This window comes from Leuresthes tenuis, unplaced genomic scaffold, assembly GCF_036924035.1.
Source record: "Leuresthes tenuis unplaced genomic scaffold, fLeuTen1.0.hap1 SCAF_19, whole genome shotgun sequence".
Taxonomy (NCBI): domain Eukaryota; kingdom Metazoa; phylum Chordata; class Actinopteri; order Atheriniformes; family Atherinopsidae; genus Leuresthes; species Leuresthes tenuis.
This window is the reverse complement of record NW_027325373.1, coordinates 2,005,493-2,230,202: the sequence shown is the minus strand read 5'-3', so window position 1 is coordinate 2,230,202 and position 224,710 is coordinate 2,005,493. Positions and strand designations below refer to the sequence as shown.

Here is a 224,710-nt window from a genome sequence, read left to right as displayed (position 1 = left end):
TTGTCTCTAACGTTGATGAATCTTTGTTTTTTTTTTTTAAACGGTTTTTAACGGTTTAACGTTTTTAAATCCTCGGGGCTAAATTAAGAGCAGATCATCATTACTTCCAATTAAATATTTTAGTGTGTGTGTTTCAGTTTACAAATGTAAATGTAATTTATTTCTACAGCCCTTTACAACAATCCATTTCGTTACCAAAGTGCTTTTCAGCAGATAATAAATAAAGAAAAGAATAAGTAAAAAACAACAAAATGCAGCAAAATTGAATAAGATAATATAAAAGTGTCACCCTACTACTGGGTATTAAAAGCCATGTAAGCCAGGTTTTTAGCCCAGATTTAAAGAGGCCCAGGTCAGAAATAAGGCACATCTCAGGGATACAACACACGAACAGATGTTTTTTATTAGTTGAGTCTGATATTGATAGTATATATTGTTTCATATCTTCAATAAAATAAAAATACAATGAAAAATGGTATTTCTCTGACAAATTTAGATATGAATGAAAAATGTAGCTAACAGAATTAAAATGTTTATTACAAAGAAGAACAGAATAAAACATTTTCCCATCGTAATGAAAAGATACGGTCGGTAATAAATCTGCTGAGTTCTTTTCAAAATGTGAAAACACCAAAAAAGATGTGTCACAGATTCTGGATGATCACCACAGAAGATGCTATTAATATTCATATTACTTTTACATTTCAACATGAAGCGATTGGCTTTGAATCGAAACCTCTGTCACCTTTTTTACAATTAAATATTTGTAAGGGATCATCCACACTTCAATGATGGAATATGGAAGAGAGACGACATCCTTTTGACACAAACTGCACACTGTAGTTTCTCATTGCTGTTACCAGGTTGCTGCCTCACAGCAGGAGGGTTCCTGGTTCGAATCCCGGCTGGTTCTTTCTGCGTAGTTTACATGTTTGCGGGTTCTCTCCTGGTACTCCGGCTTCCTCCCACCGTTCAAAAACATGCTGTCAGGTTAAAGGGGAACTCTGGTATTTTTAAACCTGGACCTTATTTCTGGCATGAAATACGTTCATCTGCTCACTGAGAACAGTTTGGTGAAAGTCGGCGTCCTTCAGAAGATATTTAGATAACTGGAGATCCATATAACGGAGTGAACGGGGCTTAGAGGATGCAGCCTCTAAATAAGGCATTATCTGTCTTTATTTCACCAATACTTTAAGAAGAATGAATGAATGAACGTGTGCTATAGCTCTGTTAGCTCATAGCTGCTGTGTTGTTGTTATTGGCAGACGTCCTTACTTCCTTACCGGAGTAAATGAGCTGTGCTGCGGCGGCGGGCGTCGATGACGTCATCCCAGTAGACGAGTGTGTAGAAAGCCTCTATAAGGCCCCCGATAGCCGCACAGATTCAGTTGGTGACTCTAAATTGTCCTTAGGAGTGAGTGTGGTTGTTTGTCTCATTTGTCTCTTGTGTGGCCCTGTCATGGACTGGCGACTTGTCCAGGGTGTAGTCAGCCTCTCGCCCAAAGACAGCTGGGATAGGCTCCAGCCTCGCTTGCGACCCTAAATTGGATTGTACTGTTGAGAATTCTTTGGGAGTGACTGGAAAATTACACAGTGAAAGGAAGTCATTGTAAGTGAGTAATCGTCCGTCTCTGTTAACCAGCTGACCCACCATTAGAATCCCACTTTGAACCCAACTGTCAAAGGAAAGTGACAGATTTTTAGTTTGCCAACATTACGAATACAATTGTAAATATAAAACAAAGGCCTTTCAGAGATGAATCCCTTTGCAGCCACTGGTTGTTGTTTTTTTAGTTTTCTGTATAACTGGAATCAAATTTGAAGAAGATCTTACCTTTTGGTCTTTGTAAAAGTCCTAATTATGTGACTTCTTGTTCAACAGGAATGTTACAGATAGCATTTGTTGTGCAGTATTTAATTGCTAACTGATTTTTAGACGTGGGCATAAACAGAGGCTTCAGAGAGGTGATGAATCACAGCGAGAGCAGCAGGACTTTGGATTGCATTCATTAGACAAACGGTGGCTCCTTACCAGCTGTAATGATTCCTCAGCACTGTTAGAAATATGAGTTGCAAGATTAGCAATTTGGGTAAAGAGTAAAAATAAATTTGGTGGGAAGGGACTTTTTTTCACGTGAAATCTATCTAATTTTGATAGAACTATTGCCATTAGAGTATTAAGTTTTAATGGGTTTACAAAAAAAATCCAAAGCCAAATGTTTTCCAATGATTGAAGAATGTGTTATTCTGTAATAAACTCATACAAGTCGTTGGAATGACGTGAACAGAAAGGAAAATCAATAACATATCTGTGGTCACTGTCACTTAGCGAAGAAAAACACCGGAAGTTACCGGTGTTGTTTTAGAACGTCACTTCCGTTTAACGATGAAGCTGAAACACGTGTTTGGTTATTCAGCGAGGCTTCAGATAACCACATTTTGGTTTCTTTTTGGTGGGGGTTGCTGACACTGTAGCAATGTGGACATACGAGCGTTACTAAACGCGTGCCACGATGTTTTTTGGAGGAAAGTCGTTTCTACTCGTGCTAGCTAAGCGATTTGGGCTGCGAGCTAACGTTAGCTCAGCTGTGAAACATGCCCAGACTTGTTCCCACACAGGGAGCTCGGGAAAAGCGACGCTTATTTGAGCTGTTCACAGTTACCATAATACGTTAAGGATGGATTACCAGTTTCCTCATCAACTTTTCCCGTCGTTTTATGACCACGGACCACCGGACTTGGTCCTTAAACACTCCGCCGGGTCCTGGGGCTGTTATGACAGTGTAACACCGCAGGTGGGTGAGCTGGGAGTTCAATGCAGGACCAGTTATACATTATAATGGGTGTGAGTCGATTAAAAGTCTCAATTGTGCTGTCCTATGTCAAAGTGGCTTGCCATGAGTACATTTTGTCATTAAGTTTTCATGCTTCTCCTTATTTTACTCGTGCTGTGGGGACTTAAAAAAACCCAACACGTGGCCCAAAGCCTATAATGAATTCAGACTAAGAAGAAAACCCGTTTTAAAGAAACTCCAAAAAGTATGATCTGGTGTTTACAAATGGGTTCAGAACACAACATCACATTTTACTATTATTACAGCCAGTTTTCTGTTCACCAGCTTGCATTAACCGCTGCTGCAGCATCTGACTTTGGCTGAAAAACAACGCTCAGTGTCTTATAATCCGGTCAAGATCCTGCTGAAGTTACAGTTTTACTGTTTGCGGGTGTTCACAGCTTAGGGTTGCCTGTATTTGTCAGATTTGGTTACTGTTTGGTGTATTTTGTGGTTTCAGGGAGGCCCCGGTCCCCTCTCCAGCTGGAAAATTATGTCCAGACACGAAGCTCGAGGGGAGACTTGGTGTCACACGGAGCCCGTGCCCGTCCCACTCCTGTCTCCCAAAACTGGTGAGTCTCCTGCCGGTTTTGTTTCAGACACAGGGTCAAAGAAAATAATAAGTACAAAACAATAAAATAACAGTAAACGCAATGAAATACAGCAGAATTTAATAAGATAATATAAAAGTGTCAAACTACTGAATTCACTGAAACATCAGCTTACAGCATCCTGCGATGACACGATCTAACCACAGTCTGGTCAAACAATCGTGATCCGAGGGCTTCAACAGAAAAGAAAAGCCCTCTGAACTGTTCGTGAGACTTTGTGTTCACACCCAGTTTGCTTTCTAAGACACTGAACTCCTCTGACAGCATCAGAAGAGGAAAGAAAGTGTGATATAGCTCAATAATAGCATGTGTCTGCTGTGGTTCAGCAGTGCTTCGGCTGCTGTAGCTGCAGCTGTAGCTACCTGTTAGCTGTAGCTAATAGGGCTGCAACTAACGACTATTTTGATAGTCGATTAGTCATCGATTATTGAAACGATTAATCGAGTAATCGGTTAATTAATAATTAAAACGATCTAAAACTGAAAAAGGATACATTCAAGCCATATTTCATCTTGACTTTTAACATTAACTGAAAATGCTAAGAGTGCGGCTGTAATGCACCAACAGTCAAATTAATACCAAAAAGTCAAAAAGAATACAACCTGGTTGTAACTTTGGACTGAAGCTGAATAATACAGTTTTAATGTTAAAATCCAAGACAACTCCGCTTATTGATAGCTAGCAGGCTACGCTAACAAGCTAAATATCTTACCATGGCGAGTCTCCCAAAGCTCCGACCTGCTTCCTCTTCAAATGCTCGTGCATGACAGACGTGCTCCCGTGATACGTGAGCTCGGCTTTACAAAACTTGCAGGTAATCTTTTTTTTTTCTGGGTGTTGAGGCTGAAATGCTCCCAGACCCTGGACACTTTTGGACAAGAGGACGATAATTCAGCCGCAGCCATTTCACTGTTTCTACAGGTCATCTCCCGCTATTATTTACCGTAACGCGCATGCGTCTCTTAAGCAGAGATAGGTTGGAAGTGTGATGACTCACTCCGTACGAAAAATGATGTTCAGCTCGACAGCGTGAAAAAGACGTGTGATGACGTAACCGACAATTATCAACATTTAAATACGTCTGCGACTAATTATGTTATCGATTTTTGTCGACAACTTGACTAATCGTTGCACCCTTAATTTGAAGCAAGATCACTTTCTTTCTCACCTAGCTGATCACGTAACTTTCAGAGCACACAGTTTACTCTTACTGACTCCACAATGATTTCCCAGCCTACAAATAACTCCAAATGTGCTGTTTGGAGGAGAAAAAAAGAGGCTCCAGAGGGGTTAGGGGTTAATATTCCTCCTGAATACATCTGCTGAATGTCTTTTCCTGTATATTTGATGTTTAGTTGATTTTATATGTGCTTAAATGTATTTATTTTCCAGCTTTCCTTGGACATTTGCAGCCTCCAGATCCACTGGATGCCACAAAACATGTGAGGAAATGTTTCAATTCATTAAAAGTCTCAGATTTAAGACGGATATAATTTTTTTTAGTACGGTCTGGTTTACTTCGTGCCTTTTGTTCGTATAACGGTCACATCAGCGGAGCTCTGCAGCCACTCACCTCTTCTCTGGCTGCCGTTCTGTATTTAGCTGCAGAACTTCTTCACAGATCACTGCCAAGACGCCTTTGGGAGCATGAGTGACATTCTGGGTGAAAACTTCAACTTCCAGTTTGGAAAGAGGAAGGAGGTGAGTTCGGCCGCAGGGATTTCATTGGATGATGAATAAGAAGTTGACCAGAAGCATCAAATGAATAAATGTTTCTCTTTCAGAGACATCGGCAGGATTCTGTCAGCATGTGGAGGATAAAAAACCACCTGGATGTGCTGAAGCTGAATGTGTGAGGCGAGCATTCTGTGGCCAGCTTTGCTGAACAGCATCCGTGGGCTTTGTGTTTCGTCTCACTGTGTCGTGCTTTCCTCCCAGATGCCAGCAGGTGTACCGCTCCACAACCATGACCCGGTACTGCAGCCTGCTGTCGAGCGTGGTGCCGGACATCCCCACGGAGCTCCTGAGCTCGCTGCTGTACAAGGAGCTGCAGGAGCAGAGGGACCGCGTGCAGTTCTGTGAAGCAGCCACCGGGGGCGCTCTAGCTTTCGTCCCATTCTCAGAGGGCGGGGGCAGCACCTCTCAGCACGGCTGCCTCCTCTATCCTGGAGGGCAGGGACTGGACCGCCTCTGTATCCTGCAGATCACGTCAAACACTGAAGTTTTAGGTTTTTTTAGACCCCGAAATCTCTGTCCTACCAGTTTGAATGTTTTGTGCTGAAATAGTTCAGTTATGTCTTAAATAATTCACAACAAATGAGTAAACATGGGTTGTATAACAGATAGCAGCCACACACTGTCATATGAAGCAGAGGCTCATCTCTGCTGCTCTGTTCCTGCTCGTTCTAATTCTTAACGCAGTACCTCAGACTTCCACAAGGTGGCACTGCAGCAGCACAGCAGGACTTCTTCCTGCGTGGAGGCCAGCAGCAGCGACCCGGTCAGCTTCCAGCTCAAAGCCCCCGTCAGACAGATCAGCTGCTCCGCACTCTTCGACGACTGTAAGAAGGCGGGATGTTAAAAAGGATTCAGGGACTTCTCCACGCCGGGTTGGCTTTTAACGGTGCCGTTTGCAGGTTGTGTGGCGGTGCGGTCGGATCACTTCTGCGGCGTTTGGAGGTTCAGTGAAAGACGGGAACCGCGTCTGCTGCAGGTGATCAACAGCGGCGAGGTTACGACCTGCGTCTCCGTCAGGTGAGTGACCCCCAGGAGGAGTTCAGTTCAGTTCAACTTTATTTATAAAGCGCCAGATTACAACAAATATCATCTCAAGGCACTTAAGTAATAAAGTCCAATTCAAGCCAATTGGAATTCAATTCATTGTAATCATAATCCAATTAATTCATATGGAGCCAATTCAAAAATAATATCGTAGCTAAGGAAACCAACAGATTGGACCGAAACTTGTCTTCAGTCCAATCTCCCGTCCTGAGCCTGAGGGACTGTGGAAAGGAACGACTCCCTTTAACAGGAAGAAACCTCTGGCAGAACCAGAACCAGGAAGAAACCTCTGGCAGAACCAGGAAGAAACCTCTGGCAGAACCAGAACCAGGAAGAAACCTCTGGCAGAACCAGAACCAGGAAGAAACCTCTGGCAGAACCAGAACCAGGAAGAAACCTCTGGCAGAACCAGAACCAGGAAGAAACCTCTGGCAGAACCAGGAAGAAACCTCTGGAAGAACCAGAACCAGGAAGAAACCTCTGGCAGAACCAGACTCAGGAAGAAACCTCTGGCAGAACCAGAACCAGGAAGAAACCTCTGGCAGAACCAGACCCAGGAAGAAACCTCTGGCAGAACCAGAACCAGGAAGAAACCTCTGACAGAACCAGGAAGAAACCTCTGGCAGAACCAGACTCAGGAAGAAACCTCTGGCAGAACCAGACCCAGGAAGAAACCTCTGGCAGAACCAGAACCAGGAAGGGTGTCCATCCGCCTCGACCAGCTGGGGTTTGAGAAGACAGAAAAGAGGGAAAAGAGGGGGGAAAAACACCATAACGCCATTCAAAGGATACCTGCTGGAACAGGGAAACACAAGTTAATGACCACAATAATGTCACATGGACATAAAATCATTTGAGAAATTAAACAGGAGGAAAAAGAGCAAAGTGAGGAAAGGTGTGACAGATGAGGTCCCCCAGCAGGCTGGGCCTATAGCAGCAGAACTATGGGATGTTTCAGGCTCACCTGAGCCATCCCTAACTATAAGCTTTATCAGAAAGGAAAGTTTCAGCCTGATCTTAAAGGTAGAGAGGGTGTCTGCTTCCTGAAGCCAAACTGGCAGCTGGTTCCACAGAGAGGGGCCTGATAACTGAAGGCTCTGCCTCCCATTCTGCTTTTAGGGGCCTGATAACTGAAGGCTCTGCCTCCCATTCTGCTTTTAGGGGCCTGATAACTGAAGGCTCTGCCTCCCATTCTGCTTTTAGGGGCCTGATAACTGAAGGCTCTGCCTCCCATTCTGCTTTTAGGGGCCTGATAACTGAAGGCTCTGCCTCCCATTCTGCTTTTAGGGGCCTGATAACTGAAGGCTCTGCCTCCCATTCTGCTTTTAGGGGCCTGATAACTGAAGGCTCTGCCTCCCATTCTGCTTTTAGGGGCCTGATAACTGAAGGCTCTGCCTCCCATTCTGCTTTTAGGGGCCTGATAACTGAAGGCTCTGCCTCCCATTCTGCTTTTAGGGGCCTGATAACTGAAGGCTCTGCCTCCCATTCTGCTTTTAGGGGCCTGATAACTGAAGGCTCTGCCTCCTGTTCTGCTTTTAGGGGCCTGATAACTGAAGGCTCTGCCTCCCATTCTGCTTTTAGAAACTCTGGGAACCACAAGGAAACCTGCAGCCTGAGAGCAAAGTGCTCTGTTAGGAAAATATCTTACATCTCAGGTCCGGTTCTCAGGGAACCGGACCTGGTTAAAGAACGGGAGGAAAGTTCCCATCTGAGGAAAACATGCTGCGCTAATATGCTCTGCTTCCTGGTTTCAGTCCTCATGTTTTGGGTGAAGTTCTGGTGGCGAGTGAGAGCGGCGCCGCAAACCTGTGGACTGTGGGAAAAGGGTGAGGAAGTCCTTCTGCTGACTTACAGGAAGTTTAATTAGCAGCTGAGATAAAAAGCTTCTTCTTCCCAATCAGGATGCAGAAGGTCCGGCTGGAGCACAGCAACCTGTACTTCAATGCCAAGTCGCCATGGAGATGGTGCGAGTTCTCTGCTCACCCGAGGGTGATGCTGTACGCGGACCGGACCGGAGTGGAGCTCACAGACATGAGGGTGAGTAAAACGGGATGTTTTATTACCCAGAAACGTCAGGTGGTCTTGATCTTTGCTGACTTCCTGTCGCCTGCAGGTGAGTCCGTGCTCTGGTCACACGCTGTTTCGGATCAGCAGCTCCTCGGAGTGCCGGAGGGGGGAGAGACTCATCCTGACCCGATATCTGGGAGATATTCACGCCTTCCATCACCTCGTCACCACGCAGGTGCTTAAAACACGGAGATTTGGTTGAAAGTCGTAGTTTTAGGCGGGTGATGTCACAGCTCCCACCATCTGTTTGTCCTCCAGTACTCGGCCTACATCATGGACGAGCGTTTCCCCTGTGTTCCAATGCTCAAGTGCGATCACATGATGCAGTCTCCGCCCGTTTTTGCTCACATGATCCCGGGCTCGGATGCAGCGGCGGGCGAAACGAGGACCGATAAGGTCCTGCTGGGCTCCCACAGGTCTCAGGAAGTCACCCTGCTTCAGTACTCAGGTCAGTGGAAAGAGGACGTGGGCGGAGTTTGATGAATTTAGATTCTAACTTACTTCTAAGGTATTGGGCCTGGTCCACCTGTAAGAGCTCTTAGTTTTCTGTTAAAGGGGACCTCCGGTATTTTTAAACCTTATTTCTGGCATGAAATACGTTCATCTGCTCACTGAGAACAGTTTGGTGAAAGTCAGCGTCCTTCGGAAGATATTTAGATAACTGGAGATCCATATAACGGAGTGAACGGGGCTTAGAGGATGCAGCCTCTAAATAAGGCATTATCTGTCTTTATTTCACCAATACTTTAGGGAAGAATGAATGAATGAACGTGTGCTATAGCTCTGTTAGCTCATAGCTGCTGTGTTGTTGTTATTGGCGGCTATCGGGGGGCTTATAGAGGGCTTTTGTCTACTGGGATGACATCATCGATGCCCGCCGCTGCAGCACAGTTTATTCACTCCGGTAAGAACGTCCATCTTACTCAAAGTCGTCGTCCACGTCGTCAAAATCTGATAAATATCCTGCCATGTTGCACAAAACTATCAGCAGCAAACTCTGTGTGAAGTTAGCCGACTGTCACAGAGCACGGAGTGAATAAGCTGTGCTGCAGGGGGGCGTGTGGATGAAGTGGTCCCAGTAGAGTGCCTGTGTAGAAATCCCTCCGTTAGCTCTCCTATAGCTGCAAGTAGCCACATAACAGCAGCTATGAGCTAACAGAGCTATAGCACACGTTCATTCATTCATTCTTCTTAAAGTATTGGTGAAATAAAGACAGATAATGCCTTATTTAGAGGCTGCATCCTCTAAGCCCCGTTCACTCCGTTATATGGATCTCCAGTTATCTAAATATCTTCTGAAGGACGCCGACTTTCACCAAACTGTTCTCAGTGAGCAGATGAACGTATTTCATGCCAGAAATAAGGTTTAAAAACACCGGAGTTCCCCTTTAATAATCTGTAACACCCCTTCCTTGTGGTTCAGGCGGCAGACTGCAGCCCTGTTTCAGTCGAGGTCCTCCTCAGGCTCTTCTCACACCTAAAGGCAGTCTGAAACATCTCCCGGTTCAGATCCCTCACCGGCTGGACACCACCACCAACAGACTGTCTGCGCCTGCTGCAGGTAACAGTGGACACGTGCACAGTCGGTACATTCACGTGCACAGCTCAGAGCCACACGATGGTCTAATTGGACACTGCAGTTATGAAGTCAGGATTTGATTTTATTGGAGCAGAGCGGTTTTAATGGGCTTAATGGGTCTGTTTCTGCCAAAGAAATGCAACAGCAGCCTTATTGAGGATCCAGATCATGTTTTTAGAAGACAAAATGTAAAATGTGGAGCACGTTTGAGTCTAGTCTGATGGATTTTAAAGCAGCAAACTGTCTGCAAACTAAGTAAAAGCAGTGAGAATTACCCAGAAGGGAACGTTTACCCACCAGAGAACTCAACAATGGGCTGAAACGCTGGAAGAGGGTGAAAGGAAGCTGTAGTTTCAATAATTCTGTCCACATTACGCCTTTCCTGTTGTCATTTAATACATTATTATTGTGAAATTCTGTCTATTTAATGTAAATAAGTCCTTTTTAGATTAAAGATTCAGGGTTTTTTGTTCAGATCTTTTTGTAGCTGAGAAGTTAATGACTGCTTTAGCTCACCTGAGCCATCCCTAACTATAAGCTTTATCAGAAAGGAAAGTTTCAGCCTGATCTTAAAGGTAGAGAGGGTGTCTGCTTCCTGAAGCCAAACTGGCAGCTGGTTCCACAGAGAGGGGCCTGATAACTGAAGGCTCTGCCTCCCATTCTGCTTTTAGGGGCCTGATAACTGAAGGCTCTGCCTCCCATTCTGCTTTTAGGGGCCTGATAACTGAAGGCTCTGCCTCCCATTCTGCTTTTAGAAACTCTGGGAACCACAAGGAAACCTGCAGCCTGAGAGCAAAGTGCTCTGTTGGGGAAATATCCAACTGTGAGATCTTTAAGATATGATGGAGCTCGGTCATTAAGAGCTTTATATGTGAGGAGAAGAATATTAAATTCTATTCTGAATTTAACAGGGAGCCAATGAAGAGAAGCTAAAACTGGAGAAACATGATCTCTGCTGTTAGTTCTCAGCAGAACTCTGGCTGCAGGGTTTCAGATCAGCTGGATTCCCTCTAAAGACATTTCAGAACAACCTGACGACATTATTTAAGTGATAGATGATGATCCAAGACTTTTTTTTTCTACCCAAGTCAAAAATAACCTTCGAGGTTCCCTGGAACCTGGTTTCCCCGGAAACCGAGGTGATGTCATCCAGAGTGACCTCATCACTGGTCTACAAACCAGTCAGAAGTTAACTTCTGTCAGTTATAAACTGTTTCCTGTCACTGAAAACGGAGACACAGAACCAAAAAGCTTTTGGCTTTCCTGCTGTTACCAATCAGCTCACTGCATTCACAGTTTTTTGCATGTGTTGTCAGGTGTGACGTGTATCCAGAGGAAAGCAGGAAGAGGAGCCAGCAGTGGAGAGTCCATGTGCATCTTACAGCTTACAGAGGCAGGAGACATTTTCTACCAGATCCTGGAGCACAAGCTGCCGGACCGGGACACATCTGGAGGTCCAGCTGCAGAGAACCAACGAGCCAAAAAGCTCTTTGTGCAGAGAAAAGCCGCAGAGCAGCCTCCACCAGAGGCTCAGCTGGTTGCATCGGACACGCCGGGCTGCGAGGACGCGATCGGGCCGACTCAGGAGGCGACGATTGGTGTCGAGACGCCAGAAAAAGAACAACCACGGCTGAGCAGATCCGCCGTTTCTTCCTCTGCGGGTTCAGAGGCGGAGAGCAGGAGGCGATTGGATGCAGGCATGAAAGATGGAGATGTGGCAGCAGATGAGTGTCGCTCTCAGCAGCAAACTGCAGTGAAGCTCAGCAAAAACACCTCGGCGGCGTGGAAGCGTTGGCTTCAGATACTAATACGGAAAAGTAGTGAGAAGAAGCCCCGCAGCCTTCAGCATTTCACCATCAGAAGCAAAGGCCTGCTGCGTCTGTCTCACCGTGATGAACGAGCTGCTTCAGAGGAGGAGAGCGTGGAAAACCTGAGGCGAGCCCTGAAGTCATGCATGTCCAAACGCTCGCTGCTGGTTAACGGCGCCGCCTCAGCCGGGGCTGCAGGCGTGGAGCCGGTGCCTCACCCGGTGGACACAGACGCCTGGACGGACCCTCTGAGCCAGCGGCTGACGCTGTCCTGGCAGGGCGAGAAGGCGTGGCTGGAGTGGTGGGAGGAGCAGCTGGGCTTGAACCACCAGAGTAAGCTGGAGGATCTGAGGAGGAGGAGGAGGCGGCAGAAGGAGGCCAAGAGAGCCGCCGGCCAGCGGTTGGAGCTGAGCGGGAGCTTCACCTCGTCTGTCAGCTACCAGTCAGCGCTGGACGATTTCTCCAGTTCCACGGGGTGGTCCTCTGCAACAAGTCAAGGGGCGTGGTCAGACACAGACGGCGGCGGGGTGCTGTCCCAGCTGGAGAGTAGTTTAAAGCATGAGAATCGAAGAACAGCGACACCTTCCACCGTTCAGTCCGACTCTCCAGCTCCCAGCCCAGCCAGCACGCCGCGAACGTACAAAAGAAGCGAGCCGCAGACGCCCAACGGGCGCCATACCCTCCCGCCGTCCCAGGCGCAAAGCCCTGGGGCCACAACAGCCAGTCAGAGGAGGACCAAACGGCCTGCGGAGGACCACCTCGGCTCTCTGTTTACAGCACAGGTAAGACTGAAGTGCTCCAGATGTTGGTCCTAAACTCACATCTGTCCCGTTTGGGGAGTGAACGCAGGGAGCAGTTACTTCTCCAGCTTTAAAAAACAACACTCACACGCTGTTTCTGTTGTCAACACACCTGCTCCTCGCTGTGATTGGCTGTGACACGTCAGCTGAAACCAGGTGTGAACATCTCTCACACCTGGTTTCAGGGCGTGTGGCACCAGTGTTGATTAAACAGATGTTTTACAGCCAGGCTGAACGCTCCAAACCGAACTTATTGAAACGTAACACGCACAGATGACCCAGCAGGTGGGAGCCATTAAAATGCTGCCGTTCATCATTTTGCTGTCAGCTCAGTCGGCAGCTTGTCGCTCCCTCTTCACTCAAATGATGAACAACGAGCAGGCAAACTGTGCTATTTTGAATTAGGGCTGCAACTAACTTCGAGTAGTTGTCGATTATTGAAACGATTAATCGAGTAATCGGTTAATTGCTAATTAAAACTGAAAACGGATACATTCAAGCCATATTTTATCCTGACTTTTAACATGAACTGAAAATGCTAAGAGTGCGGCTGTAATGCACCAACAGTCAAATAAATACCAAAAAGTGAAAAAGAATACAGCCTGGTTGTAACTTAGGACTGTGAAGCTGAATAATACAGTTTTAATGTTGCACTTTAATGTTAAAATCCAAGACAACTCCGCTTATTTATAGCTAGCAGGCTACGCTAACAAGCTAAATATCTTACCATGGTGAGTCCGCGTCTCCCAGAGCTCCAACCTGCTTCCTCTTCAAATGTTGCAGCTAATCTATTTTTTCTGGGTGTTGAAGGTGAAATGCTCCCAGACCCTGGACACTTTTGGACAAGAGGACGATCATTCAGCCGCAGCATTTCACTGTTTCATCTCCGCTATTATTTACCGTAATGCGCATGCGTCTCTAAGCAGAGATAGGAGGGAAGTGAGATGACTCACTCCATACGAAAAATGACGTTCAGCTGGACAGCGTGAAAAAGACATGATGACATAACCGACAATTATCGACAATTGAATTGTCAGCGACTAATTATGTTATCGATTTTTGTCGACAACATCGACTAATCGTTGCACCCTTACTTTTAAACCGTAAATACAAGACATTTCAACATTTGAGTGGATGATTTTAATGCTGACAGACAAACTAAAGTTTGTAATTTTATGGCTCTCTGTGTCTCTTTCAAGGAGGACCCAGCCCAGACCGACCCGCCACATTCACCTGCAGCGGCCTCGTCCTCTGGGCTCCGCAGCTCCCAGTCTGTCCTCGTGAAAACTCCCCGGGGGGCTCTGTCCACGGTCCGTGGTTTCTCTCAGACGCTGTCCCCCTCCCTGGGTTCACAGGCTCGGCCGGGACCTTCGCAGTCGTCGCAGCCCAAGAAGAAGTCTCGCATGGGATTTTGATCGTTGTGATTGTATTGTTTGGGATTTATCTTCCTGGATTTGTAAGATGGATCGAACCGAGGAGGACGGTGAAGTGATGCTCGATGAAGAAGGATCAGGAGACGACTTCTGTCTCTGAATACAGTCGGAGGTTGAAGAGGATTCGCGGCGGCCGGCGTGGTAGGACTGTGGCGTGTTCCTTTCTCGTGTCTTTGTTTGCTGATATGTGTCCGTCTGAGTTGATTTGGCAGCTTGAACTCATGATGAAAGCTTTCCAGTTTAGTCAAAGGTTGAGTTTACCAGAGGTGAGGAATGAAGGGATTCTTATTTAATGATCCTGTTCCTGTCAGCTGGCTGATTTCAGAGAAGTTCTCCTGAATAAAATCTTAATGATTAGAGGGAGTTTTTAACTTTAAACTTCATTTATTTATTTATTTCCTTCATTTGAGCAGCATCTCTCAGGTAATCATCATTTTCATCATTCAGTCGTTTCTTTTCTCTAAAGCTGTTGGACTGAAGTATTTGGTTTAAAACACAAGTCGGTGTGTTTATGGACCTCTTTCACTGCTGTGGATTATTTTTCTAACAGAACTGAACTCGTATCAATAAAACCAGTCAAAACAAAACCTTGGTGCTCCTTACAAAGTGATCTGGACCCCGGTTTCAGCAGCACTGAACCGAGTCTGAAGCCACCTGAGCAGAAATGAAGAGCTTTGGTTGTTTTTGGGTCTCTTTCTGCAGGCCGACAAACAAAAGGAGGAACTGAGCCTTCAGCTTGGACCAAACGGGGTTTATTAGAATTTCCCTTTAGGATAAATAAAGAATTTAATTCATCTAACAAACAGGCTTTTGAAGCCATTTGGGTGGTGCTGCTGGTGGTAATAAGATCCCAAAGGTTGTTGGACCAGTTGGGACGGGACTAGAGAACCAGTTCTCGAAGAGTTGATCATTGCGATTGTATTTTATGTCACATGAGGCTCATTCCCACTGTAGGAACCTTTTGCAGTTCCTAGAACCTTTTCAGGAATAGGGACATTCGGACATACAGGAACTAGGGACCACGGCCCTCAGTTCCTGGAACCATTTCAGCTCCTTCAGGGTCTTTTCTGGGCTCCACAGGAACATGACGTAGGTGTTTGGTGGCTGTAGCTCCGCCCCTTGTCTGAAATGTTTCCTCATACGACACGGACCCAACCGGCGCCTGTTTAATAAGTTAAACTTCGTCTCCTTTGTCTGCGGCGCTCTGCTCTCCTTCTTTCCTCCATGAAACGAAGAAGTATCGCCCGCTGCTGGATTCTCCGTCTCCTGACTCTCGCTGTGCGCTCTTCCAGCCTCCATCTTAGACGCCTGATGTGATCGTCCATGATTAATATCACCGCCATGCAGACCATGAACACGGTGGCCTCCTCGCTCTCCATGTTAGCTTCTTGGTGCTGTTGTTTCCTTCTCTCCTTGCTTTTCCCGGGTTCTGTTTTGTTGCTGAGTGGTGCTAAAGTAACACGTCTGTGGCAGACGGCTGCGTCACATCAGTCCCTGTCGAGGCCCCCGACTCATGTGGGAATGTAAAATGAAACGGTTCCTCTGGGGAAGGACAGGTCTTAGAACTGAGTTCTTAGAAGGTCTCTGTCCGATTGGTGCTTCATTGCAGGGGGTACCCTGTCTCCCCGGTGGGGGGAATAAACACATTATGTAGAAATCTACATGTTCACATGTTCACATTAGTTTTATACAAATTTTTAAATGTAACATCAATGTGCCAGAAACACACGAAAGAGGCTGTTCTAAATGTTTTATCAACTATTATTTGTCCTCCTGTTTTGATGGACAGTCAGGCTGGTTGAACTGGTGCAATAATGTGAATAAATGTCTTCCTGCTCTAATCAACAGCCTCACTCTGACACTGAGAGTAAAAACAACACATCAGCATAGGCACGATCATTGTAAGTTTAGCAGTTTTATGAAAATGTGGCATTTTAGTTGAGCAAAGTGTTTTTAAGTTTAAAAATTAGAGGTGGGAGGTTCTTAGAACATCTGTGTCCGAATGCAGCTTATGATTCAGTTGAAATTTACTGCAACCAAAGCTGTTTGTACTATTTTCAACTCGATAAGGAACCGAATCGACATGGGAAATGGAACCAAAATGGCTAAATGATTAACAGTTCCCATCCTTATGGACCAGGGTGTCTTCTATCCCCTTTAACCGGTTTAATTTGGTCCCAAAGTCACTCCTGTGAGAGATCTGAGGGGGGAGTTCTTGGCTGAAACAAATATCGTCATTTGTGTCGAACCGTGTGTTTTCGTCATCTTTAAAAGGGATAAATTTATTTCTAAAAGACAGAAACCAAGACAACAGTTTTTAAAAAATAGTCATTTGTTTTTATAAGATTTTCTTTTTTCAGTTTGTGACAAAAAAAGGAATAAATAACTTAATATCTACAAAAAAGAACTATTAACAGGTATTTTTTTGTACATCATTTACAGTTTTACATGTTTTTGTATGAACATTTTTGACGTTTTGTAATTTTTTTGACACTCTTTCAGCATTATTTTTGTTCCATACGACATCTTTTTTTTGTTTGTTTTCAGCTACATCGTACAATTGGCAACTTTATAATGAAACCGGCATCATACGCACACACACATCCACAAATACACACTCTGAAGGAAAAGTGTTCCTTCAGCCTCCAGTTCCACCATTTAACACTTGCAATTAAAACCATTAAAACAGAAAAAAGTGCAAATTAAACTTTGCAACAGAAGGAAAGCAGCAGTTTTCAGGCCTGTTATCCAATCAGAACGCACAGCTCTGAGCACATCAGGTTCCTGGAACCAGTTCTGCTTCTAACAAACTGAAATGACAGAACCGCTGCTGCTCAACTCTTCATGCTGAATACAAAACAATCAGATCCATAACAGTCTATTAAATAAACACGAGAGAGTTTGGCAAAAGGGTCTTGTGAAACCATTTTCTGAGAAAGCAGACAGCAGCGTCTGCAGCACCTAAAAGACCAGCGCTGACCACAGTTTATCTGCCAAACATCTCTGCAGATCCAGAAAAGCTCGTAGCCTGGAATGTGACATCTCATCATGCACCAAAAGACTCTACAAACTACAAAAAAGATCTATCAAATCTACCAGGAGCACTGCTCAGCTGCCAGTTGTGCACTTCTCCACCGGCAGCAGATTAATAAATCAATAAATTAAAGACGCCGGGTGAAGAAGTCGAGGCGGGCAGCAGCGGCTTCAGGCGTGGAGGTATTGGCGGTGCTTTTGGCGACGGAGGTGCAGCGGGAAGAAGGGGCCTTCTGCGTCGCTGCCCAGGGAGCTGCTCAGAGACTCCTCCCCCGAACTCATCACGTCTTCACAGGAGTCGTCACTGCAGGGAGAGACCAAATGTTGTCAGTACAACGAGGTCAAACCGCTCTCAGCTGCTGCTACTGAAGGACCGAATGAAAGGGCTCCTTCCATGATGCTTCACATCATTCTCCTCGATATGTTGGACTAACTTCAGTTTACTTTGAGATGAAAACTCACCGGAAGTATTTATTTATGTTTATGTTTATGCATTTAGCAGAAGCTTTTATCCAAAGCGTCTTTGAGTTGTTTTTCAGCTTCACCTGGTGAATCCATTCATGTCGAGCTTCAGTTAAGATTTTTTAACTGAACTCATTTGAAGCTAAATCTGTTTTTGCTGGCAGAGATCTAAAGATTCTTACTGTGTGGAGGCTCAGAAGATTGGTTGGTTCTCAGTGTAGGTTTTTATAACATGTTTCTCACATATTTTATGTTATATTTATGCATTTAGCAGAAGCTTTTATCCAAAGCGACTTACAGATAGGCAGATAGAGTAAGGGGGCCTTGCCCAAGGACCCCTACTGGAGGTAATACCTTTCAGGGGATTTGAACCCAGATGTCCCACATGGAAGGTGGCAATCATACCACTACTCTATCCAGCCCCATATATTATTATTATTACATATATTTATAAAGGAAAGCTGTTCAGCTGTTTAAAACTTCTCCCTGAGACCGATCAGCTGATCAGTCACAGTTTCAATCAGCTGACTTGAACTTCAACACAAACAGATGGCGTCAGACTGAAAGTATTTAAAGAGTCGGCTGGTTGTTGATCAGGAAGTTAAGATCATAATGTTCATGTTTTGTTCCTCTTATCTCTTCACACGCCTCAGATGAAGCCGTGCGTGTTGCATAAAGGCGTGACGTAACGGCTGTATGCATCAGAGGGGCGTGAACAGTGACTGACGCTCGGCTCATATGGAAGATAGGAGAGGCCCTGAGTGTGTCAGTGTTACAGCACTGATGTAATCCGAGTGTTGCTCCACTGCTCGTAGCCTCGGGAACACGCTGAGAGCATTTAACCCACAGTCTGGAAGGAAAACAGCTGTTTCCAGCTGATCTAACAACAACATCTGCACACAGACATGACCCAGCAGTGGTCAGAACATTGTAGCGTTGCCATAGAGACAAAGGATTAAGTGTGGCGTCTGTTTCCTTCAGCTTCTGACTATTCGAGTCTCCAGAGCTACCTGCGGACCTTGTTTAACCTGAGCTGGGGAGGGAGGCGCTGTGTTTGGGTGTGAGTTGCACTCTGACCTCTCGCTCTCGTCCCAGCAGCCCTCTGGGATGGTGGGCAGCTCGGGGACGCTGCGGTGGCTGTGCAGGTTCTGGGCGGTGCGCCGCGACACGATCCACTGCAGCCTCCTGTGGTCGGGCTTGCTACATTCGGGCGAGGCGTAGTCCGACAGACACCGGGCCACCTGCTCGCTCCACAGCAGCAGCTCGCAGTCTGCAATCTGAAACCAAAGCGAGCACAGAGCCGGGTCGGTTAAGCCGTTTGACCCCCGTCACACAGTGCATTTACAACAATCCAATTACTGCTTACTGAACTTCCTGAAGGTTCCCACTGTAAACGGACACCTGGTTTCTTTTCTAGGTTAGGAGGTTAAGAGAAACCAGGCTGAAGGAGCTTCAGAGCTGTCCTGAAACCCAATCAGCTGGTCATGTAATGCCTGAACTTTAGACTTCAGTCAGCTCAGCTGGAGTTTAAAGTTAGCAGAGCTTCTGTGCATCTGAAAATTATCTCTTATTTGTAGCTGTTCCAGGTAAATGTCACCTGATGAAAGAGACAACTCCTAAAGTATACTTTTAGTTTCTCCTTTCCTTTAAAAGGTCTTTCCCTGCAGCTCATCACAGTGTTGAGCCTCTCTTATGGAACATTTTTCCACGGCACTGCGTTTCTTAACCTGTTAGTTTCCCTTCCCGGAGCAGCTGTTGTGTAATAACTGCTATGCAGACTGCGTCATACCTTCAGGTGTGTCTGGATGTGATCGGTTATCTCCAACATGTCCTCCGACTGAATGGCCTCAATCTCCTGCCTCAGGAGAGACAAGGCCAGCACGGACGGCTGGATGGACACAAGACAATGGAGGGATATTAATGTGGATTTTATGCAGGTCAAATAACAAAAAAATCTCATTTCTAAGCGACTGAGCTGCTGTAATCAAGCCTGACGGTCGGTACCTTTGCTTTAGAGAAGGAGATCCGGCACAGACAGGCTTTCAGCTGAGCCTCCAGCTTCTCCAGGCTCAGAGTCTCCTTCCTGTTCACACACACACACTCAGGTTCAGCACATCTTCAACAAACTGCTCATTTTCCACCTTATTTCTCACGTCAGTTGGGTTGTTTAACCACACAACCTCCCGCCGTGCATCGCAGTTACATCAGCTATGAAAATAAGCTTAATAAGACGTGAAAAACAACCATCTTTGGAGATTCAACTGCTTTTATGGGAATTTTTGAACCAAAGTGCAGCTGAGCAGATTGAAAATAACACACCGGGGTTACATAAGCACAAGGAGTCGATGCCAGCAAATCTTATCGCTGCACTTCAGTCAGACGGTGACTGCTGCCCTACATTAGCTGCTGTGGCAAACAGGCCGGGGCAGAGAAGAGGCTCAGCCAATCAAAACAAGCGGCATTTATTCAATGCAAAGTCTGTAAAATGCCTGATGGGTTGTGCGTTAGTAAGCACCTGCAGGGAGGTTTTTAACAGATGTTAACGGGAACTAATCGCTCTGAAACGTTGCAGGACAGTCTGAAACATGGCCGCCTCACCTGTCAGTGGAGTGGGAAAGTGCGATCTGGTGGTACAGGTGCAGAAACGTTAAGGCAGTGACGGCTTTGGACTGGAAGTCGAGCTTCTCCGCGACGATCTTCTCCATGCGGCAGAGGTCGGACACGGTGAACCTGCACTGTCCGATGCGGATGAGCTCGTCGGTGGGCGTCAGGTTGCACTCCTCCTCCGTCACTTTGGCCGCCATGTGGAGGCAGCTGAGGCTGACGCAGGACAGGTGCTTCGGCTGGATCTGAGGGCGGCGACGAGAGATGCGTAAGTAACACTTTAAGAAAAGAATTGTGTGTTTTAAGACGTGAATAAAGCTTCTCGTACCCTCATCATGGCCAGGAATCTGTCCAGCAGGTTGACAGCCAGGACGAAGGTCTGTGTGCTGTAACCAAAGAAGCTGGTAAGACTCCACAGGTCCTCCACTTTGGCATCTCTGCACTTGGCCGAGATTCGACTGTCGCCCTGTAAAGTAAAATAAAGTCGGTGACTCTCAGCTGCGATTGAAACAGCACAGTTGGATATAATCACCGGTCCTCACCTGCACTGTGGATTCGATGAGGCTTAGCCCCGTCTCTTTAGGAAGAAAATAAGCCTCCTGCTCATAATTCACCCGTAGCTCTTTCATCAGCTTGACGGCATCCATGTCTCAGATGACACTGGAGGAGGTTATCTTGGTTCTTTCCGCAGTAAAATCACTGCAACAAAAGAAAAGCCCAGGTTTGCATCAGCACGTCACACTTTTGTTGGACAGTTTCTTTTTCCAGGATTTTAGACCACACTTCCTTTACTTGTTGTGCAATACAGTTCTCGTTTCAACAAATGCCGTCATGGAGCCCAGTAGAGGAACTTTGGCAATGAAGAAGATGGGTTTTTCCCTCCAATTCCCCCATTAGAATTAATTAAAACCATACATATCACTCAGAGGACCCATAACCGACATGCATAATTGATCTTTTTTTCTCCTTTTTGTGGTATTTTCAGTATCAACCTTTTGTTTTTTTTTAATGTAAATCAGAGAAAGCAACAAAAATAAAGAAAGAGGACAATCTGCTTGGAGATTATTGGCCCTTTTTGAGTCATTTCATCACATCTGTAGCTAAAGCTTTAACTTCACTAATTGCTGGCATATTTCAGTTAGAATATAATAAAAAATAATCATCCTTTTTGTGGTATTTTCAGTATCAATCTTTTGTTTTTTTAATGTAAATCAGAGAAAGCAACAAAAATAAATTAAAAAAAGAGGACAATCTGCTTGGAGATTATTGGCCCTTTTTGAGTCATTTCATCACATCTGTAGCTAAAGCTATAACTTCACTAATTGCTGGCATATTCCAGTTAGAATATAATAAAAAATAATCACTTTTAAACCAAGAAGACGCTCTTTGGAACCACACAACAAAACAGCCACTTGGGCTCACGATAGAAATGAATTCCTGCAAAAGTAAACTGTAAAAACCCAACTTTTTAAGCGTGTAAGTCGTTATTAACTCGGCTGGCCTGCAGTCGCTCTCAGCCCTGACAGGGGCCACAGCTCCAAGCCCAGCCCACTTCCCTCAGCTGGGCTTCGGTGTCAGGTTTCCTCTGGTAGACGCCTTCTCTGTCCTCTGACCGAAAAAACAACTGCTTTTTTTCCTGGTTTTGTTTGTCAAGCAACGACCTAAAACTCCCCAAACACGAACCAGACGAGCGAAAAGCTCCATTTTAACGCTGTTTTTAACCGTAACCGAAGAAGCTACCGGTAACAGCTCCCAGCTAACGTTTAAATCCTCTGTGGTCGGGGTGGGGGGAGGGGATGCTCTTTGAATCAGACAAACAAATGATGCTGTACGACGCAAATGTCCAATTTAACACCTCACAGTGCAAGATATTAGCACAGTGTTAGTGTCAGATACTGATTCTGTGCGCTTTAAGTCATTTAACCTGCTGAATGCAGTTGCGATTAAAGGAAAAACAGCAGCCAAGATGAAAAAGCTCGAGCTATCAGACCGAAGGTGTACGTGCAAACTGATGTGAAACACTTCTACTTCTGTTTTTATTCATAACCTCGGTGAGAAGAAGGAAAACTAGAGGAATTGTACCAAATATCTCTCGATATTGGACCCAGAGAATTTGCTTCAGTAGGATTTCAAACATTCCTGAGAAGTAGGAGTTGAAAATATACATAAAGTACTTTTCTTTTTCAGTGTTATAGCCGAGTTAACACCCTATTAATTATCACCATTTTTACTATTCTTCCCATTTCTGAATAAGACTGTAGTAGTAATAATAATAATTTTTAAAAAATGCTACTTTAATTCAGTAAATTCATGGAGTTAATTAAGTCGGTCCAATCTGAGTAGAGTTGTATTACATTTTAAAGGTTTACTTTACCTGTTTTTGCGAGCTATATCCACATATCTTCTCTTCTTTCAGCTGTATCGTCTATTCCTTCTGGTCTTCTTTCGTCTTTCCTCTTTCTCTTTTTCTCTCTTTTGTTGATGTTCAGAACGGTCACGCCCACATTTCGGTGTCACACGGTAGCAACCAATCACAGGCCTGGGTCCAAGAGAAGCTATCGCCTGCTCTCGGGTTTAACGGTCCGAATTAAAGCTTTCAGCTCATGTTTCGGTGTCTTTTTTTACTTTATTTCTAACACTATTATCAACGCTGAGACCTTAGATTGACCATCGAGCCTAAACTCGTCGATAGTTGTCGGTGTAATGAAAATACGGAATGTAGGTTACATGAGACAAGACCCTGATTGACTGACGTTTCTATTAGCCTATCAGCAAGCAGCATTTGGGGACGTTCAAATAGTCCGCCCAAAATGGGATACGTTGATTGGCCCGTGAAAACACAGTATGGTGACGCGATTTTGACATTACGTAGTGCTTTCTGACAGTCTTATATCTACTGTCCTCAACAAGCACAACATTAAGCTTAATTTTTCTCTCTCTACATATTTTTTTTTTAAGTAGCCTGCTTAAAATAATGTTTACTGATTACTGTACATGTGTACGTCTGTGTAGTAAATGTGAATACATGCAGATACATTTTGACATACGTTGTTTTTTTTTACTGTTTCCAAAAAAACAAACAAAAGGAACTGAGTCTGTTTTAAATGTAATCTTTCTCAGTATAAATTTCATAATATGCTATATAATGGATATGAGCGATTGTTTTGCACTCCCGTTCTGCCTGGAGGTGGGCGGGGACTATTTCCTCTCTTCCCCAGGGCCCCTCCTCGGAAGTAGACGTATCTGTCTATCTTCCGTTCTTTTATTTTTGTATATTTTTTGATAATCCCTTTTCCCTAACAATCTGCGCCATGGAAGCCACAATGGACGACTAAACCGGAGTGCGGGTACTCAATTCAACCCCCTTTCTTTTTCCTTGAATTGAGTCGACCGGATGAAACCCAACTGTGGTTTTCTCCGCTTCGCAGGGGAGGTAAGACTCCGGGCTCCGTCTACTTCCCGCATCTGAGTCAGCCATTTAAATGTCTCTGTGGTGTATTAGCTTGGTCTTACTAAACATTACGGTCCCCACCCCTTATTTGATGATAACAGAGAGTACTGAGCTATGTTTTCAGTAACTGTTTTCCTGTAAAATGTTAGATATATCCGTAGCGTCACGTTAGCTTAGCGAATCTGAAGAGACGCTCAGTCTTAAAATTAGCCCCGTTCCAGAGATTAGCCTGGTTCATTTTTCATAACACGGTCAGGTGTTTGGTAATACACCTGACTTTTATAGGACCGCAAAGTTCCCGTAAAAAAGGGACTTTCCCTTAGATGTTCAAGGTGGTTTCCGTCAAAATGAGATGTTGGGTTGGTTTCACTTTGTCAGTAAATAAACGGTGACTGTTTACACTCATAAAAGCTCAAGATAAACACTTTATGATACTTTTATGACTTTGTTTAGGAATCAGAGTTCATTTTGAGTATTGCAGCTATCCAGTACCATCATTTTTGTCCATTTGTAACTATTAATATTGACTCTTTAACTCTTTAATGTCTTGTTTACTCTGACCAGCCATCCAGAGATATAGTTTACTACTGAAATGACTGAAATCCTCTGGTCTTTGGTTATATAAGCCATGCAGATTGACCTCACCTGTGTTTAATGAAGAAGATGAGTCGGATGTGATGTGCTGACATGCTGTGTCACCACACAGGTAGCTGTATCCAGTGAGGAGGTAGGCTCGACCAGGGGAGGACAGAATGAAGTTCACCGAACCCTGGGGACACCAGAGGTTGTCTTTTCTTCTAGAAAAGGCTGCCTCTAGGGAAGCCAAGATGTGGAAGGTCTACGTGCCAAAGAAGCCCTCCTCACAGGTGAAGATTTACCTTTTAGGAGCTGAACAAAACACGCTTCAGTCCCATTTTAAGCCGTTTTCACATCAGACACGAGTATAACGGGTCCAAAACATGTTCATCAGGGTTAGGAGGGATTGGGTTTTGGTTTTCCGTTATGAAAGCAGTGCGTTTTGTGTTGAGTACTGAAGGTGCTGAGGACTACAGTACTGTGCAAGGGTCTTCAGTTCCCCCTCTTTTGTTTACATACTGCTTGGAGATGGATGCAGATATTTATTGTAACGTAAACTATATCTGAACGAAAAGTCATGTTTGTACATTTTAAAGTGAATCTCTGGTCTGAGCTCCTTTATTCTCCAACACAGCCTGAACCCTCTGAGACAAGCTTTCTGTCATTTCTTTAAGGAGTCTTCAGGAATAGTTCTCCAGGCTTCTTGAAGGACATCCCAAAGCTCTTCTTTGGATGTGGGCTGCCTTTTGTTCCGTTCTCTGTCAGATGATCCCACACTGCTTCAATAATGTTGAGGTCCGGGCTCTGGGGAGGATTCATCCCTCCATAAGACCTGCTGCCACTGATTTTCAGTCCACTTCTTGTGTCATTTGGCACAGCTCAGCCTTTTCTCCCTGTTTCCCTTCCTTAAGAACGGCTTCTTGACAGCCACCCTTCCATGGAGACCATTTCTGATGAGGCTTGGGCCAACAGTAGATGGATCAGCTGAAGGTCCAGATGCATCTCTCAGGTCCTGTCAGGTCACAGCTGGATTTTTTCCTCTTTCTTAAGGACATCACTTTCAGATCCTGTTCATCTGCTGGAGATAGTTTTTTAGGCCTGACACTTCTTCTTTTGTCCTCCACTTGTCCAGTTTCCTCAAATGTTTTAAGGACACACTGCACACCATGCTGAGATATGCCAAGTTTTCAGCTAATAGCTCTTTGGGAATCACCTTGTAGCTGCAGAAATCCTATTTTCTGTCTGTCAAACTGTGTTTTCTTTGCTGTTTTTCATAGATGCAGCTAAAGAAATGGGAACAAATGATGTGTCTTTGTGACAAAGTGCCTAAAGATCCAGTTTAAAATGGCTTCTTTGCTAAGTTGTCTGTTCTGTGTCGACACAACACTGGTTCATCCCTTGAGTTAGGAGCCTTTTTTCTGCCTGAAGGCTTCATAGGTCAGAGTTAAGTGGCTGAACAAAGAAAAAACACTGAAAATGCTCAGGTACAAGGACTGAAAATGAGTGAAAAAGCAGAAAATGTCCAAAGAAAAACTCTGAAAGAGCTTCAGAAAGCTGCAGAACTTGTCTACTCCACTTTTCTTTTTCCTCTTTAAAAGCACACTGTAGACGATGCACCTGTTGGTGCAAAAATACTATTAGTCTGTCTAACTGTGTTGTTTTTTATATTCAACAAAAGAAATGAGAACAAACGACACAGGCTGCTTGCAACAAAGTATCTAAAAACACAATTTAAAGTTTAAAATGCTCTGTTATGTGCAGAGTTGACACTGTTTCATCCCTTGGATTGGAGGCTGACGTCCAAACAAAACTCTGAAAGACCTTCAGAGAGCTGTCGCTCGAGGCCACTTTATAAGATAAGAAAAAGTCATTGGAAGCAAAAATCTAAAGAAACGCGGGGTGGCACAAGACTTTAGCTCAATATTGGTAAATGCAGACAATATAAAACAGAGTTTTTACCTGCAGCTTTCCGAAAAGCAGGGATTTGTTGGGTTTTTTTCTGTGTTATTAGCCATGAGGACAGAAGTTAACCTCCAGGAGAGTTGAGGTTAGACTGGTCAGTGCAGACTTCTGACATCAGCAAGGCAAACTAACACGCTTCACCCTGCAGTCGTCTCCAAACAAAGCACATGAATCCTCCTCTGCCAGGAGAGTTAAAAACTTTGTGGACATTTTTCCACAGTTTTCTGCAGAACTTGTCATGTTTTCCAGTTGCTGCAGTGATCTCTCTCTCTCTCTCTTTCTCCTCTGCCAAGCGATCGGTTCAGCTGTGTTGGGAAGTCGGCGCACGTTAACCAGTTTCTGTCAGAGGTCAGATGTGAAACAGTCCGTGGGGTTACATGAGCGCCATCGGATCGGATTAAAGGCTAAATTACAATAAGACTGAGTTATTCAGCTCATGGAGACGCCTTAATCTGACTAAAATCGGATCGGATTAATGGCTAAATTACAATAAAACTGAGTTATTCAGCTCATGTAGACGCCTTAAACTGACTAAAATCGGATCGAATTAAGACCCCGAGAAAACTCGATCCAACAGACGACAACTATATTCTGATTTCAGAGTTTAAAATCATCTTCATATCTTTGTGTAAACATAAAGCTACGCAATTAATTCAATTAACTATCTGATAAGTAAGATTATTTAAATTAAATTTGAATTTTAATTAAATAAAATGATCAAATCAACTACATTTACTGTGTAGTAACTCAAACTGCCATTTGGCCCTCCTCGTACATTTAATCTTTTATAAAAACTTAAATAAGATTTTTAGAAAAACAAATTCAATTTAATGAAAAATGAAACAGCAAAGGTTTCTTCAGCTTCACTGGAATAAAGATTGGAACAAGAGGCCATTTTGTTAATAATGAGCTTTTGTTCCTGTTTTCTAAAGTGTTTGTTTATTTCATTTAAATCATCAGTCAGTTGCTGCGCTGCAATTGGTGATCATCTAAGAATTATTTATCTATTATATTAACCTTTAAATATTTTGGAGACGACCTTAGTCATTTATCTCACTAAAACTCTTAGAAACTTGCGTCACTCTTGGAATTTGCTGATTTCAGAAGGCGCCGTTGTGCATCGTCTGTGCCATAACCAGCTCATCCCAGATGGAGAGGGACGCAGCTTCATCTCGCTCTGCGTTCGCCATCTTTCTGAATGCCTGAGTTTGTTGCTGTTGGTGGTGAAGACGTCAACAGGAAGTGGCTCTATTAGCGATAGCTGAAATGGGGACAGCGCCACCTATGGTACCGGGGTATGACATGCTTTGTGCCAGTGATTCCATTCATTCACCGCCATATATCCAAGGATAATTACCCTCAGATAAGGAGCAGAACCCAACTGTAGCTGTATTCCAGCTAATCTCAGCATGTAGATCCACTGAATGATGCTTTGGGCGTCTTCAGCGCCTCGTGTTCAATCTTCTCTTCTTCTGTGAAACACGAATCCCAGGATTTAAGAGGAGACTCCAGAGGAGTTATTGAGCCTTCAGCTGTTGTGTAAAATGTAAGCCGAGGCGTGACTGTAACTGTTCAAGAATCCCTTTCAGTTCAAATCTGTAATCGTTATTCAGAGCTGATCAGGTTTCTGTTGATCGACTTGTCCTGTCAACAAAGACCAAATAAAACCCGTCGTCTGTTGAACTCAGACATGAAGGTGAGTCACAGCTCAGCTGGTCTCACCCACACAGGTGTTGTTTAATCTCACCTCCAACTGGACTCACCCATGCACAGGCATGTTTTTAAAGCTTTCCGTTCATCCCTTCCTCCTCTTATCAGATGTTCTGCTTCCATTGATTTAGCAGAGGTAAGCCCTCTGACTTTGTTTGCTTTGAGGAGCCAAAGTTCAACTGAGCTTTGCTGTCAGCTCAGTTTGATTTATTTCTGTTAAATATTCGTATTGTATCCTTTTTTCTTAAATTTATCGCTCTTTTTGTGTCTGGTTGGCGTTTTTTCCTCTCAGATCAGCACTCTTTGGTCACGTTTCCTCAGTTTGGTGTCTTTCTGGTTGCCGATCATCCTGTCCAACGTCAGATTGAATCTTTTTCTTTGCCTTCAGGGGTGGAGTTGTTCTTTCACCCCCTAAACGGAGCCTTTTGTCAGCCGATACCAGAGAGCAAAGCAGCGGTAGCCATGGTAACATAACATGGCATACATTGAATTTCTCAGATGTTTCTCCGGCCTGTGTTTACATGCAGTGCAGCATGTCGGGCATCAGCTGTGAGCAGATGATATACTGCTGATGAGGGCTGAGTGGCGTCCTGATGAACTGCAGTCAGACTCCTCGTTACGCCTGGATTATAAAACAGAGACGAGTCCAAACACACGTGAATGCAGCATAAAGGCGAACCGTGTCAAGTTGAAGTACATCTAAAAACCCACGTCTGATGTTTGTCCTGCCAGTGACTTATAAAAGGCAGTAAATGATGACACTTGAGTTAGTTTAGTCCTGTTTGCAGACATGTAAAATTGGTGGGAGAGATAAAAAAAGGCAGTTGGTTGCAGTGTTGGCAGCTAATTTCCACTCTCCGAGAGCTCAACTCGTATCCAAATGTTCGTAGATCTGTCTTTCCATCTTTGGTCTGCACTTTGCACTCAGTAATTCTGCGTTCGGAGCAAAGAGGAAAAGCTTTTACTGATCAGAGAGCTGCCTGCAGCCCTTTGTACGAACTCTTTAAAGCCTTCTGCATGAAGAGCGTTTTTGTTTCGGTTTTCGTGGCGCCTGCTATCTTTTATTTACCGTAGTTTTCACACCATAAGGCGCACTTAAAATCCTTTTAATTTTCTCAAAAATCAGTTAAATTAATGTATGAATTAATTCTGGTTGTGCTTTCTGACTTAGAACCGATTTTATGTGGTACACGGCGCTCAAAAATCTGTTGAAATGCTTTAGCTCGGCCTTGGTGAGCTACGAAGCTGCGCTGCTTGATGGATTGAGCATTACGGGCCACCGTAGTTACGAATAATACGATCTGTGCTTCAACATTAAGGTGCATTCATTCATTTTCTGTACCCGCTGCCCCAAAAATGGCTCCTGTTCAGAGACATGCTTACGAAGTACAAGTGAGTTGAATAAAGTTTGATTTATCTGAGTTTTAATTTAATTTAATGCAGCTTATAGCCCGAAAAATACGGTATTTATTTTTGGCAACAGGGGCTAAAAGAGTCGGATAGAAGTAGTAGCCTGCATCGCTTCACATTTACAGAAAAAAAAACAATCTGAAATGGCTTTAAAGTCATTTAAGTTTGTTTTCTTAGTATATGTTCAGGAATGGAATAGTTTCTGTTTTTAAATGAACAAGTCGGAGTTCTACAACATTAGATGCCGTTTAAATCTTGATCCTCTGTGCTGCCAACACATTACAGGTGTTGCAGTGTTGGCCGGCCTCTGGCAGCCATGGGAAGGAACATTTGAATTTCTGAACTTGACCATCAGACAGACTGATGGGACCAAGCTTTGCCCATATCTGGATGAAAGGTTCTGAGAAAGACGCGACACATGATCAGGGACAGCGTGGTATGCTTGAGTTGCAGTGAACTCAGTAAAAAGCATACTACTCTGGATGCCACACATTCCTGAACTGTAACTGAACCTTTTCTGAGTTTTGTGCCTCTGTCCACGAGTGCAAACTGGTTGGAAGTTTAAAAACTAAGCTTCCAAATAGTGTCAAGCTACAGTTAAGCTGGCTAACAGGGTCAGCTGCACTCTTTCCTTTGGCCTGTGCTCCTGGTCACACTCGCTGATCCAGTGATTTAAGCTCTGTGCCGACTCAGAAAAATATTAAGAATGTAGTCGCCGACGTATTTAATTGTCGATAATTGTCGGTTACGTCATCACACGTCTTTTTCACGCTGTCGAGCTGAACATCATTTTTCGTACGTAGTGAGTCATCTCACTTCCAACCTATCTCTGCTTAAAGACGCATGCGCGTTACGGTAAATAATAGCGGGAGATGACCTGTGTAAACAGTGAAATGGCTGCGGCTGAATTATCGTCCTCTTGTCCAAAAGTGTCCAGGGTCTGGGAGCATTTCACCCTCAGCACCCAGAAAAAATAGATTAGCTGAAAGTTTTGTAAAGCCGACCTCGCCATGGTAAGATATTTAGCTTGTTAGCGTAGCCTGCTAGCTATAAATAAGCGGAGTTGTCTTGGATTTTAACATTAAAACTGTTTTATTCAGCTTCACAGTCCAAAGTTACAACCAGGCTGTATTATTTTTCACTTTTTGGTATTAATTTGACTGTTGGTGTATTACAGCCGAACTCTTTTTAGCATTTTCAATTAATGTTAATGTTAAAAGTCAAGATAAAATATGGCTTTTTCAGTTTTAATTAGTAATTAACCGATTCGTCGATTAATCGTTTCAATAATCGATGACGACTCGACTATCAAAATAGTCGATAGTTGCAGCTCTATTGAGCGGTCAGCTAGACTAGAAAAGCACTATACAAGTACAGTCCATTTACCATTTACTCAGTACTGAGAGGATGAAAACAGGATTTTTGAAGATGCTGCCATTTCTTTTGATGCATTTCAGACTCCTACTTAAAACAAGGTTAAAACAACCTCAGCTAAACAACTAATGACATGTTAGACGGTCACAAAAAGCTTATCTGCACTTCCTTACACCTACAAATATAAATGAATAAGTGGCCGTCAACCATGAACATAACGGAGCGTTGGATAAACCGGTCTCTGTCATTTTTACTGATATCAAAACACAGATGTGGTCAAAAAGGGATCAACTGTAACTCGGAAGCAGATTTGCCAACCAGCATTTCTCTGAAATCACTTAAAGTAAACATTCAGCCGACGTTTGATGTCTTTAAGCCAGACTCCTGCGATCAGAACTGTTGACTGTGACATCTGTGCATTAACAAGCTGGTGGGTTTTGGAACCATAATCTTTTACTGATCCCAGATGTCATGTTTGTGCTTCACACGCCACAGATCAAAGCTTTGTCTTCACCTCGATGTTCCTTTTGCACAAAATGTTTTTGTTCTTTTCATTTGAATTTTTAAACCTGCATCGGTTCTAATCACAGCTGCCAAATATTAATTAGTTTTAATCCTTTAACAAAGACCCTATTGCTCATGTAACATTTCAACTTATTCATTATAACAACTAAAAACAGCAAGGATGCGATCTATAAATGAACCTGAGCTGAATAACAACAGCAGACAGAACAGTTCGAGGGAGGAAAGAGCTGCAAATAGTCCACATTTTTTTGCAGGTGCAGGGCAGAGCGCACACTGCGTTTGGGGGGGATGGGGAAGGTGATGGTGCTAGAATAGACGAGGCTGCTGGAATTTGCAGCGACCCCCTTATGGCACGAGTTGCTTGTCCACAGAAATGTCCACAGCAGGATTGGACGTTAGAGGGAGCTGGACGGTCCACAGATCCCAGATTTCTGCTCCCTGTAGGCGCTGCGGTCCGACAACCGGTCGTGAAAACGCAGGATTCTGCTGACCAACAGGAGTCCAAAGTAAGCCCGCATGGTGGCGACATCATGGTCCTTCCACTCGGCCATGTCCTCCCCCCCCATGTAGGCTGGTGCTCAGCTCACCAACTCTGGCCACAGCATAGCGGGTTAGTCCAGTGCCTGGAGGGTTAAACTGGAGCGCCTCTAAATTTGTGGGAGTCAACTCAAAAAGTCCCATAATTGCATAAATCATCAACGATATGCTTCAAAAGCATATTTAAAAGCCAAAAACAGAAAAATGTGCATGCATTAAAGGGTTAAATCCACACATGATCACTCGCAAAGTACGAGTGAAACTAGATTTGAATAAGTCGATACATGCACTGCAGAATATGTTTCTGTTTCTGTATTTATCAGACGCTTTTATCCAAAGAGACTTATAAATGAAGATATAACAGCTTTATAAAAAGCTAACAATAAGCTAACAATAAGCTCCATAGAAGGAACCCAGGAGTCCGACTCTGTCAGAGGGGACAGAGCAGAGATAGGGTGCAGGCATAGAAGGAAGTGCAGAAAGATAAAGTGCAGAGATAGAGGGGGGAGGGAAGTACAAGGTAAGTGCTGGGATAGGAGATGCTCTCTGAAGAGCTGGGTTTTCAGGAGCTTCTTGAAGATAGACAGGGACGCCCCTGTTCTGGTAGCGCTCGGTAGGTCATTCCACCATCGTGGGACGACACATGAACAGAGTTTGGATTGTCTTAGGCGTGGTGTAGGAGCTGCTAGACGACAATCCTGGGACCAACGGAGGGACCCAGTTGGGACAGAAGCCTTTGCAAGAGCATTCAAGTAGATGGAGCCGTTCCATTAAGCTCTTTGTAGCTAACATCAGGGACTTGGATCTGATGCAGGCGGCTAAGGGCAGCCAGAGGAGCTCAATGAACAGAGGGGGGACGTGTTCTTTTAGGCTGATCCAAGACCAGACGCACCGCCGCGTTCTGGACCAGCTGCAGAGAATATCTTGCAGGTAGCATGGAAATAGATCTCTTCAGTAACAGCTGCTCTCTCCTTCTGCAGGATACAGACGTCTCCCCGGCCCAGCGGGACGAGGCCGTGCGCTGGTTGACGGAGCTCCACCGCAGACTGCAGCTCTACCCAGAGACCCTGGTGTTAGCCGTTAGCATTCTGGACCGCTTCCTCGCTCCCATCAAGGTACACGAATAGCACCAGCTTCACTTCCCCATTGCTGTCAGCTTTACCGTTTGGAGCAAATTAGGAAAAATTAGTCCAAAAAGTATCAAAGTAAATGGTGGGGACTTTGGTGGAGTGATGGGAGCAGAGATTAGCTCCTCTTACAGCTCATCATCTGAAGGGAAACTAAAGGACTCTAATGTAAGAAGGTCAGCTGTTTGGAAGGACATTTTGTTGCTGGGTTGGCAGGAGGTTCCTGGTTCCCACTCCTTGATACGATATCTGGGCTTTGCATACAGCTGCCTCCTGACCTGCAGCCTGCGTTTGTACCGGACCAGGAAGTGAGAGTCAGAGCAGAACATCTTGTTCTCGCTCCTCCTCAGACAGTAAGATACTGTTCTCAGGCTGAGGAAGATGTTGTTTCAGGACTATCAGGAGCCACATTCTCTGCATATCTGACAGGAGACGCAGTTTAACGTTGGATGTTTTAGTTTTATGAGAAACAGAAAGCACGGGCGTTTTTGACAAGCCTCACTTTAGGTTATTAGAATGCAGTCGGGTCCGGTTTGTTCACTTAGACCGAGGTGCTTTCCCACAATATTATAGAACGAGAAGATTTCTCTTTCACTTTCAACTTCTAAATTCACATGAACACACTGCTGTTGTATTTAAAGGGGAACTCCGGTGTTTTTAAACCTTATGTCTGGCATGAAATACGTTCATCTGCTCACTGAGAACAGTTTGGTGAAAGTCGGCGTCCTTCAGAAGATATTTAGATAACTGGAGATCCATATAACGGAGTGAACGGGGCTTAGAGGATGCAGCCTCTAAATAAGGCATTATCTGTCTTTATTTCACCAATACTTTAAGAAGAATGAATGAATGAACGTGTGCTATAGCTCTGTTAGCTCATAGCTGCTGTTAGCTCATAGCTGCTGTTATGTGGCTACTTGCAGCTATAGGAGAGCTAACGGAGGGATTTCTACACAGGCACTCTACTGGGACCACTTCATCCACACGCCCCCCTGCAGCACAGCTTATTCACTCCGTGCTCTGTGACAGTCGGCTAACTTCACACAGAGTTTGCTGCTGATAGTTTTGTGCAACATGGCAGGATATTTATCAGATTTTGACGACGTGGACGACGACTTTGAGTAAGATGGACGTTCTTACCGGAGTGAATAAACTGTGCTGCAGGGGGGCGTGTGGATGAAGTGGTCCCAGTAGAGTGCCTGTGTAGAAATCCCTCCGTTAGCTCTCCTATAGCTGCAAGTAGCCACATAACAGCAGCTATGAGCTAACAGAGCTATAGCACACGTTCATTCATTCATTCTTCTTAAAGTATTGGTGAAATAAAGACAGATAATGCCTTATTTAGAGGCTGCATCCTCTAAGCCCCGTTCACTCCGTTATATGGATCTCCAGTTATCTAAATATCTTCAGAAGGACGCCGACTTTCACCAAACTGTTCTCAGTGAGCAGATGAACGTATTTCATGCCAGAAATAAGGTTTAAAAACACCGGAGTTCCCCTTTAACAGACGATTAGCTGTTCAAAGGCTTCTGACCCGTCATTCTTTTATTATAAATGTGCTGTCCAGGTGTTTCTACTCCATGGTCTTCCAGACATTAATCAGTCAAATGAACAGGAGAGAGTCTGAAGGGCATTAAATGGGATCTGGCTGCTGACATGTTACATGCTGAGAAAAAGGCAGGATGTGTGAAGTGAAGCTTTTCTGGGATTTTAAAGAGCCGCTGATGTCTGGTTGAATTCCGTGATCATTTGATTGATTAACTGATTGATTGATGGTTTGTTGGCAGGCCCGTCCAAAATACCTGCGCTGCATAGCCATCGCCTGCTTCTTCCTGGCTGCCAAAACCTGTGAGGAGGACGAGGTGAACACCGCCAACACACACACACACACACAGAAATAACCACACAGAGCTGCAGCCTAAGAGATAATTGATCGTTTTGCAGCCTTTGACTCACACTCCGGGTCAGATATGTCGCTCAGCATAGGTAAAGTAACTCTGTGTGTTTCAGTGTGTGCCGTCTCTGAAGGAGCTGGCTGAGTCCAGCGACTGTGGCTGCTCCCCGTCAGAGATCCTGAGGATGGAGAGGATCGTCCTGGACAAACTGAACTGGGACCTGCACACTGCCACAGCTCTGGACTTCCTGCACATTGTACATATAACACACGGCAGTGATTGATCAGCCCAGCTGGTCAGTCTCTGATGCTGCTGCTGCTTGATGCTCATTCGCTTAGCTTCACCCTCCTCTCCTCCCGCCTCTCCTGTAGTTCCACGCCATGGTGTTGTCCTGCCGCTCTGGGTTTCTGGACTCTGTGTTGGGACTGAACCGCTCTCAGCACCTCGCCCTGCTCACACAGCGCCTGTACCACTGTCTGGCTGACCACACGCTCACACAGGTACGCACGCTGCCTCTCCAGCAGCTAACAGGGGAAACCAAACCAAGCTGTGTTTTCAGCTTCTGTTCCTGGGCCTGGTGCTGAGACTGTGCTGCTTTGCCCCTCCCATGTTTCTGCAGCTCAGAGGATCCATGCTGGCCTTGGCCCTCATCACCCTGGAGCTGGAGACCTGCTGTCCTGACTGGCTGGCTCTTACCATTGACCTGCTGAGGAAGGCGCAGGTCTGTCTGCCTTTAAATGCAGCTGTAGATGAATTTTGCTGCTGTGTCTCTTCACATCAGCCATAATCCATAATAATGGAGTTAAAGTCGCTCACTGCAGGTGGTTCTTGTATATTATCTCATGTATTTCCAGACTTGTTGCTTATCTCAGGGCATGGAGTGACCTACTGGACTCCAACCTCTCTTCCTCAGGGTCGACCTGTTCTGAGATCTGTTGTATTTAAAGGGGAACTCCGGTGTTTTTAAACCTTATTTGAACAGTTTGGTGAAAGTCAACTCTTCTGGGAAAGCTTTCCACAGGGTTCAGGAGTGTGTTTATGGGAGTTTTGACCATTATTCCAGAAGTCTGGCTCTCAGTCTCTGCTCTAATTCATCCCAAAGGTGTTCTATCGGGCTGAGGTCAGGTTCTTCCACACCAAACGGGCTCATCCAGGTCTTTATGGACCTGGTGCTCAGCCATGTTGGAGCAGGAAGGGTCCATCCCCAAACTGTTTCCACATAGTTGGGAGCATGAAATGGTCCAAAACCTCTTGGTATCTGAAGCATTCAGAGTTCCTTTCACTGGAACTAAGGGGCCAAGCCCAGCTCCTGAAGAACAACCCCACACCATAATCCCCCCCTCCACCAAACTTTACACTTGGCACAATGCAGTCAGACAAGTACCGTTCCCCTGGCAACCGCCAAACCCAGACTCCCCCATCAGGTTGTTAGATGGAGAAGCGTGATTTAACCCTCCAGAGAAGGCGTCTCCACTGCTTTGGAGTCCAGTGGCGGCAGCTTTACGCCGCTGCATCCGACGCTTTGCATTGCTTGGTGATGCGTGGCTTGGATGCAGTTACCATGGAAACCCATTCCATGAAGCTCTCTACGCTCTGTTCTTGAGCTGCTCTGAAGGCCACATGAAGGTTGGAGGTCTGCAGCGATCGACTCTGCTGGAAGTCGGTGACCGCTGTCATTTCACGAGCCCGAGTTTTCTAAAGCCTGCCGGTTCTTTTCTTCTTTCGGCCGCCGCCCGTTTCCTCAAACATTTTACAGAGAAAACCAAACTAAGACTAGTTTTCATCTCGTAGCTCTTTAGGAATCTTGTTGGACGTGCTTTGGTGGATAACTCGATGTGAACTAAGACGATCACATGCTTTAATTTGTCCTGCAATGACGGGAAAAGTATTTCTAAAATAAACACAAAAACTCTAGTTTTCAGCAAGCTTTAAGAAAAAAACTTAAGACTGCAATATAAGATAGAAAAAATGCCCTAAACTCCTCAACATTTATGTTTATGTCAAAATATAGAAATCAAACTAAATATTAATCCCAGTCAGATAAAGAGCAGCTGTCATTTGATTGGTTAATCGCAGCTTGGTGTAAAAATGCTATTTTATGCCTGTGAACCCGTCTTTGGTCACATTTTTACAACGTGTCTAAAAACACAAATTAAAATACACAAAACTGTTTTCTCCCTGGAGTTGGACTCCTTTTATTAGGCTTGAGTGATATATAGGTTCGTGTAAGTGGTTTATCACACCAATAAGAGACATTCTTCCCTCTGACCATCTCTGATTTAAAAAAGCAAAGATTAGAGAACAGAAAGACGAAGTGAGGGAGGCCAGCAGAGGGCGCCTGAGATGCAGCCTGAGGGGAACTCATGTAACAGTTTTTATTCCACATTAAAATAAGGTTTCCGTGAATCTCTAGATACTGGTTATCCTGCAGAGGTTAGTTCACTCTTTAGAGCAGGGGGGTCAAACTCAGATACACAGTGGGCCAAAATTTTAAATTGAACAAAGCCTCCAAGGTTGAACAAATGAACCTTTTAATATGGAACCCAACAAGTTTAGATTTAACAATGAATACTGAACCAGAAAGGCTTAACTTTAAAGTCCAGGGGTGCGAAACTGAGTTGCTAATAATAATAATAAAAACATATCAATGGCATATTAAATTAAATAAAAATAAAAATGTAATGCCTCCTTTCTGTTTGCAGCCTTCTGAGGTAAATGTCAAAATTAGCTTCTTACACAGGCTAATAAATGTGAAAATAAAATAACATAAACCTCTTTTCATCTCCTTTACTTTCTGGCTCCTTTGAGCTGTGTCCAGGTCCTTATATTTGTCCTGGTGTTTCGTTTCATAGTGTCGTCTGATATTGTTCCTTAGTTACTCCTTAGTTACTGCTTAGTTACTCCTTAGTTACTCCTCAGTTACTCCTCAGTTACTCCTTAGTTACGCCTTAGTTACTCCTTAGTTACTCCTTAGTTACTGACGCTTTGGCTCCATAAACAGGACAAACAGGTCTGTCTTTTACATAAACAGATATTCTGTCTCCCACCTGCCCAGAAAAGTTCTATTTTCTGCCTTTCTTTTGGCCATTTTTTGGTAGGTAACAGTGACAGCTGTGGTTTGAGGTCGAAGTGTGGTCTGGGGGAGAGACGGGGGGCACAAGAAGACCGCTAGCATAGATGCTACTGACACAGAGGAGGGGGCGTATCTGCCTCTGTCCTAATTGACGCGCCAAAACAACAGCAGAGCATTATGGGATTTGTAGTATAAGCGCTGAATACGCTGCCGCCGTATAATACTGGCGGGCCAGCTCTAATATTAATTTGAAATTGCCTCGCGGGCCAAATATAATTAGAGTTTGACATCTATGCTTTAGAGCTTTGTTTCTCTCAGAACTGTTTCCGTTTCTCTCCTTCGTCTCTCGCAGATCGACAGCTCTGAGTTGATTCGCAGTCGAGAGCTGGTGGCACGTAGTCTGTCCACACTGAGAGCTTCCCTGCCTCCAAACACTGTCTACATCTACCATCCCCTGCAGAGCTGCAGCACCCTGCAGCATCCGGCCCAGGAGCCCTCCTTCTCCTGCTGCACACTGGGTAATGCTTCGTATGTGATGCAACACAACAACACATTACCAGACCTCTGAATAACGGTATAAAGTGTGTGAAATTCCTCTCAGGGACCTTCACCTCCACTGCTGAGTCTTCCAGGGACCACTCGCTCACCAACGCTGCACCGACCCTGCCACAGACAACTGCTGGTGGGGAGGAGGGGAGCTGCTCCTCCTCCTCATCAGACGGCAAAATCTCTGCTCTGCTTCTGTCACCGAAACACCTGGGTCATCCTAACCTGCTGCACAAGGTGACACTGCGCTGCAAGGCTTCCACCAAGCGCAAGGTAAGAGTCTCTCTGTGTTAAAGGGGAACTCCGGTGTTTTTAAACCTTATTTCTGGCATGAAATACGTTCATCTGCTCACTGAGAACAGTTTGGTGAAAGTCGGCGTCCTTCGGAAGATATTTAGATAACTGGAGATCCATATAACGGAGAGAACGGGGCTTAGAGGATGCAGCCTCTAAATAAGGCATTATCTGTCTTTATTTCACCAATACTTTAAGAAGAATGAATGAATGAACGTGTGCTATAGCTCTGTTAGCTCATAGCTGCTGTTATGTGGCTACTTGCAGCTATAGGAGAGCTAACGGAGGGATTTCTACACAGGCACTCTACTGGGACCACTTCATCCACACGCCCCCCTGCAGCACAGTTTATTCACTCCGTGCTCTGTGACAGTCGGCTAACTTCACACAGAGTTTGCTGCTGATAGTTTTGTGCAACATGGCAGGATATTTATCAGATTTTGACGACGTGAACGACGACTTTGAGTAAGATGGACGTTCTTACCGGAGTGAATGAGCTGTGCTGCAGCGGCGGGCGTCGATGACATCATCCCAGTAGACGAGTGTTTAGAAAGCCCTCTAGAAGCCCCCCGATAGCCGCCAATAACAACAACACAGCAGCTCTGAGCTAACAGAGCTATAGCACACGTTCATTCATTCATTCTTCTTAAAGTATTGGTGAAATAAAGACAGATAATGCCTTATTTAGAGGCTGCATCCTCTAAGCCCCGTTCACTCCGTTATATGGATCTCCAGTTATCTAAATATCTTCCGAAGGACGCCGGCTTTCACCAAACTGTTCTCGGTAAGTAGATGAACGTATTTCATGCCAGAAATAAGGTTTAAAAACACCGGAGTTCCCCTTTAAAAGGGAATTACACCGTGATGGAGACGGACCCGAGTCCAAACAAAGCTCCTCTTGCTTGTCCAGGTGGAGCAGATGGATGTGGACGACTTCTATGACGGCATCAAACGTCTCTACAATGAAGACGTCACCAACCCCAACACTGCCATCCAGGAGGGGGCGCCACCTGCGGTGGGGGAGATAACATCAGGAGGGGGAGGGGGAGGAGGAGGCCTTACCGTCTGCAATGTGGTGTTGTCCCGACAGGAAGGCAGCTCCTCCCCCTGCCCGCCGCTGCAGCCGGTCACTTCGTCCTAAAGACCAACCAAGAAGCAGTTTACCAAACCCACCTCAACACCAGAGGTCCGATCAGACGGTGCCTCTGAGGCAGACTCTGGCAGCATTGACGGGCGACCCCTCCAGCAATGGGCAACGAAGTTTCGAAAGATTCGGTGCTCTTATTTGCAAAGGAGAAAAAAAATGGCAGCTTCACGGCAAAGTGTTGCCCGTCAATTTTGCCGACTTGTCTCAGTGTTGCAGAGCAGCTTCTCAGATGCTGGCCGCTGTTGAGGTGGCTTTGGTTGCCATGCAAACGACCTCAGCTCGAACCCGAGCTGTTCGGCTCGCCCGAGGTCGGCTCCCATCACCGCCTTCAGCTGGAAAACAGAGCCCAAAAAAAGAAAATATTGAAAAAAAACACAAAAAAAGCTGCTGCTCTCACATTAATTCTATTTGTTGAACACAAAATCCTAAAAAAATATATATAAACACATAAAGTTACTCAAAAAAAATAGCATTGACTGGAAATGTGATTGTTTGTTAACTTATATTTGTTGTTCTCATCTTTAAACTCTTTAATTTTCTTTATCCATGTTTTTGTTCTGTCCTCTTTGCTCTGAAAATACTCGATTTTCATCTTTAACGTCATCATTAAGAGTTTAAATTGATCTTTTAATATCTTGATGTAGACGAACTATCTGGACTAATTTGTTAATAAGAGCTAATATAACCCCCCCACCTCTCTTTCTCCCTCACCTCGCAGCTTGTTGTGATGCTAGTTTAATGATAGATTCGGTTGCTGAAGTTTTATCGAGTTGTGGCTTTGATCTAGTTTGGTCTCACATTTCTTTCCGGCTGCCAAATGATTAGTTGCCGTTTGTTACTGAGCCAAATTAATTTGTTTCTTAAGGGTCTTAACTTGGATTTGAAGGCTGTTTTTGCTCAGATGTACAACATCGGCAACCATTTTTCTTTCCAATTTATTCCTCTTCAGCAGCAGCGAAGCTGCAGAGTCTGATTTTAGTTGCATTTTTAAAAATATGCAAGTTTGTGTCTGAGCTTGTTTAGAGAAAAACGACAATCTTGACTTAAGTTTAAAGGCAAAAACAGCACGGTGTTCATCTCCTGAAGTTCTGTTTAATATATATATATATATTTTATTTACCCCCCCCAATCCAAAAAGCTCTGTTGTTCCTGTTGAGGGAGCTGTTGGGGGCTGCTTCAGGTCCCTGAACGCACCGTGGTTCTACTAAATAAAGAGAATGGAATCTGATTGGGCTCTTTGTCGTCTGTTAATCATCTGAAATTATTATTTTCTGCTGTTTCATTCACATAAAACTGTTCTGCAGTTAAAAAAAAGTTTACTTTTCATGAAACTGTCACATCTGGCGGCATCGCAGCACAGAGGGAGACGGAGGAAAAACCAGCTCCCACACAATGACCGAATAAATCTGACATTTATCAAGTATTTGGGCTGCAAACTATTTCACTTTCTATAAATACACACAGATGCTAGTTTTCAGCCAATTAATTATCCAATCGGAGGATTAGAAACCAGATCAAAATAAGAAAACGGGTCAGCTCGGCTCGAGCCATCATCACTACTAATAAGATCCAATACCTGATATTAACCAATAAGGTAATAAATACATGAATTTGGATTTGAAAATCAGAATATGGGTCAACCTAAGGGTACATACAGCTTTACTTTAGGCTCTTTTAGAACGAGGTAACAGCCACTGCAAGTCGGCACCATGTTGAACCGAGTATCGGCCTTAATCTGTTCTAAAACAGTTCTTCCAGGGTGGTAAACGCCCAATCTGAGGGCTTTCAGAGTGGTTTTATTCTATGTTTGGGGGCCTTTGCAGCCACCAGATCTCAGCTCAACTGAAAACACAAGCGTTCAAACGTCTGTTCGACCGCCACAGACTTTGAGAACCGGCGCTGAGGAGCGTGTGCTAATGTAGTGTCTGATCTCTACCACCTGTGCAAAGTTGCCTTGGGAAAGTGATAAGAAGTCTGGTAATGGCCATCTGTGTGGGTATAAATCAGGACATTTTCAGAATAACAAACTCCCCAGTAAGTTTGTCCAAGAATAGGCTCAAAGACACACCATGTCCGGGCTTTGTGCTCGGTGATGGGAACATCTTCAAGGTCACTAAGAACAGGCAGATTCTGCTTAACGAAGACAGTAAGTCAGAGATTTTGGGGGAATCCGGGTTTGACACATCTCTCCAGACTTGATGCATCAAATCTGTAATTCTGATACGGACCTGGTTGACAGGAAAGGTTTCTGTGTTCGACCAACTCTGTGTCAGCAGAGTTCTTCCTGCATCATCTGCACACAATATCCCCAATACACCACACTATAAATCCAGAATATATTCTATACCATAGTGAGGAGTGTTTCAACATAACTGGTGCTGATGATACCTTAATCCAGTGTTTCCCAATCCTGGGCCTTGAGGCACCCCGCCCTGCATGTTTTCTATGCTTCCCTGCTCCAGAACACCTGATTCAGATGAATAGGTCGGGTCTTTACGGTGTGCTGGAGCAGGAAAACATGGAAAACATGCAGGGCGGGGTGCCTCAAGGCCCAGGATTGGGAAACTCTGTGTTCGAGAGGTGGTTCAGTGCAGAGGGGCTGTACTCTGACCCTTTCTTTAGATTTTCTACCTACAGATACATACTTTGTTTGAAAATCCATCCATTTTCTATACCTGCTTAATCCCTCAGTCGGGTCGCGGGGGGGGGGGGGGGGGGGGGGGCTGGAGCTCATCCCAGCAGCCATCGGGCGAGAGGCGGGGTCACCCTGGTCCATCACAGAGACAAACGACCTCACAAACTCCTAAGGACAGTTTTAGAGTTAACTCCGGTCCTCATGACCCGCTGCCCTGCATGTTTGAGATGTTTCCCTCCTCCACCACATATTGATCCAAATGAATGGCTCCTCATCAGGCCACTGCTTGATGACCAGCTGATCAGTTGAATCAGGTGTGGAGGAGGAGGGAATCATCGAAAACACTGAGTTAACCTCACATGCATGATTTTAGACGGTGGGAGGAACCCGGAGAACCCACGGGGAGAACATGCAGCCTCACACAGACAGAACCAGCCGGGAATCGAACCTGGAACCCTCTGCTGTGAGGGTGCTGACCACCACACCACCGTGCAGAATCCTTCTAAATAAAATTAATGGTGCATTTCAGAGCTGATATCCAATAATATTCATAACTACTATATATATATATATATATATATATATATATATATATATATATATATATAGTATATATATATATATATATAGAGGGGCTGCCTTAAGAGAAAAATATGCAGTTAAAAAGCTTTGACTTGAGGATTAGACTGATTTTTGTTTCGATGATGCTCCAAACTTGTAAGATGAGAGGATGCATTTGTTTGTCCTGCAGTAACTACATTTCAAAAAGGTCTGCAGCCCGATTAAGGAAATCATTTTCTTTAACTACTCCATTTTAACTTTTATCCATTTAGAGCCAAATCACAACAAATGACATCTCAAAACCCTTGAAAGAAACTGAACTGAATTAAAATCTGAAGCTGAAGCCGAAGCTGCAGTAGGATGCTAACATTTAGCTTTTCAGTTACTTGGAACCACATTAGCTCATTTTTATTTAGACTATTTTATAAACCAGTTAAGACCTCTTAACTCACACAGCTGAGGATTATTTAGACTTCAGTTATCAGTGCAGAATGTGGAGTTAGACATGTGGAGAGACTCCTTCAAACTTATGACTTCTGATACTTATGAGCCTCAAAGATTCCTCATTTTCTGGCAACACACTGTGCATTTTTACTCTAAACAATGGCTCCAGAGTTTGGCCCCGTGACAAACAGGATGTCTGAACAATCAGTTCTGTTTTTTTGTCTTCAAACGACCTCGAGAGGCTTCAGATTAACGTATCTGTTTAAAAGGAAGCGCCAGCTTTGTGCTGCCTTTTACAGCCTGTTGACCTTTTAAATGTCTCTGCACTGAACGTTCTGGTTTTATTGCCACATTGTGCCACCCAGCCTCGTCACAGCAAAGAGAAGAACAGCGTCACTGGCCCCTTGCCAGAAATATCCTCCTGTGTGTTGCATATTTGCTTTGGTTCTCATGGTCCTTGTTCTCGCTCTTTACCTTCTGAGTCTACTTCCAGGAACTAGCTGCTGTATCCTCCCATCGCTGTCCTGACAACCACTTCCAACATGAAACTTTCCGCCTCTGTTCTCTAAAGTGTCCCGTTTGTGTTCTATGAGCTCTTCATAACAACCAGTTTCATCTATTGGCTTCTAGTGAATTCATTTAATCTTTTAAAGATGTATTATTCTGTAATATGTCATTTAGTTTAAGCAGAAATTATGTAAATAAAGTATTATTTGGTAAGAGAGGCAGTCTGGTACAGTTACACTACTGGTCCAACCGGTTATTTAGGAATGTACAAAATGAATGCAGCAAGCTTGTTCCGACAAAACCTCTCTCCACACATAATTATGTGATAATTATTAATAATTATCACATAATTATGTGTGTTCTGTAATTCAGTGGTAATTCCAGATCGCTCTGACATTTTACCAACACCTCAACTCTCAAGCAGCTTTGTTAAGATATTTAATATCCACAGTCTCCAAGTGTAAAACTGGTTTTAATAGCACAGCAACAGTCAAACTCAGTCGTGAGCAAACATGTCTGCAGGCCTGTAGAGTTTCTACAACCAGACCAAACATGCTGAACATATCTGTTACAGCGCAGGCAGCAAACTGTCTTTACATGTGAGCCACTGTGGGGATTTCATTTCATCTTCTTGCAGCTTGCGGGCACAGATTGATGTGAAAATAAAGAAGGAATTTAGATTCAGTAGAGCCACAGGTCTTTAATATTTCAGTGTTGTACATAAGTCGCCCCGAACGCTCGCCTTTATGCAACCTTTAGATGAACGATGACGAAAACAGACATATTTTGATTTCTTATGTCAAGAAAAAGCTAAATTAAAGCAAGACGGAGAACAGTCTGATTTCATTTCCACATCTTCACAGAGCTAAAATGTGCTAAAGCAGCAGATGTACAGAACTAGGATCCAGTTGCTCTGGAATAGCTGTTGAATATTAGCTAAAAACAGCCTCCACATACTGACCATTTCAGTGGTAAAAACGTTAGCTTGCATTAGAAATAGTTTACCTAGGCTTAGGTCAGCTGAAGTTAGCTGACATAAGCTAGTTTTAGACTCCTTTAGCATCTTGTACAGAGCTAAATAAGTAGCAAAGTCGTCACAAACAGATGTTTTTCTGCCTAAGTTAGCTGAAGTTAGCTGAAGTTAGCTAGTTTTAGACTCCTTTAGCATCTTGTACAGAGCTAAATAAGTAGCAAAGTCCTCACAAACAGATGTTTTTCTGCCTAAGTTAGCTGAAGTTAGCTAGTTTTAGACTACATTAGCATCTTGTACAAAGCTAAATAAGTAGCAAAGTCCTCACAAACAGATGTTTTTCTGCCCAAGTTAGCTGAAGTTAGCTAGTTTTAGACTACATTAGCATCTTGTACAAAGCTAAATAAGTAGCAAAGTCCTCACAAACAGATGTTTTTCTGCCCAAGTTAGCTTGCGCTGGCAAGTTACAAAGCATTAACTAGCACTTTGTTTCCCGCCACTGCAAGACTGCTGAAAGATAAATAGATTTATCTATTTGCTAACTGTGTTAGTTAGTAGCAACTGCGTTAGCAAATAAGTTTTGTACTTTCGCCAACATTTTGATAAGTGAACTTTCACTTTCCAAAAAGCTAATTACTGAACATCAAAGGGTTGTTTTGTATTAATAAAGAAACAAAACGGAAGTTCAGAGTAGCAGAAAAACCATAAAGATAACTGAGTTTTATTATAATGTTTATTAAATAATAGCTAACAATAGGTGACAATGGTTGTGAATGGAAAACCCTCAGTCTCTGTGATACATTCATACAAATACACCTTTTTAATAATGACAAACACCCCCAGCGGTGTGAAAATACTGCGCATAACTCCCCTCCTGAACAAGAAATTCTAGTAAACATCCAAACAGACCAATTACAGGCAACTAAAATACCAAAAACTCAAAGATTTAATTGCTATAACAATCATCTCCAGATACTAAATGATTCATTCTTGTTGAGTTTCCCAGATAATCCCTCATTTAAAAAAAAAAAAAATGTATTTACAATTCCAGCTGAAATAAGTGAAAATGATCAGATGTTTTTCCAGAGTCGTGTGAAAGTGTTTCTGAAAAACTTTAGCAAGTATTAGTCACCAAAATATTCTTGAATAACTAAGACTGTGGCGATAAATTGGACATTTGCACAAAAGGTGGTCAAAATTATGCAAACATCTGAACTCAAAGGCGTTCACAGTCTAAGAGAAGCTGAATATTTGGGGAAGATTAACACTGCTTTCATGTTTTTTTGTAAGAAACAAAAAATTAAACAGCTGATCAGACCGGCACCTCAAAGGCCAACTAATTCATGTTGTTTCAGTGAATTCAGGTCATTGTTTTGTCCTGTTCTACTGTCCACCATCTACCCAACTTTGCACATTTTCATCGACTGAAATCACTCAGGCGGTACAAGCTTTGGAAAGTGCACAAACTCGAATGTGTTTCAGTGATTAAGTCACAGCTTTAGACTGGAACTTGGGCAGCTCATAAACTTCCTCTAGTTTTCTTGTCAAAACAATGACATTCGACACTCCTGATGAAGCGCCGTCTGCTTTTCAAAGTGCTCGCAAACAAACTGTCGCTCAAAGCGATCTCAAGCTCAGATTCTGCATTTTTCTGCGATGAAATCTTTTCTGTGGCATTCACTGCCGCTGAAACCAAAAGCTCGGCTGCAGAAACGCTCCCTTTTGTTGCATCTGTGTGGACTGAGCACAATGCTTATGAACTGAAAAGGACGGATCTCTCTTTTTCAGTTTGAAATCCAAAGACAAACAATCGCAGTTTAAGAGGCTGTTGACAATGTGGCGGCTCTGCTGATCCACCGCAGGAGGATGGCCTGCAGGCACAGAATCCAGCACAAAAGGTGGCATTAGGTTAACTCTGAGAACATTCAGCTCTTTAAAAGCCGTGAAGCGGAGTCCTGGTTGTTCGCCAGGCTTCACGCTTCCTTCACGGTCCAGAAAACATCCTCAAGCAGAGCAGAGAAGAGACGTTTGGCTCCAGTAAAATCATGAAAATGTGCACCGTGGAGTAAATGCAGCTTTGAGAAAGACTCTGTTCTCCTGCCACATCTCTCTGATAAGAAGTAAGCGCCAGTCGTTGGGTCCAGCGAGCTCGTTCTGTCAGAGCTCTGAGAGCAACGTCCCGCTGCAGGCAGAGAGGAGGCTTTAAAGCGAGTGATCAGACTGATGCCCATAAAACCGCTGCAGTGATTTGTGTTTGAGAAAAGCAGCCAGCGATGAGGATCTTTTGACTTTAGTCGTGCCCGCAACAGTGAGCGGCCTCTGTCCCGAAGCTGAGGAGAAGTGATGGCGGCGGTGCCGGCGCCGCGGCGACGGCTGCCAGCTGGAGCCCCCCCCCTCAACTCTCCCCTCTTTGGTCCCAGCAGCCTTTGCTGGCGCACCAAGCAGCTGAAGGACCTCCGAGGAGCTGTGGCTCAGGTACTGCCAGGGCCTCTTTCCCGCCACGTCTCTAAGCTTAACGTTGGCGCCGAACTTGGTGACCAGCAGCCGCATGATGTTTTTGTTGCCATAGGTGGCAGCGATGTGCAGCGGCGTCTGACCTCCTGTCGACTTGGCGTTAATGTCAAAGCTCAAGCCGGCCCTTTCGACTCCGTACCTGAAAGCAGAATCAGTGAGAGAGGAAGAGCTGGCAAAGGTTTCACAAACTAATACGGAACCATCTTCTAGGGCTCATTTACCCCGTTTTATACCTGTAAAATTCAATTATTTAGCTTTGAAAATGAGAAAACAAGCATGAACGGCTCAACTGTCTGAGCAGGATTTGATCCTGTGGTCGTTCTGTGTACTTCAACACACCAAGTCAAGTCCTCTCTGCTCTTCTTCAGCTGCATTTTAATGCTGCAGTGTCACAAAATCTCCATAGACAGCAGCTGCCTTTAAAACCTTTGAAACCGGCAAACTTTTACATGTAAAACAACTACTCAGAGACAAAGTTCGCTCACTGGCTCGGATGTTACTTTGAGTGTTTAATGGGGAAAAAAAGAGAAAAATGAGAAGATGTTGTGAATGTTTACTTCAAAAGGAGGGTTGGAAGTGAAAAAGGATGGATTACCAATAAAAAATGTCCCAACGCACAATTTGTGCAATTGTGACCATCTGATATCCAAAAAAATCCCTCCGTCGTGGCCAACAGCCAATAATAAGCCAATAAGCAGTAATCAGTGTAATCAGCTATTACAGACCACAGCACTTTGTGCTATTCAAGCTATTTCTGAAGAGAAACAGATGCTTCACAGACCAGATGTTCCTGCTTCACAACGGCAGCTTACCACAGAGTGTTGAGGACCCGGTGGTCACCGTGTTTGGCGATCCAGTGCAGCACAGTGAAACCAGAGATGAAGTCTTTTCTGTTGAGCAGGGAGGCGTCCTCTCTGAACAGCGAGTAGATGTCCGGCCAGGCGCCTGCTGCCCCCTTCACCATCCAGGCATGCTCCCTGGGCTCCAGCGGAACCGGAGACTGGTGACGGGAACCATCACAGACTGGATTAAAGACGTACTCTCACACATCATATGGGTTTTTCCCTCTTTGTTCAACCTTTTCTCTTTATTTAGGAGGATCATCATCATGAAATTATAGCCCAGAGGCTCGTCTGGCATAATAAAGCAAACTAAAGCTGCGTTTCCATTCTGCAACTCAGGGATGTCAAACTCCGGTACTCCAGGGCCGGGTTCAGATTAAATGGATCTCTTCGAAAGATTAAGTTCTGCACAAACCTGCTAATGATGCATTGATCTGAATCAGGTGCGCTGAAGCAGAGAAGCATCTAAAACCTGCAGGACAGCAGAGTTTGACACCCTGATCTACACAGACAGTTAAAGGAACTTCCCCATACAAAATTATATATAAAATTCCTCTTTTCTGACCTTACTGTCTCCATTCTTTACGCTGATCACATATCGGTTACTCTTTTCAGCATTAAAACTGACACATCTTTTTTCAGCGGCTAAGCTAGCTAAATCAATGTTAGCTTAGCTTGCTAAAAGACTTTTGTTTAAGAAAAAAAAGAAAGAATTGTCTTGAGGCAACCTCTTAAAACACATGAGTAAGAAGAACATTTATAACTACAACAAAACACATTAACTGAGTAGAAGCAGAGTTTGAGGGAGGTATTGAGTAATCATTTGGTGACCTTGCTGTTCAACCTAATGATGAACCGCTGTTCATTACTCATCTCTGCCTCTAAGCTGTTTGCCACTAAAAGAGAAGAAGAGAAAAGGGCGGAACAACGCCGTAACTGTCGTTCAACCCTTTGTCTCTCTGACAGAAAGAAGTCCCGCCTTAATCTTCCTCTCGACTCATTTGGTAAAACCTTAACCAGCGAAGCTGGTGCTCGGGGATCCCAAACGCCATGCAGCTCTCCGTTTTGACCAATCAGAGCAGAGGGGAGTAAAAAATGTTCTATGAAAAATGGAAACCTGTAAAAAAGACTGAACTTGAGCTCCTTGAGTCTCACCTGGTCGCCATGGTGACCTGTTGAGTGGTGGCTCCTCCTTGGCTCCCTCTCCTCCCCGTCAACCACGTGGGCGGGGCTTGTGCAGCGAGGGGGCGTGGCACAAGACGATAAGGAGGAGGTGGACAGGTTGTAGTGAAGGCTGAGAGAAGAGGAGATGCAGTGGAGGCGGTCCAGCCGCGCCGCCTCCGTTCCTCCTCCTCGGGCTTCCTCTTGGAGGAGCTGGTCCAGGTCGGCTCCCAGGCTGCGGCACATCCTGCTCCTCAGCTGGCTGCCGATGCGCCCGACCATCGACGGCCGCTGCCGCACCTGGGATGAGGAGGAGGAGTCCTCGCTCGACTCGGCGTCCTCGCGGTCATAAATATCACCTGTGAGATGAGGCAAAGCATCTCCAGGTTACGTCCCGTAAAAACCGTCTCCCTCCCTCATTCAGCTGTGAGACTTTTTAATGGGTTCATAAGATCTTTAATAAAGTTTCCAAAGCTTTTAGACCAACAGCTACAGAAACCTGCCTGTGGAATAGTGCAGTGGCGTCCTTCGGGCCGTAAACTCCTCCCCCAGGTGTTCGGTGGAGCGATGCAGTGGTGACAGATGTGCTGTGGGCCACGGATCATCACAGAGGTTTCCGGTGGAGCGATGCCATGGCATCAAGGTTTTAATATCTTCACCAAGTCCCACAGACTCAGGATTCGTTCTTTGGCTTCGCTGAACTACTTCCTGGATTTTGGCCCCAGCCTCAGACTCACCTGTTGGCACATAAAGGTCAAAGAGACAAAATATATCAGTTTGCTACATCAGGCTGTAACTCAACAGCGAACAGCTTCTTCTTCTTCTTCTGCTGTTCTTTAAAGTGGAACAAAAAGCCGGAGTGAACTGAGCTGTTTGGCTCCACTTTCAGTCTCTGCTCGTTACAGACAGCAGGAGAAGTCGGCTTTTAGGCTTTTAGTTAGAAATAAAGTTGGGAAAATAAGGTTTTTCTTCATTATAATTCCATAAATCAGCTGTCAGGCCCTCTTTTTTTTAATTAAAATGTATAAAATATATCAGTTTGCTACATAAGGCTGTAACTCAACAGCGAACAGCTTCTTCTTCTTCTGCTGTTGTTTAAAGTGGAACAAAAAGCCACGACACAGCCTGACAGCAGAGGGAAATCCTTCCACCCGGGCCCCAGAGGAAGAAAACAACACACCTGCTTTGGCCCGTAGACCACCGGAGCTGCTGTTCCACGCTGAGGAACCGGACAGCAGCTGCTCGCTGCTGGAGAAGCCGGCATCAGAGGAGGAGGCCGAGGCGCTGCTGCGGCTGGGCGCCGGCCTTTGATGGGACCCCGGTCCGGGCTCCTGCGGGGCCCCTGCAGGCTGCCGCTGGGCCCGGGAAGGGTTGAAGTGAGCAGCTGCCTGTGGAGCCTGCTGTGAGGGAGGATTGTAGCGCTCTGCCTCTGAAGGCAGGCTTCGCCTGATGGAGGTCGACCCCCCGGGAACAGACCCGGCTCCCAGCCTCGCCGCAGGCCACCGTCCTCTCAGCCCCGCCTCGGATGGCCCCTGAGGGGCCGGCGTTTCCCCTTCTGTACGGTTGATGTAAATCTGCGGGAGCTTCTTTTCTGAGGAAGAGGAGGAGACGACAGAGGAAGGTGCAGGCGAGTCTATGATGGAGGGGGAGGAGGCAGAAATGGCCCTCTGAGAGTCCCCGAGAAGAGCGTTCAGGGGGGGCCTTCCTCCTGCTGACCCTCTCACAGGAACCTCTTCTTCTTCTTCTTCATCTTCTTCATCTTGAGAAACAGCCGATTTGTAGCTCTTCCTGTGTCTGACACGGCGAGGGTCCACCTGATGAAGACTCTCCTGATGAAGACTCTCCTGATGAAGAAGACTCTCCTGATGAAGAAGACTCTCCTGATGGAGGAGACTCTCCTGATGAAGACTCTCCTGATGAAGCCCCCCCTCAGGCTGCAGAGGACCTGCCTCGGCTGCAGTGACTGATACAGGAAGTAAAAGAAATATTTTAAAGGTGTGGGACCTGATCTTTGGGAGCTTTTCACTACATTTACACAGAAAATCCCAAACGTTTACCAAGAAGTTGAGTATTTCAGCTGTAATTTCCCCACAGAAACGTCTCTCCTGCTGCTATAGTGATGAGAAGTCGGCGTGTGTTTTAAGGCGAGTTATCGTTGAGCGTTTGCTTTTTGGCATTAACAGAAACACGGCCTTCCTACCACCAGACAAACACTAAAAGCTTTTTTTGTAGCAGCCTCTGAGACTAAAAATGCACATTTAAAGGGGCCGATCGCTCCCTAACAAAAGATCAGAGTTAATTTGACCTTTTGTGACCCCCCCCAAAAAACGGTTTGGCCACCAAGGCAGCCTGCTTACATTTAGTTAGTCTGCTGAGCCACTTTTAATCAGATTAGCGCCTTAAATCTGAATAAAAAGGCCAAGTGGAAACATCCAGATCAGGTCAAACTCAACCAGAATGAATTCTTCATCTGATCGGGGGGGTGGAGGAACCTTTGATGATCTGATTAAGAGGAAAAGGTCACCGTGAACTTTCCACCTTTGCCTGCAATGAATGCCTTCAGTCTGCAGATTTTCACACCATGTGGACGGCTTTGAGCTCCCAACCAGGTCTCCAGGAGCTGGAAAACATGGCGGCAGCAGCCTGTGATGGAGACTCTTTTTGTTCGAGATCTTAGAGGAGTTCAGGGATGTTGACTAAATACTTTTACAGTGAGGACAGGTTTGAGTTCCCTCCACAGGTTCCTGGACGGGACCCGGAGTGAACTGAGCCGTTTGGCTCCACTTTCAGTCTCTGCTCGTTACAGACAGCAGGAGAAGTCGGCTTTTAGGCTTTTAGATAGAAATAAAGTTGGGAAAATAAGGTTTTTCTTCATTATAATTCCATAAATCAGCTGTCAGGCCCTCTTTTTTTAATTAAAATGTATAAAATATATCAGTTTGCTACATAAGGCTGTAACTCAACAGCGAACAGCTTCTTCTTCTTCTTCTGCTGTTCTTTAAAGTGGAACAAAAAGCCACGACACAGCCTGACAGCAGAGGGAAATCCTTCCACACGGGCCCCAGAGGAAGAAAACAACACACCTGCTTTGGCCCGTAGACCACCGGAGCTGCTGTTCCACGCTGAGGAACCGGACAGCAGCTGCTCGCTGCTGGAGAAGCCGGCATCAGAGGAGGAGGCCGAGGCGCTGCTGCGGCTGGGCGCCGGCCTTTGATGGGACCCCGGTCCGGGCTCCTGCGGGGCCCCTGCAGGCTGCCGCTGGGCCCGGGAAGGGTTGAAGTGAGCAGCTGCCTGTGGAGCCTGCTGTGAGGGAGGATTGTAGCGCTCTGCCTCTGAAGGCAGGCTTCGCCTGATGGAGGTCGACCCCCCGGGAACAGACCCGGCTCCCAGCCTCGCCGCAGGCCACCGTCCTCTCAGCCCCGCCTCGGATGGCCCCCGAGGGGCCGGCGTTTCCCCTTCTGTACGGTTGATGTAAATCTGCGGGAGCTTCTTTTCTGAGGAAGAGGAGGAGACGACAGAGGAAGGTGCAGGCGAGTCTATGATGGAGGGGGAGGAGGCAGAAATGGCCCTCTGAGAGTCCCCGAGAAGAGCGTTCAGGGGGGGCCTTCCTCCTGCTGAACCTCTCACAGGAACCTCTTCTTCTTCTTCTTCTTCTTCTTGAGAAACAGCCGATTTGTAGCTCTTCCTGTGTCTGACACGGCGAAGATCCTCCTGATGAAGACTCTCCTGATGAAGAAGACTCTCCTGATGAAGAAGACTCTCCTGATGAAGAAGACTCTCCTGATGAAGACTCTCCTGATGAAGAAGACTCTCCTGATGAAGGAGACTCTCCTGATGATGAAGACTCTCCTGATGAAGAAGACTCTCCTGATGAAGAAGACTCTCCTGATGAAGCCCCCCCTCAGGCTGCAGAGGACCTGCCTCGGCTGCAGGGACTGATACAGGAAGTAAAAGAGATATTTTAAAGGTGTGGGACCTGATCTTTGGGAGCTTTTCACTACATTTACACAGAAAATCCCAAACGTTTACCAAGAAGTTGAGTATTTCAGCTGTAATTTCCCCACAGAAACGTCTCTCCTGCTGCTATAGTGATGAGAAGTCGGCGTGTGTTTTAAGGCGAGTTATCGTTGAGCGTTTGCTTTTTGGCATTAACAGAAACACGGCCTTCCTACCACCAGACAAACATTAAAAGCTTTTTTTGTAGCAGCCTCTGAGACTAAAAATGCACATTTAAAGGGGCCGATCGCTCCCTAACAAAAGATCAGAGTTAATTTGACCTTTTGTGACCCCCCCAAAAAACGATTTGGCCACAAAGGCAGCCTGCTTACATTTAGTTAGTCTGCTGAGCCACTTTTAATCAGATTAGCGCCTTAAATCTGAATAAAAAGGCCTGATGGAAACATCCAGATCAAACTCAACCAGAATGAATTCTTCATCTGATCGGGGGGGTGGAGGAACCTTTGATGATCTGATTAAGAGGAAAAGGTCACCGTGAACTTTCCACCTTTGCCTGGAATGAATGCCTTCAGTCTGCAGATTTTCACACCATGTGGACGGCTTTGAGCTCCCAACCAGGTCTCCAGGAGCTGGAAAACATGGCGGCAGCAGCCTGTGATGGAGACTCTTTTTGTTCGAGATCTTAGAGGAGTTCAGGGATGTTGACTAAATACTTTTACAGTGAGGACAGGTTTGAGTTCCCTCCACAGGTTCCTGGACGGGACCCGGAGTGAACTGAGCTGTTTGGCTCCACTTTCAGTCTCTGCTCGTTACAGACAGCAGGAGAAGTCGGCTTTTAGGCTTTTAGGTAGAAATAAATAAGGTTTTTCTTCATTATAATTCCATAAATCAGTTGTCAGGCCCTCTTTTTTCCTGTTTTTTTAATTAAAATGTATAAAATATATCAGTTTGCTACATAAGGCTGTAACTCAACAGCGAACAGCTTCTTCTTCTTCTTCTGCTGTTCTTTAAAGTGGAACAAAAAGCCGGAGTGAACTGAGCTGTTTGGCTCCACTTTCAGTCTCTGCTCGTTACAGACAGCAGGAGAAGTCGGCTTTTAGGCTTTTAGGTAGAAATAAAGTTGGGAAAATAAGGTTTTTCTTCATTATAATTCCATAAATCAGCTGTCAGGCCCTCTTTTTTTTAATTAAAATGTATAAAATATATCAGTTTGCTACATAAGGCTGTAACTCAACAGCTTCTTCTTCTTCTTCTGCTGTTCTCTAAAGGGGAACAAAAAGCCACGACACAGCCTGACAGCAGAGGGAAATCCTTCCACCCGGGCCCCAGAGGAAGAAAACAACACACCTGCTTTGGCCCGTAGACCACCGGAGCTGCTGTTCCACGCTGAGGAACCGGACAGCAGCTGCTCGCTGCTGGAGAAGCCGGCATCAGAGGAGGAGGCCGAGGCGCTGCTGCGGCTGGGCGCCGGCCTTTGATGGGACCCCGGTCCGGGCTCCTGCGGGGCCCCTGCAGGCTGCCGCTGGGCCCGGGAAGGGTTGAAGTGAGCAGCTGCCTGTGGAGCCTGCTGTGAGGGAGGATTGTAGCGCTCTGCCTCTGAAGGCAGGCTTCGCCTGATGGAGGTCGACCCCCCGGGAACAGACCCGGCTCCCAGCCTCGCCGCAGGCCACCGTCCTCTCAGCCCCGCCTCGGATGGCCCCCGAGGGGCCGGCGTTTCCCCTTCTGTACGGTTGATGTAAATCTGCGGGAGCTTCTTTTCTGAGGAAGAGGAGGAGACGACAGAGGAAGGTGCAGGCGAGTCTATGATGGAGGGGGAGGAGGCAGAAATGGCCCTCTGAGAGTCCCCGAGAAGAGCGTTCAGGGGGGGCCTTCCTCCTGCTGAACCTCTCACAGGAACCTCTTCTTCTTCTTCTTCTTCTTCTTCTTCATCTTGAGAAACAGCCGATTTGTAGCTCTTCCTGTGTCTGACACGGCGAGGGTCCACCTGATGAAGACTCTCCTGATGAAGACTCTCCTGATGAAGAAGACTCTCCTGATGAAGAAGACTCTCCTGATGATGAAGACTCTCCTGATGAAGAAGACTCTCCTGATGAAGAAGACTCTCCTGATGAAGCCCCCCCTCAGGCTGCAGAGGACCTGCCTCGGCTGCAGGGACTGATACAGGAAGTAAAAGAAATATTTTAAAGGTGTGGGACCTGATCTTTGGCAGCTTTTCACTACATTTACACAGAAAATCCCAAAAGTCTTTGCAAGTTTACCAAGAAGTTGAGTATTTCAGCTGTAATTTCCCCACAGAAACGTCTCTCCTGCTGCTATAGTGATGAGAAGTCGGCGAGTGTTTTAAGGCGAGTTATCGTTGAGCGTTTGCTTTTTGGCATTAACAGAAACACGGCCTTCCTACCACCAGACAAACACTAAAAGCTTTTTTTGTAGCAGCCTCTGAGACTAAAAATGCACATTTAAAGGGGGCCGATCGCTCCCTAACAAAAGATCAGAGTTAATTTGACCTTTTGTGACCCCCCCAAAAACCAGTTTGGCCACAAAGGCAGCCTGCTTACATTTAGTTAGTCTGCTGAGCCACTTTTAATCAGATTAGCGCCTTAAATCTGAATAAAAAGGCCTGGTGGAAACATCCAGATCAAACTCAACCAGAATGAATTCTTCATCTGATCGGGGGGGTGGAGGAACCTTTGATGATCTGATTAAGAGGAAAAGGTCACCGTGAACTTTCCACCTTTGCCTGCAATGAATGCCTTCAGTCTGCAGATTTTCACACCATGTGGACGGCTTTGAGCTCCCAACCAGGTCTCCAGGAGCTGGAAAACATGGCGGCAGCAGCCTGTGATGGAGACTCTTTTTGTTCGAGATCTTAGAGTTCAGGGATGTTGACTAAATACTTTTACAGTGAGGACAGGTTTGAGTTCCATCCACAGGTTCCTGGACGGGACCCGGAGTGAACTGAGCTGTTTGGCTCCACTTTCAGTCTCTGCTCGTTACAGACAGCAGGAGAAGTCGGCTTTTAGGCTTTTAGTTAGAAATAAAGTTGGGAAAATAAGGTTTTTCTTCATTATAATTCCACAAATCAGCTGTCAGGCCCTCTTTTTTTAATTAAAATGTATAAAATATATCAGTTAGCTACATAAGGCTGTAACTCAACAGCGAACAGCTTCTTCTTCTTCTGCTGTTGTTTAAAGTGGAACAAAAAGCCACGACACAGCCTGACAGCAGAGGGAAATCCTTCCACACGGGCCCCAGAGGAAGAAAACAACACACCTGCTTTGGCCCGTAGACCACCGGAGCTGCTGTTCCACGCTGAGGAACCGGACAGCAGCTGCTCGCTGCTGGAGAAGCCGGCATCAGAGGAGGAGGCCGAGGCGCTGCTGCGGCTGGGCGCCGGCCTTTGATGGGACCCCGGTCCGGGCTCCTGCGGGGCCCCTGCAGGCTGCCGCTGGGCCCGGGAAGGGTTGAAGTGAGCAGCTGCCTGTGGAGCCTGCTGTGAGGGAGGATTGTAGCGCTCTGCCTCTGAAGGCAGGCTTCGCCTGATGGAGGTCGACCCCCCGGGAACAGACCCGGCTCCCAGCCTCGCCGCAGGCCACCGTCCTCTCAGCCCCGCCCCGGATGGCCCCCGAGGGGCCGGCGTTTCCCCTTCTGTACGGTTGATGTAAATCTGCGGGAGCTTCTTTTCTGAGGAAGAGGAGGAGACGACAAAGGAAGGTGCAGGCGAGTCTATGATGGAGGGGGAGGAGGCAGAAATGGCCCTCTGAGAATCCCCGAGAAGAGCGTTCAGGGGGGGCATTCCTCCTGCTGAACCTCTCACAGGAACCTCTTCTTCTTCTTCTTCTTCTTCTTCTTCATCTTGAGAAACAGCCGATTTGTAGCTCTTCCTGTGTCTGACACGGCGAAGGTCCACCTGATGAAGACTCTCCTGATGAAGAAGACTCTCCTGATGAAGACTCTCCTGATGATGAAGACTCTCCTGATGAAGACTCTCCTGATGAAGACTCTCCTGATGATGAAGACTCTCCTGATGAAGAAGACTCTCCTGATGAAGAAGACTCTCCTGATGAAGCCCCCCCTCAGGCTGCAGGGAGGCCCCTCTGCCTCTGAGGGGCTCTGGGTCTGGGACCTGCAGGCTGGGGTGGTCTCTGTGATGCCTGACTGCAGGAAGTTGGCTCTGCTGTCCCACTCTGGTGATCTGATCAGCGGCCGGAGGCTCAGACAGATGGGGGCTCCTCTGCTGCCTTTTCTCCGGGGTCAGACTTCCTGCTCCTGGGGGTTCAGGAGTGAGGTTTACCTGCGGAGGCTGCTTATGCGTGAGCTTTAAAACGCTTCCCAGGTTGTTGTTGTTGACCTGCTTGATCCCAGCTGCAGGTAACACGGTTTTCCCCTCGGTGTCCCCGGAAGGGGCGGGTCCTCCGCCCTCCAGCTGGCGCCTCCGCCGCCGTCTCTCCGCGCTCCCAGCCGGGTTTCGGTTGACTTTAACCGGGAGGGGCTCGCTGTTACCTGCGGTGTTCCCTCCAGCGCCGGGGACGTGTCCTTTGAATTTCTTCCTGAGAATGACATAAGAAACTCCGTCGATCTGTTTGACGGTCGCCACGGAGTTGACAAACTTTTTAAAGAGTTCTCGGTTTCGGTCCCGGTCCGCATGGTCCCGAATAAAGTTCCTGTAGTGCAGAATCAGGTCTGCATTCTTCACCGAGCCTCCGCTGCTCTGCAGAAAATGCAAAAGAGAGTCCTGGGTGAAATCTGTAGCCATTGTCGTCTTTCTGCGGCGTGTCTCTAAGGTCGGGAAGTTGTTTCTGTCAGTGGGGAGAAGCCCCGCCCACCTCAGGTGTTTAACCCTAAAATACCTGCTGCAGGTAACCCGGATGTGCTCTGAGGAAAAACTACATTTACAGGGATTCAAATGGAAACATATGGGTGCAGGACCTTATATTTCTAAGCTTTTATCCTACATTTATACAGAATATTCTGTAGAGTTGATGCATTTGTCGACGCCCCCAACAGAAAAGCCTCTCCTGCTGTTAGGATGATCAGATATTCTGTGTTTTCACGTCTTATTTTCAAAGATCCTTCTTCTGCCATGAAACAAATGTCCCCCTCCTTCCAGCCAGTCTCTTTGGAGACTAAAAATGCACATTTAAAGGGGATCATCACAGATTTCATTTGACCTTTTGTGACCCCAAACTTCCTCAGGTGCCAAAGACCTCCTGCTCACATCTACTTAGTGGTTTAGCTTTTTCTTTTCTTTTATTACGGCTGAAAGAAAGTGACGGTATGAAGAGGAGCCATCACTTTCTGTCAGAACCGCCGGTTACAAAACAGCTGATCCAGCCGTCTTAACCAGAACACTTTCAATCAGAATCAGTAAAACTATTCTAATACAGTCCGTTCTCGCTCAGATTTAATTAACTCTGGAGGCGAATATCTCCTTCTTTAGAGGCTCCCTTTTGCTTTCTGGCTCATCTCTTAAGGTGTCTGGTGCTGAACAGCAACTAAACTGTTGATTTTTAGATATTTCTCACACTGTAAGAGCAGCAGGACTGAAATAAAAGCATAAAGCTGGCGGTGGAGAGCCAAGAAGAGGACAGGTGCAATGAATGTTATTCATTTCCTCAAATTAAAGGTTTGTGAATCAGTGAGGAAGCGTTTGCAGGAGGTAAAAATCAGACTCGAGATCCATTCAGTCAGTAAAACCCAAAAGACGCTGTTTTTCTCTCCTTGGTTGTAATTTTTCAGTAAACCTGGAAGGTTCCTGAGATATTCTGTCGTCCCTCTAAAAATTCAAAAAGCAGGAATGAATCAAACGGTAAAAACAGGAAATATGACGGATTGTGTGATGCACTATAACAGGATAATCTAAAGTAAAAGCTCAAAACTAACCTTGTTGCAGTGGAATAAACAGACACCTGGAAAATATGTCGTTCATTAATTAGATTAAAAACAGAAGAACCAACCCAGCAGAACCAGAACCACTGAACTGAGTTCCTGGAGCACGGTTTGGAAAAACATCTCCAAGAATCCGAACCTTATTCATTTTAAAGTAATATTATTATTCCCCCGTCACCAGGTCCAACCTGTGCTGTGAGCCAACTTACTGCTGCAGGAGCTTAGAGACGTACGATGTGGGCGTGTCCCTCTGATCGGGCCGGGTCAGAATCATTATGCACGGCCAGAACATGTAATCCGATTTTACTCCTTCTTAAGGAGGCGAGAAGCAGCAGAAACTGTTGCTGAGCCAAAAAACTCCAGGTGCAGAGATGGCTGCCGCCTCATAATGTTAGGAGGAAACGGCTTATACTCGATGATGGTGGACTGGTCCAAGACCCAAGAGGGGAGGGAGGGATGCTGCCAGGGGTGTGGGGGGGTGGGATCATGTTTATAGAAGCTGTATTGATGTCAAAGTTCTTCACAACAACAAAAAAGAAGAAGATTACAGCAGCAAAAAGGTGTAAAGAGAGGAAAAGGAGCAGTTTATGGGTCAAATGTGGATTTTAGTGCCGCTAACATCCTTTTGTGAAGCCTGTTCCCCCCCAGGAGGAAACTCACCTGCAGGAGGTGTCCGGACTCAGGAACCATGGCTGTGAGTGAGTGAGACAATGGCAGGCAGAGCTGACAAAGTGCTTTTATTGAAGAAAACTTCAGGATTAAATAAGGAATCATGCTGCAGAACGGACCCGTGCTTTGATCTCTGCGGCGGCGGCTGGAAGAGGGCGGGGCTTCGAAAGACATGTCAACAAGCTGCTCATTTTGTTGTTTTATTTGACAAATACAGAAAAGAAGTTAAATTAAAAGAAACATTGTGTTTTTGTGGGGGTACCAGCATCCGAAATTAAATTAGAAATCTTTGGAGATGGTGTTTTTTTTCCTTTTTCCAATCATTTGTTTTTTAGATCAAATCCGACTGAAAAATCCTGAAAAAGCAGAGAAAAAAGAGACACTTGAGATGTAAAAAGAACAAAAAGGGGAAAATCTGCTTGGATCGCTCACATTTGACAGTTTTTTCCCTCTTTTTTTTGATCAAAGGAAACATTTTCATGATTCAGTGTAAAGTGGACTGCAAACAGCAGGCAGACTGTGACAAAGTGCTACAAGGCAGCAGGTGTGTTGCTGTGCTGGTGAGGATTACAGCGGCTCCCCTTCTGGAACCTGTGCTACCTGCTTTTGCTCCAAAATAAGAACAAAGTCCTTCCATTTTGGTGTTAATTTATTTCTGAAAGTTGTCTGTAAGTGAGAGCGGAGCAGTGTGAGTCTCTGAGAAGCTGGAGGTGGTGACAGTTCTTTCTTTGGGAGATGATGCTCCTGCTCACTTTGTCTGGCCGTGCTGAGATACAGACTGAGGGGGGGGGGGGGTCCCGAAAAGCACCATCAGACTTGTTAAAGGACAATTCCAGTGCGTTTGAGATTTAAAAAACGCATTTTCTCCTCAGACAATGTGTGAAAATGACCCATTTGACTGAATTTGTCCTTTAAAACATGAACAAACCGTCCTGTAGAAGAATACTTAGCGGTCCAGGAAATCACTTTTCAGAGTGAGACTAATCAGACGGCAGGTGAACGGAGGTCAGGTGTGAACAGAAGCACTTTAAAGACTTTCTTCTTCAGGTGGAAAGTCTGCATCGTTGTTTCAGTGCGAGCAGAGCCTGTCGGGCCGGGTCCTTCATCTAAAGCGCTTTCACTGGCATTCTTAGGGAGCCAAGCGTCTCTTTCCCATCCTGAACCTCACAGTGATGTCACAGTGATGTCACAGTGATGTCACAGTGGTGGACCTGACGGGAGGAAGCAGCGAGGAGCACGGCGTGGGGCTGGAGAGCCGGGGCGCCTCCATCAGCTCGGCCGGCAGGCTCTCCTCCAGCCGCTTCAGCTGCTCCTCCCCTTGCCTTATGAGGTCATCCAGGTGCCGCTGGCGAATCAGGAGGGAGGGTTTGGCGCTGACAAAGCGGCCGTAGTCGTGGAGTTGTGGCTCAGAGAGGTACCCGGACAGAATGGCGTGAACCACACACTGCCGTCGCTCCAAGTTCTCCTTCAGCTCGCGGGCGTCTTCGGTTTGACGAAGGAGCAGAGAACGTTTGTGATGAAGGGACACCTGAGGGGGGCAATAAAAGGTGCATTAATAACAGAAATAACCATTAATAACCTGACAGAAAACAACGAGTGATGGCTGAATCCCATGCAGCATCAGCCTCACACTGCCCCCACTTCCTGACCCGTCCTCCTAAAGCAGGTGTAATTCTGGCCTTTTAACAGGCTGAATATTAGCATGTTAGCATTTTTCACTTTATAGGTGCGGCTGCAACAACTAATAAAGCTCCTTTAAGTATTCAACAATAATCAACCACCTGAATTATTATTATTATGAATATAATATATCAAATTTCCTTTATTCTTTGTGTTTATGTGAACATTTGATGTGATTATTGGGACAGAAAGTGGAAAACCGAAGCTGGCGTGCAGCACCTTTACAGACCAGCAATCAGAACTATTTCTAATCTATTAAATCAAATTAAATCAAATTTCAGAGCAACTCACAAAATAAAGGAAGAGCTGTGAGGAACAGAAGATGGAAAAAGCAAACAAGCATCCAAAAATATTTGCTTTTCAAGAGAAATTAAATGAAACTTAATGATTTGTTTCTCTTCCTTTTTGCTGTCATATTTTCATCTGCTGCTTGTGTCAAGTTTAAAAAAGTAGAAAAATGTGATTCAGATTATCGTTATTATCAGTGAGAAAAGGCCACCGAGGACCAAAGTGGCAGCTGATGCTGTGTTTTAATGCAGGATTAGTCTTAGAACAGCCTGTTTTTGTACTTTTACACAACAGTGTTAGTGTGTAGCTGTTATTCTGCGCTGCAGATCTGATGTTAAGCAAAAAGAAGCATGAACCGAGCCGGAAACACACCACAGTCACTGTTTGTCAGCTCCTCACTGATCTGAGAGCTTTCCTTCCCTGTGTGCTCACATGTTTGTGGAAGTGGCCGAATGAGCCTTTCCAAAAGGTTCCTGGAACTATTTTTTTGATGACGACACCAAAAAAAAAAGCCTCAAAAATCTGTAAAAATTCAAATGTCACTGATAAAATGACTCGCTGCAAATTTTATCAGTGACATTTGAATTTTTACAGATTTTTCTGAGGCTTTTTCGGTGTCGTCATCATAAAAAATAGTTCCAGGAACCTTTTGCAAGGCTCATTAAATTTTTACAGATTTTTCTGATGCCAGATAAACGGGTAAATAAAAGTCCATCAGAACTGTGCAAACATTTTAGGCGTGTCGTGTGTTTCGGTTTGAATCCATCACCCAAATACAATCAGCAAGAAGGCTGACGGTTCCCCACAGCGAGCCCAAACATTCAGAGAGAATAATGAGCCCCCGAGGCCTGAACATTGACCCAGTCTGAGCCGATGGAGAACACGAGGACTAAAAACTGCTGTGTTTTTTGGTTCTTTTACAGTCTGGCAGGTGTGGTGATGGCGCTCCAGCTAAAAACTGCTGTGTTTTTGTTATTTTATAGTCTGGCAGGTGTGGTGATGGCGCTCCAGCTAAAAACTGCTGTGTTTTTGTTCTTTTACAGTCTGGCAGGTGTGGTGATGGCGCTCCAGCTAAAAACTGCTGTGTTTTTGTTATTTTATAGTCTGGCAGGTGTGGTGATGGCGCTCCAGCTAAAAACTGCTGTGTTTTTGTTATTTTACAGTCTGGCAGGTGTGGTGATGGCGCTCCAGCTAAAAACTGCTGTGTTTTTTGGTTCTTTTACAGTCTGGCAGGTGTGGTGATGGCGCTCCAGCTAAAAACTGCTGTGTTTTTGTTATTTTACAGTCTGGCAGGTGTGGTGATGGCGCTCCAGCTAAAAACTGCTGTGTTTTTGTTATTTTATAGTCTGGCAGGTGTGGTGATGGCGCTCCAGCTAAAAACTGCTGTGTTTTTGTTATTTTACAGTCTGGCAGGTGTGGTGATGGCGCTCCAGCTAAAAACTGCTGTGTTTTTTGGTTCTTTTACAGTCTGGCAGGTGTGGTGATGGCGCTCCAGCTAAAAACTGCTGTGTTTTTGTTATTTTACAGTCTGGCAGGTGTGGTGATGGCGCTCCAGCTAAAAACTGCTGTGTTTTTGTTCTTTTACAGTCTGGCAGGTGTGGTGATGGCGCTCCAGCTAAAAACTGCTGTGTTTTTGTTATTTTACAGTCTGGCAGGTGTGGTGATGGCGCTCCAGCTAAAAACTGCTGTGTTTTTGGTTCTTTTACAGTCTGGCAGGTGTGGTGATGGCGCTCCAGCTAAAAACTGCTGTGTTTTTTGGTTCTTTTACAGTCTGGCAGGTGTGGTGATGGCGCTCCAGCTAAAAACTGCTGTGTTTTTGTTATTTTACAGTCTGGCAGGTGTGGTGATGGCGCTCCAGCTAAAAACTGCTGTGTTTTTGTTATTTTATAGTCTGGCAGGTGTGGTGATGGCGCTCCAGCTAAAAACTGCTGTGTTTTTGTTATTTTACAGTCTGGCAGGTGTGGTGATGGCGCTCCAGCTAAAAACTGCTGTGTTTTTTGGTTCTTTTACAGTCTGGCAGGTGTGGTGATGGCGCTCCAGCTAAAAACTGCTGTGTTTTTGTTATTTTACAGTCTGGCAGGTGTGGTGATGGCGCTCCAGCTAAAAACTGCTGTGTTTTTGTTCTTTTACAGTCTGGCAGGTGTGGTGATGGCGCTCCAGCTAAAAACTGCTGTGTTTTTGTTATTTTACAGTCTGGCAGGTGTGGTGATGGCGCTCCAGCTAAAAACTGCTGTGTTTTTGGTTCTTTTACAGTCTGGCAGGTGTGGTGATGGCGCTCCAGCTAAAAACTGCTGTGTTTTTTGGTTCTTTTACAGTCTGGCAGGTGTGGTGATGGCGCTCCAGCTAAAAACTGCTGTGTTTTTGTTATTTTATAGTCTGGCAGGTGTGGTGATGGCGCTCCAGCTAAAAACTGCTGTGTTTTTGTTATTTTACAGTCTGGCAGGTGTGGTGATGGCGCTCCAGCTAAAAACTGCTGTGTTTTTTGGTTCTTTTACAGTCTGGCAGGTGTGGTGATGGCGCTCCAGCTAAAAACTGCTGTGTTTTTGTTATTTTACAGTCTGGCAGGTGTGGTGATGGCGCTCCAGCTAAAAACTGCTGTGTTTTTGTTCTTTTACAGTCTGGCAGGTGTGGTGATGGCGCTCCAGCTAAAAACTGCTGTGTTTTTGTTATTTTACAGTCTGGCAGGTGTGGTGATGGCGCTCCAGCTAAAAACTGCTGTGTTTTTGTTATTTTACAGTCTGGCAGGTGTGGTGATGGCGCTCCAGCTAAAAACTGCTGTGTTTTTGTTCTTTTACAGTCTGGCAGGTGTGGTGATGGCGCTCCAGCTAAAAACTGCTGTGTTTTTGTTATTTTACAGTCTGGCAGGTGTGGTGATGGCGCTCCAGCTAAAAACTGCTGTGTTTTTGTTATTTTATAGTCTGGCAGGTGTGGTGATGGCGCTCCAGCTAAAAACTGCTGTGTTTTTGTTATTTTACAGTCTGGCAGGTGTGGTGATGGCGCTCCAGCTAAAAACTGCTGTGTTTTTGGTTCTTTTACAGTCTGGCAGGTGTGGTGATGGCGCTCCAGCTAAAAACTGCTGTGTTTTTTGGTTATTTTACAGTCTGGCAGGTGTGGTGATGGCGCTCCAGCTAAAAACTGCTGTGTTTTTGTTATTTTACAGTCTGGCAGGTGTGGTGATGGCGCTCCAGCTAAAAACTGCTGTGTTTTTGTTATTTTATAGTCTGGCAGGTGTGGTGATGGCGCTCCAGCTAAAAACTGCTGTGTTTTTGTTATTTTACAGTCTGGCAGGTGTGGTGATGGCGCTCCAGCTAAAAACTGCTGTGTTTTTTGGTTCTTTTACAGTCTGGCAGGTGTGGTGATGGCGCTCCAGCTAAAAACTGCTGTGTTTTTGTTATTTTACAGTCTGGCAGGTGTGGTGATGGCGCTCCAGCTAAAAACTGCTGTGTTTTTGTTCTTTTACAGTCTGGCAGGTGTGGTGATGGCGCTCCAGCTAAAAACTGCTGTGTTTTTGTTATTTTACAGTCTGGCAGGTGTGGTGATGGCGCTCCAGCTAAAAACTGCTGTGTTTTTGGTTCTTTTACAGTCTGGCAGGTGTGGTGATGGCGCTCCAGCTAAAAACTGCTGTGTTTTTTGGTTCTTTTACAGTCTGGCAGGTGTGGTGATGGCGCTCCAGCTAAAAACTGATGTGTTTTTGGTTCTTTTACAGTCTGGCAGGTGTGGTGATGGCGCTCCAGCTAAAAACTGCTGTGTTTTTGTTATTTTACAGTCTGGCAGGTGTGGTGATGGCGCTCCAGCTAAAAACTGCTGTGTTTTTTGGTTCTTTTACTGTCTGGCAGGTGTGGAGATGGCGCTCCAGCTAAAAACTGCTGTGTTTTTGGTTCTTTTACAGTCTGGCAGGTGTGGTGATGGCGCTCCAGCTAAAAACTGCTGTTTTTTTGGTTATTTTACAGTCTGGCAGGTGTGGTGATGGCACTCCAGCTAAAAACTGCTGTGTTTTTGGTTCTTTTACAGTCTGGCAGGTGTGGTGATGGCGCTCCAGCTAAAAACTGCTGTTTTTTTGGTTCTTTTACAGTCTGGCAGGTGTGGTGATGGCGCTCCAGCTAAAAGCTGCTGTGTTTTTTGGTTATTTTACAGTCTGGCAGGTGTGGTGATGGCGCTCCAGCTAAAAACTGATGTGTTTTTGGTTATTTTACAGTCTGGCAGGTGTGGTGATGGCGCTCCAGCTAAAAACTGATGTGTTTTTGGTTATTTTACAGTCTGGCAGGTGTGGTGATGGCGCTCCAGCTAAAAACTGATGTGTTTTTTGGTTCTTTTACAGTCTGGCAGGTGTGGTGATGGCGCTCCAGCTTAAAACTGCTGTGTTTTTGTTCTTTTACAGTCTGGCAGGTGTGGTGATGGCGCTCCAGCTAAAAACTGATCTGTTTTTGGTTCTTTTACAGTCTGGCAGGTGTGGTGATGGCGCTCCAGCTAAAAACTGCTGTGTTTTTTGGTTCTTTTACAGTCTGGCAGGTGTGGTGATGGCGCTCCAGCTAAAAACTGCTGTGTTTTTGTTCTTTTACAGTCTGGCAGGTGTGGTGATGGCGCTCCAGCTAAAAACTGATGTGTTTTTTGGTTCTTTTACAGTCTGGCAGGTGTGGTGATGGCGCTCCAGCTAAAAACTGCTGTGTTTTTGTTATTTTACAGTCTGGCAGGTGTGGTGATGGCGCTCCAGCTAAAAACTGCTGTGTTTTTTTTGGTTATTTTACAGTCTGGCAGGTGTGGTGATGGCGCTCCAGCTAAAAACTGCTGTTTTTTTGGTTCTTTTACAGTCTGGCAGGTGTGGTGATGGCGCTCCAGCTAAAAACTGCTGTGTTTTTGGTTCTTTTACAGTCTGGCAGGTGTGGTGATGGCGCTCCAGCTAAAAACTGATGTGTTTTTGTTCTTTTACAGTCTGGCAGGTGTGGTGATGGCGCTCCAGCTAAAAACTGCTGTGTTTTTGTTATTTTACAGTCTGGCAGGTGTGGTGATGGCGCTCCAGCTAAAAACTGCTGTGTTTTTTGGTTATTTTACAGTCTGGCAGGTGTGGTGATGGCGCTCCAGCTAAAAACTGCTGTGTTTTTTGGTTCTTTTACAGTCTGGCAGGTGTGGTGATGGCGCTCAAGCTAAAAACTGCTGTGTTTTTTGGTTCTTTTACAGTCTGGCAGGTGTGGAGACGCCTCACCCTCTCCTCTGCTGCATCCTCTGACATCAGCTCCTCTCTCTGCAGAGCAAGCAGAGATCTGTCAATCCTCGACAGCCGGCTGCACAGAGACAGCAGCAGGTTCACAATCTTCTCCAGATCACCTGCAAACAACAACCACAGCCTGGTTACCGAACCCGTGAGCCACAGCAGGAGCGCCGCTGAGTGATGAGTGGAAGTCGGCTGAGGTACCAATGAACATGCTGTACTTGTCCCTCTCGTTGGCTTTGAGGCGCTCCTGCACCAGCGTCTCTATGCTGGCCCCCAGAGCCTGGTGCCGCCTCTGCTCCTCGCACAGCGCCGTCTTCTCCCGCTGCAGAGCCGCCACGCTGCTCCTCAGAGCCCCACACAGCGCCACCTGGTGGACAGGAGGAGAAACATGACCCAGAAAGCTTTGATGCAGTCTGTCACAGAGGCTTTAACGTTTTGGAAATAAAAGACCTCCTGGATCAGGCGGTTTTAACTCATATTCATCTGATAGATTCCAGTTCGTTTATGGAAATTAATCTTCCTCACACACCAGAGTCAGCCATGGAGTTCAACAAGGACCGATTCTTCTACTTTGCACATGCTTTCATTCGATTATTGTTTCTGTTGCTATGCTGATGATACTCAGCTGTACTCATCCATGAAGCAGGATTAAACAAGCATGGAGGACTCAGACAAAGCTGAAGTTGGGCCTGAGCGCTTCAGGGAAACACTGTCTCACTATACAGCAACTCAGGATGACATCACATCGGCTTCTGATCCTACAGTGAAGAACCTTTCTGTTATTTCTGACAGGATCTGTCCTCTGACTCTCATATAAAACAGGTTTCTGCCTTCTTTCACCTTCGTAATATCATTAAAATCAGGAGCATCCTGTCTCAGGGTGATGCAGAGAAACTGCTTCATGCATTTGTTACTCCTGTAATTCTTTATTATTGGGCTGTCCCACAGATTCTCTGAAAAGCCCCCAGCTGATCCAAAACCCTGCAGCCAGAGTTCTAATGAGATCTAACAGCAGAGATCATGTTTCTCCAGTTTTAGCTTCTCTTCATTGGCTCCCTGTTAAATTCAGAGTAGAATCTAAGGTTCTTCTCCTCACATATAAAGCTCTTAATGACCGAGCTCCATCACATCTTAAAGATCTCACAGTTGGATATTTCCCCAACAGAGCACTTTGCTCTCAGGCTGCAGGTTTCCTTGTGGTTCCCAGAGTTTCTAAAAGCAGAATGGGAGGCAGAGCCTTCAGTTATCAGGCCCCTAAAAGCAGAATGGGAGGCAGAGCCTTCAGTTATCAGGCCCCTAAAAGCAGAACGGGAGGCAGAGCCTTCAGTTATCAGGCCCCTAAAAGCAGAATGGGAGGCAGAGCCTTCAGTTATCAGGCCCCTAAAAGCAGAATGGGAGGCAGAGCCTTCAGTTATCAGGCCCCTAAAAGCAGAATGGGAGGCAGAGCCTTCAGTTATCAGGCCCCTAAAAGCAGAATGGGAGGCAGAGCCTTCAGTTATCAGGCCCCTAAAAGCAGAATGGGAGGCAGAGCCTTCAGTTATCAGGCCCCTAAAAGCAGAATGGGAGGCAGAGCCTTCAGTTATCAGGCCCCTAAAAGCAGAATGGGAGGCAGAGCCTTCAGTTATCAGGCCCCTAAAAGCAGAACGGGAGGCAGAGCCTTCAGTTATCAGGCCTCTCTCTGTGGAACCAGCTGCCAGTTTGGCTTCAGGAAGCAGACACCCTCTCTACCTTTAAGGTTTAAAACCCTCCTTCTTGCAAAGTTTATAGTCCTTGATGGCTCAGGTGAGCTAAAGCAGCCATTAACTTCTCTGGCCTGGTGTTACGGTGCTTGTTGACGCCTCGTTTCTGTCCTCTAAACCCTCAGCTGGTCGAGGCAGATGTGCTTTTTCTGCCAGAGGTTTCTTCCTGTTTTTTTCTGAATCATAGAGCAGATCCTTTCCCTAACTGGGCATGATTCTATGAAAGGGCATAACAGGATTTGGACTCATTTGGATATGAATTAGTTTGATTTAACTGGATTATACCTGAATTACAAATAATTAGATTACAACTGAAATTAACTGTATCCCCAAAGTACCTTGAGTAAATTATTGGTAGAAAAACAACAATTCCAGTACAAGGATAAGTTATTGAGCTACCTTCCTGATGTTTACGTCCCTCTCTTGCTCATCCAGGTCAGTCTCGTTCCCTTGATCTGTCATCGCGCTCTGAGCAGCATCGCTGACGCCATCTTGGATCCTTGGGAGGGAACAACAACCGAGTTATTCGAATGCCTTCTTCATCTCATCAATACGTTTGACAAATAAGGAGAAAAACAACAGCTGCATACTAAATAGGCTGCGTAGGCGCCACCAGTCTGTCATTCATCTAATTCCAGTGCGTTTACATGTAATTTGTGCTGTTTTATGGTTTAAAAACTACTGTCCAATTAAGACAAGACAAATCTCTTTAAGAAGGAGATGCTTTAAAACTCTGCAGGTGAAGAGAATCCCATCAAGGCTCCAGGACGATACACTCAGTTACACCAGATGGCCACTAGATGTCAGTATATTCAAGCAGGAGGCTGAGAGCTCTTTCTAAATGCTATTTCACACACTAAATATATAATGATCTCTAAAGGGAACAGTAGCCTGTAGCCTTAATCTGTCAGATGAGCAGTTAAATACATCTGTGAACATTTTCCACAGATACACATCAAATAGTTCTGACTGTAAAGAGGTTTAATATAAAAAAATCACTGCAGTCAGACTCTCTGTCCGTCCTCTGGTTGAGAAACGCTGATCAGGTTAGTCTGGTCTCTCCTGTCCTGCCCGATGATGCCGCCAGAACCAAACTGTGACACTCTGCCAACCAAAACTCACATTTCCACCTCTGTTACCTCATCACTTAAGCCTCTTTATCCGAATAATTATGGTGCTGTACTCAGTGATGACTGTTTCCGTGACTGCAGAAGAATTCACTGCAGAGTGCTCACAAACAATGGGAATGTAACTTTAGCCCCTGACGCAGTCAAATGGAAATCCTACAGCAGTGTCTGTTCATTTTCTACAACAGTATGTGCCTTCGGGCTATCTTTAAGTGGAGAGGAGCCGCTGAATAATCAGTTTAAAGATGGCCCTTCAATGACAGCCAGAGATGGGGCTGACATGAGCAGAAAGAGGCCAATAAAGGCCAGGTAAGGATGGGAAACCCTGTCCTTACAATGTGGAAACCAAAGACAAAATACTTCTGTTTAAACAGCTTTTATGAGACGGTTTTAAACTTTCTGTTGTACTGGATTAAGAATCATGAAGAATTCTTAAAGGGGAACTCCGGTATTTTTAAACCTTATTTCTGGCATGAAATACGTTCATCTGCTCACCGAGAACAGTTTGGTTTAAGAAGAATGAATGAATGAACGTGTGCTATAGCTCTGTTAGCTCATAGCTGCTGTTATGTGGCTACTTGCAGCTATAGGAGAGCTAACGGAGGGATTTCTACACAGGCACTCTACTGGGACCACTTCATCCACACGCCCCCCTGCAGCACAGCTTATTCACTCCGTGCTCTGTGACAGTCGGCTAACTTCACACAGAGTTTGCTGCTGATAGTTTTGTGCAACATGGCAGGATATTTATCAGATTTTGACAATGTGAACGACGACTTTGAGTAAGATGGACGTTCTTACCGGAGTGAATGAGCTGTGCTGCAGGGGGGCGTCGATGACATCATCCCAGAGTGTGTAGAAAGCCCTCTATAAGCCCCCGATAGCCTCCAATAACAACAACACAGCAGCTCTGAGCTAACAGAGCTATGAGCTAACAGAGCTATAGCACACGTTCATTCATTCATTCTTCTTAAAGTATTGGTGAAATAAAGACAGATAATGCCTTATTTAGAGGCTGCATCCTCTAAGCCCCGTTCACTCCGTTATATGGATCTCCAGTTATCTAAATATCTTCTGAAGGACGCCGACTTTCACCAAACTGTTCTCAGTGAGTAGATGAATGTATTTCATGCCAGAAATAAGGTTTAAAAACACCGGAGTTCCTCTTTAATTTTGAACCAACTTGGATTAGTCCACAAACTGGAAGAAATGTTTGGATCAGTCCGGTAAGTTGTACTGTATAAAAAAAGAGGAGAAAAGAAGAAAGCCCTAATGGGAACAGCATTAAGGGAGCAGTCACAGCTTGTCAAGCTAACAGCTTGTTAGCCTTTTCTATCCAACTTCCTGGTTTTCAGTGTGGTCAAATTTTGAAGCTGAAAACAAACAGCAGCAGAGTTTTGCACATCTACTGAATTTAGGGAATTCCCTTCGACTCAATCAGTGGATCTCTGGCTGAGTGGCGCAGTGTTTATCAGTCAAACCATGATTCATACCTGCTTTATTCTACTCAGGGCTGTGAGGAAACCGGAGCCTTTCCCAGCTGCCACTGTGTGAAAGTTAAGAGTGAAAGAGTTCAACCTGGTGCCTGATGCACACCTGGCACCTGCAGATGTTTAGGTAAAGGAAGGACCTTTTAAGTCACCTTATACCTACAAACAGGCCGCTTATCGCCTGCATGTTTATGCAGCAGATTGGAAGATTTAAGCATTCTTAATTCTATTTATTTAGCTGCCGCCGTTTCCACACAACTTCCAGATTGAGCTTTTAAAAACGAGCCACGTCTCCTCGTCAGAATACTGAACCCTGATGCTGGCCAACACCCCGCATGCATGGAAGCACCTGGATGAATGGAAGCTTTGTCACCCGTATTTCACCCATATTCAGCATCAATAAACTGCTGCTATACGATTTAAGGTTTATAAAATCTGTTTGTGATGCTTTACTCACTAAATGTGGTTCACAGCTCTTTAGATTCATCTTTCCAAACATATTCAGATGGACTGTTTGGCCTCAGGTTCGCCTCGGAGCCAGTCGACCTCGCCTGACTCCAGAAGCTGCAGACAAAGCCACAGAAGCCTTCCTCTGACCCCGCTCTAATCGTTTATCACAGGAAAACTCCAGACTGACTGCTGTTTGCCTGCGTTGCACCAGGGAACATTCTTTCTGTGAACATCGCGTACTTCATCACACATTCAAGATGTCACTGACTTCACGTGCACCACGTGCACAAGACAGCAGAGGCTCATGAATCGCCTCCTCCGCCTTGTCAGCAGCAGATAAGAGAAGGGGGCTGTCAGCAAATAAAGCTAAAATGATAGATGTTGGCTTCCAGGAAGGCCATTCTACCCCCGGAGCTCCTCTATCTCATGCCTCAGCTCCGTAAAACTCGCTCTCTGCACTTTTGGTCTTCGGCTAAATAAACACACTCATCATGAAGGTCTTTATCCTTCTGTTACACTTTAAAGGGCTCGCTCTGATCTTCCTCCACAGCTGATCATTCCTCCGATAGTCAGAGCATGTTTGCTTTGCTTAAAACCAAACTTTATGTTACAAAGACAGTTTTAAATAACAGTTGGGACGCTGTAAAGTCTAACCGGGGGCTCACACCAAAAGCGCCGTGAGCGGCCGGCGTTGTGAGCTTCATGAGCTTCAAGAGTTGAGAAAGGCTCAACTTTATGCAAATGAGCAGTGACGCTACGCGACGACAGCCAATTAGGGCCGATCTGGATTCCGAAGGCGGAAAAAGGTGGAAAAAAGGCGGAAAAAGGTGGAAAAAAGGCTAAAAAAAGGTGGAAAAAAGCGGAAAACGCCAGAGCGCAAACACAAAGAAACACAAAGAAGGCCCAGAGTACGATCCATGGTGAAAGAGGGAACCGATGTATGGATGGATTATTATATATATATATATGCTAGTTGCTATACATATAAGCCCCGCCCCTTTGGCCGCTTCCGGCGGCAGAAGAAGAACAAGCGGCGGGTTGTGAGCGTCGTGAGCGGCTTTTGGTGTGAGCCTCCGGTAAGAGAAAGCATCCAAAGACTGAAGAACCAGGACAGACTGAATCAGACAGCAATGGGACAACTTTCCTCCCCCAAAGGTCCAGCAACTGATTTTCTCAGTCCCAGACATTCACGGACTGTCGTCAAAAGAACAAAGGATGAAGTTCAAATTCAAGACCAGCGAATGCTTTCCTTGAAATGGTAAAATGTCTCAGTTCCACTGTGGATAAAACACTGGTTGATGAGAGGCTTTATTTACATTTTACACAGAATTTGAGTTGACAAATGAATCTGGAATCGAGTTAAACCAGGAGGTTATTTAACTTTGACTCCCAGCTCAGACTGTTTGAAGGGGGAAATATGCCGGAAAGATTCTACAGATCAGAGTCTCATTAGAGTGGAGGTGTCACTGAAGCTGTGCTTGAGGCTTCTTGGCAGTATAAATTACCTGTCATCAGCGCTGGCTCTGTGCTGCCATGTCTGTCTGCTGTTTGGAAAGATCTCCTCCATTAGGTCTACGGTGGATTTACCCCCCCAAGTGTCCAGGAGGGGCGCCAGAGAGGGGTCCTGTAGCACCTGGATACCAAGAAAAGGGCAAGAAAGCAAGACACCGATGTAAAAAGCTGCATCAAAGGGAATAAAGAGGCTAAGGTGGACAGTCAGAAGCAGGGGGGCGAGGATCATCTGGACTGAGATACTCACCAGCCGGCGGGCCAGTGCTTCCACCCTCAGCTCCTCAGGCGTCTTCTGCCTCTTGGGCAGCGGCTGGTACTCAAAACTGAGCTCCGCTGAGGTGGGAGTGGACGGCTGTGGCTTTGGGGCAGGAGAGGACCGGAGTGAGGGCTTCACGGCGGGGGTGCAGTTGTTGTTAATTAAATCTGAACTCAGACTACAGATGGGAGAGAGCAGAGAAATCAAGATAAAGAAGTTCATAGTGATGATAATTCAATTTGTTGGAGGACAAGCTTCCACCTGACCTCTGTTCAGCTGCCTGGGACAACTCAACGGGAGGCGGGGGAGGAGGGAAGTCCTCCATGGCGTTTGGCTCTTTCACAGGTGATGTTGGGGGGGAAGGTGGGGGAGGAGGGTCAGGATTTTGGAGGAAGACCTCGTCAAAGTCCTCTGGCTGAACGCCTGCAGGAGGCTCTGATGGCTGCTGGCTGGACTCAGAGATCCTCAGAGAGGACAGGTGCTGATGGACGGATGTGGAGCTCCCACTGGAGGAAAGCTGGCCGTGTGCTGCTGGAACAGGTGAAACATCTGCAGATGGTCTTCTGCTCATCTCCAAACTGAAGGCTTCTTCTCTGCACGCTTCCTTCGGCCTTTCTTCTAACACGCTGCCGTCACTCAAACTGTGTCTGGTCTGTCTGTCCGTCAGAGTTTCTCTGCTGCCGCCGGTGCGAACATCATCATTTGTGCTGGTTTGCGGGATTTCTGGGAACATGATGGCGTCCAGGTTGGCCTGGCTCAGTCTCTCATTAGCTTTCCACTCAGCGGAGCCTCCATCCTGGGTCTGTGGGGGAGAAAAGGGGCAGGGTAGGCCCACAGAGGCGGCCAGGGTGGAGGTGCTGTGGGCTCGCTGGCGCTCGCTGTTCCTCTGTCGCTCCCTGCGAGTGACGGGAGTGCGAGAGAGGTCTGAAATCAGAGCAAATAGATGCTCTGAGAGACAGCTCAATGGGAATCCAGTTAGGAGAAAATCTTCTGGCACAATGAGAAGGTAAAACTTGTGTTTCATCTCACCTTGAGCAGGCCCTGCAGGTACGAAGGTGTCCTCGCTGTGCGGGGATGACCGAGGAGAGGCGAGGCCCCCTGGTGTGTGGATGTCTGCAGGTCTGAGAGACCAGACAGGAGGAGAGAGGATGAAGAAAGGCTCAGAATTTCATCCCTTGTTGAGGATGTTTGGCTGATTTTATCCCAGTAATAAAACAGCAGAGTTATGGTTCAACACTTCAAGGAATATGCTGCGTTTTCTTTTTAAGCAGCATTGTGCAAAGCTCTTCAGGAAGGACCCAAGGGCCACAGAAAAGCACATTTTTATTTCATAGAGCTCCATTTAGTGACTTTTACCCTGAAATTAAGTGTATCTAATGTTTCCTTGAACTGCTGTGAAATTTCTGAGGCACAGGCTGTTTTAGGAGGTAAGATTTTGCCCTTCTGTGGCCGTGTTATAGGGAGCTCTGAGCTTTGCTCCACAACCAAAACGCTCCCCGACTCTGTGCAGAAAGCACTCAGATCGCTTTCCATGGCAAGTTAGACACTGATGACTCATAAGGACTTCACATGACCCCACTTAAGCAAAAAAAACCAAACAAAAACTGTCTCATAGATGTCTAGATGTCTTTAAGGCAGTCCTCAGCACAGCCTGACATCACATTGCTGGCAAGGCTGGGTTAGCAGCCTCTGCACCATGCACCAGCTGAATTATAGAAAACAGAAATAAACAGCATCAGACACACGGTCAGGGGCTCAGAGCGAGTGTCTGGTGAAGAGAAAAGGAGAATCTGATGATCTGGAAGGCTGAAAATATACGTTCTCACAGTGATCACGAAGCTCAGAATCTTATCAGCTGTTTGTACTCCGTAATCTGAGTTTATGCCGTCGTGTTCCTGGTTATATTCAGACACCAGACATATCTGAGTGAACACACACTCAGAGAATTCCTCCAGCGACCTCTGACCGTCTCATCATGAGAGCAAACATATTGCTTTCGGTTAATAAATCCCTCTGGACTAATGTTGGTATTCTGTTTGTGTTTCTGTCGCGCTGCCAGGGAGTTTTCTGCTTCCTTAATAATTCCTGTTCTTCCACTCAGTCCCTCCTTTCTTTCCTCCTCTGAATACCATCTTTCCTTCCATTTAAATCCTGCATCTTTTGCCTCTTTCCTTTCTTTTTCTTTTTTTCATTTTTGAGAAGCTCAAACAATAAATTACAACAATCCTACAGAAAAGCCATCAAAACCACTTTATATAACATTTTTATTAACTAATTTATCACTGTTTTGTATAATGTGGCCCTTTGGAATTGTTCTGTATCATGTTAATATTCTGTGTTTTCACTTATCGTTCGTCTGACTTTTCAATAAAGTTGGCTAAAAATAAATAAAATCGATAAAAATCGACACTTTATCGGGAAACAAAATATTGATATATATCGCTCAGCCCTAATTTGTGTGATCAAAAATGATCTGAATTCGCTTCTTCCTGCAGGCTAATATTTTGACTAAAATTAGGTTTCATTTAACAAACTTTTTAGGAGAAAAGGTGATCTGCATCAGTCCCAATCAGAGCGATAAAGACGGTCAACAGAGCCCTGATTTTACCAACATGGAGGCAGAAGACAGATGAACTGTGGCAGGTTCTCTAAGGTGCTGGAACAACCATCTGTTTTAAAAATGGTGAACAGACATCCTGAAGTCAACTGGTGCCGATTTAAAGACGAAAGGGTGTTCTGATATGATTCAGTTTACATTTACTAGTCCATGCATTCATCTTTAGTGGGTTTGATTATTGTAAAAGCATCTTTAAAAAGTCAGTCAGACACCTGCAGCTCATCCAGAACTCAGCTGCTGGAGTCCTCACTGAGACCAAAGAAGTGGAGCACATCAGTCCAGCTGTGAGGTCTTTCCACCGGCTGCCGATCCATCAGAGGATAGACTTTAAAGTTCTGATGCCGGTCCATCAGAGGATAGACTTTAAAGTTCTGATGCCGGTCCATCAGAGGATAGACTTTAAGGTTCTGATGCCGGTCCATCAGAGGATAGACTTTAAGGTTCTGATGCTGGTCCATCAGAGGATAGACTTTAAAGTTCTGATGCCGGTCCATCAGAGGATAGACTTTAAAGTTCTGATGCCGGTCCATCAGAGGATAGACTTTAAAGTTCTGATGCCGGTCCATCAGAGGATAGACTTTAAGGTTCTGCTGCCGGTCCATCAGAGGATAGACTTTAAGGTTCTGATGCTGGTCCATAAAGCTCTGAATGGTCCAAAATACATCAGTGACCTCCTGACCCACTATGAACCTTCCAGACCCCTCAGGTCATCTGGATCCGGTTCTTTATCAGTTCCCAGAGTCAGAACCAGACCTGGAGAAGCTGCATTCAGCTTCTATGCTCCACATGTCTGGAACAAACTCCCAGAAAGCCTCAGATCAGCTGAAACTCTCAGGATTTAAGTCCAGGTTGAAGAAACATCTGTTTTCAGCTGCTTTTGAATAAGCTTGAGTTTCAAAACATTTTTTAACTCCTGATTTTATCTTTCATATATATAATTTTTTCTTTGTTCTTATTTCTTTCTTTTGTTTAGATTTTAAATCATGCTTTTTATTTCTTCTGTTTTAATGTCTCTGTAAAGCACTTTGAATCACCTTGTTGTTGAATTGTTCTATAAAATAAACTTGCCTTACATTTATTTATTCTTAAAATATCTTTGATATGCTTCTTGTGCCTAAATCGTTTGTAAAGAGATGTACTTGTTGATATAATTTACTGAACGGAGGTGCGGTCTGATGAATGAAATGATGGGAAAGTGTTGGACCGCGGTGGTTCACCTGCATGAACAACAGACCAAATGACTGCCAGCGTGAGTTAGCATGAAAATAATCAACCTGGTGTACCTGACAGGTGTTGAACTGGTTTTAAGGGGTGAACAGAACCTTAGTGGTTCTTGTTGGTCGATTTAAAGTATGAGAGCTCAACAGGTCAAAGCTGGGATTCTCCCTGATGGCGGTTTGATGAGTTTTCTGCTTCCTTAATAATTCCTGTTCTTCCTCCCTTCCACTCAATCCCTCCTTTCTTTCCTCCTCTGAATACCATCTTCTCCATCTTTCCTTCCATTTAAATCCTGCATCTTTTGCCTCTTTCCTAACTGCATCCCTCCTCAATGGATTCTCCCTGATGGCGGTTTGATCGTGTGGTCTGAACAGGGATGTGAGGTACCTGTCTGCAGCCAGAGCACAGCGCCCAGGTTCAGAGAAGGAGACATCAAACGTCTTTATGTCGGCTGGATGGAAGTCCTGAAACACACAGACAAGGTTTTGTCACTGGAAGATGCAGTTCAGCTCAATTCTGTGTGTGAAGTACGGTGGAAAGGTCAGGAAGAAAGAATGTGGACCATACTTCAGCGTATATGTCCTCCCTGCAGCATTAAAAAAGAGAAAAGAGAAGTTTGCATGAATCACTTTCAATGGTGCAAAAACACAGAAAGTAGCCATCTGGAATAGCTCTATTATAAACTCCAGAGGGATATTCTTCTGGGGATGACTGCTGGTTGAGTGCATCAGTGACATATTCCTCTGTGGCTTCCATCAGTAAGACCACTTACAGATAAACAGGAATCCTAATCATCTCATTACACTGCAGGAAATCTCAAATACTGGACTTTATTGTTCCAGATCAAGCGAACCTCCTCAAAGCCACAGGCACGAACCAAAGAGCAGCAGCGTTCCCAAGCTGGACAATTTGTCCCCAAATCTCTCAGATCCTAATCTGACTGAGCCTAAACAGAATTCACTGGAGCAAGCATTTTCCAAACAAGCCCCACCCTGCAACCCTCAGGACCCAAAGGATCTGCTACAAATGGTGCCAGGACACGCCCAAGGGTGGCGAGACACCGCCGACAGGTCAGAGCTGTTCAGGTGCAGCCAGGATGGACCCAGCAGGGTGGCAGGGTGTCATTTAACATGAATCGTCACTGATTGGACCGATGGTCTGACCTTTGAACCGGAAGGACAACACCGCCAGACAGACGGAAACAAACAAACGTGTCTTCAGCGTACGCAGACTCATGTTCATGTTGTGAATATTACATCATCAACCTGCTTGTTTTACTTGCTAAATACCATAAACACAAATCCAAATTCTCTGATCACAAACCATCTTTTATCATTTTTGAGAAGGAGCTCAAACAATAAATTACAAATATCCTACATTCTATAAACAGAAAAACCATCAAAACCACTTTATATAACTAATTTATCGCTGTTTTGCATAATGTGGACCCCCCCCCCGGCATTGTTTTGTATCATGTTAATATTCTGTGTTTTCACTAATTGTAACGTCTGATTTTTCAATAAAGTTTCCAAAAAAAAAAATCGATACTTCATCTGTAAACAAAATATCGATAAAATCGCTCAGCTCTAAATTAGACAATCAGTTTAGCAGCTCCAAACAGAATCACTTCAGCTCATTTAGCTGTAACTGAGAGACTGTTTGGATGTTAGTTTACTTTCTGTGTCCAGCTGTCTCAGCCTCATCCGAATGAAGGGTCAGTTTCATTTTTAAATCCTCTTATGGATGTCGGTTTATATAAATCAAGATGAGACTTTTGTTTCTGTGTCTCTGACCTATTTTAAAAACATTAAAACTCCAGACTGTGGCATCAGAGATCACATGTCTGACCACAGACCTCATCAACCAATGAAAAACAGCCACAGCACAGGCCTGCTGTTCCAAACCATCACTTCAATGCCCAGAGCTATCTGGACAAACCCGAGCTAACCCGAGCTAACCCGAGCTAACCCAGACAAACCCGAGCTAACCCAGACAAACCAGAGCTAACCCAGACAAACCCGAGCTAACCCAGACAAACCCGAGCTAACCCAGACAAACCCGAGCTAACCCAGACAAACCCGAGCTAACCTGAGCTAACCCGAGCTAACCCAGACAAACCCGAGCTAACCCGAGCTAAGCCAGACAAACCCGAGCTAACCCGAGCTAACCCAGACAAACCCGAGCTAACCTGAGCTAACCCGAGCTAAGCCAGACAAACCCGAGCTAACCTGAGCTAACCCGAGCTAACCCAGACAAACCCGAGCTAACCCAGACAAACCCGAGCTAACCCGAGCTAAGCCAGACAAACCCGAGCTAACCCGAGCTAACCCAGACAAACCCGAGCTAACCCGAGCTAACCCAGACAAACCCGAGCTAACCCGAGCTAACCCAGACAAACCCGAGCTAACCCAGACAAACCCGAGCTAACCCGAGCTAAGCCAGACAAACCCGAGCTAAGCCAGACAAACCCGAGCTAACCCAGACAAACCCGAGCTAAGCCAGACAAACCCGAGCTAAGCCAGACAAACCCGAGCTAAGCCAGACAAACCCGAGCTAAACCAGACAAACCCGAGCTAAGCCAGACAAACCCGAGCTAAGCCAGACAAACCCGAGCTAACCCAGACAAACCCGAGCTAAGCCAGACAAACCCGAGCTAACCCAGACAAACCCAGACAAACCCGAGCTAACCCAGACAAACCCGAGCTAACCCAGACAAACCCGAGCTAAGCCAGACAAACCCGAGCTAAGCCAGACAAACCCGAGCTAAGCCAGACAAACCCGAGCTAAGCCAGACAAACCCGAGCTAACCCAGACAAACCCGAGCTAAGCCAGACAAACCCGAGCTAACCCAGACAAACCCGAGCTAACCCAGACAAACCCGAGCTAAGCCAGACAAACCCGAGCTAAGCCAGACAAACCCGAGCTAAGACAGACAAACCCGAGCTAACCCAGACAAACCCGAGCTAACCCAGACAAACCCGAGCTAAACCAGACAAACCCGAGCTAACCCAGACAAACCCGAGCTAAGCCAGACAAACCCGAGCTAAGCCAGACAAACCCGAGCTAAGCCAGACAAACCCGAGCTAACCCAGACAAACCCGAGCTAAGCCAGACAAACCCGAGCTAACCCAGACAAACCCACTGGAAGTGCAATGAGCCTGTACCAAGGCAGCTTCATCGGGGGGGGTGGGGGACACACAGTGTAGTTTAAGTCCTTTAGATGTTAAGATGTATTCCTTTAGATTTACAAGTAATTTGTTTGTTTAGTTATTTTGTTTGAGTGATTATTAAATTAAAGGATCTGTTTCTTTATTTGTTAGTATGTGTTACCCCCCCCTCTTGTGTTCAAACTTGGTCTGATCAGCCAGTATTTAAGTTCTCCTTTGTTTCCTGTTTGGGAGGTCAGTTTGGTTCTGTGTTAAGCTACTTATTATTATGACTTTACTTTGTTTTGTTCATTTGACCCCTTTTAAGGGCCCTGATATTATGATCTTTGGGTAAATAAAACCTGTTTCTTTTTTAATCTATCTGCTTGACCAGCTCGGTCCCTCACAGATGGAATATGAGGCAAAAAGAAAGCAGCCCAGAAGCTTTTAAAGGAGAAGAAAACTCTGCAATGGCTTCGTTAAACAGCTGATTCCAGCGTGATAGAGCTATATTGTACCAACTGAAGACACTAAAAGCAGAGCGACCAATGAACAGACATAAACTAAACCGTGTGTTATCTTTGCCATCATCCACATCAGACGGTGCAGGCGCTCCATCTCAGGCTCTCTGGAGCCTTACAGGAAACTATGAGGATTCTGTGTATTTCCTATACAACTCAGAGCTGAAAGGCCCTCAGCAGCAACTATTAGCAAAGAAACAGAGGGTCCATGAATGTCTACAATCCATTCATGATCATGTTTCAATTTGGAACAAAGAGGATGGCAAAAAAACAACCTGTTTGAGTAACAGATGTGTAAACCTGGAGGTTAATCAGACGGTTTATCACTGTTTGGTGGGTTGAGACTACAGTGACTTCATTTTCTAAACTCTGGAGGGTTATCACCATTGGCTTTATCTAATCTTTTGTTGCAACAGCAGAAACACACAGTTTACGTGACAATGTAATCCAACAAGAATGCTTGCTCGGAGATGTTTGATTGGCGGATGTTAAGGACAAACTCCATGATGTGATGCTGAAATCCATCAAAAGTGAAGTCGAAAGGCACTTTCAGGACAACATCCACTTATTCATTTCAGCACTGTGGTATGAGAACGGCTCAAATCAGTCCAAACATGGTGTGTTTGGCACAAAAGTCCACCGAGAACAGTAGCTGTAACCATCATGTCTGTATTATCTGCTCAGACTCTATATGAAGAGACTTATTTACTGTAATAAACTGTAATAAAAACAAACAGAACAGTTTGGGAATGAATAACACCTGTTTACAACAATCTAAGATGCAGAAGGAACCAATGATTATATCATCCCAACACTTCCACTGATTATCCCGCTCAGGGAGGACACGACAGTCAGATACGAAGAGACCCTTAAAGAACTGAAAACAACCTCTGCAGATGGTCCAGAACGCGGCGGTGCGTCTGGTCTTGGATCAGCCTAAAAGAACACGCCCCCCCTCTGTTCATTGAGCTCCTCTGGCTGCCCTTAGCATCAGATCCAAGTCCCTGATGTTAGCTACAAAGAGCTTAATGGAACGGCTCCATCTACTTGAATGCTCTTGCAAAGGCTTCTGTCCCAACTGGGTCCCTCCGTTGGTCCCAGGATTGTCGTCTAGCAGCTCCTACACCACGCCTAAGACAATCCAAACTCTGTTCATGTGTCGTCCCACGATGGTGGAATGACCTACCGAGCGCTACCAGAACAGGGGCGTCCCTGTCTATCTTCAAGAAGCTCCTGAAAACCCAGCTCTTCAGAGAGCATCTCCTATCCCAGCACTTACCTTGTACTTCCCTCCCCCCTCTATCTCTGCACTTTATCTTTCTGCTCTTCCTTCTATGCCTGCACCCTATCTCTACTCTGTCCCCTCTGACAGAGTCCGACTCCTGGGTTCCTTCTATGTAGCTTATTGTTAGCTTTTTATAAAGCTGTTATATCTTCATTTGTAAGTCACTTTGGATAAAAGCGTCTGATAAATACAGAAACAGAAACAAATGGCTTTGAGAGCCATTTTTGTCCATTTTTGTGTGGTGAGTGAACAAACTAGGAGCCACACTCCTCACCTTCACCAACTGAATATTGGCAACAAACCTTTCATTTCTATATAACTATGACACTGCATCCCAGCACAACTTTTGCAGCCATGAGCTGAAAACCTCTGGAATTCCTAGGCTACAGGAGATATATTATCTCAGCTTGTCCTGGGTCGGGGGTCCAGGTTGACCAGCCTGGAAACTTCCAGTGGAATCCTGATCAAATCCCTCAAACACTTCAGTTTACTCGTTTTAAAAATGATGAGGTGTGATCCATGTTATTATTATACATTAGTCTGAAAAAGGACCAGAATTATTCCTGAATAATTCAACTAAATTTTGTCTGCAAATCAGTAAATGGAGTATTTTTTGGATTGCAGTAATCGCTGTCAGCCACTGAAGGGAGTGCAGTGTTACCTGGTTCAGTTTCTCCACGATTGGAGAAGAGCGAGAGCGCACATGTTGGGGAGCAGCTGCTCTGTCTTCAGAGCGCTCCAGGAGGTCCTCGGCTGAAGCAGACTTCCCAGCCTTCTGCAAAGCCCCTCTGAGCTGCTTCGAGCGTCCCAGGTTGAGCTGAGGCTCTGCCGTCTGCCAGGAGTGGTCGAGGCTTGGTTTTCTGCCACAAGACTGACTCCGTCTGCTGAGCCCTGCTTCGGGGGTGAGATCCTGGTGGATTGGGGCATGAATCTCAAGAGTGGAACCGAGAGAAGGACTGAGAGAAGAAACCAAAGAAAGGAGTTATAGTCCAGAGCAAAGAGGTACCAAAGTCATAAGCTTTCATGCTGTAGAACAGGGATCTCCAACTCCGGTCCTGGAGGGCCGCTGTCCTGCAGGTTTTAGATGTTTCTCTGCTCCAACACACCTGATTCAGATCGATAACTCATTAGCAGGCTGCTGCAGAACTTAATCTTTTGAAGAGGTCCATTTAATCTGGATCAGGTGTGTGGAAGCAGGGAAACATAAAACCTGCAGGACAGCGGCCCTCCAGGACTAGAGTTGGAGATCCCTGCTCTAGGGACTATAACAGGCCTACGATGTCATCCTCACAGCTACACCGGTAATGGCTAAAAACAGCTCGATGGTTTTGGTTTGGTTACCTTGGCGATGGGTGCGCTGGAGGCCTCGGTGTGGTCACCCTGCCTGGGTAGAAAAGGTTGGACTGGAGGCTCCGAAGGTCGGTTCCAGGAGGATGGCTTGAGCAGAGATGCCTTTCGCCAGCGAGACCATCTGGACCATAGTCCTGGAGTGAAAGGAGGCTGGAGGTGGAGGAGAGGCTGATGGAGTCTGAGTAACAGGCTGGAAACAAAGAGGGACCAACAAGACATTAAGATTGAATAAAAATCCCAGAGAAGAAGTTGTTTTTCTTTCTTTATCCCTTCCAGCTCCTGTACTCACCCATTAGGCTGCTCGGCTCAGGCTGGACATACGCACTTCGAGGCCTCGCTCCACCCCTCTGCCCCGTCTCTTCTCGCCTCGCTCCTCTCTTCCTCTCCACATACTCGAAGAGCGCCTCTTGCCGAACTTGCCGAAGGTCAGGCTTTGACATGGCGCTCTGCGGGGCGCCGACACGACTCGCTGCGAGTTCAAAGATCTTCCGCCGGTCTGCCACACTAGTTTCTGACAAAAACATCCATTTTGTGAGAAATTGTGCCAAAAAAAAGCCTTTTTTTTTCCCTTTTACAGTAAATGTGAATGACAGAAGAAATAAAAATAACATGAAATGCATATCAAGGTTATAGCCTGACAGTAAATATAATAAGAGACAATATTGAGGTAGGTTTTCTAATAGTTTGCTCACCACGAGATAGAGGATTTTTACCTCCTCCACGCCGGAAAAGGGCAGCAGTCTCAGCGTCTGAGACCCCAACCTCATTCATGTTCTCCGGCTCCGAGTACGAACGCTTTTTCTGGTCCGCCGTCAGACGCTTGCGGCCACAGATCCTCGCCACGGGAAGAGGTCCAACCGGTGGGACACTGGGAAGAGCTGGTGGGCTCGGACCTCGGATATCAGGACTGACCACGTACCTCTCCTTTGGCGTATGAGGGGAGGTGACAGATGGCAGCGACTGTGGCGTGATGACAACACCCAGTGGTTTGGGCAAGGTTTTGGGGCCTTTTTTCTCCAGTGAGTGGTATTTTGTAGGGACGGGTGGAGGCTGCTGGCTGCCAGAAGAGGAGACAGTGGGAGGAGCAGCAGGAGCCGGGGGGCTGACTGAGGAGCTGAAGTCTCTTCGTCTGAAGGAAGTGGACCAAAGGACATTAGACTGGACATCTTTCAAGGATTCCCTGTAAGATCTGATTAGAAACAAGTTTCCAGCATCAGGATGGTGCCGGAGGAGTGAGTTTACTGTGGTGCTGAGGAACCCTGACCTGTTAGAGGACGTGTCCTGCAGAGGGTCCGTTATTTCCTGGACTTCCTGTCTCAAGGGCAGGTCTTGGTTGGCGTCTCCGTCCTTCGAGCAATGCAGTTGGAAGCTGCTGCGGCTCCTCTGGAGAGCTGACATGGGATCTCCTGGGATCCTGAACACCAATCAGAAATTCAGCAAAGGAAAAAACATATTTAATTCAATATATATCTCTCTAATCGACAGCAAACTTCAGTTGGAGCCCAACTATTTTGCTGATCACTGTAGATCCGGTTGCTTTTTACCTATATTTAATGTGGTCATTAATGCCCCCTCTGTAGCTCATCGTCCTGTGGACTTTGATCCCTTTGGTGCTTCTCTCAAGCATATTTCTCAGGTCCTCCGCTCCACAGGAGGCACCGCGGCCTTTCTCAGTCATCTGCTTCAAAATCAGGAAAACAAAGTGGGGATTCTGTGAAACAGCTCGACATCTTCACTTTTAGGAACCCAATGTTCAGGGTGAGGCAGCTCAAAAACATAAATGGAAACAGTTAAATGTTTGGATTCATTAAAAAAAAGAACCAGAGTGTTATAAAAGCAGGGTTACCTGCAGCTGAGCAGCTCTTTTGTGCGAGTTGCTGCGAGCGCACGGTTTGCCACTGCGCTCCCGGCGCTCAAAACGACTGACTTTCTCCAAAACAGAGAGACTGCGGGCTGGTCCTTGGTTGCCGTCACTCAGACAACTGTTGTCATGGCTACTGCCAGAGAAGACGCTGTCAGGGCTGGCGCATCGCTGGACCTCAGCAAGGGCGTTCTCCAGCCGGGTCAGTGGGTGTTCCCTGTCCTGGTCTCTGTAGTTCCAGGGCTGGTACTGAGTGGCGGCCGAGTCACTGAAGTGACGAGCAGAAGGCTGCGAGGCGGAGGTGGGCGGAGCCTGAGGGTGAAGAGGCATGTGGCACTGTGGCACCTGTCCCTGGGCGAGCCTGGGAGATGTCACCGGCTCTGAATGAACGCTGCTTTGGTCCACTGATCTGAGGGGAAAGTAGCCAAAAGAGGAGATGCAGGAGAAGAAGTGAGACTTAAGCATCATCACTGATATCGACCAACTTCCCTGCTACAACACTTACCTGCTCCTGTCTCCCCAGAACTGGACTAGTGTGTGGGGGTCACTTCTCTCCTGTGAGGACGGAGGTTTAGGGTCATGGCCTGTGTGGACACGAGTATTATGGTATTCCTGGTTCTGTTCTTGATGGAGTCCCTGGCTTGTATGAGAATGGGAGCCTTGGAAGCCCTGACTGTACGTTCCCTGGTGATTTAGGGGTCTTTGGGCCCCAGTCTGTCCCTCCGATTCCCCTCCAGGAGCTTTCATGTGTGGTCTGCAGGGCCCAGCCTTATACTGTTGCTGCTGATGCCTAGTAAAAGTACAAGATCATAAAGATGAAACAATGAGGCGTTAAGGAATCTGCTCATGGTCTGAAAAGCTGAAGAAATACCTGTCTGCCTCGTGTGCTCGAGTCCTGAGCTGTGTGGAGGAAGATGTGGAAACTGAGGAGCGGGGATACGGTGAAGAGGTGTTATTTTGGTGGCCATTTTCTGTAGCCGATGTCCTTTCCCCCCTCCGCCCCTCTGGCCCTGCTTCTTCCCTCCCGCTGACAGCCTGAAGTCCTTGAGCCTGCTGTCGGTTGCTCTCCTTGGCCAGGGAGGGGTATACTCCAGAAGGGCCTGGGCTGGGACTGCAGCCGGGCATCTGGGCGTAGTGGGGCTCAGGCTGGGGAACGGGGTACACACTGGTGGGAAGAATGAGTCGGTTGGACTGGGAGGTCGGAGCTGGAGGCCCGGAGCAGGCTGCAGTAGGGGACGGGGGCTGGGGATACCCTCCACCCTGTCGGGGCTTTGTGGTGGGACTGCTCTCTGGACTCTTCTCTATCACAGTGTGGAGCTGGCCTTCTGCACCATAAGAACCTCTAGCTGGAACCACAGTGTTGATCAATTTTCAGATTTTTCTGAGCTATAAATCATGCAGCTGGATTCTGGGTAGTTTTTCCAAACCATGAGGATAATCAAGGAGGAAAAAAGTGAACTATCGACTGTACCTGAGGCAACAGGGCCGCTGGAGTGATGCCCAGAACCTTTCTGCAGAGACCTGAGCGAGATACATTGGATAAAATCACATTAGTTACACATTTAATTCAATTTGAGGAGCTCAGATTTCACAATGACAGCTGAAATGTAACTGAACGAAACTGATTTGCTGCCTCATGGTATCATCCTACAGAGTTTTATTTTGAAAATACTGTTTCAGACCTAAGGCTCCTTCTTAACATTAGAACAAACATTCCCACATACTGCAGCAGCTCTTAAAGGGGAACTCTGGTATTTTTAAACCTTATTTCTGGCATGAAATACGTTCATCTACTCACTGAGAACAGTTTGGTGAAAGTCGGCGTCCTTCAGAAGATATTTAGATAACTGGAGATCCATATAACGGAGAGAACGGGGCTTAGAGGATGCAGCCTCTAAATAAGGCATTATCTGTCTTTATTTCACCAATACTTTAAGAAGAATGAATGAATGAACGTGTGCTATAGCTCTGTTAGCTCATAGCTGCTGTTATGTGGCTACTTGCGGCTATAGGAGAGCTAACGGAGGGATTTCTACACAGGCACTCTACTGGGACCACTTCATGCCAGAAATAAGGTCCAGGTTTAAAAAGTTTCTTGCATTTCCCATCATGCTTTGGGAGAAACTGAAACAATCAGCGGCAGGTTTCAGCGTGCAGGTGGACTCAAAGACATTTGTTCCTCTCTCACAGTTACAGAAACACACTTTCTTCAGGTGATCAGACTCTTGAGATGACCTCAGCTGTCGTTTTGAGCTTTTAGCTTCATATCATCGATCTACTGCAACAAAGCTCTTCAAAATGTGACCAACACATCGGCTGAATCAGAATTTTTCTTCTAGTTTAGCCTTTTGGCCAAGTTCCCAGATGTCTTGAAATAGTTTTCCATGTCTTCCTTTCCTCTCAGACAGATTATTGTAATTCCTCATATGTGACATGGCAGGATATTTCTGCACGCTCGTCTACTGGGATGATGTCATCGACGCCCCCCTGCAGCACAGCTCATTCACTCCGGTAAGAACGTCCATTTTACTCAAAGTCATCGTTCACATCGTCAAAATCTGATAAATATCCTGCCATGTTGCACAAAACTATCAGCAGCAAACTCTGTGTGAAGTTAGCCGACTGTCACAGAGCACGGAGTGAATAAACTGTGCTGCAGGGGGGCGTGTGGATGAAGTGGTCCCAGTAGAGTGCCTGTGTAGAAATCCCTCCGTTAGCTCTCCTATAGCTGCAAGTAGCCACATAACAGCAGCTATGAGCTAACAGAGCTATAGTACACGTTCATTCATTCATTCTTCTTAAAGTATTGGTGAAATAAAGACAGATAATGCCTTATTTAGAGGCTGCATCCTCTCAGCCCCGTTCACTCCGTTATATGGATCTCCAGTTATCTAAATATCTTCCGAAGGACGCCGACTTTCACCAAACTGTTCTCGGTGAGTAGATGAACGTATTTCATGCCAGAAATAAGGTTTAAAAACACCGAAGTTCCCCTTTAATAGGTTGGAGGCGACAGACTTTGTGCCTTACAAAATATCCCAGTTGTTTGATCTGCTTTTGTTTGTTTTTTTGGAAGCATTGCTAGCGTTGAGCTAACAGCCCGTTTCTCACCGTAGTGAGCGAGCGTGCTCGAGACTGGACCAGGAGTTTGGTCTCTCGTGGTTCCTGATGGCGGCGTAGCTGTCGCTGCGCCGCGGCGGAGCGGGGGCCCCCCTCAGGCTCTCGTAGGAGCTGTGGCTGGCTGTGGGGCCCCAGATTGGTCCCACGCTGTGTCTGTTTGAAGCTGGTACCCCACTACTGTTGCTGCCACTATTTTTGCCACTGGTGGTGCCGCGGTAACGGACCCCGCCAACTGAACCTGGAGCATAAAGGAAAACAATGTCATTAATTAAGATGATGACACCAGAAAACTTTCAGTGAAACAGAAACTTCACCCTGGAGATCTCTGCTTTGTCCCGATCGCACAGCTCCTCTGGTGTCGCTGTTGCTTAGCAACGCAGCAGGGTTGGAGCTCAGCTCATGCTCTTGAGAGAGGCCCTGCTGGGCGTCATAAACTGTCCGTACATAACGTATGTCAGCCTGCAGCATCTCTGCACTCCCTCCTGCTTTCTGGGGGACGGTCTCCAGCGAGTAAGAACGCTCTGGACTGAACGAGGGGGTGGAGGCAAGGTACTCTGGGATACTGGAGCTGGTGGAGAAGGAGGAATAGGCCGAGTCTCGCTTGCTGTGCAGGTGGTCGATACTGTTTGAGGACCTGGAACATGAGAAATCGTTTAATTAGAGATCAAAACAATAGTCTTAATTAGTAATTAATCATTTCTCTGTCTTAAGGTCTGGAAGGAGACCAAAAGAGTCGCCCTGAGCTGAGAAAAACAACTAAATCATTATCTATTGTATAGTTTTCTATTCAGAGTTATTCAGAACTTATGCCCCCCCCCAAAAAAAAGCTACACCTTCCTTCTGTATATGTCTCGAACAGGTATTTTTATTATTATTTCTTTCTTAAACCGACCTGGCAGAGGACAGCTGGTGGCAGGACGAGTAAGCTGAGTGGGGTCCGGTGTGGCCATGGTGACCCAGTGGATGCTGATGCTGGGCTATCGAGTGATTCTGGGAGGACAGGGGAGGGTCCAGGCTCTCCATGCTGCCTCTTGAGCTGTACTGGTCCGGACTCTTCCTCAGGTAGCCCCCACCAGAGTCAAACCCACCGGACAGGTCAGTCGTGGAGGCACTGAGAGGAAATTTAAGTAAATATATTAGCGCTTTGAGTTAGCATGCTAACAGCTACACAACAACAATGCTAAGCTACTAATATCTACTATTTTAAAAAATATATATGTTTAACTGTGACAGTAAGGTTACTGTGGATAAGATTTTTATTCTGAACAGACTCAAACATTAAGGTTTATTCGACAGTTTTGTGCAGAACCCCGTTCTTTCAGTGTGGAAAACTTCTTTAATATCTCAGGGTGATCAGATTTGTGTTGCTATGGAGCGTCATCATAACTTTTCCAGGAAAGAGCTCTCACTCGTAAAATGGCCACAACATTTAGCTGTTGCAGTAACCGCCGGTGGTGCAGCTGGTGCTCTGCAGCTGAATAAGTTACTCGCTCGGTCTGAATAGCTGACCGGAATGTGAGCACAGAGCGTCGACGTCATAGTGTGACCCAGCAAGTCCTTCAGCCGAACACAATGCAATTACTGCCCTGGAAAAGAGGCCATGTTTGCATCTAACTTTTGTTTCAGCGTCCGTTTGTCTCTCTGGATCTGACTTTCAGGCTCTGCCCTCAGTGTCTCAGTCCCACGTCTACTAATCCGACATTCATGCACGTCACCACCTCACCAACTGGACAGCGCGGTCCAGAGGGTGTGCATGTGTGTGAGGGGAGAGGAGATGAAGTGTTGCCAAGGGCAACCCAGAACCGAGGGGGAGGGGCTTCAGGAATGCCCATCTTTGTGGGCAAAGACGCCGATGCCCTGTCCTCTCGCTCTCTTTGCCTCTCACACAGCACACGGTTTTACTTTTGCCTCCAAGAATCAGGGATGCAGTTTCATGTGACGACACAAAGCTGCTGACCAGCGGCTCCGCTTCACATAAACAAAGCGAAAGATAACCTCTGTGCTGTTTATGCAGCGTCTCGCTCCACCTCGAACATTTCAGACGTGACGTGTGCAGGAGCTGCATATCTGAATCCCCAAGGCACCAAAACCAGGACGAAAAGAACTCTCCATGCTTTAAATGTCCTAATTTTCCCCCAAAAATGAACCAAACATTAAAGGATGTCGTTAATCTAAAAACAGCATTACTTTTTTAAAAGTGTCCTAAAATACATTTCAAACGCCAGAATCTTCTTGCAAGTTGTTTAACTTCCAGAAAACATCTTTTCTGTTTTAAGTGTCCTCTCCTGTGAGGAAACATTGACATTTAAACACTTCAGATGTGAGACTCACAGCAGCTAAACCATCCAATACTGGTTTATGTTAATCGTCATTAAAAACAGTTCCCAGTCTCCAAATCGCTGTCTAAAAGTGCAAATACTTGCTAAAATGTACTGCGGTTCTTTACTAAAAGAGACCCAAATTCTAGTGTATTATATATTTACATCTTTATTCGTCTTACAGCTACGCAGCCCTTCTGGCACGTGTCCACGTGAGCAGTGTTCAAAGCAGTTTGAAGCTGAACTTCTGGCTAAAAGGGAGCATTTCCACATGCATTTCCCTAAATCACGTTAAACTTTGGCCACATAAAATAACATTAATACATCAAACAATGTTCTCCTAAAACACTGCAGAACGTTCCCTTGGACCACAGAGACTCAGCATCTGTTTGATTGTGACATTTCCAGGCGTACAATTAAAAAAATGATCTTTTGCAGCGACTGGTTTGCACATACAGTGACATTTAAACACTCCAGGAGCGCTCGAATGGTCAAAGTTCACATCGTGTGTGAGACAGAAAGCAGCAAAAAGCTCTAATATCAGCTTAAGTTGTCGCCTTGTTCCTGCTTTATAGAGCAAGGTCCATAAGGTGTTCAGCTGCTCACGGCTTAATGCATAAACACATAACATCGCAGACTCCTGCATGTTGGTCCAAGATAACATTAAATAACAGATCTGAACTTTGACCCCAAGTGACTTATTGACAGACAGTTCAGATCCTTTTGCCAAAAAAGTTCAGACCAACACTGCAACATAACTTTTAACTTAGAATAAATCAAACTGAATGATTTCGACTGAAGAGCAACAAGTAGAACTGGCTGAAGAGTTTGTGTGACTGCATTTAACTCGAGTTTCAACCGGTGAACCGACTGAAAACTACCGTAAAGTCCGGACTAGAAGCCGCTACTTTTTCCAGGCTTTGAGCCATTTTGCCTCGTAATATTAGACCAATAAAATGAACGGATAGTCAATGAAATTGAGCGATAAATCAAACACATTTACACTAAGTTACTGTAAATCGGTTATTTGTGCTCACCCTCAACATGGAAAACAAACGAAGGAAGAGAAGATGCAGCTTTTAAATTAAAGGCCATCAGTCTGAGATGAGATTGTGGGAGAGTAACATCCTTCTGTGTAAATATCTCATTAATGTGTGGCTTTTAATCCGGAGTTTAAGGTACATAAACGTATCTTTGCTCTCAGTCACAGTTGGACACAGCGTCCAAAATATCCCCATCTTTGAAAAAAAGTTATTTCAAACTATTCTAAACTTTTTTTCTGATTAAAAGCAGCATCTGGTGTCATTAAATTTATTTAAACACAGTTAAAGGCTTCTAATCTTCACTGAATCCAAAAATTAGGGTATTAATCGTAGAGGGAGTAGCTGAGATTTGTGTCCCAGAGGATGTTCAGGGGTCAAGGTGAAGACCGTCCTCTGGTCTTTTTAGAAAGCTCAGAGGTATGTTTGGGCTCGTTACTCTGCTAAATGTGGTCTGCCTTGGTATAAACTCACTCCAGTGTTTTGGAGCTTAATGTACAAGATTTGAAGCTGAAAAAGCCCCCGTTTAGCCTCCGACTTCGTCTCAGCAGCGGCTCTCTTTTTGACGGAGCCGTTCCTGAACACAGCAGATCGCAGCAGCACAGGACTCAACAAAATAAACTTCCACCCCCTTTCAAAATAAAACTACAATTAGACAAATACAGAAACTGACCTGCACACTTATGATAGAAGCAGAAAAGTAGAGGATAGATGGTAGGATCAACAGGTTCTTCCACGTCGGAGAAGCAAATTAAGCTGTTTGTTGCTGTTTCTTTTATAGTTTATCAGTTTATCGCAGGCCTGAATACGGCGGGCTCATAAGCCAGCGCTCCGCTGCCGTTACGCGCCCGGTGGGGATTGACGCCGGGCAGAGGACGGAGCAAGCTGTTTCAGTAATTCTGATGGCATGCAGTAGCTGAGCGTTAGTTCAGCCGAGTCCATCAAATCCACCCGACTGACATCTGAATGCTGCTTCAGTCATTGAAAGAAATCTTTTTAACTGTAACCTTCAAAAGATTCAGTTTGATTGTTGGGAGAATAATCTGACATTAATTATTTTACATTTGAAACCTTATTGTGTTTTTCATAATTTATCAAATATTCTCTGAATATTTCCAGATTTATGGGAAAATACGACAGATTTTCCATGCGGTCTCAGACTTTTGGATCCTGTTTTATGTTGATTCCTCTTAAAAGTCCTCACTTTCCTACTAAAGTACAGCGTTTGAAAAGGCATTCGACTCCCAAAAGTTTCACATAAAATCAGGAATAAACCTATAATCAGGAACTTCTGGTAAACCCATATGAGCCGAGTGTTTCCGACTCACCTGGCGTGGTAACTGTGGGGCCAGGCACTGCTCATCGTGTCCATCGCTCCTTCTTCCAACTTCTGCCCACCTTCGTCCAGCTTCGTCGAGTGCCAAGAATGAGGACGAGACGCCGGCTCACTGCGTCTGAGGGGGTCAAACAGGAGGAGGGGTTCGGTGAGTGTGTCGAACCGGACAAAACATCTGTTTGAAGACATAAAATCTAACGCCAGGAGCTGAGCATCTTTGGTGTGACTTCAAATGATCAGATGGGTGATAAACTGAGACGTTCTGTTCTTAGATTGTACCTGAAAAAGTGTAGCTCTGAGGGAGGCATCGTAAGAAGAAGAGGTACCGTTACACATTCAATTAAATTTTATTTATATAGCGCCAGATTACAACAATTGTCATCTCAAGGCACTTTAATATAGTCCAATTCAAGCCAATTGGAATTCAATTCATTCATATAGAGCCAATTTAAAAAATAGCATCAAAGCTAAGGAAACCAACAGATTGCACCGAAGAATATAATCTATAACTATAATTCTAATATAATCTATAAGAATAGAATCTATAACACAGCTGTATTGGGAAAAAAAATTAACTTAAATGAACCACTGATAAGGAAATCTAGCATGCACAGAGTTATCTCCACTGTGTCAGGATCCATTGCCGTTTCATCATAAGTGTTCTGGAAGCTAATCCCTAGCATCTCAGGCAGCATAAGCCCAAGATGCAGCAATAATGCTGCTGCAAAGCAGAGGGCTGCATTGGGATTGGGTCCCGCCAAGTCAAATCTCGCGGGAGCGGGCGGCTAAAAAAAACTAAACACTGTGGGATCGGGATGTATCCTAGCAACAGGATGTCAATAAATGATGAGGAAAGGAAGCTCAAAGAAGGTCTTTACAGCACAAAGTCTGACATTTGGAGAAGTTTCTCAATTGTCCATGAATCTCTTTATTAAAAACCTATAAAATGACGTGTTTTCTCCTGCAGGACGGGAGAAGACACAAAATCAATGCATTTCTATTATTGTGGGGGCATAAATGCTCAAAGTTTTGCAGGTGCAGGCGGGAGTGGTTCAGCGGGATGAAGAAAACAGTCCCAAGCAGGGCTCTACTTATATACTTATATACAAGAACATTCCTGTTAAACAGCAAATGTTGTAAATATATTCTTAAAGAACAATCCAAATGCTAAAAAAGCACAAAAGAACCTTGTTTACATGCCTAAATAGCCCCTGGGTTGACAAATCAAATAAAACGTTCAGCTCCACGATGGGCCTGGGCGCTTTCTTGGTGCTTTCTGGGTGCTTCCTGGGTGCTTCCTTGGTGCTTCCTGGGTGCTTCCTGGGTGCTTCCTGGGTGCTTCCTTGGTGCTTCCTGGGTGCTTCCTGGGCGCTTTCTGGGTGCTTTCTGGGTGCTTCCTTGGTGCTTTCTGGGTGCTTTCTGGGTGCTTCCTTGGTGCTTTCTGGGTGCTTTCTGGGTGCTTTCTGGGTGCTTCCTGGGTGCTTCCTGGGCGCTTCCTGGGCGCTTTCTGGGTGCTTTCTGGGTGCTTCCTTGGTGCTTTCTGGGTGCTTTCTGGGTGCTTCCTTGGTGCTTTCTGGGTGCTTTCTGGGTGCTTCCTGGGTGCTTCCTTGGTGCTTCCTGGGTGCTTCCTGGGTGCTTCCTGGGCGCTTCCTGGGCGCTTTCTGGGTGCTTTCTGGGTGCTTTCTGGGTGCTTCCTTGGTGCTTTCTGGGTGCTTTCTGGGTGCTTCCTGGGTGCTTCCTTGGTGCTTCCTGGGTGCTTCCTGGGCGCTTTCTGGGCGCTTCCTGGGTGCTTCCTGGGTGCTTCCTGGGTGCTTCCTGGGTGCTTCCTGGGTGCTTCCTGGGTGCTTCCTTGGTGCTTTCTGGGTGCTTTCTGGGTGCTTCCTGGGCGCTTCCTGGGCGCTTTCTGGGTGCTTTCTGGGCGCTTTCCGGGTGCTTCCTGGGTGCTTCCTTGGTGCTTTCTGGGTGCTTCCTGGGTGCTTTCTGGGTGCTTCCTGGGTGCTTCCTTGGTGCTTCCTGGGTGCTTTCCGGGTGCTTCCTGGGTGCTTCCTTGGTGCTTTCTGGGTGCTTCCTTGGTGCTTCCTGGGTGCTTCCTTGGTGCTTTCTGGGTGCTTTCTGGGTGCTTCCTGGGTGCTTCCTGGGCGCTTTCCGGGTGCTTCCTGGGTGCTTCCTTGGTGCTTTCTGGGTGCTTCCTGGGTGCTTTCTGGGTGCTTCCTGGGTGCTTCCTTGGTGCTTTCCGGGTGCTTTCTGGGTGCTTTCTGGGCGCTTTCTGGGCGCTTTCTGGGCGCTTTCTGGGTGCTTCCTGGGTGCTTCCTGGGTGCTTCCTGGGTGCTTTCTGGGCGCTTTCTGGGCGCTTCCTGGGTGCTTTCTGGGACTTCCTGGAGCCGTGGTTAAATAAGGACATGAAATGTCACATCTGTGTGTATAATTTAATCTAATACTGAGGGAATTTTGTTTGGTGGTCCTTGGCTTTGCTGACTGAGTCATCATCTTGCTTTTCTTTTAAAAACCGGCCCATTTGTATGTGGCCTGTGTTGGGAGATCTTCGGCTGAGCTTGTGACTCAGCTCTTAACTGCGAGTCCTGGACGCATTCGTCAGGCTCAGCTGTAATGTGTCATACGCTGAGGTCTGCGTGTCAGCATGACCTCAAACTGAATCGATACAAAAGAACAGATGCAGTGCATAAAAGAGAAACTGAAGACTGATACGTTCATGACATCGCTCCATTTCTTTATAACCTTGTATTTCAGCAGAAGATTGCTCCACAAAAGGGTGCATCCCATCCAGCACTCACACCTCGGTCATGCTTTCAGTTTTCTTTCATCCTGAATAGATCCTCATTCACAGAACCAGATGATTAAACCGCTGCAGGGAGTCGGCCACTGAACAGAGTTTACTGTCAGAGCTGAGACCAGAAAAGTGATCTTTTCAGCACTAAATGTTATCCCACCGTGTCCCCCCACACGGCCTTTTTCAACAGACTCCACTCCCTCCCAGTTCAAATGGATTCTGCAGAACTTTTAGTCCCAGTGTGATAAAAAGATGATGCTTCTACAAACGTCTGAAAAAAATACACAATCGGAGAAAAACTTTCTCAAGAATGTCTACAAGAAGCTGAAATATTAGTGTCCACACACACAGCTGCATGAAAACCAAGGCCCGAGTTAACACCAACACCCCTTTGGTGCATCTCCAGTGGCTCAAAAGGGACTTAAGGAGGAAACCAGAGATACAGAAGGGAGTCTAGTCTTGGATATAAAAGAAGCAGAAGATGTCTTGAGAGAGAGAGATGCTGGAAACTTTCAAAGACTCACAATGTGAGCTATGAGGCTGCAGAGATTCAGCGGGGAAGCAGAAGCAAAGAGAGTGTAATAACATTCATATTACTGGAGGGGTTGGGAGAGTTAAATAAAGGGCTCGTTCTGCAAAAAGCTCTCCTATATGGCTGAAGCTTGCACAACGCAACCGCCAAGCTGTCTAAGAACAGGAAGCACTCACCATCACCCAGGCAGACATCCACACTCAGGCATGAAGATGCTGAAAAGCAACCAGACCTGGCATGATTCCCTGCTGCCAGCTGCAGAAACGCCATGCAACCATGGGGTGTTATTAGCAGCTGACCCTAAACAGGACTCAACAGAGTGATAACCTGCCTCTGCACAACGTGGCGTCTTCTCTCAGTCACCCAAAGCATTAGACAGACCAACCAAACAAGTCTCTGGACAATCTGACTCCCACTCACAGATGTTAGAATAGCAATAATCAGAGCTGAAAGGCACTGAAAAGCTTCACCAAGAACCTGATGTGGCTGTGGAACAGCAGCAGGAGCCAATCATAAGGCAGCCACACAAGTCACCAAACAAATGTGGCAAAAAACAAGCTAATGGTGCCCAGACAGATCATCATAAACACTGAATATGGATACAGATACAGAAGTGGAGTGTTCTGCAACAGCAGACATACGAGGACACAGAGTGGCTCGTGGCACCACTAAAAACAAACTCCAGAAGCCACATTTGGAACTATTTTGGGTTTAAACAAGGTAGAGACGGTAAAGCAATAGATGATGGCTACAGGAGCCAAAGGAGGCATCACATCCAACCTCATAAAACACCTGCAGTGTGTCACCCAGATTTCTGTCGAATACCAGGTTAGTGTTTCCTGTTTATTTTCTAATTGGCTAATATTAGGCTATATGCTCCGTGTACAGGCTGAAGAATGAGAGTTAAAAGATGTTAAAGCACCTAGAAAATACATAAAAATATAGATTTCACAGGGAATCGGCTCCTGTTTATTGTATTTGGTCCTCTGTGTTTTATGTTGGAGAAGAAGCGTTATTGTCAAATAGATGTTTTTAAAAAGACTGGATTTGTTATGCTAAGTAGATTATTTATATTAGTATTATGTTCATCAGGCACATAACAACAGGTAAATAACAAGTATTTATAACTTGTACAAATACATTGCAGTACATGAAAATAATATTTAAAAAAGGCCGCAGTATCGCGATAACACCCGGAACCGTGATACTTATTTTGGTATCGTGACACCTCTACAAGGACATGAGGAAACCACGAGCCAGTAGGAATCATAATAAAGATATAAGGACATCATCCACAAGTAAATATTTCAGTGGGACAGCTCAGTGAAATAAGATGCAAGCCCCCAGTATGTGGGCCTTAGGGCTATCAGGTGTCTGATAACTGGAAACTGGCTCTGAGGGGTGGCTGATGGCACTAAACTACGCTCAGCAACCTAAACTTCTGAAACAGAAGAAGTGTCGGAGCCAGTATCCAGAAACAGTGGGGGAGATGTGGAAGTATCCCAGCGGCTAAAAGCCCCTGAGATGCAGGACTATGAAGGTCGAGGGCCTGCAGGCGGGACTCAAGGTGCAGCCTGAGACGATTCAGCAATTTTCCAGCACAAAACCGGCCACAATGCATGAAAATGTATGTCAGCCACTGAGGCCAAAATTTATCCCATCCATCACAACCGTTTTATTCCAGAGATGAAACTGTGCCGTTGTCTATAATAACTATCTGTGTGAACTTGCCATCATCATATTTTTAACTTATCTGATGAGTTCTGATAACACAGATGTTGACACGAATGGCCGTTAGAAAAACCATCGTCATATTTGACATTTCCTGCTGGTCAGTATTTATTTTCAGAGATAAACAGGAAGTGATTTTATCGGACTAAGCTGGAGACAGAAGACATGAAAGCCTGCATGTCTCCGAGCCACAGGGACCTGGTAATGACAGGACATGACTGGAATACTTCCACACTTTGCTCTTGCACTTGTGCAGATATTCCTCCATCCCCGTTAACCCGGTTAGGACTGGTTTGAGTAGGACTTACTTTAAATTCAAATCTTAAATCTAATCCAACTCATTTCTGTGATAAGAAGCAGCCAACAAGAAGTATTTTCCAGGGTCACATGAAGAGTTCCAAAAGACAACGTCTGAGTCTTAATGCCACATCCAAAATAACAAAGTAATAAATTAATTACTAACTGTTAAGTCCAAGGCTTTGGTGTCAGGTTAAATAAAAGGTTTAAAAGTCTTAAATTCAACACAGAATGTCACTGCAACAAGTAGAGCTCCTGAAGTAACGTCGGAGTCATTGACGTCATCTTCGTGACTCTCAGGTCATGTGCAAATCATTGATATTCATTTAACAAATCAAGATAAATATGTCCCAGAGTGTGCGAGTCTTAAATATTACATCCAGCTCACCAAGCTAATTTCAGAGCCCAAAACATCACGTCCAAGTTACAAAGTTCATGTCCAAATCATGCACAGAATTTCCAAATCTTAACTGGGAAACATTCTTATGTTTCAGCCCCGAATGTCCAAACTTCGTCCCACAGAGCAACAGCCACCGGAAATGGAAACATCTGCTAAAATATTAAGAAACAGTTGGAACCTCTGACTGAATAAGGCGAGTGTGGCCCGTTTTACCTGGAAGTGAACCTGAGGACTTTGGAGATGAGGCCGGTCGCCAGGCTGTTGACGTTGGCCTCTGACGGCGAGCGACACAGCGCCCCATCTGACCGGCCCAGCTCCATCTTTTTCTGCTTCTTCCTGAGCTTCCTGCGGTAGAACACCTCCAACAGCTCCATCGCCGCAGTTTACAGTCCACCTGATTCTGATTTCTTCCCAGCTGCTTTATTCTCAGCCTGACTCACTAATTTTCTGTTTTGTTCTCCTCTATGAGGTCTCGGAGAGCTCCATTTCCACACCCTTTACTCTTAGTTTCCTTCTAAAATCACCACTAAAACCTACTTTTGAATCTCTGCTCAACTTAAGAGACTCCTTACATGGTTTGAAAGAGCTCAAAAGTCACTTGTCCTGTATGAAACTTTCTCTTAATGAACCTAAAACTTTCCCCTCACTGATATACTTTTCTTTTCGTGAAAAAAACCACACAATAACACCCTTTTTCTAGTCAAATTTGCCACTAATAATGCAAACTGCTGCCTGCTTTGTCTACTTAGAGAGAGCTGCAACACAGACTGACTAAACCACCTGGTTCCTAGATTTTTCAACCCCTTCTCTTCGTCTTCATAACTCCGGTGAAAAATCTTGCCGCTATCGATCTGGTCTCCACCATCCTCAGATCTGCCTCTCTGCTGTGGCTTCAGTCGCAGGCTGGCAGGTCAAACTGAGCCGAACTGCGTCTACCCTCAGTCCCCAGCTCGTTACACAAATGAAGCAATTAAGCATCATTAGGTATGATAAAAGCATGAAGTAAACATCCTCGGCACAACTTGGTCTGGACAGAAGCTGTTGATGTGGTGTGTGAATGAGAGATACTGAGCTTCTGAGAGGGGCCGAGTAAGAGAGAGGAGAGAGGAAAATGGGGAGGAAGGGCGAGAAAGAGCGAGACATAATGAGTAGCAAGACAGGGAGGGAGGGAGATAAGTATGGTTAGATCGTTAGGGTGGAGATAGTAAGGAATGATTGCACTGATAGAGAGATGGTAGAGAGAGGGGAAATGGTGGCACAGATAAAGGAGTGGGAGGATGAAAACAGGCAGAGAGATGGGAGAGGGTGCTTTCCTGTTCTACACCCAAGGAATGAAATTCAGAGGGACTTTAGGACAGAAGCAGCAGTTACAAGCATAAAGGTGAGAAAAGAAGGGAGGTGAGGAGGCGGGTGCAGAGAAGGGAGGACAGATAAACAGAGAGAAAACAGGAAAACAGTGTGCTGCAGAGTTAAATTTAAAGCCACGGGGAAGAAGACGTCCCATGATGCAGCATGTGGTCCGACAGCAAACAATGAACAGATTATTACCGACTGTTAAGATTACCGCGGTCAGAGAAACATGGGTTCAAAATAACACTGACAGACTTTAGAAACACTGGTTAAAGTTGGGAAACTTTCCTGCCTTTTCTGACTGTTTAACATTAAAACTACTTATGTTCGTGTCAGCCTTCGATGCAATCTATGTCAGGACATAATTAGTGAATATTAGCATGTTTACAAGCTTAATAAACATGAGGCAATAGCTTAATGTTGCCTGCCAGGATTAATTAGCATGTTAGCATGCTAACATTAGCATTCAGTTATATCAGTACTTTTAAGCCTGTTCTTCATCGGTTCTTTACAATATATTTATAAAAATTGTTTTTAATTATCGTTCTTACATAAATACTTCTTTAAAAATGACTTATAATAATTAAATAAAAATAATTTTAATTTCCAAAAGAGTCACAGCATAATCACATAATGTCAATAATCTTAATATTTCTAATGTGAAAACATTGATTTAATCAACACCAGACAGATTAAACACAGAATAAGACACTGTCAGCTGTCCACGGTCCGCAGTATCACATCATTTCCCCCGCTGACCTGCCCTTTACTGAGCAGCTACGGTCCTGAACCCACTAATGGGACAATTTAACGCCTCAGAAAAACTTTTCTGCCCTGAAGAAAACGCTGGATCTATTTTACACAAACCAAACGTCTTCTGAACACTCTGAGACTAAAAGGTATTTTTCCACACAAATGATCAAACTTGTTATCAGTTCTAAACAAGCCATTCTCGTTCAGCCTTTTTCTAATTGTACAGGAGTGAACTTTTTGGGATGTCCACTCCAGGGAAGATTGGCATCTGTTTGAATAATCTTTCTCAGGATGGAATGATTCACTCCAAATAGTTTGGAAATTGCCTTGTACCCTTTCCTGAATGTTGGGCAGTAACAGTTACTTCTGTCTTTCCTCTTCAGCATTTTGTTAACACACACCTGAATGCTTCAGACCAGCAAACTGACAAAACTTCTTTTAAAGAGGTGCTCAAACTTTCTGACGATCAATTAATCAAGTGAATTTGACTGTGAGCGCCTGACTGCTACTTAAAGGGGAACTCTGGGATTTTTAAACCTTATTTCTGGCATGAAATACGTTCATCTGCTCACAGAGAACAGTTTGGGGAAAGTCGGCGTCCTTTGGAAGATATTTAGATAACTGGAGATCCATATAACGGAGAGAACGGGGCTTAGAGGATGCAGCCTCTAAATAAGGCATTATCTGTCTTTATTTCACCAATACTTTAAGAAGAATGAATGAATGAACGTGTGCTATAGCTCTGTTAGCTCATAGCTGCTGTTATGTGGCTACTTGCAGCTATAGGAGAGCTAACGGAGGGATTTCTACACAGGCACTCTACTGGGACCACTTCATCCACACGCCCCCCTGCAGCACAGTTTATTCACTCCGTGCTCTGTGACAGTCGGCTAACTTCACACAGAGTTTGCTGCTGATAGTTTTGTGCAACATGGCAGGATATTTATCAGATTTTGACGTGAAAGATGACTTTGAGTAAGATGGACGTTCTTACCGGTGTAAGTAGCCAGATCTGCCACTCGTAAAAAACTTTTTTTTCAATACAAAATGTATTTGCAAACTGAGCTAATCATGTCAGCATTTCTATAAAAGTCACAAAAAAGAAAACAAAGTAGTGGGTTTATGTTTATGTTGTTTATGTATTCAGCAGATGCTTTTATCCAAAGCGACTTACAAATGAAGATATAACAGCTATATAAAGCTAACAAACTACATAGAAGGAACCCAGGAGTCCGACTCTGTCAGAGGTGACAGAGTAGAGATAGGTTTTACGTTTATCCCACTATTTACATTAAGTATTTTTTGCCAATATGAGGTTATTTAATAGAAACTTTATTACAAACTACATTGCGTCCCATTTCATAAGAATCAGATGTGCTCGGGGTCAAGTCCCTTTCGAAAGTTAATGCTGGATTTCTTTGTAAAAGCCGTCCATGTTTCCTACGAAGAGCCGCGAAAACGACTTCAACAGGTTTTTTTTTTTTTACTACTTCAGTAAGTTGTCCGGACCAATCACATTCCCTTACGTTACCGTGCCAACGTCCAGCCAATAGGCTGGAAAATCATAGAATGTGACGTCACCAGCAGGCGCAGGGCCCCGAGCAGATCTGGTACCTACACCGGAGTAAATAAGCTGTGCTGCAGGGGGGCGTGTGGATGAAGTGGTCCCAGTAGAGTGCCTGTGTAGAATGCCAACTTTCACCAAACTGTTCTCGCTGAGTAGATGAACGCATTTCATGCCAGAAATCAGGTCCAGGTTTAAAAATACCGGAGTTCCCCTTTAACCGCTTCATTTTTGTGGAGTCTTCCACATTTTGGTGAAGTTTGTGTTAAAAAATATAAGGACACAGTGTAATAAGCCACGAGATGTTGTTTATCTGAAGAGACTGTTTTAAAATTATTTCCTGGAACCTACAACTTTACAATTAAAAAGGGTGTACTTTCTTTTTCACATGACTTCATTACAGACACAGATACATACACTTTAATAAGCACAGCCTGAAATTAATCATCTAGTTACTGTAGAGGATCTTCAGTTTGTCCCAAATGATCAAGAAGCCAAGTCTGACCAAATGATTCCTATTATTAGAGACAGAGCGTCTCCTATAAACTGTGCTCATGAGAAACATCATAAAATACAGAAACAGCTCATTAAAAGCAGATATCATTTAAAATCATCGATGGGGATGATGTTTGCATGTGTGCAGGGTGTGTACTCTGAAGAAAGAGCTCATCTACTGCTGTGGAAAACTGCTTCAGCCCATAACAATCGCCTCTCTGATCTGCCCGGAAACCAAAATTGTAAAAGAGGAACAGAGGGAGCAGGAGGCTTAAGTGCAGATCCAAAGGATACAGTTGTGTGCGCATGTGTTTGTGGGTTTTACAATTATGTGGAAACATACAAGTGACACCATATTAAATAGTTTCTCTGTCCTGGTCCATGAAGGTACGGCTCATCATATTGTTGGAGCAGCAGCACCATCTCATAAGAAATGCTCTCTCGTTAAAGTACTACTGTCATTGTTTCCTGGTTAGTTTTTGTTTGTTTGGCAAAAACTTACAAAATTAGAAATGGACTGATGTGATTTGGAGGCTGATTCCCACAGACTGAACATAGAAAGACTTTCCTGAAGTTAGAATTCAAGGTCTGCCCACATGAAAAGACAATCTCAGAGCAAGCAGCGATACCTTATGGCGTCTAAAACAAACTGAGGCGTGATGCCAACTGCAGAATAACAACGATTCTGTGGAATAAAGAGGATTTAATAAAAATAAGAAAAATGCAAAAGTGCAATAACAAATAAACAGAAAGCCAGAGTGAGAAATACTCAAGCTATTTTATGAATTTAAAGCCGATTTAAAACTGTTGTGAAATAAACTTTAATCACGTTCCTTATGTTGCATTCAGCATCTGAAAATCTGCCATTTATCAGATTAAGTAATAGTGTAAGTAACAATGAACTAAAAATAAAAGAGTTAAATAAAATGACACCACAAGTGATGAAAGGCATGTCAATGAAATGATCAATAAGCAATCAATTGCTAACTGATTATTGGTTTATTTTGTCCCTTCCTAAATTGAATTTGTACCTATGGTGTTAAGCTTTCCAGCTGTTTGGTCTTACCTGCTGATTTACCTGTTCGCTGCCTGTAATTTTGCCTCATAGACTGATAACCTGTGCTTGACCTCCACTTTAAACTTTAAATCCTTAGCCTCTCTATGCTCTTTCCGAGCTGAGGAAGCATCTAATCCATCGGGTCACATACGTATACATGCTAGTCATTAGCCTATTTATGCTAACGCCCAGCTGATGGAGTATCTAATACGCTACATGCCTAGACATGCAAACAGTTAGCCCGTTTATGCTAATGCCCAGCTGATGGAGTATCTAATACGTCACATGCCTAGACATGCAAACAGTTAGCCCGTTTATGCTAATGCCCAGCTGAAGTATCCAATACGTCACATGCCTAAACATGTAAACAGTTAGCCTTTTTATGCTAATGCCCAGCTGATGGAGTATCAAATACGCTACATGCCTAGACATGCAAACAGTTAGCCCGTTTATGCTAATGCCCAGCTGATGGAGTATCTAATACGTCACATGCCTAGACATGCAAACAGTTAGCCTGTTTATGCTAATGCCCAGCTGATGGAGTATCTAATACGTCACATGCCTAGACATGCAAACAGTTAGCCTGTTTATGCTAATGCCCAGCTGATGGAGTATCTAATACGCCACATGCCTAGACATGCAAACAGTTAGCCTGTTTATGCTAATGCCCAGCTGATGGAGTATCTAATACATCACATGCCTAGACATGCAAACAGTTAGCCTGTTTATGCTAATGCCCAGCTGATAGAGTATCTAATACGTCACATAGTTAGCCTGTTTATGCTAATGCCCAGCTGATGGAGTATCAAATAAGTCACATGCCTGTTTATGCAAACAGTTAGCCTGTTTATGCTAATGCCCAGCTGATGGAGTATCTAATACGTCACATAGTTAGCCTGTTTATGCTAATGCCCTGGTGAGGCAGAAGCTGATCCAGTGAGTAGCTGTGTTTGACGTGAGAGTTACCGGCCAGATCGGGTGAGTAATTGTTTTCTTATTTGCCACAACTGGCCCCTCAGTTGCCATGCTGGCTTATCAGGACCAGATTAGTACGTGGCTTCAATAGTCTTAATTTTGGCCCTTCTGCTGCTCCGTCTAAAAAACACCTTTGGAACAGGAAATCTTGCTCTCTGATTAGCATTCAGGTATTTGTTTAAACCACAAATCTGTCTCGTTTACAGGTTAACTGCTGTTTAAACTCAGGGTGCATTAAGCTGCAGGTAACCATGCCAACCGCTCACCATCGTTAGTCAAAATGTGAAACTGATTGCTGCCACGAATCCTCACAGTGATAAACAGATGAATAAAGGGATTGATCAGATTGTACTCTTTACTTGCATGAGTGTGTGTGTGTGTGTGTGTGTGTGTGAGGGAGTTGTTTACATTACACTGAAACTGTCCTTTGCGCAACTATGAGATGAGGTCGTTTTAGTGGAATGTGGTGATTCAACCAAAAAAACATCTATGGAGGAGAGAGGAGATCAGTGAAAGCAAAAAAAAAGAAAAGAAGAAAGGAAAGATGAGGAGGTAAAAAGGTAAAGAAGAGAAAGAGGGAAAAAACACAGGAAAAGAGGGAAGAGGGAGGAGAAAAACAGGTAAAGTGTGTCAAACAAGGGAAAGAAGAAGAGAGAAAAAGGATAAAACAGGAGAAAAGGACAGATGGAGTCAGAGAGAGTCTGTGTTTATACATCAGTCTATCTGTCCTTTCTAGATTAACACCCAGCCTCATGGGGCTCTGATGGAACACTTCCTGTTTAGGATGACCAATAAGAGGCAGGCATTGCTGCCCCCTCCACTCAATGATATCTGATAACCACCAAGGGCCCGGGGACTAGTGGGAGAATGGAGTCATTCTGGCTGCATATCTGACTCAATGAGACCAACAGCAGAGTACATTTTAATGACTCTGTTGTCACAGTCACCTGCAAACATGCTGCTGCTTAAAAGCAGTTCAGTTTAAAGTCGCAGGAAGCTTTCTGCGCCTCAGCCATCCTTCTGCACATGTTGGAAATCTGTGAGCCGGTGGAGTTTCACCACCACGTAAACACAAAGACTGGTGATGTTTTGGTGCATAACAAGATTTAGTGCAGACTTGCATGTGCGCTAGCACCCCCTGGAGGTTGTGATAGTCATTACACACAGGCACAAGATACTTCCTGAACCTGACCTCCTTATTAGGATAAAACTGGCTGTGGCACAGTGTCAGTATTTATAGACTGTTAGTGGGTGCGGACAGACAGAGGGACCGGAGGGGGTGGGCAGTTTTCAGGTAATTCACCCACAACTTGCTCGGTCCTTGGAAAGGACAAAAGTATATTGAATAACTTTAAATGATCAATACATCAAATGCAGAAGCTTAAGTGAAAGATTCTGCTTTTAGTGACAGGCGGACTGACGGCTTTCATCTAACTCTGCAGGTCTGTTAAACCCCAGTTTGGTTCGAGCATCATGGCAGCTTTAATGGTGGCTTGACTCTTGTTGGCCTCAGATTTGGTCACCAGCAAAGAAGCTCTGGTTCTGGCAAAGCTCATTCATCGACCAGCTTGTGAGCTCAGAGGCTCATCAGCCGCTAAACAGCAATTATTTCAGAAGCAGCAAAAACTGAGCCAAACAAACATCAAATATTGGGGTTACATTAACTATGGATTTGTGTCTGCTGCAGACTCTGTTGTGGTTGGAAATTTTACTGCCTTTACTTACTGCTGACGTACGTTAGTGCATGAGAGGCATGAACACGGGGAACTTTCACACCTGGCCCTGTTGCGTATGTGCTCCTTGGAATTTTCTCTTTTGATATTTAAAGTCAGGAAAAGGGAGTATTTCAATGAATCACGGCTTATTTACTGCCAAAAAGGGAAATGTTATCTCGGTTACAGCAGCGGTAGTTTCTGCAGAGGAGGTACATCTGTTTTGCACCAAAATAAAGTCAGAAAATCAGAACTTTTTGAGGCTCTGTGTGCGCCTGCATAATAAGAGACATTTATGGGTCAGGTGCACAGAGAACCTGCTGCTACATTTATAAGAGCAGCTTTGAGTGGAGAAAAATACAAAAAACCAGTTGCTGCAAATAAAGCACGATGGGTGCTGCCAGAGAATTGTTTGTTGTGTGCAAATTAGTAAGTTAGCATCTTCCTGCTATTCATATGTTAGTTTTTAATCCGTCTTGGATCCAATATCAAGAGTTTAGAAATTAAACAGCGTTCAGGTTTACCAACTGACAGCATGGTTTGGACATTTAAATGATCTCCTTCAGCTGACAACGTCTAACACAAGCGTTGGTGGATATTTAATTTATGTTTAGGCGGCAAAAAAACCCAGAAAACCTTTCATAAGCATATGTTTACACTGATTTTAGCTCGCTAAGTCTCTAAAATGGCTTTGTGGTGCACCAATCTTAACTGAGATAGTTGCTCCTTTCTTTGTTGATCGGCTCACTTTTAGAGGCTTACCCATGGAGCTGGGGCCCGATACACACCACTGTGTGTAATTTAGTCAATAAAACTGCATGCATTTTGACTTATTACTGCAGATGCATACCGGGTGAGGCCATCCCATCATTTGTCCTCTGGAACGTTGCTGGACTGGTTCTGAATACATTGTAGTAACTCCTTAAAGGGGAACTCCGGTATTTTTAAACCTAGACCTTATTTCTGGCATGAAATATGGAAGATATTTAGATTCCTTGAGATCCATATAACGGAGTGAACGGGGCTTAGAGGATGCAGCCTCTAAATAAGGCATTATCTGTCTTTATTTCACCAATACTTTAAGAAGAATGAATGAATGAACGTGTGCTATAGCTCTGTTAGCTCATAGCTGCTGTTATGTGGCTACTTGCAGCTATAGGAGAGCTAACGGAGGGATTTCTACACAGGCACTCTACTGGGACCACTTCACCGAGAACAGTGTGGTTTAAGAAGAATGAATGAATGAACGTGTGCTATAGCTCTGTTAGCTCATAGCTGCTGTGTTGTTGTTATTGGCGGCTATCGGGGGGCTTATAGAGGGCTTTCTACACACTCGTCTACTGGGATGACGTCATTTTATTTACTCAGTCGGCTAACTTATCCCGTAGTTTGCTGCTGATAGTTTCGTGCATCATGGCAGGATATTTATCTTAAAGCACAGACTGTAGCTTTAAGATTTAGCTAAAACCACCAATTTCACCATCGCTCAGAGAAAAGGATTTTTAACTTTGTTAACGTCAACATGGGTAGAATAAATGTTTGACTGTAAATACAACGCTACGCAGTTCACAGACTCAAATAGTGTTATCGCAGCAGCCCTGATAAAAGATATCTGGCTACATTTATGGTTCTTGCAACAAACACACAGTAATAACTCATTAAATCACCAGGGTTTAAATTATTTAATTTATTTCCACTTTGTTGTGAATTATCCATGCTGTTCATAGTAGTTTGGATCCACAGAACTTTATTCTGCATCCCAATGAGCCAAAAGCTTTCAAATATACTAAATGTATCGTTTACTTTTTGTATCTTTGACAAAACATAGCAAAAAAAATTAAAGACATTCAAAATGTCATCATAAAAACTGGTATAACTGAGTTGGGGCAAATGATACCAGCTTACTTAAAGCCCATATGACAAACAGTGTGGTTACCATAGCAACCCGCGTAAGTTAATCCTGTTGATCAGAGTTTGAACCTCATTTCACAAATGTACAACAGGACACTGCAAAGAATCCCGCAGAAAGGAAGCAGAGGCAGGACATCCTAACACCAGGGGTGAGGACCTCCTCAGCTGACTGCACGAAAACACGTCACAGCTTAGAGATCAGTTCCTGTTTTAACCTCTGTGGGCACCGAAAAACATTTATCAACACTGGAAGGAACTGTTGAATAAGTGAGACAGGAAATCCTCTTCAGTGACACAATGGTCGCAGCAGCGTTCACGTGGACACTGTCCTCCTTTCTGTGCTTTCATGTTCATCATGAGCTCTGACTTTGACCCAACATGTGGAGACACTTACTGTAAGCGTCTGCTAAGAAACTGAATAACTGCTGTTTGAGGGCAGCTGATGGAGGGCTGAGCCATGGGCGAGGCTCGGGGCTCAGAGCCCCTAAAACTAAGAAATGTTGTTATTCCAATTTTTTTGTTCGTCTTTGACAAGCTTAAATATCGTCCAAAGGAAACTCCGCAGTTTGTGGTTTAAAATGTACATGTTTAGCATGTAAATTAAAACATAACCGCTTAGCAAACGGTATCATCCACTTCTCACCCGCTACTTCTCCTCTGTACCAGCACCCGACAGTCGTCCAGCGCGACACTCACGCAGTGTGAATCCGTTTAGTTGTAGAGTTGTGAATCAACTAAGTAAGTTGCTCCAAAGCTGGGTCTCACACTTCTTTCATTTTACCGAGAGTTGTTCCGATTCCGATACCATAATCAGCGAGTACTGGACTCCAGGCACCGTTTACCAGTTAGGTCCGCTAGCTCTGTTAGCTCCGTTAGCATCATTAGCTCTGTTAGCTCCGTTAGCCCAGTTAGCTCCGTTAGCGCCATTAGCCCGGTTAGCTCCGTTAGCGCCATTAGCCCGGTTAGCTCCGTTAGCGCCATTAGCCCGGTTAGCTCCGTTAACCCGGTTAGCTCTGTTAGTGCCATTAGCCCGGTTAGCTCCGTTAGCGCCATTAGCCCGGTTAGCTCCGTTAGCGCCATTAGCCCGGTTAGCTCCGTTAGCGCCATTAGCCCGGTTAGCTCCGTTAGCGCCATTAGTCCGGTTAGCTCCGTTAGCGCCATTAGCCCCATTAGCTCGGCTACGGTCGAACTGGAGCGGTCCGTTTATTAAACAAAAAGAGCAGCGTGACAAAGAAACTGCGTACATGTGTAGTAGGACGCACACACTATTAAGGCTGTTTTTTATTAACTTAGCCATTTTAGGCTTAATTAAAGTCCTGAGATGACAATTCTAAAAATAAATCTAAATAAATATCTTCTGGAAAATTTGAGCTATATTCATTCAACACAGCCAAAATGGCTTAAAAGATAAACAACAGGATGGCACGAAATGTCCCCAGGATGCCTTAATGATAATGGTGGCAGGGGGGCTCACTGGGTGCTCAGCACCCCTAAAGCTCGGCCCTGGTCTGAGCACTCTAGCACTCTTTTACCTGTTTTTGATGCGTAGTTGGACTGCTGAACATCGTCGGCTGTGACTGGATGAGGGTGTAGTGTGTTGTGGAGGTGGGGACGACGGTGGTAATTGAAATGAGAGAGGAGGGGGAGAAGGAAGAACCGGAGAGGGGAGGGAGTTTGGTAAAGAAACAAACTCCTCGATGTATCCAGGATCGAACTCTCTGTGGAGAGACAGAAAACAGACGCATCATAAGTAACTCCGCCTTGTTTTCTGTGTTTTACATCCATTCATGTCATCCACTTCCTTTTTAAATTAACTTTTTATATTCAAACAATGATAAATTAAAATAGTTTGCATACATACAGTTATGTGAAAAAGAAATAACTGTAAACTTTTCCACTTCTAAGGTTCCACATATCAGGACATAAAGGATTTATTGAACAAAAACTGAGCCAAAAAAGCAGAGGCAGGGTGTGGAAAAACTTGACCCAAAAGTGTCACAGAACCACCTTTAGCAGCAGTAACTTGGAGTATCTGTGTCATTATCTCGTGTTCTGGTGGAGAATTTTCTCTTAATCACAAAGCCCCAGAAGCTCCTTCAGGCTGAGGTCTGGACTTTGACCTGACCATTGCAACACCTCGATTATCTTCTTTTTCAGACATTTTGTTGCAGATTGTGTGTGTTTGGGATCACTTTCTTGTTGCATGACCCAGTTTCAGCCCAGCGTTAGCTGTGCTAACAGCTCACACTTGACTCCAGAGGAGTTCATGGTGGACTCAATGACTGCAAGGTGCCCAGGTCCTGTGATGCAGAACCAGCCCAGATCATCAGCCCTCCACCACCGTGCTTGACAGCTGGTATGAGGTGTTTGTTCGAAGCTCTGTGGCTTGTTCAGGTGTAACTTTGCAAACCTAAGCTGTGCTGCCATGTTCTTTTTCTAACTTGACCTTTAACCTTTAACATGCTAACTGAGGCCTGTAGAGTCTGAGATGTAATTCTTGTTTTTTTGCAGTTTCTCTGAGCATTGCACGGTCTGAACAAGCACGAGTTGTGCTGTCTGAGGGCAAAATGAGACACATATGAGGTTATTCTTAGTATAATTCACAGTATAATTCAGTTAAAGATACATCCCTAGAACAAGTCCAGGCTGTATTTTATATAATCTGATGCCCCCCCTTAGGACAACTGTGGCTATCCCCCATACTTTATTCCTTCTGATCTCTTATGTTTGATATATGGAAGGCTTACAGAAACACAACAGCACCAGACCAGTTTCTTCATCACCCAGCAGATAAACACATTGATCAGACCATCTCCATGTTCCACCAACAGCTGATACAGCTCAGAAATGCACTTCTGTACTATTTTTTCCATTTTTTTTTTTATTCATAAGATACAAACTGTTTAAATTGGACATCAAGTCATCTGGCTTTCAGTGGAGTGCTGCGGTGGTAATATTCACAGCATCCGTCCTCAACAAAATCCAATAAACAAGCTTAAAAGGAAGCTTCCATTATTCAAACCTCCCACGTCCTCCACATACAACCTTTAGTTCAGGGAAGGACGGTAACTTCTTGGTCTTTTGAGTGCTAACGAGTCATAACAGAACTGAACTGTTGTAATGAAAGGCTCACGAATCCATTTAAAAGCAGCATTACAAGCATTATAAAACTTATCTCAGTTCTTTTAAGGTACTGTTTTTTTCTGTTCTTCTTTCAAACACACAAAGTCATTGTTAGCTCCTGATTTTCAGGCTCTGAGCAGAACTGGCTAATCTACAACCACAGTACAGCCAAAATAAACCCCGTCAGGTCGGACAGGTTCAGACGGGACAGAGTGCATGCCTCCTTTCTGTTCTGATGACTCTGCCTTCACAATTTAGACATTTATCAAACGCTGCTCACCACAATGGTCTGCAGTTCAAAGGTCAGCCGTGGCATCAACAACAGTGAAGAGGTCAGAGTTCAGCGATGACAATAACCTGGAAGGCGAATCACTCCTTCGTGTCCCTTTTGTTATTTAAACAAAGAAAATGACTTTCTGTTTTTGTATGTGGGCGAGTCGGTCTCCAACCAGAACGTACACAAAGATGCAGATTGGACAAAAGGTTTGTTCAGATGACTGTTTGATGAGTGAAAACTGGTGAAAACCGCAGCAGCAGCAGCTCTGCTTCATCAGAAAAGAAAAAACTTTAAATACTGTCGGTGACAAAAAGACAAAGATGAAAAAGAAAGAAAAGTGAAGCGGCAGAATAACTGATAACTTGTTTTAACATCTGATAAGCCGTCAGCCTAAAAAACACACACCTATGCAACCAGTTCTGCAGATGTTTGCTCTGAACACCTGTTTACTGCTCAGGATCCCAACCCTCTTCTGGGTACTGCTGAGCTCGGAGTTTCCTGCTTCGCGGAGCCTCTTTAGCGCCCTCAGACTGTTTATACATAGAAAGAGTTTTGGTTTTGGTACTCATGCCTGCAGTTAACCCTATTTTGTCTTCGGTGAATGTTTTCTTTCATGTCTGTGCTGTACTTCGCCCCCAATCCCTTGTTTTGTGTCTAAAGCAGGTCAAAGGATCCCTTTGTTTTTGGCTGCTTTCATCTCTCTTTGAGCTGTGGCCACTCTCTCTGTTCCTGATGCTGACACCTCTGCAGACTCATGCTGCCATCCCCGTGCTTCATTGGGGGGATACTGTCAGCGAGTGTTGGTTAATGCACGGTATTTAAAGCTCAGTAAGTGCACGCAGTTCGCTGTAGAGGTGTGGATAACTGATTTCCTGCTCCGTGTTTTTCTGCTGCTCTTTATCTACTTCGCCTGGTATGATAAGTGCCTTTGGACCAGTGGACCAGTGAGGACAAGGGGGGGGGGGGGGGGGGGGGGGGTGATATGGCAAAAATATCATGATTTTTTTAAAATAAAATCACGATTTCGGTTTTATCACAATCTTAAATTGAAAAGCGAAAAACAGACAGTGTTGCAGAAGTATTTTCGGCTGGGCAGCTCGTACAGCGGCTCAACTACTTGAAGCAGACGTTTGAAACGGTACCGTATCTATTGTAAGATTAAAGGTAGCTGCTTCTCTTACCTCTTTCCATCGCTTGCTTGACTTCTCATAGGAGTGCCTTTGTCAAATTCCTGTGTTAATGTTGTCTGTTTTGGTCTTAGCTAGCCGCTGCTCACGCTAGCCGCTGCTCACGCTAGCTGCTGCTCACGCTAGCTGCTGCCTCCGCTAGCTGCTGCTTACGCTAGCTGCTGCTTACGCTAGCTGCTGCTTACGCTAGCTGCTGCCTACGCTAGCTGCTGCCTCCGCTAGCTGCTGCTTACGCTAGCTGCTGCCTACGCTAGCTGCTGCCTACGCTAGCTGCTGCTTACGCTAGCTGCTGCCTACGCTAGCTGCTGCCTACGCTAGCTGCTGCCTACGCTAGCTGCTGCTTACGCTAGCTGCTGCCTACGCTAGCTGCTGCCTACGCTAGCTGCTGCTTAGGCTAGCTGCTGCCTACGCTAGCTGCTGCCTCCCCTGCGGTGTCGGTGCTGCCGGGCCCCTCGCTGTTTGGCTCTCAGCATACTGTTTGGATGCTTCCTCTTCAAGTGATTGAACAGGTTCGTCCTGTTGCCACCCGACATGTGAACCGTTTCTGTGCAAACTTTACAAATTACATTTGTTTGCGCTTGATCAGTTGTGGAAAATCCAAATCAATTCCATATAATGGAGGTGGAATATTTTTTAGCGACCAGCTCCTCTGTTTGGCTTTCAGCCACAGCTCTCCATGCAGCTACACACAGACAAGGAGGCGCGTAAGAAAGCGCATCACTGCCCGTAGTTCGCTGTGATTGGTCGGTCAGGTCGATGATGTAATACGTCTGGTGCGTCGGTGCATCAACATAGAACTGCAATTTATAGAATGTGCCCGAGACGATCCACGATCTCTGCAGTTTGACAGATCGTTACGGATCGTCTTCACGTTGCAATCCTTCATGATGTAATATCGTCATATCGCCCAACCCCAGTGAGGACAACAAAATGCATTTAATTTCAGTTCAATATACGTCAAAATAAGAGTCCTTGGCTCTGGTCGCAATGACCTGATGTCAACAGCTATGGTAATATGGCTGCTCCAAGACCTTCATAACAGCATTATCTAAAAGAGGTATGAAAAGGTAACAGATCAAAGCTTTTACTCATGTCTTTTGGTGATTGGCTGAAACAGCATAATATGAAACCAAAATCATTTGGGCCTTTATTTTACCGTTCAAAAGAAGCTGTTAATCAGGATGTTGAAAGAATACAGCTCTCATCAGGAGATCTCCAGCAGTCAATAATTGAGGTCAGTGTGCTCCCTCCACCCAGCAGAGCTATTTAAATCTATAACGCTTTGGAACAGAGAAATGAACACAATACACAACATACGAACACACACACCCAGGCTTATACTGTTAATTGAGGACATTCCACTGCTGTAGACTTCATACAGAAGACATCATAACCCTAATCTGCACCACACAAACACATTCACACAGACAGGTGCACATATAAAAGCCCATTAAAGTGAAACCAGTTGAGCTGGTCAGAGGAATGTGCAGCAGCCACAAACGCCTGAAATCACCAGAACCTGTTCTGACCATGTGTCACATTCCACTTTCTATCTCATCACAAACACACACTCGTTACACATTTCTATCTTTCACTGACATCACCTCAGCTCAACAGGTTTCAGACAATGAATGTAGAAGCAGGGATTTCAGAGAAATGTGGGATGGTGCAAGAGAAACAAAGAATGTTTCCTCATGATGAACTAGTTCCCACAAAAAAAGTTTCCACCTTACTGAACACACCTTTCACAGAAGTCAGTTTCTTGAGTTGTCACAGTCATAGTTAAGTCTCCGTTATCAATCCAGGATCTGCTGATACTGTGTCCAATAAATGCCTTTTCCACCAGTTCACACTACAAACCACAAGTGCATTTCCTCTTATTCAGTGTGCACTAAAACAACTCAATCCTTAGACACTTAAAACAGTCCTAAAGCATCATATATTGTGGATTTTTAACTTAATTTTGACCTCTGACAGTCTGGAAATGATACATTGACAAAATTCCATCATAAAAGTTTCACAGCAATCATTGACCAGTGGCTGCCTCCAGGAATCGTGCCAAAGACAACAACCATCCTCAGTCTTTTTAGATGGCAAAACCTCCAATAGCACCCTGACTGTCTACTTCAGGTGAAACCAACCATTTTTACACATGGATTGGATACCTGAAATATTCCAGAGAAATATTTCCTCATTTACTTTGGGCTTCCTGCAGAGATTTTCCAGTCCTTTTCTAAAACATCCACAAATCAGAAGGAGAGCCAAGGCAGCCCATTCTCACCAGAAAATCTGACATATGTCCAATACATAGTTTCACAATCAAGGCTCCAAAATTGTGCAATGACAACATTTTTTAGGCATTTGTGTGTTGCAGGGTGGCCTCACTTCACATCAGACAGAAACCAGGACCAAAGAGTCTAAAATTTTGTTGTTTTAAACCTTAACCATGTATTCTTTAATATTTAAACCTAACCATGTACATTCATTCTAACCATAACCATGTCTTTTTAACCCTTAACCAGAGCCGTTGGTGTTTGGGAGCAAAGTGGAAAAGAAGCTAATCACAAATGAAGTGAAAAGGGACTGAAAAAAGGTTTGAAGGACAGGATTTGAACCAGCGATCTCTCAGTTGATGGTTCGGGATTCATACCACCCACCACACTCCTCCCCACTGTTCTGGCATTCAGATACATGCGTTATTGATATCAATACGAAATCATTTTCTGACCCTCATCTGAGATTCTTGACATGTAAAGAAAACACAGCGTTCACTCCACATCATGTTCTGGGCACCAAATTATAAGATTTTTATGATTCCAATTCCATGTTCGATTCTGCTTAACGATTCGAATATTTAGCGATTCTCATTTGGAAAAAAAGGACAACAAACAGATCGATTAGCATCAACTTTGTTTAGCTTAGAAGTAACAGGAGTCATGAACTTGCAAAGACGAGAACTGGAGGCAGTACCGCGAGCCTCTGGCTCTGAGCCACTCAGACTCTCTGTGATGGTCATCTAAATTTAATGCATGAGAAGGCATTCATTTAACATTAACCGTTACTAATAACAGGTTTTACAATGAGGCTAATGGCGCTAACACGATAGGCAGTGTTTGTTAGTTTGTTAGTTACCTGCAGTATTAGCCGAGGACATGCTAATGTTGCTAATGTTGCTGCTGCTGGGTCCGGAGCGGATCGAAAACGCGCCATTCATTAATAGTTATTACATGCTGTGAGGCAAATGTTTCTGCATGTTGGTAGTATTTCCTCCCTTTGATGAAATATCCACTTTGCAGGTCTTGCAAATTGCCCTGTTGTAGTCTTTTTTGGTGAAGTGTAACCAAACTTTCGAGCGTTTATACCGTTTGGGCGCCATGTTTACTGTTGGCTGCACTGGACTCACTACGCACGTCGCGTGGCTTGCGTAAGCTAGGCAACGTGCGTGGTGACGTCATTGGTGCCCACTGGAATCGATAAGGGAATCTTTTGCAAAATTGGTAAACAATTCCAAGGAATTGAAACACTGGGAACCAGTTCTCAACACAAACTGGTTTTCGATTCCCATCCTTGCCGACCATCCGCTGCATTCCATCACTTTTCTAACTGTAAGAGCCCATCTCCAACAGAAAATCTCAGAAAACTATTACGTATTTGTGTTAACAGCAACTGGGGAAAAACTGCCTGCTACTACATACTTAAAACACATACACCATAAATAACAAGTTACCTAAAGGCCAGTCAGCTAGACCGTTGCCCATGGTGATTGCAGACAGTGATGACATCATCACTAATCTGTCAGCCATGCAGTTCTCAAGATGGAGATAACTGCCAAAAGAAGACGCCACATCGAGTTAAATTTGGTCCACAAAATAACTTCTGTTTTGACTTCACCAGCTTTCCAAGGTATTCCTTTTTCTAAATTAAATATGACGTGCATTCAATAAGCTGGTGTCCCATTCAAAGAAATCAGTTGAATGCAACCACTGGTGCTTGGCTCTCATGCTGCGTGAACTTAGATGTGATCATGCTGGTTTTATTTGCTTAGCTATTTTCTCACCATTCAGCACCCAAGTGTACATTCAGCTTGAGTGATGGTGCGATTATTGATCAGGAGGATTAACATCTTCCTCGAAACATGAGCTAATTTTGTTTTTGGCGATTACAGTTTGGAGATTACTTTACCACACCATCATCTTAACTTTTAGAGTTTTTTTAGAGCCGTCATGTGCCATAATACGGTAGGAGTTACAGACACAGGCGAAGACTGAACTAATCAAGTCTACTAATCATTTCATGTCCTCACTGAGAAAAACCCAGAAGAGAAAAGGTTTTCTTTGCATTTTTTTATTTGCTTGGGTTTATTATTATTAGAATTATTAGACGTTTTTATTCTTAACAAATGTTGTGGTGATATATTAATAAAAACGGCAGAAACTTATACTTTCTTTTTGCATTAACATACTATATCTGCATACTGTATCTGATAAAGCATTGAAAAACTAAATGATTGGGACTTTAAAAAGGGTTAAAAACGTGAAAAAAGATCTATTTTTACATTCGGATTTACTGTAATCCTCTAAAATCTCATCCTAACCTTTGTAGGGTAGTAAAGTAAACATTTCAAACTGTTGAAATCGTTCTCTGGTGGGAAGGGACACCGTTTGGGTCCCCACAAAGTCACTGTATGCACGAATCCGTGTCCCCAGAACACTGTTAATACCCACACATACACACAGGGAGGTTGCCTCGGGAACGGAGTTGATGCGGTTTGCCCCTGTAATGACTTCTTCCTCTTCTTTTCTGAGCAGAGAAACTCAAACATTCATTCAGCTCGATTACGTCAACCAGCAACAAAAGAGCACAAAGGCAGAGAGTCACTAGAGATGAATGGAGGAAGACAAAGAGAGAGAGAGAGAGAGAGGAAGGATGAACACTTTCAGATGCAACTGTGAGGAAAACTTGCCAGAAGAAGGAGTCAGGTTTACGCATTTCTGATCTGACACCGCAGGACCACAAACGACAACCTTTTAGATTGTTACAACTCATTTACTTTTCTTTCTCAAGTGACATTCAAGTGAGACAAAATCAAATGTTTCAGCAAAACAGCCTCCAGAGTTCAAAGTAAATACGGGAAGAAGAAAAAAACCACAAAGATAGAAGGATGGAGTGAACAGATTGGTCAAAAAAACATTGTTCCTGTCCGATTCAGTGATGAATACAAATCTATCCGTCATGGGGAAAAATCTTCCTAAAATACTTCATAAAACCATAAGTTGTCATGTTATAAATTTTAACCAGTTCATGATCATCAGAGAAAGGGAAAACTAAAACTAAAAATGACATGTACATTATTAAGACTCATCCATCCTCATTTTCTTCAACAGTCTTTATGGATACTGGAAAAAAACTTCAATGGAGGCACAGATCAGTTGCAAATTCAACTAGTTTGTTAAAATCAATTGACTCAATCTGAGAGGACATAAATGAACGTGTTGAGATTAAAGTCTTTGGTTTTAGTCAAATCTTTGCTCTGCAGTGTGAGGGACAAAGGACACGCGTGTTTTCTTTTTTCATTGGTCAGTTTTGCATTCTGGCACATGCAAAAGCACCGAGTCCAGCGAAGAGCAGCAGGAGACGGCCGCCAAACCTGCTCAACAGAATTCCCACTGACTGATTGCGACATTTTCACAAAGAAGACACCGAGAGGACAAACACCACCAGCCGGAAAAATACCCAGAACAGCATTCTGGTGCAGTTAATATGAATAAAGCATCCAGACACTGAGTGAGGAGGAGGCAACAGCAGCGTAGCGTCAACCACAGCTGCTGGATTCTGGTGTTTGGAGCAGATGCTGCCGCAAATATCAACTCCATGATCCAAAACAATTTAACGAAGAAGCACGAAACGTGTGTCTCTAACACATGATGTCATACTGTTAATGCTTTAGAGCTTTTGTGGAATGCTAACAAACAAACTGAACCAACAACTTTGTTGGAAATAATGATCAAGGTGGGAATATTTGGGTTTTCCAAAGTCTTTCTTTGTATCTTTTTCAGATTTTGTAATGATTTGTGTGCCGGTGGGAAAGTCGTTTAGATGAACTGATTCTGATCAAGCTCTCTAAAGCCAGAGAAGCCCGGAATAAGACCAAATCCACACGAGTTACAGAGGAGAAATGTGTGATGTAAGGCAGGAAAGTTTAAACCATTTGCTTCCCTTAAATCTCACGGGGAATGACGGCTGGGAAACAAAGTGGGAAGCATCCCCCACAGGGTTAACCTGCGTAATGTTGGTAGCTGCTGTGTCTGGATCCCTCTGTGTTACTCTCAATGTTGTCATCGGGCCACAAACCCTTCATGGAAACCTCCGGATACGTCTCAAACATGCCGCTCTTTCAGCTACACTCATCAGCTGAATTTCACTTTTTAAAAAAGTTTTAATTTTAATACTTTTCCCTCAAAATTCTGCAGAAATATCACTTCACTTTAGGGATTAATAAGATATTATTCTGGTGAAGTTAACTCAGCTAAATTGAAAGCAAAATGATGACCAAAGGTATTCCAGTCAGTCCTGATGGAGACATGAAGAACCTGGTACTTTATAGTTATCTATGTAATATAGATGTCTGATCAATGGATTGATTAATACTTTATTAATCCCAAAAAGGGAAATTTATCTACTGAAGTCCTAACTTCTTCCTACATTAAAGAGCCTTGTCTTAGAACCAAAGTGTAGCATTTAAATACCAGATAAAATAAACTTTTACTGAGAAATCACTCACTTTATTCCAAAAACATTTGCACTTTAGTCTTTAAATCTTTTTTCTTTCTTAAAGTAGAACAAATCCCACATGAATCTATTACTGACAGGGGCCAGCAGTTCCAGAAAAGTGTTGCTGAAACCTGTAAATGGTCACAAACAAGGTGTATTACTGCTCTTTGTACTCGTGAATATCTTCTTCCAGGAAATAAATAGTATTTTTAGCCCAAGCATTCAAGCAGTGGATTAAGACAACCTGCACGGACGAAGACTGACGACAACCAGCATATTCCTCCTGTCTGGAGTTTCAGTCTAAGGAAAAAATAAATCTTTAAGTGTAACATGATACCACTGGAGTACAGACTGCTGCTTAATGAGGATTAAACACAGAACACAGGTAAAATAGCTGCAAGATGCGAGTACTGCAGGTAAGGAACAGTCCAAGGACCAGAGGCAACAGGCTTAATCTGCCCCCAGCATAAAACCCTCCAACACACACTAGCATTAGCACACAGAGCACAGGTAAAACAGCTGCAAAATGCGAGTATTGCAGGTAAGGAACAGTCCAAGGACCAGAGGCAACAGGCTTAATCTGCCCCCAGCATAAAACCCTCCAACACACACTAGCATTAGCACACAGAGCACAGGTGAGCAGCGCTAATCTCGTCTCAGTCACGATAAAAGCTTCAAGCATCAGGTGTCAATTGAAGCTATAAGAGGCACTACACCCAGGTTACAAAGGGGCAACAAACTGAGGATGCACATGGTGGCCCCGTCAGGTCCTTATTACACCAGACTTTGTCTGTCTGGTTCTGTTAAAATAAAAAGAACTAATAAAGCAATAACTGCTCAGATACCGTTTGGCTCCTGCCAAACGACTCATTAGCTTGTCATTATGTAAATGTTTTCCAAAGTGATGTCAGCAGGAAAAGAATCAAATCTGCACCACAACTCGGGAGTTGAAGAGGCTGCGTCCTCGTCAGCGGACAGTTTCTCCCTTTGGGGTGGACTTTGGGAACAGAAACATGAAATATTGTAGCCTAACTTGTTAGGAACTGCTGATTCAATGGGGAGTATGTCGGTCCCCTTAGCAACGCATTGTCTTGGCAACCTCACAGAAACAAGAACACTCTGCAGTTCATGAGAAAATAATCACACTTTGTTTTGAAGCTGGCGCAGAAAATCATTTCGGTTTATTTTGGAAAAGAGCAGCTGTGATTGGATTATTTATTAGACGGGACCCTAGGAGAATGATGGTCAAATATTTGTGAGATGCCCACAGCTCGGAGCCCAAAAAATGCTGCTCTTAAAACAAACCCCCTGGAGGCCTTTAGAGGCTTTGACTCAGCCAAGCACAACAACTTGGAGAGGGTGTCAACCTTTGAAGCTTTGAAGGCCAAAAATGATTAAGTTCTGCCGCACAAACTCAAAATAGTTAGACAATACGGATTTAAATGAAATGTATTACACATATCATGATATACTTTAAGTTTGTGACTCCTCACTTCAGAAGAGATCACACAAACTCACAGATCTGACGAGCAGCTCCTGAGAAAACGCTGCTTTGTTTCAGCTTCCTGCGAACACTCCGCTGGCATAGCTTCCCCTCTGTGTGAGTGTGTCACTCAGACCGTCTGCTTTGTTTACAACCGATCAGGGCTCCTGTGAACGCACCAATCAGAGGCAGCGCAGGCAGGAATGGAGGAAAGAGAGTCAGACAGATGGACGAACAGGTGTGGCGAGTGAGGCCGTGTCTGACAGGTGTGTTTGGTGTCGATGTTGCGTATCTTTTGTGTAATCCACACCAAAGATGGAGGACCAGCTTACACCTGTTGGAGTTGCACACGTGTTTATAATAATTGATAAATAGGAGACACACGCATGTAATCAAAGACTTTGGTCCTGTGAGGTAATAACCATTATTTCAGTTCAATAAATCTTTATTATAGCTAAGCTGCTTTGAAGAGGTGAGCTGCTGGATGGACTGAGAGAGGACAAAGTGTGCCTGACCAAAAAAGACAAATCACCATCACATTATAAAGCTAATATGCTATAAAACGCTCAGGGCCATTTGTCAGACTAATCGCATCACTGATAATAATAAAGCTATTCTTATAAAAACTTTATTGTAAAGGTTTCAGTTACGTTGTGAACAAAAAATAAATAAATACATCAGAACTTGTTACTTCCAAATCTAGAAATTACACTGGGGAAACAACCCCGATTGTTCTGATTTGTCCTGTAATGAGCTTATTCCAGACAGCAATGGCCCTAAGGGCTCATGGGCATTTACACAAGGATCCGACTGCTCACTGCAGGATTTGGCTGAGCGTTGGAAGGCTGCACTCAAGGCATCATCTGGTGCTTGACTTTTAATCAGGTGCAGTTGTGCAAAGGTGCATTGTGGAGGAAAAATGAAAAATATGGGGAAAAAAAGGCAACTAACTTCAACAACCTTCCAAAATTAACCAACTTAGACTCATCGGTCACATAGTTTAACACCAGGCCCTCAGCCATAGGGCTTTCAGGCCCAAACTGCTACACCACGCTTTATACTGGAAGGGATTTCTACACAGGCACTCTACTGGGACCACTTCATCCACATGCCCCCCTGCAGCACAGTTTATTCACTCCGTGCTCTGTGACAGTCGGCTAACTTCACACAGAGTTTGCTGCTGATAGTTTTGTGCAACATGGCAGGATATTTATCAGATTTATACGATGTGAACGACGACTTTGAGTAAGATGGACGTTCTTACCAGAGTGAACGAGCTGTGCTGCAGGGGGGCGTGTGGATGAAGTGGTCCCAGTAGAGTGCCTGTGTAGAAATCCCTCCGTTAGCTCTCCTATAGCTGCAAGTAGCCACATAACAGCAGCTATGAGCTAACAGAGCTATAGCACACGTTCATTCATTCATTCTTCTTAAAGTATTGGTGAAATAAAGACAGATAATGCCTTATTTAGAGGCTGCATCCTCTAAGCCCCGTTCACTCCGTTATATGGATCTCCAGTTATCTAAATATCTTCTGAAGGACGCCGACTTTCACCAAACTGTTCTCTGTGAGCAGATGAACGTATTTCATGCCAGAAATAAGGTCCAGGTGCATTTAAAGGGGTCTAGGTCCCCTTTAAAACATTGGGACACCTCTCATTCTGGTTTAAACGCCAGTCAAGGAAACTTTGTGCAGGTGAGACAAGGAAACAACATCTGCAATGATCCAAACATCCAAAGAAAGGTTTAAAAGTATCTAACATGTCTCATTAGGGATAATGCTCTGCTCAAGACAGTATTTAAAGACAAGAAACACAACACAGCATGCATTCCACAAGTCAATAAGCCTACCAGATGGAATAATACAATAAAACAGTAACCTTTATCTGTGTGTGCAACATACTTATCAAAAGGCACGATCTACACCATGAAAATCACAATAATAACATTCACCTCTTGGCCATCAACTTGGCAAACCACGCTAATGATTATTTTGTCTTAGTCTGTCGCAGAAACAAAGAAGAAAAGGATTCAGACTGGTGGCTGCAACTTAAACCTCTTTTCTTTACACGGTGGTGTCCTGCAATCTGTGCTCAGAAACATTTAAGCTAACATGGGAAAGTAAAGAAAGGAGAAGCATAACAGATATGGCATTAAACTGTGGCGCCGAATTCATTCAAATAAGGCAGTCAAATAGTGCATGAGCTATAAAAACATTCCTCTCTCAGCTTAACTGGTGGGGAGCCTGTGCGACTCCAGGAGCCGAGTCACCTTCCCTTTGACACAAACGAACAGGAGAGGTAATAAAAGCTTCATTTTCCAGGATGTGCGTTCAGCAGCTCCTTTTCTAATCAAGAAAGTGCTAAAATGCTTTGAAAAAACACCTCAAGAACCAGCAGCCACCAACATTTCAAAGGTCTGAAGCAGCTTGGCTCATTTTCAGAGCCAGCCAGGATGAAAATAAATGTGCAAGTCAGTTAAAAATCATCTAAATTCATTTGCTAAACATGACAAGAGATGATTGAAAGCCATCAGCTACTCCCAAGCCAACTCTCCCAAAACAGAGTAATTTCATCCCACTGAGATCCTGAAAGAGAACATCCCAGCTCAAGCACCATAAATCTGAATCATATGAGGGCGAAACGCCTCGGGAAAGAGTAGGAAAACAGAACAATGCACATGTTTCTTTGCTTTTAGGAAACCAGCAGAAGGAAATAGGATGCACTCTCTGTGAAGGTGGACGGAGCTCAGAGAGCAGGTGCAGAGTTTGACCTGCTGTACAGCCGACTGCACACGGCCACAGCTTCGTGGATCACTTTTCCACCGAGGTCACCTCAGTTCAACCCCACTGGAACAGAAATTAATAGGTGTTGTGAGTTAAAAAAAAAAGCAAAACACGAACCTGTGCAAACTCTCCCGGTTCCCCATCAGATCCCAACAGGAAGCAGCTCGGATGAACCGCAGCTCTCCGCTCTGCTGTAGCTTTCCATCAAAGCCACGCCCCCCCACAGTGCCATGTGGGCTTCTACACCTGTCTCACGTGCACGTGTGCACTCTCAGGTCTAAAGTCCTGCGTTGTGTTTTACTCACACTCGTCTTCCAGGGAAAGCGGCAGCAGCCTTTCTCACAGACACACCTTAAACCCAAATACACACCTGGCTTTGTACCGGATAACATCAAGATGCTCTGGCTGCCAGAATGGAAACCGCCCCCTTTTTCACTGGCATTATTGTTTCTAACCAGCTTAACTGTCATAGCATCATAGCAGAGAGAATTACTCCTTTAAATCAGAGCAGACCGTGATGTTTTTGCCATTTTTCACATGTAGTAAAACACAATTTTAGGATTGAAATAATTATGGAGCCAAAAGATTTGCAGCAACAGCATCAGATCTACAGTTTCTACAAGTCTTTAATGATGTAATTTATTCCCAGCTTCTCTCCCTTTTCCACCTGCATGCAGGCAGGTGTGAGTTAGCTGTTATCTTTAATTTCTGCTGCTAATACCACGAAAACATGCTGCAGCTGCCTGGTCAGAAGGTAAATTGCACTTGTAGTCTTACCAGTTTGTGTCAAAGTGCCTTTGATGGAGATGTCTCACTATATCTTCTGTTTTTTGGCTTGTTTGGTTCTTAACTGGACAAAGTTCTCATGCAGGATCCACTGTTCTTCATCAAAGTGCTTTTCTTCTCCATATACGTTTTTTAAAACAGTGTTTGCAGATAAATCTGCCTGCCAGACCTTCTTAATCCCTACTTCCACTTGTCTTACCAACTCCACATTTAAGTGACCGCCTGACAGAAGAGGAAAGAAGCTGCTGAAACTATTCTGAGGGAAAATCCCCAGATAGCCTGGTTAGGTTCGGTCTAATGATTAAAGCAACTTTCTCTGGAAGTTGCCAAGTGTGAGGATGAGTCACATTTATTGGCTTTTTGTTGGTATATTTGAAATTTTGCTTTATTCGGGGGTTAAAATTTGATAACCAGGACATCTATAGAGCCAAAAGTGACTGACGGACTCCCTCCAAACCAAAAACTAAAGATTGGCTTGTAGAAAAGTGTAACTTTATTGCATGTGTTCAGTCACAAGCTGCCACGCTTGGTTTGCTAACAGCTCGAGCTAACTGAGCTGTCAGATGAGTTGTTATTTGACTCAGAGCGCTGCAGAACATATTCTCAGATACACAACAAGCTGCATCAGTTTGGTTTTGATTCAAAGCCTCTAAAGCGGCTCTTATCAGTCAGAAGTTAAGTAATGCACGCAGAGTCCGTGTTAGTGATGAACGGCAGGAGATAAAGACCAGAGTGTTTATTCCACACAACACGCTCTTAATTGGACCTTGAACCGGGATGTTCCACAGACTCCTCATCAGTTACAGATTACGCTGACTGACTCAGAAGAAGCAAGGAAACAAGGAACTAAAGGATATGGGAGGGAACTTCTTAAGGTGTCATGATATTAGCAAATAATATGTCTTGATCTCGGAAACCAGCCCTGAGAGACATCGTGTTTCAAAGTCAACATAAGCTGGGTAGCCTAACAAAGCTAAAGGTAATGGACGTTTACCACCTGTTCCAACTGTCTTATACTTGATTGATAAAACACACAATCATAAGTCAATATCTACAATTTATTTGCAAAACAATTTGGTGTCAAACTCAGGACAAAAAAGGCTGACTTTCATCTTAGTCTACCTGCTCGTCTGGTCATTAAATGGCTTATTAAATGAGTAATTTGAAGATATTCTCTGCCTCTCCTGCACTTCATAAGCCATGTTGGAAACTTACACTCACAGGTTCGACTGCAGGAAAAGAAAATCAAAGCTGGAGATGGCCACTTGCTATCTTCTAAAGCTTGTTTTGAACATATTTTATTTACATCCTGTCATTGTGGTGCCATTAAAAGACATTTCTGATTAATGTAAATGTAATTTATTTCTACAGCCCTTTACAACAATCCATTTCGGTACCAAAGTGCTTTACAGCAGATAATAAATAAAGAAAAGAATGAGTAAAAAAAACAATAAAATAACAGTAAAAGCAAGATAAAAGTGTCTCCATACTACTGGATATTAAAAGCCATCTGAAATAAGTAGGTTTTTAGCCCTGATTTAAAGAGGCCCAGGTCAGAAATAAGACGCATCTCGGGGGGAGCTTATTCCAGAGCCTGGGGGCAGCAGCAGAAAAGGCTCGGTCACCCCAGGGCTTTTATTTTGACCTGAACACTTCCAACAAAAGTTGATTTGTTGACCGCAGAGCTCTGCCAGGGTTACGGACAGTTAAAAGCTCAGATAAATACGATGGGGTGAGGCCGATAAGAGCTTTAAGAACAAACTTTAAAAGTTTAAAATCAGTTCTATAAAGGACAGGAAGCCAATGAAGGGAGTTAAGAACAGGAGTGATGTGCACAGGTCTGTTAGTGTTGGTTAAAAGACGGGAAGCAGCAGAGTTTTGCACAAGTTGAAGGCGACTGAGAGAAGTCTGGGAGACATAAAGTGCTTTGCAGTAGTCTAACCTTGAACTTATTAGGGCTTAAAACATTTTAACTTTGGCCAGGAGACGCAGCTGGAAAAAACTAGTCCTGACAACATTGTTAATTTGTTTGTCAAACCTCAGATGAGTGTGTAAAATACCAGTGAATTCAACTGAAAAAAGTGGTTCTGGCCCACATCCACAATCCCAGGAGCTCCGCCTAACCTGTAGCTTCTTGTTGGATTATCAGGTAATGGGTTAAGCCTGGATTGTTGGCAGATTGAGACAATCCGATTTAACCGTGCATGCTAAGATTCAGCATTGAGTGATATTGCATAAATTTGTTGCTGCTGCTTAAAATCACCAGTAACCATCCGCTCAGGTTGACTTGGGTCTTAAAAATGCCCACATGTGGTCATGTTGGAGTCCAGCTGTTGGCCCACGCAGTCTCAAGCTCACACACATAATATTTGTACCTGCGAACAGTGAGCTTCAGAGTCTTGTATGATCCTTTGACCAAAGCGATGGCCTCCTGTCGGTATCCACTCAGCTCCACATCATTAATGACGATGATCTCATCCCCCACCAGGAGAGGCTGCTCCAAGCGGTCTGCCTTACCCCCCTCTTCCACCTGCACACACAAACAAAATGAAGCAGAATCATCAGCAATTATGACTGCAGCGGGTCTGCAGTTAGCCTCTGAATGACCTTTAGCCCAGAACTGATGCGTGTGCCGATCTTTCAGAGGGTTTGCTGTGAATGAAGGTCTGTCAGAAGGGCAGTTGCTCATTAAACAGAGGTGCACCTGCTGCTGACCTCCACATGCAATCTAGAAGTGCAGGAGAGCTTAACTGCTCAGTGGAAGTGGGGCTTTTTATGAGCTCTGCCAACCATGTGACCTCATTGTCTTCCAAGTTCACACTCTTTGTGCTGAGCTTGACCCGTTTCCCCGCTGAACAACACGATGATTACAACTCAGTGTAGCAGCTGGTATGATGGTTTCTGCTGTTCTGCTCCATGGAAAACACTAGAAATGCTTTTCTAGCTTTTCCATCATCACATCCTGTCTATCTCCTACTTTTTTTTAGTGTTTTTCCCCCCAACCCCAAGGTTAATGACAGCTTCGGCAGGCCTGTCAAGCTTTGGATTTGCCTGTAGCACCGGGCTCCTTTCAGCACAAAAGTTGTCTGTCTGCATACTTATGCAACATGAGCATATCTCACAAGTCTTAAACACAACCTACACACATCGTATGAGTTTATTTAAACATGAGGAATAAAAAGATCTGTCATGGAATTAAGATTCGAACTGTGTGGCGGCAGTTTTGCAGCTCTGAGTTGCTCTTTATCGAACTTTCTGTGGTCGCATCCTTTTGTCACGCCTGTTCATTCATTCCCATCAACAACTGCTGTCATTATTCATGAAAAATCTTGTTTTGAGAAAGGAAGATTCGGGATTTTCAAGGATTTTCAATAGGTTTGGACCCTGTGGGTCCATCTATGTGTGAAAATGCTCCCTGAACCCCTGTTTCCCAATTTGAGCCCGATGAATCCTGGCATTCTGTCATCTTGGAATACATCTGTGCCATCAGGGAAGAAAAAAAAAGGAAAAATCTGGTCAGATATCCTCGTGTTTTGGGCTCATACAGTTAGTTGAACCAAACCCTGCCCAATGAAGCAACCTGAGATCATAACGCTGTCCTCACAGGTTTGTACAGGCACCAGGCATGATGAAGCAGCACTTCATCCACTGCTCTTCTTGCCCTGATGTGCCAGAAATGGGGCAACATGCAGCTAGTTCAGACAGGCAACTCAAGCTGCCCTGATGTGATCCGTCTCAAACGCAGCCCTCCGGTTTGGGAGGTCTGTTTAAGTTGCAAAGCTTCTGTCTCATGACAGCCGCTCCTGCCCTTCAACACAGCCCCCCACTGCCTGCTTTTGAGCCCCTCCACCACCCCAGCATCCACCTGCAGGCTTCAGGGCGAAACAAATAAATAAAAAAACACTCCAAATCAAGCTGAGAAAAAAAAGTGCGCACGGAGGGATGAGGTCAGAGCTTTCACACCAAACTTAAATCACGCCGTTCAGGAAAAGTTTAGAAACTCTGGAACACGTTCAATCCTGACTCATCAGACCATGTGACCTCCTTCCAACGCTCCAGACTCCTGAAGGCAACATGGATGTGTCCCGGTGAGGAAGTTCTTCTACTTTCACTGTCAAACACTCCTGTTGATCGCCTTTGATTTGATTTCACCAAATTTTAGCGATCATTTAGCTCTTCTTCAGACCATATTTACACCACTGTCCTTCCAGCTTTTAATAACGGCTGCACCGTTACTAACCCAACGCAGAACAATATCTATATTTATCTTTTCCACAGCCACTGGATGTCTTCTGACAGGTTAGGGCTTAACAACTGCCACCTGTTAACTCATTAGGACCTGGAGCTGGATGGTGTTATCTTTTCTTTTTACTTAAAAAAAACAGATAGAAACTGAAAACATGAGGGTAAAGTCAGTGATTTATATCTTATATTTATATCGGCGAAACAAATAAATAAAAAAACACTCCAAATCAAGCTGAGAAAAAAAAAAAGTTGTTAACTCATTAGGACCTGGAGCTGGATGGTGTTATCTTTTCTTTTTACTTAAAAAAAACAGATAGAAACTGAAAACATGAGGGTAAAGTCAGTGATTTATATCTAAACCCGGGCTTATTTCATGTTTCTAATTTCCTTAGAGGCTGAGTAATAAAAGCTTCTAAAAGACTACCTGAAAAGTTGGGGCTTAACAACTGCCACCTGTTAACTCATTAGGACCTGGAGCTGGATGGTTTTATCTTTTCTTTTTACTTAAAAAAAACAGATAGAAACTGAAAACATGAGGGTAAAGTCAGTGATTTATATCTTATATTTATATCGGCGAAACAAATAAATAAAAAAACACTCCAAATCAAGCTGAGAAAAAAAAAAAGTTGTTAACTCATTAGGACCTGGAGCTGGATGGTGTTATCTTTTCTTTTTACTTAAAAAAAACAGATAGAAACTGAAAACATGAGGGTAAAGTCAGTGATTTATATCTTATATTTATATCGGCGAAACAAATAAATAAAAAAACACTCCAAATCAAGCTGAGAAAAAAAAAAAGTTGTTAACTCATGAGGACCTGGAGCTGGATGGTGTTATCTTTTCTTTTTACTTAAAAAAAACAGATAGAAACTGAAAACATGAGGGTAAAGTCAGTGATTTATATCTAAACCCGGGCTTATTTCATGTTTCTAATTTCCTTAGAGGCTGAGTAATAAAAGCTTCTAAAAGACTACCTGAAAAGTTAGGGCTTAACAACTGCCACCTGTTAACTCATGAGGACCTGGAGCTGGATGGTTTTATCTTTTCTTTTTACTTAAAAAAAACAGATAGAAACTGAAAACATGAGGGTAAAGTCAGTGATTTATATCTTATATTTATATCGGCGAAACAAATAAATAAAAAAACACTCCAAATCAAGCTGAGAAAAAAAAAAAAAAGTTGTTAACTCATGAGGACCTGGAGCTGGATGGTGTTATATTTTCTTTTTACTTAAAAAAAAACAGATAGAAACTGAAAACATGAGGGTAAAGTCAGTGATTTATATCTAAACCCCGGCTTATTTCATGTTTCTATTTTCCTTAGAGGCTGAGTAATAAAAGCTTCTAAAAGACTACCTGAAAAAACAACCTGAGCGGGTTGATATGCTTCTGACGTCCATCCATATCTGTAAAAAAGCCCGGTGAGCGACTGCTGCGATCAGCTGCTACGAATGCAAACGCTTCCTGCAGAAGATAGATGGATAGATACTGACCACAGTCATTACTGTGCCCTGCTGACTTGATCCCTGTACTTTGTGCTCGATCTGTTTGTCAGAGGCTGTGCCTCCCATAGAGGATGTTTGTCGTATGCTTTAAATATGGCTTCAGCTTATCTAAAGCCAGTCCATTGTCACCATTCAGCAGAGGATGTGGTTCCAGAAGGGTTGAGTGCTGCAGGTAAGGTGGTCGCACCACATTATTATCTCAGCACTAGTTGTACGGTGCTAGATCAAGACAGTGGTGACAGTCACAGTAACCGAGGGGCAGGGATTTTGTCATGTTCTCATAATACAATAATATCAGTAAGAAATGGATGAAATGTCTCATCAGCCCGACATGTTTTCTGAGCTGATGAGGAACACTCAAACCCTGACATACTGCACATATCAGCGTGACCTCGCTGCTATTTCCCTGCTGACAGTGATGCCACTTCACAGCCTGTCAGAGCGCACGGCAGCCTCAGAAGTGTGTGCGTGTCCTCGTGAAGGTCACACGGCCTTGTTTTGTCCAGTGTGAGATGTTTCCTGACAAATGTCAGCTGATTAGACGAAACGCTCAGACGCTTCCAGTGTTTTCGTTGTTGTAAAAGTTATTCTCTGTGGCTCTTATTCTAAAACATGCAAATATACAAGGAATGCAGCATGAATTTATAATGAGCATGCAAATGGTTGTCCTGACGATCAGATCTCGTTAATGACATCAGTGCAATTTGGCCACATTGTTAGGAAAACAAAGCAAAAATTCAAAGGTAAACTTTGGCTATTTGCATCATCTCAGACTGACCGAAAGGAACAGAATTAAAATATAATTTATTATTTATTATATCCTGACATAGTTTCTATGTGAAGATGGACAACAGAACAGCTCCCAGAACTGTCTGATGATTAGTTACAGCGTGGTTCATATTACTAACGTAACTATCAGAATTTAGATCAAATACATTCAATTCAGTGAAAGTTCCTGTCATATAAAATGTTTAACAGACTGTTTGTTCAGGTTTAATCATCCCTGAACTGATACAACCATGAACCACAAAATTAATTATTCAGTGTGAACTGGGCCATAAATTGGGTTCCATGTAAGTACTTAAAGGGGAACTCCTGTGTTTTTAAACCTTATTTCTGGCATGAAATACGTTCATCTGCTCACTGAGAACAGTTTGGTGAAAGTCGGCGTCCTTCAGAAGATATTTAGATAACTGGAGATCCATATAACGGAGAGAACGGGGTTTAGAGGATGCAGCCTCTAAATAAGGCATTATCTGTCTTTATTTCACCAATACTTTAAGAAGAATGAATGAATGAACGTGTGCTATAGCTCTGTTAGCTCATAGCTGCTGTTATGTGGCTACTTGCAGCTATAGGAGAGCTAACGGAGGGATTTCTACACAGGCACTCTACTGGGCCCACTTCATCCACACGCCCCCCTGCAGCACAGTTTATTCACTCCGTGCTCTGTGACAGTCGGCTAACTTCACACAGAGTTTGCTGCTGATAGTTTTGTGCAACATGGCAGGATATTTATCAGATTTTGACAACGTGAACGACGACTTTGAGTAAGATGGACGTTCTTACCGGAGTGAATGAGCTGTGCTGCAGGGGGGCGTAGATGACATCATCCCAGTAGATGAGTGTGTAGAAAGCCCTCTATAAGCCCCCCGATAGCCGCCAATAACAACAACACAGCAGCTATGAGCTAACAGAGCTATAGCACACGTTCATTCATTCATTCTTCTTAAAGTATTGGTGAAATAAAGACAGATAATGCCTTATTTAGAGGCTGCATCCTCTAAGCCCCGTTCACTCCGTTATATGGATCTCCAGTTATCTAAATATCTTCAGAAGGACGCCAACTTTCACCAAACTGTTCTCTGTGAGCAGATGAACGTATTTCATGCCAGAAATAAGGTTTAAAAATACCGGAGTTCCCCTTTAAATGTCTAATGACTGTCCCACCAGTCGGGTTTTTGTTCTCGTAATTAACAAATTTATCATGAAACTCAAACTCAGAAAGCTGCAGATAAAAGTCAAAAGAAAAGTGTTCACCTCGGGGGCGAAGCACAGTAACTTAAACCAGAAAACGATACAATGATAGCGGTTTATTCTGTGGTTGACGAAGGTATCTGTGCTGAAACAACCTCGCTCATTGGGACTTTTCAAATGTTCAAATCCCTGCCAAGAATTTCTTGCGGGGTGTGTCTGGCCCTCAACTGAATTACAACACGACTTGCTTCTCAACACAAGCATTATGTTGCCCACACACTGCAGTTCCAAGAGCTAAAGACTAAACACTAATACGAGGCCACGGGCAGAAAAAATAGGTTCTGCTCGGCTTTTTCCACACAAGTGTTGAGATTTGCTGATGACAGAAAATGAGTAATCAGCACACACTGACCTGCAGGATGTGAAGCCGTGTCAGAATCTAAACCTCTCCACAGCTCTGCAGGACGGTGCACATGGCTGCACTGTTTGCCTTTTTCAAAGAATAAATATACCCAAATAAGGCCCGCTGAAACAGGGAGTGTGTGTGTGTGTGTGTGGGTGTCAGTAACTTTGGTATTCCAGCTGAAATTCATTATCCTGCAGAAGGAGACATCTAAACAGAGTGGCTCGGCCTGCTCTTACCATGACTGTAACAGCATACCTCCTCTAATCAATAAAGACCGTCATTTGGGAAAATATCCTCCAAAAGCAGTGAGGGGGGGGGGCTCTGCCAAGGAAAAGCTCTCAGTTTCTGAATTTCATGTTAGCTTCACAGCCTTGCTGACTTTTGAGGTTGGTATTTCCAGCACTTGAAGACAAACCAAGCAGAATCTTAAGAGTTGCTGTAAATGCAACCTTTAAAACTCGACCCTTTCATCCGTTGCTGCTGAGTAACGCAGCCTTTGATGTACCTTTTAACATGGAAGGCCAGAACTTTAAGTCCCATCCTTTTCGACCTCAGGATAAACAATAAAACGTATTCGTTTATACTGTGTAAGCTGTGTTGTGGGGAAACCTCACCAAACCTTAGCTCCTTACTAGGAAATACAAGTTTCCAGTTGCCAAATTGAGTGTTTCGCAGCAGTTGAACAAGACTTTACTTAAACAAATACATTATGTTGCAGCATAAAGACCAATACCAGCTGTTAGTTATTGTAAAATAACTTATTGCTGTGGGCAGGAAGGGCATCTTCTACAGTTTCCTTGTTGCAGCAGAGCTGAAGAAGCTTCTGGCTAAAGCATCTTTCATATTTGCCGTTTCAAACTGGGACTGTTTGGGGTCAGTGTTGATCTGCCTCTGAGGTCGTAACGGATGCAAAACGCCGCTCTAACCAACAGTGCTGTCGCCACTCAGCTGATTCCACGACGCTTGCTTGATGTGCACGGTGATGAGGGGCTGATCCGCCTCTGTTTGAATGTGAAAGAGGCTTATGTTGTGTGGAGGGTTTGCAGCATTGGCCAACATTCTTCTTTGTAAGTAAGTAAGTAAAATGTATTTATGAAGCACTTAAGCAGAGGAAAAAACCCACAAAGTGCTTCACGTAGAACCGTCAAGGAAGCTAGTTAAAATCATGAAACAGGTACACAAATAAAAATACAAAGACAAAACCAACAGACAGAAACAGTCAAAATAACACTACGACTCCTTAAAAGCCAGCCTGAACAGGTATGTTTTAAGATGTCTTTTAAAAAGCTAAGTCTCTCAGGTCCTGAGGAGGACTATTCCACAGCCTGAGGAGGACTATTCCACAGCCTGAGGAGGACTATTCCACAGCCTGAGGAAGACTATTCCACAGCCTGAGGAGGACTATTCCACAGCCTGAGGAAGACTATTCCACAGCCTGAGGAGGACTATTCCACAGCCTGAGGAAGACTATTCCACAGCCTGAGGAGGACTATTCCACAGCCTGAGGAAGACTATTCCACAGCCTGAGGAGGACTATTCCACAGCCTGAGGAAGACTATTCCACAGCCTGAGGAGGACTATTCCACAGCCTGAGGAAGACTATTCCACAGCCTGGGTGCGACAGACTGGGAGGCTCTGTCTCCTCTGGTTCTGCACCGGGTTCGAGGCACAACCAGAAGACCCGGGTTGGCAGACCTGAGAGACCTGCTGGGAACACGAGGGCGAAGAAGTTCTGCTGCCTGACCACGAAGCGCTCGAAAAGTTCAAATCAAGACTTTAAAATGAATCCTAAAACTAACCGGAAGCCAGTGCAGCGAGGCCAGGACCGGCGTTATATGGCAACTAGATTTATTCAGCAGCCTGCAAACGGTTAGCAGCTGCCTGGCTGAGAGATGTGAATGTGGAGCTGCAGTCGTCCAGCCGAGACGACACAAACGCATGAATTATCAATTCTAGCTCAGCCTGCGACTCCATGGTCTCAGTTTGGAAGCGTTTCTGAGTTGGAAGAAACAAATGCGAGACAAAGAATAAAAGTGTTTGTCAAAGCTCATAAGCTGGTCAAAGATAATTCTCAGGGAGGAACATACGTTGGTGCAGATAGACCCAATAATAAGAGTTTTTCTGGTATTTAACTGAAGGAAATTGTTTGTAAAAGCAGGTCCAGGGGCTCCAAAGCACCCAAACATCCTTTTTTATTGGTAGTTTTTGCTCTGATGCTGCTGCCCCAACAAATTATCACCCATGATAGAAACCGTGTTTGGAATATTCCTAAAATTAGACAATCCCCGGTAATCAAGCTTCTCGAAGCCACACAAACATACCAAGATACTGCGGCTGGGAGTCAAATTACTTTATAGATTTTATGTTAAAGATGGAACACAAATATAAGTGATCAGATTTTTTTTAAAGGCACGCTCACACTCAAACACACACAGTGGGAGGAAGCCGGAGGGAACCAACGCACACAGGCAGAAAATACAAACTCCACATGGGATTTGAACCTGGAACCACCACCCCAGTCTGCTGAATCCAGGCCCATGCTGGAATAACCCAGATGACATTACATAATCAGGGCTGGGACCCTTTTTTTCTCCATAATTTATGCCAACATTCTGCAGCCAACCCTCCCTAAGTCTGACAGCTGTGACTGGAACTGATAACAAGCACACATTTTTACTCTGAAAGTCCTCACGGGTTTCCTCAGCTCCTCAAAAGCCTGGCTTTGTGTCTGCTGCTGTAGATCTCAGGTATCAACATGTCTTCCACAGATCGTTTGGTGGTTAGTTAAGCATTAGTGCTTAAGGTTACAGACTCTGTGTGTTCATTTAAGAGAGAACCGTGGTTATGAATCACGAGAAAAGCGTCGAGTCGAGTTATTATACCATAAAAAAAAAGGATATCTTTAGAATCCAACTGCCACAGCAAAGCATCATCCCATAAAGTCTGAAAACGTCTAATGATCAACTCCCAGCTTCTGTGTTTCAGGAACAAATGTTAAAACTCTCAATAAAACGTTGAAAGTTCCAACATTAACGCTCTAATCTGACGGCGTAACCCTGGCACACATACAGTTTGATAACAGTCATGAGACCTTCAGATTAACACTCATTAAAACTATTTAATCTGAGCTCAGCAACCTGGATTAACACAAACCTTCACTGTGACCTCTGACCTTGGCCAAGAGTGCCAAGAAATGTGTTGCTGATGATGGACAAGCAAAGGGGGGAAATGATATTTCTTCAGTGAAGAAAATAATATTTCCAAAGTCAGGAGGCATTAAAACACCACAGAAGAAGAGCATCGCTTGTGTTTTTCATAGCAATCTGTGATGATATACCAACTTTTCCCTTTCATCAAACCTCTAAAGCAGGTAGCTGTTAAAAAAAACCCCAAAATAGAATAAAAATGGAGTCTGACAGTGAGAAGAAAGACAGAAAAAGACAAAAACGAAGCAGACGTCGGGCTGTTGGGTCGGGAAAGGAGAACTGTGCTAATACTGACCTTAGTGCAGAACCAAATAAAAGCAGGACTGTGTTCAAAAGCTCCAAAGAAAACACGTTATTCGCATTCTTGTCCTATTTTACACCCATTTGGCCTCCATCCCAGAATAACCTCCACACACAGCTTGACGATTTGCATTTCAATAAAAACAGGATGGTTTAAAAGGACTGAAGAGGCATCAGTTGATGGTCATTTTCCATCCTGCAGCCAGCGAAGAGCAACTCAAGAGCTGATGATTTCTGTGACGCAGCCTTTAAACCGACTCTGATGGCAGTGAAATAATGCTCCCCATCGCTGTAATCTCATTAAATCAAATTCAGTTTAGTTTTATCGCACCAAATCACAACAAATGCCATCTGGAGGCTCTTCAGTGAGACTGTCCAATTCAAACCGATCAGAGTCCAGCTCATTAAATCACATCGTGCACCATCTGATCCAGTCAAATCCAAATCTTTGTCTCATTCAGAGACTGTACCGTAAAAGATTTCCATTTTTAAAAGCTAACTTTGTTTAAAAACTGCTTGTTTGCACTCATTCGCCTGGTGCTAATCCATGGAATCTGTGTTTGTGAACATGTGAGTTCTGCAGGTGTTTGTGGGGTTAGAAAATAACCGCTTTGGATTCCTAGTTAAACAGGAAAAGAACAAATGATTCATGGATCATCATCCTGGACAATACTGAGACGTTAGCTGACATTTCTGATCTGTCATCTTGTATCATTCTTTTCATCTTTTAAGATTTTCAGCCACCGTTTTCCTATCAGTTGAACACATTGCCACCCTTACAGCGAGGATAATTTGCAGTTTCCTCATGCGTAACACTTAAAGAATAAAATTGTTCGAACAAGAACAGAAAGTAAAAACTTAGATTAAGAAAGAAGCATCTGTGGGACCTCTTTATGATGAGTAAATGTGCAAAAATCTCCTTAAACTGCCTCCAGAAGCAACAGGTGCACGTAGAATCCAGTGATTTAAACTCAAAAAGGAGCAAAAACAAAGAGTAACCAGCCCCCAGAAGAAGATTTAGAGAAATAACTTCTTCTGGTTATTTGTATCCATGTACTGCTCTGAAACAGACCAGAAAGTAGCGGTTATTTCGTCTGTGGAAGTGCGTCTGAAGGGTTTGGTGAACAGAGAATCTACTGCAGTTCAGGTAACTCTCACTGGCTGCAGGCCGTCTCCAGCTTAATGCTCAAAGTTCCCAGAAGCAGAGTGCAATTTACTGCTGCTAATTTTTAATTGACCTAATAACTATTTCCCTCCCCTCCCTCTCATTATCCACAAAAAGTCTTCTCTGATTGGTCAGCCCTTGAAAATTCAAAATCCAAGACACAAAGTTAGTGTGAGCTCCTGAGTCATCTATTATTCTAATAACCTTTCAGGAAAAGCTTAACTTCTTTGAAATAACACTGTTTTTCCTGTAGTTGAGTCAGACGCAGAGTTTCGGTGCCATGTCACGCAAGACAGAACTAATAAAAGAAATTTGATTTAAAGGCAACTTTAAACTGGACTTAAATCAAACATTGTAAAGATTTAAAAGCAAAATATGACTTTTATCATTGTTTAAATGAATGTGAAGGCTTAAGAGATAATATGTGAAGTGATAAAAGGTCAAAAACCAGGACAAAAGACCAGTTGATCCAACATATTTACACATATTTACGTCTGGCCTTTAATACGTTTCACATCATCACAGCTAACACTGTCGGTGCAAATAAAACCAAACGGGCAGATGTTAAATGTAACAGACAGATGCAGTTCTGCTTTCATTAACCTCTGATTTGTCTGCTTAAGTGGACGAGCTGCCCCCCCACAGAACTGGAAATATGGAGGCCAAATGCTTTTTAAACACAGTTCACACTGTCGAGCCCCTTCAGGGCTGAACTGGACTCGGGTGGAGGAGGAAAGCTTATGTCACAACCACACGCACACGCACGGGCACAGAAACCATGAACTGGCTCATGCTTATCCTTGAATCCTTTTAAAATCAACTGTTCTCGACCTCTTCTGCTTTGATTCTCTCATTCTTCTGTATTTTATCAAACATCCAACCTTATTAAAGTGTGAAAGTGAAGCTGAAGCAGGTTTAAAAAGAAAAAGCCATGATTTTTGGCAGGTCATTTATCTAAAGTGGGCTTCTTCACTTCAGGTAAAGACGTTTATCACAGTTTTTCCTTCACTTTTCTTAAACAAGCTGAGAAACAATAGGTTAACTGATCACATAATGTTCCTGATTCATATGCAAACATCTTTATTTGTGCTGCCTGCTTGTCACGTGCAGCTCAGAGTGTAAAATGAGAAAAAGCCGTCCTGTCACCAACCTTGGAGATGATGAGCGGCTCCCCGTGCTCTAGGCCGCCCTGCAGGGTGAAGCCCCACGGCGCTCCCCCCTGCAGCCGGGCCTCCACCAGCACCCATCCGCCTCCTTCTCCTCCTCCGCCCGCCGGCTTGAGCCCCGCCCGGCAACCGCTCTCCATGCCCGGCCGGTGGGAGCGCTCACCCCGCACTCCTCTGTCCTCAGCCCGGCCGTGGCCCTGTGAGGTGAGGAGGGGAGGAACCGGAACGAACAAAACTTTCTATCCTTCACGAGCGCATTGCCCTCGTTCATTTAAAACGCCTTGTTAGAGGAAAAGTGCGCAGAAGGTGTTCGGGAACCGAGCTGCGTTTCCTGCAAAGTGCATTCCTGACGCGCAGAGCGCGTGGATCCTCCGGCGGACAGACTGCAAACAGCACCCCGAAACTCTCCCAAAAGTTTCCCGAGACAGGAAAGAGATCCAAGCTGACCAGGCGAAGGAAAGTCAGATCAGATGAGATCTGCGGAAGCAGAAATCCAAAACCTCTCCTCTGTCTGTCTGTCTCTCTCTTCCGAAAATCAGTTTAGCATCACAATGAGATTTACTGCGACTCAGTGAGCAGAGAGAAAAGAGCCGGAGAGAGGAGGAGTGGGGCTGAGGGAGGTAGAGAGAGGGAGAGGTAGGGCAAGGGCAGAATAATAAGGCTGGGGAGAGAAAAAATAAAAGAAGTAATGGGGGGGTGGAAAACTCTTAAAGGCTTGTGCATGTCCTGATAAGCAGTAATCCAATCCTCCACAGCATTTACACTGGAACCAGAAAACCAGATTCAACTTCCTGATGGATCAAATCATTTACATGGTTCACAGGAGGCCAGCAGCCAGCCTGATGGGAACTTCTGCCTGCTAAGATGTTCTGCTGCACCATTTCTGCTCATTCCAGAAGATTCTGCCCCACAGAGGCCGAGCCCCTCAACTACTGGGAAGTCCAGGCTTCTCCTGCCTTCAGGTCCTCATCTCCATCCCAGATAAGACACATTTAGCCGTAAACTGGACCAGATGTGGCCTAAATGTGGCTAAATGTTGCTGTAATTCCATGTTTGACCAATCAAAGCAAACTGGGGCTTCAGGGAGCCAAAATGGGGCATTTTAGATAACAAATGACCAAAAAGGGCTGCAGCAATGCAAGGAGGGGGGTAATCAGCACCGTGACCTTGTTAATGAACAACACGGCTCTTTAAAGTTTATTTTTTAAAGTTGGCTTGCAGCTAAACAGCTAAAGATGAGCTAAAGCTAAAAGCTGAGCAGAGAGGGAGCCATTTTTCAGCCTCTGATTAGCTTTTAGCTTCAGCTAACGACAGAAGTCAGTCGTTTGGGGTTTCCTCTGCAGGTGTGAAGTCTGGGAAATGTGCTCAAATGACACGTTTTAAGAGGAGCTCAAGCCTGAATGGGATTTCAGTGAAGAACACGATGATTTTAACGACAAAGGAGCTCTGTTAGTGGGGATGTGAGTCCATGGAGGAGTGATAAGCTAACAGCTCAGAGGCAGGAGACGGGTTTCCCAGTTTGGTTGTTTCTGTCTGCTGCTTTAAAAAAAGACAGCAGAGAAGGAGGATTTGATTAGAGTTTGCCATCTAGTGGAAAACAAGAAAAGTGTAGCAGGAGAGGGTCGATGCAGCAGAGATTCTCCACATTTTACAGGTTTTAAAACGTCACAAAAACAGACTTTATCAGACCGGGTGAGAGCAGAGTTTATATATGTTGGTAAAAAAATAAGAGTGTTCATACATTTAATGCAGCGATAAATCTTTGTAATTCTGATAAGGCACCGAACACCAAGCAGCAAAACCAGAAAAACACGTTGAAACAAACAGTTCCTGTAGTGCTAAAAGTGATCAGCAGCGAACGAGCGACTTTAATTTAAACAAAACAGAGAAGTTTGACACACAAAATCAACAGAAACGTCTTTTTACACTGAACAAACATCTGTTTCAAGCTGAAACTTCAACCCCCCCCCTCAGAAAAGACAGGTGAAAGATTTTCAGACTGATTCTAATCCTTAGAAGACGTTAGATAAATAGAACTGTCCATAATAAAGATGCTACATACAGGCGTGGGCCTCCAAACCTCACATGTGCACCAAAGCTTTGTCCCGCCGTCCCTCCAGTTTTTGACCCCAGAAAGAGTCAAAAACGTGTTTTTTGGCTGAATTCTTGATCTTGTTCTGTCTGAAACTCAAACCAAAAGCCTTTTTTTCTTACCGTAGAACTAAATCTTTAAAAACAAACGTTTCCATTCCAGCTCAAACGTGTTCCACTTGGTAAAGAATCAGGCTGGAAGGACAGGAAGCTGCGTTTAGCGCAGGTGAAGGAGGCCTGCGTTTAAACTCCTGCTGGTCCTGACTGGCACAGATTTAAGCAGCGCTTTAACCCTTTGGTGCTCGACTAAAGTGGTTAAAGCATCACGTTTTCTGTCTCTGTTCCTCAGAAGCACAACGTCCATTCAATGTGACATTTAAGGAACTCCTTAAAGGGGAACTCCGGTGTTTTTAAACCTTATTTCTGGCATGAAATACGTTCATCTGCTCACAGAGAACAGTTTGGTGAAAGTCGGCGTCCTTCGGAAGATATTTAGATAACTGGAGATCCATATAACGGAGAGAACGGGGCTTAGAGGATGCAGCCTCTAAATAAGGCATTATCTGTCTTTATTTCACCAATACTTTAAGAAGAATGAATGAATGAACGTGTGCTATAGCTCTGTTAGCTCATAGCTGCTGTGTTGTTGTTATTGGCTGTTATTCACTCCGGTAAGAACGTCCATCTTACTCAAAGTTGTCGTCAAAACCTGATAAATATCCTGCCATGTTGCACAAAACTATCAGCAGCAAACTCTGTGTGAAGTTAGCCGACTGTCACAGAGCACGGAGTGAATAAACTGTGCTGCAGGGGGGCGTGTGGATGAAGTGGTCCCAGTAGAGTGCCTGTGTAGAAATCCCTCCGTTAGCTCTCCTATAGCTGCAAGTAGCCACATAACAGCAGCTATGAGCTAACAGAGCTATAGCACACGTTCATTCATTCATTCTTCTTAAACCAAACTGTTCTCGGTGAGCAGATGAACGTATTTCATGCCAGAAATAAGATCCAAGTTTAAAAATACTGGAGTTCCCCTTTAAATAATTGGTGTAAAAATCTTTTTTTTTTCTTCAATTTGTTCTTTTTATGCCTAAAGATAAATAAAAACACAAAAAATCCTGATTGAGGCTTTCATGATTCGTGCATGAAAGGGTTAACTTGTCCTAAAGGCCAGTGAAAGACGCGCTGATTCTAAATCTAACGCCTCACGAGGTGCGTTTCCATCAGTTTAAATTACGATGGAAACGCCATCATTCGAATTAAAACCCCTGATTCGCACAAATGAAAACACACTCGCTGGCGCCGGGTTTTGGTTGGAACCACCACGACACTCCAGAAGTCCTGCTGACGCCTTCTTTCCCACACATGAGGGCGGCGGCGGCGGCGGGGACCGATCTCTGGGCAGTTAAGGGCATTAAATAACGCCTCTTCTCCTCTAATCACCAGCTCTAACTGGGCTCCAACACCACCTGCACGATTCTTAGTAAAGGTTCCAGTCCTACAGGAAGCCGGTTAAACGTTTACAGGCTGGTTGTCATGCCAACCGGTGGAAAACTCACGCGAGTTAGTAGTTTTCACCAAAGTCACATGATTCAAATCACTTTTGGATGGAAACATGACTGCAGAGCAGTGTTTGCATTGAGCCAAATCAGGTTTACAGTCGGCAGCTTCGCTGACTCTTTGTGAAGTTTGATTCATCATCGAGGGAAATAATTCAATTAAAATCAGGCATCAGGGGTGCGTTGGCGTCTCCGGCTCTGTCATCGTGTCCTGCTGCAGTAGCACGCCGTCTTATAGCGGCCTATAAGACGGAACCATACTTAAAAGCCTAAAACGTGCGCCTAACAGCGAGCATTACGGCCCGTTTGGCTTCAGTTTGCCTCACAGCAAAACTTGTGCTGCTCTCAGAGGTTTCCCATCATTCCTGCCGGTCAGGCGCCACATGTGAGCAGCAGGGCGTGTTTAACCACAACACGCCCGGGTCCGTTCTCGTGAGGATCTGTGGGCGGGGCAGAAGATCCGGCTGTTCGGGTCGTTGTTCGATGAGGGAAGCGACTGCGAGACGTTTCTCAACATGAGAACCTTCCTTAGTTTCTGTTTCCGGACTTCAGATCAAACCAAACTCAACATTTCAGGAAAGTGACACGAAGAAGGCAGCTTCAGACACGTGGAATGCGAGAAAGCGCGGCGGCCGGAGGAATGTTGAGCGGTCTGAGGTCGCCACGGTGACCCGGCTTTTCGCGCTGACAGACACTAAACATCCTCCACCATGCTATGGATCGTCTCAATGATCTTCTTCTTCAGTTTCTTGACTTTGTCCGGTGGCGTCTCGTTCAGACATTCCTCCACATACTTCAGGAAGCCCGCGTGCGGCGCCGCCGCCTGGTTCTGGCAGACGGCCCTCATCAGGTCCATCAGATCGCCGGCGGTGGCCGTCACCTGCTGGTTCGCTCGCTTGCGCCCCGACACCCTGCCGTCCGTGTGAGAGGAAGTCGTGGAAGGGGAGGACGAGGGGGAGGAGTGCTGGGAGTCAGGGGGAGTGGGTGAGGGCGGCGCCTCGATGCTCTGTGCTGTGGCTGTCAGATTGGCGCCGGTGTGTTTGTGGTAGTGCAGCGAGGAGTGAGGGCCGTCAAACTGGAGGAGGCCTGGCTGCTGCGCCTGGTGGAAGTGGAGGTCCTTGGGCTGCTCCTCCTCATCGCAGGAGTCGCAGAGGAACATCAGCTCGTGGTAGTGCTTCCACTTGGGAAGGTAGAAATCCTCCGAGCCACAGGTTTTGTTGGAGCTCACCGCCTTGTGCTCACGTTGGAAGATGGTTCGCAGGTTCCTGAACTTTGTCTTCACGTCTTCCACTGAAGAAGGAGGGACATCAGAAAGTACAAAAGCACTTTAATCTAACAAATTAAAACGAGCCAAAGCCTCAGGACTGACTGATCCTGAGATAAACCAGTCATGGAAACATGGGTTACCTGTGAACGGCGCCGGCTCGTTCTCTGACAGGAGGCTGCTCAGGGTCTCCAGCAGGCTCTGCCTCAACAGACGGTTTCTGTAGTTCTCCGACCTGTGGTTCCACAGACAGCCGTGCTCTGCCATGAAAACCCCGAAACATTCAATTATCATCCACGTAGAAACAGAGCCTCACTTTTTAACTGCATCATATATTAATCCTCCAACTTAACCTCCATCTACTGAGATACAAGCAGCAACTTCCAAAGGTTAAGCTTCTCATAATAAATCTGCTAAAATGAGCTTCAAATAAAGTATTTTCATGCTGAATCTGTGCAGAGGAGCTGGTCTGAGGGACGCCTTGCTGGAAAAGCTCTGCGTACGCCGAGGAGTCAGAGTAAAGCTGTGACTGGAACCTTCTTTACCCCCAACATATTTCTGATGGTGGTGGAGTTCTTTGAGGGTAAAGATGTGAAAACTCACGACAAAAGAGTGTAAATCTTATAGTTCCAGGGATGTTTCAGAGTGTGCTGGTGCTGCCTTTGAAAATATGTCCATAATTCATTAGATTTTGGACCTCAGACAGTTTGTCCTATCAAGCAAAACTAAACTAACTTTTAACCTTTTAAAGGGGAACTCCGGTGTTTTTAAACCTTATTTCTGGCATGAAATACGTTCATCTGCTCACCGAGAACAGTTTGGTGAAAGTCGGCGTCCTTCAGAAGATATTTAGATAACTGGAGATCCATATAACGGAGTGAACGGGGCTTAGAGGATGCAGCCTCTAAATAAGGCATTATCTGTCTTTATTTCACCAATACTTTAAGAAGAATGAATGAATGAACGTGTGCTATAGCTCTGTTAGCTCATAGCTGCTGTTATGTGGCTACTTGCAGCTATAGGAGAGCTAACGGAGGGATTTCTACACAGGCACTCTACTGGGACCACTTCATCCACACGCCCCCCTGCAGCACAGTTTATTCACTCCGTGCTCTGTGACAGTCGGCTAACTTCACACAGAGTTTGCTGCTGATAGTTTTGTGCAACATGGCAGGATATTTATCAGATTTTGACGACGTGAACGACGACTTTGAGTAAGATGGACGTTCTTACCGGAGTGAATAAGCTGTGCTGCAGGGGGGCGTGTGAATGAAGTGGGCCCAGTAGAGTGCCTGTGTAGAAATCCCTCTGTAAGCCCCCCGATAGCCGCCAATAACAAGAACACAGCAGCTATGAGCTAACAGAGCTATAGCACACGTTCATTCATTCATTCTTCTTAAAGTATTGGTGAAATAAAGACAGATAATGCCTTATTTAGAGGCTGCATCCTCTAAGCCCCGTTCACTCCGTTATATGGATCTCCAGTTATCTAAATATCTTCTGAAGGACGCCGACTTTCACCAAACTGTTCTCAGTGAGCAGATGAACGTATTTCATGCCAGAAATAAGGTTTAAAAACACCGGAGTTCCCCTTTAAACTAAGTTTTAACCACATACAGCTGCAACACAGTGAAAATGGACACGTGTAGATTTTAGCACGAACTTATGACTAATAACTAATCTGTAGCTTATTTATAAAAAGTGACGAGCTGAAGAACGAATGGATTCCACCATCTATGCAGCAGTTGCATAAATCAATCTGAACAGAACACAATGCCTGAGATGTCATATTCTGTTACTGAATATGAGACAGCTGTAAGTGAAGGTTTGTGTGTTTGTGAATGACTTCTGATGCCTACCAGAGTAAAACGAAATGAGCTGCTGAACTTTGGCCTCGCTCCAGAGGCAGCGGGAGTCAGCCATCAGTCTGCCATCCGGCTGATGGGAACTGGATGCAGAGACATTTAAAAGGGAGGAGTTTCCACAGGACTTTCTGTCGGGCAGTGATCTGGATGGAGAGGCTGGGAGTGCGGGAGCGGCCGCTTGGCTGGCTACTCTGAGATTATCTGGAGTTGTGGAGAGGAAAATGTGGTACGCAGCGCTGGTGTCACACTGGCTGGAGCTGGAAAGAGCACAAGTGTTGCTGAGCTTAATGCTGTTGGTCTGGGGGGAGCTGGAGGAAAAGCTACTTAGGTTGGAGGAGGCAGTTTGGTTTTCCAGCTCCACATCCTTGCCTTCTTGAGCCATAAGTATGTGGAGGTCGTCAGGAGGGTCGTCTTCATCACAGGACTCGCAGAGGAAGAGCAGCTGCTGGTAGTGTTTCCATTTGGACGCGTAGTGTTTGTCCGAGGCCTTGCTGGCCTGCACTGCCTTGTATTCACGGTTAAAAACGGTTCGAAGGTTCTTGAACTTGCATTTTACGTCTTCAACTGTAAAACAGAAGAAGCTCGTTAAGGGAAAAGCTCAAAGTGAACATTAGACCAGGGCACACATGCACAATACTTCAGCATTATTCTGTTGCTCTGTGCTAATAAACAGACGCCATCCATCCATTTTCTATCCCCGCTGAATCCAACTCAGGGGGGCTGGAGCCTGGCTGAGAGGCGGGGTACACCCTGGACGGGCCGCCAGTCCATCACAGGCCACACAGAGACAAAAAAACACCCACGCTCACTGCTAGGATCAATTTAGAGTCATCAGTTAACCTGACATGCATGCTTTTGGGTGGTGGGAGGAAGCCGGAGAACCTGGAGAGAACATGCAGATCCACACAGAAAGAACCAGCCGGGAATCGAACCTGGAACCTCTGCTGTGAGCTAACACATGTAGCATTTAAGCTATGATGTCATTCCGACACTGGCCACCTTTGTGCTCATGCTTGGTAATGTGTGGGCTGGAGTTTATAGAATAGAACCAAAGTATCAGCAAAATATTTGCTCGTCAAGTTCAGTTGAACACAGCCGGGCCTCGAGATTCAGAGCTGAAATCAACTCGTCATTTAGTCTGAAGAAGACCCGTTAGCAGACAGGCACATTCATGCTCTGTGGTCATACAAAGGAGGAAATATTTTAATTAAAGGAGGTGAGAACATTTGTTTGTGTGTGTGAATGAGAGAAGGTGTGTGATGGACACAAATCATGATTCAAAATGCATTTAGAGCTTAGCTTACAGACAAGAAGTGGGGCCGAACGCCAAGACCGGCCGGCTCTGCCCAAATCTATCAGCTGCACTCTAATTAACACGACTCTATCACATAATGTACGTAAAACATCCCAGCAATGCTCACACAGTGGATTTAGACCAGGGATGTCACACTCCGGGCCTGGAGGGCCGCTGTCCTGCAGGTTTTAGACGTTTCCCTGCTTCAATGCACCTGATTCAGATGAAATGGATCCCTTCAAAAGATTAAGTTCTGCACAAGTCTGCTAATGAGGCATCGATCTGAATCAGGTGTGTTGGAGCAGGGAAACATCTAAAACCTGCAGGACAGCGGCCCTCCAGGACCGGAGTTTGACATCCCTGATTTAGACTTTTTATCATCTACCAGCTTTCTTTTAGGGGGTTAGGTTTTAAAATCATATGTACTATAGTAAGGCAGGGTGATACTAACCCGAGAAAGATACTGAGCGGTCAGACAGCTGACTCCTCAGTGACTCCAGGAGTCTCTGTCTCAGCTGACGATTGTTGTGGTTTTCAGACTTCTTCTTCCACAGACAGCTGTGCTCTGTGAGAACAGCACACAGAAGGAATCAAACACTCCAGAATCCCAGTTTTCCTTTTGATTTTTGTCTGTGAGGACATTTCTCTGTGGGAACACCTAATCATTTTACACTTAATCCATCGTTTGGTTCTTTTTGTCTTGGCTTTTCTGTTTGCTGACCTGAGTAGAAAGATATCAGTGCGCGCTCCCTCTCTTCAGTCCAGTAGGATTTTACCATGAGGTTGGTGGGGATGCAGGAGGAAGAGGTAGAGTTGGAGGATGTTGATGGTGTGGGGAGGAAGGAGATGATTAGCCCTGGGGAGGTGAGGACAGGCTGGCTCTCCTCCTGTGGAGACAGCTGGGGCTCGTCTGCGTCGCCATCCTTGTCCCAGCTGTCCTGCAGGAACATCAGCTGCTGGTAGTGCTTCCACTGTGGTACAAATACGTCCTCCGAACTGGCCACTTTGCTCGCTGTAACCATTTTATACTGACGCTGAAAGGTGGTACGAAGGTTCTTAAACTTGTTCTTGATGTCTTCCACTGGAACAGATGAAAAACAGCAGCATATAACGTGACTTTTTTTGTTTTATACACTATGGAAGGACATTTCCCCACCGGGATCACGGCCCTCTTTGGGCACTCGGTTCTTCTACCTTATATTGTTGGACCTGAAGGGCACAGATGCATTCATCTAAAATACGTGCAAACATTTGAATGAACTGATAATGAAACCTGAGTCCTCTTAATGATCAGTGCAGATGAAGATGAACAGCTAGAATTTCAGAGGGTGATCAACAATAAGAAAGACATGAACATTCTGCTGAGGTTTTCATCGTTTTGTACAATTAAATATGTGTGGAGGGACACCTGTTGCTCAGAGCTGCATACTTAGCCACTGGGTTTTGGACATAAAGAGACCTTAGGTGCCTGGGTCATTAACTAGATATTATCCCCTTGGACACAAATATCGGTGGACTAAAGATGTCACTGAGCACGTTACCTGTGAAAGGAACAGGAGGCGGGTGAGATGAGAGCAGGATCCTCAGGCGTTCCAGGGTTTTCCATCGCAGCTGGCGGTTCTTGTAGCTCTCTGACTTGTGGTTCCACAGACAGCTGTGCTCTGGAACAAGATGATACTCACAGGTTGCTATTTTAAAACATTTCCTTTGGATTTTGGCTTGATCAAAGCCTAAACTTTAGGCTGAAAGATTACAAGAGCGCACATAAGAGGAGGCCATTACAAGAAATGTCTCACAGTAAGTTCAATCTGTAACTGGAATAGTACATAGTAGTATTTACAAATATTTATATATGTTTGGTTTACCAGAAGCTGAACATATTCTAAAACTATAGCCTCAGACGAAGGCAAAGTATGCACCAGTGATCAGTGAAAATGGCCTTTATAGAGTGGAATAACACTCATTCATTATCATCGATTTTTGATCTTTTCTACAAACATGCATAGTGCACAGATTCCCAGAAACATGCACACTGTACGTTCACAGGATGTCTTATAATATCAAGATGCACTGTCTTTGTTTGGCTATGTAGTTTACATGTTCATTTTAAAAGACTTTAAGAGGTGAAAGTGTCTGAAAACACATTCTTTAAACGTATGCTTGAAAATAAAATGTGTCAAAAACGCTGCAGAGTGAAGGGTGAACATTACAAGCGTTATTTAAATATAATCCCTTCAGTGTGAAACCCATTTACTGTGATAAATCCTGTAAATATGGAAGGTGAATGGCTTGCGTTGGAAAACGGAAGGCACGTACATATTAAAATAACAGTATTTTAGTCATTTCCACTCTCCTTTAATGTATTTTAAATCAGGAAGCTTTCAGGCTGCTTTTATTACATCTACTTACATCTAGTCAAAAGTTCAGAAAACACTCAGAGAAACTTGTAAGAAATTTCGGGCATATTTTGGGAGAATAACAGCTAACTCCACTCCAGTTGCTAGTCGCCATTGCTGTAACGTTTTCTGTCGCTCGTTGCTACAAGTCGGTCTCATCCAGCAACGGTTGCCCACAAATTTTGCTGCTTCCGCCAACATTTTGACGAAAACAACAACGGCAACACTTCCAATGTGGACATTAAAAGTTACAACGTAAGGTGTCGGACTTACTGGAGAAAAACGCAATAAGCGCCCTCTCTTTCTCCTCCGTCCAGTACCTCTCCGGGGTAAAGCTGAACGGAGACACCTCCATATTTGTTGTTGCCGTTCGAGCTGTCCTCCACTTGGCTGGAAGGTCACATGACCCACGATCAGCGTTCTGATTGGACGCTCATGAGTGAATTCCTGAACACTGACTCGAATTGCTCAGTAGAGGTCGCTGTTGAGATTTTCCCCAGTCAACAACATCCCTTCCACATTCCCGCGCAGGGATTAGTTTAAAGGCCATTTGGTTTGATTTATATTCCGTTTCAGATCTGTTTAATGCTCTTCAACTTTGTGATTCAAATTACACTTGTTTTTATTGTGAATTATATAAATATAAAGCAAAAAAATGTAATGTAACTTTTTATGGAGAATAGGAAAGAACAGAAAGATCGACAACTACCACTAAAAGGGCCCGTTATTGGTTGTCAGCTGTTTCCAAAAGCAGAAACTTTCACTAGTTTCTTTAGAAAAAGGAAAATCCAACCTAAATCCTAATTTACAGTCTGGGTATAGAACAATATTCTGTTAATTAATAGTTGCCTAATAGTGGTAGTAATAGTTGAGGATAATCAAAGTTCAAATTTAGACAATGTTAATGCATTTAGATCTCTTTTTAGGGTAGTTACATGAATACTCTGTAAGCATTCATTTTCCACAGTACCTACGCAAGACTCATAAGGAAATGGCAGCAAAGTACAGGTCTGTACAAACGATTTATACGAATATTTTGCTGCAGTCTACTTCAGATTGTTGAGCATCATATGGGGTGTTTGATTGGTCCCAAATGTATTCTTCTGCAGTATGAGTTCCAGTGAAAAGTTTTCCTGCAACAGACAGCAAGTATGCAATAAAAGATCATGGAGTCAGTCTATGCTTAAATTAAGAGACAGAAGGGTCTGAAGTATTAAGTTTTCTGGAACTCGGGTGGGTCGAAGCACAACATTCATAACACAGGTGTCAAACGTGGTTGTACTGTTTATTATCCAACAATTGGCTGGTACACTTCCAGACGAGACAACAGACAACGTGTATCAACATGAACCTCATGTACATCTCTTATCTTCACATGTACAGACATCCAGTCATTGTACAATATTTACATTGTTGACTCAGTTCCATTCCTCCTGAAATAACTGTGTTAGCGTTCACATACATATTATTATCCACCTTATGACCTGGGCTCCGGGAATATTTGCAACTGAAAAAAAAAGAAAGTTATCCAATGATTTTATTCTAAAAGAGTTATTTAAAAACATCTGTAGAAAATCCCTAAAAATCAATTCCATCTGACAACTTTTTTTTTTCCAAAAAAGCAGCTGTAGGTATCCAGATGACCACTTTGTCTTTGTTTCATGTTCATCTTGTACCAAATGTGACCAACCACAGACAGAGACTGATTAGCAGGATGCTAGATAAATATACTGACATGTAAAAAAAGGATGAGATTCCGTGTCCATGTCATAGTCTAATCTGAATGGACATAAGACATGATGGTTGGTGTTACATAACTGTTTAGCTGCACAAGGAATTAAATCACCATCCAAGACTGTAGCCAAGCCACTGAGGTACACGCAACTGAAGGAAAACCTTCGTAACAGCCTCAAAAAGCAAGCTTATCTCACCATCTGTGCCTAAATACGTGGCAAGAGGCCTTCTTTTCGTGGTTTCTGAAGATCATTTACCTCCCATCCAAAACACTGCTGGAGTTCTAACTTGGTGATGAGTTCCAGGCATTTAAGCTCTTTTGGTTTTATTTACATCTTGAGATTCACTGAGGTCACGTGTGTTGCTGACACTCTCAGATGAAATCTGGTTCACCCTGAGGATAAAACACCTGAACACAAGCAGAGCAACTGACATCCGTCTCTAGGTGATCAGACCCCTGAAGAGTCGAAATCCTCGGGATTCCCCCCCCCCCCATCAGCTCAAACTACAGAGGCTGTTCAAATGAGATCTGAAATATCTTCAAGAACAAGGAACAGAAATCCAATTCCCTTCAGTGTTAGCACTTGGGATTACCAGGACCTTGATGGCAGAAACTCTACACTGACAAGCCAATCCCACGCGTCACTTCCATAATACACAAACCACCATATCATTCAAAAGTGCGTTTACATTTTAAAGTCATGAAGCAACTAACTATGTACACTCTGTGGCAGTTAATATATATCTTTAAACTCTTCAGCATCTATTGAAATCTCCTCCAAAGCGCTCAAAGTCTCCGTTGAATGCTTCAAGTATAAGTTAATTCACAGAAATACCACCGCTGTCAGGGAAAAGCCTCCGATGGGCAACGTTTTAACCGGAAAAGTATAGCAGGGTTCAAGGATGCAGTGCAACTTGGAAGTGAAGCCGGGTTTGGGCAATCAGGAGCTATAAGTATTGTTCTCTTTATGTAAAACTATGAGGATTTTCCACTGCCAGCAGTGAGCAGAACTTTAATAAAGTGGCTTTGATATAAAATGATGGAAGATAAGAAAATTCCAGTTGACTGAGATTGAAATAACTAAAAAAAAAAAAAGAGGTAGTGTGACTAAAAGTGATGCTAACTGGTGAAACTTAAAGTAAAACACTAGAAGGTGAGGCGGTTTCTTTGAGGTTCCCTTATTTCTGAGCTTTAGGTACCATTTGGTACCATTTGGTATCATTCTGGATCATGCAGAGTAGGTGTTTTCCAGGTGTGCCACTAATGCACATCTGGAGTCACTGGTTCTGTTCAACGCTACAGTGAGATTTATTCTGATAATTTGACATGTTGGTTGATTCATCTGTAAGCCTGTCACATTCTTACACTGTTAGCATCAGTGGCTCGATGCAGGTTAGATACTGTACACTTTGAATGGATAAAAGTCTCTTTCAAAAGAAAAAGATAAACCTCAACAACGATGAAAAGAGTAGAAATCAACACTGATGTTTTGGCTGCCATATGTTTGTTTCCTTGGTACGATTGTCAGGTAAACCACAGCATTTCAAATGATAGAACTAAAAGGTAAGAAATAGATTTTCTTGTTTATCACAAAAACACTTCAAGCTTAAAATAAACTAAAATCCTTCAACAAAACCCTCAAACGTACTTCTTTTTTCCCATTTTTGGGATTTCAAGTGGGTGCTTCTTAAACACCAACCACATCTTTCCATAAAAAAGGAAGAAAAACAGTTCCTCACTGTCACTCAAACATGTTCTCCAATAGATCCGTCTCCCTGTCGGCTCCGCCCTCTCAGTCAAATCGCCGACTTCAACTCCTCTGTCCGGTCGAGACGTCTCCTTTGCTGCTCAATGCTTCTGGTCTGCATGAAGAAGCATCTTTAGTGGTAACGTGGTGTATCTGCAGGCCACTGAAGCAAAATGTTAGTCCCACCTTCTAGCAAAACGAGCCTGCTGTCCATCACAATCTTCTGACGATAAAAGTACACTTAGTCCCGCCACGTGGCAAAAAAAGTTGAACTGGCTCTTTGCTTTTGTTACAAAATGTCAATCAATAAAAACAAGAAGTTATCGTCACCCTTCTGGTCTATCTAGGCGGCCTTCAAACGATGCTGTCGTGCAGCAGCGGCTCAAAGTCCTCATCGCTGGTGTTGGGAGGGCTCTCCTCATCGCTGCCTGGGAGGGGCGTGTTGATGTGGACGCCAGCCAGCGAGGACATCGACTCTTTGCTCTCCGGGTTGGGCTTGTCACTGACGGAGAGCTCGGAGGAAGCCGCGGAGCAGGAGGTCTTTTCAGGGATGAACAGAGCGACGATGAAGGCGATGAACACGGTGCACGATCCGATGAGGAAGGGCGGGCCGGGGATGAGCGCCCGCTGGGACAGAAAGAGAGAGGAGAAGAGATTACTCTGTTTCCTTCAGTTGCTCATCTTCTGGAACACAAGTGGCTGAAGCATGTCTACTAAAGAAAGGATCTTCTGATAAAGATCCAAAACGCCCTCTAAGCGTTGCCATAGTTACGCTCTCTGTAGCCTCGGGTCTTAGTGCAGGTCTGCTGAAGAACATGTCCTCACTTTTTATGAAAACATGCACCGTAGATGGTGAAATAACCAAATTAGGTGCAATTCTACAGCAAGAAAGTGTGGAACAATTGGCCCAAGCAGTCTTTCAGAGGGGTGAGTCTCTCTGGGAGGCTCTTTTTTGACCTGTGGTCAGTTAACTTTATTACTTTTTCTACTCTTTTCTGCACCAACTAGGCATTAAAGTTCAGCTGTACGCCTGTTTGGTGGCTCGCTGATGTGTTTTTAAGCTGGTGAAATGGTTCCCTTCCACTGTGTAACCTGTGTTCAGGATGAGATTTAACCCCCTGTACCTCTGTGGGACTTTGCAGAGGCAGGGGGTCGATGTTGAACTCTCCCTGGATGGGGTCCATGGTGTTGAGCTCGACGTTGAAGAGGAAGAAGACGAATCCGTACAGAGCTGGACCCAGACCGTTACAGAGGCCTCTGATCCCGGTGATCATCCCCTGGACAACACCTGCAAAGGGACGGGACACAGACATTGCTGCTGGTGTTTCTCAGTAGCAGCGGCTTTCTTTGAGGCCTCGTTGAGTTAATCTCTACAAGAACACTCTGACCTACTGCTCTGAGGAGGGATTTTCTGTCACCTTGTTTATCAGGATCAGCAGACTGTGACACCAGAGCAGAGACTGCTGGGAAGGTGATGGAGGACATTGCTGCTACAGCACCAGCCGCCCACATCATCCTGTTAACACACACATGCGCATGGTTACCAGCGTGCACGTGGGATCTTTCTGAAGAACACGTGAACAGCTAATAAAACATTTCAGACGACACAGCGAGATGGAATAATTAAACCAGCTGCTGGGGAAGAAACAGCAGGGATACGTATTCGGTTTTACTCTTTGCTGAAAAAATGATTTGATGTTTTCGTTGGTTTGGTGCCACCACACACACACACACACACACACACACACACTCAGGTCTTACCATGGCTCGGATCCAAAGCCGTACCAGGCCAGCTGAAGGATCTGGAAGCCCAACCCCAACAGGACGGTGTTTTTATTACCCAGAGTTCTCATCAGCAGAGTGAGGAAGAGAGTCTGAGCACAGAGGAGAAGGAAAAACATTCATTTTGTATCAGAGTAAATGTCACTGTAATGACCAACTGTTCTGGGGCTGTTAAAGTCCGTATGAACAAGTGAAGAAAGTCAAAAGCTAACTAAAAACACAACCTTTCAAATATTCATGAGGTTACATTTTTATATAATGCAGCTACGTAACAATAAAAATGAAGAGGATAAGTGGCTGTTACCTGTGCTACGATAGACAGGATGCCCACCACTCCTATAAAAACAGCCAGCGTTGTGGAGGAGAAGTTTATGACCTGGAGGGAGAGGCAGAAGTGTTTTCTCACGCTTATTTTCATCATAAACCATGAAAGCTTTTTTTGAAAGCCCAGTTCAGGCTTGAAAGGTGACTTTGACTGTTCAGGTGAGCAGCGAGTGAATGTTGGGCTGCTTTCCTAATTTTAAAACCCGTGGTAGTACAGTACCAGATCTGAGGCTACTGGAAAAACAGTGGCATCACTGGTTCTCACCTGTCTCAGGTAGAGGAAGAAGCTGGAGTACTGTCCGGCCTCCGGGAGGTAGGACAGGAACACGGTGATGCAGATCAGTAAGACTGTGGAGTCCTGACCCACCTTCCTCAGAGACTGAATAAGAGAAGGACAGAGAGAGGGACAGGAAGTACAGCACCGGCACAGTTAGACCATTAGTTCGTCTTAAATCGTTCCTTATAGCCTGTGAAATGCATTTTATTTCAATAACATCCTGAGATCAATGAGCCTCCAGTGTAATTTCATAGCAAAAAAATTCATAATTAAATGATTAAAATAAAGTTACTGCGTTGAGGAACATTGAGATGCCTTCACCTACGTCTCTACTTTACAGACTGTGTCCAAAAACAAGTTCATGCAGCTACAAGATAAAACTGACTGATTTTAGCTCATTATTCAGGCAGCAAATCCAACAAATATTAGTGTAAGTTCACTGACAACAAAAGGGTCGGCCTGCTCCCAGGATATGGGCATCCCCCAGGTGTTGAGCCTCATCTTGTCAGGCAGAGACTCGGGGACAGCCAGCAGGATGAAGCAGATGTCAGCCAGAGCGATGAGCGTCGCCAGCAGAACCACCAAGTTGTCACCATACCAGGCCGACAGGTACGCCCCAATAGCTGGACTCGTCACCAGGCTGGCTGCAAAGGTGGCAGACACCTGGAAGATTCATAGGACAGAGACCATGAACTTCACCAGATCAAAAGAACAACAGCACGGCATTTGTCAAGCCTTTAAAAGCAGGCATAAATCATAAAGAACTAGGATCTGTTCTGCTCAGAAAAGGAAGGTGAAGCGTGGAGTCAGTGGTACCGCCGTCTTTAAATATGTAAACTACTTCAGGAAGTGAATGCAAACATGAAGGCTGTCTATGTCTATGACCACATTCCTATTCTGATCTGATATCTGTTGTTTGATTAAGCTGAACAGTCAGTTTCTATCCTTCAGAAGGTGCAGATACAGTGTCAGACATTCAACAGCCACATTAAATTAACCGTGCATCCGTTTCTGCTGCTTTCTGAAGACCTGGCTGCAGGGGCAACCGTCTGAGAAGAGGCCTCCTGCAACCTCCTCAAGCTCTTTTGGAGGAATTCCCAAACCAGCTGAGATGTCTCTGAACCAAGTCCTAGGTCTTCCCCAAAGCCTCCTCCTGGTGGGACAGGCTGTGTTCACAGTGAATGTGACGTGAAGGCTGATGTGTGTTTTGGCTCATTGCTCATTGCCAAAGAATTTTCTTCTGTGCTGGACTTGTTTGGTTTGTGGCAAAATGTAACAGAACCGCCTTCGAGGTCACACTCTGGACCTGGTCATTTCTAAAGCTGTTGATATTTATTCTGCTGTGGTTATTGATTTGGCCTCGTCTGACCATTTCTGTATTTTATTTGATTTATTGATTACTCAGCATGTTCAAACAACCAGCTTCAGTTCAGGGAGGCCATAGCTGTGTTACCAACTCAGCGCACAGTCAGTTGACTGCTGGATCATTTCAACTTGAAAGCTTTGAATGCAATGGAAGCTGTTGCAGCGATAAGAATCAAGAGCAGCAAACAGAAAACACCACAACGGTCAAAAACCGCAGAACAGAATGAAGGAAAGCTGAGCAAGTGGAGGAAAACAAAGCTTCAGATTCACTATGAGCTGTACAAACAAAGCCTGCGTAGTTATAACAACCAGCTGTGCAAGGCCAGAGAGCTGCTTTTATCTGAACTGATTAATAAGAATGCCAACATTTCTCTAACTCTGTTTGCTATGGTTGAAAAACTCACAAATCCTCCAAAACAGTTAAACCCAGACCTCCTCTCCACTGAGAAATGCAACGAATCTAGCCAAAAAAATCTAAATAATTAGACAAAACATTCAACTAATCTATGTCTAAAACCTAGAACTAACTCAACACAATTTAATATTGTTGATTTAAAAATCCTGGCATCTGAAATCAACAACTTGCACTCTGAAAACAGTTTTTACCTCAATAGAAAGTGATCTCCTACAAATAGTTAACAGCTCACTGGCATCAGGCATTTTTCCCAAGTCACTAAAGACAGCTGCCATTAAGCCACTCCTGAAGTGATGAACAACTACAGACCGTCTCTAACCTCTCTTTTATATCCAAGATTATTGAGAAAGTTGTATTTAACCAGCTCAAAGACTTTCTGTATGAAAGTGTCGATAACTTTCAATCAGGCTTCCAACGTCATCACAGCAATGAAACAGCTCCGGTCAAAGTGTTAAACGACATCAGGCTGAATACTGATTCTGGTTATGTTTCAGTTTGATTCTGTAGATCAAAGAATCCTGTTGCACAGGCTGGAAAACTGGGTTGGACTTTCTGGAGCGGTCCTTAACTGGTTCAGGTCCTATTTAGAAGGTTATTTTGTTCCAATTGGCAGCTATGAATCTGAGCGAGTGGCCATGACTTGTGGAGTCCCCCAGGGGTCAATTCTGGGACCTCTTCTGTTTAACTTTTATATGCTCCCTTTGGGTCAGATATTGCAGAACTTTAACATCAATAATCACATTTTTGCACGTGTATAGTTTTGTGCTGTCGTCTCCAGTATGTTAGCATTGATAAACTTTGTTTTAATTCTGGGTTTACAAACAGAAGCTCTTACCAAACCGTAGGCTGTACTCCTCTCTCTTTCATCTGTTACATCAGCAACATAAGCAAAGATGACTGAGAAGGTGACGGAGAAAGCTCCAGACATGGAGATCATGGCAAAGTACCACCTGGAGAGGGAAAAAGATTTAGTTTCCTAAAACTAAAACTAACAGAAAACTTCAAACTTATTGGGCCTTCAAACAGGGAGTCCTACCAGGGGCTGAGCCTCATCAGAGGGATCGGAGCACAGGTGAAGAAGACGGTGATCAAAAGGAAGGTCCGCCTGCCCCATACGTCCGATAAAGCTCCAATCAGCGGAGCGGACATGAATGACAGCAAACCCTAAAAAGACAGAAGTGGAGTCAGTGACAACATAAACAGCCCCAACAAACTGATATATCTACATTTAATTCTCAGCAAGCAGTCGATTAGTCTTTAAATCTGAACATTTTCTTATCAGTCCCTGTGTTTTACGTTTTAACCGACAGTATGAAAAACATCAGCACCCTTTTGCATCCCTAAAATTTTAAATCAATCAATCACCATTGGTGCAACTGGGTCCCTCCGTTGGTCCCAGGATTGTCGTCTAGCAGCTCCTACACCACGCCTAAGACAATCCAAACTCTGTTCATGTGTCGTCCCACGATGGTGGAATGACCTACCGAGCGCTACCAGAACAGGGGCGTCCCTGTCTATCTTCAAGAAGCTCCTGAAAACCCAGCTCTTCAGAGAGCATCTCCTATCCCAGCACTTACCTTGTACTTCCCTCCCCCCTCTATCTCTGCACTTTATCTTTCTGCACTTCCTTCTATGCCTGCACCCTATCTCTACTCTGTCCCCTCTGACAGAGTCGGACTCCTGGGTTCCTTCTATGGAGCTTATTGTTAGCTTTTTGTATAGCTTGTTGTTACGTGCCGGGCGGCCAGGTATTCTGTGGTTTTGTGTCCCCACGTAGCATTTAATTGTTATTCCACTGGGTTTATTGGCTGTGCCACCACTGTACTGTTTTGAAGGGTCTTTTGTTAGACAAGCTCGTTAGGTATTTTGTTTAATTTCTTTCTTCAGAGGTAGCTCAGACAGGCCTTCTTTTGTTATTTAATTTTATTTGGCACAATCACTTTGTCCCATCCTCCCCCCACCTTGGAGTGTCTGTTTTTTGTTACAATAAACCTAATTTGTTCACTTCAACTGAGACTCATTTGATTTACTGGTTGTCGTGTTATTGTCTGCTAACTGGTTTCACCAAGTGGATGTAACACTTGTTATATCTTGATTTGTAAGTCGCTTTGGATAAAAGTGTCTGATAAATACATAAACAAGTCATAGAAATGTTGAAGCTCTTACCTTCACACCCTGAATGAGTCCGTTCATCAGGAACGTGTGCTGGGGGAACGTCTCGTGTAAAACCTACATTTACATAAAAAGAAAAGGTATTAATGTGAATAAAATCAACACGATAAGAAAGAAAGCTTTCTGGAGATCCATCTTCCTGCCAGCAGTGGTACTCACAGTGAGCATGGGCGTGGTGAGTAAGCCCCAGGCGAAGAACTCCAGGAAGATAACCACCACGGCATGATAGACGCTGGGCCTGCCGATACCCTGCTGGGGCTGGAAAAAACAAACCCAACAAACACATTTTAGAAACGCGTTTAACTGCGATTTACATCTTAACAGGTCAAACAAGGAGGAACTCCATCTGTTTTACACACGAAGGTCACTCTGATCTGCATGTCAGTGGTTCTGGACCGATTATAAGAAGGCAAAAATAATCCTAATGACGTCACTGTGATGTCATTAAGGTTATCCCTGCTTTGAAACCCATTAACACCATGTGTGTCTGCCTGTCATCACGGCTAAATGCGGTCCGGCTGACACGCTGCTTGAACTACCCTGAAGGTGGTTCTAACAGTGTGGACAGATCCATCTCAGCCCTGGAAGATGCAGTCACAAAAGTTACCGCGAGTGTGGCTGAAATCTAAATGAAGGCAAGGTTTTAGGATGTATTGGTCTGAGTCATAAATGCTCATGGACTTATTTACGGGCTTTGCAGCCGATGTGCTCCACTGCTAAATGGTCTCTGGTTTAACACTGAGATCATTCCAAACTAAGACTGAAGCTTGACAGGTTTGTAGCTGTTTCCTTGCAGCAGTTCTTCTGTGAAACTGAAATTTCAGTCTGCTTAGCAGAGTTCAGGTCTTTTTCACCTGCAGGAACTCTATTTGAGTGGTCTGTCCAGCTTCTGAGTAAATTCCAGCATGAAGGAACCCATCTGTGGCATAACGGCATGCTAAGCTTGTTGATTTAAGGCAGGGATGTCAAACTCCGGTCCTCGAGGGCCGCTGTCCTGCAGGTTTTAGATGTTTCCCTGCTTCAACGCACCTGATTCAGATCAAATGGATCCCTTCAAAAGATTAAGTTCTGCACAAACCAGCTAATGAGGCATCGATCTGAATCAGGTGCATTGAAGCAGGGAAACATCTAAAACCTGCAGGACAGCGGCCCTCCAGGACCGGAGTTTGACATCCCTGATTTAAGGATGTTTTAATCTACCTCTAAAAGTTAGAAACATAGATAAAACATCACTTCGTAACGTTAAAATGACACAAAACAAAGATGAAGTGATGGTAGAGTTTATTGAGCCTACGTGTGATGGAGGAACATCATGACTACGTCACCTCAGCCTTCCTTTGAAGGTATGCAGCACTTCGGGAAAGCTTCCCAGTCCCACTTATACTCAGACAGACCAATAGACCAAAACACTTGGGCTTCATCGTTATCTCAGCTACACACCATTAGTTTCTTTCTTTTTTTAAAAAAAAAAGCCATGATCACACACAAACACACACCACCCATGTCATGGATGGGCTATTGTGACTCGTAATCACTGTAATACCTTTTAAACTTTCAAGTTTTGGTCCATTTTATCACGGCATGAGGTTTTAAATGTTTCCTTTCCTGTCAGGCAGCCATTTGTTCCAGTTTATCTCCATAAAAGCATGTGGCAGAGTGGTTAAAAACTGGTTCTTTGTTGCTTTTGCCTCAACGTGACATTATCACGAAGTGGTAATGCAGTTGAGAGCAGGGGCTGCTTCAAAACTGGCCCCGTGACATCAGAGATTTGTGAATCAGTGCCAAACGGATGCTCAGGCCAAGTTTTTGCACAAATCCAAACCAATCTTTTTGATTCTGCTGCTTTTGTTTTGCACGATGGAAAGGTTTGTGACCCGTGTCATCCGTGGCTACTGAGCGAGATCGGGCAGAGACAGCAGCATAGGTTGGTCTGTTTCTCCACCTACCTTGTACCCATCTTATTTAGAGAATTATCTGAGCCATCACCACATGTTGAGGCCACCATTACAACAAAAGCCGCCAGATAAAGGTGAACGACAGGAACAGAAACGAGTCTTCTTTGCACTCATACACACCAAAGATTTTCTGTCCCTGTAAACAAATAAAAACAACATGATCCTTCCTCAAACAGACTGCCGGTCCCTGGAGCCCCCCCCCCCATCCTGTCCACGCTTTGCTTTGCAAACTTCAAACCACTGAAGCTCGGCCCAGCATGAAACCAGCTCGGATCTGGAGTGCATTCATGGGTAAATATGTTCACTGCATTGCAACATTTTCCCTTGCAAATGAATGCTTTGGATCCCAAGGTTTAAAAAAAAAAAAGCTTGTGGAAGGAATTAACATCGTTAATTATCCTACCAACACAATTTTAAATAAAAAAAGCACAAGTTTTCTATAATTACATCTTTTTAACGTGTTCCAGAAATAGCAAACAAACCATTTTTGTAAATCGCAGACTACTGACACAGAAACACAGGATTAAGGTGAGAAAATGGAGCATTTTCCATCTTTAGTTGGACTAATGGCAGATTCTGCTGACACAGATTTACACCACTTAGATAATGAGCCCCCCCCCTTTGGAGAATTAATTTTTATGCCAGCAGGAAGGAGTGCTACGAAAGGAAGACTATTACCGAGGTTAAGGTGAGATTTCACATTAAGAGGTTGCTCTCTGACACATTTTTCATCACTTGAATCAGGTCCAAAACGAGCTGGTTTATAATGCCCTGAACTTTCAGCTGATGAACAGAATACAACCACTTTTTTAGGTATTTATCTATTTTTCTTCTTCTTTTTGCTGCCATTTGGACTTAGCTGTCATCAATTTCAATAACTGAGTTAAAACGTTTAAGAGAATGTGGAAGTTGCATTAAAAGTCCAAATTAATGGTTTAGGGTGAGATTTGAAAAACTCCAGCAAAAAGAGTAAATAAATGTCAGAGAAATGTTATGAAATCTGTCCTGAAAATTCTCAGATGCTCAACAAAATTTGATGGATAAAAAACACTGAAGCGCAACAAAAACGGCAAAAACTATGATTGTGTTCACTTCACCGTGGAAAAACCTCGAGATAACGTGACATCAGGTTTAAAATAATCAACTCCAGTGAAGCTTTACCCGAGTACAACAGCTGCAGATTCAGGTTCAGGTTCCTCTGAAGTCAGAATCGATGACTCAGCACATGACAACTAGATGAAATGATAACATAGAAGCCAAACACACGTCTAATAGCAACATTTTTAGCACTTCTGGAGCTCATATCAGGTGGTGACCGAGGCGCTGCTGCCTCCGAGCTATTTTTGGCATGTGGCAGGTTTGAGCTACATGTCCGCTAATCAATCAAAGTAATTAGAAAGCCATTCGGGGAAAAGGGGTCGGGTCTGTCAGGCTCTCTGGTTAACTTGTGATGAATGTACCTGCTTTGACTGTTATTCTGTTCATCTGTGGAGAAACCAGTTGGTTTAATGAGTTTTCTGTCCAATCATTGCTTCTTCTGAGCTTAACTGGAGTTTATGTGCAGCTATAAAATGGATTATGAGGAATGAAAACATGATATGCATCCCACTAATCAGAACTTCTCCTTCCTCACATCTCCATGACTCAACCGGTGGATAAGGTGTGTTTCACAGGAACAGCCGCCTCAGTCCCACGTCTCCACATAATCGCCTGAGGCTGATTCCACTTTCAGTGGCATTTTGCTTGGTATTTGGGCCCATTAGGACATTTTTATCCTCATGCAACATTAAACTTAAAGGGAATAAGAATCTGAGACATTTGTATGCGTATAAACACATTTAAGTGAACTATTATTAGCATTTTGGATGAAGATTTTCTTTTTTTACACTCTAATAGTGGTTCTTGTATCTTAGTAAAGGACCTAAATACATTCGGTCGTCTTTACTTTCAGGTCTCTCTTTATTCTGATTTCGAATGTACTCCAGATAGACTCTCATACAGAAAAATGCAAGTCTGATTGCGTAAGAGTTTGACAGCTGGAGGCTGAACTTCTCCACATGCTGCACAGTGCTAAACTGTGCTGCAGGGGGGCGTGTGGATGAAGTGGTCCCAGTAGAGTGCCTGTGTAGAAATCCCTCCGTTAGCTCTCCTATAGCTGCTAGTAGCCACATAACAGCAGCTATGAGCTAACAGAGCTATAGCACACGTTCATTCATTCATTCTTCTTCAAGTATTGGTGAAATAAAGACAGATAATGCCTTATTTAGAGGCTGCATCCTCTAAGCCCCGTTCACTCCGTTATATGGATCTCCAGTTATCTAAATATCTTCCGAAGGACGCCAACTTTCACCAAACTGTTCTCAGTGAGCAGATGAACGCATTTCATGCCAGAAATAAGGTTTAAAAACACCGGAGTTCCCCTTTAACAATGCATTTATTTCCTTATGGGAATCGGTAAACCTTCCCGCTGACACATAACCTTTCAAACACAATACTGCTCACTTGCTTGAAAAACTCCAGCCGGCAAAGATGCGCCCAGCAGCCTTCAATGTTCACAAGATTTAACTCGGTTAAAAAAAAAAAGAGAAATAAAGACTTTTTCCCAACTGGGTCAAAGGTGAAAACCCTAACCCTCACTTTACATTATCTGTCCTGATGGGTTTGACATATTTCTGATGTATATCTGATGTAATTCCACTTTAGGAGTCTTATAAGCAATGGATGGAAACTAAGGCAAAGAAATGGCTCTAATGGAAAAGTCAAAGCATAAATCAAACTGTAGAGAACATTTCTGCAGCCAAAGAAGATCCAAACTCAGTTACACACAAAGTTATATACTTTCTGACATATTATACTCCTAGATGTACATAAAGAAGCAAACTAAACCAAAGCAACATGTCTCTTGGAGTCAGAGCCAATCACAGATATTGATATTGATGCCGAATTCGACACCAGTAGACCCACATCTTACGGTATCCAGCAGATCACTTTATGGATCACTTCAGGGCGAGCTGGCACTGCAGAATTTCCATTTCAGGAGCTGTATATATAAGCATAAAGACACTTTGGAGCATAAATGTTTGGCTCAATGAACTGAGAGAAAGAACCAAACGTGGCCCACAATTACAATTATTAGAACTGCAATTATTTCAGATGTTTGCCATGAAAAAGGTCTGCAGTTTACCATTTACTGCAGTCTTATGAGAAAATGAAGACTGAGCATGTAGATTATTGGCCATAATTATCTGTATAACTATGAATTTTCAAGTAAAAATGTCATAATTCTGATAATAACCACTGCACCACTGCTCTAAACTCCAGCTGTTATTGGAAATAACCGGTCCTCTGAACTGTTTTCCTCTTCTTTATGACCCGAACACTGAGCTCTTTAGCAGCTAAATCAGTTGCCACCTAGGTCCACCTAAGTTCTGGTTCCTGGTCAGGAAAACTACTTCTTCTACTGTATTACAACCATTACAAAGCCACGGCAAAGAAAACTCGTCTGATTCCCACTTCGTTTATTGCAGTTTTTAAAGTATTGCTTTGGATTTGCTTCTCCAGTAAATGGAGACCCGACCAGGGGCTTCTTCCACAGGTATTACAGGCTGACGGTTACTTCCACTGATCACCTGTGTGGTTATCTGGCCTTTCCAGTGGCTGGAAACTTTGAAAAATGTCTGTCGCAGGTAGCACATTCATATCTGGCCAAGTCCCCGTTTATTTGGGCTTATTATCCCCATTTGGACTCCTTATGCCAACTTGAAATAATTCTCATTTGGGATATTGATTGCTGATCATTTTGCCAATAGAGAAATTCTCCTCTCATCCAAATTCTCGGGTGCTGTCCTCATGCATCTTTTCCTTTTGCTGCTCCACACATAAAGACATCATTTGAAGGCAATAACAGCTGAAATCAGTATCTTTTGTGGTTATGTAACACTTCAAATGAGCGTTTTCCTCCCATCAGAGGATGAACTGCCCTTTTCCAGGTGCTCCTCGCTGGTGTGTCTCTGTTCATGGATGCTAAAATGGACGCTGGCCGAGCCGTGCCGTGCCGTGCCGTGCCGTCTCTAACCGCTGTGAGTGGATTCCGCGGTTATGTAACAGATAATGGATCCATCCTGACCGCATCAGCATCGCACTAAGCTGAGCCGTCTGCGGCCACATTAAAGCTGCCCTGCCGCGTCTCCATTACAGCACCACCGTTTCCAGCCCAATATCACAGCCATTTTGGACCAGATCCGCTCTGTTCGGTCTCATTTTGCTGGAGTCCTTCAATCTTTTGGATTTTTTTTAACACCTGCAGCATTAATCGGATTTATTTTTAGCAGCCTCGCGTTTACCCAGCAGCCCTACAGATGACATTTATCCGTATCTTCCTCACAGATATTTATTGTTTGTTATTAAATTTTTTATTTATCTAAGTATTTTTATCCCGTTTAGATTTGGCTGTTTTTTTGTAGTTTAGCTTTGAAAATACTTGCTCAACATAACTGACATATGAGCTTGAAGCCCCATGCTTTAATTCCTTGTTATGTCACACACGAATGTTATTCAATGCATCTTTTGTTTAATATAAATGAGTTTATACTAACAGGGAGATTGTGGACGAACAGTAAATCAGAACTGAATTAATGCACAGTCTACATGACTCATTAAGCATTGATTTAAATGTAAAATCATCAAGGTCGGTGCAGGATAAACAATTAATGTTAATATTGACAAGTGGAATAAAATATAATAATATAATATGGGTAAAATGGCGGGTCGTCCACCCACCACTGCTCCGTCCTTCATGACGATCTTCTTGACCAGCACCACTCGGCCGGTGGCCGCCGCAGGCTCCCCCGACATCTCCTCACACCTGCCGCGACTCATGAAGCATCCTTGCTGCGTGGATATCCGCGGTTCTCCGGACTTTTCCAGGATGGCTGATTATTGAACCCCGAAGAGTCTAAACCGAGATAATTACAAAAAGAAATAACGTGACAGACACGATCCTCCACGTTTCCCGGCAGGTATTAACGTCCAGCTCAGCCCGACAATCCGCTGCACTGTGCTCACCGACACCGTCGAGCTGGCTGTACCTGGCGACGACTTCCGGTGTCGGTCCAGTTTCTTTTCAAAATAAAGTAGTTCAACTATGCAGCACACAGACTTCATATAAATCTTTACATATTTATATATATATATATAGACATTTATGAATTATGTGAAGTCTGTGTGTTGCATATCTATATATATTTATATATATATATATATATATATGGGGGGCTGACAATGAATTGAATTACAATTGGCTTGAATTGGACTTTATTACTTAAGTGCCTTGAGATGACAATTGTTGTCGTCTGGCTCTATATAAATAAAATTGAATTGAATTGAATTGAATTGAACCCTATCCCAGCTGTCATTGGGCAGGGTACACATGGGTTGCCAGTCCCACTCAGAGACAAACAATCAACCATTCAAACTCACCCTCACTCCCAGGAAGAGTTGACTAACACCAACCTGACCTGCATGTTTTTAGGCGGTGGGACGAAGCCGGAGAACCTGGAGAGAACCCACACGTACAAGGAGAGTCAGGTTTTGAACTTGGAACCCTTTTTTAGCCGATGATAGTGTTGAACTTTCCTGAGCTGAACATTAAGTGCATCCTATTGATATTAACGGTGGCTATTTTCAGTGTATTTGAACAAGAAAACACTTAAACGTGATCAAATGAATGTTCATTAATAATGGTGTAATAAAATGAATATCACTTTTAAACTTTTCATGATAAACCATTTCATTTTAAATAGACGATAAACAAACAAAGCTCACATAGAGAAGCTACAGCTTCAAATAAATCAAATTAGTGCTTCCAGATCAGGGTGCAACCATTAGAAACCTCCTCAGGAAGCAATCAGGAGAACCCGACTGATCTAAACCTGGACCTGGTGTTTATGACTGAATATGTGCCATAAATGCATGCCTACAAGTTTAGCAAACGACTTTGTGGTGAATTAAACTTAGTAATTGCACTGTGAACTGTAACGTATAGAGTTCAGAGATAGAGGTAGATTCTTTCCATAGACACATAACTTGAAAATAAAAACTTTAGGTTGTCTTATATTCTAAGTTCTGATATCCCGAAGCAGGTCAGTATATTGTTTTTTCCTTTAGATTAACCAGACGTGTAACAGCATTTAATTTTGAAAGTCATTCCGTTTCACGCTCCAGCTCATTATCGGGAACTTGACGATTCGGTCCGGTTCGGTCCGGTTCTGTTTTGTCTGCGGAACTGGACCAGGGTTCGTGTGACGGAACAGAAACCAGAACCACAGAGGATGAGTTTGAATACATGAGAATCACGGAAGGGCATAAACCCAACGCAGGACAAACTGATCGGAACGCGACAATGACATAACTCAGAAACCAGAGCGCTCTCCATTAGAGACGCGCATGGGACCGGAAACGAGAGACATCTGCTTTCAAAATAAATCTATACAAAGAAAAAATATTGTATAAAACGCCAGAAACAACTTGGATTTCATATTTTTGAGTATGAAGTATTTAAAAACATGGTTGGTATTAATCAGTGAGGTTCCCATCAGCCTAAAATAACTGTGCTCACATAGCGGCCTTCAGGCATCTATTATTTTGAAAATGCAGCAGCATCCCACTTGGTTTGACGGAGGCAGACTGAGGTGAATAGACGGACACATCACGTGTAAGTGTCTGTGGTTCTTGCGAGTGTGTGTGTGCGTGCGCGCGTGTGGCAATGAATAAAAGATGCAAAAACCTGAGTGGTGGAGGAAAACGTGACTTGTCGGCTTACATCATCAATGTGGCAGCAGAGAGTCGGGTGCAGACGATTTAAAGCCCTCATCCTTAGATCGTTTTGAATGTTGCCAGATCAGAGGGTGTTATTAATTCAGGGCCACGTAAGAATTATGATTGCAATCTTATTTGTGCCCTCACGATCATTTAGGGGTTAGACTACACAGAAGAGACAATGGAAAGGCTCTTAATTCACCTTAAAGGTGGTAAAACGCCATAATCATTCTTATAGAATATAGAAGTCAAATGTGAGGGTGAGGGCACGTGAGGGCATCAAGGCTTTCCTTATGGACTGTGTTTATTGGAATGACACCAAGCCTGCTATAGAAACTCCAACCATTTAAACGCAAAGTATATCCCCACTCTTGCATCTTCAGATAATGACAGCACACATTTCCAGAATGAGCTTCTTCCTGTTCGCAGAAAGCAGGGCATAGAAAATACAGCCTCTAAATATCTAAATAAGGCTTCATCTGTCTTTATTTCACCAATACTTTAAGAAGAATTAATGAATGAACGTGTGCTATAGCTCTGTTAGCTCATAGCTGCTGTTATGTGGCTACTTGCAGCTATAGGAGAGCTAACGGAGGGATTTCTACACAGGCACTCTACTGGGACCACTTAAAAAACTGATCACAACTATATCAGATTTCAATTTGTTATCAACCCCTGATCTTATATTTCAATTTTGTTTATTTATCTTTATATTTTTTAATATATATTTTTTATTTATTCATTTTGTTGTATATATACAATACTGTATGTTATTGTTATGTTTCTCGTCCTTTCTTCTATTCATATATATATTTAATGTATATATCTTTTATTTATCTTGTATATTACCTATTTCTCATACTGTTTTATATATCAACTAGTTAGGGAGGAATGTTTAGCTCCTATTATCTGTTAAAAAAAAATCCCAAATGTGAAATGGTCGTTGTCTTTATCTTGTTTTTTTTCAATTAAAAAAAGGGTTAAATGGGTTGATATGCTTCCCATCACCATTATCGAGAATTTATTTTTTATTATTATTCTGATAGTCTGTTAGATGTGAAAAATAACTAACTTAATTTGCACTTTTGATCAGGTATTTGAAATGTATTTCTAATGAACTTTGTGCCCCTGTATTGTCCGTAGTGGTTTAGCCCAACTCTCCTGCCAGCGTATATTTTGCCTTCAAAAAAGCGCGAGCGCGCGGCGGATTGGACATTTTTCTTCTTCTGTAAAACATCATAACGGAACTTTTTCTGTTGCAATTTAGCACTGCGAAAATTCAACAAAAATGGTAAGTACAACTTAAAAAAATATAATTTTCTTATTTGAGGGGTGATACAAATGTTTTTGATCAGTTCAGGTTTAGTTCAGATGAGAAGAATAAACTAAACAGATTTGAGGGATTGAAAAACGGGCTCGTCAGCATTTTAGCTAGAAATGATTCTTCCCTTATGAGCAATGGCCGTTACAGCAGTTGGCAGCAACAACGGCCGAATTAATTCTTAATGGGAGGATGTATATAGAATCCATTTCCTATTGTTAGAAAACATGTTTTTAAGGGAGACTCTTAGACTGATGAGGAATATGTCATGTATCGATGCTAGTTAACGTTTTCGATGGTTTGGCTGAGCTTTTGTCGGTAACGGTTATCACTTTAAGCAGGATTAGCGTTTAAGGGGGTCAACGGTCAAGTTTAATGGTGAACGTGCCTAACCGTCGGCATTGCGACACCGGGCACGCGATCAATGAGGGGTTTTGATTGGTTGAAGCCTGTGTTTACGCTTGAAAGTTGAGTGACTGTTGGCGCCTGAAACTCATCAACCGTTAAATGTAACTGTTATCGCGATACTACTGTGAATACGTCACAAAGCGCGTTGAGAGCAGTTTCATGCTGGTTATGCTTCTATAAATGGCCATTGTAGATCAAAACGGTGCTAAAAATGGTTAATATCTCAGTTTTGCTGAATGTAACTGTCATAAAACTGTTTGACCTACTTTAGTACACATCTGCAGCTTTTTGTTCAAATTAAGAATGAACCTGATTTACTGATAATGTTCTCTCCTCCAGCGTGAGTGTATCTCCATCCATGTAGGACAGGCTGGTGTCCAGATTGGCAATGCCTGCTGGGAGCTTTACTGCCTTGAACATGGGATCCAGCCTGATGGACAGATGCCCAGTGACAAGACCATTGGAGGAGGAGATGATTCCTTCAACACCTTCTTCAGTGAGACTGGAGCTGGGAAGCATGTCCCCAGAGCTGTTTTTGTGGATCTAGAACCCACTGTCATAGGTAAGTGTCATTTCATGTGGTCTGAAATGAATTTGGACACATTTCTATCTCTAAATATCTATGAAACTCACGGTGAAGTCTTTTTCCTCTCCCCTCCTTAGACGAGGTGCGCAACGGGACCTACCGCCAGCTGTTCCACCCAGAGCAGCTGATCACTGGCAAGGAGGATGCTGCCAACAACTACGCCCGTGGACACTACACCATTGGAAAAGAGATCATCGACCTGGTTCTGGACAGGATCCGGAAACTGGTGGGTAAATTTAATGCTCTTAATTTAAAAGATCATCATTGGAACATGAAATGAAATGGCGTTCATGTATGTGATGTTTGCTGTTTCCTCCTTACTTTCCTCAGTCTGACCAGTGCACTGGCCTTCAGGGATTCCTGGTTTTCCACAGTTTTGGTGGTGGCACTGGCTCTGGTTTCACCTCCCTGCTGATGGAACGTTTGTCTGTTGACTTCGGCAAGAAATCCAAGCTGGAGTTCTCAATCTACCCAGCTCCGCAGATTTCCACTGCAGTGGTGGAGCCCTACAACGCCATCCTGACCACCCACACCACCCTGGAGCACTCGGACTGTGCTTTCATGGTGGACAACGAGGCCATCTATGACATCTGCCGCAGGAACCTCGACATCGAGCGCCCCACCTACACCAACCTGAACAGGCTGATCAGCCAGATCGTGTCCTCCATCACTGCTTCTCTGCGTTTCGACGGTGCCCTCAATGTTGACCTGACGGAGTTCCAGACCAACCTGGTGCCTTACCCTCGTATCCACTTCCCTCTGGCCACTTACGCCCCGGTCATTTCTGCTGAGAAGGCTTACCACGAGCAGCTCACTGTGGCCGAGATCACCAATGCCTGCTTTGAGCCGTCCAATCAGATGGTGAAATGTGACCCTCGGCACGGTAAGTACATGGCCTGCTGCCTTCTGTACCGCGGTGATGTGGTGCCCAAAGATGTCAATGCTGCCATCGCCACCATCAAAAACAAGCGCACCATCCAGTTTGTGGACTGGTGCCCCACTGGCTTCAAGGTTGGCATCAACTACCAGCCTCCCACTGTGGTTCCTGGAGGGGACCTGGCAAAGGTCCAGAGGGCTGTGTGCATGCTGAGCAACACCACTGCTATCGCCGAGGCCTGGGCTCGACTCGACCACAAGTTTGATCTGATGTACGCCAAGAGGGCCTTCGTTCACTGGTATGTGGGCGAGGGCATGGAGGAGGGGGAGTTCTCTGAGGCCAGGGAGGACATGGCTGCTCTGGAGAAGGATTATGAAGAGGTTGGGCTGGATTCTGCTGAAGGGGAAGGGGAGGAGGAAGGAGAAGAGTATTAGGATGGTCATGAAGGCGCTTAACAGGAACTCAGTTTCCAGATGTTCTTAAATATATTCTTGACTTGGATGTTTGGGTTCCAGATGTCAGTTTTTAGTTGAGTTTTTAATAAATGTCATTTGAAGCATGTTCATTTTGTCTCTTTATTTGGCCTCATTTATTCAAACGCTGAAATATTTCTGATCAGTCGGTAAAATCTAAATCCTGCTCACTTTATGTGATTAAATCTGCAATAACCTTCAAAACGCAGAGTAATTAAAAATGGATCAAATGTTTTCTGACAGCTGTTAATTCAACTTAAGTTTGTGAAACAAAGTTGATCTAACGAGTCGGTCTCTGGTTAAACTCCAGGAACCACATGACACCATCTGGGTGCTTCTTTTAGGGTTTGGGTGAATATTGTGTGTTTCTGCATGAGATAACAGATGAAAGAACAGAGAAAATGTGCTGTCTTTACATACTATACATGTATATATATGTAACATTGTGTGAATTTATTTTTGTTTAAACCGAACTGCTAAAACCTACAAAGTGCAAAAACAAAATCAGTTCACAGCAAAGTTCTGCTGAAGTCTTTCTGTTTCTCATCCGTCTCTTTCACTGAATTCTGAGATCATTCATAGGTGATACCAGTTCAGAAGGACGCGATTCCTCCAAAGTGCTTGTTGTGGTTCCCAAAACGCACTGGATGGATGGATGGATGGGACACTGAGGCAGTTCTACCTCTTTATTTATTCCCTTTCATCCCTCGTTTTCAGTTTGTCGCCCTCTGTCTTGTCCCAGTTTAAACTTGTGCTTCTCGTTTTGCATCAGCAGCCTCTGTCCTCTGGGTTATAGTTAGTTAGTGATTAAATTAAGACTTTGGAAGCCTCTGCTAAAGTCTTATTTTCTGTGCCAACCCAATGTAAACGAAGAAAATCAGCACCAATGAGAAAAGAAACAACACATCTGATCTTATGCAGCATGTTGCAGCGATAATGGAGACTTTGATTTGAACTGTCCTATTAGCATCCATATTTTCATCAGTAGCTAGCAGCAGCAGCTAAAACCCTGCTTTCTCCTCACTGTGTTCCCACTATGTCCATTAAATGCTGAGCGGCTCTGTTCAGCAATGTGTTTGCAGGCCGTTGCTGGGCAACAGTGCACCTGCAGAAAGAAGCGGAGGCTACCTGTAAGCTGAGATGCTGACGACAGCTGCTGGACTGTGAGCTGAGCTGACTCATACGAGTCTTCATGCTGCCTCAGTGAAGCAACAGAGACAAAGAAGCCAACATCCCGACACACACAGAGCTCAACAGGTAGGCTGCATCCTGCTAATGTCAATCTCTGTAAATGGAACAAGGATTCAATGTCTCCTAAATGTGCAGCAGCCATCTGGGAATAAGAATTTAAATTAATTTTGCAGCCATAGTGCCACCTGGAGGGGAAACGGTATCAGACTTTAGAGGTCCACTCACAGGGGTTGATGTACTTTGTGTCATTATTTAGTTACAAATAATAAATAATGTTTGTGATATATGAAATAAATAAGAAAGTTTATGTTCTTTTCAAAACTGAGCAGAAAATAATGAGATTTGGATGAAAATCTTGGAACTGGTGCTAATTATTCACTTCTTTGGCTCAAAATTCTGAATATTGCAAGTTTCCTAAAATGTGTAATTATCACTGAAACTATTCAATGTTGGAAGTCAAGAGAATCTGACTGAAATCTGACATTTATTAATGTGTGTGTGACTCAAGAGAAGCAGCAGATAAGATGGCTTTAGCCAGCGGTCACTGGCTGGAGAAAGAGATGAGGGGAGAAGCTCCAAGTCCCAGGTGAGTAACACGGTTTTTAACAAGTCCTCCAACCTAAATGCATCAATCATAGGTGCAGTTTTCTTTTTTTTTCTTTTTTTTTTTCCCTTGTCCTGTCCAGCATTATGGCAGCAGAATTGTAGTCTGAATACCTTTGATGCCAAACAGATTTGCTTCGCCAAGGGAAGTTTTATAAATGTAAAGCTCCCCTTGATGCCCATTTATTTATTTCTGTTTACAATATATAACATGTAATAGAACTGAACCGGACCGGGGGACAAGGAAAGAAGAAGAGGAAAGAAGAGGAAACAGAACAAAAATAGAAACAAAAACCAGACAACCAGCTGCTACACCTGTAAAAACAAAACAGACAACAATCCATGGCCTCTGTTGCAAATCCAGCCTTAGCGCCACCAGGAGCACATAGGTGTAGTTTTCTGATAGGACAGAGTGCAACAGGTGCTGTGGTGCTTAGCAGGGTCACCTCACAGCTTCTGGCTTCAAATCGCAGGCAGAACACTCTCCATTTGGAGAAGCAGGAAGGGGGCGAGACAAGCTAACAAGCTAACAGCTGCTGTAAACAGTAACAAGACAAGAGCGTATCGTTGCCATTCAAAGCAACTCAGATATCCTGAACCTGAAGGGGTTCAAAGGAATGTACCACATGTTTAATGGTGTCATTTGACAGCTGAAGTTCACTAAACAGAAGATTGTGAGCTTGTGTGATGTGGGAGGACGCCAAGCTTTCAGAGGGAACACGTTTTATTGGCCAGAGTGTTATTTCATTGGGATTTTCAGTTGTAGCTGTTGAAGCTAACACGGAGTAACATTAAGCTGGAAAATGCCTTTTTTTGGCTTTCACAGACACGGTCATGCGTTAGCTGTAGCAGGAAACGTCGCCTTTCTTTTTGGAGGAGCGTGTATCATCAACCAAGAGGTGAGTCCAATTTTAACATAAGTACAAGTTTGGAAAAGAATCTTGGAGGTTCACATCTGTGAAAATCTGTCTCTTATCTCTCCAGGACGGCCCTCTTTACTTCAGTGACTTCTACATGCTCACAGGTACGCGCTAAATGCTAATGGTACCCAAAAAGGTTACTCAGTGCGGTTAGATGAGCGCCATCGGACCGGATTAATGGCTAAATTACAATAAGAGTGAGTTATTCAGCTCATTTAACTAGCTTAGATCAAATTAAGACCCCGAGATAACTCGATCCGAGACGACAGCGGATCGGATCGAGCGTTCTGCGCATGCTCGAGTTTTTTTCCCGCGATCGTGACCCGGAAGTGGAAGGAGACGATATTCCTGTTGTTGTCGTCAGAAAGAAAGAAACAACTCGATGGAGAATGCGCCGTTGTGCATCGTCTGTGCCATAACCAGCTCATCACAGATGGAGAGGGACGCAGCTTCATCTCGCTCTGCGTTCGCCATCTTTCTGAATGCCTGAGTTTGTTGTTGTTGGCGGTGAAGACGTCAACAGGAAGTGGCTCTATTAGCGATAGCTGAAATGGGGACAGCGCCACCTATCGTACCGGGGTATGACATGCTTTGTGCCAGTGATTCCATTCATTCACCGCCATATATCCAAGGATAATTACCCTCAGATAAGGAGCAGAACCCAACTGTAGCTATAATCCAGTTAATCTCAGCATGTAAACACACTGATTAATTCTGAAGATGTTTCCAAATGTGACTCAAATGTTTGATAAGTAGGTTTATGCTCAACAAATTACATTGAGAATGTTTTATTCTTACCATTTGTACTTTTCTTTAATGGATATTTCATATATTATTATGAAAATACCCAACTAAAAACAACGGAGGCACAAATCATTACATTTTGATCATTTTATGACCAGCTGTAAATATTTTTACCACCAAACTGAGCAGGTTTGTTGCTCACAGAATCACTTTATTATTTTAATTGTTAAAGTATTTTTTTGCATTTGAAGGGGCAGAACCCACACTGCAGAAAACCTCACGTTATTTGTTCATTTGTCCATTAGCTCCTTGGTTTTGACACAGTGATTCCCACGTTGTGGTTGTAAATTGCAGTTACTCCTGATGATGTGATGTGGGAGGAGATTCCTCAGAGTGGAGAAATTCCATCTGCCAGAGAAGGACATACACTTTGGTAAGCCTCACAATCATGACATCAGTTAGAGGTATTCATTTAAATTAGCTTCACTGTTTTTCTGCCCCAGAGAACCAAAGAAATCAGACAGGTGGGGGTTGGGTTTCTCATTTTGGGCTGGATCTGCAGTACCAGCAGTGATAATGAACTAATAGAATTTTTATCTCCTCCTTTACTGTTATTCACTCTTTTTCAGTGTTGTGAAAGGCAGGCTGTATCTGTTCGGAGGAGCTTCCAGCCCTGACGCCACTGAGTGTCTGCCAGGAGTCTACAGCTTTGACATAGGTCTCAGGGAGATAACACGAACACAACCTTGTTTTTTTTGTTTGTCTCGGCCTCAGGGCCGAACTGCTGTGCTGTGATGGTATTTTTAATGTTTTCCACAGTGTCTCTGACCTGGGAATGCTTAGCAACCGGGGGCGTGGCCTTCAGAGCTCTGAGACACAGCTCTGTTGCCATTGGAGACAACATCTACATGTATGGAGGCATCCTGAAGGGAAGTCCGACTGATGACCTCATGGTCTTCAACACAGGTTATGATGAACAGATATCAGAGCGTTTTCTCTCCTCCACCTCCCTAAAAATCAGCTCACAGAGAGAAAATCAGACATTCTGCCTTTTTAAAGTTTTAGACGTGGATGTTGACTTTCTCCTTGCTGTGTCAGTGTCTCTCACCTGGACACCGGTGAAGACAAGCGGATCGCTGCCTCCTGCCCTGTGAGATACATTTATTCTGTAAAATGCAATGAAAGGATGACTTTAGATCATTTGGATTGTTTAGCATTTCTTTGTTTCTGTTGTGTGTGTAAAGGTGGGGTCAGAGTTTTGCTCTGGCTGGTGATCAGGTGTTCATGTTTGGAGGTTACGGAGCAGGAGGAGACTTTTGTAAAGACCTTTACGTTCTCAATACAGGTAAACACTGATTTATTTATAGCTTTTTTGAATCCACTTGTCTTGCAGACAGTGTATCTTGATAACTGAATAAAGTGAGTATAGTCAGTTATTTAGTGTGAAAACCAAGATGCAAAGTTTCATATCGCATGAAACAAAAAGTTCAATGAAAATTTAGTTTCAACAGATATGAAAGCTTTGAGCATCCATTAACCCCATACCTGCTCAAATTTACACCTTCAGCAGCTAGAAATTGTTATTGAAGTTATATTCGATATATAACCCCCTGGAGTACCCTCACCTATGGTCAGGAGCTGTGGGTCGGGACCGAAGCAAGCGGCTGAAATGGGTTTCCTCCGCAGGGTGTCTGGGCCTCCCTTAGAGATAGGGTGAGAAGCTCAGTCATCCGGGAGGGGCTCAGAGTAGAACCGCTGCTCCTCCGCATTGAGAGGAGTCAGATGAGGTGGCATCTGGTTAGGATGCCTCGGGGTCCCCCCGGAGGAGCTGGAGGAAGTGGCCGGGGACGTCCCCGGCCACTTCCTCCGTGACTGCCCCCATGACCCGAAGCTGCAGATAATGGATGGATGCATAACTTAAAACAAATACATTTTGAATAATAAATTATGATAAAATATTGACTATCAGAAAAGTTTCCCATCAGCTTTGACTCCAAATTTAAAAACAACAAGAAAAACAACCTGGACTTTGAGCTCTGACCCCTTCACTGACGGTTTTTAGAGAATCTGCTGTGGCAGAAATGGGAGGTGAAAGGAGAATCGCCTGCAGCCTGCAGTGGACAAACGCTGACTGCACACCACGATAAGGTGAGCAAAAAATCTACTTTAATGTTGCAATAATTCATCTGCAAAATCATACAGAAAATCATTTCATACCTTTATGTTCATACGCTGCTGCCCTTCATATTGTCTTTTGTTTTTTATTTACCAGAGGTTCAAAACAAATTGCCCAAGCCAAAATGACCAGACATGAAGGATTCACTTATTCCTCAGTTAGCTTAAACCGTAGAAACAGCTGGATTAGGGCTTATTCCATGTCTGTGTTAATCCATGAGGCTCAGACCTAAAAGTTAACTGTTTTCAGGAGATTTTACTGGTGCTGTGCATTCACTGAGATGGTGACTGACTGCAGCTTGTGTCGAGTTAACGCCGTACCCAGGAATACACAGACAGCTCACACAGGCCACTGAAACAGCTGATGGGTTTTTGCATCAGTGGACGCTGCTCTGAGACGTGTATTAGAGTCTAATTTCCCTGCATGTTCTCCCTTTGAGTACGTTGGTTCTCTCCAGATATTCTGGCTTCTCCGGCCGTTCAAAAACATGCACATTAGGTTGATTGGTGGCTCTAAATTGTCCCTCGGAGAGGCTGTAGGTCTCATTCGTCTCTGTGTGGCCCTGTGATGATCCACCCAGTGTGTATCCTGGTCCCGGTTCAGCCCCCCCCCCCAAACTGGATGAACTGGTATAGAAGATGGCAGGATGGATGGTGTCAACTTCTGAAATTCATCTCACTTCCTGCTTTTCCTCTCCATAATTACTTAAACCACAAGAGGGCGCCAACACAGTGAAGCAGTACAAAGACTCACAATATGCCACTGACACGTTTAACCTGCCTTTTGTTGATGGGGGGGCATATATAATGTTCCATCAACTCCATGGAGTTCTTCTTTCAACTTTCATTCTGTGTACTCAAGCCTAAAAACACAATTTAACCAAATTTTGTTATTACTGAGTAATTAAAAACCAACAGAACTATAACAAAAAAAAGCAGAATATCTAACAAGTGTTTTATGTCCATTTAAATTCCTCATAGGACATCTATCTGTTTGGTGGCAAAAGCAAAAATGAGGATGGCACAACGACGTCATCCAACGAAATCCACAAACTCAGCATCGGTGAGTGAAAAGCTGCAAAGAACCCAAAGACAAGTCGAACTGTTCACAGAAACAGAAAGAAGTGAGCTGAACTCACTCTGTCTTACCAGCAAAGATGAAGTGGAAGGTTCCTCTGTACGTCGGCATTCCTCCAGCCCGCCGCCACGGCCACGCTGCCTTCATACTCCACAGCCATGTCAGCGGCCCACTGAGTATTAGATCATTATTAGTAGGTCATTGCCAGATATGAAATATCATTTTGTGTGTGTTTGTCTCACAGCTGTATGTGTTTGGAGGTAGAAACGATGAGCAGGACTTCAATGATCTGAAAGGGATGAAGCTCATCAACCCCTCTGACAGACAACCAGGTACAGCATGCTGTCCTAAATTATTAAAAGATTGTTAAAAGATGCATTTATCCTCTGCTCTGCTGGGATTCAGCTGCTTTGGAGCATTAGTAGTGCTGACGTGACACTGAGAAATGCAACTGGACAGTATTTAATTCAGCTGGAATTGATTTAACTCAGATAATATTGGATTGAATTAGATTTAATTTATTTACTTTCTGTGTAAAGTGCACTGAGATTAAATGAGTTGAGACCTGGCGTAATATAAACTAAACCAAAATTAACTGAATAAATGACTTTATTGAAGCATGCAATGTCAATTTTTTCTTTTTTATTTGATAAAAATCCAATGCAATACAGTATAAAAAAGTCTTAGAGCCTTAATTCAGGAACACCATAAAAGCCACTGGTTTCTATGCAAATGAAATGTGCAGAAAAAGACATTTTTTTCCATCCCCCACAGTGATGAAGGAGATTTTGTCAGAGTTTGGTCTTCAGGGTGTCAGCCACAGGTCAGAAGCCTCTGAAAACACCTGCGTTTCTGCTCATATTCGTGGATTTGTGTGTGTGTTTCTGCAGTTTCGGCCTCTTGTCACGCTCTGTTTGAGTCTCATCTCTCAGTTTTAAAACCCTGGTTTCATTCTGACTCTGACTGTTAACAGCTTCACTCCCACTAAAGTTCCCAATGTTCGCTATGAGCTCAGTGAGTCGGCTCCATCCAAGCAGAGGGGAAACACAGCAGCGAATGCACAGGTGACGCAAACACACTCTCTGCTGTGAGAGCGCACGTTGCATCAGTCTCAGACTGTGCGATAAAGTCCTGCAACCTCGCTGGCTTCAGTTAGAAACCTATTCTTGCATTTCCTCTGCAGGTGTCTGTCCACAGAGACTTCAGTGCAGTACGAGATCAGGCCATGAGAATGATCCAGACAGCCTTCACTCTGTTGGACCAGGAGTTTCAGAAACTCGATCAGTATATGCCGTGCACACACCTGTCTTTACCTTTCTGCACTTTATTTTGCTTCCTTACACTTCATCTTGTGTTACTTTAACTCACTTTATTGTTTAACACTCAACACGACAGCCGAGCTTTTTCCTTTTTGTGTTTTTACTGCTGAATATTTTCTTTTCCAGGGAGAAGTCGGAGCTGTCCAAAGAGGCTGTGGCTCTGCAAAAAGAGAGAGAAGCTCATGAAGCTCACAGACAAAAGCAGCAACAGGTCTGTCTTAATCCATAATATCACTCGAGCTCACCTTATTTAACCAAAGAGAACAACTCATTTAAACCATTTATTCTGATTTACTGTCATCTCTCCACAGAAACTATACTTTTTCCAATTCAGTGTAATTAAATTGAAACTAATGTACAAAAACTACATGATAATGTCTTTAATTATCCCCAAGAAGGCTTGTTGTGCTGGTCTCTGATTGAAAGGATTACAGCGACGTTGTCAGGGCAACGATCGTCTCCTCTCCCTCAGAGAAGGACACATCAGTATTACCTAATGGAGGTGATTAAAGGGCATTGGAGCTCAGACCTTTCTCAAGCTAACTAAAATGCAAAATAGGACCAAATAAGATCCTGCTTGGTGCACATATATTCATATATGAACCGTGTGTTTTATAACCGTGTGGACTAGCTGACATGTTTCGATTAATCCAGAATATTCTTTAACTTCCTGATATTTGAGAGTGGAGATATCGATGTAACTAACGGGGACGTTAGTAGTCTGAAGCAGGAAGATTTTCCAACCGGAACGATAGGTAAACTGCAGTGGGGCCTAAAAGTTGAGTTAGTGAGGAGAGCCAAGGACAGAACAAAGCTAAATGCCTTCAACATCGCTGGATGTTTCTGCTGCCTCTGGCTAAGATTGAAAGGCTTTGTAGAATCTCACATAGCTGGTCTTCAGGACCCTGAATCTGACACCATCTGGACCTGCTGCCTTGTCCTGGTTCAGTCTCCAGCTGCTTGTGACAGACGTGGTGGTGAAGAGGGCTCAGTGTATCCTGGTTACAGGTAGGCCTTAAAGGGGAACTCCGGTATTTTTAAACCTAGACTTAGACGTAAACGGAGGGATTTCTACACAGGCACTCTACTGGGACCACTTCATCCACACGCCCCCCTGCAGCACAGCTCATTCACTCCGGTAAGAACGTCCATCTTACTCAAAGTCGTCGTTCACGTCGTCAAAATCTGATAAATATCCTGCCATGTTGCACAAAACTATCAGCAGCAAACTCTGTGTGAAGTTAGCCGACTGTCACAGAGCACGGAGTGAATAAGCTGTGCTGCAGGGGGGCGTGTGGATGAAGGGGTCCCAGTAGAGTGCCTGTGTAGAAATCCCTCCGTTAGCTCTCCTATAGCTGCAAGTAGCCACATAACAGCAGCTATGAGCTAACAGAGCTATAGCACACGTTCATTCATTCATTCTTCTTAAAGTATTGGTGAAATAAAGACAGATAATGCCTTATTTAGAGGCTGCATCCTCTAAGCCCCGTTCACTCCGTTATATGGATCTCCAGTTATCTAAATATCTTCAGAAGGACGCCGACTTTCACCAAACTGTTCTCTGTGAGCAGATGAACGGGTTTCATGCCAGAAATAAGGTTTAAAAACACCGGAGTTCCCCTTTAAGCTCCACCACCTCGACTACCTATTAATCTAATCAAGATTAAACTTGGCATATTCTAAATTAAATTAAATTAAATCTAAAGTAATCTAATCAAATCTAATTTTGATAGCCTTTAACTCTGATGTAATTTAATCTAAAGAACTTTAAACCTAATCTAATCTGTTCAGTCGGGTCAGTCTGTTGTTCCTTAAGATCTAAACTGATCTAACCTCATCATCATTAAATCTAATAAACATATATTTCACACTACTTTGGGAAAACAAAGCGTAGAATTTGGAATAAACATGACTGGTACCACGTCTGTGTTTGTGTGTCAGGAGATGCAGGAGATGCTGGAGAGGCACCGCTCTCAGAATGAAGCATGGCTCCGTGCGAGGGCTGAGGAAAATGACAGAGAAAGGAGGGAGCTCTGCAGACTCAGAGTCAGTAAACAAGTTTCAGCCCACAACACATGCAATGTTTCTAATGCCTCCATAACTGAAGTATGCAGCTGCAGCTCGATGCCGGGCAGCCGTTACCGGGGGATATGGCCACATCTAAGGTGTGATGCTGTGTGTGTTTGGTGGGTTTATCCTCAGGAGGAGGTGCAGCAGGAACAGGAAAGACTGAAGGAAGAGCAGAGCAGCATCCAGAAACGCAGCGAGCATCTTCTGTCCATCATGCAGCAGTTCAAAGGAATGTGAACGGGATGAGTCTGGGGCTCAGGTTCAGAGAAACGTTTTACTCTGAAGGAGCTGCAGAAAAAAACTAAACTAAATCTAGCAAACACTGATGCAGATTTGATTGACAGCTCCTAATTTTAGCCTTTAAAAGCTTAAACAGCGAAACGATGGTCTGGCGGTGAAGCCCAGGCTTCAGAAAGCCTTATAGCTTCATATAACTTTGACAGTCTACCCTTCAGTGAGGTGTTTTAACCAATCTGGGCCCGTTTATCATGTGACCTGCAACGAGATTGCATCTAAAAAGGGGGAATTGGAAATATTTGAGAATAAAACTGTCAGTCAGACGTGTTTTCATCAGCTCGGTGTGACTTCACCTACAGTAACGTGTTACTCCAGCTTAATGTGTGCGTCAGTACCACTGATGACCGGACGATGATGTCATGAAGGTGCTTCAGAGACTGAAGAATGATGCTTTCCTCAAAGCAAAATATGAAACTAACTAAATCCTATTAAATACTTAATTTGTCCAAACTTTTGACTGGTTACTTCGGCCACTTGTTACCAAATCTCTTGACCTTGAGATCATTTCTTTCAGCTATGACATTGTAATTAATAAGAATGCAATACAAAAGTCACAATATTATGATTTAGTCTGTTTTTTTAATTATTATTTTGGAAACACTTTTCTGAGTCTGAACACGTCAGGATTCTGTCATCGAACAGTTTAATAAGTGAGATTTTTCAGCATTAAGCAACTTTATCAACGGCTTGATTGTGCGTTTGTGGCGTTGTTTTTATCTGAATCAATCCAACAAGGTGCAGATGACCAGGAAAAAGACATTTTTGAAAGAAAAAAAGACATTTTTGAAAGAAAAAAAGACATTTTTGAAAGAAAAAAATACATTTTTGAAAGTAAAAGACTTTTTTGAAGGAAAAAAAGACATTTTTGAAAGTAAAATACTTTTTTGAAGGAAAAAAAGACATTTTTGAAAGAAAAAAAGACATTTTTGAAAGAAAAAAGACATTTTTGCTTTGATGATGTCAAAGAGGACATCATTCATAACTCAGTTTGTTATCTAATTAACTGACTTGACTGTGACATCCATCTGTCTGTTTATCTCCTCCATCTGAGCGTCTCTCCCTGCTTTCCTCTCCATCTCCTCCACTGTCGCATTCAACAGAAGGACGGATCACTATTAAGCAGGGAAAAACAGCGTAATGCGCCAGTTGGTGCTCTTATAATTTCTCTCGGTTGCAGTATTTGGCAAAGGGTGGCAGGGGCGGGGAGAGAGGGTGGGGAGCGTCAGGGTTTCTGTAAAAATCCCGGAAGTGTGGCGAGGAGGTAAAAATAAAAGCTGAGGGTTTGAGGAAGCTCAATTCGGTGCAAATATGTCTTTGGAGATGGTGAAATGTCCAATTAAACTCCTCCTCGTCGACGTTTTTCATGGCTCTCTGTCCAAATAAACAGTTTTGACACATCCTCCTCCTCGTTTTGTCACATGAATTCAACATCAACTGTTTGTGCTGCGCTGAACATATCCTGTAAAACTGTAATCCGACAAAAAGTAAAGAAAACAGACGTTTTTAAACTAAATATTATGTTCCGATAATTTTGTCAGCAGATACGCAAACCCAACTGTTCCCATAATCCAGTGAATTCGGATTACTTTACTCCAATCTCTATGATTCATTGCGCACACAAGGGGTTTTATTGTGAAAGGCTCCGCCGGAAGTGTAACGTGCCATTACGTCCACCTTAACTTTGCGTGGTGAGATGGCCGTGAAGTCTCTCTGGTTCCTGTGAAGTCGAAACAGGCTCTGTGGACAGACAGCAGGAGGCGAGAACTCCCTTCGTAGTTCGCTTCGGCCTCCATTAAAAAATATAGACAAATATTAACGGTAAGAGCAAAGCAAGCATGCACCTGCCTGCCAGATAGCGCGTGAGCATGCAGGTAAACAAGCAAAAACAACGCGCGCTGAGCGTTCGTTTCGTTCGTGGCGTTCTCCCGCCGAGGGGGAGGGGCGGGGGAGACAGCAGCAGACAGCCAGGTACCTAACCCAGTCCGCGGCTGTCTCTCTGTCTGGGACATTCCTGCCTTTCCCACACATTTTCTGTCGGACAGTGCCCCTGTTGTTCGGTGCTCTGAGGCCCGTTTCCGCCCCGTTTCCCCTCTAAATCTGTCAATAATGGAGAGTAAAAAAAATGACAGGAAAAAAAAGGCGAGCAACATGGCTGACGCTGGCCCTGCAGAACCTGCTTTTTCGTTTTGTCAGTACAGATGATGACTGTAAACTCTTATAATAAAGATAGTCAGTCAGTGGGATGGTTGCCACAGCAACGTCATTCTTACCAGCTGAAACAGGGTTGTAACAGCTGTCAGGTGGTCGACTGAAGCAGGGAAAAAACAGGGTTTTGGAGTCACAAGCTCCCACTGATGCATTTGCTGCATTGTCTCATTCAAATGAACTATTAGAAGCACGTAGAAGTTGTTAGCTGATTTGAGTGCTCCTGCCTTCTGGCAGTCACTCCTCCTTTTGTCAACCAACACCAAGATAAAAGCAAACGTCATCCGGAGTCTGATCCTGCAGGTAGGTCGACCCCAGGTGAAACTGTGACCCACACCTGGCTCAAGGTGTCAGAGTCGAGGGAGGCGAGGTCTGAAGGGACAGCAGTGTGTGTCGGTCATTTTTGAATGACTGATTCTGACATTCAACACTCTGCAGAGACCCTGTCTGTTTTCTTTAAAGGCTCAGTCAGGCTGGTGTAAATACCAAGGACTTTCATTTTCATGTGCAGCGTTGATATTGGCTGCAGATGTTTTGGATTTGCAGCTGTGCAGCTGTGAAAATGGGTCACCTCAGGAACTACTTTGTCTTTTCGTACCTGGTTATAAAACAGAAACGTGGGGAAAAGGATCCGGACTGTGAGGACCTTTTCGCCCCAGAACACGTACAGTGCATGCATTTGCTGACAGGGCCGCTGCTCTTCCGTGTTCTTATCTCCCACGCAGTGTTTTTCCAGTGCATTGTTGTTCATTTCAACCTCAGAGAGCTTGTCAAAGCTCCAAAAGTCTTTTGAGTCGGCGTGTCACAGATTTTATGCTGCTCAAACATTTTTATGACCACAGTTTTGCTGCAGTGCTGCATTAAAATGAATGATTATAAGTTGTTCTCATCCAAGGACCTTAAAACTTAGCTTATCACCGCTCTGCCTAACATTACTGGCGCTGACACTGGAGTAGTGGGATGCTAACAGCGTCTGGATACATTCTGTGGTCTGGAGCAGCCTCAGAATTTGGGAGGATCAACCCTTAAAAGTGCTCCGAGTTGACTGCACATCAAAGATGTGTCGCCCAGGTCGGGCTTTGAAGTGCAGCGGTGACAGAAGCGAGGCCTCAAGGTCCTAAAGACCTTTGTAAATGTATCTGTGTGTGTCTGCGATATCGTGGAGCAAGTTGGAAGCAACATACTGGTTAGCGAAAAAGAGAATAAAGCAGCAACTCTGAGCACAAAGGCACTGTTACGTAGGCAGAAAATGCTCCGTAAGGTTGGTTCGGACATCGTCTCATGAATTCTGGAGCGAATGCTGCAGACGTTCACACAGGCCTGGACTAATGGTTGACTTATTTCCTACACGGATATCCTGTGTAACCTTTGACCCCAAAGCAGGCCCAGGTACACTGTAAAGAATTTGTAGATAAATGTTTTTGAGTTTCTTTCTTGCTTGAACGGCGTCACGTTGCCATGTTATGTAATAATCTCAAGCGTTTGGCTTTCAGTGCCAATAAAAACAGGCACTCTTTAACTTTTAAACTGGGAAGGAAGCTCAGCCAATCACAGCGCACGACGCCAGCCGTCAGAGGACAGAAAACTCAGGGGCGAAGTGGGCCTATTTGGGATTGATTTGAGCTCAGATCTGATTAAATAAGCTAACAAACCGGATCTGTTTTCACTGTTTTTTTTATAGAAAACGCTAATAAACAGTGAATGAAGAAGTGCTCGCTGCAGTTTTAAGAATGGCTTTTCTCTCCAGTCCTTGTGTGACTTTAATTTTAAAATCGTGTTGAAGTAGCGAAACTTACGTTTGAAACCACACGTCAGGAAAATTCTCCTGCAGCTTTGTTCTAGTTGCTGGATCGAGGAGCTGAAGAACAATTTGGGCAAAGCAAGAACTCGATGTAATCCAGATGTTTCGGAGGAGGAGGGCAGAGCGAAAGGTTCAGATTGCTCCGTACGGACTTCCTGACATTTTCATGGGGACCAGCCTCTGTTTCTGGGACAAAGTCAAGGTCCTGTGATATAAATGTTGTAGGTGAGACCTGAGTTCAGGTTGGATAAAGTTTCACATTAGTTTTGGTTGAGGTCAGAGCCGTTAATGTCTGTAAATGTGAGGGTGGAAACGCGGTTTTGTGTGTAAAGATCGATAAAGTTTGGCTTCAGGTTCCAGGCCTGAGATCCAACTCTGTGGTTTCCTCACGTTTAAGTTGTAAGCTGGACAAAATGATGTCGAGTCATCGCTGTTCACCATCACTTAGCCCCTCAGGACAGCCAATGACTAATCACGGGTTGCCCCGGGCAACAGGAGGAAAATCACCTCCAGATGCTGCCAAACACTGCAGCATGTCTGTAATACTTATAGTTTGAGTTATTCTGCGAGTTAGCTCAGCTGAAAGGACAAAAAGTGTCTGTCATGAACTCTTTCAGGTGTTTCGCATCTTTTAGGTTTAGAGAAATTTCAGGTTTCCGGCAGCATTTTTGTGATGACATCTGTCTCTGGTCTTGATTCTCACGTTTGGTTGTAAAACAGCCAGAGTCTGTCACAGATGAGGGTCTGGTTTAAAATCTTCATGTATTTTTCAGAAGGCCTTGAGCAGACAGCGAGCAGTTGGAGGGTCAGATGTGTTACATAACACCCCTGCAAATAAATAATACACTGCAGGCCTCCGAGTTTGCTCCATTGATCAATAATTGAAGTCTCATGTTCGGGACATGAACCGTGTGGAAGCTGTCGGCTGAACTGATGCTGCTCTGTTGCTCCTCCACCCGTTGACTTTTTCTCTGAATGTTTTTCACCTGGAGACAGCTGCAGTGTGGTCCGGTAAAGCATATTTAATCTTATTTAAAAGAAACGCATGCAGTTCATTGAAAAGACAGAGCGGTTGTGTTAGGGGAGGTGGAATAGGCTGTGGCTTCTGCTTACATCGTGTCGTTCGTGTCGGTTTCAGAACAAGGTTTCTTCAGTCCTCCAGGAGTTCAGATTCAGGCGTTTGTTTGCATGTGGCTCAGAGGTAAAATGCCCATGAGCAAGGCACTTAAATGTTTTTACCTAAAATGAGTGGATATAACGTTGCCGCAGAGTCTGAATTCATCCCGAACCTTTAAAGTCTGTCAGACGGCGATGTGTCGCCCCCTGCTGCTCACAAGCAGGAGAATTAAAAGAGCTTCTCAGCATTCAGAGATCATTTCTTTGGGCTTATCATGTGACCACAAAATGAACCTTGAGATGAGGTTGTTTATAATGTTTGCTAAGCTGTAAACTTTGTGTTTTCTTACTGTTTTAGGTTTAATTTGTCCGAGAGCCACAAAGGTTGACGTCTGAAAAAGCAGCAGCGCCACATCTCACCAACACTGCTGTGCACTGCAGACTGGGTAACGAGTGCTAAAGCTACGTTCTGGCTATATGAATAAAAGCATGTTGACATGCTAAAAGTTAGCATTGTGATGTTTTTTTCCCTCTTAAGCATTTTAGCTCTGTGACAGTTAGCCACCCCCCTTCTGTTGCTGGCCTAAATCTGTCTTGGCCGTATATATAAAAGGAAATCTTCTAAAAATAACATGCGTCTGACACCATGTCTTCATGATAATGTGAAAATGATTTTGGGATGTAAGGAAAGATGAGCATAACCCAGCAGGATGCATCCATGAACAGATTTGAGCCCCTCCTTACTGTTGTTTCCACTTGGCGTTTAGGCCCTGGACGGGTTTGAACTGTAGCTGTGTGGCCGGGCAGCCTGGCTGCCCCTCTGCCTCCAGATGAATGAAGAACACTCCGGGACACAGAGACACAGCTGATACAGGTCACCCTGATTCTGCCAGAACACACACACACAGTGGTCTGCATGGATTATTCCAACAATGCAACCCCCTCCATGGAGATGGCATTTGTTTTCTGGTGATTTCAGCTGGTTGGAGACCATTTTCACTTTAAAATAAGTCTTACATTGTTTGAGACGTATCAGATCAAGTTAAATCATTTTTATACTGGAAACAGAATAATCGTAAACCTTTGAACTTGCATAGTTTAAGTTAGAATACAATAATAAGAATTACAACACCCAAATTTCAAAGCTTGACAAGAAATCAGACACTTGATTTCTGAATATATTCAGCACCTGTGGGTCATTCCATTGTTTGTTAATAAAGAAAATATCTCACATGCATCTCAGGGCTGATTCGGAGCTGCCATTAAGTGGAGGTGCAGTTGTCTGGAAATGGTTTAATAGATGCAAAAAGGCCGATTTTTAGATGCTGAACGATGTTTTCTCATCAACCAAAAGAAGACTTTGTGAAAATAACCTCAGAGGATTAAAGCTGCAGTCGTCCGGTCAGCTTAAAAAGACAGAAACGACCAGCCTGTAGTTTCCAGACTCCATCAGTCAGTGAGTTTTATTTCACCCCAAAGAGCTGAACCACAGAGTCTGAAGAACAAATGTGTTTGACCAGTTTGTGCATCTCAGAAGAACAGACAAGAACCAGAGCAGAGTTCATCCTTTAAAGGGGAACGTTTCAGAATGACCAAAGCAGAACTGCTCATTACTGTTGTTTTCTGCCGGTAAATCCAATGGTTTAACATTTATTCATGTGGGAGAGAAAGTAGCTGAACTGCATGCAAGTCAGTGGCTTGTTGTGTTATTCAAATGTTTCTTGAAACGGTCATCAGTGTCATAAAGTGCCCAGAAATGCTGCAAACAGGCTTGAACATACAAAACTCCGTCATTTGCACAACATTTAGTGAAGGTGTGGTTTATGTTCCACAGGGCATGCAGGTGTTTCTAGAAATATGATGAAGAAAAAGAATCCACACAAGTGAGTCGATACTTTACAGACTGATTTAATCCTATAGCCACAGGCCACATCTTAACAGATGTATGTGCAGATCTGCTGCTGATGTCTCTGTTGCTAATGTCTCTGTAAAGAAAGCATAAGAGCAGTCTGGGCCCGACCACCAAAGTCCTGCCGCAGCCGCAGCGCAACATCGTTGGCTGCAGGATCCAACACATCTGGAAGGACGGAGTCGGACACGTGGTGTGGAAAGGAACGGTGCTCGACCAGGTAATCGCAGAAGCTACTCACTGGCAGTTTCTTAGGTTGCCATAGCACTTGTTTTATAATCACATGTCCTCTTATTCTACTTGTGCACAGCTGGGCTGTGTGTTCTATCTATGCTACAGTGTTGCCTGCTCTTAGCAAACTTAACTGTGTATTGTTAAAGGGGAACTCCGGTGTTTTTAAACCTTATTTCTGGCATGAAATACGTTCATCTACTCACCGAGAACAGTTTGGTGAAAGTCGGCGTCCTTCGGAAGATATTTAGATAACTGGAGATCCATATAACGGAGTGAACGGGGCTTAGAGGATGCAGCCTCTAAATAAGGCATTATCTGTCTTTATTTCACCAATACTTTAAGAAGAATGAATGAACGAACGTGTGCTATAGCTCTGTTAGCTCATAGCTGCTGTTATGTGGCTACTTGCAGCTATAGGAGAGCTAACGGAGGGATTTCTACACAGGCACTCTACTGGGACCACTTCATCCACACGCCCCCCTGCAGCACAGTTTATTCACTCCGTGCTCTGTGACAGTCGGCTAACTTCACACAGAGTTTGCTGCTGATAGTTTTGTGCAACATGGCAGGATATTTATCAGATTTTGACGATGTGAACGACGACTTTGAGTAAGATGGACGTTCTTACCGGAGTAAATAAGCTGTGCTGCAGGGGGGGCGTGTGGATGAAGTGGTCCCAGTAGAGTGCCTGTGTAGAAATCCCTCCGTTAGCTCTCCTATAGCTGCAAGTAGCCACATAACAGCAGCTATGAGCTAACAGAGCTATAGCACACGTTCATTCATTCATTCTTCTTAAAGTATTGGTGAAATAAAGACAGATAATGCCTTATTTAGAGGCTGCATCCTCTAAGCCCCGTTCACTCCGTTATATGGATCTCCAGTTATCTAAATACCTTCTGAAGGACGCCGACTTTCACCAAACTGTTCTCAGTGAGTAGATGAACGTATTTCATGCCAGAAATAAGGTTTAAAAATACCGGAGTTCCCCTTTAAAAGAAGCAATCGTGTGTGGATGGAGGCACAAAAAGGGGAGGATTTGTAAAATGTATTTGTGCCCACCAGGTGCCAGTGAACCCTTCACTCTATCTGATAAAGTATGATGGATTCGACTGTGTTTATGGTCTGGAGCTTTATAAAGATGAGAGGGTTCAGGGACTGGAAGTGCTCCCTGACAGACTGGGTAAGACTGACCTGAGATCTGGCTCACGCTTAATGACACATGAAGACATTATTTAGACAGTAATAGTACAACAGTTGCAGAAAAAGAGACTTTAGATTAAATAGATTATTCCAATGAAAGCAATAAATGTGGGAGAGAATAATTTACAAAGATTTTCTGTGAGAAAAGGTGTCAAAAAATGGTGAGTTTTCATGTTGTGTTGGTCTGGTGTGTGTTATTGTGTTAGGCCATATGAGCAGGAGTGTGTGTGTGTAACATAGCGAATGTTGAAGTAGAGAAATATATTATTTTAAATGTATTATAATTGTGTTTCTTGTTTTTTAGTTTGATGCCTGCAGCGTTTTTCTAAAAAGTTTGAAAGTGGTCAGAAAAAAGACTGGAAAAGTTGCACAATGTGGGGAAAAAGGAAAACACTTGGTTGAACAATTAATTAGGCCACTTGACATATTGGTAACATATGAAGTATTAAAAAAAAAAGTGTCTCAAAGAGATAAACGGGTGTTTATTAAGGTCAAAAACCTGTCAAACCGAACAACAGTTCAGGAAAATACTCAAAAATTAACTGTTAAAGATACTTTACACCTCAAATGAGACAATTTAATACTCCTCACCACATAAATAAATACAGCAACAGAGCTAACTGACAAATAGGAAACGCTAGCTTTAGTATTTAGTATTTTTCACTATTTATTGTATCAGAACAAGCATTTCTGTTAGAATAAAATCTAGTAAGACAGCCTCAAACCCCTGAAATGTCAAATCATGTTGCTGAGTTTGCATTCCTCTTATTGGAATGTCAGTCACACACCTTACAGGCCAGGATGCAGCTCATATTCTAATAATAATAATAATAATAATACATTTTATTTGTAGCTCATATGTTTTCCAGAGGACAACACTGATAAATATTGCTAAACGGGAAGATTTAACCCTTCAGCAGCTTCAGTAGTGTACATTAAGCTTAGCTGAAGCTAGTTTGCTACCTTTATATTTGCAGGTTATAACAGTCTGATATAACATGTATAAATATATTATAAAGCACTGTATGCCATGACAACATGCTAACATGCAGCCTGATAGTCATGAATTAGAATATTAACTAACATTTAGTAAGCTAGCGTTATACAGGTATGTTAATGTTTTGCAATGTCATTTTATGCTAACATAAATCCTGTAATGTGATGATGAGAAGTATGACATGATGTTACCCTTGTTAGAGATTAGCTGACTTGTTGATCTTAAACAAATGAAATGTTAAATGCGAGCATGCTAAGTTTAGCATTAAGCAAGCTATCTTAGACTAAGTAGGTGTGCTAAGTCTTAGATGTCAGAAAAAGTTTGACCTAATTTGAAATCCTTTTAAAACAGCAACAATGACCCAAGAATAGAGTTGAATGTTAGTTTCTTGCAGTGCTAACACCGTAGTGCTAACACCGCACTGCTAACACCGTACTGCTAACACCGCACTGCTAACACTGCGGTGCTAATACTGCGGTGCTAATACTGCGGTGCTAATACTGCGGTGCTAACACCTCAGTGCTGTTATGGAAGTTTTCAATCGCTTCCTTCCTAATACCTCTGATGAGCAATGAAATAGAGAACCTTACTTTTTCTGCCGGCCGGCTATTCTTTGTTGCAAGGAAAAAGATCAGTCCACACCATTCAGCGGCAATGGTATGAAAAGATACAAACAAAAGAAATACAGAGCATTTATACCTGAGGAGGGGGGCTTTGTTCTTTAGGTGTGTAACCACACCTCCAGGGGGGTAGGATGTAGTCTTGATGATTAAGAAACAGGAGGTTAAAACAATTATCTTGTCTGAGTGTTAATTAAGAAGTAAATGATTTTAAACAATTAGCGTGTCTGGGTGATACAAATGGTTAATGTGGATTGGAGGGTCTGTCCGTCCTGAGACATAAAATTTACCATCACACTGCTAACACCGCACTGCTAACACCGTGGTGCTAATACTGCGGTGCTAACACCGCACTGCTAACACCACAGTGCTAATACTGTGGTGCTAACACCGTGGTGCTAATACTGTGGTGCTAACACCGCACTGCTAACACCACAGTGCTAACACCACAGTGCTAATACTGCGGTGCTAACACCGCGGTGCTAATACTGCGGTGCTAACACCGCACTGCTAACACCACAGTGCTAACACCGCGGTGCTAACATAACACACATACAAAAGCCTGGAGTGACTTTTGTCATTTTTTTTTCCTTGCAGCAAAATCCCGCCTGACAGACGTCAACCTTGCAGATACCATGATAGGTAAAGCTGTGGAGCATATGTTTGAGACAGAGGAGGGTCCGAAGGAGGAGTGGAGGGGGATGGTTCTGGCCCGAGCTCCCATCATGACCACTTGGTTCTACATAACCTATGAGAAAGACCCCGTTCTGTATATGTACCAGTTGCTGGATGACTATAAAGAAGGAGACCTCCGTATTATGCCAGATTCCAGTGAGTGAAGTTATATTAACTTGATCTTTTTCTTCCATTTTTTATTTTGAGAGGATGCCTGTGTCAGTCTTGTGCGCTGTCTCCATGCAGATGACAGCGTCCCAGCAGAGAGGGAACCTGGCGAAGTTGTGGACAGCCTGGTGGGTAAACAGGTGGAGTACGCCAAAGAGGACGGCGGCAAACGAACAGGCATGGTCATCCACCAGGTGGAGGCCAAGCCGTCCGTCTACTTCATCAAGTTCGACGACGACTTCCTCATTTATGTGTACGACCTGGTCAAAACGTCGTAAGACGGCAGCTGTCCTCTCACGCGACAGAAACAAAATGCAGCACCTGTTGACACATCTGAAGCATTTAATCCAGCACTTGTTCGTCAGACCATCACATACAAAAGTAAAGACTTGGAAAAAGAGATTTTCAGAATGGAAACGGACAAGATCGGCAGATCTTCGAAGGATTCAGTTTCATTTTTCTGAGGACTCAAGGTGGTATGAAGACCTTCTTAAAACAAATTAAAAGAGATGTTACCCTTAGTTTGATCCAGGTCAGTTTGAGGCCGCTCGGCACCTTTATGGATAAAGGAATGTTACCTGAAAGTTCTGCTTTAGAGGGTAGAAAAAGGTTTGGGAAGGACACGTATGTTGGAGCGCAGAGGAGCTTTTATAATCTGGTTTTCCTAACAAAAATAGACGAGTAGGATAAAGCAGTGCTGATTAATGCATACGATAATGAACAGACTAACAGTAGCCATCTCCACTCGTGAAAAAACCCCAGAACAAAACAAGGAAACGCGCGGTTGTTGCAATCCTGGAACATTTCTGCAGTTCGTCGGAAGATTTCTTTGTCCTTTTTCTACTTTGACACATCTAAACCACAGAAAAATGACTCCCAGTGAAGAAATGTAGCCTGGAGCAGGTGGAAGGGGCATGATTTTTAAAGCATCAACGAGAAAAAGAACAGAAGAAGAAGAAGGATGAGAGTTTGGACTCTTAAAACAGAGTTGCTGATAACTTCTGTGCCTGACGCCTTCAGTAAGAAACCGTATTTCAGATGTATGGAAAAAAGCTGACGAATGGTTAGAAATAATAAGAAAAAATGGCAGTAAGTCAGTATTATTATACAATAAATACACAATTACAACTTCCTGAATCACAGATTATTAGCTGGTTGAAAAATTTGACATAAAAAAAGAACTTTTTCAACAATTCCAGATGAATCCAGATTATTCTGTCCTGATTTTTCATCTAAGATTTATGATTATAGAAACATTTACCTGAACAAATCATTTGGACTGACGTCTCATGGAGCGATGGAACCAGAGAGAAAACGGGCCTCCACATACCAGATGAGACAGAAAGCTAATCCCAGTTTGCTAAACCTTCGGACTGCCAACCAGTGCACGTGATTTGGATACTTCGTCTCTGAAAGAGAACTTCTTTTCTGGTTGTTGTACAGACCAAAACAAGATTTCATGTCTCAAACTTCAACATCTTCTTGTCTAAAGCCATTTGCAGTTAAAAACTGCGATTAAAAAGATCTGTTTTTGTATGTTGCTTTGATCATTGCCAAAACCCCTTCCTGTTGTCAGGTTGTTTGATGTTAAAGGTGATCGGAAAAAGCTTTTTCTCGTGATTTCACTAAAGCCTTTAGCCTTTCACTAAAGAAACAAAAACAGAAACTTGAAGTTGGTGGAAGTCCTTCGTGTCCTTTGGCAGATGGAGAACCAACAGCTGGATGTGTGTCTTCCAGCTTGAACCCATTCGAGAGCAGAAAAGTGTGGCTTTAGGCTCCTTAAACCCACCAGTTTGAGAACACTTTAGACTTCTGAAGTCCAACAAATCCAGCGCAGCATTAGAATTATGACTGAAACTAAACTATTTCCACTCAAACCAAAAGATTACGGACTCTGGTGGAGTAGATCTTCTCTCCTGGACGTCCAAAGAAATGTGAGCTTCTGTCCATCAGATGATTCGGTCTTCTTCACAGCATGTATGCAGTAAGAGAGGATGCGTCTGTTTAGTTTATATGAAGAGATTACCAGCCAGGGAAGGATTGAATTTCCTTTTTCACAAATGTGCTTTTGATTTTCTTTGGATTTAACCCAAACTGAAGGTTTTCCATTAAACTCGTGTTCTTAACTGATGTAAACCTGCAGGTGAAAGAAGACATGGAGCCCCAGATTTAGTTTGCACATTCAGTATCCTCTCATCTAGTTAAACAAGTATCTTCATGGGTCAAACAGCTGATGCAATGCAGCCAGGTTTTACCTTTATTACCGTTTATTTCTCCTTCAAACAATTAGACATTACTTTGCAAAAAGAAGCAAGTAGGAAGCACCTGCAGCATTTGTCGGGGACACGTTCATCAGTTGGTTCAATCAATCAATGCACAGAAAGAGTTGCACATGTAAAACCTTCAGTGTGTGTGTTTCCTGTGATGTAATTAGTTGCTGAGGCAGATAGTTGTTACAACTGTTCTTATATAAAAAAAAAGAAGAATCTCCCAGAGATCTGTGGCTCTCTGACATCGTGTATCTGTTTGCTTTTATTAAAGAAAAGTCTGATTTTAATCATGTCAACAGGCACCATTTGGACAGTGAAGAAAGTAACGTGTCAAGTAACTGATTCCTAACCAGGTTATAGCCAGTTCCATTAGCTGATTCTGCTATAAATGGCGAAAACAGATAATTGTGGTTGATGTTGGAATGATGTGGGCCTTCCATCATCCTTCTGCCTTGTATTGTTTGTTTTTGTATGTTTAAAATGTGTGTTAATAATTTTTATTGTCGATGGAAACCTCACACGGTGTGCTTTGTGATCTTTATGCAGTATTCACACACTCCCTCTGACCTTACCGTAACACAGAGAAAACATTTTGGAAATTTTTGTGAATTTATTCTAACTTGAAATTAAGGTGACCAGATTTCTGACATGAAAATCGGGGACATTTTCATTGCAGTGGTGAAAAGTCATCAAATACCATCATTATGAAATAAAAAACAGGGACTAAGTACTTTTTCATGTATCTTAACCAGCTTTTATTACATTTTATTACTTTTATAACATTACTTAGGTCTTCAATTCGGATAAACAATCATACTTACTTTAATGTTACATCCCTTCACACACTCACAGCCACTACTGCCAGTTCACACTAAATAAATAAGTTAATACACAACATACCGTTTATCGCGGCCGCTGGTCTCCTTTTCCAGATTGTTGTTGTTGACGCTGCTGCGTCTCTACGTTATATTACGTCGTCTCTGGCGATGCGTTCAATGGCTACCGTAATAACTGGTGTTTGAGTCTGCGCGCATTTTCCCTCATTCAGTGTCAAAATCGGGGACATTTTCGGCGACAGGTCACCGAAAACGGGGACTGTCCCTGGAGAAGGTCTTGTTCCAAATTCTTTCAGACTTCCTCAGATTAAATGGGGAACTGCTACAAACTGCTTTCCTCTGGCCTCTCCAGAGCTTTTCTGCAGAGGCTGTGCTTGCCTGGACCACTCAAGCACAGCCACAGACTCCCTTTTAACCCCTTCAGTGTTACCTTTCCTGTTCTCACTGGTTCAGGCAGTGATTGAGCTTGGCTACGTTCATCCATCCCTCAGTTTTGACCATTTTGGCCCATTCCTCTTGCTGCTGAGAAGCACTCCTAAAGCATATTCTGCTTCTTCAAGAGCAAAAAAAGAATAATTTGTCTATCTTTAGCCACCCCTCATTCCTTTATATTTAGCTTCCAGAGCCAGATTTTCATTTGATCTTTCAGTTTTTATTTGAACATTGGCTGCTTTTTCAGTCCAGCCCTTGTACCTGACCCTTCTTTTTCTATTGAAGCCCCTCAGCACAGATTTATGAATCATTCAGGCATAAAAAGGCACCAAACTCAAGTAAATTGTACCGTTATGCATTCTGTTACTTGCAGCTTATTGCAGAGAGAAATATATATATATATATATACATACATATCTAGTTCCAATTGTAAAAAATGCCTGCGGTAACACAGTTTGACAGACATAAAACCATATTTTTGCTGGTTTTAGCTGTAACTTTGGCATATCTCAGCATGGTGTGCAGTGTGTCCTTGAAAAGAAGGAAGAAGCCAAAGAAACTACAGCGAATTCAAAGTACCTGAAAGTGGATAAATCCAGCAAAGAGCTGACACAGGACCTGAGAGATGCTTCCACACATTGAGTTGATCCATCTGCTGTTTGCCTGAGCTTCAACCAGAACTCTCCGTGGAAGGATGGCCGTCCTCAACCTCGACGGAGATGTGAAAGGTTCAGTTTTATTTATTTTTTATCCATAACATACAGGAAAGAAGTGCTAATAGAGCTCACATCTGCATTCATTATAACTGTGTATGGCTGTATTATTCTCAGTAGCAAGAAGAGTCAGAAATGAAGAAAGCTCAGCTAAATGAATGAGTTTCAGAGGGCTGTGCTCAACACAACAAAGAACCAAACCTTTAGCTGGTATCCAAAAAGTTCAGAATTACAGGGAATAAAAGGTTAAACTGAAGAAATATTCTTGTTTCTTCAGATTTTTGCAAATATTTCTGAAAACCCCTTTTTCACTTTGTTATTATGGGTTAGATTCCTGGAACTACTCTAAGTTAACTTTAGTTATCAATAGAAATGACACAAATTTGCATAATCAGCTGCCTTTTAACAGCACAGGTGGCGCTCAGCCTGACACACACGGCACAAAGCTTCCTGTAGAAATAACTGTTAGCAATGGCTTCTGCCATCAATCACAGCAGAAAACAGTGGCAGCAGTTACTGCTGCACACTTCAGTTTGAAGGATTAAGAGCGAACGGCTCCTGCATCACATCCTGAGATGAGTCAGAATATTTCAAGCCACAAATGATTTAAATAGCCAGACATTCAGCCACATCAGTCATCAGCAAAGGCCAGATGGTGACGGCTGATTGTGGCGAGACAAGTTGGTACTTAGCCAGTTTGTCCCTGAACAGTGACATTAACATAACATTAATATTTCTATCTAATCTATTTCTATTCCAGCATCCAAATGTTGTCCAGATGTTCACGGCAGCGACACTTTTCCATCCGATACTGTTCTGTGAAGAGAAGTGGGACGCATCAGCAGCAAACTGTGCAGTCGGATGCCTTTGAGGAAGCTTTAATGGGTCAAACCGTGTGAATATCAGAACAGATCTGATGTCGCATCTCTTCCCTGGAACAGACGCTTGAGTCGACAAAGATGTGAAACGTTCCAGCAACTTTTACAGCAGAAAAACCCAGAACTGTTCCTTTAAATGTGACCATTCAGAGCACTTTTAGCACCATTTTATACAGATTTCATTGAGGCCAGTTTGAAGCACGGCGGTGTGGTGCTCAGCACTGTCGCCTCACAGCAGGAGGGTTGCTGGTTTGATTCCCGGCTGGGGCCTTTTTGCATGTTCTCCCCGGTTACTCCGGCTTCCTCCCACCGCCCAAAACGTCAGGCTAACGGGTGACTCTAAATTGATGCGAGGAGTGAGTGTGGATGGTTGAGAGTCTCGTTTTGTCTCTGTGTGGCCCGGCGCCCTGCGATGGCCCGGCGCCCTGCGATGGCCTGGCGCCCTGCGATGGCCCGGCGCCCTGCGACGGCCCGGCGCCCTACGATGGCCCGGCGACCCGTGACGGCCCGGCGCCCTGCGATGGACTGGCGACCCGCGACGGCCCGGTGACCTACGATGGCCCGGCGCCCTGCGATGGCCCGGCGCCCTGCGATGGCCAGGCGCCCTGCGATGGCCAGGCGCCCTGCGATGGCCAGGCGCCCTGCGTTGGCCCGGCGGCCCGGCGCCCTGCGATGGCCCGGCGCCCTGCGATGGCCCGGCGCCCTGCGATGGCCCGGCGCCCTGCGATGGCCGGCGCCCTGCGATGGCCCGGCGCCCTGCGATGGCCGGCGCCCTGCGATGGCCGGCGCCCTGCGATGGCCAGGCGCCCTGCGTTGGCCCGGCGCCCTGCGATGGCCGGCGCCCTGCGTTGGCCCGGCGGCCCGGTGACCTACGATGGCCCGGCGACCTACGATGGCCCGGCGCCCTACGATGGCCCGGCGCCCTGCGATGGCCAGGCGCCCTGCGATGGCCCGGCGCCCTGCGATGGCCCGGCGACCCGCGACGGCCTGTCCAGGTGCACCGCGCCTCTCGCCCAATGACAGATAAGCTCCAGATAATTTAAGCAGCTATAGAAAATGGACGGATGGATAGTTTGATGCACAGTCAGACCTTCTAAATAACAGTTTTTTCTCTCTCCTTCATGCATTTCTGTAAGTTTTGTCTGAGGGTTCACGATATTTTCTAAGTTATACACTTTACTAATAGTCAGTTCTATGTCTTTATGTAGCATCTACATTATTTAGAGCTTAAAGGGACAATTATTTAACTGTGAAAATATAAGAAATGTTCAATCAAGTGCATGATTTATTCTGTAAGGATATTGTTGTAGTGTGGGACAATAACTGGATAAACGAGCTGTACGATACAACAGTGCATTCTGTGCATGAGTGTTAGCTAATGGGGGGGTGCTGCCACTGGTCTGTTTGCTCAATGATCTTTACGTAAATTCTTAGTGTTTGTTTTCTAAACTGGTTCGTTGTGTAGAAAAGGATAGAGAAGTATTAGACCGTTTACTTAAAGTATGACTTTAATGTTGCCTCCACACCAACAGACCAATGATATGAGAACAATAAATAACATAAAGTAAAATCAAATGATCTAAAATGTGGTAAACAATAAGCAGCCGGCTGAACTTCTTAAAAAGACGGAGCGGAAACCACAATGACAGAGCCCAAACGTCTGTTGTGCAACGTCCAGATCACCCACAGCTGCGACTTTGGCTTCCATTGAGCAGCTTGTGACTGGCTGCAAACACCAGAGAGGCGCTGGTTCTCTTCTTCTGCTGCCTTTGTGTCCCACAGAAGAGCTTCAACACAAGTGAGCTTTTAGTGTGAAACACTGAAGCATTTTCCAGCTAAAGAGAGCTCCAGTTTAGGCATTTTTCCTTTAATTAGCCCTCAGCTGATTTTTTTAAGTGAAATCTGAACACCAGGCTGCTCATTCTACCAGCACTCAAACCCGTTTGGTTTTAATCTTCTGACCTGTCTCTGTAACAAATAATGTAAAAAGAGCTGTAAAAAACAGGCAATTGGATGTCTTCCTGCATATCAGAAACTGCACAGGAGACAACTGCCTTCTTTTCCTCAGCTGTGGCATGAGATTGCACAGATTGCATAGTTTAGATTCTGATTGGGCTGATTTTCAGCAGCACTGAAGCTGGCAGGGACGCCACACCCCCACCTGACCGTGTTCCAGTGGGGAAACCGGAAGCCTTTGCTCCCTATTGTGCTCCCTGACCAGGCTAAATATGAGCAGCAATACGAGCTGAACCCGGCGTACGAACAGCATCGCCTCGAGTTGAGCGATAAAGGCTGGACAGCTCTATGTGTGGGACTAAAAGCAGGGCTAATAAATGCAAATTCCCCCTTTTTAATGTGTGGGGCCCCCATGTTGGATTTTTGAGGTTTCTGGGATTTTCTAAGCTGGAAATCCGACTTCAGGGAATTTTTCCAACTGAGAAATGGAGAGCACCATCAAACCGAGGGGAGATCAGATGCCAGATTAATACGACAACGTAGGACAGAGCGGGCTGGCTGGTTAGCATCCTACCGTCAGATATCTCACAGCTGCTATTTCTTCACATTTTCCTAAACATTTAAACCATCAATGCAGCAGTTAATCAGCCGAAGGGCCGTTTATGTGTTGCTGCCTCATCCAAGGACACTTTTGGCTGTTCAGGGGTCAGACTGGGCCTGCAATTACTTCCATTTCAGAAGAACTCTGGTATAAAAACTCACTGATCCGGTTGTTAAACTAGCAGGAGGAAAAAGAGGAAAAATGTGTAATAAAAGCAAATGACAGAATCAAAGTTGATGGAGGAAGAAAAAAAGGCATGGATTAAAAAATTAGTGAAAAATCTGTGGCCTCAGCTCACAGTTTATTTCTCTCGGTCGCTCCCTTTCTGAGCTCTGGTCCTTATGAAAATATCTCTCACTTTATAAACAGGCGTACGTAATCTTTCTGTACAGGTTCCTCCACACAGGACGGCGTGCGTTGACCGCTTTGTGTCGGCACTGAGGCAGATGTGTATGTGATGGATGGATCTTGGGACCGTCAGTCATCCATGAAGGTCAGCCGGCCCGGTCCTTCATTCTTCATCCAGCGGCGGTACCGCTTCATCCTCGGGTCGGTCGCCATCTTCACCTTCATCTCCTCCTCCTGCTCTTTTCTGTACACCTGAAACACACATCAGGAGTGTTCATCCATGGTGATTTACAGTCAACAGAGCCTCTTTTGCACCGTCGTAGTTCTGCTTTTAAAGGGGAACTCCGGTATTTTTATATCTTGACCTTATTTCTGGCATGAAATACTTTCGGATGAAGTGGTCCCAGTAGAGTGCCTGTGTAGAAATCCCTCCGTTAGTTCTCCTATAGCTGCAAGTAGCCACATAACAGCAGCTATGAGCTAACAGAGCTATAGCACACGTTCATTCATTCATTCTTCTTAAAGTATTGGTGAAATAAAGACAGATAATGCCTTATTTAGAGGCTGCATCCTCTAAGCCCCGTTCACTCCGTTATATGGATCTGTTCAGCAGAAGCGGGGCTAAAAGTATAATGACTTCAGTTTGTGTAACTTTCATTGAAAGAAAACTGAGGAAAAGGATAAGGAAGTGAAGAAGGACTCAGATAGGGCTGGGTACCGAACTACAGAGCCGAGCGGCATCATTCAAAGTCTCCACCTCTGGACTCGGCTTCATCTCAGAGCACCGAGGACGGTGCAGTGTGTGGGATTATAACAGGTAACGTTCAGCAAAATCCGGCAGTAATCTCAACATTAATGCAATTTAATACAGCAGAAAGCAGACATGTTGATGTTTCTGAAGGAAAACCGCTGAGTGAAAAGCATCCTCAGTGTGGAGGACAGAGTTAGACACCAACCTGTCACCTGTTTGCACTGGAAATTATCTGTTGTTCATTTTTTCTGTCAGAAAACTGCTTGGATTGGAAAAATAGACAACTTTATTAATCCCTTTGGGAGGTTCCCTCCAGGAAACTGAAATACTGATCTGAAAAATAAAACTGAAGATTTGTACTGATGTGTGATGTAATTTCCTTTTTGTTAGAGGTGATATTATAAAAGTGGCACAGAAAAAAGTGTCGTTCAGGAACCGGTATGGAAACATTTTGCCCTAGATTGAGATGAGCAGAATCTAATCGGACGTACCTCGTAGTTGTCTTTGATCCAGAGCTGTCTCTCCAGATAGGACTGCCTGGTCTCTTCCTCCAGACTGTCAAACTGGGACTGAGACAACTTCATGTACCTCCTGAGAAGTGAAAACGCAGAGATGAGAGTCAGAACTCGCACAGCCTCAGCACAGTGTGTGATGCACAGACAGACCTGATGAGGTAGAGCTTCTCCTGGTCGCCGTACTCCTCCCTGCAGATGGTGAAGCGGTAAATCCACGAGCCGTACCAGGCCAGGTAGCTGCTCAGGTAGTAGGGCAGCAGCACGATCTGACACAGCAGGATGTCTGACAGGTTGGGCTTCTGGTAGCTTCCTTTGATGTCAATGTTGTTTTTGATGATGTCGCGGATCACCTCCTCTTCCTGCTCCCGGATCTCCTCTTTGGAGCGGCGGTTCTTGCCCTTCTCCTTGGTGCGGTTGAGGAGGCCCTGCTGCTTGGCGATTTCCGTGGCCTGGATCCGGTACTTCGGGACTGTCACCAGATAGTTGATGGCCTTATTGTAGCTGTTGTTCCAGCTGTAGTACTAGAAGAGAGGCAGGAACAGATGAGTGTTAATGCAGGACTCTCTCAGTGGAGCTTAAGCTCATTTCTTTGGATATGCTGACTCAGGATGGTGCTACGCTGGTACCAGTTCCAGACTTCTGTGAGGCTCAAATGCTGTTCATTTGCTGATTAAATACAGAAAGAAAAACTTTCTCTCACTGCATCAACAGAGCAGCCACATTCATGAGTCACTCACAATCAGCAGGTAAAAACACGTCTGCGGTTACTACATCAGGACATATTTATCACCCATTTTAAGCACTTGTTTCTGAGTAATCTGAGAGGCGACATGAGCCAGTTTTGACAGAAGAACTCATTATTCATCGGCAGAAACAGCAGAATGTCTCAGAGCTGAAGCGTTGCAGCCATTCAATGGAGCTGAGCTGGTTCAGCTCAGTAAAGTAATAAAGCTGTAATAAAGCTGTAATAAAGCTGTAATAAAGCTACTCATTGGGTTTGTGTCATAGAAAGAAAGAAATAAACATAAATGACAGAAAACGTAGTCAGAAACTTTGGTCTGATTATGACATCATGTATCGATATTTATAAGCAGTATCTGTACAGATGTAAATGAATCCTAATGATACTCGTCCTGCTGACAGGAGAATATCACCAGACTGATTATTTCAACAACAAGCCTTACAACAAGGGGTGAGAAGTCTCAGGTTCAGTTTACTGACGGCTGTGGACACAGTCGGTGTGTAAAAAAGCTGCAGCCGCACCTGGATGATGGAGATGGCACAGATGGTGACCAGGATGACGACCCTGACGTCCACTTTGGGGGTGAGCTGTCTGCGGTAGTAGGCGTAGTAATGCTGGTAGTACTCCTCAGGATGGTCCAGCATGTAGTCATAGTCCCGCCTCGTCTCCTCATCCTGCCAATAAAGACCCCGCAGAATTAGAGCCGCATCGCTCTGTCCTCTCATCACACACATCCACTGGTGTGTGGAGGTAGTAGGAAGCACGTTTTGTATGGCTGTAAGCACCAAGCTAAAAGATACTGGCTGTTTAGTGTCTGAAACACAGAACTCACAGATGGCTTATCAGTGTGCTGAATTGCATGATGTCTGCTTGACTAATGAACACATGAACATGTTGAGCACTTTTTGTGTCCCTGCTGCCAGGAGCTGAGCCCTGCAGGCCGGTATTTCAGAGCTTCCAGTAGAGCCAATGGATGTCTAAGCAAACACTTCCTGTTTCGTGCACCTTTGAGTGACGACACCTTTCAGATTAGCTACTAATGCTCTGATTTTTCTTTGGAAATCTCTGCAAAATGGCAGCACTCGTCTCCCTGGCTTCACTTTTGCACAGCAGGACAATTCAAGGTAAACACAAGAAACTTGTGCTAAAGACAGAAACGGACCAGACTCAGTGAATAATTCCCTATGATCCCTAAATAGACCACTGAGCAGTGCTGACCAACGGGACAAAGTAGTGAAGCGTTTTCCATCCTCACATAAAGTCGACAAATGGAGCCACCCCCAAAATATTATGATGTAGTTTGACTCTTAACCTGGTAACACAACCATTATTAACTAATGCACAGAATCACACCCATCAAAGCTCCTTTTACTACTTTGGCCACATAAATATAAGAGCCGTTGGTTCGATTCCCACTCAAATTGATCTCGCCATTCAAAAGATGGTAAATGTGTGTATTTCCCTGTAAAAACTCATCTTAATCTCTTAAGAAACACGTAGCAGCCATTATAGTTTATAAATGATAAACTACTGTGTGATATTGTACCATAATACAGCTCAGCTCAGCCTTTCTGTGTAGATTAAAGAGAATCTAAAATGTTGTAGCAGTCCAAAAAAAACTAAAAAGCTTTGACTATGAGGGAGAAAACAAACAATAAAGTAAAGTGAAATGGTTTTGATGCATTTCTGTACCGATCAGGACTTAATTTTCACAAAGCATTAAATGAAAATGTGTTTTTAAGATGTGTAAGAACTACTCTTAAGCTTCCTTTGCAGGAGTTATATAAGGTCTGATTCTACAGCTTCCTCTAAATAACTGATGACGACGTGTCTGAACTCTGGGGAGATCTGATGGGGCTCTGATCTGAGGCGCTGTCACTCATTTATTTCTGAGTCTGCTGGGAACAAATTCAGCTGACCACCATGAAACTGGTCGAGGTACTGCCACGAGTGTGCAGAGCCGTCATCAAGGGAAAAATTACGCTTTATTAACACATTATTAGACACAGTTTCCTCGTGCTGGTGCCCTAAAAAGATAGAAAGTAGGAGTAAGAGAGAAAACATATATGTATAATAACCTGACTGAACCATAATGTAACCCAGGTCCAGACAGAAACATTGTGTAAGACAATGTGAACGCGCTCAGAAGTTAGTCATGAATAAAAAAAAAATGACTCACAAAATAGCAGCACAGTTGTTTCTAAAGCTAATAAAGTTCAAGAGTCAGAGTAAACAAAAACTTCTGGCCTGGAGACCATGACCGACCTTTAACGTCTCGTAAGCAGTCGCGATAAGCAGGAACTTCTTAGTAGCGGACTCCTCGTCGCCGGGCTCATCCTGTCTGTAGCGGTCCGGATGGTACCGGCGAGCCAGCTGCCGGTAAGCCCGTGCGATCTCCGCTTTTGAGGCCTCCCGGGTAACGCCGAGCACATCATAACACACCTGCGTACCGCAGTACAGACCCTCAACTAATCCCGTGACCACAGGCAGGAAAGACACGCAGAGAAGCAGCACCGCGAGCCGCCACCAAGACTTCACCGCCCGCGGACTTCCAGCGCCCACACTGCAGCTAGGGTCCGTGAACGCAGCCATCACCGCCTGCCTGCTCCCAGCAGAGCCAACTCTGGAGCCCAGGCTGCACCGTCGCACGCTGCTGACGTCATCCAGACGAGTCCGAGGAGAAGGATGACGAAGCAGCAAAGATAGTTTGTTCTAGGTGTCAATTAATGAATCCCTTTTATATTTTCTGTATTTCAATGCACTGTCAAATTTAGGTTGTATACATATATATAAGGAGTTTTCATTCAGGGGGAAAAAAAATCTAAATATATTTATTGAATCGTTTTGCAAAGACTATCACTCTGAATTACTTACAGCGTCAAAGTGTGGAGTTGTCTTTTGAATGAAAATAGCAAAACAGGGTGAAACTGAAATCTTTAAACCTCAAAAATACGTACAATCATAGTAATGGTAACATTAGTAATAGGTGTTTGAGCCTTCTTCTTTTACATTCAATCTTTGACTTCAGCTCGATTCAGCAACAGCAGCGCACTCTGTCGCCCCCTGCTGTTCAACGCCAAACCTGCTGCCAACGGAAAAAGGGAAATTATAATATTTTTGACCTTTCATAAAGACTCTTACGCATTCATGAAAAATCCAAGGGTTTTAGATTAATATAGAAATCTATATTAATCTAAAGCTTGTCAGTTTGGCTCACAATGAAGTTATTAAAACTGCAGAAATGGCTATCGAGGATTTCCTCTGAGGTGTGCAAGGCATAAGATTCATGTTGTTGGGAGAGAAACAGCTGCTTAATAGATGAAATTAGACAAAGAGATCACATGAAATGAGAAATTAGCTGTATGATTGTTTTGGGCATATATGGAACATACGAGATGTGTTGCTGCAACTGTTTGGGAATTGAGGTTATATGTATGAGCAGAGTGTGATTCAGCATAGAATCGTGTCTCGACTGTTCTGCACAATGATCACAGCATGAAGAGCTTAAAGAATGTTGTCTCCAGAAGGTCAAATTATATAAGACTCTTATGCTATTTGAAGAAAATTCTTTGGTCTTTGCCACTTGACAAAGAATAAAAACCTGCAGTCTCACAATCTAAACTGAGCAGACATTTAAAGAACTATTTTGCTCCATGATGAACTATAAATTCAGAGTTTAGGTTCTAATTGATCTCGTGTTACATTAAAAAAAGAAGCAAACTGAAGGTCAAGAACCCTCGTATGAACTTTCAATATTTATGATATACAATATGAGCAAATTTGTGTGGAAATTTCCAAATATTTTACAACTAAATTTCAGGGTTTAAATGGAATAGATTAAAACATTTTACAGATGTTGATTTCAAAATAAAAGAGTTCAAATGACTTGTGTGTTGAATGACTCCCCTTAGCAAAAAGTAGTTTATCCAAGTGTATACTTATTTTATGCTAAAACTGAGGCAGTATACTTGAAGTTTACTTTTTATAAACTATATTTTATAAACTTAAGAATAGTATAGTGAAGTATACTTGCCTTATACTTAAAAGTATAAAGACTAACTACATTAAAACTAAGACTTACACTTATACTTTAATACTAAAGCTTATATTTGTACTTTAGTATTCTTCTTACTTTTTAGCTTACTTTTTTTTTTTAATATCCCAATTTAGTCCGAAGAAGTATAAAATTAGTATTCTTTCTACTACACTAACAGTACATGGTCCCCTTCTATACTTATACTTATAATCAAGCATACTTAATAAAATTAACTTCCTACTATTTTTTGCTAAGGGGATCCTCATATAAAGCTTCTTTAGGAACAGACAGCAGGTGAGTCTTTGGATCTGAACTGTGCCAAAGTGAAACTGACTCTGATATAAACAGAAGGGTTAGATCCACCTTCTGGGTGGAGACTTTCACCTGAAAACACAAGCGACACTTTTTGTATTTTCATTCTTTGGAAAAGCGAGTCGAGATGGGAAGCCGCTCGTCCATTCCTGAAGGTGAATTTTAATATTAATATTAATATTTCAGTATTAATTCTGCAGTGTACAGCAGTACAGTGTTCATGAAAGAAAATGACAGTTCATTAGCTTTAAATACTTTTCTGTTTGTAGGCGATCCGCTGAGGATTGTGATGATTGGGAAAGTTGGAGTTGGGAAGAGTGCAGCTGCTAACACTATTGTGGGTAAAAAGTTTTTTAAGTCTTGCGCAAGTGCGCAGTCTGTGACAGAGCATTGTGAGAAAGAGCGGGTCAAATGTAACAGAAAGATTCATGTGGTGGATACTCCCGGCATTCTGGACACAACTAAAAGTCCAGAGAGCATAAAGAAAGAGATCGCAAAATGCATCCAGATGTCCAGCCCTGGGCCACATGTCTTCCTCTTGGTCCTTCAGATTGGAAGATTTACCAAAGAAGAAGAGAACTGCGTGGAAGCCCTGGAGAAGCTTTTTGGACCCGAGTCATCTCAGTACATGATTGTTCTGTTCACAAGAGGAGATGAGCTGAAGAAGAAAACCATACAGCAGTATGTACAAAACGGCCACCCCAAACTAGAAGAGTTGCTAAGCAGATGTGGAAACCGCTACCATGTCTTTGACAACAAGAAAAAGGACAGCGAACCTCAGGTGGTGGAGCTGATCAGAATGATTGATGGTATGGTGGCAACGAATGGGGGGAAATATTTCAGTGATGAAATGTTCGAGGAGGCAGAGAGGGTTCTGCAGGAGAAGGCAGATAGAGACACTGCAGAGAAGCAGGTTTACGACTTCTCCTTCATGGCTGAACTGAAGCAGAGAGTGATCTCGTTTCAGTCCGTTCTGGCTGCTCGCTCCCACAGTACCTCCTCCTTAAAAATCAGACCTAATTTTTGATCTAATCCCTTTATAAACTGGCTCTTCTAACACACTCTGTGAACTTTCAACTGAACGTTTTCTGGTTTCAGACATTTTAGGATTTATTGTTTGGATTCTTTTCTCTCTTCCAGAAGCCCTGAAAAGAAAAAGTGATGCAGTTAATTTTCCACTTTGTGATCAATATGTTTCCTCTTGATGTTATGACTTGTGAACAGGTGAAAAATAATTTTCTGATAAATACATTTCTGATCCTTTTAATCAATAGTAAACTGCTTCCATACATGAGTGCACTGGATGTTCATGAACAATAAAGTCTGACTGACATCATGTGACAAATAAAACAGAGTAAAACATTTATCTGGTTATAAAGTGCATTTTCTTATCTTTCTGCATCAACTTTATCAGTGTTGTTGCTACAAAACAAGCTGTAATAACACGACAAATATTAATAGAACAGATTATTTAGAGTTGATTTATATTTTAAAGTACTGCAATCATCCTTTTTATATTTCCCTAGCCTTAGAGTGAACTTTGATTTGTTTCAAGAAAAAAATTATTTAACCAGAGAACATATTGCAGAAGAGATAAATGGTCCGAACTCTGAACCTTAAACATATAAGGGATATAAACTTCTGCAACATACATTATGGTTTGTCACATGTTATAAATAGTTATAAATAAACGTTTCCGTGTTGCATTGTCTTTGAATCAAAGTTTGCAATCTTTGTTTGGATTCTTTTCTCTCTTCCAGAAGCCCTGAAAAGAAAAAGTAATGCAGTTAATTTTCCACTTACTGATCAATATGTTTCCTCTTGATGTTATGACTTGTGAACAGGTGAAAAATAAAATCAGCTAAACAGCTGCTTGCTGTCAGTTTCTTTCTCTTTGACCACACAATTTCACCCACAGCTCTGAACCTTAAACATAGAAGGGATATAAACTTCTGCAACATATATTATGCTTTTAAAAATTAAAGTATAAAAAGTTTTGAACAACAGTGATGCCACAATGAAAAACCTTGGATTATATGGACAGAAGGCAATAATACTTTAACACCTTCAGACATTTAGCTTGAGATCTGGTTGGAAAATCTATCTATAGCCACCTCTTCACAAACATTTCTAACATTTGGTGGATGTGTAAAAAAAGTACCCGGAGAGAACCAAACACGGGGAAACACATGCAACTCCACACAGAAAGGCCCGAGCCAGGATTTGTCCTCTTGCTGCTAACCAGTATATTGTCTCTGTGAAACATAACTGAATCAGTCAAAGGAATCTGACACAACACTATCAGCAATACAGCTGGAAAGATGCAACATAATTGTCTTTTATTCACATCAGAAAATCCACAATAGTAAACCTCAACAGGCCTTTTCAACTAAAGTTATTTAGTTATTATCTTTAGGTTTAACAAAGTAAACTGCAGCCCAAATAAATCCCATTCATACATATTCATCATGATGATTTTTAGCTTTTTGTGCAACTTAATTTCTGAACTGGTATAATTTTCTAAAACTTTTCCTATTTTTCACCTTTTCTTTTCCACATTGCTTCAGCAAACATTATTTGTATTTCTACATATCTGGTAATTTAAACAGATTCTTATTCAGATTCTGATGGTGGCCCAGTGTTCATGTCACAGATGAGACATCCAGAACAGTCTGTGCAACTCTATTTTTACCACCAGCACCATATGTTTACGTTTATGCATTTAGCTTTTATCCAAAGCAGATAGGGTAAGGGGGTCTTGCCTAAGGACCCCCACTGGAGACAGTACCTTTCATGCAGGAGATTTGAACCCAGATCTCCCACTACACTATCCAGCCAATATGCAGTCAAAATATCTGCCTCTCACACAAATATCTGTGCTGTAAATCAGTCACAGTTTATAATATCTGATGTTGCAGGATTCAGGTCATGCATTGGTACATTCTCTTCTTTTTTTTTAAGTCTCTGTTCCCCCTCTTGCACATCCCAGTAGATCCCAGGTTCCTCAAGAGAGGGCAAAACATGCTGAGATTGGTCTAAATGTGTTTACAGTTAGAATTTACCTGCAAGGAGGAAGGCGTTAATGTTTCATTAACATCGTTAACATGGAAACTTAGTTCTGAGAAACATGGCAGTCTGACCAAGGACACTGATAAAGCCAAATCTCCTGTACTGATGAAAATACATTGAAAAAACTGTGTGTAATAAAGTAACTATAATCTTCCGTGAACCATGTTTGTCCTTCACAGAGCTTTCCTTGATATATTATCTGTTTAATGATGGTTTAATGTTTAAACGATACACTCAGTGGATTGTTCTCTGTAAAACTGCCAGGCATTTAGGTAGATCTGTTGTTCCCCATGAGTGTGCCCTTCGGACAGTTATATATTGGTATTATAAAACATTATTGTCATAAAGCTGGCAAAATGCTAGATCTTATTTTCAAGAAACTGTGCCACAGAGGCCCTGTCTCTCACACCTCTGCATTTCTCTGACCACTATTTCATTCAGTCCAGAGTGAGTCTCCTGAGAAGACCATCTGCTTCTACCCCTATGGTTTCCTTCCACCACAACCTGTCGCCCACCCGCTTCTCCTCCCTTGTTGCCTCCGATCTTCGGACCTCCAACACATTCTCCTCCCTTGAGGTTAATGATGCCACGGACTCCATTTGTTCTACCCTGAGCTCATCTCTGGATAGTCTGTGTCCTCCCAGTCTCACCCCTGGCTTAATGATACCATCCAAGCGTTGTGCACCAATCTCAGAGCTGCAGAAATGAAGTGGCACAAGTCAAAAGATCCTGCAAATCAAGCTGAACTCCAGGCACTCTTGAATGAACCAAAATGAAGAAATGATAACTTTAAAAGGTATTTTTCTCTTCATTAAGTAACCAAAGCAGCAGTTCCATCACACCACACACATCTGATGAAATAATACATAACTTAAGGCATATTGTAAGGCTTTGTCTTTAATTCTCCTTTATTTTATGCAAGCACAGATGTTGAATGACATGGTACAAATTATTTTGTATCATTTATAATCTATTGTTCTGCATCATTCAGCAACATGAATCTTTTCAATAAATTTATGCTTTAAAACCTAAAAGAAACAGAAAAAGTCAAGATAAAAATCTCATTCTAACTTAGCTATATTACATTATGCTGGTAGTTTTGCAGCTTTTGAGGTGAGTTAGCCTTAAATTTTTGGGTTTTCTCTGGTAACCGATGTTCATATGTAAGGAAATAAGCGAGAAAATTTCTGAAGAAATTTTGATGGGTGCCAAGCTGCTGCCTGTCCACACAGAGACATATGAGTTAATATGCTGAGAGTTGAAGGTCAAATTAAAGGTCCACCATTATATGATCATAATCCAGTCTGAAATATGAGATTCTGGCTTGTTCTGGTGAAATCTGCCTGCTTTAGACACATAAGGCCCGGTTGATCTGTTCAGAATAATGGAAAACATATGAGTCAATGCGCGCTATCGCACGCATTTGTCTCATCAGGGGCTGGCATGAACCTATTAATCTGAACAGATTAATGGAAAACATGAGTTAGTGCGCGCTATCGCGCGCATTTGTCTAATCAGGGGCTGGCATGAACCTGTTAATCTGTTCTGAATAATGGAAATCTATGAGTTAAAGGCAGAATTTATGAGCCCTTCTGCTGCCCTGCTGCTGCCCTTCTGCTGCCCTTCTGCTGCCCTGCTCCTGCCTTGCATCTGCCCTGCTGCTGCCCTTCTGCTGCCCTTCTGCTGCCCTTCTGCTGCCCTTCTGCTGCTATGTTTACTCTGCCCTCATCAGCTATCTTGGCTCTGCCATCATCCGCCATCTTGGCTCTGGCTTCATCAGCTGTGATAGAACAGGGCAGCCATCTTGGGTGTGGTCAGCATTAGTTGCTATGGGCAACAGCTGTAACTTCCAACTGTCAACTGCCAAATCTGCACCTCACTTTGTCCCCTTAAAATCATGGGGTTTTCATACTGAGGCAGATATCTGGAACAAACGCTCGCTGTTCGAAAAGTAGAAGTCGTATCCGAATAATTCTTTCACCGTGAGTGCCAGAAGGGACGGGGGAAGCCAGCGGTGTCATTTTTATTCTTCTACCCCCCCGTGGCTCCTTTATTATGGCAGTTTTAAAATTATTTTTCCGACTGATTTCAGGGCTCGGCTGTTTTATAATGGGATGGAATGTTCCCTCTCTTCGCTCAGAGGTGATTTGTGAGAAATCTGTGAGGCCCAGCTCAATGACAGTCACATTGGGTGAAAGACAACTAAAATACCTACGTTTTGATGTATAATTTATCCAGATCAGGCAGATATTTTGGACGTGAGAGGCATTTGTTCGAGAAATTGCTTTTTAAAGATTTTTAGAGTGACAGTTAGAGTGTAACTGACATGAGACGACCTCCTCTGGACACCTAAAACGTAAACTGCCGTTGTGTCAAAGCTGTATAAGCTATTAACAAGCCCTTTACCACAGTTAAAGCTGAGTCTTTCCTGTCACACACAAACTTTGAATGATGTGTGTGTGACGCTGTATGGCTGAGTTCAGAGGCCTCCAATGTGAGGCAGTTTGGGCCTTCTCCATTCATTTTCCCATTGACAATTTGCCCGCTTTTTCCCATTTATCCGCTATTCCGCTCGAGTAATGAGAGAGAAAAGTAATAGCACACTTCTGCCCATCAGCGCGCACGCAGCCATGTGTTTTTTATTGTGGTCGGACCTTCGCTGCGGGACGAGTAGCGCGCCGAAAAACGGGCGGAAACGGAAAAAATAATAAGTATGAGCAATAGTAATATGTGTGCCCTGCCTTTGGCATTGGCACCCATAATGATAGTCCAGTATTAAAGCAGGTGATCATTAATTTTTTTGTTGCTTTTTTGATGAATTGAATGACTGAGATGAGATGATGGATTTTCTTTTGTAATTTTGCACTTTTAAGTCATTTTTCCACAATATACAAAAAATAAAAAAACTAAAGTGAAGACGAGCCCTTGAATGAGCAGACATACCCAAACCTCTGACTCGCACTGTGTTCCAGTGCAGGAAGCTTAGCTGAAACAGCACTGTGCAGCTGGTTTTGTTTTGGTATTGCCTTTGTAAATGTAGTCAATGAGCTCTTTAACATGTTGAGGCTCTTTGGAGTTATTCTTGAACAGATGGAAGCGATAGCTGCACATTTCAACAATGTGCTTGAGGTGAACCTCATTGTCGATATAAGCCCTCGGATCATCTTTCAGATCTTCTGCATGTGTCAGCAGAACAGTTGTGTGATGCCTGATCTCGCACTTTAGCTTTTTCTCCAACTTTTCTAATATTCCTCGCTCCCCATCTGTGAACCGACCCACCTGTATCACCAGCAAAACTGCATATCGACCTGACACCAGATATCTTTTACACTCCTCTATATGTCGCTCAGGATCCTCAATAAGATCACTAAAGAAGTCCGGAGTGTCAACCACCATAACCTGAGCTCCATATAGTTTTGCTTTTATGGCCTCACACTGTCGGGTCACTGGTACAGAATGAGCTTCAGATTTAAACAACTCTTTTGGATGGTGACTCTTGGATTTTCCAGCAGCCAGGATGGTGTTTCCAGATGCACTCTTTCCAGTCCCAGTTAGTCCCAGCAGGATGATGTTAAATATCTCACCTGGAACTGCGCTGGCACCGTTTCCTGCAGGATCCAGAAGGCAAATACAGTATTTCAATGTTTTCAACAAACTTTTTCTGATGTTAGCAACCCTTTTTTGACTATTTCTATCCTTTTTTGCCTCTGAATGATTTCTAATAAAAGAGTTGTGTCTTTTATTTAAGTCTTACTTGTTGTATTTATCTCCGGAAACATATCAATGTGTCGATGAGTTTCTGTGTTTGCAGGTGGAGCAAAACTTTGTTGATGAGAGGCTGGCCTGATATGCTGGGAGCCTGTGAAAAGGTGTTCATCTTTAGATCTTTCTTCATCTCATTCAGCTAATTCAGTGCATAAGTTTCAGGGTATTATTCTTATTGTTATCATCATTGTTGTGACATGAGATAAAAAGTTTATCAAAGTTTGCAGTATCTCACCTGGAACTGCGCTGGCACCGTTTCCTGCAGGATCCAGAAGGCAAATACAGTATTTCAATGTTTTCAGCAACTTTTTCTGATGTTAGCAACCCTTTTTTGTCTATTTCTACCCTATTTTTGCCTATTTCTACCCTTTTTTGCCTATTTCTACCCTATTTTTGCCTATTTCTACCCTTTTTTGCCTCTGAATGATTTCTAATAAAAGAGTTGTGTCTTTTATTTAAGTCTTACTTGTTGTATTGATCTCCGGAAACATACCAATGTGTCGATGAGTTTCTGTGTTTGCAGGTGCAGCAACACTTTGTTGACGAGAGGCTGGCCTGATATGCTGGGAGCCTGTGAAAAGGTGTTCATCTTTAGATCTTTCCTCATCTCATTCAGCTAATTCAGTGCATCTGTTTCTGGGTAATATTATTATTATTATCATTATTGTTGTGACACGAGATAAAAAGTTTATCAAAGTTTGCAGCATTTTTAAGAATCAATGATAATAAAGACTTACCTGCTGTTGTACCGCGATATGAAGGACGTTCATTTGTCCAACATGCATCTCTGTAAGAACTGTATAAGAAGAATATCAGAGTTATCCAATCAAGGTTCCATCTTGCTTTTTGGGTTAGCTTTTGTATATAATTTTTGCAAGTATACTGTCTTATTCACTGTTAAATCGAGTCTTTAATTGTTGTCTTTAATGCTTTTGACACAGATGTTGTTAAATATTCCCTGAAAAGTGTACCTCCTTGTAATGAAGCCTGTGTGTAAGTTCAATAAGGGAGATCTATTCATTCATGTCTGCCGTCATTCTCTGGTGTTTGGGCTTCTTTTCCTTCTATGTTTCTCTTCTGTTCTGTCAGTCTCCCCCCCGCCTCCTCCCCATCTACATCTCATCAGGAGTTACTGCAACCTCCTGTCTCTGCTCATCTACCTCCAGCATCCAGACTCCTTTGGGTCGTTTTCAACGCCCCTTCATTTGGTGACTGAGCAAATAATGTGCTGATGTCACAGAATTAGAGCAGTGATGACAGCTGGCCCAGACTATTAACACCTTTAACAATTAGAACTGAAATAAGGTGGAACTTCTGTTCTGTGTGTAATAAAAGCTTTTTTGGAGATAAACATCTTTACCTTTGCTTGTTCAAACTTCTCCTTCTCCTTTCGACCACATCTCTGCTGTAATTGGTATAATCGTAGGGGAATTGCTCAAGATATGAACACCATTGTTTACATGTAGAGCTCAGATTTTCACTGGCAGTTGCAAACTTGATGTTCAGTTGTTTTTCCAGATGAGTGAGAGCTTGGAGGTCCTCAATGCTGGGAAACAGTACAACCAAGTTTGATGTGAATCTTTTTCCAAAGTGACCTCTAAGTTTCTTTATTTGATCTTTAATTTGAGCCTTTTCAGTGTGCTCTGCATCTATTGCCAGTATGAACAGATGGGGGCCAGGATGAGACAGTGCCATGCAGTCAATGATCTGCTGGTCTGGGTGCAAACAATCCTCCTCTAAGATATCACCGGTGCAGACAACTTTGAATGTCTCGTTTTCTCCCAGGGAAACGTCATCTGTTTTTTTGACAAAGGTGTTCACAGGTTGGTGAAGGTGGTGATTGAGGATCATTACCCCGATGAGCTCCTTGAAATGAGCTTTCTTTCCAAACAGAGTGATGATGAACTTACTGTCACAGATTTCCATTGTTTCTGTAAAAAAAAAAAAAACAGAAGCATACAGTTTTTACACGGTTTTAGGCAACAATTTAGAAACAAAGTGGTTGTTGCTTTGACCTTAAAGGGTGGCAACACCCATTCCGACATTCAAACATCCCACCATTCCGACAAGGAAATGTGCGTTACTCAACAGGCGAGTCCCTTCTTTCTGTTCATGCAATTTATATGTTTAACTCATGTTTACAGATAAGCGTTATTAAAAACACAAAGTCTAGGCAACTGGAGGAGGAGAAGCAGTCCGCGGTGGTTTTCAATCACACACTCCAATGCCACTTGTTTCAACTTCCGAAAATTTAATCCAGGAAAAAAAGGCTTACAAACATGGACCGAAGCGGCTCCATAACACGCACAAGAATCCAAAAGAAACGAAAGTTAACTAAAAGAAAGCAAATAAACAGCATGAAGTGGTCAAAATTGGTTTTACGCATGCCTCTGTGCGTCTGGCACATGCGTCTTCGGGCTCTCCCACGTTGGTTTGTGGATGAAAGCTATATGTTCAGCTGTAATGTCATGTAAAAACAATCTCTACATGACATTTACTCCCAGGTGTGACCAGTTAGGTCCTTAAGATATCAACAGGCTGTTTAAAGCCTTGCGCAACGGCTGTGTTTGTGCCAAATGCGCAAAACCCATCCGCGCTTCCCAACATTGGAGCGAGTATTCATAAATCACGTGAATAACATGAATAAACGTTTTTACTGCATTTTGTTGTGTTTTATACGTTCTATGCTGTCATTTCTCTCCTCTCCTATTGACAAGGCAAGGCAGAGTGCTCGCAACTGTGTCCTGTGCAGTAGCCGTGATATCTGTAACTGCAATTATTACTTTTGCATATGATGACAGCGTGCAAAAGACTCACGGGCTCTGTGGAGAGCTCCGCTCCAGCTGGCTGCTGTGACAGCTCACTGACACTGTATTTCTGCTTAATCAGTTTCAGTCTCGCCAGAGTTACATTCATATATGTATTTTTATATTTGAAATTTCAGGGGATTTTGATAATAGATTATTAAAGTTTGTTTGCGAGGCTGTGGCCTCTGTATGTGCAGAGTTTGTGCGCCAAACTTTAGGGCGTATTTGCGCCGGCACATCATTAGTGCAAAATGTTTTGGGTAAAAAATAGGCTATTAAAATGAACTGTCGGAATGGCGGTATGTAAAAAAAAAAACATACCGCCATTCCGACCATAGGAGGAAAAAAGTGTCGGAATGGCGGGACGTTTAATAAAAAATTAAGTGTCGCCATTCCGACAATTGGAGACCCATGTCGGAATGGCGAGATGTCGGAATGGCAGCATGTAACCGACGTTAAAACATGTAGGCCAGCCAGTGCAATGGTTAAGAATGCGGGCTTAACGACAGTGGACCCTTTCACTGCCATGGAAACACAGACATCAATCGACTGAACCAACAGATTGTGCGAGAAGTCCCAGTTTTGTTTTTGCAAACTTAAAAACCTGCAGTCTCACAATCTAAACTGAGCAGACATTTAAAGAACTATTTTGCTAAAACATTTTACAGATGTTGATTTTAAAATAAAAGACTTGAAATGACTTACGTCTTTAGGAACAGACAGCAGGTGAGTCTTTGGATCTGAACTGTGCCAAAGTGAAACTGACTCTGATATAAACAGAAGGGTTAGATCCACCTTCTGGGTGGAGACTTTCACCTGAAAACACAAGCGACACTTTTTGTATTTTCATTCTTTGGAAAAGCGAGTCGAGATGGGATGCTGCTCGTCCATTCCTGAAGGTGAATTTTAATATTAATATTTCAGTATTAATTCTGCAGTGTACAGCAGTACAGTGTTCATGAAAGAAAATGACAGTTCATTAGCTTTAAATACTTTTCTGTTTGTAGGCGATCCGCTGAGGATTGTGATGATTGGGAAAACTGGAGTTGGGAAAAGTGCAGCTGCTAACACTATTGCGGGTAAAAAGTTTTTTAAGTCTTGCGCAAGTGCGCAGTCTGTGACAGAGACTTGTGAGAAAGAGCGGGTCAAATGTAACAGAAAGATTCATGTGGTGGATACTCCCGGCATTCTGGACACAACTAAAAATGCAGAGAGCATAAAGAAAGAGATCGCAAAATGCATCCAGATGTCCAGCCCTGGGCCACATGTCTTCCTCTTGGTCCTTCAGATTGGAAGATTTACCAAAGAAGAAGAGAACTGCGTGGAAGCCCTGGAGAAGCTTTTTGGACCCGAGTCATCTCAGTACATGATTGTTCTGTTCACAAGAGGAGATGAGCTGAAGAAGAAAACCATACAGCAGTATGTACAAAAGGGCCACCCCAAACTTCAACAGCTGATAAAGAGATGTGGAAGCCGCTACCATGTGTTCAACAACAAGAAAAGGTGCAAAAGACCTCAAGTGGCTGAGCTGATCAGAATGATCGATTGTATGGTGGCAGCGAATCGGGGGAAATATTTCAGTGATGAAATGTTCGAGGAGGCTGAGAGGGTTCTGCAGGAGAAGACAGATAGAGACACTGCAGAGAGGCAGGTTCACGACTTCTCCTTCATGGCTGAACTGAAGCAGAGAGTGATCCTGTTTCAGTCCGTTCTGGCTGCTCCTTCACAGCGCCTCCAACTCCGACATCAGACCTAATTTTTGATCTAATCCCTTTACAAACTGGCTCTTCTAACACAGAACCTCTCATTTAATGAGGAAAAACTGTAAGTTTATATAAGGGTACTGACAGCTTCTCAAACAGAACTTGACGCTCTTCTCTGTGAACTTTCAACTGAACGTTTTCTGGTTTCAGACATTTTAGGATTTATTGTTTGGATTCTTTTCTCTCTTCCAGAAGCCCTGAAAAGTGATGCAGTTAATTTTCCACTTTGTGATCAATATGTTTCCTCTTGATGTTATGACTTGTGAACAGGTGAAAAATAATTTTCTGATAAATACATTTCTGATCCTTTTAATCAATAGTAAACTGCTTCCATGCATGAGTGCACTGGATGTTCATGAACAATAAAGTCTCATGTGACAAATAAAACAGAGTAAAACATTTATCTGGTTATAAAGTGCATTTTCTTATCTTTCTGCATCAACTTTATCAGTGTTGTTGCTACAAAACAAGCTGTAATAACACGGCACATATTAATAGAACAGATTATTTAGAGTTGATTTATATTTTAAAGTACTGCAATCATCCTTTTTATATTTCCCTAGCCTTAGCGTGAACTTTGATTTGTTTCAAGAAAAAAATTATTTAACCAGAGAACATATTGCAGAAGAGATAAATGGTCTGAACTCTGAACCTTAAACATATAAGGGATATAAACTTCTGCAACATGCATTATGGTTTTGAAAATCAAAGTATAAAAAAAATATATAAATAAAAACGGCCACCCCAAACTAAAAGAGTTGTTAAACAGATGTGGAAACCGCTACCATGTCTTCAACAACAAGAAATGGTGCAAAAGATCATTTGAATATAGAGCTGAATATAGTGGAACTAAGAGCTGACTATAGAGCTGAATATAGTGGAACTAAGAGCTGAATATAGAGCTGAATATAGTGGAACTAAGAGCTGAATATAGTGGAACTAAGAGCTGAATACAGAGCTGAATATAGAGCTGAATATAGTGGAACTAAGAGCTGAATATAGAGTTGAATATAGAGCTGAATATAGTGGAACTAAGAGCTGAATATAGAGCTGAATATAGAGCTGAATATAGTGGAACTAAGAGCTGACTATAGAGCTGAATATAGTGGAACTAAGAGCTGAATATAGTGGAACTAAGAGCTGAATATAGAGCTGACTATAGAGCTGAATATAGTGGAACTAAGAGCTGAATATAGAGTTGAATATAGAGCTGAATATAGTGGAACTAAGAGCTGAATATAGAGTTGAATATAGAGCTGAATATAGTGGAACTAAGAGCTGAATATAGAGCTGAATATAGTGGAACTAAGAGCTGAATATAGAGCTGAATATAGTGGAACTAAGAGCTGAATATAGAGCTGAATATAGAGTTGAATATAGTGGAACTAAGAGCTGAATATAAAGCTGAATATAGAGCTGAATATGGTGGAACTAAGAGCTGAATATAGAGCTGAATATAGTGGAACTAAGAGCTGAATATAGTGGAACTAAGAGCTGAATATAGAGCTGAATATAGTGGAACTAAGAGCTGAATATAAAGCTGAATATAGAGCTGAATATGGTGGAACTAAGAGCTGAATATAGAACTGAATATAGTGGAACTAAGAGCTGAATATAGAGCTGAATATAGAGCTGAATATGGTGGAACTAAGAGCTGAATATAGAGCTGAATATGGTGGAACTAAGAGCTGAATATAGAACTGAATATAGTGGAACTAAGAGCTGAATATAGAGCTGAATATAGAGCTGAATATGGTGGAACTAAGAGCTGAATATAGTGGAACTAAGAGCTGAATATAAAGCTGAATATAGAGCTGAATATGGTGGAACTAAGAGCTGAATATAGAGCTGAATATAGTGGAACTAAGAGCTGAATATAGAGCTGAATATAGAGCTGAATATGGTGGAACTAAGAGCTGAATATAGTGGAACTAAGAGCTGAATATAGAGCTGAATAAGGTGGAACTAAGAGCTGAATATAGAGCTGAATATAGTGGAACTAAGAGCTGAATATAGAGCTGAATATAGAGCTGAATATAGTGGAACTAAGAGCTGAATATAGAGCTGAATATGGTGGAACTAAGAGCTGAATATAGAGCTGAATATAGTGGAACTAAGAGCTGAATATAGAACTGAATATAGTGGAACTAAGAGCTGAATATAAAGCTGAATATAGAGCTGAATATGGTGGAACTAAGAGCCGAATATAGAGCTGAATATAGTGGAACTAAGAGCTGAATATAGTGGAACTAAGAGCTGAATATAGAGCTGAATATAGTGGAACTAAGAGCTGAATATAGAGCTGAATATAGTGGAACTAAGAGCTGAATATAAAGCTGAATATAGTGGAACTAAGAGCTGAATATAGAGGAAATAAGAGCTGAATATAAAGCTGAATATAGAGGAAATAAGAGCTGAATATAGAGCTGAATATAGTGGAACTAAGAGCTGAATATAGAGCTGAATATAGTGGAACTAAGAGCTGAATATAGAGCTGAATATAGTGGGACTAAGAGCTGAATATAGAGCTGAATATAGTGGAACTAAGAGCTGAATATAGAGCTGAATAAGGTGGAACTAAGAGCTGAATATAGAGCTGAATATAGTGGAACTAAGAGCTGAATATAGAGCTGAATATAGAGCTGAATATGGTGGAACTAAGAGCTGAATATAGTGGAACTAAGAGCTGAATATAGAGCTGAATATGGTGGAACTAAGAGCTGAATATAGAGCTGAATATAGTGGAACTAAGAGCTGAATATAGAACTGAATATAGTGGAACTAAGAGCTGAATATAAAGCTGAATATAGAGCTGAATATGGTGGAACTAAGAGCCGAATATAGAGCTGAATATAGTGGAACTAAGAGCTGAATATAGTGGAACTAAGAGCTGAATATAGAGCTGAATATAGTGGAACTAAGAGCTGAATATAGAGCTGAATATAGTGGAACTAAGAGCTGAATATAAAGCTGAATATAGTGGAACTAAGAGCTGAATATAGAGCTGAATATAGAGGAAATAAGAGCTGAATATAAAGCTGAATATAGAGGAAATAAGAGCTGAATATAGAGCTGAATATAGTGGAACTAAGAGCTGAATATAGAGCTGAATATAGTGGAACTAAGAGCTGAATATAGAGCTGAATATAGTGGAACTAAGAGCTGAATATAGAGTTGAATATAGTGGAACTAAGAGCTGAATATAGAGCTGAATATAGTGGAACTAAGAGCTGAATATAGAGCTGAATATAGTGGAACTAAGAGCTGAATATAGAGCTGAATATAGTGGAACTAAGAGCTGAATATGGTGGAACTAAGAGCTGAATATAGAGCTGAATATAGAGCTGAATATAGTGGAACTAAGAGCTGAATATAGAGCTGAATATAAAGCTGAATATAGAGCTGAATATAGTGGAACTAAGAGCTGAATATAGAGCTGAATATAGTGGAACTAAGAGCTGAATATAGAGTTGAATATAGAGCTGAATATAGTGGAACTAAGAGCTGAATATAGAGCTGAATATAGTGGAACTAAGAGCTGAATATGGTGGAACTAAGAGCTGAATATAGAGCTGAATATAGAGCTGAATATAGTGGAACTAAGAGCTGAATATAGAGTTGAATATAGAGCTGAATATAGTGGAACTAAGAGCTGAATATGGTGGAACTAAGAGCTGAATATAGAGCTGAATATAGAGCTGAATATAGTGGAACTAAGAGCTGAATATAGAGCTGAATATAAAGCTGAATATAGAGCTGAATATAGTGGAACTAAGAGCTGAATATAGAGCTGAATATAGTGGAACTAAGAGCTGAATATAGAGTTGAATATAGAGCTGAATATAGTGGAACTAAGAGCTGAATATAGAGCTGAATATAGTGGAACTAAGAGCTGAATATAGAGCTGAATATAGAGCTGAATATAGAGCTGAATATAGTGGAACTAAGAGCTGAATATAGAGCTGAATATAGTGGAACTAAGAGCTGAATATAGAGCTGAATATAGAGCTGAATATAGTGGAACTAAGAGCTGAATATAGAGCTGAATATAGAGCTGAATATAGTGGAACTAAGAGCTGAATATAGAGCTGACTATAGAGCTGAATATAGTGGAACTAAGAGCTGAATATAGAGTTGAATATAGAGCTGAATATAGTGGAACTAAGAGCTGAATATAGAGTTGAATATAGAGCTGAATATAGTGGAACTAAGAGCTGAATATAGAGCTGAATATAGTGGAACTAAGAGCTGAATATAGAGCTGAATATAGTGGAACTAAGAGCTGAATATAGAGCTGAATATAGAGTTGAATATAGTGGAACTAAGAGCTGAATATAAAGCTGAATATAGAGCTGAATATGGTGGAACTAAGAGCTGAATATAGAGCTGAATATAGTGGAACTAAGAGCTGAATATAGTGGAACTAAGAGCTGAATATAGAGCTGAATATAGTGGAACTAAGAGCTGAATATAAAGCTGAATATAGAGCTGAATATGGTGGAACTAAGAGCTGAATATAGAACTGAATATAGTGGAACTAAGAGCTGAATATAGAGCTGAATATAGAGCTGAATATGGTGGAACTAAGAGCTGAATATAGAGCTGAATATGGTGGAACTAAGAGCTGAATATAGAACTGAATATAGTGGAACTAAGAGCTGAATATAGAGCTGAATATAGAGCTGAATATGGTGGAACTAAGAGCTGAATATAGTGGAACTAAGAGCTGAATATAAAGCTGAATATAGAGCTGAATATGGTGGAACTAAGAGCTGAATATAGAGCTGAATATAGTGGAACTAAGAGCTGAATATAGAGCTGAATATAGAGCTGAATATGGTGGAACTAAGAGCTGAATATAGTGGAACTAAGAGCTGAATATAGAGCTGAATAAGGTGGAACTAAGAGCTGAATATAGAGCTGAATATAGTGGAACTAAGAGCTGAATATAGAGCTGAATATAGAGCTGAATATAGTGGAACTAAGAGCTGAATATAGAGCTGAATATGGTGGAACTAAGAGCTGAATATAGAGCTGAATATAGTGGAACTAAGAGCTGAATATAGAACTGAATATAGTGGAACTAAGAGCTGAATATAAAGCTGAATATAGAGCTGAATATGGTGGAACTAAGAGCCGAATATAGAGCTGAATATAGTGGAACTAAGAGCTGAATATAGTGGAACTAAGAGCTGAATATAGAGCTGAATATAGTGGAACTAAGAGCTGAATATAGAGCTGAATATAGTGGAACTAAGAGCTGAATATAAAGCTGAATATAGTGGAACTAAGAGCTGAATATAGAGGAAATAAGAGCTGAATATAAAGCTGAATATAGAGGAAATAAGAGCTGAATATAGAGCTGAATATAGTGGAACTAAGAGCTGAATATAGAGCTGAATATAGTGGAACTAAGAGCTGAATATAGAGCTGAATATAGTGGGACTAAGAGCTGAATATAGAGCTGAATATAGTGGAACTAAGAGCTGAATATAGAGCTGAATAAGGTGGAACTAAGAGCTGAATATAGAGCTGAATATAGTGGAACTAAGAGCTGAATATAGAGCTGAATATAGAG

The 224,710-nt window shown here is 43.8% G+C and overlaps 14 protein-coding genes across 17 annotated transcripts; 7 read left to right on the top strand and 7 right to left on the bottom strand.

Annotated features, from left to right (window-relative positions):
* Window positions 1-2,393: 2,393 nt before the first annotated feature.
* Window positions 2,394-15,460, top strand: taf1c (TATA-box binding protein associated factor, RNA polymerase I subunit C). Its single transcript, XM_072372605.1, has 15 exons — window positions 2,394-2,798; window positions 3,298-3,409; window positions 4,841-4,890; window positions 5,051-5,149; window positions 5,233-5,300; window positions 5,387-5,640; window positions 5,878-6,009; window positions 6,085-6,202; window positions 7,984-8,055; window positions 8,131-8,266; window positions 8,343-8,471; window positions 8,555-8,744; window positions 9,720-9,857; window positions 11,192-12,465; window positions 13,683-15,460. The coding sequence occupies exons 1-15, from the start codon at window positions 2,682-2,684 to the stop codon at window positions 13,896-13,898; spliced, it is 3,105 nt and encodes a 1,034-aa protein (XP_072228706.1). The 5' UTR covers window positions 2,394-2,681; the 3' UTR covers window positions 13,899-15,460.
* A 791-nt stretch (window positions 15,461-16,251) lies between these two features.
* ccng2 (cyclin G2) lies at window positions 16,252-24,188 on the bottom strand. Of its 2 annotated transcripts, none has more exons than XM_072372611.1 (8): window positions 24,112-24,188; window positions 20,558-20,714; window positions 20,344-20,481; window positions 20,010-20,260; window positions 19,416-19,494; window positions 19,201-19,299; window positions 18,489-18,688; window positions 16,252-17,253 (listed from the first exon to the last, which is right to left on the bottom strand). In XM_072372611.1, the coding sequence occupies exons 2-8, from the start codon at window positions 20,660-20,662 to the stop codon at window positions 17,121-17,123; spliced, it is 1,005 nt and encodes a 334-aa protein (XP_072228712.1). In that variant the 5' UTR covers window positions 20,663-20,714; window positions 24,112-24,188; the 3' UTR covers window positions 16,252-17,120. The 2 variants fall into 2 exon arrangements, with proteins under 2 accessions (XP_072228712.1, XP_072228711.1); XM_072372610.1 differs by lacking the exon at window positions 24,112-24,188 and adding an exon at window positions 22,390-22,663.
* Window positions 24,189-24,218: 30 nt separating this feature from the next.
* On the top strand, window positions 24,219-40,870 carry ccni (cyclin I). Its single transcript, XM_072372609.1, has 9 exons — window positions 24,219-24,332; window positions 32,541-32,675; window positions 34,475-34,549; window positions 34,698-34,838; window positions 34,954-35,082; window positions 35,202-35,303; window positions 38,008-38,173; window positions 38,257-38,474; window positions 39,406-40,870. The coding sequence occupies exons 1-9, from the start codon at window positions 24,219-24,221 to the stop codon at window positions 39,634-39,636; spliced, it is 1,311 nt and encodes a 436-aa protein (XP_072228710.1). The 3' UTR covers window positions 39,637-40,870.
* A 4,616-nt stretch (window positions 40,871-45,486) lies between these two features.
* On the bottom strand, window positions 45,487-49,696 carry LOC140277496 (ankyrin repeat domain-containing protein SOWAHA-like). The gene is made up of 4 exons (XM_072372556.1): window positions 49,681-49,696; window positions 49,271-49,635; window positions 48,086-48,273; window positions 45,487-47,412 (listed from the first exon to the last, which is right to left on the bottom strand). The coding sequence occupies exons 1-4, from the start codon at window positions 49,694-49,696 to the stop codon at window positions 46,962-46,964; spliced, it is 1,020 nt and encodes a 339-aa protein (XP_072228657.1). The 3' UTR covers window positions 45,487-46,961.
* Window positions 49,697-54,663: 4,967 nt separating this feature from the next.
* LOC140277495 (uncharacterized) lies at window positions 54,664-59,396 on the bottom strand. The gene is made up of 7 exons (XM_072372555.1): window positions 59,332-59,396; window positions 58,084-58,108; window positions 57,270-57,944; window positions 56,507-57,137; window positions 55,314-55,387; window positions 54,747-55,211; window positions 54,664-54,705 (listed from the first exon to the last, which is right to left on the bottom strand). Exons 1-7 carry the CDS (start codon window positions 59,394-59,396, stop codon window positions 54,664-54,666), a joined length of 1,977 nt encoding a protein of 658 aa, XP_072228656.1.
* A 523-nt stretch (window positions 59,397-59,919) lies between these two features.
* shroom3 (shroom family member 3) lies at window positions 59,920-139,918 on the bottom strand. Of its 3 annotated transcripts, none has more exons than XM_072371399.1 (26): window positions 139,282-139,918; window positions 127,704-127,858; window positions 110,452-110,637; window positions 93,347-93,472; window positions 89,553-89,771; window positions 88,975-89,294; window positions 88,652-88,898; window positions 87,012-87,061; window positions 86,412-86,886; window positions 86,046-86,330; window positions 85,526-85,949; window positions 85,224-85,357; window positions 84,944-85,093; window positions 84,393-84,868; window positions 83,969-84,190; window positions 83,671-83,869; window positions 82,991-83,285; window positions 77,765-77,841; window positions 74,572-74,663; window positions 73,809-74,466; window positions 73,534-73,720; window positions 73,280-73,407; window positions 69,107-69,206; window positions 67,170-67,335; window positions 66,960-67,081; window positions 59,920-61,319 (listed from the first exon to the last, which is right to left on the bottom strand). In XM_072371399.1, the coding sequence occupies exons 1-26, from the start codon at window positions 139,435-139,437 to the stop codon at window positions 60,978-60,980; spliced, it is 5,991 nt and encodes a 1,996-aa protein (XP_072227500.1). In that variant the 5' UTR covers window positions 139,438-139,918; the 3' UTR covers window positions 59,920-60,977. The 3 variants fall into 3 exon arrangements, with proteins under 3 accessions (XP_072227500.1, XP_072227499.1, XP_072227498.1); XM_072371398.1 differs by having other exon boundaries at window positions 59,921-61,319; window positions 84,372-84,868; window positions 88,652-88,892; window positions 139,282-139,917; XM_072371397.1 differs by having other exon boundaries at window positions 59,921-61,319; window positions 84,372-84,868; window positions 139,282-139,916.
* Window positions 139,919-142,362: 2,444 nt separating this feature from the next.
* LOC140277320 (uncharacterized) lies at window positions 142,363-150,168 on the bottom strand. Its single transcript, XM_072372295.1, has 7 exons — window positions 150,037-150,168; window positions 148,909-149,028; window positions 148,089-148,448; window positions 147,819-147,932; window positions 146,068-146,637; window positions 144,352-144,468; window positions 142,363-144,234 (listed from the first exon to the last, which is right to left on the bottom strand). The coding sequence occupies exons 1-7, from the start codon at window positions 150,116-150,118 to the stop codon at window positions 143,639-143,641; spliced, it is 1,959 nt and encodes a 652-aa protein (XP_072228396.1). The 5' UTR covers window positions 150,119-150,168; the 3' UTR covers window positions 142,363-143,638.
* An 867-nt stretch (window positions 150,169-151,035) lies between these two features.
* mfsd14ba (major facilitator superfamily domain containing 14Ba) lies at window positions 151,036-166,630 on the bottom strand. Its single transcript, XM_072372084.1, has 12 exons — window positions 166,315-166,630; window positions 159,740-159,838; window positions 159,575-159,637; window positions 158,445-158,572; window positions 158,244-158,358; window positions 156,073-156,291; window positions 155,617-155,730; window positions 155,332-155,403; window positions 155,007-155,119; window positions 154,664-154,761; window positions 154,370-154,533; window positions 151,036-153,872 (listed from the first exon to the last, which is right to left on the bottom strand). Exons 1-12 carry the CDS (start codon window positions 166,411-166,413, stop codon window positions 153,600-153,602), a joined length of 1,557 nt encoding a protein of 518 aa, XP_072228185.1. The 5' UTR covers window positions 166,414-166,630; the 3' UTR covers window positions 151,036-153,599.
* A 2,958-nt stretch (window positions 166,631-169,588) lies between these two features.
* On the top strand, window positions 169,589-172,044 carry LOC140276999 (tubulin alpha-1B chain-like). Its single transcript, XM_072371868.1, has 4 exons — window positions 169,589-169,642; window positions 170,420-170,642; window positions 170,744-170,892; window positions 170,997-172,044. The coding sequence occupies exons 1-4, from the start codon at window positions 169,640-169,642 to the stop codon at window positions 171,975-171,977; spliced, it is 1,356 nt and encodes a 451-aa protein (XP_072227969.1). The 5' UTR covers window positions 169,589-169,639; the 3' UTR covers window positions 171,978-172,044.
* A 1,141-nt stretch (window positions 172,045-173,185) lies between these two features.
* LOC140277157 (uncharacterized) lies at window positions 173,186-182,820 on the top strand. Its single transcript, XM_072372078.1, has 19 exons — window positions 173,186-173,273; window positions 173,716-173,793; window positions 174,637-174,709; window positions 174,795-174,834; window positions 175,829-175,907; window positions 176,104-176,192; window positions 176,294-176,440; window positions 176,573-176,624; window positions 176,719-176,819; window positions 177,537-177,622; window positions 178,631-178,712; window positions 178,802-178,887; window positions 178,972-179,059; window positions 179,502-179,550; window positions 179,701-179,791; window positions 179,911-180,011; window positions 180,173-180,257; window positions 181,988-182,092; window positions 182,249-182,820. Exons 2-19 carry the CDS (start codon window positions 173,732-173,734, stop codon window positions 182,351-182,353), a joined length of 1,521 nt encoding a protein of 506 aa, XP_072228179.1. The 5' UTR covers window positions 173,186-173,273; window positions 173,716-173,731; the 3' UTR covers window positions 182,354-182,820.
* Window positions 182,821-184,098: 1,278 nt separating this feature from the next.
* LOC140277156 (spindlin-1) lies at window positions 184,099-194,968 on the top strand. Its single transcript, XM_072372077.1, has 8 exons — window positions 184,099-184,231; window positions 187,894-187,981; window positions 188,303-188,409; window positions 189,370-189,418; window positions 189,529-189,664; window positions 190,741-190,858; window positions 193,093-193,326; window positions 193,417-194,968. The coding sequence occupies exons 3-8, from the start codon at window positions 188,370-188,372 to the stop codon at window positions 193,614-193,616; spliced, it is 777 nt and encodes a 258-aa protein (XP_072228178.1). The 5' UTR covers window positions 184,099-184,231; window positions 187,894-187,981; window positions 188,303-188,369; the 3' UTR covers window positions 193,617-194,968.
* A 6,331-nt stretch (window positions 194,969-201,299) lies between these two features.
* On the bottom strand, window positions 201,300-206,030 carry dnajc25 (DnaJ (Hsp40) homolog, subfamily C, member 25). The gene is made up of 5 exons (XM_072372225.1): window positions 205,646-206,030; window positions 203,902-204,054; window positions 202,789-203,159; window positions 202,615-202,714; window positions 201,300-201,624 (listed from the first exon to the last, which is right to left on the bottom strand). The coding sequence occupies exons 1-5, from the start codon at window positions 205,970-205,972 to the stop codon at window positions 201,502-201,504; spliced, it is 1,074 nt and encodes a 357-aa protein (XP_072228326.1). The 5' UTR covers window positions 205,973-206,030; the 3' UTR covers window positions 201,300-201,501.
* A 1,808-nt stretch (window positions 206,031-207,838) lies between these two features.
* Window positions 207,839-219,125, top strand: LOC140277494 (GTPase IMAP family member 7-like). Its single transcript, XM_072372554.1, has 2 exons — window positions 207,839-207,883; window positions 218,377-219,125. The coding sequence occupies exons 1-2, from the start codon at window positions 207,856-207,858 to the stop codon at window positions 219,123-219,125; spliced, it is 777 nt and encodes a 258-aa protein (XP_072228655.1). The 5' UTR covers window positions 207,839-207,855.
* Window positions 207,949-208,755, top strand: LOC140277460 (GTPase IMAP family member 7-like). Its single transcript, XM_072372495.1, has one exon. The coding sequence runs from the start codon at window positions 207,949-207,951 to the stop codon at window positions 208,753-208,755; it is 807 nt and encodes a 268-aa protein (XP_072228596.1).
* Window positions 219,126-224,710: the final 5,585 nt, after the last annotated feature.

Coding starts and splice junctions, on each gene's coding strand:
- taf1c (XM_072372605.1), top strand. CDS start 2,682: ATGGATTACCAGTTTCCTCATCAACTTTTCCCGTCGTTTTATGACCAC. Junction 6,010..6,084: donor CTCCGCACTCTTCGACGACT/GTAAGAAGGCGG, acceptor TGCCGTTTGCAG/GTTGTGTGGCGGTGCGGTCG. Junction 8,745..9,719: donor CACCCTGCTTCAGTACTCAG/GTCAGTGGAAAG, acceptor CTTGTGGTTCAG/GCGGCAGACTGCAGCCCTGT.
- ccng2 (XM_072372611.1), bottom strand. CDS start 20,662: ATGGATGCCGTCAAGCTGATGAAAGAGCTACGGGTGAATTATGAGCAG. Junction 19,495..20,009: donor CTTTCCCACTCCACTGACAG/GTGAGGCGGCCA, acceptor GTGTGTGAACAG/GAAGGAGACTCTGAGCCTGG. Junction 17,254..18,488: donor TGCTGGGACGAGAGCGAGAG/GTCAGAGTGCAA, acceptor CTCTCCCTGCAG/TGACGACTCCTGTGAAGACG.
- ccni (XM_072372609.1), top strand. CDS start 24,219: ATGAAGTTCACCGAACCCTGGGGACACCAGAGGTTGTCTTTTCTTCTA. Junction 24,333..32,540: donor CAAAGAAGCCCTCCTCACAG/GTGAAGATTTAC, acceptor CTCCTTCTGCAG/GATACAGACGTCTCCCCGGC. Junction 38,475..39,405: donor AGGCTTCCACCAAGCGCAAG/GTAAGAGTCTCT, acceptor TTGCTTGTCCAG/GTGGAGCAGATGGATGTGGA.
- LOC140277496 (XM_072372556.1), bottom strand. Junction 48,274..49,270: donor CAGGTCACCATGGCGACCAG/GTGAGACTCAAG, acceptor TCCCGTCACCAG/TCTCCGGTTCCGCTGGAGCC. Junction 47,413..48,085: donor CGGGTCCTCAACACTCTGTG/GTAAGCTGCCGT, acceptor TTCTGCTTTCAG/GTACGGAGTCGAAAGGGCCG.
- LOC140277495 (XM_072372555.1), bottom strand. CDS start 59,396: ATGATTCTGACCCGGCCCGATCAGAGGGACACGCCCACATCGTACGTC. Junction 57,138..57,269: donor GTCTTCTTCATCAGGAGAGT/CTTCTTCATCAG, acceptor CATCAGGTGGAC/CTTCGCCGTGTCAGACACAG. Junction 55,388..56,506: donor TGGTCTACGGGCCAAAGCAG/GTGTGTTGTTTT, acceptor TTCCTGTATCAG/TCCCTGCAGCCGAGGCAGGT.
- shroom3 (XM_072371397.1), bottom strand. CDS start 139,437: ATGGAGAGCGGTTGCCGGGCGGGGCTCAAGCCGGCGGGCGGAGGAGGA. Junction 93,473..110,451: donor CAACTACGCATCAAAAACAG/GTAAAAGAGTGC, acceptor TGACCCCCTCAG/ACGCAGTGAGCCGGCGTCTC. Junction 86,331..86,411: donor CGAGCACACGAGGCAGACAG/GTATTTCTTCAG, acceptor TACTTTTACTAG/GCATCAGCAGCAACAGTATA.
- LOC140277320 (XM_072372295.1), bottom strand. CDS start 150,118: ATGGAGGTGTCTCCGTTCAGCTTTACCCCGGAGAGGTACTGGACGGAG. Junction 148,449..148,908: donor GCCTCCTGTTCCTTTCACAG/GTAACGTGCTCA, acceptor CATCTGTTCCAG/TGGAAGACATCAAGAACAAG. Junction 146,638..147,818: donor CCGCTCAGTATCTTTCTCGG/GTTAGTATCACC, acceptor TCTGTTTTACAG/TTGAAGACGTAAAATGCAAG.
- mfsd14ba (XM_072372084.1), bottom strand. CDS start 166,413: ATGAGTCGCGGCAGGTGTGAGGAGATGTCGGGGGAGCCTGCGGCGGCC. Junction 155,404..155,616: donor TCTTCCTCTACCTGAGACAG/GTGAGAACCAGT, acceptor CTCTCCCTCCAG/GTCATAAACTTCTCCTCCAC. Junction 154,534..154,663: donor TGCTGATCCTGATAAACAAG/GTGACAGAAAAT, acceptor GTCCCTTTGCAG/GTGTTGTCCAGGGGATGATC.
- LOC140276999 (XM_072371868.1), top strand. Junction 170,643..170,743: donor TCTAGAACCCACTGTCATAG/GTAAGTGTCATT, acceptor TCCCCTCCTTAG/ACGAGGTGCGCAACGGGACC. Junction 170,893..170,996: donor TGGACAGGATCCGGAAACTG/GTGGGTAAATTT, acceptor TACTTTCCTCAG/TCTGACCAGTGCACTGGCCT.
- LOC140277157 (XM_072372078.1), top strand. CDS start 173,732: ATGGCTTTAGCCAGCGGTCACTGGCTGGAGAAAGAGATGAGGGGAGAA. Junction 175,908..176,103: donor AGAGAAGGACATACACTTTG/GTAAGCCTCACA, acceptor ACTCTTTTTCAG/TGTTGTGAAAGGCAGGCTGT. Junction 177,623..178,630: donor TGACTGCACACCACGATAAG/GTGAGCAAAAAA, acceptor AATTCCTCATAG/GACATCTATCTGTTTGGTGG.
- LOC140277156 (XM_072372077.1), top strand. CDS start 188,370: ATGAAGAACACTCCGGGACACAGAGACACAGCTGATACAG. Junction 189,419..189,528: donor AAGAAAAAGAATCCACACAA/GTGAGTCGATAC, acceptor GTCTCTGTAAAG/AAAGCATAAGAGCAGTCTGG. Junction 193,327..193,416: donor CCGTATTATGCCAGATTCCA/GTGAGTGAAGTT, acceptor GTCTCCATGCAG/ATGACAGCGTCCCAGCAGAG.
- dnajc25 (XM_072372225.1), bottom strand. CDS start 205,972: ATGGCTGCGTTCACGGACCCTAGCTGCAGTGTGGGCGCTGGAAGTCCG. Junction 204,055..205,645: donor CTGCTTACGAGACGTTAAAG/GTCGGTCATGGT, acceptor CTTTATTGGCAG/GATGAGGAGACGAGGCGGGA. Junction 201,625..202,614: donor GGATCAAAGACAACTACGAG/GTACGTCCGATT, acceptor TGTGTGTTTCAG/GTGTACAGAAAAGAGCAGGA.
- LOC140277494 (XM_072372554.1), top strand. CDS start 207,856: ATGGGAAGCCGCTCGTCCATTCCTGAAG. Junction 207,884..218,376: donor CCGCTCGTCCATTCCTGAAG/GTGAATTTTAAT, acceptor TTCTGTTTGTAG/GCGATCCGCTGAGGATTGTG.
- LOC140277460 (XM_072372495.1), top strand. CDS start 207,949: ATGAAAGAAAATGACAGTTCATTAGCTTTAAATACTTTTCTGTTTGTA.